The sequence below is a fragment of the Canis lupus genome, chromosome 2, assembly GCF_003254725.2.
Source record: "Canis lupus dingo isolate Sandy chromosome 2, ASM325472v2, whole genome shotgun sequence".
Taxonomy (NCBI): domain Eukaryota; kingdom Metazoa; phylum Chordata; class Mammalia; order Carnivora; family Canidae; genus Canis; species Canis lupus.
In genome coordinates, this window is record NC_064244.1 from 77,853,577 (window position 1) to 78,133,844 (window position 280,268).

At 48.9% G+C, this 280,268-nt stretch overlaps 5 protein-coding genes and 2 long non-coding RNA genes across 18 annotated transcripts; 4 read left to right on the forward strand and 3 right to left on the reverse strand.

Annotated features, from left to right (window-relative positions):
• Window positions 1-671: 671 nt before the first annotated feature.
• Window positions 672-20,009, reverse strand: SLC66A1 (solute carrier family 66 member 1). Of its 3 annotated transcripts, none has more exons than XM_025447778.3 (8): window positions 19,916-20,009; window positions 15,358-15,526; window positions 6,888-7,017; window positions 6,312-6,399; window positions 5,813-5,955; window positions 5,591-5,683; window positions 5,040-5,225; window positions 672-4,516 (listed from the first exon to the last, which is right to left on the reverse strand). In XM_025447778.3, the coding sequence occupies exons 2-8, from the start codon at window positions 15,519-15,521 to the stop codon at window positions 4,445-4,447; spliced, it is 876 nt and encodes a 291-aa protein (XP_025303563.1). In that variant the 5' UTR covers window positions 15,522-15,526; window positions 19,916-20,009; the 3' UTR covers window positions 672-4,444. The 3 variants fall into 3 exon arrangements, with proteins under 3 accessions (XP_025303563.1, XP_035569868.1, XP_035569869.1); XM_035713975.2 differs by having other exon boundaries at window positions 15,358-15,523; window positions 19,916-19,996; XM_035713976.2 differs by lacking the exons at window positions 15,358-15,526; window positions 19,916-20,009 and adding an exon at window positions 7,173-7,320.
• Window positions 20,010-20,146: 137 nt separating this feature from the next.
• On the forward strand, window positions 20,147-30,109 carry AKR7A2 (aldo-keto reductase family 7 member A2). Of its 2 annotated transcripts, XM_025447418.3 has the most exons (7): window positions 20,147-20,495; window positions 24,516-24,703; window positions 24,901-25,005; window positions 26,478-26,574; window positions 26,796-26,895; window positions 27,492-27,621; window positions 28,579-30,109. In XM_025447418.3, exons 1-7 carry the CDS (start codon window positions 20,162-20,164, stop codon window positions 28,738-28,740), a joined length of 1,116 nt encoding a protein of 371 aa, XP_025303203.3. In that variant the 5' UTR covers window positions 20,147-20,161; the 3' UTR covers window positions 28,741-30,109. The 2 variants fall into 2 exon arrangements, with proteins under 2 accessions (XP_025303203.3, XP_025303205.3); XM_025447420.3 differs by lacking the exon at window positions 24,901-25,005.
• A 16,671-nt stretch (window positions 30,110-46,780) lies between these two features.
• MRTO4 (MRT4 homolog, ribosome maturation factor) lies at window positions 46,781-52,902 on the reverse strand. 2 transcript variants are annotated; one of them, XM_025447641.3, is made up of 8 exons: window positions 52,754-52,902; window positions 50,162-50,220; window positions 49,055-49,158; window positions 48,262-48,343; window positions 48,003-48,070; window positions 47,599-47,750; window positions 47,180-47,256; window positions 46,781-47,077 (listed from the first exon to the last, which is right to left on the reverse strand). In XM_025447641.3, exons 1-8 carry the CDS (start codon window positions 52,779-52,781, stop codon window positions 46,925-46,927), a joined length of 723 nt encoding a protein of 240 aa, XP_025303426.1. In that variant the 5' UTR covers window positions 52,782-52,902; the 3' UTR covers window positions 46,781-46,924. The 2 variants fall into 2 exon arrangements, with proteins under 2 accessions (XP_025303426.1, XP_048962543.1); XM_049106586.1 differs by lacking the exon at window positions 52,754-52,902 and having other exon boundaries at window positions 49,055-49,180.
• Window positions 52,903-52,976: 74 nt separating this feature from the next.
• EMC1 (ER membrane protein complex subunit 1) lies at window positions 52,977-78,947 on the forward strand. 4 transcript variants are annotated; one of them, XM_025446823.3, is made up of 23 exons: window positions 52,977-53,133; window positions 56,178-56,302; window positions 56,928-56,993; window positions 57,251-57,344; window positions 58,585-58,713; window positions 59,673-59,799; window positions 60,358-60,507; window positions 60,798-60,965; window positions 61,440-61,511; window positions 61,868-61,930; window positions 62,729-62,851; window positions 63,619-63,715; window positions 64,043-64,165; window positions 65,789-65,988; window positions 66,183-66,332; window positions 67,018-67,179; window positions 67,742-67,861; window positions 71,365-71,502; window positions 74,840-75,013; window positions 75,551-75,761; window positions 76,059-76,143; window positions 77,254-77,383; window positions 77,540-78,947. In XM_025446823.3, exons 1-23 carry the CDS (start codon window positions 53,033-53,035, stop codon window positions 77,717-77,719), a joined length of 2,988 nt encoding a protein of 995 aa, XP_025302608.1. In that variant the 5' UTR covers window positions 52,977-53,032; the 3' UTR covers window positions 77,720-78,947. The 4 variants fall into 4 exon arrangements, with proteins under 4 accessions (XP_025302608.1, XP_025302610.1, XP_025302609.1 ...); XM_025446825.3 differs by having other exon boundaries at window positions 64,046-64,165; XM_025446824.3 differs by having other exon boundaries at window positions 61,871-61,930.
• A 9,134-nt stretch (window positions 78,948-88,081) lies between these two features.
• Window positions 88,082-89,191, reverse strand: LOC112659754 (uncharacterized). Its single transcript, XR_004814161.2, has 2 exons — window positions 88,932-89,191; window positions 88,082-88,416 (listed from the first exon to the last, which is right to left on the reverse strand). It is a non-coding gene; the product is annotated as an uncharacterized LOC112659754 (long non-coding RNA).
• A 13-nt stretch (window positions 89,192-89,204) lies between these two features.
• UBR4 (ubiquitin protein ligase E3 component n-recognin 4) lies at window positions 89,205-222,013 on the forward strand. Of its 5 annotated transcripts, none has more exons than XM_035714056.2 (107): window positions 89,205-89,420; window positions 96,972-97,069; window positions 98,487-98,590; window positions 99,585-99,714; window positions 99,829-99,968; window positions 100,471-100,573; window positions 100,690-100,831; window positions 101,001-101,125; window positions 104,139-104,263; window positions 104,757-104,816; window positions 104,903-105,093; window positions 109,082-109,181; window positions 109,319-109,456; window positions 109,909-110,026; window positions 110,938-111,125; window positions 112,504-112,663; window positions 112,785-112,870; window positions 119,641-119,810; window positions 121,079-121,361; window positions 122,006-122,141; window positions 123,501-123,580; window positions 124,242-124,370; window positions 125,093-125,275; window positions 125,424-125,546; window positions 125,636-125,865; window positions 127,952-128,073; window positions 129,253-129,350; window positions 131,142-131,299; window positions 132,233-132,442; window positions 133,420-133,521; window positions 133,824-133,924; window positions 134,164-134,362; window positions 134,947-135,135; window positions 135,554-135,617; window positions 137,567-137,758; window positions 138,530-138,600; window positions 138,689-138,836; window positions 139,273-139,500; window positions 140,184-140,354; window positions 141,391-141,573; window positions 142,656-142,814; window positions 143,624-143,776; window positions 144,220-144,447; window positions 144,747-144,904; window positions 145,876-146,047; window positions 146,312-146,513; window positions 147,792-147,955; window positions 148,370-148,586; window positions 149,448-149,664; window positions 150,437-150,469; window positions 151,626-151,689; window positions 152,127-152,261; window positions 153,442-153,616; window positions 154,490-154,630; window positions 155,520-155,641; window positions 156,345-156,456; window positions 158,813-158,943; window positions 159,053-159,230; window positions 159,692-159,796; window positions 161,353-161,484; window positions 162,299-162,473; window positions 167,068-167,164; window positions 167,815-167,922; window positions 168,378-168,494; window positions 169,428-169,637; window positions 171,910-172,059; window positions 173,689-173,916; window positions 174,633-174,711; window positions 175,200-175,445; window positions 176,233-176,401; window positions 176,857-177,001; window positions 177,566-177,651; window positions 178,344-178,431; window positions 178,686-178,879; window positions 180,834-181,073; window positions 181,430-181,568; window positions 182,311-182,436; window positions 182,517-182,645; window positions 183,718-184,061; window positions 185,613-185,703; window positions 186,051-186,135; window positions 186,297-186,424; window positions 189,967-190,096; window positions 190,217-190,374; window positions 191,060-191,169; window positions 191,849-191,990; window positions 192,351-192,432; window positions 192,708-192,881; window positions 195,265-195,386; window positions 196,233-196,430; window positions 197,155-197,235; window positions 199,969-200,056; window positions 200,315-200,442; window positions 201,635-201,742; window positions 202,239-202,358; window positions 203,101-203,291; window positions 203,699-203,872; window positions 204,245-204,344; window positions 207,980-208,198; window positions 209,119-209,232; window positions 210,345-210,487; window positions 210,935-211,060; window positions 212,117-212,311; window positions 215,099-215,323; window positions 218,435-218,525; window positions 219,175-219,337; window positions 221,628-222,013. In XM_035714056.2, the coding sequence occupies exons 1-107, from the start codon at window positions 89,245-89,247 to the stop codon at window positions 221,690-221,692; spliced, it is 15,573 nt and encodes a 5,190-aa protein (XP_035569949.1). In that variant the 5' UTR covers window positions 89,205-89,244; the 3' UTR covers window positions 221,693-222,013. The 5 variants fall into 5 exon arrangements, with proteins under 5 accessions (XP_035569949.1, XP_025302602.1, XP_025302601.1 ...); XM_025446817.3 differs by having other exon boundaries at window positions 154,493-154,630; window positions 161,347-161,484; XM_025446816.3 differs by having other exon boundaries at window positions 89,206-89,420; window positions 161,347-161,484.
• An 11,332-nt stretch (window positions 222,014-233,345) lies between these two features.
• LOC125754498 (uncharacterized) lies at window positions 233,346-235,430 on the forward strand. The gene is made up of 2 exons (XR_007408867.1): window positions 233,346-234,222; window positions 235,142-235,430. It is a non-coding gene; the product is annotated as an uncharacterized LOC125754498 (long non-coding RNA).
• The last annotated feature ends 44,838 nt before the right edge of the window (window positions 235,431-280,268 follow it).

Consider the following 280,268-nt stretch of genomic DNA (forward strand, 5'->3'; position numbering starts at 1 on the left):
ACACAGAAAGAGAGAGGCGGAGAGACACAGGCAGAGGGAGAAGCAGGCTCCAGGCAGGGAGCCCAACATGGGACTTGATCCCAGGTCTCCTGGACCAGGCCCTGGGCCAAAGGCAGCGCTAAACCGCTGAGCCCCCCGGGCTGCCCATCAATTAAAAATCTTTATACTTCAGAGACACGTACCCCTATCACTGTTCTCTACCTTTTTTGTTTTTTTAAGATTTCTTTTTTTATTCATGAGAGACAGAGAGGCAGAGACACAGGCAGAGGGAGAAGCAGGCTCCCCGCAGGGAGCCCGACCGACTGGATCCTGGAACTCCGGGACCACAACCGGAGCCAAAGGCAGACGCTCAACCACTGAGCCACCCGGGCGCCCCTGTTCTCTATTGTGCAACCTTTAAAAAAGTTTTAAGTAATCTCTACACCCTAAGTGGGGCTTGAGCTCACAACCTCAAAATCAAGAATCCCACGCTCCACCATCTGAGCCAGTCCGGTGCCCCATCTCTGTGCAACTTTTCAACGTCAATGTCCAATTCCTGCTTCACAGAATGAAGACAGTGTCACATACGTGCAAATTTTTGACCGGTCTAGTGATGAAATTCTTCACAATTCCTCATGCACATTAGGCATTTGGGTTACCATCAAATAGTAGAAATGTTGCAAACTAGAATATAGTTTTAATTTTTTTAATTTAAATTTAGTTAACACATAATGTATTCTTGGTTTCAGAGGTAGAGGTCGGCGATTCATCGGTCTTCTAGAACACCCAGTGCTCACTCCGTCACGAGCCCTCCTCAATGTCCATCATCCAGTTACCGCATCCATCCACCCAAGATGGAATATATTCTTATACCTGTAACTTCCATGCAGATTTAGTAATCACTAACCTGTTTTTTTTTTTTTTTTAAAGAGTGTCCTGGAGCTAGAACTCCTACACCATACACTCCCCTGTGTCAAGTGTACACATCCGGTAGTGCTGTGATTGTGCGTCATGGGCCTGCTTCCTCCACCAGGTGGAGGGCTCCTGGAGGGACAGTCACTCTCATTCACTTACTGAGCACCTACTGTGTACTGCGGTGAGCAGGACAGAAGTCAGCCCACATTGTGGTGGGGGTAGGGTCGTGCCCACTAATAAAAATCATCTTTACGGACCACTTCTGTGCTGGGCCCAGAGATCCCAATGGGTGGCTGTGTCCTTGGGGCTGCAGGACAGATCAACAGTTCCCCCGGAGTTAACCCGAGCGGAAGGCAAGCCCCACTCCCGCCGCAGGGCTAACAGTAACCTGACCAGGTAAGCGCTGGCAAGTTGGGGCAGGGAGTCAGGTCTCAGCACCCGGCTGCCTACCCAGGGGCCTCCGCGGTCCATCCATCCAGCAACAGTGAAGGCCAAGTCCAATAGCAGAAGAGGTAGAGAGGGGAGTGAGCTGTGGGGTGCTCCCCTTTCTCCACTTTGGGGGCTGAAGGCCACATCCACGCTGTGGCTTAAACCCCAGGTTCACTGAATTAACCCAGGGGAACCCTCCTCCCCGGCTGGGAGGGTCTGGGGACACACATGCAGGACCCTTCCTGCTGCCACAGAGATCGCCACCTGCCTGCTTCCCCCACCCCACCCCCACCCCGCCAGGACTCCGGGGACACGGGGACCAGGCTCTGCGCAAGGCCAAGGCGTCTGCACTCACGGCATCTCCGTAGTTACAGGCTAGGCCTCTTTGGGGGGGCCGGCCCGGCCTCCTGCTCCCCATGAGTGTCCAGAGGGACAATCCCTCCCGGACAAGGGCGAGTGACAAGTGCGGAGCCTGGGCCTGAAACCCAAATGCAGAACGCGGCCGCACACACGAGGCGGGAGGCAGGGCCTGAGGCCGCACCTGGAGGGCAGGCCCCACCCTCTGCAGCCACCCGACCCCCTGCACACCTGGCCGGCGCCGTGGGGGTGGGGGTGGGGGTGGGGACTGGCGGACCCTCGGCCGCGGAGGACAAGCTCCTCCATTTACTTGGCCGTGACCGCGTCGTCCGCAGGGCGCTCCGGGGCCTGAGCCCTCCCAGCCGGGCCTTCCCGAAGGGGAGGGGACCGGAGCCCAGAGCCGTGAGGCGGGACACAAGGCGGGACACAGGCCGGGCACCGCAGCCGCCAGCCACCGCCTCCCGGGCCAGGGCCGCGCGCAGGGCTGTGCCGCTTGTCCCCAGCCATGGGCACGCGGGCTCCCGCCACCACGCGAGCGGGCCACCGGCGACCAGACGGGGCACAGGACGCCCCAACTGGCCCAGGCGGAGCCGGCGGGATGGGGGAGGGGGGGGACAGAGGCTCAGCCCGCCGGGGGTCGGATCGCGGGGCGGAAAGCTGCTGGGGCCCTCAAAGCCGGTTTTGCATCCTAAGTGCCCGACCCGGGATGGCCCAACCCGGCCCCACACGCAACGGGCGCTCAATGGCCGGGCCGACTCGCCCTGGCTGCCCCCCTGCACCTCAGACCCCCCCATGCTCTCCCCGTCGTGTCGTGTCCCCCCGACCCAGTCTCCCGCCGCCTCGGCCCTGCCCCACGACCCTGCCGTCAGCCTGACTTCTGGGGGCCCATCCTGGGAGCAGCCCAGACCCACAGCTCCAGGCCTGTGCACACACCTTCCCCTTCCTGACCCGCTCTGCCTCCAGGATTCTGCTCCACTGGGGGCCCCTGGGGGGCTCAGCCTGTTAAGCATCTGCCTTCAGCTCAGGTCATGATCCCAGGGTCCTGGGATAGAGCCCCACATTGGGCTCCCTGCTTGGCGGGGAGTCTGCTTCTCCCTCTGCCTCTGCTGCTCCCCCTGCCTGTGCCCATTGTCTCCTCTGTCATATAAATACACAAAATCTTTAAAAAAGGAAGGAAGGAAGGAAGGAAGGAAGGAAGGAAGGAAGGAAGGAAGGAAGGAAGGAAGGAAGGAAGGAAGGAAGGGAAAAGAAAAGGAAAAGAAAAGAAAAGAAAAGAAAAGAAAAGAAAAGAAAAGAAAAGAAAAGAAGGAAAGGAAAGGGGGAAAAGGGGGAAAGGAAAGGGAAAGGGAAAGGGAAAGGAGAAAAAAGAAGAGTCTGCTCCAGGGCCCTCCTCCTCCGTGAAGCCTTCCCGGTCTCCTCCGGGTCAAAGCCCTTACCCCCAGGGCCCCGCAGCCGTCTTCCCTCCTTCCCTCCGTGCTGGCAAGGACAGGAGCCGGATCCCCCCAATCCCAGCCACCCAGTGAGGCCTGGGCCTGGGCACGCTGCGCCCCGCAAATCTGAGCGGCACCTCACTGGGCTGTGGGCCCCCTGCGGGCAGAGGGCAGACCCCGCGGCTGAGCTCCCTCCGGCCCCCAGGGCAGAAGAGACTGGGAGAGCCTGAGACACGCTTCTCCCCCACCAGCCCTCGGGCCCCACAGGGTCATGGCCAACAAGAAAGTGGACTCAGAACAGGGTCTGGGAGGCAGTGAGGTTGGGGCTCAGAAGTGGAGCTCCGGGCTGAGCTGTCCTCCCCCTGCCCTTCCCCCGGCCCTTGCACCTCCTCCCTCCTGCCTGCAACACCTCCCACGCTCCCCCTGCTATCTCCTGCTCATCCTGCAGGTCACCTCCTCCAGGAAGGTCTCTGATCTGCAGGGCGATCTGGACGTGCCTCTCCTCCAGCTATAAATGATCAAAGCTGACCTTACGGCGCGCTCACTACGTTCAGGCTTCCGGGCTGACGTCTGCCGCTACTTACACCATCTTATAAGAACAATAAGAACATATGAACTGGGAACAGTGTCATCCCATTTCACAGACGAGGTAACTGAGGCACAGAGAAGCTGAGATGCAGACCCAAGATCTGAACCTTAACTACTCTGCTTCTTCCTGACAACGCGAGGCCGGGACCCTGTCATTCTCGCTGCTGCGTCCTCACCCCCAGCGATGGGGTCTGTTACCCAGGAGCAGGGGAGAAAACCCGAGGTCCCCCCGAGGCCGGGCGGCCCGCTTGGCCCTGCCACAGCCCGACCTCCGGGCCCCGACCTGGAAGCTGCTGCTCAGAGCAGCGCGGACCCCAGCACCTCGGGGAAGGAGCAGAAGGACGCCTCGCTGGCAGGGACCGTTTACTTGGCCGGCCGGGGTCAGCAGCAAGGTCCTGGGGTCACCCGGCTGCGGCCACGCCCCGCTCCGAGGAGTGTGCACGCAGGCGGACGGAGGGGGCCGGGGGTGCAGCTGCAACCCCTCCCTCGAGGCTCCCAAGGGACAGCAGCTTCAGACTAGGGGGTGTCCCAAGGGGGCAGGGGCTGGCCCTGGCGCCCCACTTCCTCCTCGCTCCCCGCAGAGTCCGGGTTCCTGGAAGCGGCGGCCAGGAGGTTTTGGAGGTGGGGACGCAGCTGGGCCGGGGCCTCCAGGTGCCCCCGGCTCCCTCCATGGCCCAGTCCGGGGGCAGCAGCGCCGGGCCGGCCCATACTTGTCCCCTCCTGGGAGTGGCCTCTGGAGGTCCTGGTCAACTGGGGAGGAGGGGCTGGCGCTCCGAGGAGGTGGCGGTGTCCCTGTACACCAGGAACTGTATGGAGATCTAGAGGCGCCGATGTCAAGGCCAAACTGAGTGGAGGCTGGGATGGACGTACCCTGGGGGCCTCGGCTCCCTGGAGAGCTGCTCCCCTCTCCCCTCCACCCCGCACCCTGCCCCCACCCCGAGGCCAAGGCCCCAAGCCGCAGCTGCAGCCCCCCCCCAAGGATCTCGAGGACAGCCTCTTCCCGGTTCCAGCCTACACTCCTCCAGCCTGGACGGGCTCATCAACTCCCCCCCCCCCCCCCCCGTTCCTCAGGGCCTTTGCACAAGCTGAGGCAAGGCCCCCCCTCCCCGTCCTCCTCCTCCCAGGAGCACTTGCAGAGGCCTCGGCTGACCTTCTAAACCAAGACAGCCCCTGGTGTGACACAGGTTTCCCCCGAAGTGCTCAGTGCCACCGCCAAGAAGGGGGTGCCGATGGCCGCTTCACCGAGCTGGGAGCTCCCTGGGGTGCTGGGCACACGGACTCCCCTCTTGGATAGACGGAGGCTGCCACCTGTCCCCCGCTGCCCCCGACCCCGGAGGATACGATGGTGTCGAGCAGCAGCACGCCCAGGCTGCCCACGAGCCAGGGCAGGTGGTGCAGCAGGTAGCTGCCCTCGCTCTGGCCCACCTCGGGGTTCTTGAGCAGCACGCTCAGCCCGTACAGCGTGTTCCCCAGCATCACCAGGGCGAACAGCGAGTAGGAGACGCCCTGCGTCGACTTCCTCAGGAACTGGGGGGAGGGAGGTCAGAGGCCTGGGCCGGGGCTCCTGCCACTCGGTCCGCCCCGTCACACCGTGCGCCCGAGCTGGCTTCCCGCCGTGGGCCCGCGTCCAGCATCCGCACTCCCACCACCCGGCCCAGGTCCCCGGGAGCCCGGCTGCCCCTCGCTGCCCCTCGCTGTGCCCCCGCCACTCCCTCCTCCCCTCGGAGGGCTGCAGGCCGAGCCCCCCCGCACCTGCCGCTGCGCCCCAGTCCCGGAGGCAGACACGGAGGCCCGGGGGAGCCTTCCCCGCCCCGCCCGCCCGAGCTGGGCCCGGGCCTTCTGCACACAGAGCACGAGGTGACCGAGCCCCCCCCGCCCCTGCCCCGGCTCACGTTGGTGCGGATCTGAGGCAGCCGCGACAGCAGGTACAACACGCTGGACACGGAGCCGATGACGAAGCCGATGATTTCCTGCTGAGTGAAGGGCTGAGAGGGCGGGGGTGCTCAGCGCCCACGAGGGGCCGGGGTGCGCCGTGCCATCGGGCTCCCTCGCGGGGGGAGGCCCACCCGTGGCCGGCGGGGCCCCAGCCGCCACGTCACGCACCCCCCGCTCACCTTGCTGCCCGGCTCCACGGACAGGAGCGTCCGGCCCCGGAAGACCTCGGCCGGGGCAGCCTCGGGGCCGGCGCGCCTCAGCAGCGGGGTGCCGCACGCCACCCCCGAGCTGACCAGGAGCGCCGCGTTGATGGGGGCAGACACTGCACCGGGGGAGGGAGCCAGGGTCGCACGGGGCAGCAGCGACCAGGACGCAGGACACGCCCCAGCCCGCGCCCCAGCCCCTCGGGGCTACCTAGCCCGCCATCCGCAGCAGCACCCTCCTCCAGGGCGGGGCGCCCACGCAGAAACAGACGCTCCCAGGCCGCCCCGCCCGCAAGTGACCCCGGCTGTCACCCCTGCTCAATCCCCGGGGTCACTGTGACCTGAGTCCTTGTCACCTCGGCTCCAAGCCCAGGTGAGGTCAGGTGAGGCCGGGGGAAGCCCACCTCCCCCGAGGCCCGGCCCTCCCGCCACCCCGTCCCCGTCCCCGGCCACCCGCCCGGCCACCCGCACTCACACGCTGAGGGCCGTTTCTTAAACTTGTAATGAAAGTAGAGCGACAGCATGAGCAGGTCCGCCAGCACGTAGTACACGGCCGTGTAGGTCTGCGGGAAGCGGGGCTCAGGGCACCAGGCACGCAGCAGGCGGCCCGACCCACGACCCCGCCGCCCGGACCTCCTGGGGCCCCGTCTGGGTCCCCGTCCCCGAAGGACGCGGAGGGCCCGGACTGCACGGACGGAGGGAGGTGGCGGGCGCGCCTCGGCGGGGCAGATGGGGCTCAGGGGTGAACTGAGGGTCCCGGCTGAGGCCTTCCCAGCGGGGAAGATGCGATGCCGGCCTGTGGTTCCTGGCACCTGCCACCCCGCCCCCCGAAGGCAAACCTTTCCTCCTCCAGGCCCCCCCCAACCCTGGCAGCTCAGCGGGGTGCCCAGCACCCCAGAGGCACCCTCTGGTTTGATGTGCTCGTTCTGCAGACGGGCGACAGGCCCGGAGAGGGTGTGGACCAGGGCTGCACGGCAGGAGCAATGGTCGGGGGCGGGATGCTCCTGCCAGCTGCCCCCCACCCTCACCCCCCACCCCCCGCGGGACCCACCTGCAGGGGCAGCTGGTCGGCCAGGAAGGAGCCGATGAGGTTGCAGGAGTCTCCTCCGATCCAGCCCAAGAGGAACCACAGAGACAGCGCCTGGTCCATGTTGCCGGCCTTGCAGGCCTTGATGTACTGGCTGCAGGAGAGGAAGAAGACAGGGGCTCAGGGGAGGGCAGAGCTGCAGCGGGGGACCGGGGGGGTGGGGGGGGGGCACAGGTGGTCCCCTGGGAGCCCAGCCTCCCTGCAGGCAGAACCCCCAGGAGCCTCCCTGTGCCCTTCGCGGACGCTCACCGGGGGGGTTCTCTGCCAACCAGGGGTCTCTAGGGCATCAGATTCCCCTCCACAGCACCCCGGAGACTCCCCGGGGGCACCTGGAGTTTGGTGTCGGGACCCCACATTCACTCGCCTACACAGGGAGGCAGGGGTTCAGACGACGGTGGCAGTGGCGGGAGCCAGGGCCTGGCCTGTGCTGTGTCCCGAGCGGCAGAGGAGAAGCTGGGCCAAACCACAGCCCGGTTCCTTCAAAGGGCAGTGGGGAGGGCAGGGCTGTGCCCCCAGAGCTCATGCCCCGGTGGGCGGCTGGGACCCCCTGGTTCCTTTCCCAAAGGCCCTCTCTTCAGACCTCCGGCCGGTGTCAGTGCGAGGTGACAGCACAGGTGACAGGCCTCAGCAGAATCCCGCGCCCTCGGTGCTGCTAACCTGCTGGCCCTGCAGAAGCCCCAGAGGGTAGCTCTAGTCCGTGTGGGACGGGCCAAGTCACGTCACTCGGGGCCTTGGCGCCAGCGTCACAGCCAGCATCAGAGCCAGCCCCCAGGCTCTGGTCGCTCTGATCCTTTCTACAACTGCCATTTACTCTACATTTCTGTTTAATCGTCTGTATTTATTTTATTTATTATTATTATTTTAGGGGGGCGGCAGAGGGAAAGAAAAAAAATCTTTTCTATTTAAGGTTTATTTGAGGGAGAGAGAGTGGGGGTGCGGGTGGTGGGGGATAGAGGGGGAGAGAGTGAGAGACTCCCAAGCAGAGTCAGTGCAGAGCACGGAGATGGATGTGGGGTTCGATCTCACGACCCTGAGACCATAACCTGAGCCGAAACCCAAGAGTCGGCCGCTTAAACGATGGAGCCGCCGGGGTGCCCCTCGTCTGTGTGTATTTAAATAAAAGGACTAAAGAGCACCTCATCCCACCCATCACCCAAGTCAGAAGCCGAGAAGCCGGATATGGCCCCGGTTCTTCCCACAGCCACCCTGCCCTCTCCTCCTCCTGTCGGGACCCACCCCTGCCCGTGCACCTGCCTGTCCCCCATCCGAGCCTGGCTCCCCCTGAATCTGTCCTCCCTCTCAAGGGCCCTTCTGAAACCCCAGGCTTGCCGAAGTCACTCGGATCCTTCTGCTGCTCTCCAGCGAGGGCCTGCATCCTCCTGAGCGTGTCCTCACAAGGCCCCCAGGGCCAGCTGTCCCTCTGTCCCCACCCCCTCCACCAGGACTTATTTCCCTTTCTCCAGACTCTTCATCGGCAGCCAGACAGCTGACTCTCTCCTCTTCCTTTTTGTCTTTTGTGGCTCAGGAAGTATCACTTCCTCCCCACGCCTTCTTGACACAAGCTCGCCCGTGTCCTCTACTTCCTCCTCCGTAACACGGGATGTCCTTGTCCCTCCCAGACGCAAGCTCCCTGAGGGCAGGAAGAGTGTCCAATGCAGGCCTGGCACCCAGAAGGTCCCTAAGTAAGGTCTAGCCTATGGCCCTTACAGCCCCTTGTAGCACACGTGACTTGGCAAGTCGTAGATTTCAGGGACCGTGACTGTGTCACACCCAAGGAAGGCTGAGTCCTAAGGAGGGGCAGAAGAACAGGCACCTTCCTGCTGTCACCTGGGGCTCTCTCCCAGGCCTCTGACCCCCTCCCTGGTGAGCCAGCCGGCCTCAGGCAGGGCCAACATGATCTCAGCCAGCTCCCCAGGTAGCTCTAGAGATGCGCTCACTCTGGAACAGGGCGTCTCTCCATCAGCCTCTGTGAGTCACCCACACCTGTCCTGTCAGCCTGGAAGGGCCTCTCCAATGCCCCCGACAGCGCTGCTTGCTGGATGGCTTCCACGGCCTCCCGGCTGGTCCCCCTGCCTCCGGTCTCACTCCTTGTCCTACCAGTCCTTTTTCCCTGAGACTCCCAGACTGCCTTTTCAGGGTAGCCAGAATGGAAGCGCTGTAAACCCAAGGACGGCACCTATTTTTGTTTACTTGCAACCCGCCTACTACATACAGCACCTAGAACAAGCTCATTCAGCAAAACTGCCAAGTCCACAACAGGATACTAGGATAATTCAGCGGGGGGATGATGGTCTTTTAAACACATGGTACTGGGACAACTGGGTATCTCCAAGCTAAAGAACGAGATTGGACTCCTCCCCCATACCGTGCACAAAATACGACGCAAACTGTACCAAAGACCCATTAAAAAGAAAACCACAGGGACGCCTATGTGGCTCAGCGGTTGAGTGTCTGCCTTCAGCTCAGGGCCTGGTCCTGGGATCTTGGGATCGAGTGTCACACTGGGCATCCTGTGGGGACCCTGCTTCTCCCTCTGCCTGTGTCTCTGCCTCTCTGTGTCTCTCATGAATAAATAAATAAAAATCTTTAAAAAAAAAAAAGAGAGAAGAAAGAAAGAGAAAGAAAGAAGAAAGAAAGAAAGAAAGAAAGAAAGAAAGAAAGAAAGAAAGAAAGAAAGAAAGAAAGAAAATCACAGGCCCAAGGTGGAGTCACTTAGGCCAAATCACCAAACAGGGGCTTAAAAACTAACCTAATCATATTTCAACCTCCCCCAGAAATGTAGTCTTAATCGCTCAGGAATTTTCTGGTCAGTAGCAATGAGGTAATCTGTCCCATGTCACATGTCTCCACCCCCCACAAAGGAACATGACGTCACCTACCAAGACCCCCTGCAGGAAAGTGAGCTTGCAGGATCTAATCCCTTCTTTTTTTTCTACTAATTCCTTGCCCCACTGTCTTTCCTATAAAAACCTTCCATTTTGGAAGCTCCTTAGAACATCTATTTGCAAAAAAAAACAAAAAAAAAACATCTATTTGCTGGGCGCCTGGGTGGTTCAGTCAGTCAGCTGTTGGTCTTCAGCTCAGGTCATGATCCCAGGGTCTGAGTCCCCCACTGGGTTCCCTGCTCAGTGGGGAGTCTGCTTCTGCCTCTGCCCCTCACCTTACTCATGTGCTCGCTCGCTCTCTCTCTCTCTCGCAAAAACAAATCTGTTGAATTTTTTAAAGATCTATTTGCCGTGTAGGATGCTGCCCAATGGCTTAATAACCCAAACTGTGTCTTCAAATTTCACCAGTGGAATTTTGTTTTTTAACAGACCTAAATTTTTTTAAAATTTATTTATTTATGATAGTCACAGAGAGAGAGAGAGAGAGGCAGAGACACAGGCAGAGGGAGAAGCAGGCCCCATGCAGGAGGGAGCTCAACACAGAACTCGATCCCGGGTCTCCAGAATCAGGCCCTGGGCTGCAGGCAGCACTAAACCGCTGAGCCACCGGGGCTGCCCTAAATTTAAATTTAATATGACAACATATAGTGTAACACCCAGTGCTCATCCCATCGTGCACCCTGCTTAGTGCCTGTCACCCAGTCCCCCCGTCCCCCCACCCACCTCCCCTTCTGCAACTCTTTGTTTGGTTCCCAGAGTCAGGAGTCTCTCGTGGTTTGTCTTCCTCTCTGATTCTTCCCACTCGATTTCCCCCCTTCCCTCATGGTCCCTTTCACTATTTCTTACATCCCACGTGTGAGTGAAACCACATGATGATGGTCTCTCTCCGACTGACTCATTTCACTCAGCACAAACCCTCCATTCCATCCGTCCTTTCTGAGGGCTGAGTACTATTCCACTGTGTGTAGACACCACACCTTCTTGATCCATCCATCTGTCGAAGGACATCTCAGCTCTGTTCAGTTTGGCTATTGTGGACACTGCTGCTACGAACACTGGGGTGCGGGCACCCGTTGTTTCACTACATCTGCTGGTAAATACCCAGTAGTGCGATTGCTCGGTCGTAGGGTAGCTCTATTTTTAACTTCTTGACAAACAGTGTTTTCCAGAGTGGCTGCACCAGCGTGCATTCCCACCAACAGCGCAAGAGGGTTCCCCTTTCTCCACATCCTCACCAACATGTTGTTTCCTGTCCTGTTAATTTTAGCCATTCTCACTGGTGCAAAGTGGTATCTCATTGTGCTTTTGATTTGTACTTCCCTGATGACAAGTGATGTGGAGCATTTTTTCATGTGCCTGTTGGCCATGTGTAGGTCTTCTTTGGAGAAACTTCTGTCAAACTTTCTTTCTAAACTTTCTTCTTTAAGTAGGCTCCATGCCCAGCGCAGGGCTTGAACTCATGACCTGAGATCAAGACCCGAGCCAAAAATCAAGAGTCGGAGGTTTAACTGACCTAGCCCCCCCAGGCGCCTGCCCCTTGGCCTTAAACTTTCAATCTTGATTAAGTTCTTCTTTCTAGCTTATCCCTTAACTCAGGCAAAAAACCACGTGGGCAAAGCATCCTGGGAAAGGAAACGAAAGTACCTGCTCAAGCAACAAGGACTGCCCTGAGCCAGCAAGACCCGGAGTGACTGACCCCAAGAGAATGCCTGATCTGACCTTCACCGCACCCCCGTATGTTCCCACCGACCAGAGTCCCCCACTTTCCTTATATAAACCTGGAGGAATTTTCAACACCTGGGAGACAGTCTTTGAGACACTAGTCTGCAGTCTTCCCAGAGTCAGCCTCGTGGAGATAAGCTCCTTTCTCATTTCACCACCACTCATGTCTCTGCCTTTGGGTGAATGCTCAAACCTGATTTGTCTGGGACCCCCTGGAGCCAGCTGCGCTCCTCATACCATAAGGGTAGGTCTCTGTTACTTGGGTTAGGCAACGATGTTTTTTTAGATGTGACACCAAAAGCACAAGCAAAAAAAGAAAAAAGAGATAAGCTGTACATCATCCAAATTTAGAACTTCTGTGCTTCAAAGGACACTCTCAAGGAAGTGAAAAGAGGACCCACAGAATGGGAGAAAATATTTACTAATCAATCACATGTCAAATGAGGCTATCGTATTCAGACTACATAAAGAGCTCTTACAACTCAACAGCAAAATGAAAAATAATCCAATTGAAAAGTGAGCAAAGGGGGCACCTGTGGTGGCTCCGTCGGTTAAGTGTCTGTCTTCAGCTCTGGTCATGATCTCAGAGCCCTGCATAGGGCTCCCTGCTCAGCAGGGAATCTGCTTCTCCCTCTGCCTCTGCCTGTGCTCTCACACGTGCTCTCTAATAAATTAATTAAATTTATTTATCTTTTGCCTTTTTTTCCCAGAAATAAATTAAATTTTTTTTAAAAAGAAAAAAAAAGGGCAAAGGATCTGAAAAGATCTTTTCTTAACATCACTAGCCATCAGGCAAATAATAATCTAAAACCATATACAAATCATAAACTATAACGAGATAACACTTCAAACCCATTAGAACGGCTATAATGAAAAGATGGAAAAACATATGCATTGAGAAGGATATGGACGCACTGGAACCTCACACACGACTGGAAGGAATACAAAAGGAATATAAAATGGTGCAGCCTCTTTGGAAAACAGTCTGGCAGTTAGTTCCCTGTTAAAAAGAAAACCACAGGGGATGCCTGGCTGGCTCAGTGGATGGATCATGGGACTCTTAATCTCAGGGCTGTGAGTTTGAGCCCCACGCTGGGGGTAGAGATTTTTACTTAAAAAAAAAAAAAAAAAATCTGGGCAGCCCCGGTGGCGCAGCGGTTTAGCGCCACCCGCAGCTCAGGGTGTGATTCTGGAGACCTGGGATCGAGGCCCATGTCGGGCTCCCTGCGTGAAGCCTGCTTCTCCCTCTGCCTGTGTCTCTGTCTCTCTCTCTCTGTGTCTCTCATGAATAAATAAATAAAATCTTAAAAAAAAAAAAAATTTTGGGACGCCTGGGTGGCTCAGCAGTTGGGCGGCTGCCTTTGGCTCAGATCGTGATCCCAGGATCCGGATTGAGTCTCATATGTGGCTCCTGCAAAGAGCCTGCTTCTCCCTCTGCCTATGTCTCTGCTGCTCTCTCTCTCTGTCTCTCATGAGTAAACAAATTTTAAAAAAGAAATTCTTAAAAAAAAAAAAACAGAGGCCCAAAATGACATCACTAGGACCAGACTAAGTCATGAAATCAGGGCTTAATAATGTTTTTTAAAACATCCTTGGGGATCCCTGGGCGGCGCAGCGGTTTAGCGCCTGCCTTTGGCCCAGGTCGCGATCCTGGAGACCCGGGATCGAATCCCACATCGGGCTCCCAGTGCATGGAGCCTGCTTCTCCCTCTGCCTGTGTCTCTGCCTCTCTCTCTCTCTCTCTCTCTGTGACTATCATAAGTAAATTAAAAAAAAAAAAAAAAAAAAAAAAAAAAAAACCATCCTTAAAAGAGGGACACCTGGGTAGCTCAGCGGTTGGGTGTCTGCCTTTGGCTCAGGGCGTGATCCCGGGATCCGGGATTGAGTCCCACATAGGGCTCCTTGTGTGGAGCCTGCTTCTCCCTCTGCCTGTGTCTCTGTCTCTCTCTCATTGTCTCTCATGAATAAATAAATAAAATCTTAAAAAAAAAAAAAAATCCTTAAAAGAGGAACACCTGGGTGGCTCAGTGGTTGAGCATCTGCCTTTGGCTCAGGTTGTGGTCCCAGGGTCCTGGGATCGGGCTCCCCGTGGGGGGTCTGCTTCTCCCACTGCTTATGTCTCTGCCTCTCTCTCTGTGTCTCTCATAAACAAATTAAAAAAAAAAATTAAAAAAAAATCCTTGGGGGATCCCTGGGTGGCCCAGCGGTTTGGCGCCTGCCTTTGGCCCAGGGCACGATCCTGGAGTCCCGGGATCGAGTCCTGCATCGGGCTCCTGATGTGGAGCCTGCTTCTCCGTCCTCCTGTGTCTCTGCCTCTCTCTTTCTCTCTCTACATCTATCATGAATGAATAAATAAATAAATAAATAAATCTTTTAAAAAAAAGAATCCTTAAAAGATTAAATACAGTTACCACATGACCCAGCAATTTTACTATGTAGGCATACACCCAAGAGAAGTCAAAACGTATGTACCCACAGAAACTGGCCCATGAATGTTCAGTGGCCTTCACTGTAACAGCCAAAAAGTGGAAACAGCCCAAATGTCCATCTGGGAATGAATGAATGAATAAGATGTGGAACATCACACATTAGAATATTCTTTGGAAATAAAAGGAATGATGTCCTGACATCTGCTACAATGTGGGTGAGCCTTGAAGCCGTTCTGGTAAGTGAAAGAAGCCAGTCTTTCACATGTTCTATGATTTCATTTACAGGAAATGTCCAGAGTTGGCAAATCTATATAGAGACAGGAGGTAGACAGGTGGTTGCCAGGGGCTGGGAGCTTCGGGGGGAATAAGGAATGACTCATTTCTTTAGTTTTTTTTTTTTCCCTAGGGTGATGAAAATGTTCTAAAACTGATTATGGCAGTGGATACGCAGCTCTGTGGATATTCTAAAAACACCGAATTATACATGTAAAGATGCTAATTATATGATATGTGGATTATCTCTCCAAAAAGCTATTTTTCAAAAATGCCGAGCTCCTGATGAAACCCTTATCTTCCTCAGGATAAAGAGCCCGTCTCCTGACCGTAGAGAACCCTCACATTGCAGGGCCTTCGGACCTCACGTCTCCCCGTGCCCCTGACCCCCACACACTCTGTCCAGCCCCGGGACTCTGCCCACATTGTGCCAAGGCCCAGAGCCCCGCGCTTGACGTACACTCCCTCGTGCCATCCTCACACCAACCCTGGGAAGGAGGGAACAACATTCCCGTTTTGCAGATGAGGAAGCTGAGCCGTGGAGCAGCAAAGTGACTCTCCCAAGTCACAGTGCGTCTCCGTTCCTCAATAGCAGCAGGGATCACACTATTTTGTAATCACTGCTTGCCGGCCACCCACCAGACTGTCACAGGACAAGGGCTGTGTTTGGGACATCTGAGCCCTCCCCCCCCTCTGCTGCTTCCTCTCTTCTTAGCTGTGCAACCCAGGGCAAGTTACTTAGCTTCTCTGACTTTCCATTCCTTCCATCCATAAAGCAAGGATGGTAACTGTACCTGTTTCACAGGGTTACGAGGATTAAGTGAGCTAAGAACACTTCAAGTGTTTAGGACTGAAGTACATAGTGTGCACTGAACAAACAGCGAGTGTTAAGGTTGTTACTACTATCTGTGTGTCGGCATCGCCCAGCATAAGGTGGGACCTAGGGTGCAGTTCAGTGCAGGGCCCTCCAGGGTGGGTTGGAAGTCAGCAAGTGGGAGTGGTGGAGGGCTCACGCTTGACCTTGAGTCTGGAGAGGCCCAGCGCCCGTGATCTGCCTCCGGGCAGTGCCTGAGCCATCACCCACCGCACCCCCTGTCCCGGGCCCCGCGCCCTGCCATTACTCACGGGAAGGTGGATGCTGCAAAACAGAGAATGGAGATCAAGCCCAGGCCCACGCTGGCCTCGTCCCAGCCATCCTGGGCACATTCGCCGAACACGTCCCATATCCACGGGCGGGAGCCGTTGGGGCAGTCGGAGAAGTTGCCGGAGCCCACCTTCTTCCAGACCATGGCTGCTGTGGGAGTTCGGGAGGGGTGTCCAGGGAGAAAGAGAGGGGGCCTTTAGCCTTGGGAGGTCCGGCCCCTGGGCTCCTGAGCTCTTCGCCCCCTGCCTCGCCCATCCCGTTATCCCCCAGCACAGGGCAAGCCCCCAGACCCTAGGACACGCTCAGCCTGGAGGACTGAGAGCAAAGCACCCCTGTGACAACCACCTGTGCAGGGAGAGCGCTGGGTCTGCGCGCAGGGACGAACGTGCTCAAATGCCAGCTTTACCAAAACTCTTCAAGGCTGCGACCTTGGGCAAGAGCCTCCGCCTCCCTGGGCGTCATGTCCCCCATCTGTAGGGTGATTACCCGGCCTCCCTCCTACAGTTGCCCTGAGGCTGAAAGGCTTCAGGCAGTGAACCCTCAGAATCACTTTGTTCCTGCTCCCCAACATTTACATTGTGTCCAATCTTTGGTTTGTGAGTTAGACCAGCAGGGAGAACCAGTAGGTTCTCTTATTTAAGGTAGGGCTGTCTGCCCACAGGGGTCAGAGGACACCGCCCCGGCCTGGGGGTGGGGGTGGGGGTGGGGCAGCTTGCGCAGGCCGCGGGTTCGAGCCTGGCACCCCGCCGATTCTCCACCAGCACGTGTGGGACGCCTGCGGCCAAGGAGTCGGAGCCACCTTCCCATTCTCACCGCCCACAAAGCCTGAAAGTGGCGGGTCCCAGGAGCGGCAGGAATTTCCCCTCCTGATGCCCGGGCGCCCTGCAGCGGCCACGGCAGTCACCGTCTGCGCGACAGTCCCAGACAAGGCAGAGCGAGCGGAGCCCGATGGCGCCACCTCTACCAGGAGAGACTCACCAGGCCCCGGATCACCAAGCTCTGCTCCTAGCACCTTGCAGGCATTGCCTCATTTTGTCCCCACATCAACTCCATGAAGGGGACACGGGGGCTCCTGATACACCCCAGGCACCAGGGAAGTGACTTAACATCGGGCCAGGAAGCGGTGGAGGCAGGAGTCAAAGCCGGGCCTGGGACCCCAAGCCGCAGCTCCTGGCCACCCTGTCACGCTGCCTCAGGCGCTCTGTCCCCGTGGGGCAGGCTGCCCAACCCCCCCAGCAGCCAGAGGCAGGTCCGCCCTTCTCTCCCCATGCCCAGAGGCTGTCCTCGCCGGACTGACTCCCCAGCTACCTTCAGTTCCTGCTGCCCTCAGCCGGCCCAGGATCCCCATAAAGCAACGCCCTGTGCTCCAGACCATGTCTGTGGCCCCCCAGATTCATACGTGGAAACCTAACCCCCCAGTGTGAGGGCATTGGGGGGGGGCCTCTGGATGCGCTTGGGTCAGGGGAGCAGAGCTCTCAGGAATGGGATGGGCGCCCTTATACAAGAGACCCCAGAGGGCTCCCTCGCCCCTTCCGCCACGTAGGGGGACACAGAGAAAGACAGCCACCTGTGAACCAGGAAGCAGACCCTCACCTAACACTACATGTGCTGGTGTCTTGACCTAGGACTTTTCCAGCCTCTTGAATTGTAAAAAATCAATGTTTGTTGTTTATAAGCCACCCGGTCTTTGGTCTTTTGTCATAGCCCTTGAATGGACCGTCACTCTGGCCAGACTCTTGGAAGTGAGGAGGGAAGGAAGCCAGTCAGCTTCTTTTCTCAGGAAGTGGGACTCTCAGGCCTACTGTGATGGGCCATGGGCAGAAGCCCCGAGCCGGGGGTAACAGTGTCCAGGTCACGTGTGCCAGGGTCACTGCTGTATGTGCAGGGCCCGGCAAGGGTGGCTGACAGCCTCTTCCTGCATCCTGGCCACCCACCTGGATGACCTTTAGCACATCAAGGAGCTCTTCACCTGATGTCCTGCCACCAGCACCTGCAAGGCCACCCAGGCTAGCAGACCGTCTGGGTAAGTACTGTCATCTTTGCTGCACTAAAGGCATTTCCAAGCAAGTCCTTTGTCCCCCTACTAGACCCCCACATCGACCCCTTACAGATTCTGTGTCTGCCCATCCAGTTCACTGCCACCCTCGTAACTTCCCTGTGAGGTGGGGGATACTGTCCCCATTTTCCAGGTAAGGTTGGGTAGCATTGCCCAAATAAGGAACCTGCCTGAACCTGTCTGTAGAATGAAGATGATGACCTGGCTCCTTGGGGTTTGTGGTGCAGATGAAATGCACATAAGGAAGGCTCTCGGCCCATGCGTGACCAAACGTGTGCTGGGGACTATTTTAAGGATGAGAATCCAGGAGTTCAACCACCCTGAGGTCACCCCTTGCCTGCTTCTCACCAGGTTAGGGAGGAAATAAAGTGAATACATCACTGGTGAGGGAAGGGGGTGTCTTGAGCATTATAGCTTGGCTCACAGGGCCCAGAGCAGTGGGTGGGTGGTCCCCGATCCTTCACAGGGCACATGCACAGCTCAGGATGCTCTAAGACACACCTGATCCTGACCCGAAGAGGCCTTCTCCCGGGGGCCATCATCTGTAGGTTCTGACCCAGCTAGGGAGCCTGCCTGGGCGCCAGGCCTGGCTTCTGGGAACGGGCCCACCTCCTGGTCACACAGCAGCATGAGAATGGATGTCCAGGGTTGCAACAAAGCTTGACTGCATCCAAGGTTTGACAAGGACCACAGCAGGGGTGGGTGCCTTGGTGCCACAGAGGGCACACGTCCAGAATTCAGGCTCAGTGTCTCTGGACTTCAGATCAGGGACTTTGGGTTTAAGAAGCAACCCCGGGTGTGCACCTGGCTGGCTAAGTCAGTAGAGCAGGCAATTCCTGATCTCAGGGTTGTGAGTTCAAGCCCCACATCGGATGTGAAAATTACTTAAAAATAAAATCTTAAAAAAAAAAAAAAAAAAAAAAGCACTACCAGTTGTTTCTGGTGCAAACAACCACGCTTGGAGAAAGCCTGCGCTGGAGAAGGCATCTCCGGCCGCACCCAAGCTCCTCTCTTGGATTCCAAGCTGAGTCCGGAAGATGCTTCCCACGGAAGCTTCCCATGGAAGTGGCAAGCCTCCAGGCTTCTGCACATGTGGTCTCTTCCCTTAAGAGGGTCCTTCTCAGGGGATCCCTGTTTGGCTCAGTGGGTTAGCCCCTGTCTTTGGCCCAAGGCGTGATTGATCCTGGGGTCCTGGGATCGACCCCACATCAGGCTCCGTGCATGGAGCCTGCTTCTCCCTCTGCCTGTGTCTCTGCCTCTGTGTCTCTCATGAATAAATAAAATCTTTAAAAAAAGAGTGTGTCCTTCTCCCCCTGGAGGGCCAGGTAAGGAGACACTAGTACCTCATTCTAACATGCTACCTCAAAGACGCCTTGCAAAGGCTGGTCAGACGACACCTGTCACCTCTTCCCCTCCCCCCCATTCACATATCTGAAGAATGCTTATCACATTCCTCAGCTAAGCCTGCTCCTCAAGCTCATACCTCTCCCTTCACGCTAGTTGTGACGGACTCTCAGGGCCAGAAGCAGCGGCTGCACAGTAAAGGTCCAGAAAGAGGGGACAGAGAGAAAGAGAGACCGAGAGGAAAGGCAAGGGAAGAAAGAAGGAAGGGAGGGAAGAAGGAAGGAAGTAAACAAACTAGCTGTGAGCTCAGATGACCTAGGTTCGAGGAGAGAGCACTCTAGAACTGACCGGCCAGGTGTCCACAAGCACAGAACTGCAGGGCAAGTGACTGAGCCTCAGAGTTCCAATCTGTACAATGGGGGGGGGGGGGGGATAACCTATGTCTCCAGCCCCTAGACCGACTGCAGAATTAAATGACATAATCCAGGCCAAGGGATTAGAACGGTGCCTGGCAGATTAGCCACTCCATGGTAACAGCCTGGGATGGCTCTAGTGGGGGGACCCCCCCCCGAACTCCTCCCCCCCGCCGCCCTCCCCGGGGCACCAGCGCGAAGCAGCCTTCGGTAGGTGAATGGACAAGGCCCGGGCCAGCCCTCAGCCTTCCAGACCCAGCCTCCAGCCACACACTCCAAAACTCGTCCTAGGCACAGGAGGGGAGAGGGCCATCTGGGCTCCCTGCAGAACACGGCGTCCCCACTGCAGGCCTCCGGTCCCCGGCCACCTGGTGACTCAGGCCAGCGCCGCCTGTTTGTCGGGGATAATGACAGGGCAGCTGCGGGGGTCAGCGCTCAGCCGCGCCGAGGCCCCTGCCCTGGCCTGCCCTGCGGAACGCAAAGCCGTCGGCCCCGTCCGCCCGCACCAGGCGCTGCAGTGAGGACCCAGATCCCGACCCCTGGCCAGGCTGGTCCAAGAGACGCCCCAGGGGCCACCTAACCCCGGCCCCGAGCCTCGTCCCAGGACCTCGCGCCCCGGGGAGGCGGACGGAAGCCCCAAGACGGCCCAGGGGCTGCACGAGGCCCCTGGAGAGATGCGGCGGGGGCGCCCCGGAGTCCCGACCCCCCAGTTCCAACCCGACTCACCGCGCCACGACCCGCCGCCCGCCCGGCTTCTGGGGTCGGACTGCACAGCCCGGGTCAGCTGACCCGAAGCCCCGCCCCGGAGCCGCGTGGCCCCGCCCCCGAGCCGCGTAGCTCCGCCTCCTTCGCGAGGGGCGGGAGCGAACCGCGCGTGCGTGGGGGCGGCGCGCGTCGGCCCCGCCCTCCCTCGGCCCCGCCCCCAAGCGGGTGGGCGGGGCTCCGGGCGCCCAGTGCGCAGGCGCCGACGTCATGCTGCGCGCCGTGGGTCGCGCGGTGGCGGGCGGTGCGCTGCGCTGCGCCCCTGGTGTCCCGGCGCCCGAGCTTCGCGCCGCCGCCGCTGCCGCCATGTCCCGTCCGCTGTCGCCGCCGCGGGCCGCCTCGGGGACCCCGGCGCGGCCCGCCACCGTGCTGGGCACCATGGAGATGGGGCGCCGCATGGACGCCGCCGCCAGCGCCGCGGCCGTGCGCGCCTTCCTGGAGCGCGGCCACACGGAGCTGGACACGGCCTTCATGTACAGCGACGGCCAGTCGGAGAGCATCCTGGGCGGCCTGGGCCTCGGGCTGCGCGGCGGCCACTGCACAGGTGACCCCCCCCCCGTCCTCAGGCCCGTGCACCGGTCGCCCCGGACACCGCTTTGTCCCCCCCTTCCCCTGGGGGTGCAGCTCCGGAGCCGGGTCCAGTCCTGCGCTTCCTCCCCGCCTCGCCTTCTCGGGGCCCCTCCCGAAGGCGGTGGTCTCCAGGCCCGGCGCTGCCCCCTCCAGCCCTGCCAGGTGCCCCAACCCGCCCCTCTCGGCGTTGCCCTCCTCCCCCCCACCCCGTGGCTCCCTGAGCAGCCCCCTCTTCTCATCCTGGTCTTTCATCAGCCCCTAGACTTTGCTCCCTGCAGTTGGCAGTGCCCCGCCCCCCACCCCCCCACCCCGGAGACAGCTGCATCTAGGCCACAGAGCAGGCGGGGAGAGAGCTGGGATGGAACATCCGGAGTGAGGAGGTTTGTTCTGGGGCTGCAGGTGGCTCCGGCCCACCCCCCAGGGACCTTACAGTCTAATGGAAAAGGTTGAAGCCCAGAAGAGGAAGCACTTTGGGGGGGATCAAGGGGTCCAGGAGAAGCACTAGGGAAGGTTCGGAGAACACCAGAACTGGGCCTTAAAGGGTCAGTTGAAGTTTGCTGCGGGGGACCCCTGGGTGGCTCAGCTCTTGAGCATCTGCCTTCAGCTCAGGTTCTGATCCTGGGGACCTGGGATCGAGGCCCACATCGGGCTCCCTGCGTGGAGCCTGCTTCTCCCTCTGCCTGTGTCTCTGCCTCTCTCTCTCTCTCTGTGTCTCTCATGAATGAATAAAATCTTAAAAAAAAAAAAATAGTTTGCTGGGAAGAGAATGGGAGAAAGGGGCATTGAAGGCTGAGGGCACAGCTGTGCAGACCAGGCTTGGAAATGCAGCGTCTGGTATGTGGAGGGACAACCTGTAGACAGGTGCGACTTGGGTGGTGGATGGATGTGCGCCGCAGGGACTCTGTCCCTCATTAGCCTGACGCCATTGGAAGTGCCGAGGAGGATGCCTGGCACATGGTAGTGAGTAGGAAAATGTTGGGATTTGGAGCCGACAGCCGGGAAAGAATTTTTGAGACTTCTTTGGTGCAAAATAAGGTGGTTTTTAGCAAAGCACAGAGTGGCGGTAGGATCCGTGGGCAGAAAGAGCAGCACTGGGGTTGTGATGGGTGACTAGTTCTATTCTTTCAAGTTGACAAGGGTTTAGGATCAGCACAAACCTCCAAGGTATTTTGGACACTGGATTTCCAGGACCTTGAGGGGGCTAGCTCTTGTTAGGAAAAAGTCTGCTTAAAGGTCTCTCTCCTCCTCCTGCTCCTCCCTCCTAAAATAAATAAATCTGGGATCCCTGGGTGGCTCAGCGGTTTAGCGCCTGCCTTCGGCCCAGGTCGTGATCCTGGAGACCCGCGGTCGAGTCCCGCATCGGGCACCCTGCAGGGAGCCTGCTTCTCCCTCTGCCTGTGTCTCTGCCTCTCTCTGTGTGTCTCTCATGGATAAATAAATAAAATCTCTTTTAAAAATTAGTAAAAATGTTAAAAAATATAAATAAAATTTTTTAAAGGAAAAGTTTTACTTTTTAGTAAAAACTCAATCATGAGGCCCTTCAGATGTATGTTAGTGGTCCATAGGCTTGTTGGATGATTGCTAACATGTATCTTGTGGGGAGGGGGGTAGAGATCAAGGAAGTTTCCAAAGGAATTTTTATTTTTATTTTTTATTTTATTTTTTTAAAGATTTTTATTTCATTTACTCATGAGAGATACAGAGTGAGAGAGAGAGAGAGAGAGAGAGAGAGAGGCAGAGACACAGGCAGAGGGAGAAGCAGGCTCCATGCAAAGAGCCCGGCATCACGCCCTGAGCTGAAGGCAGAAGCTCAATTCCTTAGCCCCCAGGCGTCCCTCTTGTTTCTTCTTGACTGGATAAAGTGGTTAAGAATATGACCCCAACTCTGACTCTCCCTTCAACATGTGGACTCTAATTCCCTTCTTCCCCTTGACTGTGAGATCCATGCAGGGAACCCGACGTGGGACTCGATCCTGGGTCTCCAGGATCAGGCCCTGGGCTGCAGGCGGCGCTAAACCGCTGCGCTACTGGGGCTGCCCAGGAATTTTTTTTTTTTTAATTTTTTTATTTATTTATGATAGTCACAGAGAGAGAGAGAGAGAGAGAGGCAGAGACATAGGCAGAGGGAGAAGCAGGCTCCATGCACAGGGAGCCCAACGTGGGATTTGATCCCGGGTCTCCAGGATCACGCCCTGAGCCAAAGGCAGGCACCAAACCACTGTACCACCCAGGGATCCCGGAATTTTTATTTTTATACATTAAAGTAGACCTACGGGATCCCGGGGGCAAGGGGCAGACCAAGATTGCCTCTTGCCCTTAGCAAAATATTAACATTGAGGCTGCTGAGTCCCTAGAGAAATGTCCCTCTGCCTGTCTCAAGGACTTGTCAGGGGCACCTGGGGGGCTCAGTGGTTGAGTGTCTGCCTTCTGCTCAGGTCGTGATCCCAGGGTCCTGGGATCGAGTCCCGCATCAGGCTCCCTGCAAAAAGCCTGCTTCTCTCTTTGTGTGTCTCATGAATAAATAAAATCTTAAAAAAAAAAAAAAGAAGGACCTGTCAATAGGCTGTAGGCAGTAAGGAAATTTAATTTTTTCTTTCTTTTGCCTTTGTTTCTCACATCAGTAGGGCCCAGTAAACTTTCACTCATATTTTTACAAACATCCTCTGCTGCTCTTCTGTCCTTCCCAGCTCTTGTGCGGGAGCCCCTCTGGGTCCTCCTTCAGTTCATAGCTTGGTGGGGCTGGAGGAAGCTGTATCTCAGACCCACGAGTTCTGGTTAACCCTGCTGCCTCCCCCTTAACAACGAAGATTTAGTTTCTGAATTGGTTTTTCTCTTCCCAGCCTTTCCCTGCGTCCTGAGCCTGGGCACTCGCTGAGCCAAAGTCCACAGGTTGGACTTAAGGCAAAGTTCACACCAGGAGTACAGAGGATTTGAGAATTGTGGGGGGAAATGGAGAAAATATGGGCAAGAAGCTGTGGGCCTGGTTCTCTCCTACATCCCAAGTGGCCGTGTGCCTCCTCTCTGACCTGCAGAGTTGCCTTTGCCAAGTGTGAGAAGTGTAGAATCCAGACACCTGGCGCGCTCTAGCCCTTCTGGGCTGCTTGCGTGGCAGTACACTATCCCATCCTCATGGGGATCATGTGTCAGCTGTGGATGCACAGACACGCACTGCCCTGAGTGCAGGGGCAGGGCATCTGCAACCGGCTTCTGCTCCTTTTGCCTTGTACCTCTCAGATTGATCTCTGCCAGCGGCACCTGTTCAGGCAGCTGCATCTCTGCAGAGTTCTCGAGGCAGCCTCTCGCCTCCCTGTGTCCAGGCCTGCCCCCTTGAATTCCCTCCCGACTTCAGGCACAGTGAGCATAGCTTTGATTGACAGTATTTGAAAAAAAGCATCTGCGATTAGGTCTGTCACCCTTCTCTACTTGTCCCCTGTCCCATCGCTCTCTGCCTGGAGTTGATGCTCTTATAACTCCGAATTGCAGGGATGGGCCTCCACGGACTGTGTGTTTGCCTTTGTGACTCTGCCCATGTTCCCAGGGTCCAGAATGTGCTTCCCATCCTTCCATGTCGGCCTGGACTCATTCTTAAGAGACTCAGCTCCTGGGTCATGACTACAGAAAGCCTACCCTGGAATTCCCAGGACAGCCACACTCCTCTACTCTGGGCTCCTTTAGAGCCGGGGAGGCTTTTCTCTATTGTACTTACCTTAGTGTAATATCACCTTTAGGCTATGAGCTCCTTGAGGGCAGAGAATAAGTGTGCTTCTAGGCAAGGCCTGGTGTGGCCAGCAGTTTGGTGACTAATACTAGCGATTATAACAGCAGTGAGCATTGATGACATAAATGTCATTATACAATGCTCATGATCTCCCTATGAGGGCAGTACCATTGTTATACCCCCATTTTACAGATTAAAGAATTGAGGCTCAGAAAACTGAAGTAATTTAGGGGGTCATATAATAAGCCTCTTAACCATTTTTTGCTCCCCTCAAAGTGAAAATTGCCACCAAGGCCAATCCCTGGGAAGGGAAGTCCCTGAAGCCTGATAGTCTCCGGACTCAGCTGGACACATCCCTGAAACGATTGCAGTGCTCCAGGGTGGACCTCTTCTACCTACATGCCCCTGACCACGACACCCCCGTGGAAGAGACGCTGCGGGCCTGCCACCAGCTGCACCAGGAGGTGAGGCCAGCCCCCGAGCTCCAGGAGGTGGTCTGCTGCTCCTCTCCTCGGCCTGTCATCACCCAGGAGAGGGGAGGCACCAGGGTAGTCCCAGAGCAGAGCTGGGGACAGACCCCAGCCCCACGGGGCCCACCTCTGTATCCTCTTTCTAATGTCCTGGGCCGCGGTGGGTTCTGACGGGGACCTCTCCCCCGCAGGACAAGTTCGTGGAGCTGGGCCTCTCCAACTATGCCGCCTGGGAGGTGGCTGAGATCTGCACCCTCTGCAGGAGCAACGGCTGGGTCCTGCCCACCGTGTACCAGGTGAGGGCCGGGGCCTCAGGCGCCCGTCTGCGGGGCTGCTGCTGATCCCCGGGTTCTCTTGGCCCCTCCGACGGCCTCCTGTGCCCTCTCCATCCCCGCCACTCCCCTGCTGACTGCCTGGAGGTGCTCCCAGGTGCCGTGGGGCTGTCGTGCAAGCCCTTTAGCTTGTCCAGGAGGCACCTGCTCCCTCTGGCCCTGGCTGCCCTGCCGCCTGCGTGTGTTCCTTGGGCCCTTCCTTCCTGCTCTCTCACTGAGTGCGTTAGCCTGGGCCACTCTTCCCCTTCTCCCTGGTAGAGAAGTGCGTGCTCAGGCCTCACTGAGGTGGCTCGTCTCCTGGAAGCCTTTCCCGATGCCCCAGCAGAGCCTCCAGTATCTAGACATCACCTTTATGCATTTAGGGAGTATTTGTGAGCATCTGCTGTAATCCCAGAACCCACCTCCATAGTGACCACCTGTCTTCTTTTTGTGTATCCTTTTAATTGAAGTATAATTGATACATCGTGTTATTTTAGTCTCTGGTTTACAACATAACAGTCTATGTTATGCTGTGCTCACCACCAGCGTGGTAGCTACAGGGTCAACATGCAGAGCCAGTCCAATACCATTGACTTATTCCTTCTGTTGTACCTTTCATCCCTGTGACTTTCTGGTTCCCTAACTAGAAGCCGGTGCCCCCCATTTTTGCCTATCCCCGAACCCGTCTCTTCCAACAACTGGCAGTTTGTTCTCTGTGTATATGGGTCTGTTTCTGCTTTTTTGCATTTGCGTTTTGTTTTTTAGATTACACATATAAGTGAGATCACACAGTATTTTCTTTGGCTTATTTCATTTAGCATCATACTCTGTAGGTCATCCCATATTGTCACAAAAGGCAAGACTTTATCCTTTTTTACATGGCTGAGCAGTACTCCTTTATCCATTCAACTAACGACGGCGACTTCTTTCTTTGTGTTTAGTCTGATGCTAACACCTGTGGGATGCAGAGGCAGAAACCTGGCTGGACTTGCTCGTGTGTGGCAAGGCAGTGTCCAGCCACAGCTGGCAACAATAGCTGTTTGTGGAATGATGTAGCCGCCCAGCTTTCCTGCCTGGGCCCATCCCCCACCACCACTAGGAATTTGGGAAATCATTGCTGAAGTCCTGGGCAGCTTTTGACTGATAATTTTAAAAGAAGGCTGGGAATGGGGTCCAGAGTGGGCCCTGGGTGGCGCAGTGGGTTAAAGCGCCCAACTCTTGGTTATGGCTCAGGTTTGATCTTGGGGTTGTGAGGTTGAGCCCCACATCAGGCTCTGCGCTGAGTGTGGGATCTGCTTTAGTTTTTCTCTCCCTCTTCCTCTGCCCCCCCTAACCCACGTAAGCTCACACACATGTGTGCGCGTTCTCTTTCTCAAATAGATAATAAAGAAGAAAAGAAGGTGGCTAGGGTTCCTTCCCTTGACACAAGCAACCTCTCCTGGCTCTTCTACCTGCAGGGCATGTACAACGCCACCACCCGGCAGGTGGAGACGGAGCTCTTTCCCTGCCTCAGGCACTTCGGATTGAGGTTCTACGCCTACAACCCTTTGGCGGGTATGGGCGGCTGCAGGGGTGGGAGGCAGGCTCCCCCTGGGGTGGGAGGCCATTCCTGGTCCCGTCTCTGCCTATTCCTGACACGGTGGAGGCAGGGAGGGATTTGAGAGGCTGGGCTGAGTCCTCCATCCCTCCTGGGCCCCCCGACCATCCCCTGCCCAGTCCAGAACAGCCTCTGGGAGCAGCGTGGGCCTGCTGATCTGATGGCGGTCTTCCCGCAGGGGGCCTGCTGACAGGCAAGTACAAGTATGAGGACAAGGATGGGAAACAACCCGTGGGCCGCTTCTTTGGGAATAACTGGGCTGAGACCTACAGGAATCGGTGAGCTGGGGATGGGCTACGTCAGGGTGAGTGGGGTGCAAGGTGAAGTGGAGAAATTCTAGGCTGCTTTCCTGGGGGTTCCAGGTCTTCCCTGCTGTCTGGACCTATGTCTCTTGATTCCTGCAGAAATTACCAAATTCTGGCATTTCTTGTTTTCTCGGGACCTCTGTGAGCAAATGGAGATCCGTAGATCTTACACCGGGTCTTCCAAGTCATAGCTCTTCCCTGAGAAGTGCTTATCACTTGCCTGAAGGAAAGAGTGAATCCCAGATTGATGATCAGGACCCCAGGCCTCAATCCTGCCCCTGGTACTAGTTACCTTTGCTTCACTAGGTAAAGTAAGGGCAGATATTATGAGTTTTTAAGAACTCATGAAAAGGTTAAAGATGTTTTTGAGGACTCTGGTAAGACCCCTTCAACTGCCTTATGTGCCCAGTGGTTCTGCTGCCCAATAAAGTAGACGTGCTGCTGGAAGATCACTGGTCCCTCTTCTCTGCAGAGTTGGGTGGGCATAGCTGCTGTGCTTGGCTTTGTGGCTGTAACCTCAGTGTGACCTCATGTTATTGACCCTTGTGCCATCCTCCCCACTTGCCCAGCTTCTGGAAGGAGCACCACTTCGAGGCCATTGCCCTGGTGGAGAAGGCCCTGCAGGCTGCGTATGGCAGCAGCGCCCCCAGCATGACCTCGGCTGCCCTCCGGTGGCTGTACCACCACTCCCAGCTCCAGGTAACCCAGCCTACCTGGAGGGGGCACTACTACCCCTTTTAGGAGAGCTAGAATTACCTTTATGTGATTTCTAAGTAGTACATTCCCCTCCCCCCCACCCAAAGACTTTACTTGGGGAACACCCGGCTGGTTCAGTCAGTGGAGCATGTGACTCTTGATCTCAGGGTCATGAATTCATGCCCATGTTGGTCATGGGGCTTGAAAATAAATACAAGAAATTTATTTTTAAGTCATCTGCACACCCAGTGTTAGGACTCAAACTCACAACCCTGAGACCAAGAGTTGTGTTCTGCACTGACTGAGCCAACCAGGCTGTGTGAGTGCCAGGCCCAGGACGAGGGCTACGCGTCCATGTACTTAGTACTCAGGCCCTATGCAGTGTCATTCCCCCACTTCTACAGATGAGGGAGTGGGTTCACACAGCTGTGCAGGGGGTAGACAGTTTCTCAGAACTCAATAGCCTCACTCTTTGGTGGGAGTTGGGGGTTGCCCTCTCCTTGGCATCCTCTGTTTTCCTAACTAAAACCTTTCCCTGCATCAGCCATTCGGTTGCATGGTGTTTGAAGTACACAGTGTAGTTTCTCAATAAACGGGCGCCAAGAGTGCCTGCCATGGTGTCTCGTTCCCATAACCATGTTGAAGATCGAGAAGCTGTAGTCACAGGGAGGTGGTGTAACCAAGCGGCCGTATGTGGCTGCTGGTCTCAGAACTGGGCTCTGAGCCTAAGTCTGTCTGAGGATGAGCAGCGTTACAGCAGAGGGAGAGAAGACAGGGCTTGTGGTCACATAGTTAAGGTCCTTGAAGGCATCTCAGGTTCCTTGTGGAACTATATTCAGTGTAAATAAACACCAGAGCTCAAGGCTTGGCGAGGGCGGGGCGGGGCGGGGCAGGGAGGAAGTGTGGCCGAGGTCGCCACGGTGGGCAAGTGTGGTCCCATCTGGCTATCTCCCCTTACAGGGTGCCCGTGGGGATGCAGTCATCCTGGGCATGTCCAGCGTGGAGCAGCTGGCCCAGAACTTGGCGGCGACTGAGGAAGGGCCCCTGGCACCGGCCGTGGTGCAGGCCTTCGATCAAGCCTGGCACCTGGTTGCCCACGAATGTCCCAACTACTTCCGCTAGGGCCAGGCCCGCCTCCAGCTGCCAGAGGTTTCTCTCTTTCAGGTCACCTCTTCTGTTCTCATCCCAACCAGTCTGCCTTAAGCTGATTTAGTGGACTTTTTTGATTGTCTGGATCAATGCATTATTTTTCTAGATTCCTATCTGGCTCCCAGTTGCCTTCACAATGTGGAAAGGTTGGGGCTGTTGTCCACTTGGGAAGTTCCTGTCTGAATAAAGCAGACACCTGACCTGACTGTAATCTAGGCCCTGAGTAAACCCCACGAACCTGTGTCCTTTACTGTCTGCAGCCTGTTTTCATCCTGCTTCAGGGAGGCAGGACCGTAAACTGGAGTCTCCAGAGGGCAGAGGTGCAGCACACACTGCCCTCAGGAGGGTGCCTCCTGATCCCTGTCCAGAAACCAGCCTGAACTCTCAATGACAGGACTGAGGTCTCCTCACTCTGCTGGTCATAGGAGAAGAAAAGGAGGCCATACACCCAAAAGTAAATATTCTAATTCAGAATCACTTCATGAAATAGAAATAGAATTCTTGGGGCAAAACCTACTGTTAGCATCCCCACCAAGAAGCAGAAAGATGCCCCTGGGGACCCCTAAGATGTTGGGTGACATTTTTAACAGCCTCTCAATTTCACCAGTGGCTTTTCTCTTGTCCTGGTGAAAGCCTCCTTGTCGCCTTGTCATCTCTAAGACTCTCAGCCTTGCCCAGGGTCTCCTGCTGTTGAAAGTGGAAATGTGACATGGGCAGCCGGGGTCCCCATTTCCCTTGGCAAACCCCTACTCCAAGCAGGGGACACCTGAGGCTAAAGAAGAAAAACCTCAGGTCTGATGGTGGCTATTTGACCATTCCCAGTGCAGAAAATCAGTCTAGCCCTGGGCAGGGAGTTGGGAATTAGCCAAGCAACAGAGGTCAGCAGTTGGAGCTTCCAGATCTTGAAGTGAGACAGAGGGCTCAATTTGGAAATGTCAGACCAAACCACCAACCAGAAAGTTTTTGTTCTAAGAAATGTCCTATTTGCCATCTAGAAGGAGATACCTTGCAAACAAAATTTTATTCTCTTAAGAAGTGGTCACCCTCCCTTGTCTTCACAATAAAATGGATTCTTCCCCTGAGTGGGATGGTATATCAGTTACCATTGCACAACTAGCCATCCTAAAATCGAATTGACTAAAATGGCAAAAATCCTCCAAGTTGCAATTAATCTGAAGATTCAATGCAATCTCTACCGAAAGTCCAACTGGTTTTTTGTTTGTTTGTTTGTTTGTTTGTTTGTTTGTTTTAACAGAAATTCGTAAGTCCTAAAATTCGTGTGGAAATTCAAGGGACACAGAATAACTAAAATAATCTTGAATAAAAAGACTGAGTTCTCTGATTCTTTATTTCAAAACTTACCATAAAGCTATAATAATAAGACGTGTGGTGCTGGCATAAGGGTAGACATATAGATCAATGAAATAGAATCGAGAGTCCAGAAATAAATCTTTACATATATTTTCAGTTGGTTTTAGAGAAGCATGTCAAGACAATTCAATAGGAAAATAGTAGTTGTCAACAACTGATGCTGGGACAACTGGATATCCACATGCAAAAGAATGAAGTTGATCCCTCTCCTCACACCATAACACACACCAAATGAACTCTAGGATCGTAGACCTAAATGTAAAAGCTAAAACTATAGCGGATCCCTGGGTGACTCAGCGGTTGACCACCTGCCTTTGGCCCAGGGTATGATCCTGGAGTCCTGGGATCGAGTCCCACATCAGGCTCCCTGCATGGAGCCTGCTTCTCCCTCTGCCTGTGTCTCTGCCTCTCTCTCTCTCTCTGTCTCTCATGAAAAAATAAACAAAGTCTTAAAAAAAAAAAAAAAAAGCACCAACAGAAAACAAGAATTTGACATGATCAAAATTTAAGATGTATGTGCTTCAAATAATCCCATCAAGAAAGTGAAAAGGTGGGCAGTCCGGGTGGCCCAGCGATTTAGCACTGCCTTCAGCCCAGGGCCTGATCCTGGAGACCCGGGATCAAGTCCCACGTCGGGCTCCCTGCATGGAGCCTGCTTCTTGTCTCTGCCTGTGTGTGTCTCTCTCTCTGTGCCTCTCATGAATAAATAAAAAAAATCTTTTAAGAAAAAGTGAAAAGGTAACCTACAGAATGGGAAAAAAAAATTGAAAAAAAAAAAGTCCTATATCTCCTAAGGAACTGGTATCTACAAGAACTCTTGCAACTCAATGATAAAACCCAATTTAAAAAGCTGGCAAAGGATTTGAATAAACTTTATTCTGAAGAAGATGTACACATGGCCAATAAACACATGGAAAGCTCTTCAACATTATTACCCATCAGAGAACGTAAATCAAAGCCACAGCGATCCTGCTTTGCACCCAACCCACCCGGATGGCCATAGTTAAAGATGAATAACAAGTGTTGACAAGGATGTGGAGAAACTAGAATCTCCACTGCTGGGGGGAATGTAAAATGGTTCAGGCACGGTCTGGAAACTGGCAGTTCCTCAAAAGCTAAGACCTAGAGTTGCCATATGAACTGGCACCTCCATCCCTTAAGTGTCACCAAGAGAAGTGAAAACATCACACAAAACTTTGTATGCGGATGTTCATATTGGTAGCCGAAAAGTGGAAATAGCCTGATGTCCATCAGCTGATGAGTGGATAAATGAAAGGTGGCCTATTCATATAGTGGAATAGCATTAAAAAGGAACAAGATGAAAAAAACATTGACAATGTGGACGAAACATGTTTGAAAATATGCAAAGTGGAAGAAGCCAGTCACCAAAGACCTCCTAGTGTATGATTTGGCTTACATGAAATGGCTGGAACAGGCAAATCCACTAGAGACAGAAGGTAGGCTAACGGTTGCCGAGGGCTGGAAGGAGTGTTGGAGGAAATGGAGAGAGACTGCTAATGAGGTCAGGGCTCTCACGGGGCGGGGGGCGGGGGGTGATGGAAGGCTCCAGAACTATGATGGTTGTGTAACTCCAAATACACTAAAAGTCATTGAGTTATATGTTTATGTGTGTAATATGTGAATTATATCTCAAGGTGGGTGGGATTTTGTGGGGGCGGTTGGTTTTTCTTTTGGGCTTTTTTGGGTTGTTTGGTTTGTTTTTTAGAAAACAAGTCATTGGGCAGCCCCAGTGGCGCAGCGGCTTAGTGCTGCCTGCAGCCAGGGGCGTGATCCTGGAGACCAGGGATCGAGTCCCACATCGGGCTCCCTACATGGAGCCTGCTTCTCCCTCTGCCTGTGTCTCTGCCTCTCTCTCTCTCTCTCTCTCTGTGTCTCTATGAATAAATAAATAAAAATCTTAAAAAAAAAAAAAAAAAAGAAAAGAAAACAAGTCATTTAGCATGAATCTGCTCTTGGGCAGGGCTCAGTGCGGAATGCTCATCTGCTCCCAGTGTCTGAGAAGTGACTTTAAAGCTGAAGGTAGAATTACCTGGGGGCCTACGCACTGACATGTTTGGTGGTTGATGCTGATTGTCAGCTGGAAGGCCGGCTGCTGTGGTCAAGTGGTACACTTCCACATGACACCTTCACGTAGCCTGGGCTCTCTCAGAGTGTGGCTGCTGGCTTCTAAGGGTGAGCATCCAAGAAAACCAGAAGAAGCCTTAATGCCCTATATGTCCCATCTTTGGAAATCCGTAACATCACTCTTGCCCCATGGGGTGATTGTCAACATTATGTCGTAAGACAGTATGAGAGAACCGACAGTCATCTTTGAAAGACAACCTCTGCCACGGGAGCAGTGGTCCTGAGCAGTCAAGTCAAGAAGGTGACTGGTCAGGAGACCTTCAGTCCTGAGCAACCCCACTAGGGATGCGTTCTCTAGGTCATGTTCCGTCTAGTAGAACGTTTTGGGTAGTGCATCTCATGTGTTCCATGGTTGTTTGAATTCACCCGTTTTTTACCTAAAATGAAGTTTTTTTCAAAAGACAGAGGAACAGAGTAAGATCTGGAAAACAGCACATACTTAACTTCAAACTAAGGTATATAAAAGACTGGAGGATGATTTGAAATAGATTTTGTATATTCAAACTAATATGGTAGAAAACTGCGGAAGCTAGAAGCTCGAGGGAGGGGATCTGGGCTGATATATGTGTTTACTTCCCAATCTGGTCTACTTGTTAATATTAGCGGTGTTGAATGTGAGGGTTAACATCAGTACCTCAAATTTGCATTCTGAATACTTTTTAGAGGCCATAAAGAAAATGGGAATGCAAGGATCCATACTACTCACGAGAAAGTACATTTCTTTTTTTTTTTTTTTTAAGATTTTATTTATTCATGAGAGACAGAGGAAGAGACACAAGCAGAGGGAGAAGCAGGCTCTCCACAGGAGCCCGATGTGGGACTTGATCCCAGACCCCAGGATCATGCCCTGAGTCAAAGGCAGATGCTCAACCACTGAGCCACCCAGGCATCCTGAGAAAGTACATTTCTACTCCTAAGTAGATTTTTAATTTAATAGGACTTTTAAAAAAGATTTTATTTTTCATTATTTGAGAGAGAGAGCACGAGTAGGGGACCAGTGCAAGGCTCGATCCCAGGACCCCAGGATGATGACCTGAGCCAAGGCAGATACTTAACCGACTGAGCTACCTGGGCACCCCAGGACTATTTTTAAAATGACACCATGGTGCACCAAAATTTGTGTGTGCTCATTGCAAAGACATTTCATCTTTGATGCTGAACTTTGTGATTGAATTTATTTTTTTTTTATTTTTTTTTTATTTTTTTTATTTTTTTTATTTTTTATTATTTTTTTTTTGTGTGATTGAATTTAAAATAGCATTCAGGGGATGCCTGGGTAGCTCAGTCGGTTAAATGTCCAATTCTTGATCTCAGCTCAGATCTTGATTTCAGGGTTGTGAGTTCAAGCCCCACGTTGGCTGTGGAGCCTGCTTAATTAATTAATTAAATTAATTTAATTTAATTTAATAGCATTTACCCGAGTGCCAGATGTTTTACCTTTGACGAACTTCCAAAAGCTTTACTTTGCATGCAGTGGATAGAAGAAAAGTTTAATGATTATTTGAATGAACCGATTTTCGACTTGAAGTGTCTGGCACTGATAGGAAATTGGCATTTTCCATTTGTGAAGTGTTTCTATCATTGATACCAGCATGTCAACAGTTACTGCTGGACACTTAGGACATGCCTAAGGAAACTTGGATGACAAATGAGCAAATTTAACTGAGAAGGATAACTACTTAATCTAGATCAAAAGTTACCTGTCACAGTAATAAGAAAATGAACCTTCCAGGGACACCTGGGTGGCTCAGTTAGTTAAGTGTCCGACTCTTGGTTTTGGCTTGGGTCATGATCTCGTGAGTCCTGAGATTGAACCATGCTCAATGGGGAATCTACTTTATTCTCTCCTCCTGCCTCTCCCCTCACTCGTGCGCTCTCTATTGCTCTCTCTCATAAATAAATTAAAAAAAAATAAACTGAACCTTCTGCATTGCACAAGGTTATGACTAAATCATAATCTCCAGATACTATTCTACTTCAAAAAATAGCAGTGATTTCAAGATGCTCGTGCCAGCTGTCTTAGTCTGTTCAGGCTGCTATAACAAAATACCATAGACTGCTGACTTAAAACACTTATTTCTCACAGTTTTTAGAGGCTGAAATGTCCAAGATCAAGGGGTCAGTGTATTCAGTGTCTGTGAGAGTTCTCTTTGTGTTTTGCAGACAGCTGTCTTTTTGCTATATACCCTCACATGGTGGAGAGCGCTAATCTGTCTCTTCCTCTTTTCAGAACATTAGTCACATCGCGGGGCTCTACCCTCATCACTTCATTTAAACCTAATCGTTTCCCAAAGGTCGCACCTCCTAACACCATCACATTGTGGGGGTAGCGTTTCAACATAGGAATTGGGGGAGGGGGCGGCCCGGGTGGCTCAGTGGTTTAGTGCCGCCTTCCGCCCAGGGTGTGATCCTGGAGATCTGGGATTGAGTCCGCATCGGGCTCCCTGCATGCAGCCTGCTTCTCCCTCTGCCTGGGTCTCTGCCTCTCTCTCTCTCTCTCTCTCTCTCTCAGATAAGTAAATAAAATCTTTTTTAAAAAAAAAAGGAATTTGGGGGGAACTCAGTCATTCAGTCTGTAACACCAGTTCAGTTTCGTGTTTTCTGCTTGTCATGTGGCCAGTGGGATCATTACGTTCTCTGTGGTGGATATAAACGCTGGCAACCTGTATGAATAAGGTATAGATTCATTATCAGTTTTCTTAAGAAATGGAAATCCAGTATTTGTTATTTGATTAACTAGACATCTGGCCTTTCCAAATTAGCAATTCCTTTGACTGATTCGTTGGCTAACTTGTTAGAATAATAGCTCCTCCGTGCTGATGTATATCCTGCCTTAACAGAGGAAACCTGGACATACAGCCTGGGAAAATAGTTTAGGTTTATAATGAGGTTCGGGAGAAAAAAAGGATTCTCCCCAAGGGCTCTGCTCATGTAAAGTGATGTTGCTATGGCTTCTGGATAAAAGGATCAGTACTTATGAACTGAACTGAAATTATTATGAGAGCTTTTGAGTATTTTGTTGAGAGTGCATTGGCCATTTCCCTCACTGGACTGCATAGTTGATATGTCCATTTAGAATTACTTGAGCAAGGTGCAAATGCCTTGACATGCTTTTGAGAATCAGTCATGATTCGAAATCCCCACAGATTGCTTTCATAAATTCAGCAGAAATCATCAAAGGGAGCTGCCCATACTCCAATAAAATCTTTTTAAAAAGAAAAGAGGGATGCCTGAGTAGCTCAGCAGTTGAGCACCTGCTTTCGGCTCAGGTCGTGATCCCCAGGTCCTGGGATTGAGTCCTGAATCAGGCTTCCTACATAGAGCCTGCTTCTCCTTCTGCCTGTGTCTCTGCCTTTCTCTCTATGTCTCTCATGAATGAATAAATAAATAAAATCTTTTAAAAAAAGAGAAAAGGAAAACACATTCATCATTCAAGGATTACTACAGTGCTATCTCCCAGTTTAACAGCCCTATCTCTGAAAAGAGATAGTAGTACTTGGCAAATTATCATGGACTACTGAGGTTTAAGTAAAAAGTCACCACTCCTACTTCATCAGCACTGACCATTGGTGACTGAATTGTCGCCACTGCTGGCACTTGGTATGTGACGTTGGATTTGATAATGTCTTCTTTTCCTTTTTATATATATATATATTTTTTAATTTTTTATTTATTTATGATAGTCACAGAGAGAGAGAGAGAGAGGCAGAGACATAGGCAGAGGGAGAAGCAGGCTCCATGCACCGGGAACCTGACGTGGGATTCGATCCGGAGTCTCCAGGATCGCGCCCTGGGCCAAAGGCAGGCGCCAAACCACTGTGCCACCCAGGGATCCCCAATGTCTTCTTTTCAATATCCATTAAGGCAAATATGCTTTCACCTGGCAAGGTATGAAATACGCATGCTCTTCCTTTTGCTGAGTTATTTAAAACTCCCCTGGATTATTTCATTAATGAGTCAAACGCTAGCACAATAATATCTGCTGAGAGATGTCCACATAATCCATTACAATAATGAAACTAAGAGTGTATTCTAATAGTGGTTCCCACATAAGACAATGGTCTCATTGCATGCCGTCCAAGCACAGCTAAAAAAAATGGACAAGTCTTGATTGAGGACAAAATTCAAGCCACATCCCTCAAGTAATCTTTAGGTGGGGCTATGTAGGCCACTTCCAAAGGCTTTTCACAAGTCATATAAGACAAATTATTGGCTTGAGGCCCTGAGTCACTAAGGATAAAGCCTAACATTATTACGGCCCAAGGACAGCACATTCTGACCTGGAAATTCTATCAAATCTTTGTATCCTGTAATTAGATAAATATCTAAACGTGAGGGACGCCTGGGTGGTTCAGTGGTTGAGCATCTGCTTTTGGCTCAGGGTGTGATCCCGGGGTGCCAGGATCGAGTCTCACATCGGGCTCCCTGCATGGAGCCTGCTTCTTCCTCTGCCTGTGTCTCTGCCTCTGTTTCTGTTTGTGTCTCTCATGAATAAATAAATAAAATCCTTTCAAAAAATAAAAATAAACGTGAAAGAAGCCTCCTAAAGTAAAAAGCTTTGAAAGTGGTCTGGGCAGCTATAAATCAAGCTCTACTTTCAGATCCTCTATCCCATTCAAACCCCCAAAGAATCATAGGTGTCCATAATAATCAACACAGCTCATTAGAGGCTTTGTCATTTAGACATCACTGGTATTTGTGTCCTCTGAACTTTGACCTGGATCTTTCTGTTGCACAATGCGTACCTTCTGAGCCACTCTATTATTAGGCTTTAGTAGATAGACTGTCGTTTAAGAGGAAGCTCTAATTCTCTGACCCAACATCCCCATCCTTAATAAGTTCTTTCTGAATCAAAACCATGAAAATTAGGTCATGTCTGAAAAAGAACTACTGTGGTATGATGTTAGAAGATCCAATCAAGGGGAGAAAAAAAAAAAGATCCAATCAACGGACAGAGCCTGGTCGAGGACAGAGCCTGGTCCCCAAGACCTTAGCCATGTTCATGAATAAATAGTCCACCCACCCTTTAGAGACTGAGACTATCTCAGCTGCTGCTTTACACAAATCATGCCATTTGTGGTAACGTGGGTGAACCTAAAAGGTATTATGGGAAGTGAAATGAGTTAAAACAAAACAAACACCACATGTTTTCACTTATATGTGAAATCTAGAAAAAACAAATTAATAAACAAAAAATCAGAAATATAAATGCAGAAAACAAACTGGTGGTTGCCATAAGATAGGGGATGGGAGGATGAGTAAAATATGTGAAGGGGATAAAGAAGTACAAACTGCCAGTTATAAAATAAATAAGTCCTGGAGATGAAAAGTACAGCATAGCAAATATAGTCTATAATAACTACACTTACCGTGGTGAGCAATTCACAGTGTACATAATTGTCAAATCACTATGTTGTACGCCTAAAACTAATATTGTATGTCATCTATATTCCTTTTTTTTTAATTTTTTCTATTTATTTATGATAGTCACACAGAGAGAGAGAAAGAGAGGCAGAGACACAGGCAGAGGGAGAAGCAGGTTCCATGCACCGGGAGCCTGACGTGGGATTCGATCCCGGGTCTCCAGGATCGCGCCCTGGGCCAAAGACAGGCGCTAAACCGCTGCGCCACCCAGGGATCCCTATATTCCTTTTTTTTTTAAATTCATTTATTTGAGAGAGAAAGAGTACGAGTGGGGGGAAGGGAAGGGGGAGAGAATCTCAAGCTGAGTCCCTGCTGAGCACAGACCCAGAGGCAGAGCTCGACCTCACAACCTGTGAGATCATGACCTGATCCAAAATCACCAGTTAGACGTTTAACCAACAGCCACTCAGGCACCCCGTTCTTAATGAAAAATTAAAAACTAAAAACTAAAAAAAAAAAAAAAAAAAAGAATTCAGGATGCCTGGCTGGCTCAGTTGGTATAGATGGTGACTCTTGATCTTGGAGTTGTGAGTTTGAGCCCCATGTTGGGTGTAGAGATTAGTTAAAAATAAAATCTTCTTTTTAGAAAAAGAAAGAATTCAGTATCTTTAACATATGATATGACTCAGACAGGAGGCCTGGGAGGCTCAGTAGTTGAGTGTCTGCCTTTGGCTCAGGGCATGATTCTGAGGTCCTGGGGTCGAGTCCCACACTGGGCTCTCTGTGAGGAGCTTGCTTCTCCCTCTGCCTCTGTCTCTGCCTCTCTCTCTGTGCCTCTCATGAATAAATAAATAAAATATTAAAAAAATATATGGCTCAGATGATCTATTTCTTTTTTTTAAGATTTTATTTTTTAAAAGTAATTTCTATACCCATTGTGGGGCTCACACTGACAACCCCAAGATCAAGAGTGACATGCTTTACCGACTAAGCCAGCAAGGCACCCCTCTATTTCTTCTTGAATGGGCTTTGGTAGTTTGTGTCTTTCAAGGAGTTTTTCCATTTTTTTTTTAAGATTTTATTTATTTATTCATGAGAGACACAGAGAGAGAGAGAGAGAGAGGCAGAGACACAGGCAGAGGGAGAAGCAGGCTCCATGCAGGGAGCCCGACGTGGGACTCGATCCCGGGACTCCAGGATGGCACCCTGGGTGGAAGGCAGGTGCCAAGCCGCTGAGCCACCCAGGTGTCTCGAGTTTTTCCATTTTATCTAATTTATGAAATTTATTGACATGAAGGTTTTTATAATATTTGCTTATTATTATTTTAATTTCTCTGAAGTTTGTAGTGATGTCTCTTCCTCTGTTTCTTCTTTTTTTTTTAATTTTTATTTATGATAGTCATAGAGAGAGAGAGAGAATGAGACAGAGACACAGGCAGAGGGAGAAGCAGGCTCCATGCACCGGGAGCCCGATGTGGGATTCGATCCCGGGTCTCCAGGATCGCGCCCTGGGCCAAAGGCAGGCGCCAAACCGCTGCGCCACCCAGGGATCCCTGTTTCTTCTTTTTTTAAAAGACTTTATTTATTTATTCATGAGAAGCAGAGACACAGGCAGTGCGAGAAGCAGGCTCCCCACAGGGAGTCCAATGTGGGACTCGATCCCCAGACCGGGATCATGCCCTGAGCCGAAGGTAGACGCTCAACTGCTGACCCACCAAGGTGTCCCTCCTGTTTCTGATGTAGGTAATATGTATCTTTTATTCCTGATCAGTCTAACTGGAAGTTTATCAATTTTATTCATCTTTTCAAAAACCTTGCTTCAGTTTTTTCTGTGTTTTTTTTTTTTTTTTTAATTTTTGGTTTCACAGGTCATTTATTTTGGCTTTTATCTGTATTATTTCTGTCCCAACTTTGGATTTAATTGGCCCTTGTTTGGGGCAGCCCGGGTGGCTCAGAGGTTTAGCGCCGCCTTCAGCCCAGGGTGTGATCCTGGAGACCCGGGATCAGGGATCAGGTCCCACATTGGGTCCCACATCAGTCTCCCAGCATGGAGCCTCTTTTTCCCTCTCCCTGTGTCTCTGCCTCTCTCTCTGTCTCTCAGGAATAAATAAAAATTTAAAAAAAATTGGCTCTTGTTTTTCTGGTTTCTTAAAGTGGAAGCTTAAATCATTGATTTGAGATATTTATTTATTTATTTATTTATTTATTTATTTATTTATTTATTTATGATTTTATTTATTTGACAGAGAGAGAGCACAAGCAAGGGTACCAGCTGAGGGAGAGGGAGAAGCAGACTCCCCACTGAGCAGGGAGCCCAACGTGGGCTCTGTCCCTATATCATTTTTTTTTTATTTTTTTATTTTTTTATTTATTTATTTTTTTTATTTTTTATTTATTTATGATAGTCACAGAGAGAGAGAGAGAGGCAGGGACACAGGCAGAGGGAGAAGCAGGCTCCATGCACTGGGAGCCCGACGTGGGATTCGATCCCGGGTCTCCAGGATCACGCCCTGGGCCAAAGGCAGGCGCTAAACCGCTGCGCCACCCAGGGATCCCTCATTTTTTTTTTAAAGATGTTATTTATTTATCCATGAGAGACACAGAGAGAGAGAGAGAGAGAGAGAGGCAGAGAGAGACAGGCAGAGGGAGAAGCAGGCTCCATGCAGGGAGCCTGGTGCGGGACTGGATCCCAGGTCTCCAGGACCACGCCCTGGGCTGAAAGCAGGCACCAAACCGCTGAGCCACCCAGGATCCCCTATCTTTTGTATTTAATATGATTATTGATATGATTGGGCTTAAACCGATCTTGCTATTTGTTTCATCTCTCCTTTGTTCCTTTTTTTTTTCATATTTACCTGCCTTCTTTTGGCTTAATTCAGGATGTTTTATCAGTGATTTTACTTCTACTATTACCTTCTTAGTCACACCTTTTAAATTTTTTCAGTGGTTGTTTTAAGGTTTATGATTTACGTTTTTAACTTATCACAATCTATCTTCAAATAATAGTACACCAGTTCACTTATATTTGTTGTAAACATCTACCTTTGCATGATAAACAACATATTGTTATTCTTTTCCTTTAAACAATAGCTTTTTAATGTTTGTATTAATATATAATTTACACGCTATGAAGTTCACTCTTTTAAGGGTATAGCTCTTTTTTTTCTTTAAGTTTTATTTATTTAAGTAATCTGTACACCCAAGGTGGGGCCTGAACTCCAGATCCTAAGGAAGAATCACATGATCTCCATGAGTGAGGCAACCAGGTGCCCCAGGGGTATAGTTCAGAAAGTTCCAACATAATCACCATCACAATCAAGATGTAGAAGAGCTCCATTACCCCATCCTTCTGTCTTCCTACCAGAAGGCCTGGGAAGGACTGATTAGATTTGTCTCTCTAGCCCTGTCTTTGCAGGAATGTCCTGTAAATGGAATTATCCAGTATGTAGCTCAGCAGTTGAGATTTATCCATGTGACTGTATGTATCAGTTAATTCAATGCAGTTTATCCATTCTGCAGTTGAAGGACATTTTGGTTGTTTTCAATTTTTTGTCTACTACAAATAAGGCCTCTAAAAAACACTGGTGTAGGGGAACCTGGGTGGCTTAATGGTTGAGTTCAGGGCATGATCCTGAGGTCCTGGGATGGAGTCTGTCATCAGGCTCCCTGCATGGAGCCTGCTTCTCCCTCTGCCTGTGTCTCTGCCTCTCTCTCTGTGTCTCTCATGAATAAATAAATAAAATGTTTTAAATTAAAAAAAAAATAGGAAACAATGGTGTATATATAGGCTTTTGTATGAACATAGGTTTTTGCTGAGTCATATGGTAAGCTTATGATTAACTCTATAAAAACGCAGTATCAAAAAAAATTAAAAAAATAAAAACGCAGTATTTTTTTAAAAAGTTAAAAATGGGGGGCGCCTGGCTGGCTCAGTAGGAAGAGCATGTGACTCTTAACATCCAGAGCTGTGAATTCAGCCCCACGGTGGGTGTAGAGGTTACTGACGTAGGTAACCTATTTTTATTTTTATTTTTTTTTTTTTAAATTTTTATTTATTTATGATAGTCACAGAGAGAGAGAGAGAGAGGCAGAGACACAGGCAGAGGGAGAAGCAGGCTCCATGCACTCCATGCACCGGGAGCCCGATGTGGGATTCGATCCCGGGTCTCCAGGATCGTGCCCTGGGCCAAAGGCAGGCGCCAAACCGCTGCGCCACCCAGGGATCCCTGACGTAGGTAACCTAAAAACAATGGTTGAAAATGAACATGTTTTATGTTGACCCACCTTGACCATCCCCAGCACTTCATTTTTGCGAGTGTATATTAAAATTTCCTTCCGTCTAACGATACTTCTATCTAGTAGGGTGACTTTGCTACTATGAATGCTCTCGCATCTGCTCGTCTGAACAAAGTGTTTATTTTGCCTTCTTTTTTTTTTTTAAGATTTAAAAAAAATGTATTAATGAGAGACACACACAGAGAGAGAGAGAGAGAGAGGCAGAGACACAGGCAGAGGAGAAGCAGGCCCCATGCAGGGAGCCCGATGCGGGACTTGATCCTGGGACCCCAGGGTCACATCCTGGGCCAAAAGCAGACGCTCAACCGCTGAGCCACCGGGGTGTCCCTTGCCTCCAGGTTTGACTGGCGTTTTCGCTTGGGGATACTTGATTCGAGGCGGGCGGTTGTTTGCATAGTTGACCGTGTCACTGCACAGGGGCACGGGCTGGGGCCACTGGCCAGTCCCCACGGGAGATGCACAGGGTCGCCCCTGGGGCCGCGGGTCGGGGCGGCCCGAGCCCCCAGCCGAGACCTCGTTCCAGGCTCTGCAGCGCCCAGGAAAGCCCCCACCCGAACGACCCCGGGGCCCTGGGACGGTTCAGGGCGAGGCGAGGGAGGGGGGACACGTGGCCGCCACGTGCTGGGCAGCACGGAGATGGTCACCGGAGCGCGGCCCCCCGGAGCTGGCCCCGGCCTTGCCGCACAGCGGCGGCCGGTCAGAGAGCATCGAGGGCAGCCTGGGCCCCGGGCTGCGTGGCGGCGACTGCAGAGGAGGCCGGGTTCCCCGCAGCCCCGGGGCGCCCCCACCTCGCTCCTCAGGCCCGTGCACCTGTGGCCCCGGACACCGCTTTGTCCCCACCTTCCTTTCCTCTCCTTTACCCTTCCGGGAAGGGCGCGCGGGAGCCTCCCTCCAGCAACGTCCCACCCCAGTCTGGAAAGGACTTGGTCACAGGTCTTCTGGGGTCCCCCAAAAGCGTTGATGTGGCTCTGGGGAGCCCCTGCCCCCTTTCCCGGCCCCCGCAAGTGCCCCGTGCGGGCCCATCTGCTGGAACCCGGCCCCTCCTGTCCCCGCATTCCCGGGCTCCCCACCCTGGCGCCCCACGATCAGACTTTGGAACCTGTGGGGGATCTGCTTCCTCCTTGCTCTGGGCCCTAGACTTTGCTCCCCAGGGATCCCGGTGCCACGCTCAGTCGTGGGAGCCTCAGTGGGCGGTAATGGGTGTGGGGGTGGTGGGGTGTCTAACATTCCTGTGCTAGCCTCTGAGGTCGTAGAAGGCAAGTTGAGGGGAACCCACCCCACGGAGCTGAGAGGCTAGACAAGGACGGCAGGCCCGCAAGAGGGAGCATTGACATTGAAAACCTGAGGAGTTTGCTGGAAGAGGGACGAGGACAGGCCTTAGTGCTGTGGGTGTGGCCAGTGGGTGTGCCAAGGCAATGGGATTCGGCAGTGCCGGGGGTGTTGGGGCAAGCAGATACGGCGAAGGGGGGTTGTGTAAGGGCAGGGGACCGACCATCATCAGTCTGGTGCCATTTGAAAAGCTGGGGCAGCGCCTGGCAGGTACCTGGAGTTCAGCAATGTAGGCTTTTAGTAACAGTAACAGTAACTAACGTTGTTAGCACCCGCTCGTCTGTCGCTCACACTCCTCTCCTCTGCCAGAGTCTCGCTTGGTTTCTCCGGGGATTCACAGCGCGCTGGACCGGGAACAACTGGCAACATGCCCGCGTTTCTAGATCCCCTGGATGCTCCTCTGACCCCTCTGGCTTATTTCTCAACGTCTTCTTTTTTTTTTTCTTCTCTCCAAGCCCTCCTTCTCTCTTCTCTCCTTCTGGTCAGGCTGGCAAGGCCAAGGTCCTTAAACCTCAGATCTGAAGTTTCATTCACACGAAAAAGAGGTGGAGGAACAGAACAATTCCAAGCGAGCAGTCCTCCAGTCCACGGGGAGCCCCCCCCCCATCAGTCCCGCCACCGAGGATCCTTCATGAGGGCCAGAGATCAAAGTATTAAATTAACCCCGTCCTGGTGCGCGCAGGCGGGAGAACACCAGCCCCTTCTCCCTGGGATAGTTCTCAGATGGATTTCTGGATTTCCCACCTTGGGGCCCATCTGTGGCCTCCTGCCTCTCCTGATTTCCTGTCATGGTCTCCTTGCTGGTCACCCCACCCCAACCTGCTGCCCGAGGCTCTTCATCCACGCTTTCTTCACATTTATCTTTCAAAACTGCAGAACTGGGGACATCCGGGTGGCTCAGTGGTTGAGCGTCTGCCTTCGGCTCAGGGCGTGATCCCGGGGTTCTGGGATTGAGTCCCGCATCGGGCTCCCTGCACGGAGCCTGCTGCTCCCTCTGCCTGAGTCTCTGCCCTCTCTGTGTGTCTCTCATGAATAAATAAATATCATCTTTAAAAGCAAAACAAAACAGAACTGACCACTTAGCTCCTCAGCTGGAGAGTGTTCAGAGGTTCCCAGGGCCCCATAAAGTCCAGATTCTGTGGGCGCTCTCGAAGGCTTTTGCATCGCGTCTGTGGCCCTTCTCTTGCCTTGTGTGCCCCCTGGACCTGGTGCTCTAGCTCCCTGGAACCGCAGGCATGGCTCCTCACACACCATGTTCTTTTTCTCTGGGCTTTTGTCCTTGTCATCACCCTCTGGAGTGAATTTCCCATCCCTCCTCAGCTGGCAGCCTCTGACTTCCTGCTGGAGACCAAGATGCAGATTCTAAAGAAGGCCTTGCCTGAGCTCGCAGGGGGCCTTCCTCCTGTAGGCCCTGGGCCCCCAGCACCTGGTGCACATCCCTGCTCACTGTAATGCAGCCCCTTGGACAGTGAGGCCTCGAGGGCAGAGACTGACTGCTGGGCTTACCAGCTCGTAGGGTCTGGGAGATAATCCATCATAGTGATGACACTAGTGAGGATGACAATGAGCACGCCCATTCAAGTTCTGATCCATCCTTGGGACCACCACACAAGATAGTACCACTGTCACTACCAGTTTACAGTTGAGAGGAACGAGGCTCGGTCAAGGTCACAGTTAGTAATGACAGAGCTGGGATAGGAACCCAGGTCTTTCTCTTAGTCATTACTCTGGACTCCCTCCAGTGTTTGGTAAACTGGCCTGAACTCTCATTTCACTCCGCACTCCCCGCCCCCCCACTCCCTGCCCATCCACAGTGAAAATCGCCACCAAGGCCAATCCATTGGATGAGAATTCACGGAAGCCTGAAAGTCTCCGGGCCCAGCTGGACACATCCCTGAAGCGGCTGCAGTGCTCCAGGGTGGACCTCTTCTACCTACATGCCCCTGACCACGACACCCCCGTGGAAGAGACGCTGCGGGCCTGCCACCAGCTGCACCAGGAGGTGAGGCCAGCCCCCGAGCTCCAGGAGGTGGTCTGCTGCTCCTCTCCTCGGCCTGTCATCACCCAGGAGAGGGGAGGCACCAGGGTAGTCCCAGAGCAGAGCTGGGGACAGACCCCAGCCCCATGGGGCCCGCCCCTGTATCCCCTTTCTAATGTCCTGGGCCGCGGTGGGTTCTGACGGGGACCTCTCCCCCGCAGGACAAGTTCGTGGAGCTGGGCCTCTCCAACTATGCCGCCTGGGAGGTGGCCGAGATCTGCACGCTCTGCAGGAGCAACGGCTGGGTCCTGCCCACCGTGTACCAGGTGAGGGCCGGGGCCTCAGGCGCCCGTCTGCGGGGCTGCTGCTGATCCCTGGGTTCTCTTGGCCCCTCCGACGGCCTCCTGTGCCCTCTCCATCCCCGCCACTCCCCTGCTGCCTGGAGGTGCTCCCAGGTGCCGTGGGGCTGTCGTGCAAGCCCTTTAGCTTGTCCAGGAGGCACCTGCTCCCTCTGGCCCTGGCTGCCCTGCCGCCTGCTTGTGTTCCTTGGGCCCTTCCTTCCTGCTCTCTCACTGAGTGCGTTAGCCTGGGCCACTCTTCCCCTTCTCCCTGGTAGAGAAGTAAGTGCTCAGGCCTCACTGAGGTGGCTCGTTTCCTGGAAGCCTTTCCCGATGCCCCAGCAGAACCTCCTCGTTCATCCAACAAATGTCTGTACTCCTACTTGGTGCCAAACATTGCTCACAGAACTTAGTGGACTGTGATTGCTTCTTTTCTCGATTACACCTGCTGACGCTCCACCTGGCTTAAATCTCTCAGAGCAGGGACCTTGTCCCATTGGACAGTGGGTGGAAGTTCCATGTCCAGCCCATGGTTGGTGCTCAGAGTGTGGGCTGAATGACTGAAGTTTCCTTTCCACTAAATGTATGCCCGGATTGTTAAGGTCCTAGGATTGTTAGGGTCTGAACTGCAGGCTCTGCCAGGGAAGATTTGGGGTCCCTTCCCTGACATGTGCACCCCCTGAGGCTGGTCCTTCTACCTGCAGGGCACATACAATGCCATCACCCGGCGGGGGGAGGGCCGTATGTCTTGAAGTAGATTTTCTCACTCTGAGTTTCTCACGCAAATAATAATTTGTGCAAAACCCAACCATGAGTCGCTACCAAGAATAAAAATTCCCCAAGATGTTATGGGCAGTTTTCCTATGTGCTCCGGGTGTCAGCAGTGACTTTACTCTGGTCTCAGCACAAGTGTCCAGCCTTACCATCTGTGAGACTCTCAGCGCTGGCTGGGTGGGGACAGAGGTGCGGGTGGAGGAAGAGAAAGAAAGGGGTAGGAAGGGTGACCAGGGTTCCTCCATCCCTTGGCAAACCCCCGTTTCGAGCAGGGGCACAAGGGCCAGAAGAGAAGCCCCGGCTCTGGTGGCAGCTCTCACGTTCCCAGCCGTCACGTCAAGCAGGAGCCAGTGCTGGAAGCTGGCTCGTGGTAAACAAAAGGAATCCAGAATCAAAACAAAAGCCCAAAGCTGAGGCCTTTTTCCTAGGAAAAGTTCTCTCTTTGCTGTCCACGGGAGCCACCCTGCAGACAGCTTTATTCCTTACAGAAAAGCAGTCCGTCCCTCGCCCTCCCTGCTGTTTGCCCAGTGGGTGGCGCCCCTCAGTCCTGGTCCAGGGCCTGTCAGCCATCGTCCTCCCCTTCGGATTCTTCCTCCGCAGACTCCGAGGCACTCTCGGGCAAGTCCTCTCCCATCTGCTGGAACCTTCCAGACTGTGCATCCCACATGTATCTGATGGTAACTTTGAATTCAGCCATCTCATACCCGAAAAGCTTCTGCAAGAGACACAGGGAACCAGTGATGAGAAGCAGGTGTGACTCAAAGTGGCCAGAGTCCCTGGTGCCACAGCACACTGACTGCGGCGGGGGAGTACTCACCAGCACGCGGGCCTGCTCTGGGGTCAGCACATCACCCTCCTTGCACACCTCGTGGTCGGACAGCAGGGTCACCACACCTGCGGGGAACAGGCCCCCACACAGCTCTCTGCCAGCTGCCCAGAGCTGGGTCGGAGCTGGCTGGCCCCCCGCCCTCCCTTGCACACTCAGGCTAAATCCACAAGTGTGCAGCTGCCCAGGAGGAGCTGTGGGCAGATGCCTTCCTCACGCCCCTTAGCTGCTGTGTCCTGGCTGCAAGTTACTGTCCACTCTTGCCTCGACCAAGAGATGGTCACTTAGTCCCATCTTCACCTGAGACAGTGGAGGCTGGCAGAAATAGGCTGCTCAGCCACAGGGGCCAGAGGGCATGTGTTGGGTTTGGGAGCTTGTGTTCCCAGCAGCAAGCTGTGATTTCCCCATACCTCTCTTGAGGGCAGTGGGCAGGCCCAGCTGCCTCAGCTGTGGCTCCATGGAGTGGGGGAACTGCTCCAGGGGCCCTGGGTCCAGGGTCACGGTGAAAGTTGCTTTGTTTCCTGCTCGAGCGAAGTCCATTTCCGTGTATTTTGTAAACCACCTTGGGGAAAACACAAGAGGTAGGAGGGGAGGTTCCTGACTGGCCCACCTCCCCGCATGAAGCCAGGCTCCCTTGGCCTGGCCTCCCCTCCTAGTCCGTGTCTGCTGCGAGACAGGCATCAGCGTGGAGCACGGTGCTGCAGAGAACGAAGACTCAGGAGCGGTGTTCCAGGAACCAGTTTTTACTCAGTGCCTCCATACTGTACAAAGTATCCGGATTATTCCTTCCCTGCTACATCCCAAAAACACTTACTCATTCACTTCCTCCTTGGTGCGGTTGGTGAAAAGCAGGCCGACCTCACCCTTCAACTTCTTGCTGACCTACAGAATGAAAGGGGCCGGCCCAATCCCGTTAGACATCTTGCAGTATCTGCAGATGTTTTCGGCTGACACAGCTGGTGGCAGGGGGTGGACGTGGGGGACTACCTAGGGTTGGGGGTTAAGGAGAACCGAACCTTAAATGAGGTTTTGCTCTCCCCATCCCTCCACTGGCGACATGGCCAGAAACTCACCTGATGCAGGTTGTCTTTGTACTCGTCAGCTGGGCTTCGACCCAAGGCCACCATCATCACCTTGTTTTTGCCAAAGAACATCCTATGGAGGAAAAGGGGTTTGTGAAGAGTGCCCCAGGGACCCTCCCCAACTTAGGCGCCTGTACACCGGCTCTGGTCCTCTGGAGCTGGAACTCAGGCCCAGGCTGTTCCGCAGCAGAAGGTGTGGCCAGAGGCTCCTACTCCTTCCATGTAGCCCTGCCAGCCCACTGTCCGCAGCCAAGGACCCCTTTCATTATTTTCATTATTTCAACATTCACAATACTTAGTCTAGCGGCCCACTGTGGGTATTACGTGCTCCCCTAGACTTCCCAGTCTGGATATAAGGAAGAGGCACATTTACTGGTCTGAGGCAGACCAGGGTCAGCACTTGTACCAACACAGATTCAGTCCAACGACGGGTACCTGCCATGTGGCTCACGCAGCCTGCCCTCGTGTGCATCCTGGAGTACACATTCTAAAATTGATGGGATGTTCCTAAAAGGACCAGACCCCAGGGGGAAGGGAGCCCCTTCTCCTGAGGGATCACTGTTCCAACATTCCCAAACAACTACCAAGTCCTCCCCGCAAGGAGCTCAAGGCAAGAGCAGCTGTAACAGTTAAAAAGTGCCTCTGGAGAGTGTGGCACTTTGTCCTCACGAAGGTGGTTATCTGTGGGACCCAGGTACCCGAGGGTCAATCACCACCCCTGTGCTTGGAGAGCATCCTGCCTCCTTCCCTACTCAGAAAGACCCTCGTCCCATTGCCTACTTACCGGCTGTGCTTCCAGGCGTTCCGGATGTCCTTCAGCTTGCTGTTCCTCATGTTGGCCACGGAGAAGATGAAAAGGTACTTGTATGTGTCCACACATTTCCGAAGCTATGGGACAATTCATGGGGCTCTGGAGTTCAAGGGGCAGCATGGGTTGGGCCTCAGAAGGGGAAGAATCTGCTCTAGGTCCCTAACAGCAGTGGAAGTTTAGAGCTGGAGGCTTCTAATCTGGTTGTTTCCTCTTTACTTCTGTCACTGAAGCCAAGCTCAAAGATTACAGGGGCTCCCCCGCGGCAGGGCAGGTGTGGTCTCAAAGTGCAGGGTAAGCAGAAATCCCATGGTCTTCCAGGTCTCTGATTTACCTGTGCCTGGGAGTGGAATGGATCGCTTTGGTTTGCCCATTAACTGACAACCTAGAAACACTTAGCTACACTTGGAAGACTCCTGCTAAATGGAAATCTATAAAGTCTCATTATTTACTCCCAAGGGGAGGTGGCTCACCAGCCCTGCTCTGCCCATATTGCTGGCTGCAGTGATGATGACGTGGTCTCAAGGAAAAGGAATCATTGTGCTGGAGGAGACTCTCCTCTCACGCAGCCTGCCGTAGTGTGGACAGTGGGCTGGCGCATTTACTCACATCTGATAACCCCACTGTTGTTTTTTTTAAGTAATCTACTTTACATGGGACTTGAACTCATGATCCCAAGAGCAAGAGTCCCATGCTCTACCAATGGAGCCAGCTAGGCCCCCCCTAACTCCAAAGCTTTCTGACAGGCCACCAAATCTCCCTAGGCTTCTGTCACCTAGCTGCAAGACAGTGGTAACTCCTCCAGGCACACTGCAAAGACGGGGTACACAGCACACATGGAGCACTTAGTGGGGGTTCAAGGCACAGAGGAAGAGCTCTGTCAAAGCTGGAAATCACTGCCAGGGGAGTTTCTAATGCTTCTGCTGCTGGGGGAAAAGGGCTGAACCAGCACCCTGTGGTGGTGTGTTTTTTTTCTAAAACAGTTTTTCTGGCAGCCCCAGAGGTACCCTTAGAAACCAAATTCAAGGTCTGGAACAATAAAAAGAATGAAAAATAAAGAAAATGAAAAGAATGAGCTCTTACCTCTTCTATCAGGTTCTGTTTCAGTTCTAAGCCTTTCTTGGCAGTTTTGGTTAAGGAAACTAATACAAAGAAAAGGAGAGATGATGAGAGGCGAATCCAGAGGCCCTGCGGACTCATTTCCCTCTCCCCTTTGGTAGCTCAGCTGCACCAAGCCGGCAGGAGGAAAGGCAAGGCTGTGTATTCCCAGGGTCCTCCAAGCGCCTCCTCTCTAGTGTTCCTGAGCCTGGAGATCCCCTCGCACATTTCCTATTACTTAATGAACCAGGTGGTCCTGCGCTCCTCTCAGGCTAAACTACAAATCCGAGTGGGGATACTGAGGCGTGGGGGCAGGGCTCGCTCCTGTCCTTGAAGTGCTTTCAGGGGCACTTAGCAGACTTAGCTCGCTGAGGCAGCTCCCTATCTGCTCTCCACCACGGCGCACAGAGAAAATCTTTGGTGGCCTCAGCTGTGGCATGATGAATCTGGGGGCTCTGTCTCCTCTGCTACGTCCTGTTCTGCAGTTTGGACTCCTGGATAAAGCAGTGTCTCTGTGGGGAGGGCAAGCACCTCTCCCCAAGAGCTAGGGGCTCAATTTCTTCTTAACCAGAAAGATGGGATTTGTGAGATCTCACCAGAGCTCCCTCCTCTCCTTATTCATCCCGCCTGGCACTCACAAGGCATATACATAGAATGGCAATCACACCAGTCAGGGCAAGGGCAGCGCAGGAGCGGAAACCAAACGCCCTTGTCCATTTCCCACCATTTCCACTGCTATAACTGGACCAAGCCAGCCTTACCCCGTCTTACATTACTGCTGATCTCGCTCATTCCAACTTTGCCTTCTATCTCCACCTTCCCCAATCTATTATCATCAAAGCAACCAGGGTGATTTTTTAAAAAACGTTTTCAGAGAGAGAGAGAGATAGAGGTGGGGAGGAGCAGATGAACATGGGGAGAGAGAATATTTTTTTAAAGCATTTTTAATTTTTTTTAAAGATTTGATTGATTTATTCATGAGAGAGAGAGAGAGAGAGAGAGAGGGGCAGAGACACCCGGCAGAGGGAGAAGGAGGTTCCAAGCAGGGAGCCTGACGTGGGACTTGATCCTGGGTCTCCAGGATTGCACCCTGGGCTGAAGGCAGCGCTAAACTGCTGAGCCACTGGCGCTGCCAGGGGAGAGAGAATCTTAAGCAGGCTCCACACCCAACAAGGAACCTGATGTGGGGCTTGATCTCATGAACCTGGGATCACGACCTGAGCCAAAACCAAGAGTCTGACACTCAACCGACTCAGCCACCCAATGCCCCTAGAGTGATCTTTTAGATGCTGACCCATGCTGGGGTCCGGGGCGGGGAGGGGAGGGGGGCACGGGGGTATTGGTCAGTTAAGCGTCTGACTTTGGCTCTGGTCATGATCTCAGGGTTGTGGGGATTGAGCCCTGTGCCTGGCTCTACACTTGCTGTTTTTTTTTTTAATTAAAGATGTTTATTTATGTATTTGTTCATGAAAGACACAGAAAGAGAGAGAGAGAGAGAGAGACAGAAGAGAGAGAGAGGAAGACGGGGAGATCAGAGGCAGAGGGAGAAGCAGGCTCCATGCAGGGAGCCCAATGTGGGACTCGGTCAGATGTCTCCAGGTCAGGGTCTCCAGGATCACGCCCCGGGCTGAAGGCAGACGCTGGACCGCAGAGCCACCCGGGCGTCCCTACACTTGGCGCTCAGCTTGGAGCCTGCTTCTCGCTCTCCCTCTGCCCCTCGCCCTGTTCATGCTGGGTCTCAAATAAATAAAATCTTAAAAAAAAAAAAGTCCAAGTGTGTCATCCCTGTGCTCCAGCCTTGGGTGTGAAAGCCAAAGCCCTGCCCACTGCCCCTTCCTTGCACACTCTGCTCCAGCCACACGGGCCTCTTGCCCCCGACCTTCCCTCTCCTTGCAACAGTCGCTCTCCCAGGGAGCTCCGAGGACGGCTCACTAACCTTCCTTAGATGTTCGCTTATTTACTGGCTCATCAGGCACCATCCCTGGCTGCACTAGACGGAATAACATCACTGCCCTGTCTCCCTTTTATTTAGCTCCTGAGACTCATCGTGATGTAACCTGATTTGACTTTTGGTGTTTTTTTTGGGGGGGTGGGGGTGGGGAGGGATGTATTTCCCACGACCAAATCGTTAAAGTCCACGAAGGGCCTAGGCCTCGCTTGCTGCACCTGCCGCCCCGCCAACACCGCGAGCGCCGGGCCCCGAAGCATCCGTCCAGCGACTGTGCTGGGGCCGCGAGGCAAGAGGCGCTACCGCCCGGCGCAGTGGTCAGCGACCGCCTCCCAGGAGCTGGTGGCGGAGCCAGGCCCAACTACAGGGCGACCCGGGCACGAGCGAGCCACGCAGAGGCCCTGCGAGCACCAGGGCCGGATTCGGGAGCGAGTCCCACCGGGCGGCGAGGGCGCGGGGGGCGCCGGGCCGCGGCCGGGGTGGGGGTGGGGAAGGGCCACGGCGAGGTGGCGCGCAAGCCGCGGAAGGGCCGCCGACGCCCCGCGCTCTCCGCTCCCTGCCCCGGCAGGCTCGGCTCCCCGCGGCCCAGCCGCCCGCCGCGCCCCCGCGCCCCCGCGGCCCCCGCTCACCTTTCTTGTCGCGCTTGGATTTGGGCATCGCGCTGCAGGCACGTGCGGCGGCAGGCAGCAGGCGGCGCTGCCTGCTAGGACCCCGGCGGCGCGGGGGCCTCTGGGACGGCCCTCGGGGGCTGCCCCCGCGCGTGCCTGCCTCAACCCACGCCGCAGCCGGCTTCTCCCCGCCAGGCGGGCTCCAGGGCGACTTCCCGCGCGCCGGGGGTCCTAGCTCCGCGGGGGCGGAGCCTGCGGCGCGGTGCATGCCGGGCGGGGGCGGGGCGCCCGGCTCTCATCATGGCGGCGGCGGCGGCGGCCGGTCTCCGCTACTGGCTCTGGGCCGCCCTGCTTGTCCTTGCGGCCGCGGTCTACGAAGACCAAGTGGGCAAGTTCGACTGGTGCGTGCGTGTGGGTCACGTTCGGGAGCTGTGCGGCTGTTTTCTCAGCGCCAGCCTCGCGCCTGCTACGGGGAGGACGGGTCGCGGGCAGCGGGACCGGCCGCAGCACCTCCGGGGGGCCCGGTGCGAAATGAAAATGTGGGTCTCCGCGTTCGAGAGTTGAAAGAGGCGGGAGACGGCCGCAGGAGAGCGTTGGACGAAGCAGCGTCAGGGCCGCTTCTCAGCCCGTCTCCGCGGGCCCGGCATTGAGGCGGGCTTGGGGTTCTGGCCGGAGGCCCGGTTTCCGTGCGGGTCAGGCTCGGGTCTACCGGGCGGCGGGGCCCGTGGCCCCACAGTGGACTCTCGCTTTTCCTCGACTTGGCATCTCGGGTGCGTGAGCAGGGGCTCGGGTCTCCCTGCGGGTCCTAAACCGAGCCCCTTCTCCGGTCATTCAGCCCCACCCGGCCCCGGGCTCAGGACGGGCCCAGCACGTCTCCCATCAGCTGGGAGGTGCCAGCTTGCTTGCTTTCTTTTCTTTTTACTTATTCATAAGAGACACACAGAGAGAGGCAGAGACACAGGCAGAGGGAGAAGCAGGCTCCGTGCAAGGAGCCCGACGTGGGACTCGATCCTGGGTCTCCGGGGTCACGCCCTGGGCCGAACGCAGGTGCTAAACCGCTGAGCCGCCCGGGAGTCCCTGTAAAATGATCTTATTAATAGTTCATCATTACCTACAGTAGGGGTGAGAATGAATGAGATCGTTAAGTTAGCACAATGTCTGGCGCGTGGAGTACAATTAAGTATTACCTATTATCAGGACTATTCAGGAAACAGTTAATTCTTCAGAGCCCAGCTCAGGTAGCTCCTCCTCTGTGAAGTGTTTTCTGTATCAGATACATTGATTCATGTTTTTGTGTGTGTGTGTGTGTGTGTCTGTAGAGGTCAGCAGTTGTTTTGGGTGCTGTAGATGGAGAGGTAAGAAAGCACTCAGTCGGGGATCCCCAGGTGGCTCAGCGGTTCAGCGCCTGCCTTTGACCCAGGGCATGATCCTGGAGTCCTGGGATCGAGTCCTGCGTCGGGCTCCCTGCATGGAGGCTGTTTCTCCCTCTGCCTGTGTCTCTGCCTCCTTCTCTCTCTCTCTCTCTCTGTCTCACGAATAAGTAAATAAAATCTAAAAAATATAAATAAATTCAACCTAAGTCATATTTTTAATGATGTGGACAAATGCTCACAATACAATGTATATATTGCGCATGTACAGCCTGTACGTGTATGTAGTATGGTTCTAATTTAGCAGAATAGTACAAACATGTCATTACAGATACATAAACAGAAGGAAGTACCCTAAAACACTGAAGAGTTTATGGTGGTGGTATGATAGACATTTTAAATTTTTAAGAAATGCTTTTATGTATTTTTCGTATTTTCTATCATGAGCAGACATTGCTTTAGTTTGTCCCCCACCCCGCAGAGAAAGAGCATACACGAAGGAAGGGCAAAGGGAGAGGGAGAAAGAATTGTAAGCAGGCTTCATGCTCAGATGACACAGGGCTGGATCTCGTGACCCTGAGATCATGACCTGAGCTGAAATCAAGAGTTGGATGCTTAATTGATGGAGCCATCCCTGAGCCCTGAGCAGGCATTACTTTTACAGTCCAGATAAAAGATAACGATATTTTATTTTACTTATTTATTTTTAAAGATTTTATTTATTTGACAGCACGCGCATAAGCAGGAGGAGTGGCAGGCAGAGGCAAAAGGAGAAGCAGGCTCCCCACTGAGCAGGGAACCTGACGTGGGTCTCTTGAGGCTCATGAGCCTGGGTCATGACTGACTGAGCCACCCGGGTGCCCCAGATAACAGTATTTTAAAAGAGAGCATGGTAATTAGAATCAGAAAGTCTTAGTTTTGTGTTCTATTTCTGACTATAGTTAGTTGACCCCAACAGACCTTAGTTTACTTATCTGTAAAATGAGAGTAATAACATTTGTCCTATGTATTTCATAGAGCGTTCAATGGATATAGAGAGAATTAAGTACATGAAAATACAGGTCATATAAGCCTGTTATGTCATATAAGCCTGTTTCTTTACTATCTGCTGAGTTGCTTCCTTTTTTTTTTTTCTTAGACCAAACAACATAAGAGAAATTTAGTGTAAATGCCATGTGTGTTTAGTTTGCCAGGGATGAGAGTACTTTTCCTGTAGCAGCAATGTGCAAGTACCTCCCGTGTACTTGGTAGTGTGCCATGCAAAGCTAATTATATTCCCTTTATGCTTGAGAGGGGTGTTGAAAAGGATGGGAAATATTCCAAGGAAAGCGTGAGTAATGAGTCAAATGGATCCTGAACATCGGGTGGGCTCGAAAAGGCTGAAGAGAACAGAAGCCTGACCCAGTTTGTGGAGTTTTGTTGGAAAATTCGCATGATTTTTTTTCTCCAGGAGTCAGAATAGAAGGGCCAGTTGGATTGTATGCTTGTGGACACAGACTTTGTGTCTCTTCCCTCGTGTAATAGGAGTGTCTGGTCCCGTTAATGAATACAGAGAGGACTGATGTTTGTTCCTGTAGGAGATTTAGACCTGGTGTTCTTTTGGGTGGCCCTTGAGATCAATATGTGCTTGCATTTAGAAGTAAGAGTTGGGGGCAGCCCGGGTGGTTCAGTGGTTGGCGCCGCCTTCAGTCCAGGGCATGATCCTAGAGACCCGGGATCGAGTCCCATGTCAGGCTCCTGCATGGAGCCTGCTTCTCCCTCTCCTGTGTCTCTGCCTCTCTCTCTCTCTTTCTGTCTCTATGAATAAATAAATAAAATCTTTTTTTTTTTTTTAAAGAAGAGTTGTACTTCTTATCTATGAGGGTCTATTCTCTCTTCTTGTTCTCTTGGTTTCTGACTACATTGCCTAGAAATCTTGCTTTTGATCAGATTTCCTCATTAACAGACATTCTTCACACGTCCTAAGATACCCATGATGGTGACCACCTCACGTGTTGGTGCAGTGGTCTCTTCACAAAACACTTTTTGCGCAGTGATGATTTTGGCCTTCACACTTCTTGTCCTCACTTCCTCAGGAGACAGCAGTATGTCGGGAAACTCAAGTTTGCCTCCTTGGAGTTTTCCCCTGGATCCAAGAAGTTGGTTGTGGCTACAGAGAAGAATGTGATTGCAGCATTAAATTCTCGGACTGGGGAGATCTGTGAGTGACCAGTGTGGGCCGTAGCTTGGGGTGGAGTGGCTGAGCCTCATGAATCCAGGATGGCCCATGGCCTGTGTAGCCTTCCTGGTTGCTTCCCAGGTTAGGGACAGATTGGCCGAAAGATGCATCTCTTACTGGATTCTGATTCTTTTTTTCAGTTGTGTTAGCTTTGAATATTAACTGTTTCCCTATAACGACTTTTTAGTTTATCCCCTTAGCCTGAGTTCTAAGAGTTCTTAAGATACTGTTTCAAAAAATCCATTTTCTCTTGCTACTTTTATGGATGTTTTTTAGGCACTAAAATCATGGTGATATAATTTACAATCACTATTTTTCTTGTGCATCTTAAAGATCCTGTTATTTTGTCATGCATTTGTATGTTTAGGGTGGTTGGGGGGGGGTGGGAAGTGAGGAGACTTCAGATTGGGACAGGACTGGCTCCTCTCAAACCTTCCTCCCCTCAGTACCCAGTGAGTGTGAGGGGATCATTGTCAGTTAAGTGTAATCCTCCTCTCCCTTGAAATAAAATGAAGTAACCAAGGTGCAAAGACCTCTTTGGTTCTCTGCTACCTTTTTGCACGCCTCTCTCTAGTTAATGGTAATGTCTGACTCTCGTGTCTCTCAGTGTGGCGCCATGTTGACAAGGGCACAGCAGAAGGGGCAGTGGATGCTATGCTGCTCTACGGACAGGGTAAGCACAGTCCTGCCTGGTCTCTCTCGTGGTGTTGGTCCATCTCCCCATTCCTCAGTTCCTTCCTTCATACAGGGTCTGCTAGTGAAAAAAAGGAGTGTTCCCAAAAGGTAAGGGACAGGTATCATAAATAACTTCTATTTGCATCCATACATCAGAGGTGTGGCCTCTGCTCACAGCCCATCAGAGGATAGTCTGATACCCCAACAGAGTACCAGTTGGGGAGATGACTTCACCATGAATTTTTTCTCTTCCAGATGCAATCACTGTGTCCAATGGAGGCCGGATCATGCGTTCCTGGGAGACTAACATTGGGGGTCTGAACTGGGAGATTACCTTGGACAGTGGCAGGTAGAGGGCAAGAAGCTCTATTTTTTTTTTTAACTTAAATTATTTTTTTATTTTTTAAAATATTATATATATTTATTCATGATAGAGTCAGAAACAGGCAGAGGGAGAAGCAGGCTCCTTGTGGAGAGCCTGATGTGGGACTCGGTCCCAGGATCCTGGGATCACACCCTGAGCTGAAGGCAAATGCTCCACCACTGAGCCACGCAGGCATCCCAAAATTTTTTTATTTTTAAAGATTTTATTTATTTATTCATGAGACAGAGAGAGGCAGAGACATAGGCAGAGGGAAAAGCAGGCTCTCTGTGGGAGTCCAATGTGGGACTTGATCCCAGGGCTCTGGGAATTCACCCTGAGCCGAAGGCAGACGCTCAACCACTGAGCCACCCAGGCGTCCCTGGAAGCTATATTTCAGGTAGCCGTGGTTTGAGGTTTTGCTGAAACACAGGTCTGCATGGACAGCAATTTAGGGTCTTTTGACTTTTTCCTCACAGGCCACTGAAGAACCAAATAACATCAAACACCCTGTGTCTTAATGATCTGAGGTCATGGAACATGTGGTTACTCTGCCAGTGTTTCTTGAGCACCGATTGGATGCAGAGCTCTGTGCTAGGTGCAGTGTTTATCCTTGCACTTGAATGCTGCTCCTAACCTTACTGTGATATGAGAACTCTGACGTCCTAGATATAGGAATGTAATATAAATCTTTCAATGTTTTAATTTTATATTGAGAGAATAGCTTGGGCAACTGTTACATCTTTCCTGGGATTGTTTCAATTTTGGGGTCATTTGCATTAGTGTATATCTCTTCTGATAATAATTTATCTGATTAATATTTGGCGCACCCCCAGGCAGTGGAATGCACATGTGACTCGAGAAGATTTCTGTTGTCAAGAAACACATTGTCAGCGGTGGGGAGGCAAGCACATAGCCTGTAATCTCAGTACGGGGTGACAGATGCCATGGTAGAGGGATGATCTACTTGCTGGGAATTCCTAGGGGAAGGAGGTAACAAGACTGAGGAGGTTCACAGGGCTTCAGGGAAGCAGTACAGCCAAGTGCTTGAAAGCGCAGCCTCCCAAGTCAGCTAACCAGAAGCAGAGCCCATATTAGGATCCTGATGCATTTGACCCCAAGGCCTATTTTCTTACCTACTAAGCTACAGTGGTAGTGTTTCAGATTATCTCCTCTCATCTGAGACCCTGGAGGTGCTGGCAGTGCTCACTCCTGCACCTGTGCTCAGTTTCCAGGCACTTGGGCTGGTGGGTCTGCAGGAATCAGTGAGGTACATTGCGGTCCTGAAGAAGACCACTCTTGCCCTGCATCATCTCTCCAGCGGACACCTGAAGTGGGTGGAACACCTCCCCGAAAGGTAAGGCCACCTTCCCACCAGGTGGTGGCTGCCTCGTTCTGCTCTCCACAAGCTCCTGTTTCTGAGGGTTGTAACATTTATTCTGACTCAGGCTCCACTTGTGTTGGCCTCATGTGTCTTGTGTTGGGCTCAGTAGATAGAAGCCTGCACTCAGAGGCCGTGCTACTTCTGGCATTTCTTTGCAGTGAGTGGAAGATTCTCAAACTGGGCACCAGAGACAGTCCAGCAAGGGGAGTGGCTTATTCAATTATGGTCATAGCACTCTGGGCTTTTTGATTTCTAATTCAAGTCGGACTGAGCCTTTCATTCATGTTATGAATCAGAACAACTGAAGAAGAGCTCAAGGGAAGAACTGAGCAAGGTTTGAGATGGTTACCAGAGGTCCTAGTCATGGAAAGCATTAAAGCTCTGAAGGATCAGGAGGGAGGAAAGAAAGGAAAAGATTTGCTTAGACCTGTGGCTATTTTCAGGGCATAAAACTCAAATTTGCATGTGGCCAAATGCCTGGCACCTGGGAGCAAAGCAGGCCCAGTAGGAATTGCTGGCAGCTGCAGTGTGTCTGACTTACCTCCGGGGGGCAGCCTTACTCAGCTCATTGACGCCCTATAGGAATTGCCTAGCGATGCTTCTACTTTTTAAGAGCCAGGAGTCTGGTTTTTACATGTAAAGTCAGTTCTAAATTTTTTTTTTTTTTTTTAGTTTTAAATGTTGATGGCTGTTTTACTTATTTACTTTTAGTTTTTAAAGATTTTATTTATTTATTCATGAGAGACACAGAGGCAGAAGCAGGCTCCATGCAGGGAGCCTGATGGCTGTTTTAAAAGAACCAAACCAAACAAAACCTCCTTAGGGACTGCTAATTTGTGATCTGTGGGCAGGGACCTGGCTGATTTTAGAGGACCTGGGAGTGGGCCTGTCCTGCCGCTGAAGCTGTTGCTCCTTGCTTTTTCTTCCCTTAGTGACAGCATCCATTACCAGATGATGTATTCCTACGGTTCTGGGGTGGTGTGGGCCCTTGGAGTTGTTCCCTTCAGCCACGTGAACATTGTCAAGTTTAATGTGGAAGATGGAGAGATTGTTCAGCAGGTATGGATGGCCAGGCATCTGGCTTGAGGAGCCTTATTGATTGTGGAGGGGAATATATGGAGCCCTTCTTTGCATTGGGGTCCAGGGAACTTGGCTGGGCAGATGCAAAAGCCATTCATGGTCCCTGATTCTGTTCAGTTGGAGGCTGCTTTCTCCTCATCAGGTGTTGGTTTAAAGCCCTCACATTTCATGCATGGTGCTTTCCTGGGAGGGCTGGAAAATTATGTAGGTGTTTTCACTGTGAGTTTCTTAGAAGGTAATACTGTGGAAGTAGTGATAGAGAACCACATATGATAAGTACAGTAGAGAAATGCTTATTTGAAGTGTCAGGTCTTAAAAATGACCTAGTATATTTTTCCAGTGAAAAGAAAATCTTAAAAAAAAAAATTCTGATTTTTCCATCTTTGGAGCTCTTGAGAAGTTGGGAGGGATGGGAAGAAGTCCTTTGGAACCAGCCATGAAGAGAACCCTCAAGCTTAGGCCCTGGTGGTGACCTTGCTGATGAACAGAGAGGAAAATGTAGAAATTCTCACAAACGTTCTGCTATCTTTTTTGTAGGTCAGGGTGTCAACCCCCTGGCTTCAGAGTCTTACTGGAGCCTGTGGTGTGGTGGATGAGGCTGTCCTGGTGTGCCCTGACCCAAGCTCACGGTCCCTCCAGACCTTGGCCCTGGAGACAGAGTGGGAGTTGAGGCAGATACCACTGCAGGTGAGAGGTAGTGCTGCTGCTCCCTGGCCTGAGGCCTTGCCTTTGCTGCTTAGGAAAGTCTTTCTTCCACTGACACTGCTTGCTTCCTGAGCCTTGGCAGTTGGAAGAAAGTCAGGCCTCTGGCTGAACTCATGTAAAGGGAAATAGGTAGGCCACTCTTCTCTTTAGGGAACTTGAATGGCCACTCTTCTAGAACCATATGACTTGGCCCAGGTAGAGGCCTGGGATTGATCGGTGGATCAGTGACTTGCCTGCTTTTAGCCCTAATCCTCTTTCTTCTTGCCTTTCAGTCTCTGGATTTAGAATTTGCAAGTGGATTCCAACCCCGGGTCCTTCCCACACAGCCCAACCCAGTGGATCCTTCTCGGGCCCAGTTCTTCCTGCAGTTGTCCCCAAGCCACTATGCTCTGCTGCACTACCGTCACGGAGCCCTGAGTCTGCTCAAAAACTTCCCACAGGTAAGTTCAGGCTGTATGGGGCTAGGATTCAGGAGGATCTAGCCAAGCCATGATACTAGTAAGTCCTGCTTGTGAATCTGTAGATGTTTGCTCTGGATCCAGACATCTCTGTGTGTGGTGTGAGAGGGGTTAGCATTAGAGCAGAAATGGAACACTTTTTCTTCTGAGAATTAACAAAGGATCTTCCCCTGAGTCCATAGGAGAGTGGGAGTAATTCAAGCTTCCCTATAGATACCAAGAAAAGCATGAGACTTAGGGTTGGCCTCTACCTGTGTTGTAGTAGGGGAAGGGCCTGTTTTCAGCTGTGGAGGCACCAGGGGCCTCCCTCTGTTCTCAAGTATCCTGGTTGCCATGCTCCAAAGTCAGGAGCACTTTCAGCTCCAAGGCCAAGGGACCTCCCTAGGGAGATGCTCCTTTGTAAGGCCGCTGGCTGGTATAGGCCCCATTTAGGAACTGACACTGCTTTATTCCCAGGCTGCGCTGGTGAGCTTTGCCACCACTGGAGAGAAGACGGTGGCTGCAGTGGTGACCTGTCGCAGCGAAGTGGTGAGTGTCGAGAGTAACGGTCAGCACTGGAGGGTGTTCCTTCCTTATGTCTATCGGGAGCCTTGAGAACCAAAAGTCAGGGCAGTTTGAACCCAGGGGGCAGGAAGCTGTTGAGAAGTAAGTTTTCAGTTGCTCTATAGTGCTTTCAGCACACCCCCTTGTCCTCAGGAACAGGAACCTAATATTGCAACCCTACTTTCATCCGCAGCTGTTAAGCTATGTAGACTTGTAAGCAGTAGTGAGGAGTGACGTCTTCTCCTGGGTTCTGAGATGACACGGAAAAGATGGCTTAATTTCAGGGACTGGGGAGTGACCCCATGGCTAAGTTTTCTCTTCCATCCTTTTCTTTTCCCTAGCAGAAGCCTAGCAGTTCTGAAGATGGGTCACTGGGGAGCTTTGCGGAAAAGCCCAGTCCCCAGGTACGGTGTGGCATTGGGCACTATGGACCCTGGATAACAGGGTCCAGGAAGGCTGGAGCGGGTCTCCCAGAGCTTTCAGCCTCAGATGGCGTTTGCTGCAGTCTATGAATCATGTTTGTCTGGATCCTTTGTAGTTGGGAAATTGGATGTAGGATCCCTAGAGTCTGCTCTCAAGCACTTTTTCTTCTCGCTCTGTTTGCGCATGTCCTCTGGGGCCCTGGCTGGTATTGCTGAGTGGTGATCTGTGCAGTTGTGCTGCAGCAGGACACAGGACCCTGGGTGGGACACTTTCTGCTGTGTCTTCCAGCTCCTGAATTCCTTTCTTTTTTTCTTTCTTTATTTGGAAGATATTTATTTGATGGAGAGAGCACCAGCAGGCAGAGTGGCAGGCAGAGGGAGAGTGAGAAGCAGGCTCTGAGCGGGGAGCCCGTTGCAGGGCTCAGTCCCGGGACCCTGGGATCATGACCTGAGCCGAAGGCAGATGCTTGACTGACTGAGCCACCCAGGCCCCCCTCTCCTGAGCTCTTCTGAAGAGCTTTGTGATTTCCTTGCTGGGGTCTTACCTCTGTAGGGGAGGTCAGCTGCTCTGTAGTGACTTCCTTCTGACATAAGTACAGTGGTCCTGTTTGCTTACTCAGATACCTTATTTCTGCCTTTCTTTTTTCCTTTTGTTTTTCTTTGCATTTCTTTCTTGACGTGGCCCTTCATTAGGGTAGTTAACCCCAATTCCTGAACTACTTTTGTGGGACTTGGCTTTAGGGGATCTCTCTAGTTGACCCGTGCTGTCTGTACCCATAGGACTCATTGACTTGCTTCAACCAGACCTACACCATTAATCTCTACTTAGTGGAGACAGGTCGGCGGTTGCTCGACACCTCCATCACCTTCAGTTTGGAACAGAACGGCACTCGGCCAGAGCGGGTGAGTCAAAGGCTTTGTCTTTGGGCTCTGGCCCGTGGGCTTCCGAGAGTGGGTGTCCCTTCCCTCAGGGCCAGGTCACAATTCTTGGGTCCTGTGTTTGGGCTCTCTGGACATGAGTTCAGTTCCTCTGAACAGCTGACTTGTCAGAAGTCCTCACGATTAGTAGTAGAGGCAGGTATCATTTGTGCAAAGTGGTGAGCGTGCCAGGCACTGTGCTGAGCTACTTACTGATACACTAATTGATTTAGCTTTCTCACCAGTCTTGCGAAGTGCTTACTACTGCCCTCATTTTAAAATTAAACTTGTGCCTTGTGAGATCCAGGACCCTGTCCAGAGTCACGGGGCTAGTAAGTTGTCACCAGTGCCCCAGCCTGCACTTTTGGTCATCGTCTTATATGGCCTCCATGCACAATTAGGGTGTTCTTCAGCTTCCCTGGGCTGTGGCTTCCCCATCTCCAAAATGGAAGCTCTGATCTTGGCCTTCTGCTCACTTTGTGGGGAGTGATTGGAGCATATGGAATGACACAGTGCCTGAGAGGCAGTCCGGTTCCTCCTCTGAGGTCTGGGCTGCAGCCTAGTGGCACTGTGCTGGCTCTGACAAGTTCTTGTTATCTCATTGAGGTCTAGGCTGTAAGCCATGTTGCTTACATGATGAATAACTTCGTGTGCTGAGCCTTTAACAACTTCTGATACCTTGAATCTGGGGGTCTGGTGCTCAGAGACATTTGGGTTGTGGCTGACTGCAGTGGTTGGGACTTTGCTTACAGCTCTACATCCAGGTGTTCTTGAAGAAGGACGACTCTGTGGGCTACCGGGCCTTGGTACAGACAGAGGATCACCTGCTCCTCTTCCTGCAGCAGCTGGGTGAGCAGACCTCATCCAGCCTGTTTTTTTAAGGCCTGCCCAGATTTCTAGTCAGACTATATTTTTGGGGCCGTGGACTGGTTTCTGGGAAAGATTCCAGGGGAGTGTGGCCTGAATATTTTTTAGAGCCATATGTCATCTGTTTTTGAATAATCCCTTAGCATTCCAGGGTGGGATCTGGAACTTCCCTTGGACTGTTAAATGCCGCCCCCTGCTGTGGCTGCTTCTCTGCCTGACATGAGAGCTGCTGGAATCCCTTAGCCACATAGAAGAGCCTTTGGGCTATGAGGGAGGCAGGCTTGGGTTTCGTAACCAGGGTTTCTGTAGCAGGGAAGGTGGTGCTGTGGGGCCGGGAGGAGTCGCTGGCGGAGGTGGTATGCCTGGAGATGGTGGATCTGCCCCTGACTGGTGCGCAGGCTGAGCTGGAAGGAGAATTTGGCAAGAAGGCAGGTATGCACGGGGGACTCTGGGACAGCATAGTGGTTGGAGGGGCTGCTCCAAGAATGAGTCTGGTAGTTAGACGACAGGAGATGGCTGGCTCACGGCATCTCCGGCTTTCTGGGTGCAGTCATTTTGCCAGTGTGTGTGGAACTAGCTCTGCGACCAGATTCCAGTGCGTACATGGCCACGTGGTTTAGGTAACGGTTCTTCTCTCTGAAAGGAGCCACTTGGAAACCCTTCTATGGGAAGATCCTGAGGAAAGAGTCTTAACTTAGTAGAGTAGTAACTACCATTGTCTCAGTACCTCAGATCTGCCAGGCACTGTATCATACTTTGTCCCCCAGGCACCAGCCACCTCTTTCTGGAGAGGTGTAACTGGGTTGATGGGGTTGTTGTGGTAATTGGCAGTGTCCTCTGCTGCTGGCCAGTCCCAGGCCCCAGAATGGACTTGGTTCATTCCACTCTGGTCAGTCCTGCCTCCCGCCTCTCCCTCCCATCCCTCACTCTGCAGCCGTAGTTACTGAGGGCCTACTCTGGGCCAGGCACCTTGGTAGGCATTGTGGGTTCTCTTGAGCCGAGGATTAATTTGACTTTACTATTTATTTCTGCTGCCCGGATCCAGCAATTCAAGGTAAAATCTGCTTCCTGCTGCCTTGTTGCTCATTGCCTGCCCACGTGGCTAGCTTTTGGTTAATTCTTTGTTTTTCCTGACCTGCATCAATGAGGTACATAACTGTGTGTGCATGGACTGCTGTTCCTGTGACTTGTCCTGTTTGCCTCTCACTTCCTTGAGCTGAGGTTGCTGGAAAGTAGCATACGCAAGGGCACCACTCTTTAGTGAGCACTCACTGGGGACCCTGCATGGCATGAAGTCCTGTGTGTAGGTCATGTGGTCTTCGGACTATATACAAGTTTACAGATGAGGAACCAGAGGCCAGAAGTTATGTACATTTCCCAGGTCACCCAGCTAGTGAGTAGTAGAGCTAGGATTTTAATCCAGGCTGCCAGACGCCAGAGACCATCTCTTTACTCATGCTACCTTGCTCTGGTGGCCACACTTACCCTGTGGGGAAGACTTGAGGGTGGCACCCTCATTGACAGGGTCAGGGGTGAACGATTGCCCAGGGAAGTTGGTGGCAAGTAGGTCTGTTGGGTGTAGGTTCAATAGTGAACAGGGTGGGGGTAGAGCAGTGGGTAATGGAAATTCCTGTCCACGGCACACTTACCTCTGCATTCTGCGCTCCCACATACTCCCCTCTTCTGGCTTTCTTGTGGCACCCAGAAGCCTTCCTCTGGCCATTCTGGATGCGGGCTGTGGTGGAGACATGCTCAGCATGGCCACGTCCTGCATGGCTGATTCCTGACCTCCTGGTCTCCCTTTCCAAGATTCCAGGAGGTGAGAGAACTGCGAGCCAGGAAGATAGGTTTTGGAAGTTCCTGCATGGCTATACCCGAGTGTGAGATTAGTAGCTTCAGATAAGGACTGCCCTTTGGGCTTGCTTCTTCATGTATGGATGACTTGAGTGTTCCAGGGGAGCAGGAGAGATCCCCCATGAGGAAAAGCTTCTTGCTGGAAATACCTGGTCTGATAAGGGGTGAGCCTCAGCTGTGTTACCTTTTCCTTGACACCAGACGGCTTACTGGGGATGTTCCTGAAACGCCTCTCGTCCCAGCTCATCCTGCTGCAGGCGTGGACTTCTCACCTCTGGAAGATGTTTTATGATGCTCGGAAGCCCCGCAGTCAGATTAAGAATGAGATCAACGTTGACACCCTAGCCAGAGATGAATTTAATCTCCAGAAGATGATGGTGATGGTGACAGCCTCGGGCAAGGTGAGGTAGAGGGTTTTAAGCCCCCAGTAGCAAAACTGCTGAGGTTCTGTGAGTGGGAAGCAAAAAAGCCTTTGGTAGACACTGGTTCTAATTTCCAAGGATGGAAAAAAAAAAAAAAAAAAAATTTCCAAGGATGGAATCAGTTCTTCAGTTTGTCTTTCTAGTAGTGAGTCAGTTATTTGTTTATCTTGCAGCTTTTTGGCATTGAGAGCAGTTCTGGCACCATCCTGTGGAAACAGTATCTCCCCAATGTCAAGCCAGACTCCTCCTTTAAACTGATGGTCCAGAGGACTACTGCCCATTTCCCCCACCCCCCGCAGTGCACCCTCCTGGTAAAGGACAAGGTGAGGCTGTCCTTCTCAGGTTTGAGCCAAAGTGGGGGTGGCTTTTTAGTGTTGTGTAAGTTGAATTTCTCCTGGGCCTTTGGAATTCTGGGAGAGCTAGGGACAAGTGTTCAGGAGTTAGAGCTCTGTTTGTTCCAGCTGTTTGTCTAAGTGGAGGAAGCACCAAGGACCGATGGGGGTTGACTCTGGAGGGGGTGTGATGTCACCAGACCTGGGATGAGCCAGCCCTCCTTCCCAGCTGAGCAGCTGCTTTCTCTTGAGACAAGGGAGAGCAGGATGCAAAGCTATTTGTTTCTGCCTCCTGGAATTCGCTGGATTTTAGCGGATTCATTCAGGTGTCATTAGAAAGGGGCACTTTCTTGGCTTGTTAGTCCCTGTTGGAATGGCTGCCCGGGGTTCCCGAATCCGTACTTGACCATTGTGTTTGTTCCTCAGCATGTGCGGTACTTGCTTAGCTTCAGAGCCAGGGACTGTTTAACTGTTCACCTTCTGACACGTACATTAGCCTTGAGGATGGTTCGCCTTTAGGCGAAACTTTATTTTGCACAAATAGGAAATCCATACAGAGGAGTCTAGAGAATCTGTCAGAGTTGAGCTGAAGTCCCAGCAATCAGGGACAATTTACCTCTAGCATTTGCATTCTTTTCCTGTTGGTGGGGTCTGACAGTTTGCTTGCCCATTTCAGGACACGGGCATGAGTTCTCTGTATGTCTTCAATCCCATCTTTGGGAAGTGGAGTCAGGTGGCTCCCCCAGTGCTGAAGCGTCCCATCTTGCAGTCTTTGCTTCTCCCCATCATGGATCAAGACTATGCCAAGGTGCTGCTGTTGATCGACGACGAGTATAAGGTAGGAGATTTCAGAGTGGCTGGAGAACCTCTGGTGGGTTGGGTGGGAGGAAGGTGGTCCTGAGGCAGCTGGTGGCCAGAGCTGGAGCTCTGTGCGGTCAGCCCGTGTGTGGGCCTGAAGGGCTTCTCTGTGCCACCCGATGGCACTTCTGCACTTCTGCACTTCTGCACTTGTGAAAACTCAGGCTCTTAGCAAAAGCAAAATTAGATTTAAGCCTATTTGGGTTCAGTGGACTTTTTTTTTTTTTTTTAATTATTTATTTATTTATGATAGTCACACAGAGAGAGAGAGGCAGAGACACAGGCAGAGAGAGAGGCAGGCTCCATCCAGAGAGCCTGATGTGGGACTCGATCCTGGGTCTCCAGGATCGCGCCCTGGGCCAAAGGCAGGCGCCAAACCGCTGCACCACGCAGGGATCCCTCAGTGGACTTTAATTCTTTTCAGATGGACTGTTTGATTCTTAAGGCTTTTTGATGGTGAACAGTGATGAATCTTGAGAAACTGTGCACAGAGAGCATCCTTTAGCTTTAACTCTTTCCTTGGGCTATCTGGGATCTTCAAGGTCACAGCGTTCCCAGCCACTCGGAATGTCTTGAGACAGCTACATGAGCTCGCCCCTTCCATCTTCTTCTATTTGGTGGATGCAGAACAGGGACGGCTGTGTGGATACCGACTTCGAAAGGTAGGGAAAGCACCTCCTGGAGACCTTTCAGGAGAGGGGTATAAGTGTTTCCTGGATATTGGCTCAGAAGTGGATTATGTTCATTTATTGTAAATATGGGTCAGCATAGTCCTGATGTCTGATTCATAGTCCTTTCCATGTTGAGCAGCTGCTGCCTGGTAGGCAAGGTTCTAGGTGCTGTGAAAAGAGCAGTGCCCAGTAGATGAAGTCTCTGCCCCCTTGGAGTTATGTGTTTTTTGTTGTTGTTGTTTGTTTGTTTGTTTTTACAATTAATTTAGAGAGAGTGCGCGTGAGTGGTGGGAAGGGCAGAGGGAGAGGGAGGAGGAGAGCACACTTGAACAGACTCCTTGCTGAGCAGGGAACCCGACGTGGGGCTTGATCCCAGGATCCTGGGACCATGACCTGAGCTGAAATAAAGGGTGGGCCGCTTAACTGGCTGAGCCTCTCAGCTGCTCCTGCTCTCCCCATGAGTTTTTGTTTGTTTGTTTGTTTTTTGTTTGTTTTTGTTGCCCCCCCCCCCCCCCCCCATGAGTTTTTATCTTGTGTTCCTTTCCTTTAGCAAAGGGAAGGGATGTTGTTGTTTGTTCTGGAGAGGTTGGGAGGTAGGAATGGGGCTTGAGTAATGGCTTGTACTTCTGTATGAAGATGATAGTATTGACCACTCTGGATAGAACGTGTGCTTTGAATCTTATTTTTAGGATTGGGATTGATTTGCTCTAATGCTGGCGTACTCGAGTCCAGCGCTAGCAAACCGTGATAGACACTGGCTCTGAGGGCCAGCCCTGAGCTCACAGGAGGCTGGCCTTGACCTCATTAGCTGGGCATGTACTCACGAGAGGCCCTCCACCCTGTCCCGCGGGGCGTTTTGAGAGGCAATACAACATAGAGCTTAAGAGCTCGGCTCCAGCTGCCCAAGTGTGAAGCCAAGCTCTATCACTTACTTACTTTGTGACATTGGGCCCGTGACTTCTTGGGCCCTGTTTTCTCATCTATAAAATAAGATGAGAGAGGACCTACTCTAAGTTTGCTGTGAGGAGACAGGGAGTTAATGTGTGCAAGTCACAGGAAGCAAGGCCTGGCACATGGTAAATGCCATCTAAGTTTTAGCTGCTGTTGTCTTAAAAATGCAGTGACTTTTCTTGACATTTTGTAACAGTTGACCTTTCCAGAAACAGCATGGGAAATAGTCTCCCCAGAAAACATTCTTTACCGTTGTGCATAAAAACATTGCCCCTTCCAAGTTGTTAAAAAGGGAGACCTTGACGGACCCCTGGGTGGCTCAGTGGTTGAGCCTCTGCCCTTCAGCTCAAGAGGTGTGATCCTGGGATCCGGGATTGAGTCCCCCCGTCACAGGGAGCCTGCTTCTCCCTCTGCTTGTGTCTCTGCATCTCTCTCTCTCTTTGTGTCTCTCATGAATAAATAATCTTTAAAAGAAGGGGAGGTGTACCTTGAAAGAGATGCACTTTATGGATAGAGGAGAGCAAGTCTGCCAGTGTCATGATGGGTGAAATCCTGAGGAAATGGGAAGAAACAGTGGCCAAGGGAGGGCAAAGTACACAAAGCTTATGTGGGAAATAAGCCAAGTGCAGTCTTGGGTCTTTGACCTCCAAGTGCATTTACTGGGGCCTTCCTCCCTGGGGATGCTTTAGGAACTCCTAATGGTTTCACAGGAGCCCATATCAAGGAAGCCTAATTTGCTCTTAATAAAATTTTTATTAAAAAAAATTTCAGTAATGCATGAATATATTCTCACTGTAAAAATTAAATGTAGGACATGAACAGACTTCTTCAGCCCTGCACTCAGCTGCCTCCTGCACATGGAACATGTGTAAGTGGTTGGCCATGCATCTTTTTTTTTTTTTAAGATTTATTTATTTGAGGGAGTAGGGGGAGAGAGAAAGCGTGCACGTGTGAGTAGGGAAGGGGTTAGAGGCAGAGGGAGAGTCCACAAGCAGACCCTTTGCTGAGTGCAGAGCACAACACACAGGGCCAGGGGATATTTCAGGACCCCAAGATCATGACCCCAGCTGAAACCAAGAGAGTCAGCCACTTAACTGACTGAGCCAACCAGGCGCCCCTTCCCCCCCGGCCTTTCTGTGTTTTTACAGATACAGAGTAACAGTGATATGGACTATAATACATATGGGGTTTATATTTAGGTTTTCTTACTGAAACAGAATTGACCTGTATTTTTTAATGTAAAATTTGTTCCTTTCGCATAATGTATTTTTTCATTATTTTGTTAAGTCCATTTTTTAGAACATTGAGAAAATGCAAAATCATGAGGTTATGGCTTGCTTCTTGAATGCACTATGTACGTGGCACTCAGATCAGGAAGCAGCATGGCACCAGGGCCCTTTCCAGTCACCCCTCCCCTTCCTCCCAAGGCTTCATGTATACATAGTATGGATGGATAATTATTTAACTATAGGGCGCCTGGGTGATGCATTCAGTTAAGTGTCCAACTCCTGGTTTCGGCTCAGGTCATCATGATCTCATGGTTGTGAGAGTGAGCCCCGTATTGGGCTCTGTGCTCAGTGGGGAGTCTGCTGGAGATTCTTTCTCTCTCACCCTCTGCCCCTCCAGCTCATGCTCGCTTGCCTGCTCTCTCACTAGCGCTCTTTCTCTCTCTCTCTCTCTCTCTCTCAAATAAATAAATCTTTATCTTTTTATTTTCAAAAGATTTATTTATTTATTCATGACAGACACAGAGAGAGAGAGGGAGAGACAGAGGCAGAGAGAGAGAAGCAGACTCCATGCGGGGAGCCTGATGTGGGACTCGATCCTGGAACTCCAGGATCTTGCCCTGGGCTGAAGGCAGCCTCTCAACTGCCGAGCCACCCAGGCATCCCAATAAATAAATCTTTAAAAAAATAATATATTTAACTGTAAAGGTTTGTGAATTGGTTTTCTTGACCATAGAAAGCATTTCCTGTAATGTTTTGTTTGTTTGTTTCTTTAAAAAAAAAAAAAAGATTTTATTTATTTATCTATCCATGAAAGGCACAGAGAGAGAGAGGCAGAGACACAGGCAGAGGCAGGAGCAGGCTCCATGCAGGGAGCCTGGTGTGGGACTTGATCCCGGGACTCAAGGATCATGCCCTGAGCTGAAGGCAGATGCTCAACCGCTGAGCCACCCAGGTGTCCTTCCTGTAATGTTTCAGTGTCCCCGCTAGCTTAGCAATTTATTGCTGGATTCAGATACAGGAATCGTAGTTATTATCAATAAGTGGTAAACTTTTCTTGGATAGTTCATATTCAGATAAACAGTGGGATACCACTGAACATTCCTTTCTTACTAGCTTCAGTATCTTGCCTCAACAAACTAAGAGTTCCATAACTTCTGTACAAACTAGATCCTTTTTTGCTGTTTTCCTAGGAGCTCTGATCTCTGTTTCTTCTGGTACAAAGGCCCCAAATAAAGGTGTGTGGGATATATAACTGTCATGGGTCTGAGTGTACCCACCAGATTATAAGTGCTGGCTTTCTTGCCCTTGCCCTAGGATCTTACCACTGAGCTAAGTTGGGAGCTGACTATTCCCCCAGAAGTCCAGCGCATTGTCAAGGTGAAGGGGAAGCGCAGCAGTGAGCACGTTCATTCCCAGGGTCGAGTGATGGGGGACCGCAGCGTGCTCTATAAGGTATGGTTCTGTAGTTCCAGGGTCGGGAAGGGCAAGGGTTTGGATTCTGGCTCTAGGATTTGGTAGATACTTGATCTTGAGTGAGTCATTTCATTCCTTTGAGCCTTAATTTATCACCTATGAGATGAGCATAACATCCCCTCCTAGGGTCATTGTGATGATCACATAGATGCTCGTGCCTAAGGTAGTACCTGGCATATGGCTGCTACCCAGTACATTAGCTCTTGTTTTTATTGATAGTGCTGATAGAACTTTCTGGAGTTAAGCCTTAGTTAATCCATTAGAAACTCCATCTCTATGATCCAACACTAGTTAGTGGCAAGGGAAGGGAGACAGAGCTAGTGGGTTGCAAAACTGCTGGGAGAGAAGGTAGTCCTTGTAATGCATGGTCATTAATTATATTAATTATACCTTCTGCAGAGCATGGATTGAGTTGGAGGAGGATGTGTGATGGAACAGGGTAGCATGTCCAAGGTAGCTTATGGGGAAGCTGCTTCACTGGGCGTGGGGCAGCACTGCAGGGTGTAAGCCAGCTGGACTGTCCAGGTACAGACTTGGCTCCACCGCACGCTAGCTGCTCATCATGGCTAATTTTCATATGTTTCCTAAATGTGTATTTTTTTTTTTTTTAAGATTTTATTTAGGGACCCCTGGGTGGCGCAGCAGTTTGGCACCTGCCTTTAGCCCGGGGCGCGATCCTGGAGACCTGGGATCGAATCCCATGTCGGGCTCCCTGCATGGAGCCTGCTTTTCCCTCTGCCTGTGTCTCTGCCTCTCTGTCTCTCTCTGTGTGACTATCATGAATAAATAAATAAAATCTTAAAAAAAAAAGAAAGATTTACTTATTCATGAGAGACAGAGAGAGGCAGAGACACAGGCAGAGGGAGAAGCAGGCTCCATGCAAGGAGCCCGACATGGTACTTGATCCCAGGTCTTCAGGATCATGCCCTGGGCCAAAGGTGGCGCTAAACCGCTGAGCCACCCGGGCTGCCCCTGAATGTGTATTTTTAAGAATATAATGGGGTTAAGAGCACCTACGTTGTATGATTGTTTTTGAAGATTAACAACAACATATAACATGGTTAGAACAGTGCCAGCCGTGTAGTTAACGTTATTATCACTCTTGATTTGAAATCTTTATTGATGGATGCCTTCCATATGGCTGCAGTTTGACTTATTCAGAAAGGCCAAAATAACATAAATTCTAAAGTACATTTGATTTGTACTAGAAAAAGTGTGTTCATTATGTAAATTTACCTTTATGAGTTAAAATTTACTAGAGTACTTGTATTCTTCTACATTGAAAAAAATAGTAGTCAGAGTAGGGTTTTTTGGATTTGTACACATCACACAAATTTTTTAGTTTTTTTCAGGAAGCTTCCTTCTGTTTGGCCTAGTTTTAGTTTTACAGGAAAGCTGCAAAGATGGTACATTGAATTGGCATGTACACCTTACTTGGCTTTCCCTAGGGACTGTGGTGCATCTGTCTGAACTAAGAAACCAGCATCAGTACAAGACTGTTAACTACAGACTTTCTTGGGGTTTCACTGGTTTTCCCATGAAGGTCCCTTTCTGCCACAGGCCCAATCCCAGGCCGCACGCCCCATGGAGTTGCCATGTTTCTCTAAGTCTCCTCCAGCCTGTTTAGTCTTTCGTGATTTTGATAGATTTGAAGAGTACTAGACAGGTGTTTTGTAGACAATTTTGGTTTGTCTGATGTTTTTCTCATGGTTAGACTGTGGTTGGGGGTTTAGATGGAATACCACAAAGGGAAGCTGTACTTTTTTTGTAGGAGTGGGGGCTTGCTAACGGGATGTCAGGTACTCTTTTAGACCCTGGGGATATATCAGTGAACAAAATAGACAAAATTGAGGCTGTTAATATATTCAGGAGCATATCAGAGAGATGATTAGTTCTACAGAAGAACAAAGCCAAGAAAAGGGGAGTGGGAAGCTGGGATTGGAAGGGGGTGGAATTTAAAATAGGGAGGTTAGGGAGGGTCTCACTGAGATAGTGACACCTTAACGAAGGAGGGAGGATAGTGCGTAACATAGAGGAACAGGCTTCTGGACAGGAAGGCTGGAGTGGACCTGGAGCGTTCTAGAAACAGCCAGGGGGCGCAGTATGACTGGAATGGGGTGAGTGAGGAGAGTTCAGGCTGCTGGGGTTGGAGGGTGGCGGGGCATATCATGGCCACCACTCTCGCCTTGATGTTGAATGAGTTGGAGTGCCAGTGGGAAGTTGGGAGCACAGATGTGACATAAGTGACTAAGGTTAAGGGCTCACTCAGCTTGCTGGGTCGAGATCAGAAGACCAAGGGAGACAGCAGGCTGACCTGGGGGACAGCAGGCTGACCTGCTCTTGCAGTAAGCCAGATGACGTGGTGGCTTGACCTGGGTTGGGTGGGGGGTGAGGTGGGGGGGACCAGAGTCCAGGTGCTTCTGAAGGTAGAATCAGTAGGATATGCTGATAGGTGGGATGTTTGGGGAGCAAGAAGGGAGTCAAGGAGTTGGAGGTTCCGGATCTCCACCCTGACACATTGGGGAGGCCTGCAGGGAGCAGGCTTTAGGCACGGGCAGGAGTTCCCTTTGGGGCATGTCAGGTTTGAGGTAGGACATTTAAGAAGAGATACTGAGACGTCAGCCTGGAGTTCGGAACAGTGCAGCGTGGGTACGTGACCTTGGCCGTTGGCAGCACCCCTGAGTGGCCTGACCATGAGAGCCAGTGTAGATGATGTCCAGGAGACTGGGGAGATGAGGAGCCTGCAGAACAGACTGAGAAGGAGGGGCTAGTGGGGTGGAGGAAAACCGAGGAACACATGTCCCGGATGCCAGGTGGAGAAAGTATTTTGAGAAGGGGTGATCATGTGTGTCACTTTGTACTAGCAGGTCAGGTGAGACGAGGATGGAGACTCGTCCATTGGTTTAGGGTAGGGAGGGTACTGGTGCAAAGAACTAGCATTGCCGGAGCAGTGGCTTAGGTCAGTGAGTGGGCAGACCGGATTGTATCTTTAGTTAACCATTTACTGTGTCTGTGGCGTGAGCAAGCTGCTTAACTACCTGAAGCCTTTCCTCACCTATTACATGTGGATGACGGTAGCTCCATTCCCAGGTTTGTGGGATTCAGTGAGGTGATGTAGGTAGAGCACCTGACTTGGCACATGGCACCGAGTACAGTGACGACGGACATCGATAGAAAGCTCTTGTGGTCAGGAAGCCCGATTCCTCCACCGGGCAGGTGGGCTCCAGGTCTGCCTCTCCACCCAGGGCTTACAGCACAGCAGAGCTTGTGATTGGCCATTGTGGCTCTGAAGGAACTCTTCCCTCCTCCTCCCCAGAGCCTGAACCCCAACCTGCTGGCCGTCGTGACAGAGAGCACAGACGTACACCATGAGCGCACCTTCATTGGCATCTTCCTCGTGGATGGTGTCACCGGGCGCATCATCCATTCCTCCGTGCAGAGGAAGGCCAAGGGCCCCGTCCACATCGTGCACTCAGAGAACTGGGTGGTGGTAAGGAGCGGCAGGTGGACGGGTGGGAGTTGCAGGGATGCGACCCAGCCAAGGCTGTGTGGCTGGTCTCCCTGGGTCTCAAATACTTTCACTGCCTCTTGTTCCAGAAATTGGTGCTGCTTTCTATTTCTGTTGGATCTAGACCCCTGGATGGCAGCTGAGGTGCTGGTTAGGTCCTGGCTAGGCTCAGGAGCTAGATGGCTCTGGGCTGGTGGCAGCCCTTCCTTGTCCCGCCGGTGTGACCTTGAAGGGTTATTGAACTCTCCATGTTGTGTAACTTGTGAAGTAGGGCTAGGGGAGTGTCCTCTGGTCTGACTTGGAACAAGTACCCAGACCCTAACTCCTAAGTATCTTGAGAATCCTTTGTCTTATGGCAAACTTTGGGTAAAGCTAGAGAAAACTACCCTGAGAGTTAGTAAAGTTGGTAGCAAGAAGGTGGTGCTGGGTGGTTTCTTTCCTTCCTGCCTTCTTGTGCAATACCCCTTTTGAGCTGAACTTGGCAGCTCAGTCCCCAGATGCCACCCCTCCTCTCTGCAGTACCAGTACTGGAATACCAAGGCCCGGCGCAACGAGTTCACTGCGCTAGAGCTCTACGAGGGCACCGAGCAGTACAATGCCACGGCCTTCAGTTCCTTGGACCGCCCCCAGCTGCCCCAGGTCCTCCAGCAGTCCTATATCTTCCCCTCCTCCATCAGTGCCATGGAAGCCACCATCACCGAGCGTGGCATCACCAGCCGGCACCTGCTTAGTGAGTAACAGGGGAAGGGTCTCTGGGGTGATGGTTTCCTCCGTGTGCCACGCCCAGGACAGAGCTGGAGGCACGCTGCACGCTGCCGGCACAACCCTGTTTGACCACTAGGGGACGTTAGTGAGGAGGGCTTTGTATCAGTAGGCAGAGTTCCTTAGTCTGCTTTGCCACTGTAAGTGACCCACTTTTTTGGATTTGAAACTCTATTTTAAATTTCTGTGATAATGGTATTTTTTGAGACTAGTCCTGGTTTGGATCACTGTGAACACTGACTTCTGTTTACTTGTTTCTGTGCAGTTGGGCTACCTTCTGGAGCAATCCTTTCCCTTCCTAAAGCCTTGCTGGATCCCCGCCGTCCCGAGATCCCAACAGAACAAAGCAGGTGAGATGCTTGCAGGTAGTGCTGAAGGCCCCCACCCTAAGGAGTGTGGCCTGTTGGTTACGTTTGGTCCTCAGCCTGCTGCGTGCTGCCTTGCTATGCTGGGGGCTCGGGCTGTAGCAGGAAACAATCGGACGAAAACCTCTGCCCTCGTGGAGCTAGCTTAACATGCTGGTGAGGGGATGAGACGGACACTGAATAAGATAGGCAAGGGAAATAATACTGTGTTAGGTACTTGTAAAGGCTACTGAGAAAAAATTAAGAGGGGACCAGGGCTATGGAGGGTTGGGAGGGTGGTACGAGGGGTTGTAACTTGAGAGAGTGACCTGGAAACGCCCCTCTGGGAAGGTGACTGAAGACTGGAGGTGGTCAGAAGCCGACCTTTGGCTGTCTGAGAGCAGACTTCCCAGGCAGGGGAGAGCTGTGCCCATGCACTGAGACCATGGCTGGTGCGCCAGAGGCAGGGAGGAGGCCACGCTGGCTACAGCTGTTGCTGGGGGTGGGGGACGTGAGGAGATGAGCTTAGGGAGCTAATGGAGCTGGGTCATGTGGGGAAGCCAGTAGCTTGTGACCGTTGGCATTCAGTTTTGTATTGCCAGCCATCATCTATCTGGTACTTTCTCACTTTTGTTCTGAATTCTGTTCATTTAGGGGTGTGGGGAACTGAGCAGTGTCAGGGGAGAGCAGATCTGCTTTTGCACAGGAGGCAAGGGGGAGTGCAGTGTGGAGAGTGGGGCAGCTGAAGCTGGGCAAGCATGTGGGGTGAGGCCAGGGTTTTCCAAGGAGCGTGGACCAGGGGTGGGAATTGTCCTAGAGGCTCCACAGGTGGGTTTTAGAGTGGCCCTGACTTCCTCCTCTATTGTGAAATACTGGGTGGCTGTTACTAGATGTAGAACAAGGTAGGAGTACAGATCTCACTCTCCACACAGGTTTTTCTTTTGTAGCCCTTTCTAACATTAAGCTGCTAAATTTTTAACTACGTGATGCAAGGAGACTTTGAAGGAAAATTTGAGGCTACACATGTGGCCTCAAAGCCTCCCAGGACTGAGAAAGGGCAGCCAAGAGATCCCCTTGCAGCAGTTCTGAAGGCTGGTCCTGGCTGATGTCTTACAGAGAGGAGAACCTAATCCCATATTCCCCAGACGTGCAGATACACGCAGAGCGATTCATTAACTACAACCAGACGGTTTCTCGAATGCGAGGTATCTACACAGCTCCCTCAGGCCTGGAGTCCACTTGTTTGGTGAGTAGAACTCACAGCCATCCTGTGTGGCAGCCGCTCTTTGCTTCACCCTGGGGAAACAGCTGAGGATTCCATTTCCTTTCTGACCAGAGTTTGAGGTTGTGGTAGACCACTGGCCACCTCTCTTACATATTTCTCATTCTGTCTGCCTTCCAGGTTGTGGCCTATGGTTTGGACATTTACCAAACTCGAGTCTACCCATCCAAGCAGTTTGATGTCTTGAAGGATGACTATGACTATGTGCTGATCAGCAGTGTCCTCTTTGGCCTGGTCTTTGCCACCATGATCACTAAGAGACTAGCACAGGTGAAACTCCTGAATCGGGCCTGGCGGTAAAGACACGGGACCCACTGCCAGAGAGCTGAGGGCAGTAAGGGCCAGACGAGAAGCTCCAGCTGCAGAGTGACAGGCCGGGGGAGGATGTGTGCTGGGTGCTCATCTCCGCAAAGTCGTGGGGAAGATGGGCACTCGTGGAGACTCCTTTCAGGACATGTCTGCTGCAGCATCAGGGGTGGATGGAGGCTGAACTCATTCTCTCAGGCGGGAATCTCAGAGCATCTCGACAGACTTGCCCTCAGAGTCTGAAGGACATCGCCCTGTTTCCTTCCTCTGCCCATCTGCGAATGGTTTTTCTTTACTAAGTCCCCCAACAGATCGTTCTCTTTTGTGAAGCTCACTTCACATGATTTTGGTTCACCTTTTCTGTTTCCCAGGCTCATCTAGAAGTCCTTCTGACTGTTTCCTTGCCTCATGCTTCAGAGTCAGGAGGGAACTCTTATTGATAACTCCACCTCATAGGTGCTTTTGCTGTTGTATATTGGGGAGAAAGAAGATCTACGCTTATTTGAGGCTCAAAGATGGATCCAGCATCTCATGGATTCTCTCCCAGGAGTTGAAGAATCTATATATGGTGTCAAAATTCACTTGAAGCCCCTAGTTTGGAGTCTCTCATTATTTTGGGCCACCCAGTCCTTGGTGCAGTTTATCAAAAGTTAGGTGTGTCACAGTGTCCTGTTCTGCTGATCATTGCCCATGCTTTGCACGTAAGGTGTGTCCGAGCCGAGGCCACCTTAATACTACTGAATTGCCTGAACCTGCAAGGGATTGCAAGGGAAGAGAGACTCTACCCATTTCTTGGTACCTCCTAACCTTTCATTGTATCCCCAGGCTGGTCTAGTCCTCTTCTGACCTAGTTAGAGACAGGTATCCTGTTTAAGAACCTTATTATTTATTTTTTACTTTTAGATACAAATTAATGAGTGCATCACCGTATTTCTCCTAAAGTGAGTAGATTTTAAACGTTACTGCTGTAACCCTTGCAGCTTTAAAAAAGGGGAGAGGGGACCGGGGTTATGAAACTGGCACATTGTGGAGGGAGCATTGCTGATTGGCTGGGCTGACATCTCTGCCACAAATGGAAAAAGTCCTAAAGGCTTCCTTTATGCACCTTGAGAAATTATGGAGTTTTTCCTGTGGAGGATTAAATGTGCAGAGGAGACCATCTCTAGCCTGTGGGGAGGAGCAGTTCCCTCAGATGTGTGAATAAAGTGGATGATGAAGGGCATGAATGTCTGACCTTTTTTGTGATGTGGGACTCTGAGACAACTTCTGCATTAGAGGGAACCAGAAGCTGTGTATTTTAGTAGGGAAACATGCCAATTTAATCATCTAGAAGTTGTATTATTTATTATTACTTTTAAAGAGTTTATTTATTTGAGGGCGGGGTTAGGGGCAGAGGGAGAGGGACAAGCAAACCCCCTGCTGAGTAGGGGAGCCCACCTTGGGTTTTGATCCCAGGACCCTGTCATGACCTGAGGCAAAGGCTGACACTTAACTGACTGAGTCACCCAGGCATCCCAAGAATTGTGTTATTTAAAAACAAAACTTGAACTCTTTTTGTCGTTATATATGCTGCTGGTTAATAATGCCAGAGGAAGGAAGAAAAATGAGAATCATTTTACTTGAGTAATAAAATTGTCAAATTGATTTTAATGAGTGAATGAACATCTAAGTATCTCCAGAAAAAACAGGCATCTCTTCATCCAGACTCAAGGCACAAGTTTGTTTAAAGTGTCCTGGGAGGGATCCCTGGGTGGCGCAGCGGTTTGGCGCCTGCCTTTGGCCCAGGGCGCGATCCTGGAGACCCGGGATCGAATCCCACGTCGGGCTCCCGGCATGGAGCCTGCTTCTCCCTCTGCCTGTGTCTCTGCCTCTCTCTCTCTCTCTTTCTCTCTCTGTGTGACTATCATAAATAAATAAAAATTAAAAAAAAATGTTTAAAAAAAATAAAAAATAAAAAATAAAGTGTCCTGGGAGAAGGGAATACATACAAGTTAAAATAATCCCACCCTGGTTTTGAGAAAGCCTGGCTGGAATCTCGACTGTCCTAAAGAATGTGCAAACTGCATCATTAGCTGTCTACCACGTCTTGCTGCCTGCTGTTTGCACAGCACCCCAATCTGCTAGATGCTAGTTTTTACTTACCTACTTATATGCCAGAATCCGAAAGAACAAGCTAAGTGGAGGGAAGCTGTGTGCCTTTCTGTAAAATGCCCTGTATTTTGGCTTTAATCATTACCATTTTACCAAAAATTCTCTCAAAGCAGGTGTTTGAGAGAGCTAAGGCTAATGGCAGGGTCCTGTGTCCGTCCTGTATCATTCCTTTGCCTCTCGTCTTAAGGCCACACTTGGTTCTGACTAGCTTGGCTCAGCCTCTGTCTGTGGCTTTTGACCCTGTTGCCTGCCAGTGCTCTGATCTGCTTTCTTGTCTTCCTCTTTTTCTGTGCATCTCCCTCGAGCCATCTTCACCCCATCTTCATTAATTATGTTCATTTGGAGCCCCCTGCAATGTTTCACTTGAATTAAGTTCTTCAGTATTTTTTATGTCCTGATTTTTTAATTTTTAATTAGTTTGGGCAATATTTTTTTTTAAACATTTTTTTAAAAATTTTTATTTATTTATGATAGAGAGAGAGAGAGAGAGAGGCAGAGACACAAGCAGAGGGAGAAGCAGGCTCCATGCACCGAGAGCCCGATGTGGGATTCGATCCCGGGTCTCCAGGATCGCACCCTGGGCCAAAGGCAGGCGCTAACCTGCTGCGCCACCCAGGGATCCCCCTAGTTTGGGCAATATTCAAGATCTTTTGGTGCAGAACTTTTTTAAGATTTTATTTATTCATGAGAGAGAGAGAGAGAGGCAGAGACACAGGCAGAGGGAGAAGCAGGCTCCATGCAGGGAGCCCGATGAGGGACTCAATCCTGGGACCACAGGATCATACCCCAAGCCAAAGGCAGACGCTCAACCACTGAGCCACCCAGGGATCCCCTTGGTGCAGAATTTTGCAGCTAAATAGTATTTAGTGATTCTCAGTCCCTGTGGGGAATAATGGATAACAGTCTGTAGCTTTTGTTATAATTTTCCCTACCCTTTGACTCTGCAATCAATTATTGGGGAGTGCTTATGAATTAAATACAGAGTTGGTTAGAACATTCAAGCTCAGTAAGAACTTTAAAAAAAATTTTTTTTGATAGATGAGGGGCACCTGGTGAGCTCAGCTGGAGGAGCATACAACTCTTAGATCTTGGGGTTGTGACTTCGAGCCATACAGTGGGTGTAGAAATTACTTAAATAAAACTTAAAAAAAAATCAAAAAAAAATTTATAAGGGACATTATTCTCTTGGGATGGGGTTAAGTAGTAATGTATTATGCTCCATCCTCCTCTCTCTTAAAATTGTGATTTACTGATTTAATAACATTTTTGGAAGAGTGACATCTGTTCCCCTACCCCCAGCAAAAAAGAAGAGTAGGCTAACATGCAGATAACATGGTTTTACTGTCAAAGCAGTAAATGGGTGCTCTAACAGACAACTGACCCTGCAATTTAATAGCTAGCGGAGCAAGTTAGAGATAAACTTCTCTGAAACCTACACAATGTAGTTTTTTTTTTAAATAAAGATTTTATTTATTTATTCATTAGAGACCCAGAGCGAGAGAGAGGCAGAGACAGAGGCAGAGGGAGACGCAGGCTCCATGCAGGAAGCCTGATGTGGGACTTGACCACAGGACTCTGGGATCGCGCCCTGAGCCAAAGGCAGACGCTCAACTGCTAAGCCACCCAGGCGTACCTATAATATTTATGTTCTGTTTAAAATCAAGGAAAAGAAAAAAAAAATAAATAAAATCAAGGAAAAGAGACTTATTTTTAAGTGACTTAGGAGACAATTCTGATACTGTGACCAGAGGGAAATTTCTCAATGGTTCTATAGGTAACATGATCAACAATGCCCTTAACAACATCTCTGGCTAAAATATGAGTTGTAAAATCCATTTGTGAGGGAGGATGGAGTCTGAGAAAATATAACCTCCAAATTCAGCCTAGATGCACAGCTAGTTCTCTGCTGGCTTGGTTTAAGCTAGGGATCAAGTTCAGAGTAGCTGGAGGAGAAGATGATGTGATTCAACCGATCTCCTTCTGAGTTGTTGGTTATTCTTGTGGCTGTCTCTTTGCCCAGGTGGTTTCCATTGTATCTTATCATCTATCATTTGCCTTGTGTCAGCTGTCCCCAGTGCTTTATGTAACAAAGTGAGATGCTGACCATCCAGATCTAGAGTAAACTTCCTGGCGCATAGCTATTCTGTGGTGCCAGATAAGCAAGGGGCTGCTTATCTACTTAAAATCTTAAAAAAAAAAAAAAAAAAAAAGTCTATACATAACAACACACTGATCCTACTATATTTTTTTTAAAGATTTATTTATTTATTTATTTATTTATTTATTTATTTATTTATTTATTTATTTATTTATTCATGATAGAGGCAGAGACACAGGCAGAGGAAGAAGCAGGCTCCATGCAGGGAGCTTGACGTGGGACTGGATCCTGGGTCTCCAGGATCAAGCTCTGGGCTGAAGGCGGCACTAAACCGCTGAGCCACCAGGGCTGCCCAAAATGCTTTTTTAAAAAAAAGATTTTATTTATTTTTTATTTTTTTAAATTTTATTTATTTATTCATGATAGAGAGAGAGAGGCAGAGACACAGGCAGACGGAGAGGCAGGCTCCATTCAGGGAGCCCGACGTGGGACTTGATCAGGCCCTCGGCTGAAGGTGGCGCTAAACCACTGAGCCACCGGGGCTGCCCTAAAAAAGATTTTATCCATTAATTAGAGAGAGTGGGAGAGAACAGAGTACAAGCAAGGGGAGGGGCAGAAGGAGGGAAGAAACAGGCTCCCCGGTGAGTAGGGATGCCAGGAAGGGGCTCCATCCCAGGACTCCAGAATCGTGACCTGAGCGAAGGTAGACACCCAACCGATGGAGTCATCCAGGTGCCCCTTAAAATGTTATTTATAAAAAAAAAAAAATAGGGGATCCCTGGGTGGCTCACTGGTTTAGCGACTGCCTTTGGCCCAGGGCGCGATCCTCAAGTCCCGGGATCAAGTCCCTGCATGGAGCCTGCTTCTCCCTCTGCCTGTGTGTCTGCCTCTCTCTCTCTCTCTCTATGTCTATCATTAATAAATAAATAAAATCTTAAAAAAACTAAAATAAAAATAAATAAAACCTTCCCCCATTCTCTATTTCCCAGAGGTCACCACTGAACAGTTTAGCATATATCTCTCCAAATCCCGTAATGCCCTGTAACTTGATTTTATCACTTAATGTATCATGGGGAGATCCCCGCATTAGCAATATGGATCTCCCAAACCCTCTTTTTTATGGTCACGAGGTTGAAATTCTTTTTTTTTTTTTTTCGAGGTTGAAATTCTTAAGTGTTATTCCATTAGAGATTTTTATGAGATCAATCGAATGCTCTTTCAGACAAGTCTATTCTGTATTATTTAGACCATCTTTCCAGTAAGGATTTATGATGATGTAAAGAATGTGTGCATGCCTGCCTCCTCTTAAGACACTACAGTATGACCCTGAGACTGACTAGAGCCATTTTTCTATGAGTGCTGAGGCTTATGTACATTTTTAAAAAATATATTTATTTATTTGAGAGAGAGAGAACATGCGTGCACAAGCGGGGGAACAGGAGAGGGAGAAACCGGCTCCCCACTGAGCAGGGAGCCCAATGTGGGGCTCGACCCCAGGACCCTGGAATCATGACCTGAGCTGAAGGGAGACACTTTAACCAACAGAGCATCCAGGTGCCCCCAGGCTTATGTAAATTTCTGATCCAGGATACTGAGAAGGTGCCTTTCCCAGTATATAGACTGATGACATTTAGGAGGGTGTCTTTATAAAATAGCCACAGATTTATATGGAAGTAAACTCTTGTCTGTTACTGCCTGACCTGCACTCAGATGTGTGAAAGTCAATAAACTGAAAATGAGCATTTAAAAGCCTCGTTTATATAAATAAGTGCCATTATTATTTACAGTTTTGGTGATGTTGTGTATCTCATGTGCTGTGCTAGATTAGAAGACTGACAAACCAGAATGCTGGTTTATAGAGGACAATGAAGACGACAGTCATGAAAAGCAAAATACTTATGTCTGCTAGTGGGAATGCATATCCTATAAAAAAGCCTATATAATACATTAAAATGTTATTATAAGCCTGTTTGGTTATTCTGGAGTTAGAATAGAGGAGGTGATACCATACGCATGTTTTGTAACAGGCACGCTTCTGCAAAGAGACCAGGACTCTGCTGACCAGGACAGCTCCTATCCCTTCTCCCCTCACTGGGTTGAAGGAATGTGATATAATCATTTTACTCCACTCTTTCTAGATTTTTACCTACACTACTTTATTTCTGCTAACTCCCTGCCATATATATCATATTTTCTGAATCACAAAGTATTTACAAACTTTTAAAAACTTAATTTTTTTTTAATTTTTATTTATTTATGATAGTCACACACAGAGAGAGAGAGAGAGAGAGAGAGAGGCAGAGACACAGGCAGAGGGTGAAGCAGGCTCCATGCACTGGGAGCCCGACGTGGGATTCGATCCCGAGTCTCCAGGATCGCGCCCTGGGCCAAAGGCAGGCGTCGAACCGCTGCGCCACCCAGGGATCCCTAAAAACTTAATTTTGATCCAATTTAGACTTACAGAAATGTTACAAGAATAGGACAAATAGGGATCCCTGGGTGGCGCAGCGGTTTGGTGCCTGCCTTTGGCCCAGGGCGCGATCCTGGAGACCCGGGATCGAGTCCCACGTCGGGCTCCCGGTGCATGGAGCCTGCTTCTCCCTCTGCCTGTGTCTCTGCCTCATTCTCTCTCTCTCTCTGTGACTATCACAAATAAATAAAAATTAAAAAAAAAAAAAAAGAATAGGACAAATAATTCTGATACCCTTCACTCAGATTCCCCAAATATTAACATTTTACCACATTAGCTTTATCTTTCTCCCTCCCATCTCTAAATCTGATGGTCCAAGATTTTGCTGAGTGTAAACCCTAAAGGATGACAATGGCAGGTCTGAGGAATAATCATTTTACAAAACAAAACTCGTCTTTTTTTTTTTTTTATTTATTTATTTGAGAGAAAGCGGGAGGAGGAGCAGAGGGAGAGGGACAAGCAGACTGTGCTGAGCGTGGAGCCCAAGGCGGAGCTCAATCCCAGGACCCTGAGATCGTGACCTGAGCCGAAATCAAGAGTCGGTAGCTTAAACCAACAGAGCCACCCAGGTGCCCCTAAAACAAAACTCTCCTGATACATTTGCAATGTTATGTAAGCTATCTGGGTTAAGCTGTATCTAATAAACTTCATTTTGTAGAAGTTTGCCAGTCAAGCTTTTACTATTTAATTCACATTAGCTATTGCTGAACAGCATTGCAAATTTGGATGTTCACCTTATTATCATTTTCATTTCAATTTTGATCTTTTTGTCCTTAGTTTCCTCTAAGTCTTGCTTCCTGCTCTTCAGTAAAACTGACATTCTATTCTAGTCCCTGTACAATTGCCAAAATTGCTTCTCTTTCTTTAAGCAAGAAGGCTGCAAGGCGCATTTTTCTTGTTTTAAATTCATACCATATAAAATGCAGTATTATGAGAAAAATAATGAGTATTTGTGGATTACAAATGACTCATATTATGAAACAGAATTAGGCTTCTAATCTATTTCCTTATAGTCTTGATGTTAAAAAAAAAAAAAAATCTCTGTTCATTGGTGAATTTCCAAAAAGGAGCTGCTCTTCATTTGTAGCAGTTTCCACAAAATATGCACTGTTGGTTCTTGAAACTTTGTAAAAGCTTGAGAACAGGATGTAAAAGCTTGAGAACAGGATGATCTCTGTTGAGCCCTGAGAGTTAATACATGTAGTTTATTCATGGAATGAAGAACACACAAGACCTACCAGGATTATTTCAAGCAACTCTTATCAGATAGAATTTTTTTTGAAATAAAAATGCCAGTGGGCAAACTGGGTAGCTCAGAGGTTTAGCACCTGCCTTCAGCCCATGGTGTGATCCTACAGACCTGGGATTGAGTCTTGCATCGGGCTGCCTGCATGGAGCCTGCTTCTCCCTCTGCCTGTGTCTCTGCCTGTCTCTCTCTCTGTGTCTAATGAAGAAATAAATAAATAAAATGTTAAAAAAACAAATGCCAGTATTTCTTGCTTTGGAGGTTCCTGGAGTGACAATGAACTCTTATTGTTTGCATTTTGTTTTTAAAGACATCTTTTAAGAAATGTATTAATTTATTTGTTAAGAGAGGGGGGGGGAGGGGCGGAGGGAAGAACGAGAGAATCTTAAGCAGGTTCCATGCCCAGTGCAGAGCCCCGTTGGAAGTGTGTGTGTGTGTGTGTGTGTGGGGGGGGGCTTTGATTTAATGACCCTGAGATCATGACCTGAGCTGAAATCAAGTTGGATATTTAATCCACTGAGCCATGCTGGTGCTCCTTGTTTTTAGATTAAGGTATGATTTTTAACTGCTAATGTATATACATTATAAGTATACAGTTGAACAAATATTGTGTGTATATCCAAGCAACCATAACTCCTGTCAAGATGCAGAATGTTTTCACTTGCCAGCCGGTTTCTTTCTTTTTTTTTTAGATTTTATTTATTCATGAAAGAGAGAGAGAGAGAGAGAGAGAGAGAGGCACGCAGGCAGAGGGAGAAGCAGGCTCCATGCAGGGAACCCGACACAGGACTCGATCCCGGGACTCCAGGATCACACCCTGGGCTGAAGGCAGGAGCCACCCAGGGATCCCCAACCCAGTGGGTTTCTTCACGCTTTCTCCTTGTCTGTATTCCCACACTGACACTATTCAATCATGGCTGCTGAATTTTTTTCTTTCACTGCATTTCTTGTAATATGATCATATCATATCTCTTGTTAAGTTTAAAAATCTTAGTTCCTTACTCAGCCACTTGGGATTAGAAGGAAACTAATACTTTAAATCCTTCAGTTAATAATCCCCCCAAATGACTATTCTTTAGTTTCTATCTTATTTTCTGGACCAGAGTATTAGAACCTTATGTTTCATCTAGAAGTCTGTTTTAGTCCTCTATGTATTGCCTTCCTTTCTTGTTTAAATTTAGAATGTGGAGGAGCATCTGGCTGGCTCAGTTGGTAGAGCATGAGACTCTTGATGCTGTGGTCCTGAGTTCAAGCCCCACATTGGGCACACAACACATCTCACTTAAAAAAATTTTTTAAGGGACGCCTGGGTGGCTCAGCAGTTGGGCAGTTGCCTTCGGCTCAGGTCATGATGCTGGGATCCAGGATCAAGCCCTGCATCAGGATCCTTGCACGGAGCCTGCTTCTTCCTCCACTGCCTGTGTCTCTGGCTCTCTGTGTCTCCCATGAATAAATAAATAACATCTTTAAAAATATATATATATAAAGAAAAATCTTAATCTGGAGTGCTTTCTCCAAATCTGTGAGCCAGAAATATTAAAAAGTAATGTGAGATAAAAAAAAAAAAAGTAATATGAGTTTGGTACAGGAGCAAATTTCCCTGTGATAGTCTGCATTTGCCTTTTTACTCTCTCTTCCAGCAGCAGATGGATGGGGAAAGAAGGGAGTAGAAACATTTGATCTTCTGTTATTTCCTGAAACCTTTCCAAGAGAACCTCTGCAGATTAATTTTGTCCTTTGGGTGAAATAAAATTAATGTCCCAAGAGCCACTCTAAAATTTTAAGCCTTCTTCTTCAGGCACTGGGTTCAGTATTTTGAACTACTGCAATATTCACTGTGTTAGGGCAGCCTGGGTGGCTCAGCGGTTTGGTGCCTGTCTTCAGCCCAGGGTGTGATCCTGGAGTCCTGAGATCGAGTCCCACATCGGGCTCCCTGCATGGAGCCTGCTTCTCCCTCTGCCTGTGTCTCTGCCTCTCTCTCTCTGTCTCTCACATGAATAAATAAAATCTTAAAAAACAACTAAATTCTTTTTTTTTTTTAATTTTTTTTATTTATTTATGATAGTCACAGAGAGAGAGAGAGAGGCAGAGACACAGGCAGAGGGAGAAGCAGGCTCCATGCACCGGGAGCCCGACGTGGGATTCGATCCCGGGTCTCCAGGATCGCGCCCTGGGCCAAAGGCAGGCGCCAAACCACTGCGCCACCCAGGGATCCCAAAAACAACTAAATTCTTAAAAAAAAAAAATTCACTGTTATGGAAAGGCTTCATTCTCTGTCTTTAACTTTTCATATTTTCATGTTTAAGAAACCTGCCACTGACACTATTTCCCCCTGAGAAAATAAAGGGAAATCTCTACCGTTATCATTAAAGCCACGTTTTCCTCCAACACTAGCTTTGACTTGATTGCATTTTATTCCTAATGTAAAATAGCCCTTTTGCTACTACAAGTGCAAATCGATCACCAGGTCACCCGTTTAGCTATCAAAGAGGTACACCGGTGGCAAAAGGAGCTCCTCCAAAACTTGGGGAAGAATTTCAGGGCTTCAGGGTTTTCAAACCATCCACACTTCTTGCGAAGGGGCCTGCGGGCCACAGGCTTGACGTCCTGCGCCGACACCCATGCGCCGCCCAAGAATGTTCTCGAAGCACGCATACCTTTCCTTGAGTCAACTGTCAAGTCAGACTGCTTTTCCCCTCTTAGATCTGGAACCCAGGTCGGTTTATCTGCAAAAAAAAAAAAAAAAAAAAAAAAAGGCCCTTATTAAACCTTCCATTCTTTCTCTGCTAGCATTAAAGTGGGGAAACACAACCTGCCGCATCAAATTGCAGACAGCGGTGAACAGTCAGGGCTGGCAACATAGTGCGGGTAATCAAGACACAAGGTGGGGGGCCCCGGGGGGCCTCTGGCTCAGCTGGTGACCCCGGGGTCCTGGGTTCGAGTTCTGCACCAGGCTCCCTGCGGGGAGCCTCCTTCTCCCTCTGCCTGTGTCTCTCATGAATAAACAAATAAAATCTTTTAAAAACACACACACACGACGGGGATGTGGGCCCAAATTCGGTAAGACTAGTGACTGCACGTTTTTTAAGTATCACCGTGCGGGGCGCGGGGCGGGGCTCTCGGAAGGGGAGCGAGCCGACTCTCGTCTTCAGGTGTCTCCGGCGGTGGCCCTTCCATCCGCAGACGCACAGCCTGCTCCGAGGCCCCGGTCTCCCCACCTTCAAGCAAACCCCCAACTCACCTTTCCCTGATGCCCCGAAGCCGCATCCATCACTCCCACTTTCAGAAACGACTGCCAGCGCGCAGGCGCGGAGGTCGCCCCCACCTCCCCCGAAGGGGTAAGTCCTGCGCAGGCGCAGTTGCTCCGGCCCGCCTCCGCGTCGCGCCGAGCTTCTCCCGAGAGCAAAGGCTGACCGCCCCGCGCGTTGCGTGTTTTGCCCTGCGACCGCGTCGCGCAGTCTGACGTGTCTGTCACGTCACTTCCGCCCCCTCCCGGGAGGCGGCGCTGGGCCGGTGGCAAGCCCCCGGAGGGAGCCGCAGTAGTACGACGGAAGATGGCGACGAGCGGCGGCGAAGAGGCGGCGGCGGCGGCGCCGGCGCCCGGGGCCTCGGCGACGGGGGCGGACACAACCCCGGGCTGGGAGGTGGCGGTGCGGCCCCTGCTGTCCGCGTCCTATTCCGCCTTCGAGATGAAGGAGTTGCCGCAGCTGGTGGCCTCAGTCATCGAGAGGTACCGGGCGGCGGCCCCGGCGAGGCGGGCGCGGGGGGGGGAGGGGAGGCCGTGCCGGATCGTCTGCACCCGCGTCCCCGGGCCGCCGCGCGCCGCTTGGCGACCCCGGGCCCCCGGCCGCGGCTTCGGGGCCCCGGGATCCCGGCGGACGAGGGCCGGCCGGGGGCTCCTCCCGCCGGCCCGGGTAGATGATCTGTGCCTCGGTTTCCCTCCTGAGCAAAACTTTTGGAGACGCCTTCTCGAGAGGGCGTGGCCGGCCCCGTGTGCGAGTGACTGAGACGCCGGGCGCTGCTGGCGGAGAACGTCCCCGGGGCCGCCCCCCCTGCGCTAAGGTCACAGCGCTGATGAGTCTGCAGTTCTCGCCCGCGCTCACCCCCCTGGCCTGCGCCCGAGCGGGGCCTCGGGGTGCAAGCTGGAGGTGGGCCGCACGATTTAGTAACGGTCTCCCCGCGGTGCCGTGATCGCCGGGGGCACGTGCTGCTCCTGTGCCTGGAGCCGCCGCGACCACGCAGGATGTGTCTTCAGGCCGCGCTTGGTGTCTGTGGCTGCTGTAACGGTCTAGGAGGAAACCGTGTCCGTGGGAGTCGGAGGTCACTTTCCCACGGAAACCGTGCCCTCCGCGTTCTCTCTCCCTCTCTCTCCCTCTCGCAATAGAATATCCTTAGATTTTGTTACAGACAGGAACCCTCCTCTGTTGGTTTGGTGTTAACATGGTTTTGTCATTTTGTATCGAGGTCCTAGATCGTGATAGTTTGTGTTCCTAGGAGGCCGGGGATACCAGAACGCCTGTCTTCCTGACTCGACCTTGCTCAGAGGAGTCTGTTCTTTGGTTTCATGGTAGACGTGCTTTTCTTTTTTTCTTTTTTTTTCTTTTCTTCTTTTCTTTTCTTTTCTTTTCTTTTCTTTTCTTTTCTTTTCTCTTCTCTTCTCTTCTCTTCTCTTCTCTTCTCTTCTCTTCCTTTTTTTTTTTTTTTTTTTAAAGGCAGTCTCACTTTTATTTTACTACTCAAACCTTACTTCAGCCATCCCGCAGTTGCTGCCTGGGTCACTTTAGCTTCTGGCCAACAAGGGTGTATCTCAGTGTTCTCCACGTTGGAAATCGCTATTCTTATTCAAGGGAGGCCCCATGACTTGACAAATTGTTTATGATAGTGCCTGCTGTTAGGTTTGTGGTGCCTTGGGTACACGTTTGTTTGTTTGTTTATTTATTAAGTTGGAATAAAATGACGACTGGGTTTGGTAAATTCACAGTTTGCTTTACAGATGGGTTTTCCTACCTAATTATTAAATCAGGAAAGTTTTTTTTTTTTTTTTTTTTAAGATTTTACTTATTTATTCATGAGAGAGACACACACATACAGAGGCAGAGACACAGGCAGAGGGAGAAGCAGGCTCCCTGCAGGGAGCCCCACGTGGGACTCCATCCTGGGTCTCCAGGATCACACCTTTGCGCTGAAGGCAGGCGCTAAACCGCTGAGCCACCCAGGGGATCCCCAAATCGGGAATGTTTTAAAGATGGAAACCAAGTACCAAGATACCGCTCTCAGGTTATGGCCTCTCTTTAACTTGCTTTATTTTTTTATTTTTTTATTTCTTTTCTTTAACTTGCTTCAAACGTTTGGTTTGGCGGCATTTTTCCTGCATTATGCTCATCAGGTGACTTGTAATGGACACTGCTTCACTCTAGAACATTTGCTTTTATTTATTTATTTCACCCCAAAGATTTTATTTTTGAGTCATCTCCACCCCTAACGTGGGACTCATCCACAAACCTGAAATCAAGAGCGGCTCACCCTACTGAGCCAGCCAGGCACTCCTGCTTTTATGTTTTTTCTGGACAGGAGTTGAGTCGGTTACAAAGTCATTTGCTGACAGCCTCCTGTTCATCCCGTGTTCAAGTCATCTTTTTGAAACTATATAATGGTTTAGCAACTCTGTCCGGCTTGTAAAAGGACCCAAAACCCAATACATGAACTAGATGTGAATTTTGCCAAACAAGTGACTGCTTCCTTCTGCACCCTAAGATAATCAAGTGTTGCCTGTGTTTGTAGACACTAGTAAGAACTCTCTTCACCATTTAGAAAAGAAATCCAGGGATCCCTGGGTGGCGCAGCGGTTTGGCGCCTGCCTTTGGCCCAGGGCGCGATCCTGGAGACCCGGGATCGAATCCCACGTCAGGCTCCCGGTGCATGGAGCCTGCTTCTCCCTCTGCCTGTGTCTCTGCCTCATTCTCTCTCTCTCTCTGTGACTATCACAAATAAATAAAAATTAAAAAAAAAAAAAAAAAGATACTTAGAAAAGAAATCCAAACTAGTGGATGTTTAGTGACAAAAACTTTTTGTTGTAAGGCAAGATCCCTGAAGTCTTGGTTCTGGTTTTATTGCTAAGTTCACTTTGAAAGCCTGTTATGTGTCCTCCCGAGGCTCTATGAGAGTAATATAATCCTAAGAAAACTTTTCAAAAGAAATCTCTGACTTTCACGTTCTTTTACAGTTAAAAAAACAAACATATTACTGTTCAGCTTGGTGTAGAGCAGAGGTCAGCACACTTGTTTTGTAAAGAGGCAGAGAGTAAATATTTGCAGGCTATACATTCTCTGTGTGGAGTAGTCAACTTGGTCATTGTATAGCAAAAGCAGCCTTATACAGTAAGTAAATGAATGGTTGTGGCTGTTTTTCCAAAATCTTATTTATGGACACTGAAATACGAACTTCATATATTTACATGTCACCAAATAGCTTTAAAATTTTTTTCAGCCATGTGAAAACTGCAGAAACATTCTTAAATATAGGCTGTTACAAAAACAGTGCCAAACCCTGATTTAGAGCACAAAAATTAGTACCCTGTTACTTTCTCATAAGTTTTTTGCCTTTTAAAAAAAATGAGGGGCACTTGGAAGGCTCAGGCGGTTAGATATCCAACACTTAATTTCGGCTCAGGTCATGATCTCAGGGTGGTGAAATGGAGCTCAGAATGGAGTCTGCTTGAGATTCTCTCCTGAGCAGCCCGGGTGGCTCAGCTGTTTGGCGTCGCCTTCAGCCCAGGGCCTGATCCTGGAGACCTGGGATCGAGTCCTCCATTGGGCTCCCTGCATGGAGCCTGCTTCTCCCTCTGCCTGTGTCTCTGCCTCTCTCTCTCTCTCATGAATAAATAAATAAGTAAATATCTTTTAAGAATTAAAAAAAGAGATTCTCTCTCTCCTGCCTCTGCATCCCCTGCTCTGACACTGTCTAAATAAATAAATAAAGTCTTAAAAAGTGAAACGAGGGTGTCAGAATTGTGGATGTATTTTTTTTTCAAGACTATTTTTATTTATTCATGAGAGACAGAGAGAGGGACAGACACAGTCAGAGGGAGAAGCAGGCTCCATGCAGGGAGCCCCATGCAGGACTTGATCCCAGGACTCTGGGATCATGCCCTGAGCTGAAGGCAGGCACTGAACTATCCAGGCGTCCCTGTGGAAGTATTTCTTGACTATAGAGTTATGGCCACCAAATTTAGAACCAGATCAGAGTCAGCACTGTACAGGTACTATTGTGGGCTTTATTTTGTAGGTAATCAAAGGTTCAGGTGTCTAGGCCGCTACTTTATTTCTGGGGTTGCTGCTCCCATCTGGGGTTCCCCTTTTTATTGTCATGACTGCCATGTTTTTCTTCCTTGCCTCTAGGGACCTTCTGTTTTTCTGTTGCAGTCTACTACTCTCTGTTTCCCTTTTAGATATCCTGGCTCCATCATTGCCAGCTCTACCTTTCCATCTGACAGCCTGCTTGTCCATTGAATTCCTCCCCATTTGACTGTTGGGGATGATGACTTGCCCTGAGACTGCTTCGTGCTCCACCGTTCCGCTTGCCATCTGTAGTCTTTCATACCTTTATTATGTTTTTTTAAAATAAAGATTTTTATTTATTTATTTCATAGCTTTATAATTGGAATTGAACTTGGTGTTTGAAGAAAAGGTAGATACAATTTCTAGGTCTAGACCCTGTTTATTAAGTTTGACTTTGTAACCAAAATGTGAAACAAAGGAGGAATAGATTAGCATAGATAAATTGGGAAGCATACTCAAAAATGTCCTTTGACTTTTAAAAGAAAAACATATGTGAGTTTACTTAAAAGAGATGTTCATTTTTATTTTTACTGCCTGTTGCTAGCATGTCTTCTAGTATTAAAGATTGAAAATCTTTACAGTGTCCCTACTTTTCCAGACCAGAAATGGAGCTAGAACTAGTTCAATGGAGCACATGCCATATTTGGGATTAATTAGTATAATTGCTGAATGTAATCTTATGTTTTAAGGTACTATCAAATACAGAATTCCTTTCTTAACTCTTTGTAAGATAGGTTGGTGATCATGATTGTCATCGAACACTTTGACTCTTTGTAGATTACTAAAACAGGAAAAAAGAAAAACCAAAAAAACCCCTTTCCCATGAGCCAGTCCTTCCTAGGCTGTCCTGGCCTCCTTACTGATAAGTCTGTTTCGGTCTCTGCCTCCCAGGTGTTTAATAAAATTTAGGCCAGAGAGACCTACTTGGGAAGGTGGAAGCTGTTACAAAATCCATATTAGATAGTGTTCATCTATTTCTTAAATATCTTAAAAGGGAGAATGGGATACACAAATGCCAGTCTTCTGAATTTACATGCTGCAGGACAGAAATTCATGATTGATTTACAGGAAGAAGAAAAGCCTGCCACCAAGTGATGGAGTGTAATTGTGAGATTAGTCCTCATGGCTGGTTAATTTCTTAGTGTCACATTCACCACAGATTTGTCAGGAGTATGGGGATCTGAAAGCTTTTAGTTCTTTGGTTACATGTGTATTACTCTGTGACACAGCAGATGTTCAGTCAGCATATATTTTTTAATGCTGTTATTCTTTAAGTATATTTAATATGCTTGCTTGTTTCCTGGCTGTAAGGAATCATAATAGATTCTGTTCTTGGGGGTTTATGAGTCTGATGAAGGGAAAGGGGTTTGTGGAGTTTCCACAGTTTAGAAAAGAGATGTAAATAGTATCTAGGGGGAGAAGGGAGGTGAATCTGTAGTCTTTATTTTGTCCTCTTGGATTTCCACCTCTTCCTAAAAAAAGGCTAGATATTTCCAGACTTGAGGTAGTTCTTTTTTACTTACATGTCAAATTGGATTTCTCTGACCTGGCTGTACTGTAGCTGCTGTTTCTCTTTGTACTCTGCCTCACATTTATTTTGTATGGAATATAAACGTTTTAGAAAAATTCTGTGTCTCTCAGCAGTGTTTTAGCCCCAGTGGTGGTGTGGTTGGAATGTTTGTTAGAAGAAGCAGATGTTTGAGGAAGATAGCTTGACTGCCCAGAGGAGAGATGTATTTTTACCTAGAAGTCTTATTTTCCTTTCTCTTTGTTATATTTGCCTGCAGTTCTTCATTCTTCCCCATTCCTACCTAACTTCTTGCCTTTTGTCCCATTTTTTCTATTTCTTTGCGTCTTCTGGTATCTTGGTGTCTGTCAGATTCTTGGGGAATGAGGGTGGCAGCAAGTCTTTATTAGGTGACTCATACATGCTTGCTTCTTTAAAATCAAGAGATATGATATTGTCCTTTGGGCCACATATCCGCACGTCTCCTTACTCCTTCAAGTCTTTTCTTTTTTTTTTTTTTTTCCTTCAAGTCTTTTCAAATTAATTTTCCCAGGTTCATCCTTAGTTGCCCTGAGCAAATTATAAGTGCAGTTTGAGAGTGCTCCATTTTTTTGGATGCCAGTGTCCATCTTTCCTCAAAGTGCATTCTTGTTTCTTTATTGGAATAAGGCAGTTGTGTATTTCTAGGGCAGGAACCAAGAACCAAGGTTTGTTAAATCACAGTGGGGCCTCATTGAACCAGGCAATTAAATGAGTTTATTCTTGCATATTGGATGTATTTCACTATCTGAATGGAAGTGAAAGCAACAGAGTAGGTTCATCCTCTGGGTGGGCAGTTTTTGTCTTAATTCTAGTAAGCCTGTCCAGCTGAAAAACACGGGGATAAGCAGCTCTGAACTTTTGAAATAAGACAGTAAATGACTCAGTGAAATATATCAAATTACAGGGTGAGAAAACCTTAGAACAATGACTAAGAAAATACAAGGATGGAATGAAGGAACAACTAAGTATATGAGGTAGAAGCAGGGGATTTAGTAGAGATTTTTCTGCTGAGTAGAATATGACCTGGACCAGTGTGTTGGCCACCAGAAACTGAGCATTACTTGGTGTTTAAAAGGTTTTCGTTTCCTCCTTTTTGTCCATTTGACAAATAGAAATGATCGTTGGTGGGCAGGAAGACCCTTGCGCATCATAGATGCTCCATAAATATTTTTTCTTGGTGAAAGTTACTCTGAGATAAGGAACTGATCTTTGCTAAATCCCCGTTTATCCTAGATAAATCCCCACATAGCAAAGTGTTCGCAATGCCAGACTCTTAAGTGCTATTTGAGGTGATTCATCACTCACACTGGCACCTCCCCAGTGTTGAACTTGTCTTTTTGGCTCTTGTGTTCATTTGGCAAGTGAATAGAGTCCTGACTGTGTACATTTCCCTTCCTAGGCTGATACTTCTGGTTGGAGAATTAATTCGCTAAGGAAACTGTTTAGCCACAGCCCTCTGTCCCCCCCCTCCCTTTTAAAAATATTTTATTTATTTATTCATGAGAGACGGGGGTGGGGGAGAGAGAGAGAAGGGCAGAGAAAGAGGGAGAAGCCTGCTCCTTGAGCAGGGAGCCTGAGGCGGACTCAACCTCAGGACCCTGGGATCACGACCTGAGCCAAAAGCAGACACTCAAGGGACTGAGCCACTCAGGCTCCCTGTTCTTTACCTTTAATAAAATACATTTTGTTTTATTTTGTTTACATTGTCATTTTGTTTCATGGGTTGTGGATTAGCATATGATTTGACAGAAGGACATAAATGTGTATCTATCTCTAAGATCTAGTTGGGCTCTAGATTTTCACAGAAGAGGGCAATTTCCTCAGCTCAAGATAAGGGATGTGATTAAAACCCCTGAATTTGTTGTGATCTACCTGTGTCTTGGTTGGGAGTGGGATGATACTTGGTGAAGTTTGGGTTTTAGCACTGATCAGGTGATTTCTCCCCAGGTTATTGATTCTTGCATTGTGGACTGGTCTTTGGTCTTCAAAATGGATTTCTGTGACCTGTATTCCCACTAACAGTATTTTGAGTGCTCCAGTCTCCTCCCTTTTGGTCAGCACTTGACACTATTAGCTTTTGGTCTTTGCCAACCAGTAATACAGGACAAAATACAGGCATCCTGTAATGTTTTTACTTGTACTTATTTAATTCTAAATGGGTTTGAAAATGTTCCCTGCCTATTAGCTTTTGTCACTCCCTAAGCCTGATACCTTGAGCAAGGTGTTTACTTTTAATTTGCTAAGGTTCACTTTCCGTCTTGAATATAGGGATGATAACAGTGCCTCCCAAATGGGGCTGTTGTAAGGATTAAGTATAGTAATGCCTATAAAAGGATGGGGTATCTGGCATATAGGAAGCACTAAGTAAATGCTAGCTGAATTATCTTCTTTGCAGTGAATCCGAAATCCTGCACCACGAGAAGCAGTATGAGCCCTTCTACTCCTCTTTTGTTGCACTTTCCACACACTATATTACAACAGTTTGCAGCCTCAGTGAGTATTCCATTCTTGTCACTCCCTTTCTGAAGGCTTGGAGGGGTGGTGGTTGGGTCTCCTCTTTGTGGGGTGTCTCAACAGGTTGTGAATGAAGTCTGTATTTAAGCACTCCTGAGCTGTCCTCCCAGCTGGGCAGACCACTGTCAGTCTGATAAGGCTCTGGAAGTCCATTTACCTAGGCCAACCAAGATGGATTTAAAAAGGACTTGGTTTGGACACTTGCTTCATAACCCATTAAGTTAATTTTCTTTACCATCTTAATCAAAAGCATTTTATTGATTTCATACATGCACATGTAATTATTAGTGTGTTAATTCCTGAGGCTTGAGGGGAATGGGCGGATACTGACCTAGGGTTCATGGCCACTCATGAAAGCTCTGTTATTCCTTATTTGGTTTTGATGAGAAAGTAAATTCTACTTTTGTATTCTCTGGTATGTCAAGGGATTTCAGTTTCAGTTCCCTATCTTTTTTTAAGATTTTATTTATTTATTCATGAGAGACACAGAGACAGAGAGGCAGAGACACAGGCAGAGGAAGAAGCAGGCTCCATGTAGGGAGCTTGACGTGGGACTCGATCCTGGGTTTCCAGGATCACGTCCCGGGCTGAAGGCAGTGCTAAATCGCTGAGCCATCTGGGCTGCCCAGTTCCCCATCTTTTAAACATTTTTTTACCCTTATTTTCTACTATTTCTGAATTTTTGCACTTTTATTTGTTTAAAAAAATCCTAACTCAGAGAATTCTGAATAATGCTAATTTGTTAACTTAAATAGTTTGCTAAGTAAGTAAAATGAAGGGAAGCTATAGGGTTGCTGGATAACCTTTGTGTGCAGTGCTGTTTATTATAGGCATTGGCTGCTGGTGGAGGAATTACTTTTAACTTTGAGAAGTTTTGTGTAGGAAGCCCCTTGTAAAAGGTATTCAGAATCTATGGAAAAGGAGAGGTAGTATATTCTAGTAGTTAGTGCATGAACTCTAGAGCCAGACTTCCTGGATTTGATTCTAGCCGTATGACTTTGGGCAAGTCACTTAAGCTCTCCGTGGTGTAATTTCCTGATCTGTTGCGAAAAGGAGGGGGAGGGGATAATAATACTACCTACTTCAAAATGGTCGTTTAAGGATTGAGTGGGTTAATATAATATATTTGAAGTGCTCAGTGCTTACTGTGATGTATTTCCTATTATAATTAATTTCCAGTAAATGTAAGATAGGTTGATCTAGAAGTAGTAGATAGTTATCTGCCAGGATCCCTTTGTTTGGCCCTTGGATTGTTGGTTCTGAATGATTATTGTCATAGAATGGCTCTGGAAATGCTGGACACTGGCACTTGGGAATTGTCTGGTTTGATATACTGACTATGAGGCTGACCAAGCTGTGGTGGTCTAAGGTTAATTGAAGTCCATTCCTTTCCTAGTTCCCCGGAACCAGCTTCAGTCGGTGGCAGCAGCCTGTAAAGTCCTGATCGAGTTTTCTCTCCTGCGTCTGGAGAATCCAGATGAGGCTTGTGCTGTGTCCCAGGTGAGAGTGATGGGCTCATTTGCAGCCCTTATTTCAAGGTAGGACTGTGACAGACTAGTGGAATGATGGAGAAGGGTGGCATAGGGTAGGGGTTGGTGAACTTTTCCTGTAACAGGCCAGACAGTGAACAATTTGCTGACCATTAGTCCCTGTTGCAACAGTCTCTCTCTTTTTAAAATCTGCCTTTGTAGTATGAAAGCAGCCACAGACAATACATAAATGAGCAAGCATAGCTGTGGTCCAGTAAACTTTATTTACAAAAACAGGCAGTGGGCTGAATTGGAACTGTGGTTTGCCAGCTTCTTGTATAGAGGGCTGCAGAGGCTTTTGCAAAGATTGCAAACTTCCATGTTTCCATGGGTCAGGCAAATAACGTAAAATGAGTGAAGTATGCCAGTTGGAAAGGGTGCCTGACCCAGCTACAAAGGGCCAATCATTGTGTGGCATCAGCTGATTGTTGCCAGGTAGAGGTAGAGGTAGAGACTCAGTTACTGTGTCTTGTGCATTATTGAGAGATAAGAAATCTAGTTTTGTATATTAAACCTTCCATGTTTTAAAAAGTTAGCTATAACTTCAAATAAAAAAATAAAAATCCAAGAGCAACACTGTGAGAATAAGACACATTTGCAAGCCAGACATGGTCTGAGGACCATCAGCATGTGATCTCTGCTTTATTGTTTTCCCCAGTCTCAGTTCTTGATAAGAACCTAAATTTGGCTGTACGCCAGTTTGAAGTCCCAGGGGAGTAGTATCTTCTGAAAGATATACTTGATTTTAGGTTTTTTTTTTGTTTGTTTTTTTAAAGATTTTATTTATTTATTCATGAGAGACAGAGAGAGAGACAGACAGACAGACAAGGGAAGAGGGAAGAGAAGCAGGGTCCATGCAGAGAGCCCAACACGGGACTCGACCCCGGGACTCTAGGATCACGCCAAAGGGAGATGCTGAACCACTGAGGCACCCAGGTGTCCCATTGAATATATTTTCTTTTCAGAAACACTTGATTCTCCTCATCAAGGGCCTGTGTACTGGCTGTAGCCGACTAGACAGGACTGAAATGATAACGTTCACGGCAATGATGAAATCAGCCAAGCTGCCACAGACAGTGAAGACGCTCTCAGATGGTGAGCGTTTATTTGCCAGGCCTAGTTCTCTGACTGCTTCCCCGGCCAGCTGTTTTCCTGCATTGCCTTCTAGTGGCACTATGCTCATTCCTGTTGTTGGTTTTATACTTGCAGTGGAAGACCAGAAAGAGCTGGCCTCACCAGTAAGCCCAGAACTGAGGCAGAAGGAGGTCCAGATGAATTTTTTGAACCAGCTGACATCAGTTTTCAACCCTAGAACTGTAGCATCACCGCCTGGAGGTCCACACACTCCAGTGAGTTACTCCAGCAAAGTGTCCTCATCCCATGGGAGTTTTAAGAGATAATACTAGAAAAAGTAACATGTATCTTATATTTGTGATGTGGAATGATGTATGTGCCTAGGGTAGAAAGCCAGTAGAAAAATACAATCCAAAAAAAGGGGAAAACTTCCCCTAACTTTCTGCCCACTGTTGATACTATTCTGATGATCATTCTTCTAAAATTTCTCAATATAAATAAATAGATATAAACAACACGTGTGCTTTTCTGTGAAAGACATCACACTCTCTACTAGTTGTAGAATGTATCTTTGTATATTTTTCTCTTGCTCTTGGGACAATAACTTGTGTTTTCCCTAACATTAGAGAGGGATTTCCTTCCCCCATCATTAACTGGGGAGTCTGCAGAGTACCCCTTAGAACTTCTTGGGCACTTGGTTTGATTCCAAAATGCAGGGCAGCAGTTGACAGATGATAGTATCATGATAGGCCTTTCAGATCCTTTGTTTCTCTTTAGGCCGAAGGAGAAAATGATGAGCAGTCATCCACAGATCAAGCCTCTGCTATCAAAACCAAGAATGTGTTTATAGCTCAGAATGTGGCTAGTCTTCAAGAGCTTGGTAAGACTCTTAATTATTGTCACAAAGCTGGTTCTCTGCTTTCAAAAATTCCGTAAGTGGAAAAGAAGCAGCAGCCAGATGCCCGTTGGTAAAGTTGAGCCCTGTCATTAATGCAGGTGGCTCAGAGAAGCTACTGCGCGTGTGTTTGAACCTGCCCTATTTCCTGCGCTACATCAATCGGTTTCAGGATGCAGTGTCGGCCAATTCTTTCTTCATCATGCCGGCCACAGTAGCAGATGCCACTGCTGTTCGCAATGGGTAAGGTGCTCCAGGGTGTGTGCTTTTTTTTCTAATGCTGCTCTCAAAAAGAGAAACTGGTTAGTCTTTTTTTTTTTTTTTGGCATGCCAACTTTCTTTAATTATCATATTATAGAAGCAAGGGATTCAAAGAGATGCTTTGGTTAACCTCCTCTCCTTCATGTTCTAGTTTTCATTCACTGGTGATTGATGTAACCATGGCGTTGGATACTCTGTCTCTGCCTGTGTTGGAACCCCTCAATCCTTCTCGTCTGCAGGATGTGACAGTTCTCAGCCTAAGTTGTCTGTATGCAGGTGAGAGGTTATGATGTCTGATTTCATTTTTTCAGTTAAGCACAAGTATACTTTCAGAAAATCATGAGATCCTCCTGAGTGCTCTGCTGTCTCCCTGTTACTTGGGCCTTTGTCCCTGAGGGTCATCTAAAGTCTCGTCTAGGTGAAATGAGGTCTGCATAGGAATCTTGTAAGTTATCCAATTGTACCACTGCTGGTGGTGTGTTATGTGCATATTTATTTTCATAGTATGCGCAGATAGTAAATGTTTACTAGGAAAAGCAAAACGCTAAGTGCTGTTTGGATATTGAGATAAATAACACGTAATCTGTGCCCTCAAGGAGCCTACATCGAGAACGGTTAGGGCCACATGGAATCATATAAAATAGGAGATGATAGGGACACCTGGGTGGCTCAGCGGTTGAGCGTCTGCCTTTAGCTCGGAGCGTGATCCTGGAGACCAGGGATCAAGTCCCACATTGGGCTCCTTGCATGGAGCCTGCTTCCCCCTCTGCCTGTGTCTCTGCCTCTCTCTCTGTGTCTCTCTCATGAATAAATAAATAAAAATCTTAAAAAGGAGATGATAAAAGCCATCAGAAGGCTAGTGTAGTTGGGTGCACAAAGAAGGGAGAGATGGATGGAGTCTTGCTGTGGGAGCAGGTTTGAGGAAGCCTTCACGGAACAGGTGCTGTTTATAAGTACATGAGATGTTATCCTTCATGCTCCCACAAAGTCCCCTTTCTTCCTGCTGCTCATGCTGCCTTGAAAGTGGGGACTGACAGCTGCTGTTTACTCTCTTTTACGTTATGATGACCGTGACTTTTTAATCCAATTCACTGATCCTTGGTTTTAAATACTATAGTCCTGGTGTGTCTTGGAAGGTATAACAATTTCCGATGTTTACTTCGTTCTCTGAATGAGGATTTGTATAGCCTTAGTAACCTGACCTTGGGAACACCAAGAAATTGCCGAGGTTTGTCATCTCCCTGCATTGTTTCACTAGCTTTATTTGAACATCTGGATGCAAATAGGGATATAAAGAGGAAGGCGCCTTCAGTTGGGTAAAGCAGGAGTAATGAAGGAGTTCTTTTGATGTACCTGTAGGGCAGGTAGGATTGCAACTTGGCTATCCTGAGGCAGAGGCAGAAGCAGGACTCAAAGTATACTATAGTTTGGGGGAACATAGTAAGTGTGTGTGTGTGGGGGGGGGTGAAGGGAGAAGATATGTGTTTAGTGGGTATCCTGCAACCAGAGAGAAAGGAAACAATCACAGGGGTCTCAGAAATGCAGTCTAAGTCATTTGGACCATGTCCTATGACAGGAGAAACCACTGCAGATTCTGACCTATATCAAAGCAGCAACTTGCAGGATATTTTGGTGTGGGGAGATTTGGAGGCAGGAGAATTCTCTGTTAGGAGAATTTTTTGTAGTCGTTCAAGTGAGACATGATAAGAACGTGAGCTAGGGTAGTAGTGGTAGGAAGAGAAAGCTAAAGGTATGTGTGAAAATGTGTTCTCCCCCAGCTCACTTCTGGTGCTTATTTCCTCGTCCTCTGCTTTTGATCTTTGCAGTTTTAAGTTGGGGTTGTTTCAATTTTTAGGGAATTTCTTTGAGCATCATGTGGCCCTCAGTGTACTTAGTATTGGTTACAGAGTCCTTAACATTTTTTAGTTGGATTGAAGATCCCAGATTTGGCTTGTTGAAATTTGATGGCCTGGGATTTGATGTAAAGACAGGGATTTGGCCTTGGTATCTTTGAGGAACACCGAATGTGAAATGTATTTCCCCATGGTCTTGAAAAAATGGAAAGACGTCTTGTGATGTTTTAAAGTTAATAGGTTTTATTTTATTTTATTTTTTTAAAAGATTTTTAAATTTATTCATGAGAGACAAAGAGAGAGGCAGAGACATAGGCAGAGGGAGAAGCAGCAGGCTCCCTGTGGGGAGCCTGGTGCGGGACTTGATCCTGGGACCTCAGGATCACGCCCTGAGCCAAAGGCAGATGCTCAACCACTGAGCCACCCTGGTGCCCCAATAGGTTTTATTTTTAAAGCAGTTTTAGGTTTAGAGAGAAGTCGAGCAGGTCATACAGAATTTCCATCTACCTTCTCTCCCCAGTACCCCGTTTCCGTATTGTTCAGATTTTTTTCATTTTTAAGATTTTGCTTATTTATTCATGAGAAAGAGAGAGAAAGGCAGAGACATAGGTAGAGGGAGAAGCAGGCTCCCCACAGGGAGTCTACTGTGGGACTTGATCCAGGACCACGGGATCACGACCTGAGCCAAATGCAGGCACTCAACCACTGAGCTACTCAGGCGCCCCTTTATTTCATATGTTGTATTAACATGGTGCATTTGTTAAAATTGACGAACTCAGTATTTGATACATTATTATGATTTGTGAAGTCCATTGCTTAATCAGGATTTTCTCTGTGTTAGACAGTTCTGTGGGTTTTGACAAATGTATAGCATCCTGTGTTAATCGTCACTATGACACAGAATAGTTTCACCACTCCTGTACTCCACCTCGTAATCCCTCTTCCTACTTTCACCTCCTGGGAACCACTGATCTTTTTACTGTTTTTGGAGTTTTAATTTTTCCAGAATGCCCTAAAGTTGGAATCAATTATATAGTATGTTGCCTTTTCAGACTGGCTTCTTCCTTGTGGAGTGTGCATTTAAGTTTCTTCCCTGATTTTTTGTGACTTGATTGCTTACTTTTTTAAAGTGCTGAATAATATTCCTTGTATGGGTGTGCCATAGTTTGTGGTACGTCCACCTATTGAAGGCATCTCAGTTGCTTCCAATTGTGGCAGTTAGGAATAAAGCTACAGTAAGTATTTGTGAGCAGGTTTTTATGATTGCTGGACCTGATGGTAACATTGTCTAGTCTTGCTCTTGTGGATATTATTCTCAGTTGTCAAATCATGGAATGGCTTCAGGGTGGGTTATGTTTTCTATTTCTATTTTGGTGGACTCCTGGGACTGTGCCATGATTGGAATCTGTGCATCTTTCTTTTATTCCCCCCCCCAGGTGTGAGTGTGGCAACTTGCATGGCCATCCTGCATGTGGGTAGTGCCCAGCAAGTACGGACAGGGTCCACAAGCTCCAAAGAAGAAGACTATGAGAGTGATGCAGCTACGATTGTCCAGAAATGTGTAAGCCGTGCCTCCTTGTTCTGGGGGCCTCCCATCATTCAGTGAGGAGATAGTGCCAGGTCCACTCTTCCCAGGTCGAGAAAAGGACATGGAGTACTCTCCATACCCATCCCCTTGGGTAGCAGTTCTTGTGAAAGATGAGTCACTCAGTCTGCATGTATACTTGAAGGCTTGCTGTGTGTGTGTGTCAGTGCACTTTTAGCAAGACCTGCAGTGCATGAGATAGTCTCAGAGAATGATGAGTGTGTAAGACAAGTCCATGTGATACACCACGATCTGATGTGGGCCTGAGTGTGTTGCTTTAGATTGTGTGGAGTGGACATCTTTGAGAAGGTGACCCTTGAGCTATGAAGGTCAAGGAAAGTGTGATGGAATCATATCTTTAGAAAGTGCTTTAAGGATATTTAATTCTTTGAGCGAAATTAATTATGGGGATTAGCTTTTGTAATGAAGTACTCAGCTTGCTCAGATTTTTGTGTTTGTTGTTGGACAGCTTGAAATCTACGACATGATTGGACAAGCAATCAGCAATTCCCGTCGGGCTGGTGGAGAGGTGAGAAGTAGGTCTCTCTGTTCCATCCCTGTCTCATAGTTCTAAGATCCGTGTGTTTATACATTACTTTCATGCTTTTTCAACAGCATTATCAGAACTTCCAATTGCTGGGTGCCTGGTGTTTGTTAAACAGCCTGTTCCTCATATTGAACCTCAGTCCTACTGCCTTGGCTGATAAGGGGAAAGAGAAAGACCCTCTGGCTGCACTCCGAGTTAGAGACATCCTTTCTCGTACAAAAGAGGGAGTGGGCTCTCCTAAACTGGGACCTGGGAAAGGGTATGTGTCTCCTTGATTCATGTTTTGTTTTGTGTCTTTGCCATTTTATATTGATGGGGAGCTAGGGTAACCCCTCTCATCTTCACATCAGTAGAACAATTTATCTCCATACCTGATTGAATTTAACTAAAGTGATGATCACAGTCTCCTATCTCTATATCATAGCCTTGTGATTTTGGACATATTGTTCATTCTTTCCAAGCTTGTTTGCTTACCTCTAAGAGGGGGAAAGTGTCTGTGTAATATACATTCTAGGGTTTTTATGAGGTTCAAAAAAAAAAAAGGGTACTTTTGTTTTGTAAGATGGGCTGGTATGAGTTACAGTTCATTACTCACTTGCATGTTCAACCAATAAAGAGGATTCAATCAGGTCCTCTGGGCTTGCTTCCTAAAACATTTGCTACCATTTTGACAAAGTCTGGACAATGAGCCCTGCTTGCTTGGAGAGGAGTTAGAGATAGGACTTCCATGTGGCTCAAGGTTTTATTTTCTAAGTCTAGGCATTTCTGGATATTATTTATTCATTCAGTTCCTACCATGTACTGGGTTCTTTCCAGGCATTGAAGATGTGAAAGTATTCAATATCTGTGCTTCTATGGAACTTATTTCTAACTGGAGCAACAGTAAACAAATTAATAGGTTCATGATAGATTTTCATATGAGTGTTGTGAAGAAAAATAAGCCAGAACAAGGGGCTAGAGAGTCATAGAGGCTGTTATTTTAATTAGGATGGTGAGGAATGGGCTTTAAGGACAAGATGTAGAGAATACATGTGAGGTGACAGAGTGAGCCATGCAAATTTTGGGGGTAGAATTGTTTAGGTTTGGAGGTGGGGGTATGATTGGTATTTTTAGGAATCAGTAAGGTCAGTGTGGCTAAAGTGGAGCCCTCCAGGAGGGAGAGTGGTAGAAAGTTAGGTTATAGAGGTAGCTAGGGGCCAAATCTCCTAGGGCAAAGTATAATCTGTGTGTTAGAGGGTTTTCCCAAGGAGAGTGATCTAATCTGTTAGTTATTAGTGACCTGAGAACCTAGCTGCTGTGAAGAGAATAGACTGCAGTGTATAAGGTGGGAAGGAGGAAGAGTAGTTGGGAAGATGATGCATTATTCCAAACAAGAGATGAAGGCACTTGGAATAGGGTATTGGTGGGAAAGGCAGAGAGAAAAGGTCAAAGCAGCATGTATGTGTTTGGAAGGTACAGCTGACAGGATTTGCTGATGGCTTGCATATTAAGTGTGAACAATATGACATCGGAATTTTTTTTTTTAAGATTTTATTTATTTATAGAGACCCAGAGAGAGAGAGAGAGAGACACAGGCAGAGACACAGGCAGAGGGAGAAGCAGGCTCCATGCAACAAGCCTGATGTGGGACTCGATCCCGGGTCTCCAGGATCACACCCCGGGCTGCAGGCAGCGCTAAACCGCTGCGCCACCGGGGCTGCCCGACATCAGAATTTTTTGACATGAACAACTGGGTTGTGTAATTTATGGAGGCCGGAGACACTGGCTTAGGAGTATCTTGGGTGGCCGGAAAGGGAAGAAATGTAGAATTCTGTCTTTGTCGTGGTGAGTTGAGGTGATTGTCAGACCTCTCTATGTGAGATGTTGAGTAGGCAGTTGGTATGGGCATCAGGAGTTCAAGGAGGAAGTCAAATTCTGGACCTCATTCAACAAATTATTCATTGAGTATCTTCTCTGTCAGTTCTGGAATGCTGTGATATATAAGAAAAGGACACATTTCTGAGAGAAGTGAAGAGATATGTCAAATTGTATGTAGAGAGTATTACAGTAAGGGTATTTGGCCTGGTTGGAGAACTCAAGGCAGATTTCCTTGAGGAGGAACACTTAGCTGAAATTTGAAATAGACATTGGTAGATAGTAGAAACCAGGCAAAGAAGGGAAGTAAGAGAGAACAGTAGTTTGTGATTCTTGTGAGCTTCTGTCTTCACTCTTAGCACTCTAGCAGGAAATGGGAGGATGCCCAAAGGTCTATCCTTGGAAATAGTTATGTTTTAAAAATGGCTCGTTTCTTGACATTTCAAAAGAATATCTGTACTTTGTGTAAGTTACAAACCATAAGAAAGGGGGAAAAAGTCATCGCAAATTCTACCACCAAATTGATAAACATTCTTCCAGATATTTTTCAGTGCACGTATATAAGATGTGTATCTTTACAGAACACAATTGCCGTTAGAATATACTGTAGACAATTTTTCAGTGGCGCTGTTTGCAGATTCACTGTGTTTGTAATAGGCTGGTGGTATTCACTGTATAAACATGCTGTTGTTAACTAATTACCCTATTAAAACAGTTATGGCTATATTAAATTTTTTGTTTTGATAAATCTTCTAAAATGTAAATCTTTGTGAACTTGTTTAATTATCCACTGGGGGTAAATTCCCGGAAGTGTGAATGTTAGGACAAAAGTCACGCCTATTTTATGTAAAAATTTGCAATGTTTTACTAGCCTGTCTTTTTTTTTTTTTTTTTTTAAGATTTTATTGATTCATGAGAGACACAGAGAGAGAGGCAGAGACACAGGCAGAGGGGGAAGCAGGCTTCTGGCGGGAGCCCAATGCGGGACTTGATCCCGGATTCCAGGATCATGACCGGAGCCAAAGGCAGATGCTCAACCACTGAGCCACCTAGGCACCCCTACTAGCCTGTTCTGATTGAACTTTCACTAGCTCTGTGTGCGAATGTGCCCATTTCCTCAGGTGCTCTTTGACAGTGGCTGTCATTAATCTTCCTGTTTTTTAATATTAAAGGAGAAAGATGGCTATTATATCACTCCTACTTGTATTTTTTTGTTAGGATGACTATAACTGCCTGTGTCCTTTGCCCTAGTTTTCTCTGGTATTTGTCCTTTTTTCATTTTCTCATGAACATGAGCTCTCTGTATATTAGGTATGCTAATTCTTTGTCATGTGGTCATTTGGACAGAAAGAAAAAGTTTTACACATTAAATGTGAGTAAAACTTTGCTTTCATCCTCTTTGGTTTGTGACCAGATATAGAAGTGATTTTTACCTTTTTTCTTCTCAAAGAATGCCTTTTTTTAAAAACTTTATTGATGAGGGATTTATTATAAAAGACTGTAACCCTGAAACAGCCAGTTGGAAGAGATGCTTAGAGCAAGGTGTGGGGAAAGAGCACAGAGCATCCCTGCCCTCCCGTGTGCACTGCTCTCCCCACATCTCCCTGTATCCACCGGCCCAGAAGCTATCTCAAAAGAATGACCTTCAAAAAGTTCAGCCAGCCTTTGAATGTCAGCATCTTCAATTCATCCAGTAGTTTTGAACTGATAGTTTATTTTTATTTATTTATTTATTTATTTATTTATTTATTTATTTATTGCTGCAAAAAGCTTTATTGTCTCCATTTGGTCCACGTTTTGGGAAAGGGCTCCAGGATGGTTAAAAAGCTGCCTAGTGGCTGCATGGGAAAAGGTTCAGGCACAAGCCCTGGCACCAGGGGGTTGCCAGAGGAGCCCCTCAAAGGCTGCTGTTCTCCAGAGGCTCCTAGTCGTGAACTGATAGTTTAAATTCCAAAATGTTATGTATTTGGAAGACTTTCTTCTTTTAAGATTTTATTTACTTATTCACGAGAGACAGAGAGAGAGGCAGACACATAGAGGGAGAAGCAGGCTTCCCACAGAGCCTGATGGGGGACTCGATCCCAGCACCCCGAGATCATGACCTGAGCCAAAGGCAGACACTCAACCACTGAGCCACCCAGGTGATTTCCAGGCATCCTGGAAGACTTTCTTGTAGTTCTGTAGTTCTTAACCTGAAGCCTGTAGATCCTTAGGCGGGCTACAGATGAGCTTCAGGGAGACTGAGCTTTTGAAATTATATGCATATATTGTGTGTATAGTTTTTTTCCATTTGGGGAAAGGTCCACAGATTCTCAAAGGAGTCTAGGCCCCAAATGGCAAGATCCCTGTTTTTGAGGTTGTAATTTGTTGTGTTTTCCTTTTTCTTTATATAGGCACCAGGGATTTGGGGTACTCTCAGTAATACTGGCAAACCATGCTGTCAAGCTGTTAACCTCTCTCTTTCAAGACCTTCAAGTGGAAGCTCTGCACAAGGTGAGGGATTGTTGTCAGGGGATGAGCCTACTGACTGCTGGCTTCACTTCTAGGTAGGCTACCTTGAGCCATCTGATCCTGTTGTTACCTCCTGCTCTGCTAGAACATTAATTCTCTTTTGCCATGGTTACCTTCAGGCCTGGGAGACAGATGGTCCCCCTGCAGTCCTGAACATTATGGCCCAGAGCACCTCCATCCAGAGGATCCAACGGCTGATTGACTCAGTCCCACTGACGAACCTGCTGTTGACATTACTCTCAACCTCCTACAGAAAGGTAGGTGGCATAACACCACTGATAATTTGGAACATTTATATAATCTTTTCAAAATGAATAAGATTGTATACTGTGACCTTTATAAACTCAAATTTCGTGGTAAAGGTTTTGAAAACGAGTGGAATTCTTGAATGAGTCTACACTTTGTGTCTGTTATTGTCAGCGTTGTGATACATATAGCTGTGAGGTGCTTTGTGACAGGTGTCATGCTGATTCAGAAACTTAGAGGCTACTCTGGAAAGACTCCTGTTTCAATTCTTGTCTGTAGCTTTGGGTTTGGAGTGCATTGGGATAAAGGGATCCGAGCTCGGAAAGGAGGACACTGTTAGGAGGATTTCTTGGATTTAGAGGAAAGGAAAAGACACAGAGAAAATGTCTCATATGGTGAGTGAGGTGAAGCAGGGTGGCATCTTGTCTGTCATTGTCAGTTACGGAAGCTGCTATTTTCCTAGGCCTGTGTCCTGCAACGTCAGAGGAAGGGCTCCATGAGCAGCGATGCCAGCGCCTCGACTGACTCAAACACTTACTATGAGGATGATTTCAGCAGCACGGAGGAGGACAGCAGCCAAGGTAGAGGCCTCTTTTCGGTGTCCCGGGAGGCAGGCAGCAGAGAGCAACAGGAGCTCCCTTGCGTGGATTCTGTTAGTGTCCTGTTGCCGTCTTCACCTGCCTAGCATGGATCCTGATTTTCTGGGTCCTCGAAGGGGCATATTGTTGAAGAGTAGGTTGAGCTGTTGAAGACTGAGTGATAGAAACTTCTCCCAGTGATACCCAGATTGCTTTTCAGCCCTTCCCCTCCAAGATCAGGATCCATCTCAGTTCCTGCTGCTGTTTGTGTTGACCCAGCTGGTGAACTTTGAACTTTGTTCTGAGCTTCCCAGTGAAACTCCAGAGCTTGTGTGTGAGGGGTTTGCTCCAGCTATTGTCATGGATGTGTGGCTTGGGGAGGCATAGGGAGAGGAACTCCAGACTCCGTGGCAGTGAACAACAGGGCAAAACAAGCATTCCCTCCTTTCTTGGTTGGGAGAGAGATGGAGTAAGACAAATCGCTCAGGTTCTTTATGATCAGATTTTTTCTTTTATAATCAGGTGGGAGCCATGTATAGTATTGTGAAAGGTGCATCTGTTAATTTGGGCTTTACAATTGATAGATAAAAATTTGTTTTTCAAAATGTTTGACTTCTTGCCAGTAAAGTGAGGTTGTTCCTGTTTCTTCATTGGCTCCTTTATAAAAAAAAAAAAATACTAGTTTTATTGATGTATAGGTTACATGCAGTGAAATGCTCCTGTTTTGTGTGTACATTTAGATGAGCATTGACAAATTTGTGCAACATGTAACTATCACCTGAAATCAAGATAACCCTTTGTTCCTTTTTTTTCTTTTTCCTTGTGTTTCTTTTGATGTAGACACTTCCATAAAACAGATGTACTAAAACTTTTTTTAAAAATGTGTTATTTTTATTACTTATCTCTTTCTTCAGATGATGACAGTGAGCCTATTTTGGGGCAGTGGTTTGAGGAGACCATCTCTCCCAGTAAAGAGAAAGTGGCACCTCCGCCTCCTCCCCCGCCACCTCCGCTAGAGAGTTCTCCTCGAGTTAAAAGCCCCAGTAAACAGGCTCCCGGTGAAAAGGGCAACATTTTGGCTAGTCGCAAAGATCCTGAGTTGGTAAGAGTGGATTTTTGAGGTTAAGGGAAAGGAGAGATGGGGAGTTGTGAAAAGTAGATCGTTTGAACTAAAACATTTTGTAGGTTGGGTCAACTGTAATATTTAAAGATATTTTTGGGTGTCTGGATGGCTCAGTCAGTTGAGCCTCTGCCTTCAGCTCAGGTCATGATCCAGGGTACTGGAATTGCACCCTTCATTGGGCTCCCTGCTCAGTGGGGAGTCTGTTTCTCCCTCTCCCACCACTCCCCCTGCCCCGCCCTGCATTAGTATTCTGTCTTGCTCACTCTGTGCTTGTGTGCGTGCACTCTTTCTCTCAAGTAAATTAAAAAAAAAAAATCTTTAAAGATATTTTTACTTAGGACTTAAGCGTACAAATTGTGTTTGATTAAATAATTTGTACTCTTGATATTGTTTCTCTGATTGAGGGTTAGTAACATAGCCTTTGGAGTTAGAAGTGAGTTTGAATCCTGCTTTTACTGGCCATTTTACTTACCATTTACTGGCTCTAAACTTTGGACAAGAATCTAAACCTCTCCAAGACTCATTGTTGTCTTTTGTCATATGGGAATGATTGTACCTGCTTTGAGGGGTGTTGTGAAGAATTAAGGAGCCCCTAGTATAGGTGTGGTACATCTTAAGTGCTTGCTAATTATTTATTCAAACAGTATTTCTAGATGACATATTATCAGCACTGTTCTAAAGCTGTATCAGGAAACAAATCAGATATAGACCTTACTTTCATACAGTACAGCTTATTCTAGTCAAGATTGTGGGCATAAAACATTTACACCATAATTCAGTATCATTTTGAGAAAGAAGGAAGGAGCTGGGAATTCCATGTGTGTATAATGATCAGACTTCAGAATTCCTTATTTCAATAGTGTCCTTGAGCTGAACAAATGCAGGACCTTAGGGGAATGACAGAAAAAAGTCTGTCTAGAAGCCTCAGTTTTCACAGTGTTTTCTGAAGTCTTTTGTGTTCAACAGGTGCCATTTCATGTAACTGGTAGAATTATGATGGGAAAGACTGTTGTAATTAAACTTCATTCCACTGTAGGTGATTTAAAATCTGACACTAATTCATTGAGTTTGTTGCATCAGATCTGTAGGCATTTTTTTTTTTTTTTTTTTTTAGATTTTATTTATTTATTCATGAGAGACACAGAGAGAGACAGAGACACAGGCAGAGGGAGAAGCAGGCTCCCTGCAGGGAGCCTGATGTGGGTCTCAATCTCAGGACCCCAGGAGCCAAAGGCAGTCTCAACCATTGAGCCACCCAGGTGTCCCATTTTGATGTGTTTTATTTTTATTTGTATTCAAGATTTGGAAGTACTTTGGGCTTATGACCCTGACGTAAGATTCTTGCTGTTCTTTTTAGTTCTTAGGTCTGGCTTCCAACATTTTGAACTTCATCACTTCTTCCATGCTGAACTCACGGAACAATTTTATCCGAAACTACCTGAGTGTGTCTCTTTCAGAACACCATATGGCCACCCTGGCCAGCATCATTAAGGAGGTGGACAAAGATGGACTCAAGGGTCAGTAGACAGGATCAAGGCTTGGTTGATGTTTTCTCCAGTGGAGTTTGGCTGTTGGCAGGGCAGTATGATGATGTATCAAGAGGCTGCTTGAGTAATCAGCGTCCTTATTGCCTTTAAGGTTCATCAGATGAAGAATTTGCTGCTGCTCTCTATCACTTCAACCACTCTCTGGTAACTTCTGACCTTCAGTCACCCAACCTGCAGGTTTGTGTGCACTGTGACCTTTGGCCATGCGCTGTGTCTGCTTCCAGTAGGCTGTAGTATTCAGTTGGGAAGAAACACAGTTTGTTGTAGAAACCCCCAACTGGAAAGAGTTTGAGACATTATGCTAATGTGTCTCACTGCCCCATTCAGATTATTTCAAAAAAGAGAAAATGTGTCCTTTATCCCCAAGTCATTCAGTAAGCTTAAAGTGAAAGGAAAACTACAAAAATAGCTCCTAATTACTGTCCTAGTAGACAGGTGGACAAAATAGACAAGAGGGCAGGAAAATATAAATGGCCAATAAATGTAGAAAATGCTTAATTTCATTAGTAATCTAAGAAATACACGTTGGACATGTGTTCTTTTTGAAGAGTCAAATTACAGAAGGTAGTTGCTCTCAGATACATGCCTGCTTGCAAACTCACCACCAAAATAAAGTGTAGGATCTTGATTGTGACCTTCTAAATCTTAGGGTTTTTCCTCTCTATTAGTTTCATATATATGTTTATTTTTACATATATACTCCTTAAATTTTACAATTATTTGATTGTTTTCAGCTTTATGGTAACTGATACCATGCTCTATATGATCTTGTTAGGCTTTCTTATTTCAGCTAATATTATTTGACACCATATTGCCAAGATTCGTCTATACTATTGCTAACTCTGTAGTTCTTGTTTTGACTACTACATGCTATGCCATTGTGTTTGTGACTATGCCAATTATTCATCTCCCCTCTGCTCCCACTGATGGATCTTTTGATTGTGTCAGGGTTTGTTACTACTCCAAGTATTACTGTGATCTTGTATGTGTCCCCTGAGATAACAAGGGGTTCTCTTGGGCAGGTAAGTGGGAGTAGAATTGACAAGATACAGAGTAGGTGACTGTAAGCAAGTAATACTGGACTGCTCTCTAAAGTAGCAGCACGGTGGGGCACCTGGCTGGCTCAGTCAATAGAGTATTCCACTCTTAATCTGGGTTGTGAGTTTGAGCCCCATGTTGGGTATAGAGATTACTTTAAAAGAAAAAAAGTAGCTGTACCAAGTTTTATCATCACCAGCAATGTGTCAGGTTTGTGGATTCACTTTCTCTCCCAACATTTGACAGTGTGGTGGTTGTTTTTTTTCTAAGCCCGATGTGGTGATTGAGCTTATGACCATGAGATCAAGAACTGAGCTGAGATTAAGAGTCGCACACTTAACCGACTGAACCACCCAGGTGCCCCGGCAGTGTTGTATTTTGATAATTTTTTGAACATGGTCAGACTTCGTCAGTCTTTTAGTGTGCATAAAGATCCTTGGGGAATTTGTTTAATAAATGCAGATTCCTATTTGCAGCTATCCCTCACCTCCCCAGAAGAATTAAATTTGTAGATCTCTCCAATATTTTGTCCTAAGATTGTTTTGAAAAGTTTTGTTACTCTTGAGATTATTTCAGTGGATTTCTCAGAATCAGGAGACAATTTAAGGATTTGCTCTTGCCCCCAAAGAGATAGGATCTAGGAAGCTATTTTAAAAGGTTAAACTTAATTCTTACCATCCCATAGTCTTTGAGAAATTCTTGAAAATTTATTTCATTGTTTAAAAAGATAATTACAAAACCTATTTACACATACCTACTGTTAGATGAAAAAAATTCTTTTGGGGATGCCTGGGTGATGGCAGTCAGTTGAGCATCTATCTGAGTCTTGGTTTTGGCTCAGATTGTGATCCACATTCAGTGTGGAGTCTGCTTGAGATACTGTCTTCCTCTCCCTCCCCATTGCTTGTGCTGTCTCTATCTCTAAAATCAATCAATCAATCAATCAATATTTATTTATTTATTTCGTGGGAAAGGAAATATAACTTGAGTGGTAAAGTTGTTGACCTAAGATGAAGAGAAGAAAATGCTTCAATTAGTATATGGCTTGCAGCACCTTCCCAGACTGTATAGGGTCAGGATATCCTGCCAAAGTTATCAGCTCCTTGCTGAAATCTAAGTTTACTTAGAGAAGTTTCAAAGTTCATAGACTTGGCCTTTTCCTGCTTAAACTTGTCCAAATAATGGGGGAAGAAATATTTTCCTGTAGAGAATAGGAGTTCATAGGATTCCTGTAATGATGTGCCCTCTTAGCATTAAAAAAAAATAATTCTAGACCTTGTGTGGACATGTAGCTTGGCTGCCCATATCACTGACTTTATGCAGAGCAAATTATCAAACTTAGTCTTCATTTTATTTCCAAACATGGGACTTTAAATTCTTCCCCCAAATTTCATTGCTATGATGAAAAAAAAGTGAAGGATATTTAGTGTAATTATTTGCTATTGATGATTGTTTCTTTGGAATCCTGTACAATGTTCTTTTTTTTTAGGAGAGTGTGTGTTTGTGTGCACACACGTGCGCGTGCATGTGTGCACACAAGGTGGGGGGGGCAGACAATGGGAAAGGTAGAGAATGTTAAGCAACCTTCACACCAACGTGGAACCCAACATGTGGCTCAGTCTCATGACCCTGAGATCATGAGTTGAGCTGAAACCAAGAGTCCTACACTTAACTTGACTGATTCACCCAGCTGCTCCATGTACAAAGTTATTTACTCAAGGTGTCTAACTTGCAAGATGCACATAGTGTCCTTTAAGGGAAGTTCATGGAATGGAGTCCGGTCTATGAAAGTAAACAAATATAAATTACATCATAAAAGTTGTCTTCATTTGTCAGGGTAATAAAAAGCTTGTTCTGAGTTAGTAAGACCAGTAGGCTTTCCCTACTTAATAGAAGAAACCTATTTAAGATGACTCACAAACATCTTGGGAAGCGGACTTTCTGCTGAAAGGCCATGTGCTTGGTTGGCATGGGCTCTGTTTTCTTTCAAATTTGTTTAATAACACAGTCTACTAAGATGATTTGTGTCTTCTGAAGCCAAATGAGAAAGCAGGCTTTGTCTGGTTTTCTGTTGGCATTCTGCTCTATTGGCCATTGGTGATTAACTCAAACTCTAGCCCCAGTTGGTGGAGCTGAAAGTTCTAGCCCTTTAATCATGTGGTTGGTTCCCCTGGCGACCATCCCCCATCCTGAAGCTGTCTAGGGGCCTCATTATCATAAATACAGGTATTATTGAAGAGCTTATTATGAATGCCATACACGTTCTCACCCCTGTCAGGAAATGACAGCTTTAAGACCTCTGTTCCAGGAATGGGACAAAGACCAAATATGTATTTCTTCTTTTATCGTATCACAGGGAGTTAGTATTTAATGGGTATAGAATTTGAATTGGGAAAAATAAAAAAAAGTGCTGGAGATGGATAGTAATGATGTTTGCACAGTGTTTATGTACTTAATGCCACAGAACTTTCCACTTAAAAATGATTAAAGTGATAAATTTTATGTTACATTATTTTATCACAAAAAAAGTAAAATCTATCTGGCACATAGTAATAGTGTCTACTAAACATTAGCTGCTATCTGTATTTATTGTTATCATTTAGTATTAAGATTATTATATTCGTCTTATATTTATTACTATTACATGTAGAATTACAATAACTTAATATTACACAGTGATCTCGGTTCAACTCATTCGTTCACTGAGCATTCATTGAGCACCTACTATGTGCCAGGTAACATTGTAGACACTGAAGAAATCCAGATGGCTTGAATTAGTGTGGGATCATGAGAAAGGGGAGATACAGTATTGATAAAGGACCCATGGTAGAGATCATAGTAAATTATTTGAATGGGATAAAGGACATGGATAGGAAGAAGTCTAAGATCTTGCCTGGCTTTTCAACCCAAATGAGACCAGAAGCGTGCTGTTGTCTTTCATAGAAAGGGAACATCAGCAAGGAGAGTTGGTTTGGTGATAGAAGGAGCCGTATTGAGTGTTCAGGGAGCTCACTCTCCTAGGTTTGAGTCAGCTTGGGTTCTGTTTACTCATGGATCACTTATTTACTGCACGTTTGCTCAGAATGATCCTCTGGGTTCTTGAGCTATGTGAGGTACATTGTGCTATTTTCTTTGTGTTATGAAAAACAAGCAGTGTTTGCTTACCCCAAACAACTTTCTTGTAGTCACTTGTGGTTGGCCAGCCTGGAAACCACTGTGTGGTAGAGCTTGAGTGCGAGGCTTTCGTTTCATGAAGGAGTAAGCTAAAGGCAGTGAACGGTGGCATAACCCATGTGATTGCATGGCTTCGGTCTAATGAGAAAAGCAATTCGTGTATTTGTGTATACTGGAATTTTTTTTTTTAAAGATTTTAGTTATTTATTCATAAGAGACACAGAGAGAGAGGCAGAGACACAGGCAGAGGGAGAAACAGGCTCCATGCAGGGAGCCGGACATGGGACTGGATCCCAGGCCTCCAGGATCACACCCTGGGCTGAAGGCGGTGCTAAACCTCTGAGCCATCTGGGCTGCCCGGGAATTTTTTTTTTTTAAGATTTTATTTATTTATTCATGACAGACACACACACAAGACAGAGGCAGAGACACAGGCAGAAGGAGACGCAGGCTCCATGCAGGGAGCCGGACATGGGACTGGATCCCAGGCCTCCAGGATCACACCCTGGGCTGAAGGCGGTGCTAAACCTCTGAGCCATCTGGGCTGCCTGGGAATTTTTTTTTTTAAGATTTTATTTATTTATTCATGACAGACACACACACAAGACAGAGGCAGAGACACAGGCAGAGGGAGAAGCAGGCTCCATGCAGGGAGCCTGACGTGGGACTCCATCCTAGGTCTCCAGGATCACACCCTATGCTGAAGGTGGTGCTAAAACGCTGGGCCACCAGGGCTGCCCTGTATACTGGAATTAATATATAAGAGTTTTATATAGAAGTTTTATCAGTGTTTTTAGTTAAAATAAGGAGTTCCCACTACTGCTGTTAAAAAATTATTTTTAAAGGATTTTATTTATTCATGAGAGACACAGAGAGACAGAGACACAGGCAGAGGGAGAAGCAGGCTCCCTGCAGGAAGTCTGGTGCAGGACTCGATCCCCAGTCTGGGGATCACTTCCTGGCAAAGGCAGACATTCAACTGCTGAGCCACCCAGGCGTCCCAGAAAAAATAATTTTAAAGAGGATGACATTTTGAGGCACCAGTGGGATGAAAACATCTAGAAAGTAGTTGGAAATGTGAGTCTGAAATTCAGGGCTTAAAAAATTATAATTGAAAACGAAGCTTTGAGAATTGTCCACTAAGAGGTGGTTGTTTCAAGTAATGAGAACAGTAAGATGAGTGGGGGATGGCCCTAGTGGGGAGGGCAGAGGCAGAGAGCCCAGTAGTGATTAAAGGCACGGGTCAGCACAGGGTGCCTGGAGGGCAGGTGGGAACACTTCAGGCCAGGCCTTTGTGGGTGTGCTGTGACTCAGTTTTACTTAGGAAGCCAGTTCCTCTTACTCAGGGATAATGAATGTTGGAGTGGATTAGGAGAAAACCAGGTTCTGAGGAATGTTCACTCATTTCTTAGGGCTCTGAGGCCTGAAACAACAGATACAAAACAAAAAAACCCTCTTTTAAAAAAATATGACCTGGATAACAAATTCATGATTTCCATTTTTCCATGTTTCTGGATCCTATCTGTATAGTTGCAGTTTTACAATTAAAATCAGAACATTGATGCCTCTCTTTTTTTTTTTTTACTTTTTCAAAGTTTACTATTTCAGATACCGTTTACCTTGGTCTTTATAGCTGCTACCGTTATGACTGCATGTTCCTTGATTTGAATACTTAGATGTTTTTTCTAAATTTTTTTTTATTATTACAGTAGTGTTACAGTATTTTATAGCTCAGACATGTTAATTTTTTTGAATCATTTCCTTGAGTCAGGAATTGAGAAAAGTCTTTAAGACTGTGAGGAGCATAAATGATTAAGAATGAAGATTTTAGAGATAAGCCTGGCTTTGAATACTTGGGAATTTTGTGGCTTAGGTCATGTTCTTAAACCATTCTGAGCTCTATTTCCTTCGTCAGTAAAATGGAGCACATACCCACCTAACACTCTGACTCTGAGCATTTAGTGTGACAGTAGGTGTGCAGTGCTTAGCCTGTGATAACTGCCCAGTACGAGTCAACTACTCTTCATATCTGCAACATTTTGAATAATTATTTCCAAGTAGTGGGGTCCTCTGGGATGTTTTGTAAGAATATAATTTAATTTGACAGACTTAGGAATTTATCCTACATCCCGAGGTAACTGTGATTTGTGTCTTCTGAAGCCAAGTGAGAAAGCAGGCCTTTGTCTGGTTTTCCATTGGCATCCTGCTTAGTTTGTGTGTGTGTTTGAAAAGATAAGTTGCAGCTTAGATAACTGAGCACAAGTCAAGCTCATTTGAAAGACACGCTACAACTGGAGGCAAAAACGACCCTGACTAATTCGGGGTGCCTTGACATCTAATAGGCAGACTCTCTGCTAATACTGTTGTAGAATACAAGTGGCAGGACCTCCCCACCTTGAGTGTTACTTGTAGTAGTATATGACTAGTTGTGAAAGAAAAACTGTCAGCCCATTTGGAAAATTATCCAGATTCTGCTTTCTCAGTGCATTTCTCCTTTTCCAGGACCCCACTTCTGACACTAACTATAGTTGTGAAAGGGGTTAGATTAGTACTTTTCCCTTTATAGTTTTGTTTGCTGAGCAAAATGACCTTTCTCCAAACCACATCTAAATCTGAATTTCTGCTCACTCTTTAAAATACTCTTCTTGCATTAAAGAGTAATATTTAGGGCTCCTGGGTAACCTTTGGCCTCATTCTCTTTTTTCTAACGGTCTCTTGTATGTCTTTCCTGGCAGAACACGCTGTTGCAGCAGCTGGGAGTAGCTCCTTTCTCTGAGGGCCCTTGGCCCTTGTACATTCACCCTCAAAGCCTCTCTGTGCTTTCACGCCTTTTGCTCATCTGGCAACATAAAGCCGGCACTCAGGGTGATCCCGATGTCCCTGAATGCCTGAAAGTTTGGGACAGGTAAGAGAACTCCAGGAGAAGCCCTGCAGAGAAGGATATGTACTTTTTAAAATTTGTTTGACCTCTTTGTAGTTAGCCTTGGGGATCTGAGACAGTGTCTGATAATAGAGTGTACAGTGGTGAGGGTGGAGGAGTAGGTTTCTGATGGTGTTGGGGGAAAATGCGCTGCTCAAGAAGCAGAAGTACCTAAACTATGGTCTGGAAACAAAATCACCCCTTAGCACATGGGGGATATGGTTGCAATTATGAGATAGAACCTGAATCCTGAACGTAACCAATTTTATCCTGACCTGATTTTTTGAAAGACAGGGAACGGGGAAGCCAACTCTGTGTTTGGTTGTTTTGCTTTCAACATGAAAACCACTCAATGACTTGCAGTCTTTTTTGGACAACTTTTAAAGAATTTTTTTACTTGGGGGAAGCTCAGATTAATCGTCTAAATCCTCTTTAGATGGACCTATATTTGCCATTTTTGTTTACATGGTTAGGAGTCTTCAAAGCAGTTTGTTTTCCTAAAAGGCTTTGCTTTTCTCTTCCCCATTCTATGATCAAATAGCTCTAATGCTGGATTTAAGAAATCATAAACCTCCTTGAATGCCAAAGACCCACTGTATTTTTCCTGGTGGATTCTTGCAAAAAGGCCAGGAGGTGGGGGAAGGGGGAGAGCATGGGGGATGGGGTGAGGGAAGCCCTTATTAAAACACAAATCTCTTCCCTAATAGCCAAAGGCAATGGAAACGGTTGGCTACATTCATTCCTTTTTTGCATAAAAGCTCTTTTGACAAGTTTTCTGAATAGTATAATTTCTTTTTTATTGCTTTTTAGTACATTGAGTTATTTTTGACTTATCACGCAGTGATAATAATCTATAGCGTAAACTCTAAAAATAAGCTGTAGAGTCAAATTATAGTGAAAAGTAATTGAACTGTTTCTAGTGTATAAAACTGTCCAGGTCTATCAACTCAAAAAAAAAAAAAAAGAAAAAAAAAAGCCACCCTTTGGGGACTTACAGTTCTTTTCATGTTCAGAAATGGCAGAATGGGTGTTCACACTACTGCCAGTGTCAATGGAATATTTTTGGCTGAATTTACCTTTTTTGTAGCCAAGATTGAGTTAATAATCTTCTCTTAACATGTAGATTTTGTCTTCCTTGATTTGTTATCTTAATGCATGGTTTTAAAAACTGAACTCTTCCAGCACTTGACATTATAGCTTTTGGGGGATATTCTGAGGACTTTGACCAAACATGTTCATTTCCTCTGCGACAGATTTTTGTCGACAATGAAGCAGAATGCCCTGCAAGGGGTGGTGCCCAATGAGACGGAAGATTTGAATGTAGAACACCTACAGCTGCTCCTCCTCATTTTCCACAACTTCACTGAGAAGGGCCGGCGGGCCATACTGACCCTTTTTGTGCAGATCATCCAGGAATTGAGTGCCAACGTGGATGCGCAGGCGCGCTCCGTGCCTCTCATCCTGGCTCGCCTCCTTTTGATCTTTGATTATTTGCTTCATCAGTACTCCAAAGCACCTGTGTATCTGTTCGAGCAGGTACAGATTAATACATTGTTTTTGCTTTACTTGCTACTGTCAAGAGAGTTTTTCTTCTCAAGTTGCCATGATCCAAAGCAAAATGACCTGCTCACTTTAAGTTTTAGCCATTTGTTGTAGTAGGTATATGATTAACTTTAGAAGTACCATTGGACTTACTTATATCTGTGCGCTCATACTTTGTATTTAGCCACGATCAGTAAGTATAGGTTATTTGATTTGATACTTTTGTGAAAATTGGATTATGGGTTCTGTTCACAGGTGACCTTTGAATTACCTCACTTTAGCTGGTGTCCAGCTCAGTGTCCTGAGCATCTGCGCTCCATGAGTATTTGTTAGTGGTTGAATGATGGTTGGGCAGTAAGTTTTATGGATTAGTAAACTCTTTTGTTGTAGGGATCCAATGTGAGGATGGGAGGGCCAGTTAAGGATTATTCAGCATTTCCTAAAATGTTTGCTTGGTCAGTGTTCCCATTATATGTCAGCAAAAAGATGCTCCCCAGAGAAGTCACAGAAAAATCTAAAACTTCATTTTGGTTTGTGAATTTCCCAAGCTTTAATATATTGATCAGTTATAACGCTTATAGTGAGATGTGGAATGTGGCTGTGTATCTTTCTTAATTTGAGTATTTGTGTTTTAAAAGGTGCAGCATAACTTGCTGAGTCCTCCTTTTGGGTGGGCAAATGGATCTCAGGACAGCAACAGCCGCCGGGTGACCACCCCTCTCTATCATGGGTTCAAAGAAGTAGAAGAGAACTGGTCTAAGCATTTTTCATCAGGTCAGAAAGAAGATTGTCAGCAAGAAACTGGCTCACTGGTTCTCACTGGGGGGATTGAATTTGGTGTTTAGAGATTACTTATTTATTTTATTATTATTATTTTTTAGTTTATTTATTTTTTTAGAGATTCCTTAAAATTCAGTCTATTCCATATAGGTGGCAAATACCAAGGGATTCAAAACATTTTTGGAAATTCACTGTCACATATCCCACATAAATTTAATTTAATTAATTTATTTTTAAAAGATTTTATTTATTCATGAGAGACAGAGAGGCAGAGACACAGGCCGAAGGAGAAATAGGGTCTATGCAAGGAGCCCGATGTGGGACTCGATCCCGGGACTCCAGGATCACACCCTGAGCAGAAGGCAAAAGCACAACTACTGAGCCACCCAGGCGTCCCTCCCACATTGATTTAAAAGCCAAAACCAAAAACAACATTGAGACATAATTAGGAATTCTTGTGTCTGCTCATAGAGTACAATATATGGATTCCTTCCACTCTGAGTAATTACATTTAGTTTTCCACAGGAATGTGGTTCTAACCCACAGGCTGAATTTCCTTTTGGGTCATGATGGGATACTGTCAGAAAATAATGGGAACTGTGACCTTTTCTGTGGTATTTCTCATGAAACACCATTCTTTTGATAAAGTACCTTTTGTGTTTATTTTTAGTGTGTATTTGCTCATCCTGAGGAATTGTTAGCTGTTAAATGTATTTTGTGGAAACTCTCATCAAGCCTATGTATGAATTTTCTGTGATTGGGAGCTCTTATTACTCAGTCCCTTTGATGTCGGGGAGATAACATATAAGGTTTTTTTTTTTTTAAGATTTTATTTATTCATGAGAGAGAGAGAGAGAGAGGGGCAGAGACACAGGCAGAGGGAGAAGCAGGCTCCATGCAGGGAGTCTGACATAGGACTTGATCCCAGGTCTCCAGGATCACATCCTGGGCTGAAGGTGGTACTAAATTGCTGAGCCACCCGGCTGCCCCAACATTTTAAGTTTTAATGTAGTTAGTCTAAGGACCCAATTTTGATGATTAATATGGTGATTGTAGGGCACCTCTGTTAGTTATCTTCTAGAGCAGTGGTTCTTAACTAGGTAGGGATGATTGGGCCTCATCCCCACAAAGGACCATTTGGCGAGATCTAGAGATCTGTTTGGTTGTCACCATGGGGAGGGTGCTAAACATCCTGTCTTGCACAGGGCTATAGAATTATCTGGCCCCGAATGTCAGTAGTGCCAAGATTGTGTTTTCAAGTGTCCAAAGTATTTTCCTAGTTTTTACATTTTATAGTTGCTAAACAGAGTTGAGATTGAGACCATTCTTTCAATGAGCCCATTGTTTTTTTAGATGCTGTTCCACAACCCAGATTCTACTGTGTCCTGTCCCCAGAAGCCTCAGAGGATGATTTGAACCGACTCGATTCTGTGGTACCAGGAATTTTAAAAGATTTTACTTATTTATTTGAGATAGAGAGAGCACACACGAATGGGGAGGAGCCAGAGTGAGAGGGAAAAGCAGGTGCTCTGCTGAGCAGGGAGCCCTTCTCGGGGCTCAATCCCAGGACCCCAAGATCCTGACCTGAGCTGAAGGTAGACGCTTCACCGACTAAGCCACCTAGGTGCCCCTGGTACCAGGAATTTTAAAACTCCATTTTACATGTGGGATCAGATGGTTTCCACCAAAATCAGTCTGTCAGGGAAAGAGGAAATGACTTGCTTTTTGTAATGAGGGAATTTGGCCTGTATTAGGATTTGAGCTTGTACTAGAAAGAAAATGTTATTTTGAGATTTATTTGCTGGGCTCCACTTTCACTGTGGGGGTTGTTCTTCCTGTATCTGTTAGTATCTTCATGTGCAGATAATTTTAATGGACAAAAATAGTTGCCTCGTTCTAACGCCTGCATTTGTGTGCTTCATAATAGCCCATAAACTGAGAGAAGTCCCTGAGTGGGCATCTTGCTGCAATGAGAAATTCTTATCAGTAATTTGAATGAGCTATTTTGCCAGTTGTGAGGTTAAATGATAATATACGAGTAATACACAGAATAATTCAAAAAATAAAAAATTATTTTTTTCCCCTCAATACTAGGCATGTGATGTTCTTTTCTCTAAGCTTGTCAAGTATGATGAGCTTTACACTGCACTGACTTGCCTGCTTGCAGCTGGGTCCCAGCTTGATACAGTCAGGAGGAAGGAAAACAAGAACGTAACAGCCTTGGTAAGACCATTGCAGCCTGGGATGATTTTAGAGAGTTTGCAGTGTGTTTGATACTTGGGTAACAGTTCTGGGAATTTCTTTCTGGGATCTAATCAGTTCTTGAATTACCTATTTCCAGAACTGGCTGATATTTCAGTATTTCTAGGTAGTTTGAGTGGCTCTTTTTACTTTAGAGATACTTGAACCATTTTTGTCCTTTTTTTGTTACATTTAGGAAAATGTGACTTTGAGAGTTAAGGACTACTAAATATCATACCTTCAGTGAAGGGTGGTTGATATGTGACAGTGGAAGTCTCCCACTCATGCTTTTTCTATGGTCCCATTAATGTGTCTCTACCTCTAGAAGCCATAACAGCAGTTCAGGCCATAGAAAGGGGCACTTGATGATGGGGTTGCAGGGCAGAATGTCCTACTCTCTTTTGGTTACTTGCTAAATTTCTTGGGGAGCCAGAGTTGTCTTAAAACCATGATATTGGCCTGTGAGATGTGCACAGGTGGAGCAAATTATTTATATGTGTGTTTTACTATTTTCTGCATTATTAGCTATGTCTATTTTATAGACCTAACAGACCTATAGAACAGACTTGAGAGCCAGGTCTCAGTTGAAAATCAGGACTATACTGTCTACTTTAATTGTTGTATTTGGAACAGGTATTACTGTCAGGGAGTTTGTGACTCAATACCACAAGTGCTGCTGTGATTGTTCTTTTTGCTTCTTCTAGGAGGCCTGTGCCCTTCAGTATTACTTCTTGATACTGTGGAGGATCCTAGGGATTTTGCCGCCATCAAAGACTTACATGAACCAGCTGGCCATGAACTCACCTGAGATGAGTGAATGTGACATCCTACACACGCTGCGGTGGTCTTCCCGCCTCCGCATCAGCTCCTATGTCAACTGGATAAAGGTACCACACTGTCACATAGGGCTTGCTGCCGAGGGGTGGCCAAAGCCACTATGCTCTATACTTGTGGGAACTTGTCAATTTAAGGGTAATGAAAGCTTTAGACTCTGTGTATTAATCTCCTGAACATTTTTTCTTGCTGTCCAAATAGGATCACCTTATCAAACAGGGAATGAAGCCGGAACATGCTGGTTCTCTTCTAGACCTGGCATCCACCAAGTGCAGCTCGGTGAAATACGACGTCGAAATTGTAGAGGAATACTTTGCTCGACAGGTATGTTCATTTTGGGTTAATAACGACAGGATTTAGTTTCTGCCACAGCCTTTTGCCACAACTAATTAATGTCTTGGGTACTTTTAAAGATCTCATCATTCTGTAGCATCGACTGTACTACCATCTTGCAACTCCATGAAATTCCAAGTCTGCAGTCTATCTACACCCTTGACGCTGCCATCTCGAAGGTTCAGGTCTCCCTGGATGAGCATTTTTCCAAGATGGCCGCCGAGACCGATCCTCATAAGTCATCTGAGATCACCAAGAACCTGCTTCCAGCCACACTACAACTCATTGACACCTATGCATCATTCACTAGGTGTGATGGGCTGCCTGCCCACAGATGTTGGAAATGGGGAATTTAGATCCTTGGGTTGTTTACTTTCTTTAGAAGCCTGAAAATTCTTCAAATTGAACATAGTGGTTCTAGGACCATTCACTGTGCAGATCCTTAAGGACTCAGAATCTTAACTTTTTTGTTTTTTTTTTTTCTTTTTGTCAACTTGGTTTTTTTTTTTTTGTCTCGGTAAAATGTTTTTTTTTCTCTAATATAAATGGGTGCCCAATGAGAGAGTTTTCAAATAGTTCAGGAAGAGTCAGAAGAAGTTTGATTTCTATAAATCTTTAAATATTTTCTAGCATTTAACTTGTAGGATACAAGGAAAGATCATGAAATATCCCCAAACATATCATTGCTGTTATTCACTAAGATGAAGCTTTAAATGCTCTTTAAATTTCATGGTAGGTAGTTAGAGAAAACACATTCTGTCATGAGTCTGTATTTTGAATTCCAGTCCTTTCTGAGATAATACATGTTGCAAATTGCACGTCCTATAGACTTGTTTTGCTTGATGTTTAAATACTGTGGAATCTACCTTCAGTATATAAAAATGAGGAGTTTATTCACGAAACAAGATTTCTGTGTTTTCTTGTAAGAAAAAACTGGCAAAACAGTCTGACTTCATGTGACATTAGTACAGCACCGTTGAGGAATGGCTACCCTGTGTAGCTGTTCTCCTGGGCCCTTTTATGCTCATTTACTTTATCTGGTCCTTATAGATTTCACTGTGCCGCTCCTGTTCTGTGGAGCTTTTATGCTAAAAGGGACTTGGATCATTATAAAGCTTAACTAATGCCTAAGTGTGAATATCTTGCAGTAAGTAGAGTTAGGACCATTGCTGGAGGTACCGTTCTTGATGATACTTGAGCAGTAGGCATGAATAGCAAATGGGGGTGCTTGCAGTGTGTCAAGTACTTTTCTAGGTGCCAAGGGGATCACAGTAGCAAAGCTGACCAAGTCACTGCCCTCTGAGAGCTTCTCGGCTCCAATCTGGCCCATTAGGCCAACTCTCTGTACTAAGCTAGTGATAAATGTTCCTGGCAATTAAGTTGGTTAAGTTCTGAGTAAATACAGTTGAATTAGTTTTGAAAAAGTATAGTACAGGGGCACCTGGGTGGCTCAGTCGGTTAAGCGTCTACCTTCAGCTCAGGTCATGATCCCGGGGTCCTGGGATCAAGTCTCATGTCAGGCTCCCTGCTCAGCAGGGTGTCTACCTTTTCTTTTCTCTCTGCTGCTCCCCCTGTTTTTGTTCTCTCGTGTGCTCTCTCTCAAATAAATGAATAAATAAATCTTAAAAAGTATAGTACAGCTGGCCCTTGAACACCGTGGGATTGGGGGAATGATGCCCTTGTGCATTTGAAAATGTGCATAAAACTTTCGACACCCCCAAAACATAACTACTGATAGCCTACTATTGACTGCATGGGGAAGTAAAAAGGGCTTGAATAGGGCTGGAGTTAAGAGCAGAAGCTACCCTTTAAATTTATAGCCGTTTTGTCATTTTCCTGAATTATTGCAGTCATTGCGTTACTGAGAAGTTTGTTAGCGCATATTTTACATATATATGTATTATATGCTATATTCTTACAGTTAAGCTAGTAAAAAGAAAATGTTATTAGGAAAGTCATAAGGAAGACAATATGTTAATTGTGCTGTATTTGTATTTATTGACAAAAACCCATGTATAAGTGGACCTGCACAGTTAAAACTCCTGTTGTGCAAAGTATACTTCCTGAGAAGTATACTTCTCAGAGCTTTCGTTATATGCACTGCCAATCGTCCAAGACCAAGGAGAGGTGGGTAGGTAGTATTCACTGTTTGCCAGGCTCATTTGTCCTGGAAATTGTGTTTTGAGAACATTTCAAAGGATGGGATATTCTTTGGGAAAAAGCTACCCATTGGAATTATTACGAGATCACAGAGGCAGGTAATGTCAACTACAGTTAATAGATAGGAAACTGAGGTACTGGTGTTTCAATATGTCTAGGGCTGTTTCTTCTAACTATGATAGGAATAGATTCTTCAGCTTTCATGTATCCCCCTATTTTCTTTTTTTTTTTTTCAGAGCCTATTTGCTACAGAACTTTAATGAAGAAGGATCCACTGAAAAACCTTCCCAGGAGAAATTGCATGGTTTTGCTGCTGTTTTGGCTATTGGCTCTAGTAGGTGCAAGGCAAACACTCTGGGTAAGTGGATGTGCTTTTGAAATGCTATACTAGTAATAGGTCTAGTCCTGCCACTTCCATACCGGTCTACTGACATTTACCACTTCCTGGAACCTTTGTGAGTGTCAAAGGCTGACATAGGTTTATCTGTGTCAGTCCTCTCGGGAGCCTTACGAAGGATTACTTTCCCCTTTTACTCAGTAGGAAACTAAGTCTTAAAGAAGTTAATTTGCCTAAAGTCCTACATCTTGTAAGATGAGGCTGGAATCCAAACCAATGTCATTTGATTCTAAAGCATTAGCCTGTGTTGTTTTCCTTTTCATTTATAGAGATTGGGAAGATTAACGAGCTGCTGCTTTGTGCTGGCTAAACCCCCTTCCCGTGTTAGGAATGATCTAGTAAAAATGGAGGGTGGGGAAGCAAAGGGCTTCAGCAGTTAAGATAGTAGTTACCCTCTAAATTTATAGCTGTTTGTATTTTCTGCATTACAAGCTTTAAATGCCCTTTTAGTGTTCAGATAGGCACACTTTTGGAAATTAAATTCTCCTACTTCATAGAATGCTGTTCTTGATGTGCATTAAGAGTCCCTGCCCTCAGAGGCACCTGGGTGGTATAGTCGGTCAAGTGTCTGACTCTTGATTTCAGCTTAGGTCATGATCTCAGGGTCGTGGGGTCGAGACTGATGTCAAGGTCCCAACTCAGCAGGGAGTTGATGCTTGAGATTCTCTCCTTTGCACTCCTCGCCCCCCGACCCCTGCCGTGTCTCTCATTCTCTCTTTCTAAAATGAATAAATCTTAAAAAATAATAATCCTTTCCCTTAGATTCATCTTGAGGACAGAAGAGATCAAAGTGCTACCTGTTAGTAGAAGGTGTAGCAGATGCTGAGTAGCAGTTTTAGCCTGACTTGTAGTGACATGCCCCTGCCTTGCATCCTGTTTTCAGTTGTCATCTTTACTTGCAAGATTAGAAAGTGACTATGATAGGACGTGAAAACCTTATAATTGGCATTGTTAGCTATTAAGCAATTAGCTAGTTCTTGGATGCAGTACTGCTATTGAAAGATCCATCTAAGCAATCTTAGTAATGATGTTGACAGCTTGGGCAGTGGTGTATCTTTCTGCATTTGGGCTTGGCTTTAAAATACTATGTGTCATTCTTTCCATCTTGTGGTGAGTCCTTGTCCTTCCTGTTGCCTCCAGGTCCCACCCTCGTTCAGAATTTGCCATCCTGGGTCCAGGCTGTATGTGAATCCTGGAATAACATTAGCACCAATGAGTTTCCCAACATCGGATCCTGGGTGAGTGTCTCTTCTCAGAGTAGAAATGGGCACTAGCCATTCTTTGTTTTGTTCTTATTCCTTAGGCTGAAGCCAAGTGCCAAGAGGCTTGGTATGCCACAGGATATCTGCTATGGCTGAATTGATAATCACAGGCTCAGCTTAACCCAGGTGGTACCCAAGTGGCCATTTTGTTAAGCAATCTGTTATCATGTCACGGGACAACCACTTTATTACCAGGAGTCTCCTTTTCCTTGTCTGTTTAATCCTGAGATGTAAAAATTATTTTTTTTTTTTTCTGAGATGTAAAAATTAATTGTATTACATGTAAGGTGCCTGACACAGTCTTCGGCCCCTGATTCTCAGTAAATGTGAACTGTTTTCATTTTCTTTTTAGGAAAATAATGTCATGAACCTGCTCGTTTTGTCATTGTTTTATAGGGTAGCTTTCACGTTCTGGAGGCTGTTTACTTGACCTTTGTGTATGCTTTGCTCAAATTGTCTCTATTAACAGATTATTCCCTTGTCACTGTTCTTTGGAAAAGCCAAGTACTATAATCTTGTTATCCCTGCTTTATAATTGTGACCTCTGTTTACATCACCCGGGGGGCTGTAGCAGAAGGATAATGAAGATATTTTGAGGGAGACCTGATACTTTGCAAAATACACATCCTTCTTAATTATTAGAGAGTGTAGTTTTAGTGTTAAATAGAATATATTTTAATTATTTGAAAACTGGCATTAGGTATCTTAACTCTTTAACCAAACTAACCTTTTAACTTCTTTTTTTTTTTTAAGATTATTTATTTCTCTATTTATGAGAGACCCAGAGAGAGAGAGAAAGAGAGAGAGAGAGGCAGAGACACAGGCAGAGGGAGTAGCAGGCTCCATGCAGGGAGCCGATGTGGGACTTGATCCTGGGTCCCCAGGATCAGGCCCTGGGCTGAAGGCAGCGTTAAACTGCTGAGCCACCCAGGCTGCCCACCTTTTAACTTCTTTTTTAGAGGGGGAGAGGGGAGGGTGAGGGAGAGAGAATCTCAAGCAGACTCCCTGCTTAGCCTGGAGCCTAATGTCGGCCTCGATCCCATGACCTGAGCTGAAACCGAGTTGGATATTCACTGACTGAGTCACCTGGCACCTGAGACAGAACCTTTTTTTTTTTTTAATGTTTTATTTATTCATGAGAGACACAGAGAGAGGCAGAGACAAAGGCAGAGGCAGAAGCAGGCTCCCTCTGGGAGCCCGACGTGGGACTTGATCCCAGGACCCCAGGATCATGCCCTGAGCCAAAGGCTCAACCAATGAACCACCCAGGTGCCCTGAGAGAGAATCTTAAGCAGGCTTCATGGCCAGCATAGAACCTGAAATGGGACTTAATCTCAAGACCCTGAGATCAATACCTGAGCTGTAATCAGGAGTTGGAAACTTAACTCCCTGAGCCACCCAGGCACTCCTTAACTTTTTAAATTTTGAGTTACCTTTGGGATGCCTGAGTGGCTCAGTGGTTGGGTTCCCTGCATGGAGCCTGCTTCTCCCTCTTCCTGTGTCTCTGCCTCTTTCTCTGTGTGTCTTATGAATAAATAAATCTTAAAAAAAACTTTTTTTTTAGTACCTTTGAACTAAAATTTGTTAATTGTTTCCTTGGTTCACTCCACTTTCCTCCCCAGGATGAATAATAGTGTATACTGAGTAGAGCCATTGTCTAGAAACCTCAGTGAGGTCTTAGTTTATGCCAGTTGTTTTTTCCCCCATGTGAGAATTTTATCCTGGGTAGATGGTCTGTCCATTCATGTCGGTTTTGTTTCCTTTCAGCGCAATGCCTTTGCTAATGACACCATCCCTTCAGAGAGTTACATCAGTGCTGTGCAGGCTGCTCACTTGGGGACTCTTTGTGGGCAAAGTCTGCCTCTGGCTGCTTCCCTGAAGCACACCCTCCTCTCACTGGTCAGGCTGACTGGAGATCTTATTGTGTGAGTACCTACTATGGAGCCCTGTGTACTCTCTATGCCTGTTTTCTGTCATAGGTGAAGGACGATGGAGTTTATTATAATAATCCTTTTCTTGAATGCTTTTATAAGCAGAGAGAGTCTATTGTTTCAGAGTGGAGTGTGAGCATTTACCTAGAATGTGATGTGAAAAGTAGCAGAATACTTCCTTCCCTCTTGCAGGGAAGGCCATGCAGGCTTTAAATCCTATTGTAATTTGCTTTGTATTGGAATTTTAAGGTGGCAGTAATGTATTTCAAACCATGCATCTCCAGAATCCTCGTGAGTGTTAGATTCTGCTCTTGTGGGAACTGGGGCAAGCCAGTGCCTTTGTCTTCCAGTACACAGGTCATTGGTGAAGTCCTCTATCACATGGCCTTAAAAGTGACCCAGATTCCTGGAGTTCTACAAAAGTTGTCTGGGATGGGTTTCTAACACTGGTTTCAGTTAATTTTCTTTTCTGAATATTATAAAATATATCTTCTATTTTTTTTTTAAGATTTTACTTATTATTCATGAGAAACACAGAGAGGGGAGAGAGAGAGGCAGAGGCACAGGCAAAGGGAGAAACAGGCTCTATGCAGGAAGCCCGACATGGGACTCGATCCCAGGTCTCCAGGATCACACCCTGGGCTCAAGGCGGCACTAAACCGCTGAGCCATCGGGGCTGCCCATATCTTCTATTGTTAATTGAACATTTTAATGAATGAGCTTTTTCCATGGAAATGATTTTTGTTTCTGCATAACGCAAAATGAAACTGAAGTCAAATGATTACACGTATATAAAAGATAAGTATCAAGGGAAAAAAGACTGGAATAAATGCCCTCCTTAGTAAATGATTGAATTGCCTTATCCTCGCTTTTGCAGCTTTCGGGGGGAGTATATTCACTAATAGGGTTCCCTTTTCTTTGCTGAAGTTGGTCCGATGAGATGAACCCGCCACAGGTAATTCGGACCCTGCTTCCCCTTCTTTTGGAATCAAGCACTGAGAGCGTTGCTGAGATCAGTAGCAACTCCCTGGAGCGCATCCTGGGTCCTGCCGAATCTGAGGAGTTCTTGGCTCGAGTATATGAGAAGCTGATCACTGGTTGTTACAACATTCTGGCCAATCATGCAGATCCCAATAGGTGAGCCTAATTGAGGGGGACATTCAGGCTCCTGAACCAACGCTGGCTTCTCTATGTCATTAGTTAATGGCTTATTGTGTTTTTTAGCAGAAAGTTCTATATCTGTGTGCATTTTATCTTCTTGTGGATGTGCACAAAAGGTTATTTGGAACCCACTTTTCTGATTGTTAGGAATTAACTTTGAGCAAATGGAAGGCTTAAATGGTTCACATCTGGAAACTTTAAGTTATTGAACAGATACTTATCAAGTATCATACTTGATGTAATGAACTGTACAGAGGAGTTTCATAGAATTTGTAACATTTCTGGAACTATACCTCTAAGATGGGTGTGGGGAATAGTTAGTCTCTCACCATTGTTTGACTTTGGTAGTTTAGGCCATAGTGATGTTGGTAAGCCTTTAGGACCAGTAGAGTAAGTTGTAGCTTGTCCCACAGAGAACTTCTTAAATGAAGGGTCCAAATATGGGCATTCTTGACTTCATTTTTGAGGACTCCAGAGTGTCTTGGGCTCTCTTTTTTTCCTTCCTTCCTTCCTTCCTTCCTTCCTTCCTTCCTTCCTTCCTTCCTTCCTACCTTCCTTCCTTCCTTCCTTCCTTCCTCTCTCTCTTCTCTTCTCTTCCTTCCTTCCTTCCTTCCTTCCTTCCTTCCTTCCTTCCTTCCTTCCTTCCTTCCTTCCTTCCTCTCTCTCTCTCTCTTTCTATAATATGAAACAGCAGTAATGATTCTTTGAACTCTTAGCCACTGACTGCATGCTTTATCTGAGATTTTAGGAACTTTTTTGTTTTGTTATAGTTTAATGTGTTAGACATGTACTGAGCTCCTGTGTAGCCAGGCTTTTATGCTAAGCTTTGGGAAAAAAAAAATGAATATTGCCATTAAGGGTCAGTCATAAACTTTGGATTTTTAAAAATAAATATAGGAAGATACTGAAACAGACCTTCATTCTGGTAGTAAATTTTTCTTTTTGATCCTCAGTGGACTGGATGAATCCATCTTGGAGGAATGTCTCCAGTATTTGGAAAAGCAGCTGGAAAGCAGCCAGGCTCGTAAAGCTATGGAGGAATTTTTCTCTGACAGGTTAGCCGTATTTTGTTTTACTCAGTGAGCATTTTTTGAATGCCTCCTGAAAGCATTAGGTATTTTTTTCTCGGGGAAAACTTAAGGCCTGCTTAGGTATTTGTACCATGGGGAGGACTTAGATTAATTGCTGACTCCTTCGGGTTATTGATGAGGGGTCTACCTCATGAATACCTGGTGTCGTTGATTGGCGAGTGACCAGCTACCCTTGGGGAGATGGCGTCATGAAGAAATGGAAGCGGATGCCTTTTTATGTGAGGCTTAATGTGATTCTCCCATTTTTTCCCTCTTCTGCCTCCCAGTGGAGAACTCGTGCAGATCATGATGGCAACAGCCAATGAGAACCTCTCTGCTAAATTTTGTAACCGAGTTCTGAAATTCTTCACCAAACTCTTCCAGCTGAGTGAGTGACAGCTTTTAGTAATCTTCTTATGGGAACTTTGATGTCCAGCTAATACTGTGCATATCTTCTGCCCGAGTATAACTACCGCATAACAAGTGCAGAGAATCCCTGCAAGGAACTTGAAAAGGAATTTGAAAACTTACTTGAAGCCTTCCTTCCCCCTTTCCTGGCTCCCAGTTGTTGCCTTCCCTCCTGTCCCTACCCTTCTTCACTGACCACCCTTCTTGGTCTGTCCCTAGCTGAGAAGAGCCCTAACCCGAGCCTTCTGCATCTCTGTGGCTCTCTGGCACAGCTGGCTTGTGTGGAGCCTACACGCCTCCAGGCCTGGCTCACCCGCATGACCGCATCACCCCCAAAAGACTCCGACCAACTGGATGTGATTCAGGAGAACCGGCAGCTGTTGCAGCTATTGACTACGTACATTGTTCGGGAAAACAGGTAGAACAAATACATTGGGTCATGTGTTCCTAAGAGCCCCAAGTGAACGTTGAGACCCATTTGTTGATTTCTTTCCTTCAGGCATTGGTCCTTAGCCTTTTGAGTGCTTCCAGAACTCTCCTCACTAGACTTAAGGAATCTAGTAGAGCTCCTTAATTTCTCCTGTGGAAAAGTTTTGAAGTGACTTGGCCTATCAGTTGTCACATGGGTGAATGTTTTGTGCTCTAATAGCTGAAGTCCAAAACTGGGTGCATATATATGGAGTAGGGAGGAAACGGGGGGGCAAGTCACATATTTAATGTTTAATTTTCAACATCCTTGTTTTGTTTTTTTAATTCTATTTATTTATTCATGAGAGACATAGAGGGAGAGAGGCAGAGACACAGGCAGAGGCAGAAGCAGGCTCCATGCAGGGAGTCTGACATGGGACTCGATCCCGGGTCTCCAGGATCATGCCCTGGGTTGAAGGTGGCACTAAACTGCTGAGCCACCCAGCCTGCCCAACGTCTGTTATTTTTATACATTTAAAAGTACAGTCAGATTCCTGTTGTGTATTTAATACTTTGCTATTTCTTTTCTACCAGCCAAGTTGGGGAAGGTGTGTGTGCTGTGCTGCTGGGTACCCTGATCCCCATGGCGACAGAGATGTTGGCCAACGGTGATGGGACTGGTTTCCCGGAACTCATGGTTGTGATGGCCACCCTGGCCAGTGCAGGTCAAGGTGCTGGCCATCTTCAGCTCCACAATGCTGCTGTGGACTGGCTGAGCAGATGGTAAGATGATGAAATTGGAGGAGCCCATTTATCGGTGCAGCACTGCTCTTAGAGAAAAGGGGGTTAATTTGTTGCAGGTTATTTTCTTTGTAGCTTGGAGTGAGTATAAAAGAACTTGAGTCTCCCTTTTTCTTGGAGATTGAGGGAGTGGCCTGTAACTGTTCACTTTAGATTCCACCTTCGTCCCATTCTTAGTAGGGTTTCCTGTTCATTATTCCTAAGAGAAGTCTTAGGGAAAGTGTGCCACGTGTTGGTGATCAGGCCAGAACACCCCAAACTTCAGTGCTTTCTCCGAATGACTATGCTTCCCAGCGTCACAAATTAAACCAGGATTCATGAAACTGGTTCCTTTTCTTTGATTCCTTAGATGATTTTTGTGTCTCTCCTGCCCCCCCCCCCTTTTTTTCCTTTGGGACAGCAAGAAATACCTATCACAGAAGAACGTGGTTGAAAAACTGAATGCCAATGTGATGCATGGAAAGGTAAGCGAAATGCACCTTGACAGCAGTCAGGAAGTGATGAGTCTTCTTTGTGGTCATGTAGAAGACTCTCCTTTTGACTGGTTCCTGGTCCTAGCCAGCCTGCCCACAATTTCAAAGCCCTGGGGGTGTGTAACATGAACTACCTGCTCTCAGGCTTCTACTAGGTTATGAGGAATGATGAGGGGAGGGAAGGGGGAATACAAGACGATAGACAAAACATCCAACTGAATCCTTAAAACCTAGTAAATTCTTGCTATTTTTAGATTTTGTTATGTTGTGGAAAATTGTTCCCTGCTCCTGCATTGGAACTTTGTGCTCTGAGTATGTGTTTTAGGGGGTTACCTACTGCCTTCTCAGCTCTAGTCCACTTGCTAGTATTGTTTACTGCTGAGAAGAAGGGTTTTTAAACTGACAGAAATCTTGCATTCAGGCATTTTTCCTACTTGCCCTACCGTGAACTGGACATAAGTGGCTAAAAAGAGCTAACTGGCCTCTGAGACCTAGCACAGCACCGTTCATGTCTCCTTTCCTTTCTTTCATGTTTCTTCTCTCAGCTCTGAACTGTCAGAGTGCAAAGGGAAGGAACTTAGAAATCTGAGGCCTTGACGCCAGGTGCTGGGATTTTAGGCAAACCTAAGCTACTGGTAGTGGTTTGCTGGAAGACTTTTTGCTTGGTTTCTGAGGCTGTTCCTTTCTTATTGCATTAATTTAAAACCTGGTAATGTAAGTGTCTTTCACCAGTGGTTAAAAAAATACTGATGGTAGGAAAAAAGCCAATGAGAGCCCATTCATACTTTTAATCTAGTCTTTTTTGTTTTCTTTTGTTTTTTATTTTTATTTTTTTTTTATTTTTTATTTTTTTAAAGATTTTATTTATTCTTGAGAGACACACACACACACACACAGAGATACAGAGATACAGGCAGAGGGAGAAGCAGGCTCCATGTAGGGAGCCTGATGTGGGACTTGATCCCCAGACTCCAGGATCAAGCCCTGGGCCAAAGGCAGGTACTAAACCGCTGAGCCACCCAGGTGTCCCTCTTTTGTTTTTTAAATTGAGGTATCCTTAACATGACACTAGATTATTTTCAGGTGGACAGCATAATCATTAGATGTTTGTGTAGGCTGTGAAATGATCACAGTAAGGCTAGTTAACATGTCTTCATACATAGTTCCAAGATGTTTTTTTCTAATAATGAGGGCTTTTAAGATCTATTCTCTTAGTGACTTTCAAATATGCAATACAGTATGTTTTTTTTTTTTTTCAGTATGTTGTTAACTATAGTCCTTATACTGTCTGTGTATTATATCCCTGTGACTTATTTATTTTATAACTGGAAGGTTGTAGGTTTTTTTTTGGTAAAGATTTTTATTTATTTATTCATGAGACAGAGAGAGGCAGAGTCATAGGTAAAGGGAGAAGCAGGCTCCCTGCAAGGAGCCTGATGCGGGACTCGATTCCAGGACCCTGGGATCACGACCCGAGCCAAAGGCAGATGCTCAACCCCTGAGTCACCCAGGCATCCCAAGGTTGTAGCTTTTGAACCCACTTCATCTGTTCTCCACTCACCCCCTCCTTCTCCCTGCCTCTGGCAACTACCATTCTGTTCTCTGTATCAGTCATCTTTTCTTGAATGATTTTTGCCTCCAGTTTTACCTGCTTTCCTGATTTCAGGTTTGCCTCATTTTATAGCATTTTGTGGAGAATGGTTTTTGTGCTTAAGAATGAAAGAATCACATTAATTCAGTACAGCATATTGACTGGCTACATGTGGTTACAGTGCTCAGAGCTGAGGAAATAGATAATGTAAACATGTTTTTTTGTCTGCTTTTAAACCATTTCTCTGATCTTCAGCTTTATTGGGAAAAGTTTGAGAAAACACAGTATATAATAATTAGGTATGGAGAAGCTAAGGTCTCTTTGGTATGATGGTGGTCTTCTCTTCTAGCACGTGATAGTCCTGGAGTGCACGTGCCATATTATGTCTTACTTGGCTGATGTCACCAATGCCCTGAGCCAGAGTAATGGTCAAGGCCCAAGTCACCTCTCAGTGGATGGGGAGGAGCGGGCCATTGAGGTGGACTCGGACTGGGTGGAGGAGTTGGCAGTGGAAGAGGAAGACTCCCAGGCTGAAGATTCAGTAAGTACCATGTAACCATCCAGGCAACTGGTTATTAGTGGCTGACTGACTGGCACTGACACAGCTCATGCTAACCAGCCTTTGGCCCTCTTTTCTAGCCCTGTGCGCTTCGAAACTCTCCCACTCCTGTCTGCTTTCTCCCAGCTTATATGACTAATGCCAGACCAATTTTCCAGGTCTCCAGAGCAAGCTGTGGGGATCTAATCTCTTAGGAAAGGGGCTGTTGAATAAGCATATGCCTTCTTCCATCCAGAAGTCACTTACTCTGCAGTTGTTTGGTTTTTGTATCATAATGGAGTCCTAGGGATGAATTCTTAATGGTTATGGTGTGAACTCCCTTACAGAGAAAGTGGAAAAACTTTTTTCTCCTAAAGATTTATTTATTTATTTAGGGGGGAGGAGAGGGAGAGCTTGCATGAGTAGGAGGAGGAGCCGAGGGAGAAGAAGAGAATAGCAGGCAGAGTCCCCGCTGAGGATGAAGCCCGATGCAGGGCTTACCCCCATGGTTGAGATCATGACCAGAGCTGAAAATAAGAATCAGATGCTCAACGGAGTGAGCCACCCAGGTGCCCCTAGGTTTATTTTTTTCTATTCCTACAACATTAAGCTCTCACTTGGAATTGTAGCGCATTTATAGCCTGCAGATTATTTTCCGGAATAAGTTTTACTGGTCATTTATGAATTGACTGTTTATTCTCTGTAGGGTATACTTTTGGGGGTGCCTGTGTAGAAGGGTGTATTTCTGATTAAAAAGATTTGTTATCTTTGAAGGATGAAGATTCTCTTTGTAACAAACTCTGCACTTTCACAATCACTCAGAAAGAATTCATGAACCAGCATTGGTAAGAATAGTTCTCTTTCAGGTGAGGATTTGTTGGGTCTTGACTGTTGGGGCTGCTGGGCTTATTTGCTCATTCTTATTCTTTGTAGGTACCACTGTCACACCTGCAAAATGGTGGATGGAGTAGGTGTGTGCACAGTTTGCGCCAAGGTGTGCCACAAGGATCATGAGATTTCCTATGCCAAATACGGGTCCTTCTTCTGTGACTGTGGAGCCAAGGAAGATGGCAGCTGTTTGGTGAGAGTTTGGAACATTTCCTGGGCTAGGAAGGGTGACTTATTAGTGACACGGGAATGCTAAAGCCAGATTGGGAAGCTGCCATGTCACCTTCATGGTGGCCTGGGTCTAGGAGTACGTTGGGTCTGTCACTGATCATGGCCTAAGTGCTTCACTTAGAATGTTAGAACATGCAGGGTCATTAAAAGGTCTTGTAGTTTTTTTTCTAAGATCTACTACCACAGGTTTGGATATTGTAATCAAGACCTGTCGGTGTGAGTGGGTAAAGTGTTAACTATTAGGTGGGTATCGTGAAAATCAGAATTTAGGCATTTGGATATCATTTAAATGGTTGGCTGATTTCTCCTCCTGGTCCAGATTTCCCTCCAAGATCTCAGGCAGTGTTTCATCTGGGTTGTGGTTCAGGCTTTGGGCCTCTGATGTTTTCTGTCTCTAGGCGCTGGTGAAGCGAACTCCTAGCAGTGGCATGAGCTCCACTATGAAGGAGTCAGCCTTTCAGAGTGAACCCAGGGTTTCTGAGAGTCTGGTGCGCCACACTAGCACCTCTCCAGCTGACAAGGCCAAAGTCACCATCAGTGATGGAAAGGTTGCTGACGAAGAGAAGCCAAAGAAGAGCAGCCTATGCCGCACAGTAGAGGGCTGCCGGGAGGAGCTGCAGAACCAGGTGTGCGTTTTGGTGGTGCCTGGGATGCTGGGTGGTGTGTGGAGCCTGGCAGGTTGGTTCACAAGCAGGCTAGGCGCAGGGCTGATATAGCAGTGCGCCTTGAGGGGCTGAGAGTTACTTTCTCTTTTCTGTGAGTTGGCTCATTTTCACAGGACTGATATGAGTAGGATGTGTTGTCAAGCCCCTGCCTCACAGGGAGGGATTTGAGACTGAGGAGTACTATGGGAATTTGCAGGAGAGGGTGTCTTTTAGTTCTAGAGTACCTTTCTTGGCCAGGGTTCCTCATCTGAAGTACAGACTACAGAAAGTGATTTACGTGATTGTTTTCTCAGTTTTCTCAAGGATGGCATGTAACTAGAATGATTCTAGATGCACAGGAGAGAATTTAATCATACGTGATGGATATATTCTAGCATTAGGGTAGGGTATCTGTGGGATTTCTTTTTTTTTTTTTTTTTGGTGGGATTTCCGGTTTAGAAAGATTGCTCTAGAGTTTGTAGCACAAATCTAATGTTATTGAGAGGAAGAGATACGGCTAGAATATCAAATTGGAAGTGAGGAAACTGGATTCTAGATTGTAGAGTTACTGGCAAGATGTATTATGATGAGTACGACTTGTTATTTTTTTTTTCTTTCTTTTTTTTTTTTTTTTTTTTTCATTTGTGTATTTGGATTTTTCTCAGGCCAATTTCTCCTTCGCTCCTCTCGTGTTAGACATGCTCAATTTCCTCATGGATGCCATTCAGACCAACTTTCAGCAGGCTTCAGCTGTGGGGAGCAGCAGCCGGGCTCAGCAAGCCCTCCGGGAGCTGCATACCGTGGACAAGGTGGTTGAGATGACAGATCAGCTGATGGTGAGTGTGTCCGGAGGAGCATATTTACTGAAATGCTAAGTTATGCCGATACTCTGAGGAGGATCCTTTGGACAGCCAATCCCTAGCTATCCAGCATGAAGATCCATGTGTGAGGGTATCTTCAAAAGAAGAGACAGAAAAGGTCATTTGGGCCAACCCAGTGAATAAGTCCCCTTTTCAGTTCATAAAAATAGATCAACTCCCAAGATGTTGGAGATAGCATCTGGGGGCAATTGTAGTAGAATTTCTTCTGAATCTAAAGTAGAAAACCTCTTCTTCCCTAAGATTCCACTGGCTTGCAGAGTTCATGTTTGTCGTCTTCTGCTTATAGCCCTTCAGGCAACTCTCCCTAGCTCTTCATATGAAATGGCTTAGAAGTCCTGAGTCATTATCCACATTAAGTCCTCTTGCTCGCACTGAGGCTAGGAGTTCTGGTGTGTTCTGCTTGTCCTGTGTAGTAGCAAGTGTAAAGTAGTGAAAACCAGTGTTAAGTGTCTGTGCTTCTGTAAAGGAAGTGCACAAACGAACAAGGTATGGGAACCGATCTTAGAGGGTATCTGTTTTTAAGGGAGAAATATTCCCTCGGAAATACACACACGTACATACATACAGATATTTTGATATTTTGGTAAAAGTGGTAATGGCTTTTAGACTTCGAGCTATTAAAGATGAAGTTAATTATTGGGATAGTATTGGTGATCATAAAGTTGCTGACTTTAGTTTTGCAAGGTCAGATGAATGGAAACCATTCTGTCATTAGCATCATTTCACTTAAAAAAAAAAAGAGGCATTTTAACATTTCAAGAAGCCTATACTTTATTAATTAAATTTAGCTTGGTGAAACATTATTATGTTATTCTTACTGGATTGACAATAACTTTGAGAGATTCACCTAACTGTCCATAGATCAGAGACTGGAATCTGTTGCTTTTGAATGACTGCATCGTATAGTATCTCAGTCATATGAATAGTGTATGAATCCATTTGATCTCTTTGCCTTACTATATTGCATGTTCTCTCCTTCCCTCTTTGCCAGGTTCCCACCTTAGGCTCCCAGGAAGGTGCCTTTGAAAATGTTCGGATGAATTACAGCGGAGACCAGGGCCAGACTATTCGACAGCTAATTAGTGCCCATGTGCTCAGGCGGGTGGCTATGTGTGTGCTCTCTTCCCCGCATGGGCGCCGCCAGCATTTGGCAGTTAGCCATGAGAAAGGGAAGGTGGGTTTCCGATTCTTTCCTACTCATTTTAGGTCATGTTTGTCTTTTTTTTTTTCCTTTAAAGATTTTATTCATTTATTCATGAGCGAGACACAGAGGCAGAGACACAGGCAGAGGGAGAAGCAGGCTACCCAATGAGGGACTTGATCCCAGCACCCCAGGATCACGACCCAAGCCAAAGGCAGACCCTTAGCCACTGAGCCACCCAGGCATCCTGGTCGTGTTTGTCAAGTGCTAAACAAAACTGATGACTATGCTCAGGTTGGCCCTCTGGGAAAAAGTCTTGGATTCTAAGAATGCTTTAGGGGATGGAGCTTAATGAGCTTTTTCTATTCCACCCCTCAGTTTGTTGATAAGACTTAGAGGCAGTGGGACTAGAACAAAGTTGCTGTTTCTCATTAGTAGTTTCCCACTCAAAACATCCTTCAAGCCCTCAGAGAAAGGTAATGACGTGATTACCTAGGACAGCATGGCTCCCAGGCTTGGCCTGGTTTGGTCATGCTGGAGGGAGGGCACAAGTCAAGAGAATAAAAGTCTTCATGGGAAGACTCAGTGTTCCTTAGTTTTTCCCTGTCCTCCTGGCCCACTGTGGACACAGGGAAGCTTAGGTTGTTTTATAGAATTGGTAGAGGTTGGAACAGTGGCAGATATGTTAACATTTTTCTGTATTCTGGTTTCTTTATCATCAGTAAAGTTGTTTTAACTTTATCTTAAGTGAAAAACAAACTAGAAATCCAAATAGTCCATAAGATCCCTCTAAGATACTTAAAAACAAAACAAAAACTTGTACAGAAAACTAGAAAGGAAAAAAAAAAAGAAAACTAGAAAGGATGATAGCATACAGGAAGTGGGGTAATGATCTTCGTGAACTGATTATACAAGGAGGAGTTGGTTTCATTACTCCTCTCTTTTGTTGTCACTTGAAGGAGGAAATTAAAGGCATTCCATCTCTTTGAGCCGGGAGAAAGGGTTTTCTTAAGAGGCTTAGCTGTGGACTAGTACCCCACTGAAGGAGCTTTTGTTGGGCTCTATGTTCTCTAAGAGGACGGCGATAAGGAAATCTGGCAATTGTCCCCTTGCAGATCACTGTTCTGCAGCTCTCTGCACTCTTGAAGCAAGCGGATTCCAGCAAAAGAAAGCTGACTCTGACCCGCCTGGCTTCTGCTCCCGTCCCTTTTACTGTATTGAGCCTCACTGGGAATCCCTGTAAGGAGGACTACCTTGCTGTGTGTGGGCTGAAGGTAATAATCTGATCTAAGTTTGATTACTTCTTGCTCTAGGTCCTGCATGGATCGCATTCCTCTCCTCTCCTTTGTTCTCAGCGCCACTTTCTTTTTTTTTTTTTAATAATAAATTTATTTTTTATTGGTGTTCAATTTACCAACATACAGAATAACACCCAGTGCTCATCCCGTCAAGTGCCTCCCTCAGTGCCCGTCACCCATTCACCCCCACCCCCCGCCCTCCTCCCCTTCCACCACCCCTAGTTCGTTTCCCAGAGTTAGGAGTCTTTATGTTCTGTCTCCCTTTCTGATATTTCCCACACATTTCTTCTCCCTTCCCTTATATTCCCTTTCACTATTATTTATATTCCCCAAATGAATGAGAACATACAATGTCCTTCTCCGATTGACTTACTTCACTCAGCATAATACCTTCCAGTTCCATCCACGTTGAAGCAAATGGTGGGTATTTGTCGTTTCTAATGGCTGAGTAATATTCCATTGTATACATAAACCACATCTTCTTTATCCATTCATCTTTCGATGGACACCGAGTCAACGCCACTTTCTTGTACTCATTGTTGAGATGAAAACTTAAAAGCTTTTGGAATATAAAAGAAATCTTTCTCTGAATTTCTCCCAGCTCTTGCAGATCTTTCTTGTGTTGGAAGTGATTTTTGTGTGTGTTCTTGAAACCTGAGTGTATTATCTGACAGTGGGAACACTATCTGAAGGCAGGGAATGTTCAGGAAGACTTGAAAGAGCTGAAATGAGTTAGCCTGCCTCCTGCTATCTTTTAACCAGTCTGCTCCTTAAACCCTGTGCAGGACTGCCACGTGTTGACCTTCAGTAGCTCAGGCTCTGTTTCGGATCACTTGGTGCTGCACCCTCAGCTGGCAACAGGCAACTTCATCATCAAAGCTGTGTGGTTACCTGGTTCGCAGACCGAGTTAGCGATTGTCACTGCGGACTTTGTCAAGGTATAGTTACTGTTCTTTGATGATGTAGTCCTAGAATGGTTTTGTTTTTGAATCCAAAATGTCTGATCTCCATTCTGTGCTAGCTTGTCCCAGGAATTAAAGATAAGCAATCATGACATTTTTGTCACCTTTTGTTATGGTGCCGAGCAAGAGCTTTCTTTGTGTAGGTGATAGGACATTGATTCTGGTTCTACCCTTGCTATATCACGTGCATGGCTCTTTCTGTACTCGTCATAGAATTTGTAGATGCATATCTGTCCCCTAGTCATTCCTTGAGGGAGAATAAAAAGATACCCATCTTTGTATGCTCAGTGCCTGACACTTCCAGACCTTTGTTGGAAGGAGAAGGAATACCCATTACTCACCAGTGGCAGGTCTTTGGATTTGTCAGGATAATTTGGGGGGTGGGACTGAAATAGATCTCCCTTCCTTCTGTATTGCAGATTTATGACCTGTCTGTTGATGCCTTGAGCCCGACCTTCTACTTTCTCCTGCCAAGCTCAAAGATAAGAGATGTTACCTTCCTCTTCAACGAGGAGGGAAAGAACATCATTGTTATAATGTCTTCAGCTGGTTACATCTATACCCAGCTCATGGAAGAGGCCAGCAGTGCCCAGCAGGGACCCTTTTACGTCACTAATGTGCTGGAAATCAACCACGAGGACTTGAAGGTTTGGGCAGATACTGCTTTCTCCTGCTGTTCCAGATCTCATTAGCATAGCAGCTCTTCCGTTGTTCTTTTCTCTTTAGTCTCTGACTTTTCCCCTAATGGCAGAAATACTTGTCCTCGAGGACCAAACTGATTAACTGTGAAGTTCCTTGACTCTCAGGTTATTTTAAGATTAACCCACAGGGCTTAAATTTTTAGAGCCCATATTCATGATTTAAAACTAATAAGCAGCAAAACCGGATGCTGGTCCCGAAGGCAACACTCGAGATTAATGCAAGTGTCATATTTTTGCTCTGACAGGACAGTAACAGCCAGGTGGCAGGTGGCGGTGTGTCCGTCTACTACTCCCATGTGTTGCAGATGTTGTTCTTCAGCTATTGTCAAGGCAGATCATTCGCAGCCACCGTTAGCAGGACAACTCTGGAAGTATTGCAGCTCTTCTCCATCAACATCAAAAGGTGGGAAGGAGCACTTCATGTTCAGCTTTCACAGTGCCCGTGTTCAGTGGGGAGATGCCCTGGCCCAGTGCTGGCGTCTCTGAGGAACCTGGTGAACCTTACTTTGCTCCAGCGGTCCTTTCCCTTTTACAAGCAGAGGGCACCCAGTGTTGGCAGGTTGGCTGTCTGCATGGTTTGTCCTCCACCATGCAGACCCCAAGCTGTAAGAGGTGGTTTGGGGACCACTGTCACTCAGAAGGAAGAAGCAATGGTCAAGGCAGTGCATGTAGCTTGGGTGTGCTAACGGAGTTTTGAGAAGGGAGCATCAGTTGCTCCTAGACACTGACAGGACCAAAATACCCTTTAAGTTTTCCTGCTGGAGTAGTTGATCGGTACACAGAACATGGTGTCAGTAATGGGGGCATGGTTCACAGGATTGGGGGGCGGCGGGTAGAGGCTTGCATCAGGTGTACGGATAATAGAGGTGCACATGAGGTGGTGAGTATTTAGGGAGCTAGGAGGAAGAGACTTAGACTTTCTTCCTGTCTTTCCTTTCTGCCACTGAGGAGCCAGAAAAGTGCTGTAGGCCAGGTCTCTCTGGCCTCTGTGTTGTGAAACGTTGTGAAAAGCAAATGGGATACCATTCACACAGAATTTCACGTACTTGGAGATGCTTGATAGGACTGGGGATCATGTGCCTTAAGCAGCTCTGTTCAGTTGACGACCTCTAGGCACATTGAGACCCCTCTTTCCTCAGACAGTGGAAGCCAGCAGAGGAGATTTCTAAACCAGGACTCTTGCTGGGGCCACACAGTGGGTATGTGAGAGTATATATGTGGCTCAGAATAAACTTGAGACTCATGGGTAACTCCAGGCCCTGGAAAGATGCATTGCTCTGGAGTCAAGTGTTTGGTTGGGATGGCCTTTAAGTCAAGAAAAAAATGACTAGGGGTGATTGACACTCTGACTGTGGCCAATTTTGTTGTCTGCAGTTCCAATGGTGGCAGTAAGACATCTCCTGCCCTTTGCCAGTGGTCCGAGGTGATGAACCACCCTGGCCTGGTATGTTGTGTCCAGCAAACTACAGGTGTGCCATTGGTAGTTATGGTGAAGCCGGACACTTTCCTTATTCAAGAGATTAAGACGCTGCCTGCGAAAGCAAAGGTGAGTGCCAGATGCTCCTATCACTTGGCTGTGAAACCTGGTCTAATTTTATATTTACGTATTTGTATGTTATGTTCCTTGCCCAGCTCTTTCAGTAGAAGAGGCTTGTCAAAGAATTTTCACCTGTTTTCTCCTAGATGCCTTTTCCCTGTTGCTCTTCTACACCCCTTGACTAACTGTGGAACTAGTTGGATCTCTGCCTCTTTTTGTAGATTCTGATCTATAGTTGTGAGAACTCTTACACTCCTTTGTCCCCTATGCCAGATCCAAGACATGGTTGCCATTCGGCACACGGCCTGCAACGAGCAGCAGCGGACCACGATGATCCTGCTGTGTGAGGATGGCAGCCTGCGCATTTACATGGCCAACGTGGAGAACACCTCCTATTGGCTGCAGCCGTCCCTGCAGCCCAGCAGTGTTATCAGTATCATGAAGCCTGTGCGAAAGCGCAAGACCGCTACCATCAGTAAGGCCCTTCCTGAAAAGACTGGTGGGGGAACAGGGATGGCAGTCTTTTAGACAAGACTTGGAACAGACTATGATAAATCTCCATGAAGAAAGAGTGCCTCTCTTGCTTGCCTGTTTTGTAAAGGTAGAGGAATAGGTGTTAGTTAATTTCCCAAAAGCAGTGTCAAGTTTTCTGAGGCCAGCAGTGTTCTTGTGATTTTTAGAAACCCATGGGACAGATGGCAAGCATTCACCAGCTTTCTACTTTAGCTCAGTGGTTCTTAGGTGCCGTCAAAAGAATGATCTCGTGGACCTTGTTGGACAGATTTTTCTCTGGGTTTGGGGAACATGGCTTGCCTGACGTGAAGTATAAGATGGAACCGAGGGAATATTGCTTCCACTTAGCAGTTCCCCACCGAGCAGCAGAGAACCCATTATAGATCTCTGAGCTGGGTGTTTTGCTCCTGGCTGATAGAGGACTCTTCAGGATGTGAAGGCTTGAATTCAGGAATGAGTGACTCTAGCTAAGCAGAAACCTTTGCAAGAATCATCCCCTGAATGAAATTTGTCTTAGGGATCCCTGGGTGGCGCAGCGGTTTGGCGCCTGCCTTTGGCCCAGGGCGCGATCCTGGAGACCCGGGATCGAATCCCACATCGGGCTCCCGGTGCATGGAGCCTGCTTCTCCCTCTGCCTGTGTCTCTGCCGCGCTCTCTCTCTCTCTGTGACTATCATAAATAAAAAAAAAAAAAAAAAAAGAAATTTGTCTTAGAGTCCATGTTTGAGGTAATGATGCAGCTCATCCTACTGTAAAGAAATAGTTTCTATTTATTTGTTTAAAAGATTTTGTTTATGTGAGAGAGAAGAAAAGAGAACAAGCAGAGGGAGAGGGAAAAGCAAACTCCCTTGTAAGTGGGAGCCTGATGCAGGGGTCGATAGCAAGGCCCTGAGATCATGACCTGAGCCAAAGGCAGATACTTAACCAATGAGCCACCCAGGTGCCCCACTGTTGTTTACTTTAAACAAACCATCCACGAGAGAGCCTATTGTTACTAACTACTCAGTACCACACCCAAGTTCTTTGTCCCACTTGTTGAATTGTGGTAAGGAATGATGACCATTGGGTTGCTGGCCACATGTGGGCATCATGCTGATAGGAATGTTATAATCCCAGTTGTCCAGAAGAGGTTAGAGTGTTGATTGTGGGATTGGTCTGGGAGGGACTTTGCCCGTGGAGTGGGTACAGAGGCAGGAGCAACACACTGATAGGTCTCTGTACACTGGTGCCATTCCCCACAGCGACCCGCACATCTAGTCAGGTGACCTTCCCCATCGACTTCTTTGAACACAACCAGCAGCTGACGGACGTGGAGTTTGGTGGGAACGACCTTCTGCAGGTGTACAACGCGCAGCAGATAAAGCACCGGCTGAATTCCACCGGCATGTATGTGGCCAACACCAAGGTGAGGACTGCTGGGTAGGGTATGGTGCCTGGGTAGAAGTATGGTTTGAAGACACGTCTGCTCTTAGAATGCAGGTGTGAAATCTATCCTTACAGTCACTGACCCTTGGACTCTAGTTAGTGGTCCTTGGAATAAATGGCTGGTTATTCTCGACTTCCACATAGAACGGCTCCTGTTCCAATGTTAGCAACAGGAGGTGGTTTGTGATAGGGAGGAAGTAGCCACAAATTGGAGACTGTCCACTCCCTGCCTCTATTTTCCTGTTCTCAGAAGTAAATAAGTAATTACCAAGGAGTTAGAAGGATCGAGGATTTGTCTGGGGTCGCACACTTTGGTGCCAGCAGACGAAGGGTTCCAAGTTTGCCTTAAAGAAATTGTGTTCCGTTTTCTGACTTGTGCATTTCCTCCCTCTAGCCCGGTGGATTCACCATTGAGATCAGTAACAACAACAGCACTATGGTGATGACAGGCATGCGGATCCAGATTGGGACCCAGGCCATTGAACGGGCCCCATCATACATTGAGATTTTTGGCAGGACCATGCAGCTTAACCTGAGTCGCTCCCGCTGGTTTGACTTCCCCTTCACCAGAGAAGAAGCCCTACAGGCTGACAAGAAACTGAACCTCTTCAGTGAGTCGCCAGCCCCTGGCACGGCCTGCCCTTCTCATTTGCCTGCTGACTTTGGGGCCACTTCTCTGTGGCTCTCCAGTATTCTAGGAGCCCTCTGCTCTCTGCTGCTCAGTGATATCTGCCATCCTGGACCTCTGAGCTTTACCGGAGGTGGACAGGAGGCAGGGGGGCAAGAGAGGAGTGTACTGAAGAATGCGAGGGGTAAAGGCGGGGCAGACTCTGCCTCTATGTCCCACATCTGTGGGGCTGGCTCAGCCTTGCTGGTGTGGTCTCCATGGCGGGGCAGAGAAGAGGCAAGCTTGGGATGCAAAAGCAGCATGTGTTCTTCCAGCACAAGGGTTTTGGTCACACATCACTAAGAGAGGGATGAGTAGCAACGCCTGGCTTTGCTGTGTCGGACACTTTAAACCCTTAATATAAATACTGTCCCTTTGACGAGCCTGGCATCCTTCTCTACTATTTACTGGTTGCCTGTCTCATGCTTTTGCTCTTAGAAATAGTTGCTGTTAGGAAGAATGATGATGATCTGTGTTTTGAACAAAGGGGGTGCTTTGAGTTCCCTAAGGGTGGAGGCTGGGGGATGCAGTGCCCTGATAGCCCCAGAGGATTCCTGCTGTGGTGCTCAGGGGTTCTTCTGGGAGGTAGACTTCCTAGGCCTCTGGTCAGTGGGACTGCTTCATATGTACTCGGTGTCTCCTCAGGGCTCAAGCGCTGTTCGAATCTCAGGAGACAGAGTTTCTCCATGACTAAAATCAGTGGGATGTGCTACTTTTCACTCATGAGTCTAGTCTTCACTTTGGAGGTGGCCACGTTTGCCCTTTAGAGAATGTGCTTCCTAGAGGTTTCTCTAACTTGTTGCAGTTGGGGCTTCGGTGGATCCAGCAGGCGTCACCATGATTGACGCGGTAAAAATTTACGGCAAAACGAAAGAGCAGTTTGGCTGGCCCGATGAACCCCCAGAAGAGTTCCCCTCTGCCTCTGTCAGCAACATCTGTCCTTCCAACCTGAACCAGAGCAATGGCACTGGAGACAGCGACCCTGCGGCTCCTGCCACCACCAGCGGAACTGTCCTGGAGAGGTACCTGCCTGGGCAGGGGGTAACTCCAGTCCCCAGCATTTTTCCCCTCCCCCAGCACAACCTGTCCTGAGAGCATCCATCCCTCAGAACTGTCCCAAGGGTAGCCTGTGAGTTTCAGCTCGCCCCCGAGCCACCTGACACCTTGCATCTCCTTAGTTTGCAAACGGAGCCTGACAGCGTGCTCAGAGCCGTGGGGCTCCAGTCTGCCTGCCTGGGGGCTTCTGTGTCTTCTCTTAATGCTCAGGCGCCCTTTGGAGGAGCCAGAGGCTGCCCAGTAGAAGATGCTCAAGCCAGCATTAGAGATTTGGGTCCAGTCTTGCTGAGATTAGAGGGGAGAATCTTCCCGGTCATTCGGATGTCATCATCTTCTCTTTCTCTGCAGCGGCCACTTAGGTGGTAATGGCGCTGCTGGCGAGATGCTGGCTGCCGCTCGTGCGGCAGAGTTCAGAGCCTCCCCAGGCTCCCCCCAGTGGCCTTCTGAAGCATTGCGCTTGGCTTCTTTGTGCTAGGCGGCTGCTGGTTTGTGCGGTAGATGAGGCGACTCACGATGTAAGACGCTGAGTTTCTTACATTGTAAGTCGGAAGAATAGCCTGGCTTGGGATCACTGCCTTCCACCAGCAGCCTGCCCCCACTCTTTTCTCTCTCTCTCTCTTTCACTTTCTTTTTTTTCCCCTCCCCTATTCTTATATTGTTTGCTTAGGATATGTTTCCAGGTTTTTCTGAGCTTCACATTTTTTTCCTTTTTTTTTTTTCCTTTGCTTCTCCCCCAAGTTCTGAAACTGAGTCCCTAACCAAGCTGGACCGGTTAGTATGCCCTCTTTCTTTTCTCTGCACGGGTGAGTGTGTGTCAGAGAGCAGTGTAACCGATGGTGTGGCTTCGCGTTGGTTCTGCTTCTGTGGTAGAGTCCTCCTGCTTCTTTCTGTTCTGGTCCTTGCATGGCTGCGGAGCTATCCCCATGTAAGAATGGAGTATGTGGAGGGTTGTATGTGCACACTTGGTGGTGGCCGCTCCAGAACCTCTTAGCTCTTTCTTCCATCCCCTGTCCCTCTCCGCTCCCTCCCCACAGTGGGTGAGAAGGGGGCAGGGGCGGGCAGTGGGATGATGGGAAAATCCTAGCATCTGACAAGCCAGTGGAGAGCTTGTTCCATCCACCTTTGTTTCACGCCTCAGGACCCCTTCCCTTGCTCTTTGTTGCCTTCTGCTACCCCTTGACCTGTTTCTCTCCAGCTGCCTTCTCCATGCCTTTCCCTCTATGCCTGGAGCCTCAGCATCAAGATGTTGGTCTTTTTACCATGCTACATTAAACTCACAGGAGTAAGCCCTGGGGAGAATGTTACTAGGTGCCCTTCAACAGCTGGGTTTCTGGTTCCTTTCCCAGGAGAAAGTGGCTCAGTTTTTTAAAGGTGCTTTGTTGTGCCCTGTGAATGTTGGCAGTTGGCATGCTCCTGAAAACTCAGTCTGTATTCTCCCCGGACTTAGGGGCTCACAGGAAGTGCCTTTGTACATTTGCTTGGAGGTGTAAATAAAGTACAACGTGGACCTTCCCAGTGTGAGAAGATGGCTTTAACCTTTCCCTTTGTGTATCCCTTTGCCTCCTGATCTCTGGGCACCTGAGCTTCGGGTCCCATTGCATCAGTGCTAAGCCCTTCTCAGTGATCCCTGCCACAGGCAGCAGAAGGAAACACTTATCCGCTTTGAGGAAGAAAAGCCCTGTCTTTCAGTTACGGATTATGAACACGGCCTCAGGTTGATCTCCAAGCAGGAGCCAGGTTTCTTCTGGCCTGTCACGCAAGGAAATGATATGCATGATGCCTGTGGCAGGTCTTATTGTGCTTTGATTTTGTATTTGGCATTCGTTAGCTGTTCCCAAGGTTCCCCTGACTGTAGTTTGTACAGGCTAAAGCACAACCAGAGAGAAGGGTGGTGGTTGTACTCAGGCCAGCTTTTCTGTCTCCCTAGGCTGGTTGTGAGTTCTTTAGAAGCCCTGGAAAGCTGCTTTGCTGTTGGCCCAATCATCGAGAAGGCAAGTGACTTTTTCAAAGCACGTGGAAGGTTTCTGAAGAGGCAGGAAGTCAGTGGAGTTGTCAGAGGCCCCAGGCCTTGCAGCTAAAGAATATTTGTAGAATAACCTTGATTTGCAAAGAAGCTCCAGAGAAATCTCCAGCTTAAGATATTCTGTCCTACTTCTGGGGGATCCATTGTGAGAGTGTTTCATAGAAGAAGATGAGTGCTGGCAAAAAGAACATTGTTCCAGGATCCATAGGCTTGGACTTGATTCCTGCTCCTTTATCATGGGAGGATAGCAGTTTCTGAAATTCCTCATTTTGCTCTTAGCAGTCCATGGAGCATAACCTAGCCCTGGTGGTCTAGAAAAGAGGAATGGGGAAGGGCAGAGTGTACATAGTTGGTTCTGCATGGATTTGGTGGGCCCAGCGATAACCCTACTGTCTTTTGCACCAGGAGAGAAACAAGAATGCAGCTCAGGAGCTGGCCACTCTGCTGCTGTCTCTGCCAGCGCCTGCCAGTGTTCAGCAGCAGTCCAAGAGCCTTCTGGCCAGCTTGCACACCAGCCGCTCAGCCTATCACAGCCACAAGGTAATTGCCTCTCTAGATGCCTTCCGTAGAAGTGCAAGTTGTGGTACTGACAGGGAATCAGGCCAGTTGGTTCTTCACATGCAAAGTGAGGAGGATGTAGTGAAGTCATTGAGATGAGACCCATAGCATCTAAAGTGTCCCCTGAGAAGTGAACAACTACCCCCAAAATTGAAGCCAAGCAGACTAAGGGGTCTCTGGCTTACACTGATTTTTTTTTTTTTTTCTCTCTAGTAGGTTCAGCAAGATCTAAGAGACTGGGAGGGTTCTCTGGAAAAGAACTAGAGCAGGGGAATCACTGAGATCCTTCCTCCAACTGTGAACCCTTGCTTAGGTGTACTCACTTGAGAGGGAATTGCTGGATAGTTGGAGAGACTCTGAGGGGGAAATTGGGACATGGGGTAGGGGTGGGGGATTCTCACCTATAACTAAAAGTAGTGGCCAAAGGCAGTAACTTAGGCCAATTACTGTAGATGGGAAAGGTGACCAGTCAAGGTGACCAGTCAGTTCTACAAGGAAGAAGCCAGTAGCCCAGACGCCTCGGTTAGCTTTTGTGCCTCCAGCCCAGAGGCTTGAAAAATGCAAGTTTAACCTGCTGAACCGTTCTCTCATGGAAAGACAGGTTTAGAAACAGACTCTTTGGGGGATAGGAAGTTGCAGAGAAATGGCACTTCTACTGTAGCAAAGCCATCTGGGTTGTTGCAGTTCTGGAGAATCAGGCAATTCCACATTTTCCTGTTCTACTTCGATACTTAATAACTTTTGAACTTTGTGCTTTTAACGTTTTTTTTTTTTTTTTTTTTTTTTTTTTTAAGATTTATTTATTTATTCATTCAGAGAGAGCGAAGAGAGAGGCAGAGACACAGGCAGAGGGAGAAGCAGGCTCCACGCAGGGAGCCCGATGTGGGACTCGATCCTGGGTCTCCAGGATCACACCCCGGGCTGCAGGCGGCGCTAAACCGCTGCGCCACCAGGGCTACCCCTTTTAACGTTTTGTGTATGATGAAGCTTACCTGTCCTGGGCTGCTCTGAAGACTTATTCCAAGTAGTTGGCTGTACTTAACCTGTTCTCCTGAGAGCCAAATAGCCATCCTGATGACCTGCCAGCTGTCTTCTCCTGTTGGCTTTAGTATCCTATGAAGGCCTTGCTTTTGCTTCATCCTCTGCGACCCTTTCATTACAGGATCAGGCCTTGCTGAGCAAAGCTGTGCAGTGTCTCAACACATCCAGCAGAGAGGGCAAGGATTTGGACCCCGAGGTCTTCCAGAGGCTGGTGATCACAGCTCGTTCCATTGCCATCATGCGCCCTAACAACCTTGTCCACTTTACGGAATCCAAGCTGCCCCCAATGGAAACAGGTGAACTTGGCCTATGTGGTCGTGGTCCTGAAATCTGCTTGATACATCCTCTCTACCCTCTCACCCTCTTCTTGTTGTCTCTGGCCTCCACCTGAGTGCATGCTCTGAGACAGAGCTTTTACTCTTGTCTTTGTACCTTAAGACTTTCGACATTTAGATTGTACCATTTAAGAAGCAAATACTCTTTCTAGTGTTTATGCCTTGGAAAATCCTTGAGTTTATTTAGTGCTTTGGATGTCAGATATAATCCGTCTCTGAAGTAACTACCGCTTAGGATCTTCAGGGCAAACCTAAGCTTGTGCCCTGGTTACTTTAAAATAATAGGATCAGATCTTGTTTTTGTGCTATTTTTTGCCAATGTTTTTATTAACATGTTCAGTGGCCTTTCTCAGTGCTTGATTCTGTTTCCTCCTCTGTCCTCACGTTGGCTGGGTACCTAACTCATTTTGCTTTATCAAATACAGCTTATCAATGCCTTTACAGTTCTGTTACTTACATGCTCTCATTTGCTGTCATCGTCCGGTTCCTTCTGATATTCTCATCCAGGAATTGTGCCAGAAAATCTCAGATGTTCCCCTAGTTTTTAGAAGTTGAGCAGTTGGACCTGAGATCTCTGAATCTGCTGTAAAGATCCTGAATGCTCCCCTTTCTACTTAATTCTAACATACAATGTTTTCTGTGATATTCCTTTCCCAGACTGTTTCTTTCCTAGATGTGCCTGCTGGAGTCTAGGGATAGTTGGCATATTGATTGGGGCCCCACTTGAAACTCCCTCCCCAGGCAAGCTTCCTTGACCTGAGTTAACCTTAAAACAAATTAAATTCCCTGTCAGATTTACCATCGTTAATCATTTTCTTTCTCCTGCTCTATTAGAAGGAGTGGATGAGGGGAGAGAACCTCAGAAGCAGCTGGAAGGAGACTGCTGTAGTTTCATCACCCAGCTGGTGAACCACTTCTGGAAACTCCATGCATCCAAACCCAAGAATGCCTTCTTGGCACCTGCCTGCCTGCCAGGTATCATGTTCAAAGGGATACTTGAAGCCTGATCCAATTTCTGTTTTGGAACAGGTCGATCCCTTATCCTTTTGCTTCGTCATCCATCTCTTCCAGAATTAATAGTCAGGAAATAGAAGTCTTTGAGATCAGTGCATTCTCCGTGACACAGGAGCTTAGCAGTGTGGCAGAGAAGTGGGATTTTTTTTTTTTGAAGTGGGATTTTCTTATACTGTATCTTCTCCTGGGAGATTGAATATTTCACGTAAAGAGGCACTTTTGTGTTTCCATGTATCCTCAGTGGTAGTTATAATTGTTTTTTTGAAACCTTGGGTAAAGCCACTTCAAAAGGTAAAAGTGAAGCATCACCTTGAGAATTGTTTTATTTCCAACCTACTGCTGTATCTGGCATCTGACTTCTCACTATCCAAAGTTTAAGTGGAAAGGTAAGGATCTGAATAGCCATCTAGGAAAGTAAAGTGAGCACTGGCGCTGATTTGTGTTTGCAGGTTGCTTGGGCAGTCAGCCTAAAAGGCAGGTCAGAGGCAAGTTTATTATCACCTAAGGGTTGGGGATTGTGGAGAACAAGTACAGCCTGCTCACATCTTCATACTTTTCTGCCCTTTTACTATCTAAGAGTAGACAACTACTCGTTGCTGTGATGTAGGATATCTGGAAAGGCTTTTGAGGACAGTTTGGGAGATTAGGAGACTGACTGTTAATAAAGCAAATCATAAATAATGTTGGTAACTTGCATTCTGTATGCATGTTTTTTTCATCTGTTTTGTCGTGTGTGAGCACTTGTCATTTCTTTGTTAGCTTGACCTTTATGTAGGGATAAGAATTTGCACTTTTGTTATAGATTCACAAGTAGCTAGAAGTCTTTCTACTATGTTTTCCTCCCCTGTAGGCCTGACTCATATTGAAGCTACTGTCAATGCCCTGGTAGACATAATTCATGGCTACTGTACCTGTGAGCTGGACTGTATTAATACAGCATCCAAGATCTACATGCAGATGCTACTGTGTCCTGTACGTATTACTCCAGCCCCAGATAATTTTGTATTGGCCTGGGAGTGTCTGGAAATTTTTTTAGAATAACTTTGTTAAATTAACAAAATACAATAGACTTGAAGGTCGTGGAAAGTAAGAATTTTGAGTATCAATAAAAGCTTTATAATCTCGTTCATTCCATGCTAGAGAAAAGTTTGAAATGGAGATGGATTTTGTTTTTCTGGTTTAGTGCTAAATCCCAAGGGAATGTACTGGTAGTTGCTACATAGTTAGTGCTAAGTTAGTATTACTTAAATAAATCTGTGAATGAAAGTCAAAGATCGGTTTCCAGTGACTGTGTCATAGAAGCTTAGTGTTAGAAGTATTGATTTTAGCATAGAGCTAAGATGAACCTACTATCTGATGAAAGCCAAAATCTATTTAGCTTTAGCTTCCATTTGTTTTTGCTGGGAGCCAGTGTGACTTCAGGAGCAAATGACCTGCAAATCTATTGCTAAGAACTGAGATTGAGGGATGCAGGGAGTGGGTCTTACATACGCCATGCCAGGAAATGGGATTAACTACTGAACTTGGTCAGCAGGGTTGCAAGTGAGATTAGATAGATAGCTCTTACACATTTGTCTAAGTGACTGACCAGGAAAGAAAATCTTCTATAATACAGTTTCATGATTTATATAAAATCTAATTATGCTGGGTTTTTTCCCCCCCCCCCCGACCTCAGGATCCTGCTGTGAGCTTCTCTTGTAAACAAGCTCTAATTCGAGTCCTAAGGCCCAGAAACAAGCGGAGACATGTGACATTGCCCTCCTCCCCTCGAAGCAACACTCCAATGGGTAATGTGAGGTCTGGGTTTAGGCTTGTGTGTGTATGTGATGGAGCTGGGAGAGGAAAGTATAGCCTTAGGAGATGTTGCTCCTTTTGACCAATGTCCTGGAAACTTTTGTGTATATCCATTGTTTTAATCTACCTTATTCCATAAAGAATTTAAGGTGTCCTATGAAAAAGCGTATGGTAAGTAGAATAAAAATAAAATAAATTGAAGCCGTAGGAAAGTAAAGATACAATAGTAAAAGCAAGTCAAGGATGGCAGGAAATGTCTTTTTATTAAAAGATTTGTTTTAGGGATGCCTGGGTGGCTCAGCAGTTGAGCGTCTGCCTTCGGCCCAGGGTGTGATCCTGGAGACCCAGGATCGAGTCCCACATTGGGCCTGCTTCTCCCTCTGCCTTTGTCTCTGCCGGCCTCTCTTCTCTGTGTCTTTCATGAATAAATAAATAAAATCTTTTTTTTTTTTTTTAAAAGATTTGTTTTAAGGAGAGAGTGTACACATACACATGAGCAAGGGGGAGGGGCAGAGGGAAAGAGAATCTCAAGCAGACTCCCTAGCTGAGCCCAGAGCCTAGTGCAGGGCTTGATCTTATGACCCTGGGATCATGACCTGAGCCAAAATCAAGAGTTGGACACTCCTGACTGAGCCACCCAGGTGCCCCGGGTTCTGAAAATGTCTATCATAAGATTCTTACGTGTCTTGCATTATTGCTAAAGTGAAGATCTTCTGTTTGGCTGAAAGTGTCCTAAGAGCTTAGAGCAAAAATAAGAACAATCACAAAAATCACATGACCACAGACAAAAAATGGCCCTTTTCCAGGAAAAACTCTATTTTTCCTGGCATAAAAAAACTCTTCATTAAGGACCCATTTTGTTGCCTAAGGGGTAGTAGCCCCAGTGGACTTAACCTACAGTCAGTTTGCTAGCACATTGCTCAAGAGATTTCTCTCCATATACTTGCATACAGGTCAAGGGCATACAGTTGAACATTTTTAGTAAAAGCAGTTCTGTGAAGTGTCTGAATGTCAGCATTATTATGTAACTCTGGTTACTTGGTTGGGCTCCAGAGGAAACTTCTAACAAAAGTCACATACCTAACTTTTTTCTATTATCCATTTTATGAAGAGTAAAGAGAAATATGCCTGGTATATAAAAAATACCATTTTAATGTGAGTCAATATGAAAAGTTATTAGTGAGAAGTTTTCCTTTCTGAAAATGGTTTTTGGTAGTTTTCAGAATCTAGTGGGTAGCTTACACTAACACCACATCTCTGCTTGGACTAGCCACATTTTAAGTGCTTGGCAGCCACCTGTAGCTGGTGGCTACCTTGTGGTAACGGTTGCAGGTCTAGAGGAATGTGTATAACTTGGTGATCTTCAGATAATCTTCCTTTATAATCCTCACTTATTGATGTAAGCTTCAGTTAGGTACAGGCTGGAAGCTAGAGTACAGGGAGTTAATGTTTCCAGTTCAGGCCATGGTCACATGTTTTCACAACCCAATAAGTAGAAGGTGAGGGCTCCACCATCTTCTGACAATTACGAGTCTAACCCTGACTTCTCCCTTACTCAGATGGCCTCTCACTTCACACAGAAGCCAGCGTGGACAGGACCTATAGTGGTGTCCTTTAGCTTCCATTTGTTTTGTTTTGTTTTTTTTTAAGATTTTATTTATTGATGAGAGACAGAGAGACTGAGAGAGAGAGAGGCAGAGACACAGGCAGAGAGAGAAGCAGGCTCCATGCAGGGAGCCTGACGTGGGACTCGATCCTGGGTCTCCAGGATCACGCCCTGGGCTGAATATGGTGCTAAACAGCTGAGCCACTGGGGCTGCCCTAGCTTCCATTTGTTGGTTTTACATTTTAGTTCTGGTTCTTCTCATGAGGATTATGCAGTGTGAAAACAACTAAACTGACCCAGTTATTTTGGACAGGAGTGAAATTATACTCCAAGCTGCCATGACATCACAGATAAACATCTCCAGTATACTATTTTCCTGGTCTTGTCCAGTCTCCTGGGAATTGGTGTGGGCTCATGGGGCATACTGGTCTTAGATTTCACTGCCTGTGGAGATCTCTTGGAAATCCAAGGTTTTTTTGGTGGTGGTAGGGGGACTGTTGTTTTTGTCACATCATCAACTGGGAAAATGTTTTCCTAAGGGGGCAAGCTGTCAATGCCAGAGCCATCTTCCCAGATCCCGCCGGGTCCAGGAATAGGGAAGATAAGGCTGGGATGACCCTCTAAAGCACAGGGCTCTCTCTGGTAGCTTGGCTTGGGTTTATGTTGCTTTGTGACTTACGGCACCACATGCTGAGGGAGGAAAGAATAGGCACCTTCAGGTGACTGGGGTTTCTCTGACTTAGGAGACAAGGATGATGATGACGATGATGATGCAGACGACAAAATGCAGTCATCAGGGATTCCGAATGGTGGTCATATCCGTCAGGAAAGCCAGGAACAGAGTGAGGTGGACCATGGAGATTTTGAGATGGTGGTGAGTCTCTGGCAGCAGGAAAGGGGAGGAAGATTCTCTTCCGGCTCTTTTGTGGACTTGAAAAAGCTGCCATTTACCATGGGAAACTGACAGAGCTTTCTCTCTGCAGTCTGAGTCGATGGTGCTGGAGACAGCTGAAAATGTCAACAATGGCAACCCCTCTCCCCTGGAGGCCCTGCTGGCAGGTGCAGAGGGCTTCCCCCCCATGCTGGACATCCCACCTGATGCAGATGACGAGACCATGGTTGAACTAGCCATTGCCCTGAGCCTGCAGCAGGACCAGCAAGGTAGAAGGCAATGCCAGGAACAGAGCCGCCCGGTGGCCTTGCACAGCAGAGAGGGTTTGGCAGTTACTGATATCCAGCTGACTTAGCTTGTCCCCAGATTTGGGGAGAGGTTGATCTGGGTGAGAGCTGTTCAGAGACACAGGTGGAGAGTGAGAGGGGCATGGTGGGATTTGCCGTCTGAGTGTCAATCTCCTCATTTCTGTTAGTTTGGTCTTTGGGATTATTTCCTTCCAAATCTGTTAGGTTTCTCCGGCCTGTGTCCTGCTTGAGCCAAAGGAAGCCTTCCACTCTGTCTGTAACCGAACTCGGGTAGACAGCGGTGGCTGTTGATTTAACTTCCTCTAGGCCAGAGGGGGTCACACGCTGGTGAGTTTAGACTCTCGAGGGCAGCAGGTGACCAAAGCAGCACTGTGGATGGGGTCTGGAGGGAATGCTGTGCTCACTCTCCACTTGTTTCCCAGGCAGCAGCAGCAGTGCCCTGGGCCTGCAGAGCCTGGGACTGTCCGGCCAGGCACCCAGCTCTTCCTCTCTGGACGCAGGAACCCTCTCTGACACCACAGCATCAGGTAACTGTCCACAGCAAGGAGCACGGCTCAGGGCCCCAGGACCCTCTGGCCTTGTTTCCAGTGCTGTGAGAGTGGAACGGGCAGCTGCTTTGACAGGCCATTCTGGACTTCCTGCTTCTGCCTTTGCATTAGAAATATGGGTATGGAGGGCACAGTGATGCAGCTCGGCAAAGGCACTCATGGCTCCGCTTCTTTACACTTTGCATGCTGCCTGGCTCCTGCTGGTTCCCCAAGGAGAGGCTGAGAGAGTGGCTTGCTGGGTGGTTGGCTGTAGGGCTTCAGTAACAGCTTTCAGGGGTCTGCACCAGAATCCAAATGTTTTAGACAACATGAAAAGGGAAATGAGAAGTAGATAGAGCTCCTACCATTCACTGTTTTCTCTTCATTTACAAATAAAAGTGAAATTGCAAGAAGCTGAGTCCTGCTCCAGGTCAGCGTGGCTCACCATCAGGGGGCTGTGAGCTTCGGAGTGGGGGGTTCATGGAGAGTTAAAATGCATAGGAATTCTTCAGACCTCATTTTGCTTTTTACACTCAATCTCTTTGCTGATCTCATAAGGGAAAAAAATGTTCTGAGTAGAGAATTGGACCAAATAGAGGAAGAGGGAACACCTGAATAATCCCCTGGAAAATCAACTGAGGAATGTCCGGGTTGATTTAGAGTTTTCCAGAGTGCTGCTCCCCTGTATTTCTTTCTTCATTTTCTCCCTTTTTTTCTCTTCTCTTGGGAGTTTTACCCTGTAGAAGAGAAAGGGGAGACATTGGCTGTCCCCTCTCACCTGCTGCCATGGCGTGTTGCTTTTCTTAGTTTTCGTTAGCTGCTGTCATCTCAGGCTTGGAGGTGGCTGTTGTGGTGTGCCGATTGTGTTCCTCCTGTGCTCTGTGGCTCTCTTGGCTTTCTTCCCCCATGTATCTCATCCAGCATTTTCCTCCTGTCTCAGCTCAGCCCTGATCCTGGATGCTGTGGCTGTCTCTGGGGGATTTCCTTGCTTCATTCTTAGCGTCTGAGGAGGGGTGAAATTTCCCCATGAGCTCCCCTCTGGACCACCTGACCAAACAAACAAATGAACAGAGGTTGATTCCAGAGCTCATGATAAGTGATTTCCTACCAGAAGCACAAATTAACTGATTGCAAAAACAAATCTCATTAAAATTCAGAGTTCTGCGCTTTGAATGATAATGGGTAGTTTCTGATCTCAGCAGGTGTCAGTAACACCTAGACAATGGTGGCCTTGAGGCATTCTAGCTAGAAACCTGAGCGTCCATCATATCACAGATTCTCGTTGGATCTCTGTGCTGTCTCCTTGCACTATAGTGTAGCAGTGAAGGAAATGCCCAGCGAACTGGGGTTTCCCTCTGTCTCAGTATCGTTTGCTACGCACCGTGTATAGTGTTTGTTCCTGTTGGTGATGAACCAGCAAAGCAAATCTTTCCCTTTTTCCTTTGATGACAGGATATATAAACTGCACTGTGTCCTCTGCGCTATGTGGTTTGATGCTGTCACCCCCCAGGAGGGGTTTTTACCTGTAACAGCTCTCGTTACTCTCTCAGCTCCAGCCTCGGACGATGAGGGCAGCACAGCAGCTACTGACGGCTCCACCCTTCGGACCTCCCCTGCTGACCACGGCGGTAGTGTGGGCTCAGAGAGTGGGGGAAGCGCAGTGGACTCGGTGGCTGGCGAACACAGTGGTAATGCGGCTGGGGGGCCTGATCTCCTTGGGCAGGGGTGGAATGCTCTGGGAATCTCTGCCTGGGTCCTAGCTTTGGTGTCAGCAAAGGGCAGCTTTGAGGGCTTCCGAACTTCTGCTGGAATTCATTTAACCTCAACCCTGGAGTTTCAGATGTTTAGCGAAAAGAATTTAGGCACACCATAGTTAATGTTTGAACATTATATAGGGAGCTTTTAACTGTGTCTTACTGGAAGAAAGCAAGGACATGCTAATCCCGAATCAGGAGTAGTCCAAAACAGTTATGGTATGATCTTGAAGTTCATCATACTGTGGCTTTTGTCCCCTCTGTTGGGGAAAGCTGTTTTGGGCAGTCGTCCTGTTAACATAGGCCATTTTCATAGTCTACTGCTGATAGGGCAGGGCTCTAGAATGAGGAAGTGTGCAATTTTGGTTTGACCTTGTAAACCAGTCTGTGGTTAAAAATTGGATGTAAAAATATTTTATGGAGGGGATTAAGAGTAGCTGACAATTCCTAGATTCCCAAGTCAGTGTACATTTCCTCTGGGTTAGGAGATGGAAATTTAGCAGCAGCAGAGATTGTTCTAGTAGGTGGATCTTATATGCCGTCAGGGATGAGTGGCTACCCCGAGAGTCTTTTAGCGTACTGTTGTAGGGCCAGAATCTTGAAAGTCCTTATTTATTCTCTTTTGCCCACAGAAGAAAAAATTCTCTAAAGCTATCAGGTATCTCTGAACTATTACTGACTTGAGCGTGCATTGGATTCCATCATGCTGGGGGACTTGATTCCCACCTTTTTAACTATTTCCCTCTAGTATCTGGCCGGAGCAGTGCTTACGGTGATGCCACAGTGGAGGGGCACCCAGCTGGACCAGGAAGTGTCAGCTCAAGCACTGGCGCCATCAGCACCACCACTGGACACCAGGAAGGAGATGGCTCCGAGGGAGAAGGAGAAGGGGAAGGGGAAGGCGATGTCCACACTAGCAACAGGTTAGGACTTGGCCATTTGCAGTCAAGAGGCTATGGGAGAATATTTCAGGACTAAGATGATGGATTAGTTGCAGAAGGTGGAGTGTTTCTAGTCTCCTGGTGGTTATCCTGATCATTTCAGTATGTACGTTGAACTTAACTCAAAACTCAAGTTAACTCACAGCTGCATCTTCTTCCTACAAGATATAGAGGACCTTAGAAGACTTGGCCCCTTCGTACCAATTAAGCTGTTTTTGTGTATTTTAATTCTTTTTCAAAAAGGTTTTTGAAGCTTTCAATGGATTGTTTGTTAATGTTTCCTGTTGTTTATGTGGTCAATGTTCAGATTTACTCACACATTTCCCACTTTCTGTGCTCAGCATTGCTTGTATGTTCAGACTTTCTGTCTGGGATCATTTCTTCTTGAGGTGTGTCATTTAGATTTTCCTTTAGGGGAGGACCACTATTTATAAAATCATAGGTTTTCCTAGTCTGGAAATGTCTTCATTCAGCTAACATTTTGTGGACATATTTTCGATGGCTATATGGTTTTGTGCTGATAGTTTTTCTCCTCCCAAATTGAAAATGATATCCCCTGTTATTGCCAGTTAGAAGTCATCTACTATTACAACCATTGCTTCTTTGAAAATAGGATCCTTATTGCTGCTTATAAGATCTTTATTTTGTCATTGTTTTTAAGATATAGTTAGGGTAGAGTCCGTCCTTCCTTCCTTCCTTATTTATTTGAGAGAGAATACGAGTGGTGGTGGACAGAGGGAGAAGGAGAAGCAGACTCCCTGCTGAGCAGGGAGCCAGATGTGGGACTATAAATCTCAGGACCCCAAGATTATGACTTAAGTTTAAGCTAGCCAGGTACCCCAGGATGGATTTCTTTACATTTGTTCTGCTTAGTGGTCTTTGGGAATCTGGAATGTTTGGGTTAGTGTCTTTTATTGTAGGAAATTCTTACCTATTAATCTTCTCAGATACTGCTTCTGCCTCACTTTCTGTCATTTTTCTTCCTAAGGATTCTAGGTAGATGTTTTACCGTCATATTCTCTTTTCCATGTCTCATAATGTTTTTTTTTCTTTAAAAAAAATTCTCTGTGCTTAATTAGTTATAGCTTTTTAAGATCTATATGAGCATCAAAAAATATATAGGGGGCACCTGGGTGGCTCAGTTGCTTAAGTGTGCAACTCTTGGAAGCAAGAAGAAAAAAAGAGTTTCTGTGATAATTGGTATTATTTCATCTATAAACTCTTGTAAAAATTTGGCAGCAGAGTCATCTGAGTCTGGACTTTCTTTAAGGGAACATTTAAAATTACAGATTCATTCTTTAAATGGTACAGAATTATTTCTGCTTCTTCCTGTGTCAGTTTTGATATGTTGTGCTTTTTGAGGAATTTGTTCATTTTATTTAAGTTATCAACTTTATTGGCATAAAGTTGCTTATAACCATTTTTTAAAGATTTTTTTATTTTTATTTTATTTTTTTTAATTTTTTTTTTTATTTATTTATGATAGTCACAGAGAGAGAGGCAGAGACACAGGCAGAGGGAAAAGCAGGCTCCATGCACCGGGAGCCCGACGTGGGATTCGATCCCGTGTCTCCAGGATCACGCCCTGGGCCAAAGGCAGGCGCTAAACCGCTGTGCCACCCAGGGATCCCAAGATTTATTTATTTTAGAGAGCATGCATGCATGTGAAAGTTGGAGGAGAGGGCAGAGCGAGAGAAAAGATCTCAAGCAGACTCCATGCTGAGCACAGAGCACAATTCAGGGCTTGATCCCAGACCCTGAGATCATGACCTAAGCTAAATTCAGGAATCAGATGGTTATTCGATAGAGCCACCCAGGAGCCCCCATTACCTTTTTTTAAAAAAAAATCATCCTTTTAACGTCTTTAGGGTCTGTAGTGATACATCTATTTTTCATTTCTGATGGTAACTTACATGTTTGTTCTCTATTCAAAAGTCAGTTTTGCTTGGAGCTGCCAACTTTATAAGGAACTTTTAGGTGGCTCAGCGGTTTGGTGCCTGCCTTCGGCCTAGGGTGTGATCCTGGAATCCCAGGATCAAGTCCCACATCAGGCTCCCTGCATGACTGTCTGTCATGAATAAGTAAAATCTTTTTTTTTTTTAAATTTTTTAAATTTATTTATGTTAGTCACACACAGAGAGAGAGAGAGAGAGAGAGAGAGAGGCAGAGACATAGGCAGAGGGAGAAGCAGGCTCCATGCACCGGGAGCCCGACGTGGGACTCGATCCCGGGTCTCCAGGATCGCGCCCTGGGCCAAAGGCAGGCACCAAACCGCTGCGCCACCCAGGGATCCCGAATAAGTAAAATCTATAAAAAAAGAGAACCTTTAGCTTTGATTTTTTTGTGTGTGTTATGCCTGCTTTCTGTTTTATTTCTATTCTTAATATTCCTTTCTGTGCTTTCTAAGCTTTTATAGTACCTTATTTTGGGGGTTTAATTTTTTCTTTTTTTAGCTTAAGAAGATGGAAGCTTAGATTATTTTAAACCTTTCATTTTAAATGCATATTTGAAGCTAAATATTTCTCTCTGCACTTCCCTTTAAACTCTGCTTTGGCTGGGGCCCCACATATTTTGAGGTGTTGTATTTTTATTGCTGTTCAGTTCAGAATGTTTCTAAATTCTGTTGTAAGCTTCCATCTTTAGCCACTGGGATATTTAGAAGTATGTTGTTAAATTTCCAAACTTTTGAGGATTTTTAAATTATTTTTGTTACTAATTTATAGTTTAATTTAGTATGGTTGGGGAACATACTAAGTGATTTCAGTCCTTTCAAGTTTTTTGAGATTCAGCATTGCTTCTAAAATGATGTTCTTGGGATGCCTGGGTAGCTCAGTGGTTGAATGTCTGCCTTTGGCTCAGGTCGTGATCCTGGGGTCCCTGGATCAAGTCCCACAGTGGGCTCCCCATGGGGAGGGAGCCTGCTTCACCCTCTATGTGTGTCTCTGTCTCTCTCTGTGTTTCTCATGAACAAATAAATAAATCTTTAAGAAAAGAAAAAAGGATGTTCTTTTTTTTAGGAGGACCATTTTAGGTAACTTAACTATTAGTAATAGAAGTCTCTAAAGTGGTTTTAAGTTAACTTTTTTTCCCAGGGATAAGTTAATTGAACAATTATTGAATGACTTGTTTTAAATAATATAATTAACTTGTTTTTATTTGAAGTCACTAAAGAAAAGGAAATTGCAATTTTTGGTATAAGGTTAATTTTTTTGTCAGATTTTTTTTTTTTTTTTTTTTGGTCAGATTTTTTAAGAGTATTATCTAAGAGTTTAAAAAGCCAACAGTCTGGCAATGTCTTGGTCCAGGTCCACATTCTTTGCATTTTGTTGATTTTTTCTTTTATATATGTGTATTCACAAGTATATCCTGCCAATCTGAAGATTTTCATCCACCTCAATGCTTGCTATGTTTTATTCTGCAAGTATAAACTGACCTGCTAAATTTGAACTGCTACTATTCTATTACTTCTTTGTTATATCTTATACATTCCTGAGCTGTTCTTGTTTGTGGTACCCATACAGCTTGCTTTATTCTCCGGATGTGTGTGTGAGCTTTTATGTGTGACTGTATTCTGAGGGACTGTTATTAGCTCATTCCTTTGAGTTATTTTTGGAATCATGGTCTTTTATCATTCAAGTAAGACCCCATACTTTGATTCAAGCTTTTATTATTTTGAAAATATTTTGGATATCTCCTAAGATATGTTAATACATGAAAATCACTTTTTTATGCATGTGTAGGTATTGTGGTTTATTTTATACAGCCTGTAAAGTTAAATGAAGCAAAAACAAACTATGAGAGTGAAGCCATTGAGTAAATGAGCTCTTCATCTGTGTAAGATTGTGTGTTAGGTGAGATTGCCAACCAGATTGTTAGCAAGACCCTAATGAATTATCATTTTGGTCCTCTCTTGAATCAGTATGTTCACTAGAGATCCAGAAGCACACATTTAGTAGAAAAGCCCAGCTGTGTATCTTTAGATGAAGAAGGCTAGTTAGTGCCCAACTGAATACATGGGAGAAGTCATGGTCCAGTGTGGAAAGGGTGGTGTTGAAATTGAATTTTCTACTAAGAAAAAGGAAAGGTAGGTAGGCAAGTTGAGAGGGTGTAAAGCAGTGCTGGTCCTTCCGGGAAGCAGGAAAAAAGGAAGGGCTGGGTCACTGTGCAACGGGACGATGTAGGCTTTGTAGTTGGAAGGATCCCAAAAGATAATGCTTGGAGGCAGAATTGCACCATGTGTTGGAAAAAGCTATAGAGCGTACTACTGAAGGTTTGGTTTTGCTACTGAGAACAACTAGGGCTGATTGTTTGAAAAATATTTTTAACTTTTCCTGTATCAAGTTTTCAGGGCCATCAGTTGTATTTTGGAATAGTGTGCTCCTTTTAACAGAGTGAGATTTCTCCTTCTGTGTTGGTGGTATACCAAATAGGTATTTCTGAACGTGCTGGTAATGGTAGGATTATTCCTAAGCAGTAGACTCCTTGTTTACTTTAGTGGCAGGAGGAAAGAACTATATCCAGCTGGTTAGTGGTTGTGAACTAGCTCACATCTCATGTATTTTCCTTGGCCTTTTAGGCTGCACATGGTCCGTCTGATGCTGTTGGAGAGACTACTGCAAACCTTGCCCCAGTTACGAAATGTTGGAGGTGTCCGGGCCATCCCGTACATGCAGGTATCCCACAGTTCCCCTGGGTCTGTCACATTATGGTTGGACCATCCTTCAGCATGTTCACGTCTCTCCTTTAGAAGCTCTGTAAGGCTTTGTTTGGTGTTAGGTTATAGAGTAATTGAATGCAATTTTGAATTGTAAGTTCTAGCCCTTAACTCTCTAGGTGAAAAGGCCAAGGTTCAGAGAATTTAAAAAGATGTCTGCAGTCATCCAGCTAGTTATTGACAGAGTTGGGAGCAGATGTCCGCCCCAGAGATTCTTAGTGTGTAGTGAGACTTTATTAACACAGTGTTGGAATGTGGTCTGGTAGTATTCTCTTACTAGCTGCCTTCCTCTTAGGCAGAAAATTCTTTACTTTTGAGCATAACACACTGCCCTTGTCAAGCCACCTTGGTTGGTTATAATGTAGTTTAGTCAATTCGTTTTGCACACTCTTTGCAAAACATTTTTGTGATGCTACATATGGCATATACCAAAATTGGACTCTTTTTCTGACTCTGGACACTTAAACTTTGGATTTAGGACCTTTTCATGGATTACAGTTACTGTTGACAGGGCAGTCAGGAAGATTGGGATTTCTTCTGAACCCCCCTGCCTTTAGAGTTGTTTTTAGGGTCCTGGTGCTCATGTTACACCTCTCTCTTGACTTCCAGGTCATCCTGATGCTCACTACAGACCTGGATGGAGAAGATGAGAAAGACAAGGGGGCCCTGGACAACCTGCTCTCCCAGCTGATTGCTGAACTGGGCATGGACAAAAAGGTAAGACTGGTGAGTCCGGCCATGTGAGAGAGACTGATGTCTGTTCATGGTTTGTCATCCTTCTCTTAGAGGGACTTCATATCATTTCAGAGTAACCACCCACTAAGGGCTCCAGTTCTGTTGGTTCAACAAAAATGTTGGCAGTGCCTGTTTTGGCCTAGATTTCCTGTTAGATCTAGACGTAAATGAGGAACGGACCAAGTCCCTGCCTCTACAGACCTTTTGTAGCTCCCCAAGCTGAAAACAGTAAATTGGTTGTTTGTATCTTAATACAGCTTTTTAAGCGTGTTGGACTCTAGGTAATCCAGATGTATTCCATGGAGGCGTTGGCACCCATTTTGACTCTGATTTCATGTGAGGAACAGTTAGTGGTGATAGGCTGAAGGGAACCTTGTTAAGAGGATGCCTCAAGCTTAAAGTAAGCATGGGCTCCTGGGCTCTGTTCCTTTCTTCAGGACGTCTCCAGGAAGAATGAGCGCAGTGCCTTGAATGAAGTCCATCTGGTAGTAATGAGACTCCTGAGTGTCTTCATGTCCCGGACCAAATCCGGATCCAAGTCTTCTATATGTGAGGTACTATCACTTTGAGCACAGGGGTGTGGGGAAGGTAAGAGGCTTGTCTGGTTGGTGCTAGGGCTGAGGGGCAGAGGTGATAGTTAGAATATGCTGTTGTCACTCTAGAGGAAAAGGATTCTAAGCTGTCACCTCTTTAAGAGCAGAGCTGCCACCTTTTTCAGAATCTCTTCCAAGCCCTGATCTTTGCCAGGAGTTCCTCCAATGGAAGGGTTACAGGGTTTTTGGAAGTTCTATTATTGAAAGGTGGGGACTGTTCTGCAAGGCGCAGGGTGGCTAAGAGGATTCCCCTACTGTGTGTTGCTATAAGGTATGGTAATAAAGCAGAGAGAAAGCAGGGTGTGTGTGGTGGAAAGGAGATTAACACAAAGCAGAGAAGGTAGAAACGGAGACTGAACTGCATCCGATCTTAATGAGCTTATGAGCTGTGGGGTTTGCTGGGATTTGCAAGGCTCTCCTAATGGTTTTATTTACAGTGGCTTTTCTCCTGCTTTTTTATTCGTGTGATCACTTACCCCATCTCCTTTAGAAGCCAGTTTGCTGGGAGAGAGCCCCTATGGGGAGGGTGGGGTGCTGAAAGGTGCTTATAGTGGAAAGTTTTCCCTCTCTTTCTTGAAATGGGCTTCTTTTCTAATTGCCTAAGGGAAGAAGACAACCTGCCCCTCCCGGGAGAAGGGTTATCCAGTCCTTGTTCCCTTGGCCTCTAGCACGTGTGTGATGATGAGTAGAGCTGGGGACTGGTTTTGACCAGCTCTTACCATGCCTTTATTGGAGAGAGTTTGTGGGGAGTGTTTGAGTTAGTGGGGAGACTTCTAACTCAGGAGACAGACTCACTCCCCCCAACAGCCCACTCTGAGGCTGGCACCAGTTCTATCCCCCACCCTTGCCCAGTTCTCTTATAAGCCGGTCTGACCCCCTCCCTGTTGCCCCCAGTCATCTTCCCTCATCTCCAGCGCCACAGCAGCGGCCCTGCTGAGCTCTGGCGCCGTGGACTACTGCCTGCATGTGCTCAAATCCCTGCTAGAATACTGGAAGAGCCAGCAGAATGATGAGGAGCCGGTGGCTACTAGCCAGTTGCTGAAACCACACACAACTTCGTCCCCACCCGACATGAGCCCGTTCTTCCTCCGCCAGTATGTGAAGGTGAGGCCTTTCCCTGAACAGAGGACTGCTCCTGCCTTCCTCCAGAGCATTCTCTTCACTCTCCATGAGTACAGTGAAGGATTCAAGGACAAGGAGTTGCAAGAGGCAGACTGTGTGCCCTGGGGGACTTTGCTTTCAGGGCAGTTTAGTGGATGACCACTTCTTCCAACCTACTGGGGTTCAGAGTCCTATCACTTTGTAAAGTGGAACTGAATGAAATCAGACAGGCCTGTCCTTTGACATTAATAAGCTCATTAGAAAAAGGTGAGAGGGATCCCTGGGTGGCTCAGCAGTTTAGCACCTGCCTTTGGCCCGGGGCACGATCCTGGAGACCCGGGGTCGAGTCCCACGTCGGGCTCCCTGCATGGAGCCTGCTTCTCCCTCTGCCTCTGTCTCTGCCTCTCTCTCTGTCTCTCTGTCTCTCTATCATGAATAAATAAATAAAATCTTTAAAAAAAAAAAAAAAGGAAAGAAAAAGGTGAGAAGGCACAGGGTAATGTCAGAGGTGGATCGTGTCTGTGTGGGGGGTGAGGGGGGGACTCCCCCTGCTGGTGTCAGAGGCCCTTTAGTAGGGAGTTGGTTTAGAAGATGGGCTTTCTGGGATGCCTGGGTGGCTTAGCGGTTGAGCATCTGCCTATGGCTCAGGGAGTGACCCTGGATTCCCAGGATCATGTCCCACATCAGACTCCTTGCATGGAGCTTGCTTCTCCTCCCTCTCCCTGGTATCTTTGTCTCTTTTTCTGTGTCTCTCAGGAGTAAATAAATAGAATCTTAAAAAAAGGAAAAAAAAATAGAAGATGGGCTTTCTGATCAGGTGAGTTTGAGAACAGGCATTCCCACTTTCTAGCCATGAAGCTCAGACAAGTTATGTGTAGCTTTTGCATGCCTCAGGTTCATACCTGGAAAATGAGACTCCACATGGGGTCTCCTGTGTGGGGTTGTTGTGCTGTGACATAGTAAAGCCCAGTGCTAGGCGCCTGCCGGTCCGGTCTGGGTTAGTCATCACCGCCACTTCTGCACATTTGCATTTGGGGGTGGCTCGAGCTATGTTCCTCACTGCACACTCCCAACTGGTTTTACTAAGACAGGGTATATAACAGGTGTAAAATGTGAATCACATCATGTCCTTCTACTCTTTTAACCCTTTCTTGGTTTTCAGTGAATTTGGGGTCAAAAAGTTCTTTTGAGGACCCAGCCATCTACTTTCTCTAGCTGTGTTACTACAGCACCCCAGTAGCACGCAGCCCCCTATCCTGTGCTTTTCCCCAGATGTGGCATGTTGCCTTCTTGCTTTCTGTTCTCCTGAATTTCTCTCCCTCTGTATCACTTCTTCCCCTCTAAGCTAATTGCTAGTCCTTTAAGACCCAGCTCACACACTGGATCTTGGGAAAACCCTCCCCAAAATGCCCTTCCTACAAGTGGGGTCAAAATGGCTTTTCCCCAGGTCCCCAGAGAGCCCTGTGCACACATGTGGAAGCTTCCCCTTGTTTGCACCCCCAGTGCTTGGCAAAGACTTGAGTAACTGGCAATTCAATATATGAGACACATTGTGCCCCAAACTCTTGCAGGCTCTTTCCAGAACCATGCAGCCTGCAGGACAACTGCCACTTAAGTGATCCTAGCCACCCTGATTCATTTATTTATTTTTAAAAGACTTATTTATTTCAGAAAGAGAGAGAGAGAGCGTGTGCGGTGTAGGGTCATGCATGCAGGTGAGGGGAGGGGCACAGGAAGAGGGAGAGAGAATCTTCAAGGAGACTCCCCTCTGAGCACAGAGCCCGAGGCAGAGCTCCATCCCAGAACCCTGAGATCATGACCTGAGCCCAAACCAAGAATTGGTTGCTTAACCAACTGAGCCACCCAGGTCCCCCTTTTCTGGTTTATTTAATTGTCTCTTATCCTAGAAGGTTTTGGTTCTAGGGAATAGACCGTGCATCTCTCAGAGAAAGTCAGAAATCCTCCACCACCACTGTTTTCCCCATTTTTTCCCATTAGAAGTTTAATTTTCGTGTAAGCAGAGTATAATCAGTGCAAAGTCCACAGTGTGAAATTTTGGAACTTTGAGGACAAGTGAGATCTGTGTCCCCTGGAGCTCTGGGTCCTTGCTAGTTTTAAACCAAGCTGTCAGGCCGTGATGGCCCCAGCTTTGGAAGGTACTGTTTACCAGCTCCAATATAAGCTGTGCCTAATGAGCAGTAAACCAGCCCTTTTCCAAACTGTGGCTGTGGACAATTGTCCGTCGCAGGTTCTTACGCAGATGTTCTTCCCACAGGGTCATGCTGCTGATGTGTTTGAGGCCTACACTCAGCTTCTCACAGAGATGGTCCTGAGGCTTCCTTACCAAATCAAGAAGATTGCCGATACCAACTCTAGAATCCCGCCTCCTGTCTTTGATCATTCATGGTTTTACTTTCTCTCAGAGGTAAGTGAAGGCCCAGGCAGTGGGGAGGAAAGAACACATCAGTTGTGACAGCTTTTTTTTTTTTTTAAGATTTTATTTATTTATTCATGAGAACACACACACACAGATAGAGGTAGAGAGAGAGAGAGAAAGAGAGAGGGGCAGACTCCATGCAGGGAGCCTGACATGGGATTCGACCTTGGGTCTCCAGGATCACGCCCTGGGCTGAAGGTGGCACTAAACCGCTGAGCCACTGGGCTGCCCTGTGACCCTGTGACAGCCTTTTTTAAAAAAAAATTATTTATTTGAGAGCGAGCGCATGCATGTGCATGTCAGGGGGAGAGGCAGAAGGAGCCAGAGAGTCAGACTTCCCACTGAGCAGGGAGCCTGATGCAGAGCTCGATCCCAGGACCCAGGATCATGACCTGAGCCAAAGGCAGAAGTTTAACCGACTGAGCCACCTAGGCACCCTGGCTCTGACAGCCTTTATGGCCTCCTTCCGTCCTCACCGGCAGAAGTGTTTCCCCCAGTAGCACCCCTCACACTGTTTAGGTCTTTTCCCAGGTGTGCTGAATGGTGAAACCATGGAAGGTGGATGTCAAAACAAGCTATAGCTTTAGTTTCTGATTCTGTGTATATAACTTTTTTTGCCATGATGGTAAGGGATGGGTTTAATAATTTGGGACTCTGTCTGGAAACAGAAAATAGACTAAACTACAGAGATTTTAACACAGGGAACTGGTTGAACGGTCATTGAAGAACCAAAAAAAAAAAAAAAAAACCCCCCATAGTGAACACAGAAACAGTAACTGTAGGCAGCAGGCATCAGAAGCCCTGTGTCTGAAGTGGAGTCGGCCTGGTGGGCCTGAGGAGGGGTGCTGTAGCTGGTATCCCAGGAGCTCTGAGAGGACATGATGCAGTTGATTCTGGAAGTACGGGAAGATGCTGATGATTAGAACCAATTGTGGATGGTTTGTCCTTAAACACCAAAGAGCTGATGGAGGCTGCCAGAGCGAAGGGCTGCTACCAGGATAGCAGGCAGACAGGAAGGAGCTAATGGTTTTTCCTTGTACCCTCTCATGCCTGTTTTTGTTCCCTATTGGCAGGACTTGAGGGGGAGACAGCTGTCAGAGAAGCATAGTTAGTACACTTCTGGACTGGCTATTGCAGAGCAGCGTGTGATGGGTGGGGTTAGAGGCAGCTGAGGGATGCGAGCTTAAGATTAGCTGCCATCACAGCAAGCTTGAGATTAACTCTGGGAAGAATAGGCTATTAGCATACCCGCGGTGACCATTTCAGGTTATATGGATGGAACAACTCAACCTCTTCTCCACCTCTTTAACCTGAAAGATTCTGAGTATGTTTTCCTGACCATTTCACTCTGGGTATGCTGGAGCAGAGGCTAGCTTCCCTGTAGATTCCAGAACCTTCCCAGTAAGAGAGCAGGAATATTACTGTTTCTCCCTCTTTGACAGCTTTCTCATGCCCATGTCAGGAATACTGAAGTTCACTGGAGGCTAGCTTGGCCATGAGGAAATAGCTTGGTGTGTGTTTCTTACCACTTTTCACTAACAGTTCATGAAAGCCCAGGGAGCCACTGGTGGTACACTTCCTAAGCCCTTAATTCTTTGTGTTGCCTTTCTTCTCAAGTACCTGATGATCCAGCAAACTCCCTTTGTGCGTCGTCAAGTCCGCAAACTTCTGCTCTTCATCTGTGGGTCAAAGGAAAAGTATCGCCAGCTCCGGGATTTGCACACCCTGGACTCCCACGTGCGTGGGATCAAGAAGCTGCTGGAGGAACAAGGGATATTCCTCCGGGCAAGTGTGGTTACAGCCAGCTCAGGCTCTGCCTTGCAGTATGACACACTCATCAGCCTGGTATGAGGGGTGAGGGGTATGGTGGGATAGGGAGAGGGCTTGTGATGAGAGTCAGGTAGGCAATAGGATGGATTGGTGTAGGGCTTTTATGTACTCAGAGAACGTCAGCAGCCACAGTTGAGTTCAGGGTGGATCCATCACATGTATATTAAAGCATCACATGTATATTAAGTGTGGTTGGCTTCAAGATCTGAGATAACCCCCTCACCATCCCCACTCCACTTGGTAGTGGTTCCATCATGAGGAGGAGTAGCTTGGGCTTATTCCTGTGTCATTGGCTCATATGGATAGGATAGGATCAACCTGGAATTTGCAAATCTCTGATTTTTGTCCTTGAATACTAAAGAAATGATGTGCCTGAAGATGTTCGGATTTTGGGGATCGAACTGAATATATTGCATGGGAGCCTCTAGATGAGAATATCTTTGGTATCACGTATACTCTAAAACTCTTGTCCTTACAGTTGTTTTTTCAACAAGAGAAAAGTAAACTGGGAGGGTAGGAAGAAAAGAAAAAAAGGGAAACTGGATCATAGTTTCCCATCATGGCCTATCTTTCCTGCTGTGTTAATGAGTGGTGTGAAGGGTCCCTGAAAACAAAGGGTATTTGTGTGGTGGCTCACCGGGGCACAGGATCACCCTCAAGGGAGAGCATGTTTGGTATGGCACAGGCCAATTGGTGGGCTTACTCATTCTGGCAATTGGTTTCCCTTTCAGATGGAGCACCTGAAGGCTTGTGCAGAGATTGCTGCCCAGCGAACCGTCAACTGGCAGAAATTCTGCATCAAAGACGATTGTAAGCAGGGCAGCTCCTTTCAGTGCCTATTTGTTCATCCCTTTGAGAACTACTTATTGAAGCCTGCCCTGTGCCAAGCACTGAACTGGATGCCAGGGATAGGGCTGTGAACAAGACACATAGCTAGAACTCTGCCTAGCTAAGAAGACCAGTCAAAACTTGAGATTGATAAGGGTCAGATGCAAAATTGGGGGTACTAGGGGGGCACAGTAGGAGTAGCTGACCTCCAGTTTGTGGAGCTACAGCTAAAGAGGAGCCTGTGGAGTTAGAGAATCGTCTTATTGAAAGAAGTGGGGCTAGGTAGCTGTCAGGACATTTACTAGGTTATTTGTGCACAAGGTGTGAATTCTGGGCAGCATCTGGTAGAGAAGATTCAGAACGCCAGCTGGTGGGGTGGGGGCAGTCCCAGCATGTGCTGATGTGGCCCCTGCAGCACCTCTGTCCAGCACATTTGTCTCTGAGCTGAGACCCGTCTCCTCTGCCTGCAGCCGTCCTGTACTTCCTCCTCCAAGTCAGCTTCCTGGTGGATGAGGGGGTGTCCCCAGTACTGCTGCAGCTGCTCTCCTGTGCCCTGTGTGGCAGCAAAGTCCTTGCCGCGCTGGCAGCCTCGGCGGGCTCCTCGAGTGCCTCCTCTTCCACAGCCCCTGTGGCTGCCAGTTCTGGTCAGGCCACGACACAGTCCAAGTCGTCTACAAAGAAAAGCAAGAAAGAAGAAAAGGAAAAGGAGAAAGAGGGTAAACGTTACTCTCTTACCTTGGTGACCAGGGCAATGTGTTCTGATTTCTTGGAGCACATGGTTTATGGTCCTCCTTGGAAAGGGCTTTTATCCCTATTTACTAGGACCTGACAGCTCAGAGGCTGTCCAGTATCTAGTTTTGGTTCCATTGTCAATTACACCTTGATCATGTGGATTCCCATACCAAAGAAAGGTGAGAGTGCACTAAACATTTTTAGTAACCCAAGTTTTCCCATGAAGTAATACAGGACACCTGCCTTGTGGAGAGGTTGTGAGCCTCAAATGATGCTTGTAAACATGCCTGGTAAACTGTTAAATCTCTACACATGGAAGTGTTTTGGCTGATTTCTTACTATCAGGAAGGCAAAAGCCTTTCTGTTTTACTGTTTCTCATGGTCTGTGGAGTCCTGGGATGGGTGATTAAGGGTGGAGAGCAGTGCAGGCGGTTTACATTCTCCCAGTTAATTCTTCAGACAGCTGTTTCAGGGAGCAAACCCCTGAAAGGAGATTCCCCCCTCTAGGGTAGCTGTATGTGTGCTCAGGGCCAGGCCTGTGTCGGCACTTCGTCCTGTGCTTTTTTGGTAGCAGTATTATTGCTGGTCTCATATGGGGCTGGCCTTTTGTTCTCCAGTAAACAAGTTAAAGTTGTTTTCAAATTAAAATCATTTAGTTGAAACTCTTAGAAATGGACTGAACTGCCTCCGTCTCCATCTGGTAGTAACAGCTTTGAGACCCTAGAGCACATTTCCTGTTTTCCAGTCCTCAGTCCTCCCCTGATTTTGCAGGTGAGAGCTCAGGCAGCCAGGAGGACCAGCTGTGCACAGCTCTGGTGAACCAGCTGAACAAATTTGCAGATAAGGAGACCTTGGTTCAGTTCCTGCGTTGTTTCCTGTTAGAGTCCAATTCTTCTTCGGTGCGCTGGCAGGCCCACTGTCTGACCCTGCATATCTACAGGTAGGGTCCCAGGGTTCATTTTGGCAGTCTGCATGGGTCCAGGATCCCAGTGGACAATGTAGTTTTGTCTTGCTTTACATCACACATTCACAGTCCCAGTGTATTTATATCAGCCTGGGTCTTCTTGACTATTATAGATGTCTGCATCAAGTTATCTGCCTTTAAAGTGATGTTTTAAGTAAGAAATGATCATTTTTCCTGAGAGGGCTGTGTTTACAAGTTTGTAAAGCGACCAGGCTTCACTCTTTAGGCTACCTTCTGAAGATAGGAAAGATTGGAGCTATGCCTGTTAGGATCTACTGCCCAAAGAGTGCAGAAACAATTCAAACTTAACCCCTGGTTGTGGGGAGGTAGATATGTATATTTATAAAAATGGTACTTGGGCCTAGTTGATGAATAAAAAGAACCACAAGGTTTTCTGCTGATTGGTAATACGAACTATCCTTTATCTACAGAAACTCTAGTAAATCTCAACAGGAACTTCTGTTAGATCTGATGTGGTCCATATGGCCAGAACTCCCAGCCTATGGTCGTAAGGCTGCCCAGTTTGTGGACCTACTAGGATATTTCTCCTTGAAAACCCCACAAACGGAGAAGAAGGTAACAATTGACATATGGTCAGAGGGGCTGACTTGGCATATTTGACCTTTTTTTCTTTTGAGTTAAGAACATCATCAACCCGCATAGGGAGTGCATATGTGAAATCTTTTTAGGTGTATGGTAAGCACTGCCAACATACATACCACACAGATAACATATGTTAGCAAATAAGTACAGGCTCAATTTGCCTTAGCCAACAGGAGGTAATCAGGTGGGGAGGAAAATGCAACCCATTAAAGTTGCTTTAGGAAAGAAGGTGTACCCCAGGTTTTCCTGGCAGCCCTGATGACATCCCTAAAAGTGTCTCTGCAATTGGATAACCATTTCATGACTTCTCCTTGGGAATAGAAATTATTTTCATGTACAGGGTCTAGAGAGATGGCTGTCACTAAAGATTGTTGGACACTTGTAGGAGTTAGGCCCAGCCTTGTATGATTTTACGTGGGGGCTGAGAGGCCTGGTGCTTCTTGGACAGTATCAGCTAGACAGAAGACAGAAGTCTTTGCCAGTAAGACTTTCCCTTGGGCTTTAACTGTGGCCTTTTTTTATTGACTTCTGTTTCAGTTGAAGGAGTATTCACAGAAGGCTGTGGAAATTCTGCGGACCCAAAACCACATTCTTACCAACCATCCCAACTCCAATATTTACAAGTGAGCTTGTTCTGCTTTCTCCCTGTTTGAAGTCCCAGTTGCTATTTCCACATTGGTTGGCCTTTACATAAGAATCAATACATCTCTGCCTAGTTGGTTTTCGAATCCCTCCCATGTAGCTGAGGCCATGTGCCCATGGGGTACTCAAAATGTGACTGCTAAATTAAGTCTTGGTAAGCAGAAATTTGAGAATGTCTCAATTTCAAGTGTCTAAGTCTAAATCAGATAAGTTTACAGAAAATAGCTATATTAAAAAAAACTTTTGAAAGACTATTTGCTGGTTAAACAAGCTGTTATTTCTTTAGTTTTAATAGTGACTTTTTTTCCCTCTAAACTTCATTGAGGTATAATTTATATATCACAAAAATCACCTATTTTTAGTATACAATTCAGTGATTTTTTTTTAGTAAATCTAATTGTGACTCTTCTTGGAGTCAAATTTTAATGTCACTTTTTAGGATTCCTCTGACCTCAGAACAGCTCAGAAATAGGAACCATCTTGGTAAATTGGTTGAAATTCCCTTCCTGTGACGTCTAAGCCCTATTGGGAGTTCTCACTTCCCCTTATGTTCTTACTAGGGTGGGGCTCACTTCAGGGAATGTTGAGCAGTGGCTCATTCATGGCTTCTTCGTGAAGCTCAGTGCTTTCTAAGATGAAGATTTCCTTATGCTGAGACTGGTTTCTTCCTTAGCACCTTGTCTGGCTTAGTGGAATTTGATGGCTATTACCTGGAGAGCGATCCCTGCCTGGTGTGTAATAATCCAGAGGTGCCGTTCTGTGTAAGTGCCGTCTTCAACAGGGGCAGTCATGAGGCTTGCAGGGCTAGTGGGTTTCTTGTTACTGGAGCTTGAGTGTGGCCACATAGGTGTTTGGTCACTGGTGGTATGGCATGCTTACTTGCCACACTTAACCACCCTTAATAGAAACTTTATCCATGGATGAAGAGTGGGTTACAGTGATCAGTTTTGAAGAAGGCAGGATGAGCCAGTTACCTTGAACTGATACAATGTTTTGTGTGTACTCCTGTGTTTAGTATATCAAGCTGTCTTCCATTAAAGTGGACACGCGGTACACCACAACCCAGCAGGTTGTGAAGCTCATCGGCAGCCACACCATCAGCAAAGTGACAGTGAAAATTGGAGATCTGAAACGGACAAAGATGGTGCGGACCATCAACCTCTATTACAACAACCGGACTGTGCAGGCCATCGTAGAGTTAAAAAACAAGTAAGGGCTCCTCAGACTTGGGAAGGGGCAGCTTGTAAGGCTTTGCTGGCTCTGATTGCTAGAATCGGGTAAAGCAGCATATCCGTAGGGATTGGTAGGATCTTCTTACCCCCTTGCGTCATGACGCAGACAAAAGTGAAACACAGTTCCTAAGGGTGTTGACAAAGGTTCTTTTAAAATCATGTCCATGGGGATCCCTGGGTGGCGCAGCGGTTTGGCGCCTGCCTTTGGCCCAGGGCGCAATCCTGGAGACCCAGGATCGAATCCCACGTCGGGCTTCCGGTGCATGGAGCCTGCTTCTCCCTCTGCCTGTGTCTCTGCCTCTCTCTCTCTCTCTCTCTCTGTGTGACTATCATAAATAAATAAAAATTAAAAAAAAAAAAAAGAAGAGACATTCTCTTTAAAAAAAAAAAAAAAAAAAAAGAAAAATCATGTCCATGGATGGGGATCCCTGGGTGGCTCAGTGATTTAGCGTCTGCCTTCGGCCCAGGGCGTGATCCTGGAGTCCCAGGATCGAGTCTCACATCGGGTTCCCTGCATGGAGTCTGCTACTCCCTCTCCCTGTGTCTCTGCCTCTCTCTTTCTGGGTCTCTCATAAATAAATAAATAAAATCTATGTGTGTATGCATACATATGTGTATACATAGATAAATAATAATAAATTAAAAATAATAAAATCATGTCCAGTGGAGCCTTTGGGGTCTCAGGAAGCAATTCACAGCCTTCCTTGGGAGGGGAAGCTGAGTGAGGGAACTTCAGGCTCCTCCTACTCATGTTAATTAGGGCAGTTCTAGTTTTCTATAACATCTGTATTGGGAAGTAGTTGTCATTTTTTCAGTTAAGACACTGTTTTCTTGCTCATGGAGCAGGCAGTAAGTCTCAAGAAGCTCCTCTAGTACTCAGGCTGTCCTTCCATTTCCACATGTACCTTCCCTCTATATCTGCCCAAGTTGGATCTTTCTAGCTCACATCTTCCAGTGTCTGAGTGGGGGCATGTCGTTTGTGGGCCAAAGAAGGCATCAGCGTGGGTTATAGTGTTGACTCCCAGAAACCGATCTCTTGTTGAAATCTCAGGCACTGCTGTTGGGCAGAGGACGTGGGGAGGTGCTGCTTGAATAGTAAGACTTTTGGGGCTGTTGTGCACGGAATGGAAGTATTGGTATCACTCTGAGCGGCAGAGTAAAGCTAGAGTTTACCACATCATTGGACGGCTGCTAGGAGCACTGCCTGCAGGAAGTTTTCTTCCTTTGAGGAGTAGCTAACATTGGTGACCTGCAAGTAGAAGCTGCTCACTGGGATAACCCACCGCCTTTGGAGGAGGTGGATTTCATTTTGTGTCGTGTAGCATCGGTGCAGCAGCTGGAAGCTCAGACTCTGTAGTAAGACCGTGGGTTTACACCCCCCGCCCTCCTACCTGTCTCGACATGGGAGTTGTGCTGCCTTTGTTTCTTTAACTGTAAAATGGAGATAAGTCCACTCTTAGGGTGTTATTTTGAGGATTAGAACTAGTTTAGTGTATGTAATGTGCTGAGAACAGAGCCTAGCACATATTAAGTGCCCAATAAATATTACCTGTGATTAATGTGATTATTCTAAATAATTACATGCTTTTTTTTTTTTTTTTTTTTTGGTCTGTACTTGGCACATGGTACCTCTTGGGATTCAGGCTTCAGGGCAGCATACTTTTGGAGTAATGTCTTTTGTTATTTTTTTAGAATCTGAAAAAATGATTCTACAGAGCACCTTAAAGTGCTTATATTCTTTTCTATAGTGAATGTTTTAAAAATCAGGTTGGTATTATTTGCTGTATCTTCACTTCTTAAAGTGATGACTACCTTAGGAGAACACATGGGGACAGTCTTGCTCTTTGTCTCCTCAGACCTCTGTCACTGGAGGGGTATGAAAGTGGCTCCCCGGCCCTCTATCCCTCTAGCTGCCACTCTCTCTCTCCTAGGCCGGCTCGCTGGCATAAGGCCAAGAAAGTTCAGCTGACCCCTGGGCAGACAGAGGTGAAGATCGACCTGCCCTTGCCCATTGTGGCCTCCAACCTGATGATTGAGTTTGCGGACTTCTACGAAAACTATCAGGCCTCCACAGAGACCCTGCAGTGCCCCCGCTGCAGTGCCTCCGTCCCTGCCAACCCAGGGGTCTGTGGCAACTGTGGAGAGAATGTCTACCAGTGTCACAAATGCAGGTGAGGGGGAGAGTGTGTCGCCCCGGTTGGGGCCACGTATGTCCCTTGTATCCCCTACAAGAGTCTCGGTGTTTGCTGCCTTCATCATTATTGGAGGGTTATGGGTGTGTGGAGTTCAAGGCTAGAAGGTGGTGGAAGAAAGAGCGGTGCCTGCACCTGTCCCGTGGTAGCCTGGGGGTGGGGATCCCTCAGCTTAGTTCCAAGTCATCCTTTCTCATTACCTGGTTGTGTAAGCATCCTCACCTCTTGTCATCCTGACACAGTTCCAGAATATGCGTGTGGCACTCACAGTCCCTGCACACCACTCCAAACCTCTGCTGCCGCCCCTCCTTGACCGAAACATTTTGGTTCTTTAGGTCCATCAACTACGATGAAAAAGATCCCTTCCTCTGCAATGCCTGTGGTTTCTGTAAATACGCTCGCTTCGATTTTATGCTCTATGCCAAGCCTTGCTGTGCAGTGGATCCCATTGAGAATGAAGAAGACCGGAAGAAGGTGAGGCTGGGTCTGTCCTATACTCAAGGACAGTGGCTTTGCTCTGAGCTTTGGGCAGCAGGGCTATTGGAGGGCAGTGTGCTTTTCCTTTTCATCCAAGTCTTCCTTGACTCAGCACTCTCTTTAGGACCTGGCTTTCAGGCGGGTGCAGATAATGACATTGGAACATGTGATTTACATAGGACTTTGGAGCATGTTGGCAGTGAACTAGAATGTCTCAAGGGGCATGTAACTTTAGATTTGGAAAGGCAGGAAGAAGTCGGATGAGTGCCTTGCATTTATTCCAGAGATGTCTCGTATTACAGCTGTTGGCCTTCCAGCAGTGTCTGCTTATCCAGGGTCTGGTTCTCAGTCTGTGTGGTGTGGTGGGACTAGGGATTAGATGATAGTCAAAAGTGGGGAGCTTTTGGGATTGCTGCTAGAAGCAGCATGGGAAGCAAGAGAACATTTAGCTATGGAGTCAGAAGGACCAAAGTTCCAGTTCCTGCTGTGTCTTTTTAGTGCTATGTGACCTAATGAAAATGACTTCTCTCAGCATTGTGTATTTTTATGTATATTGTGTTAGATACATATTGTATGTTACTATAAATAATGTACCAACCCCAGGGATTATTGTGAGGAATAGAAGTGATGAATGTATGAAACGCAGAACCTGACCTGTAGGAAATGTTTCAGGAAACGGTTAGCAGTTGGGATCACTCAAGGAAAAGCCTTCACACACAGTTCTGTCTTCTCCTGCTAGGCTGTTTCCAACATTAATACACTTCTGGACAAAGCTGACCGAGTGTATCACCAGCTGATGGGACACCGGCCACAGCTGGAGAACCTGCTCTGCAAAGTGAACGAGGCAGCCCCTGAAAAGCCACAGGTAACCCCAAGCTAGAGGGGCATCTGGAGAGGGCTCTGGGTCTGAAGCAGGAGGCTGACAGCATACCTCTTGGGTTGCAGGATGACTCGGGGACAGCTGGGGGCATCAGTTCCACTTCAGCCAGCGTGAATCGGTACATCCTGCAGCTGGCTCAGGAGTACTGTGGAGATTGCAAGAACTCGTTTGATGAGCTTTCCAAAATCATCCAGGTAGAGGAACTGGAGCCGCTCTAGTGTTCTGTCAAGTGTTACCCCTCCTGTTTTCAGAGCAGGCCTGTTGCCCCGCTCCGGCAGTTCAAATCTTGGGTTTCCCTTGCTCAGTTGGCTGAAAAGGCAAGGTCTAGGTCGCTGAACCATTTAGCTTCTCTCCCACTATAGTTTCTGGTGCTTGGCAGAGACCTGAATTTGTTCCAGAAGACTGAGGATAACAGATGATTATAAATCTGTTTTCCAAAAAAAAAAAAAAATAAATAAATCTGTTTTCCTTGGCCCATTCACAACTCATCTTTCAGCAGAGGGGTGGCAAGTTTTAAAAAACTGGGTGTCAAGATTCTGTTCCCTCTTTTTTCTGATATGCCATATTTGTAGACTGGAGGGGCAGGGCACACCAATGCCAGTCAACCAAGGTGGGCTGTGAGGCCAATGGAATATTACTGACCTAATCTCCGTGGGATGGGAGGCTGGCCACAGACAAGCTGGTTCTTTGCCCCCTAGAATTGTCTTTGTTTCATGGGCCTACATCTCTGATCTTTGTGTTTGTTCTTTATGAGACAGCATTACATGGAAGTTAAGGACATGTGCTTCTGATCAGGGCTTGAGTTCTGATTCTGCCGTTTGTCTTGGGCACACCAACCTTCCTAAGCTTCAGCTTCCTGCTCTGTAAAACAAGGATGAAATATTTAATGGGTGGGGTCATCACAAAGATTAAATTAGATCATGCATGTATCTATTTATGTATAGATATATATATATCTATTTATGTATCTATTTATCTAGCTATCTTTTTACCTACTTATTTAGTTGACAGAGAAAGCACAGGCAGGGAGAGCAGCAGAGGGGGAGGGAGAAGCAAGCTCCACACGGAGCCAGGAGCCCAAGGTGGGGTCAATTCCAGGACCCTGAGATCATGACCTAAGCCAAAGGCAGACACTTAACCGACTAAGCCACCCAGGCACCCCTAAAGTGTTTTTTCAAACCAAACCTGATTTCTAGTTAACTTTCCCTTTCTCCTTCCTTTAATTGCTAATTTGTATCTCTTTTATCTTTTTTTTTTTTTTCTTAGAAAGTCTTTGCTTCACGAAAAGAGTTGTTGGAATATGACCTGCAACAGAGGGAAGCGGCCACCAAATCGTCCCGAACCTCCGTGCAGCCCACTTTCACTGCCAGCCAGTACCGCGCCTTATCTGTCCTGGGCTGTGGCCACACATCCTCCACCAAGTGCTACGGCTGCGCCTCGGCTGTCACAGAACATTGTATCACACTGCTCCGGGCCCTGGCCACCAATCCAGCCCTGAGGCACATCCTCGTCTCTCAGGGCCTCATCCGGGAGCTCTTTGATTACAATCTCCGTCGGGGCTCTGCAGGCATGCGGGAGGAGGTCCGCCAGCTCATGTGCCTGCTAACTCGGTCAGCGCCTGCCTTGGGATTGTGGACACAGTAACTCCTGCTGGCACAGAAATTGGTGGTAGCAGCCATGCTGGGAGCTTGGGGGTGCAAAGTGTGGTGTTTGTCACTGCCAGACGGGCTGGCTTACTTAGGAGGGCGGAAGTGCAGGAGATGGCCAGGGGTCTGGATGAGCAGACTCTGTGAGCATTTGAGACCAGATTTCCTCATAAAAAGAATATTTGGTTTGTACTTTGTTGGTTCCAGTGAAGTTCCCTGAACAGTCTCTGGATTCTGGTGAGGGAAGCGAAGGGAGTGACCGGGCACTTGGACTTCAGACTCACATGGAAGAGGCCAGTGGAACAGTGTAGCCTAGCAGTGAAGCTTGGGCTCAGTGTTTGATCTCTGTGCTTTGGACAGCTTACCTACCTTCCCTGAGCTGAGGTTTTCGTCATCTGAAAAATACTGATAATAATAGTAAATACCTTAAAGGCTTGTGGCGAAGGTGGAATGGTATAACTCGTGGGCAATAACTTGTATTTATTGAGTACTAGTATTGTGGATGCAGTCGCCAGAGCTAGATTTACTAAGTGTGCGACATGAGTTCCGGGACATGTTAGGTGATTGGTAACTGTTTCTTGCTGTATTATTTATTCACTTAGTGGGTGTTTTTTGAGCATCTGCTGAATGCCAGGCATTGTTCTGGACTCTGTGCAGTGGTAAATGAAACAGAGTCCCTGCTTCCTGGAGCCTGCAGTCCAGGTGGGGAGAACTGTAGAAAGATACTTGCACAAGTACAGTGTCAGGAGATTGGGTTGTGAAAGGGAGGTACAGCTGGGGTGGCACCCCTGACTGTGGCAGGAATTGCTGCTGGGAGAAGGTGGTCAGAGAAGACGTGTGTGAAGTAAGGGGACAAGCCATGAAGATGTCTCAGCTGTGGTTGCACACATAGGAAACCTCACATTTAAGAGCAAGAGGCAGGCCTGTGCTGGGGATGATGCGGGAGCTGTGTAGGTGGTGTGAAGGAGGCCACCTGGGAAACAGGAAGGAGAATGAGACGTTTCTGGGGGCCAGATCCTGGGGGGATCTTCTAGGCCATTGGAAGGACTCTGGTTTTTATTCGAAACAGGGAAGGAAGTGAGAAAGTGACCTAGTACAATTGACATTGTCATGACTAATACAGACATTCTTATGGTGAGGCGTCAGTGGGAAATGTGGGTACCTCATGGGAGGTAAAGTGGAGGCAGATGGAGAAAATGAGGAAAGTGTTGTAACCCATCCTGGCAGGGGTCCCCCGAATTCAGAGATTGGAGGATGTGGTGCACCAGGCAGTGCCTGGGGAGGTCTCTTTAGCCTGGGCTGTGCATGGGGAGATCTCTTAGATGCTGTAGTTGCTCTCCCCAGTGACTGCTGTGGGGCAGGTGGCTGTGATGGACACTCTCTTACAGATCCAGGTCTTGTGGGGCCAATTTGTGGTCAGGCCCGTGGGGAGGCCAGGTGGCCCTTGGCATTGAGTGCCTTTTCTCTGTGCTCCTTCAGGTAGGTAACAGGACTTCCATTTCTTTGTTTCCCCAGAGACAATCCAGAAGCCACCCAGCAAATGAATGACTTGATTATTGGCAAAGTCTCCACTGCCCTGAAGGGCCACTGGGCCAATCCCGATCTGGTAAGCAGGACAGCCACACTCTGACTCCTTCCTCTTTCTCCTGCGTTCCCTCACTTTCTTTCCATCAGTCTCCCTGGCGTGGCTAGGGAGGCAAGGAGCAGCAGCCTGGAGAGCTCTTACCCTAGAATGACTGTCCCAGGTCAGAGCCAGCCTCAGGGAGAAGAGAAATTGGTGGTTGGCTGGATGGAGTACAGGGGTCTCTACCCCTCCTTTCTCTTTCTGATGGTGCCACTGAGTACTAGACATCTTAGTTCTGAGTTCCCTGATCAGAGCTTGGACATGAGGCCCAGTCCTGGTCTCACTTGCAGACTCTCCTCTTTTCATGTCTCCTCTCGTTGGCCTTCTAGGCAAGCAGCCTTCAGTATGAAATGCTGTTGCTGACAGATTCCATCTCAAAGGAGGACAGCTGCTGGGAACTCCGGTTACGCTGTGGTGAGCTGGTTAGGGGCTTTTCAGAAAGGGGATGGGGGCTTCGGGTGCAGTTCTAGCCACAGAGGTGGTGGGGCAGGGCAGCCGCCATGGACAGCCTTGCTGGAGCAGGTACAGGGTGCTATGACTGAGACTTGGCCTGTCCTTCCTATCCCTGCCCCTAGCTCTCAGCCTTTTCCTCATGGCCGTGAACATTAAGACTCCTGTGGTTGTGGAGAACATTACCCTCATGTGCCTGCGGATCTTGCAGAAGTTGATTAAACCACCTGCTCCAACCAGCAAGAAGAACAAGGTACCGGGTGGGGAGTCACAGAGAGCAAGGCGGTGGCCCCCTCCTGCCCCAGCCAGCATGGTGTCCTGCCTTACCCGGCACTCAGCCTGCTCGTGGTGGGGCACCAGCACTTCCTTCGCCATACTTCAGCAGATAGGAGTTGGGATTTTTTTTTTTTTTTAAGATTTTATTTATTCATGAGAGACCCAGAGAGAGAGATTGAGAGAGAGAGAGAGAGAGGCAGAGACACAGGCAGAGGGAAATGCAGGCTACATGCAGGGAGCCCGACGTGGGACTCGATCCCGGGACTCCAGGATCACGCCCTGGGCTGAAGGCAGGCGCTAAACTGCTGAGCCACCCAGGGACCCCCCCCCCCCCACCTTTTATAGATTTTATTTATTAGGAGTTGGGATTTTTGAGAAAGAAGGTTTCTCAGAGGAAAGTCTCAAGGGTAAAATAAACATGAAAATCAAGAGCCTTGAACAAGACAGCTTTACTGGAGGACTGTCTTTCCAGTCCCATTGGAGGACAGAGGACTCACAGCTCCCAGAGAGCACAGTGTTCTTTCCTGCCCCTGTGACTTTGACCATGCAGCATGGTGCTTTGGTGAAGATCCTAGGCTCTGAAGCAAGACTTCACATCCCAGCTCTTCTATTTACTAGCCTTGTGACTTTGGGCAAGTTACTGACTCAGGCTCCTCAGATTGCCTACCTCTGAAATGAGAGCACAATACATTGTGAAGAATCAGTTACTTGATGCGGTCACATGCCCAGAATGCTGTGTGGCTCATGTTAGTCCCTAGTAAATGGTGGCTGCCGCTGCATGCTGTCTACTGTGTAGGATCTCCCCTCTCAGTGAGCTGCTCCTTAGAAGATCCAGTTCCCTGCTAGGCGGGTTGTGAGCTCCTTGAACCCAGGGACATTAGTTTAGACGTTTATTTTATGTCCAGGGCAGAGTGTAATATCTAGCAGATGATAGCCACTCAGTGAATCATTAAGTGAGAGAGGAAAGCCAAGTTTTATTCTAAAATAACCATAGCCTAGCCCCAGATTGATGTGCTTGTAACAGCCTTTGGAAAACATGGACCATAATTCTTCTTCACGGCCATGCCTGAGGCTCCTTGTCCCTTACTCCTCTGTGGTCCTTGGGCTATTTGATTCCTGCCCCATCCTGATAGAATCCTTTGGTGAGAACAGTCTTTAGCATTGTAGGAAGACTGCTTTCTGAGTGGTTAGCACTAGGGAGGAAGCTGGATCCTGAACAGTTCACTGAATTTTCTTTGACTCTCCTTTTCCTAGACAGTCCTTAGAAAAGGCAGGGCAGGAACGCCTGGGTGGCTCAGCGGTTGAACATCTGCCTTTGGCTCAGGGCATGATCCTAGCATCCGGGATTGAGTCCCCTATTGGGCTCCCTGAGAGGAGCCTGCTTCTCCCTCTGCCTAGGTCTCTGTATGTCTCTCATGAATAAATAAAAATCTTTTAAAAAGCTGGGGCGGGGCGGGGGGGTGGGCAGCCCTGGTGGCCCAGCGGTTTAGCACCACCTTCAGCCCAGGGTGTGATCCTGGAGACCTGGGATCGAGTCCCGTGTCTGGCTCCCTACATGGAGCCTGCTTCTCCCTCTGCCTGTGTCTCTGCTTTCTCTCTCTCTCTCTCTCTCTGTTTCTGTCATGAATAAATAAATAAAATCTTAAAAAAAAAAAAAGGCAGGACTGAAGTATCCATCTTCCTTCCCTTTGGTGAGGTTTATTTCCCCTCAGAGCTCATTCTTAGATAAAATTGGCCTTTGATTGAAGAAGAACCCTACTTTCAGATAACCATCGATTTTTTCCAGAGTGAGGCAGCAGATTTCTAGAGTTGCTTACCCTCTAAGCACCAGAGCCCCATATCGATGTTCACACTGTGCTTAACGCCAGCCTAGAGAAAGCATCAGTTCTAACATTGGGACTCCCAGATGCCTGGGTGTTGCCCAGACTATCCGGGAATCTGTGAGGTCAATGTCTGTTGCAGAATCTTCCGCTGACCCTGTTTGCCCCTTCAGGTCTGGCACCATTGGTGCTAAGGGCACATATTCAGTGGTGGGTTGGGCTGCTGGAGCCTCAGTGGGAAAGGCGACAGCTCCCAGCCACCCTCCTGGCCGGGCTCTTCACTGTCCTGTGCTTTGACTCAAGGGGATCCTTGGTGAAGCAGCACAAGTGAATTTTAGTAAATCTTGACTCTGGTGTACTTGTGTTTTTAATATTCAGTGTGGAAGTACACAGAAGTGCTCCTGCTACAGCACTTGTCTTGAGAAGCACATGGGGTATTATTTCAGATGCAGGCTGAGCCAGATGCTTTTCTTACGGAGCCCCTGTAAGAAAATGTGCTTGGGAAAATGTGCACCAGGCTAGTTGTCATTCAGAATTGGGTGTTTAGCAGACATTTTCTTTAAAAATGAATGAAGTATGCCTGTCACTTTAGAGGCATTGGCATAACTCAGTGAGCCAGTATTTTCCAAATGACCAGCAAATGCTACAGAATCATGAGTAGGTAAAACGAGTTTTAGTATAATGGACTATGAAAAGAAAAAAAAAAAAAAGGACTGTGAAAAGTTTATCCATTGATTTCAGCTTCCATGTAACAGCCAATCTTTAAGAACCTATAACTTGTTAATAGTAGTATCAGAAAGAAAGAAACCCACAATTAAATGAGCAGTCTAGTAAAACATTCTTCTCCTTTCCAGCTGTGTATCTGTATGCAGCTGGGTGTTTTTCATGCACTTCAGCCCAAACAACTTCTCCCAAACAGTTGGAACACAGAAGTAGGTTGGAGAATCCAGCTCCTACTAAGGCAGTCTGTTAGGCAAATTTTCAAAAACCAAAAATAGTGTCACTTCTTCAGATGATTTTTACTTTGGAAATATAAAAAATGTCATTTACATTGTCCCTTTGTTCCCATTTTTATTTTTTATTTTTTATTTTTTATTTTTATTTTATTTTTGCCTTTTTTTTTTTTTGTTCTCATTTTTAAATGAAATTAGTAAATATTTTAAGAATTTCTCATGCTTCTTAGCATGGTAAATATCAATAGAATCATACGTACAAAAGCTGTTTAGAGTCTTAAGTAATTTTTTAAGAGTGAAGGCGTCCTGAGGCCAAAAAGCTTGAGAACGGCAAGCTTAGAGTGCTGTATGGATCTCTCTGCTGTGCACCTTAGTTCGGCTTAGTAGTGGCTCTTGAAATTCTGGAGACTGCTCAGAGACTCCTTGAAGATTTAGGTTAAGGAAACTGCGAGTCAGGTTTGGGATAGGAATTGGTGTTTGTGGTTGTAGGATGGTCTATAGGAAGCCAGCTACATCTTATCCTCTGCAGTCAAAGCAGTGACTTGAAGCCAAGCATGGAGTTGGTGCTGCTAAATTGGGCCAGAATGCTTTAACAGGAACACATATTTGGGCATAACTGATACAAACATTGATCCTTCTGATCCTTGCTTTTGCGTATGTCCCGCTGGGGCGTATGTGCCGTTGTATTGGAGCCCAACTCAGGTATGCTCTGAAGCTCCCCACCCTGTTCGGCCTTCCACCTGCAGGACGTCCCCGTTGAAGCCCTCACCACAGTCAAACCGTACTGCAATGAGATCCATGCCCAGGCTCAGCTGTGGCTCAAGAGAGACCCCAAAGCATCCTATGAATCCTGGAAGAAGTGTCTTCCTATCAGAGGTGTGTCTGTCTCTTCAAGACCGGGGAAGTCAACCCTCTTACCCATATCACGACAGCCCTGCAATCCCTACTTTCTGTCACTTCCTTTCCTTACCCCTGGTGAACCCCTGTGCCTGCCAGGGATAGATGGCAATGGGAAGTCCCCCAGCAAGTCAGAGCTCCGCCACCTCTATTTGACCGAGAAGTACGTGTGGAGGTGGAAACAGTTCCTGAGTCGTCGTGGGAAGAGGACGCCCCCCTTGGATCTCAAACTAGGCCATAACAACTGGCTGCGGCAAGTGAGTGACCACGTGCTCGGCCCTCTGCCCCAGAGCCAGGCAGCCCATTTCTGCTCCTCCCCATGTGTCTGCTCTGCTCTCTCTTCCTTTCAGATATAGAAAGCAATGGGAGGTTCTTGGTTGTAGCTACCAGTGTGGTAGACTGGTCAAGACAGGATTTTCCTGTGCCTTTCTCAAGCTGGTGTGCTTGCCACTATCCTCCCTGGCCCCTTAACCAGAAAAAAGCCTCAATGCTGCTTTCCCTTTTTCTCCTTTCATCCCTACCTCCTGCTGCCCTCTCTCTTTGTTCTGTCAAACATAAGGAAGGATTAAAGTAATTAAGGGCATCCACTTGTCCACTAATACATAAAATGAGAAATATTTTACTAGGTAGAAGTATTTAGTGTATAGCTATCCCAAAAATAGAGTTAAAAGAAATGTATGCTAAGAAAAAGACTTGATTATTTGACTAGTTCAGCCATTAGGGGCATCCTCCAGATTGCTTGAGGAAGAAATTTTCCATGAAGAAGGGGACTCCTGAGCAACCACGGTTGCATCTGGCATTAGCTGTTGGTTTTCACCTTTAATCTTTTCCCTGAGAAGTGCCCAGAGGACTTCTGGAAGGGTGGCAGTTGATTGTGCCATGTTGGGGGCCTGGCGAGGCAGGCTGTCCCCTGAGCTGGAGCTTCTCTCCTGTGTCCTGCAGGTGCTCTTCACTCCAGCAACGCAGGCAGCCAGGCAGGCAGCCTGCACCATTGTGGAAGCTCTTGCCACCATTCCCAGCCGCAAACAGCAGGTCCTTGACCTCCTCACCAGGTACTGCTTGAGTGGGGGTGGAAGGGTGTTCAGGCTTCACCTGGGGTCAGCTTTCCCTATTTTCCTGGGGGAATCAATAGGTCAGGATGATAGAAGGCACACCTGGGCTCCATACCCATATTGTGCTGCATAGAAGAGCACAAAACAGGAAAGGACTAGAAAGCTGAGTGGTCCTGCTGCTGGTGGTAATAGAACATCAGCACTGGTAGCTCACGGTTGTTAAGGTTGTAGAAGCATATAAATGTGCAGCCTGCCCCATCTCATTTCATCCTCATAGCAGCCTAGGCTTGATGTGGTTGAGGGACTTGTCAGCTGAAGGCAGGATTGGAATCCAGGCGGTGGAGTTCCAAAGCCCACACCATCAGCCACTAAACTCCGTGGTACACTTGCCTTCTCCACAAGCCACTCCGAACTGCAGTCTCGCTCCCCGGATAGGCACTCTTAAATCTCGGTGCCAGTTGGTCCAAATGAGTATAGTTCACTGCATCGTGTCCCCGTTGTGTGCGCGTGTTATCCCCACATGTGGGGAGTTCCCCGGTGGGAAGTTCGGGGTTTCCTGAGGTGCCCAGAAAGAAGGGGGGGAGCGCAGGACAGCAGAGGACGAGGTGGGAGGAGCGGAGAGTGCCTGTTGGAGCCACTGGAGCGGAGTTCTCACAGTGCTCTGTGTCCCTTGGGGCAGCTACCTGGACGAGCTGAGCATAGCTGGCGAGTGTGCTGCTGAGTACTTGGCTCTCTACCAGAAGCTCATCACTTCGGCCCACTGGAAAGTCTACCTTGCAGCTCGGGGAGTCCTGCCCTACGTCGGCAACCTCATCACCAAGGTAGCCGCCCCTCTGCTCAGGAGAGCCCTTTTCTGTTTCTGCTTTCATCCTTCATGCCATCCTTCTTGGCGGAGAAGAAATGTTTGTTGAAAAATTTATCTTTATAGCTTTGTGTATCATAAGGAGGCAGCAACCTGCTGGGGGCATTTCGGCTGTTACTGGTCTTTGAGCCATCCTTACCATCATTGTAAACTGCCCCCAGCTTTTTAGGAGTTCTGTAGAGGTTCAGCTCAAGGGGTCATTGGGATAAAACGGTGACTGCAGAGTGTCTAGTTCCTGTTGCGGGCTCCTGGACTGCAACTGGAGGGGGCCAACATCGTCAGCAGTGCTGTCACTAACTCTGCTTGTTGTTCTGTATAGGAGATTGCCCGCTTGCTGGCCCTGGAGGAGGCCACCCTGAGCACTGACCTGCAGCAGGGTTATGCCCTCAAAAGTCTCACAGGTAGACTGAGCCTCCGGGTCTTTCCTTTAGGCACCCTGGGTATAGTTTGGGGGCTGACCTTTGTTCTTAGGGCACAGAGATTGACTCTGTTCTCTCTTGTGTTGACTCAGTGCCTATTTAAACTCTGTGTGTTCCTCTTTGGTGGGCTGACATTTTTGAGCGCCTGCTCTGCTTGGAAGTTGCTTTGGAGTTGATCATAATCTCTGGAAGTCATGAATTTCCTTACGGTCATTCCCATTCAGAGCCCTGGCAGCAGCTTTTTTCTGTCCCCACAGGCCTTCTTTCCTCCTTTGTTGAGGTGGAGTCCATCAAAAGACATTTTAAAAGTCGTTTGGTGGGTACTGTGCTGAATGGATACCTGTGCTTGCGAAAGCTGGTGGTGCAGAGGACCAAGCTGATCGACGAGACCCAGGACATGCTGCTTGAGATGCTAGAGGACATGACCACAGGTAGCACTGCCCAGCAGCCCAGAGCAGGGGGGATGCCTGCTAGAAGACGATGGCAGGCTTCTCTCTACTTTGAGGAAAGAGGGCGAGAAGCTCTGGTGCTTGGAGCTGTAAAATTCCAGAACTGGGCTTAGTCCATTTAGACGTTTTATATTAAGGTCATAGAATAGAAGGAAGTGTGTGTCCTCAGATTGGTGTCTTTGCTTTCTGGAAAATTCTCCACCATCATCTCCTCAGTTGTCTTTGCCCCAGTCTCTCCATCAACCTTGTGGAACCCACCCTCTCATCCATTTCTCTTTACTGCTCTGTTCTGGGCCCATCTCACCATCTCTTTATGCTGACTTTGGAGGATTTTTTCAGTTCTTTCATGTAGTTCACTAGTTTTTTTTTCACTGTGTTAGCTCTGTAGTCTACCTGTTGAGTCTTTGTGGTTCTCTATAGGTCACTTGTTTTTCACTCACATTTTCCATTCCTCTTGTAATTTGCAAACATAGCAAACATTTCTGTGTCTGATAATTCTAATGCTTGAAATATTTATCCAGTTCTGCTGTTTGTTATTCCAGCTCTTGATTCTGATGCCTTAAATCTTTTGTATTTTGTGATTTTTGACTGTGAGCTCATGTTTCAGGGTTTTTTCTGTGGAAAAAAAATTTTTTTTTAAGATTTAAAAAACTATTTTTTTTAGAGATAGAGTGCAGGGAGGGGGACAGGGATGGTGAGGCAGACTCCCTGCCAAGTGCCAGCGCCTTACATGGGGCTCGAGCTCAAGACTCTGAGATCATGAGCCAAAACCAAGAGTTGGATGGTCAGCTGAGCCACCCAGGCACCCTCTGTGAAAATTCTTTAGGGCCCAAGCCAAGTATGGGTTTCTCCAGTGAGGATTTGTAACTGCTTCTGCAAAGCATCTCCAGGTACTGCCGAAGACTAGGGTAGTCGTTCATGAAGTTCTGAGCTTCAGGTTTTGTAGACCTCCTTAGGTAGTATGAAGTTTGAGCCACAGACCCCTGGGGGAGGGGCAGCCTGTTATGAGTTCTTTCCAGGGAGATCTTTTTCTCCTCTACTCAATGCCAGATTATAAGGGAACACCATTTCATTTTTGTGACTTGCCTGGGGAAGAGGAAGAGTTACTTCTAGTTGACCCTTGTACCATGGTGTAGCTCTTTTGGGGCACCAGACTTTTGTGTGTGGGGAGGGGTTCCCACTAGATTCTTCACCTTGGCAGACCTGGGGCTTTGTGTCTAGCTCTCAAATCCTGGCAGGTTCTGGAAACCAAAGCTCAGACACCAACTTCCTCTGTAGGTTCTGAATATCTCCTAGTTTTGGGTTTTGATTCGTCTTTGCTAGTGTGACAGTTCACTGATAAATGTTACTTAAGTGGTGAGGAGTGGGAGTAGATCAGGAAGTGTAGTCTGTCATAATTTCAAACATGAAGACATTCCTGATGTATTTTCATCATGCCATGCTGAGCCAGTTTGTGACCTTGCCATGTCAGTTGGACCCCTGCCCCCCCCCCCCCCGTTTTTTAAAGATTTTATTAATTTATCCATGAGACACACACACTCACAGAGGCAGAGACCTAGGCAGAAGGAGAAGCAGGCACCATGCGGGGAGCTCGATGTGGGACTGAATCGCGGGTCCCCAGGATCACACCCCGGGCTGAAGGTGGCGCTGAACCGCTGAGCCACCCGGGCTGCCCCTACTTCCCTTTTTAAAAAAGATTTTATTTTATTCATTTGAGAGCGCATGAGCAGGGGGAGGAATGGAGGGAGAGGGAGACAATTTCTAGCTGACTTTGTGCTGAGTGCAGAGCCTGTCACGGGGCTTGATCCCAGGACCTTGAGGTCATGACCTGAGCCGAAACCAAGAGTCAGACGGTCAGATGCTTAACTAACTGAGCTGCCCAAGCCTCCCACAGTTGGATCCTTTTGAAGCATATTCCTTCTGTGACTTGAAGTTGTCTCTCTGGTTTGTAGAGGGTAGTCCGCCTTTATCACTTAAGGTTGAAGCTTGAAGCTATAATTTCCCTTTGATTTGCCTGGAATACAGTTAGGATTGTTATTTGACGTTTTTGAGTACCTGTTTTGGCCAAAAGGATGCTAGTTGAATAAAGCATAGTTCCTCTCCTTGAAGTGATCATTCTGAGAGGAAGCAAGATGTACTATGTTGACTTGGGCACTCTGGCTTTCAAATGCCCGAGTGTGGTCTGAGCATGGAAATCGGTCAGCTTCAAGTTTCCAATTGAAATATTGATACTGCCATGCAGGGCATTTAAAATTTTACTGGAAAGAAAGAACCTGCTGGTGATTGTGCTTCATGTAAAGTCTCATCAGGGTTTGTGTATGTGAAGCTCTCTCCCAACTGACGTGGCCACTTTGATTTCTGGCAGGCACAGAATCGGAAACCAAGGCCTTCATGGCTGTGTGCATCGAGACAGCCAAGCGCTACAACCTGGATGACTACCGGACACCGGTCTTCATCTTTGAGAGGCTCTGCAGCATCATTTATCCCGTAAGCCATGCTTCTTCCTGTGCCTCCCAGGGGTCCGTGTGCGCCATTCTGCCAAGAAGCCTGTTAGTTATGGGTGGTCTTAATTTTCTTGCTCCTTGATGGGAAATCTGATGACCTTCCTTGGTCTTATGTCCTAGATTGAAGGTTTGGACCAATCTTAAGAATGGGGTCTAACCCCCACCTTGCTAAGATCCTGCTGCTTTACCCATTCAGTATGCTGTGAAAGAAACAATATTGAGCTAGAGTGAAGAAATGCTCCCTCTCTTTCTGCTTTCCCCACCTCTGTTTGGTGCACGCACACATGTACATGTGTTTGTTTCTCTCACCTAGCTATCCGAGAGCATTGTATGACCCAAAGACCCTCTCCTGCTGAAAAATATCGGCGTTATCAGTTAATGATGAGAGTTCTTTGGGGTTTCGTGTGCCTGAGTGTTACATAATAGAAAGACCCTCCTTTTGGTGTGGGGGTCATCAGTGGCAGAGTCGTCCCACTGCGGATGGGCTAGCATTGCTTGAGGCGAGCAGGAGGATGAAAGCCCTCTCTCCTTGGTTCAGTAACAGCTTTGATAACAGGGCCCATGTGCTGGTCATGGTGGGCTTTCTCTCCTACTCCACCCTTGAGTTTCAGAGGAGATGCTTGATATTGAAGGCTATTTGAAGTGTATGTAGAATCACCTTTGAGTTTCTATTGTTTATATCTTAAAACGTGTAAGGGGCTAGATGTTTCCTCCATGTGTTTGTTTCTATGGAATGAAGTAGCATAGTCTGAATCCAAAAGACCTCTGCCATCCTTCTGTAATATCTTTATGCCATCCCTGCCAATGCGTTCTTCTCTCTGTCCTTTAGGAGGAGAATGAGGTCACTGAATTCTTTGTAACCCTGGAGAAGGACCCCCAACAAGAAGACTTCTTACAGGGCAGGATGCCCGGGAACCCATATAGTAGCAATGAGCCAGGCATTGGGCCACTTATGAGGGATATAAAGAACAAGATTTGCCAGGACTGTGACTTGGTGGCTCTCCTGGAGGATGACAGCGGGATGGAGGTAATAAGTGTAGGATTGTTGCTCTCATGGCTAAGAACTTGGGCTGGGGTCACATCCAGGTACCTCCCTACTTAGTAGCTGGTTAACCTTGGGCAGGTAGCTTGCTTTAACTTCTTCCTCTGTAAATGGGGCCAGTGGTTCCCACCTATGTATCTTACCTGGTGTTAAGGTTAATTACCTGTAAAGGGTACCCAGTGCCTGCCATGCTGTAAGCAAATGGTGAGTGAGTTTTGCTTGTCACAGAGTAGGATTTTATTATTTTTGTTGCTCTGACAGATTTCCCAGGGGTTCCAAGTTAATTAAGCTCTCTAAATACTGGCACAGTGGCCCCTGTGCAGATTTCTGGCCCTGTGTCTAGTACCTTGTGGCAGACAACTCCAGGATCTGGCTTTGTCACCTATGGGGTGGAAAGCCTGTTCAGGGAAATAGAGAAAATGGTTTTTCTGGCAGAACCTAAGAGGGACTCCGGGTAGGAGAAGATCTTCGGCAGTAGATTTTAACTTGGAGTTAGTGGTCTGGGTTAAGGGTATTTGTACCCTCTGAAATTATGTCCCAGATTCTGTGTGTTGTGCACACATGTGTGCAGTTTAGAGAGGGAGAGTTGATGAGTTCAGAACACAAAAGTGATGAGTTAGGAACTGCTGTCATTAAGTACCCTTTCATCTTGAAATGTACTTGCATTATAATTACTTGGAATAACAGCCTCGTCTCCTCTGCTGTTCAGCTTCTAGTGAACAATAAGATCATTAGTTTGGACCTTCCTGTGGCTGAGGTTTACAAGAAAGTCTGGTGTACCACGAATGAGGTATGTGCTTGTTTTCTTGGAGGTGGGGTTTTACTTTTCTGACTTATGCAGACTTGTACCAGGAGGCACCGTTCTTAATCATCCCTGCCCAGCTTGTCACCGTGCTTCCACAGCCGTGCCTTTCCTGGCTCTGGTTGTTGAGAAAGCCAGTCATCTTGTCCTCCTTTTGAGGCATCTGACCAGTGGTAGAAGAGCTTCAGGGGAGGACAAGCGTGTCTGGCTTGGTCCCCTCAGGCCAACAGTGTCGGAGGAGGCATGTGACAGGAAGTGCTTGCTGTCCTGGATCCTTTCTACATGAGCACCTCTCCACTAAGATGAGCACTCTGCTTTCAGGGGCCTGCTCACGTGGAGCCTTCAGGGAGCGAGCATGGCTTCTGTCTTACTAGCAGGGAAATGAGACGCAGACAGGCAGTTCTTGAGGATAGGAAAGGGAAGTGAAGGAAGCATGGTGCTTTGGTCCTTTGGCCCCCTTAATACCGTTTGGCCTCTCTGTCAGGGTCTTAGGTGTTCTGTTTCCCCTCCTCTTCCCATCCCTTCATCAGGGGGAGTTTTTAGTCAAAGTAATGGAAGTAGGGCAAGCTAGTGTGCCATTAAAGCACGGTGAACTTTTCCATATTGAGTCCCAAATATTTCTGGAGAGTTTAAGACACTGAATTGGTGGTATCTGCTGGTATGTTTGGCCTTTGGTCTGTCACATGTTTTTGCTTCTCTCTTTTCTGTTCTCCCACTATGCTGGGAATCCTGGTCAGCAGGTATTGCTGCTGGTTAGCAGAGAGACGCACAGAAGATTGCCCGGTCCAGTGCATCTTGTCATTGACACTTAACGCACCAAAACAGAAACATACAGATTTGATCCCTGGTGTACACAAAAAATAAACACCAAGCTTCTATGCCTGCCTTGTAAATGGTGGTATGGAACCCAAAGAGCATACATGGGCATCTTCCTCCTTGAACCATGAGGCAAGGTAGAAGTTGAGGATCACTGCCCTTCATTTTATTGCTCAGTCCACTGAGGACGACTTCTGGCAAAGTCCAGAGTTTGTGGTACCTTTTTATGAGGGCCTTCATCAACTTGCATTTTTGTTCTACCCCTCTGTTTCCTGATAAACAGCCTTTCTCCTTAGCTACTGACTAGAGCCTGGTCTGTTTCTGTGTCTCTGTTTCTGCCCTGTTCTCTGGCCGTTCATTCTCTTAAGTTGCCATTGGGCTTCCCTATCTGCAAGTGGCCTGACAGGTTCTCTCCCATGAGGCTTTCCTCTCCTGAAACTGAGCACGGACGTAGAGGCAGGCAGCGTGAATTAATGTGGTACCTGCACTTCAACTTCATTTCACACAGGGTGACTTTAGACCCCTGTTTCTCTTACCTCCAAAATGAGAGTAATGTACACAGTAGAGTGCCTAACTTAGTATACAGTATATAGTGACCTGTCCTGATCCTCCAGTCTAGTAAAGTGCTCTACTCTTCTAGTTTGCAAAAGACTTATTTCTAATCCTTCCATCAGGTTAGAGGTTTTAACTTGAGTAACTTGGAAAGAACCCTTTCCTTGTTGTGTGGTTATGTGAAGATCTCAGGATTAGCTTATGCTCTTACTTTTGATTCCTGAGTCTTGAATCACAGCTCTTTAATCTTTTTTTTAAAATTTTTTATTGAGTTCAATTTGCCAACATTTAGCATAACACCCAGTGCTCATCCTGCCAAGTGCCCTCCTCAGTGCCCATCACCCAGTCACCCCAACCCCCCGCCCACCTCCCTTTCCACTACCCCTTGTTCATTTCCCAGAGTTAGGTGTCTCTCATGTTTTGTCACCCTCACTGATATTTTCACTCATTTTCTCTCCTTTCCCTTTATTCCCTTTCACTAATTTTTATATTCCTCAAATGAATGAGACCATATAATGTTTGTCCTTTTCCAGTTGAGTTATTTCGCTCAGCATAATACCCTCCAGTTCCATCCACGTCAAAGCAATTGGTGGGTATTTGTTGTTTCTAATGGCTGAGTAATATTCCATTGTATACATAGACCACATCTTTTTTTTTTTTTAAGATTTTATTCTTTTTTTTTTTAAGATTTTTATTTATTTATTCACGAGACACACACAGAGAGAGAGAGAGAGAGAGAGAGGCAGAAACACAGGCAGAGGGAGAAGCAGGCTCCATGCAGGGAGCCTGACATGGGACTTGATCCTAGGTCTCCAGGATCACACCCTGGGCTGCAGGCGGCGCTAAACCGCTAAGCCACTGGGGCTGCCCGTATACCACATCTTCTAAAGCTCTTTAATCTAATTGATCTTGCTTGTCCTGATTCTTTGGGTTGTGGTCCCTTTGGTTAGAGAGAATTTGTGCTCCTGAAGGAGGCACAGGCTTGGAATTAGACTGTGCTTATCACTGGATAACTCTAAAAAAGCTGCTTAACCTAGTGTAAGATGTGCTTGATTAGCATGGAACTTAGCACAGAGTAAAACACTCAATAAATAATAGTAATTATTTTTGTTACATACAATTTTAATGAAATTAAATGAGATTGTGTTTATAAAATGCTTCGCACAATTCCTGGCCCATAGTAGATGCTACATAAAATTGGCTTCCTTTCCACTACGTGAGTTGCAACATGCTTGAATTCTAGATGTTGTGGTTAAGATCATGTAGAGAAGTAGAAGAACGAGGCCAGGTATTAAGTCCTTTGCATTTTCTGAACCTGTTTACAAGCCCCTTTGTCTACCTGCCTCTGTTCAGGGAGAACCCATGAGGATTGTTTACCGCATGCGTGGGCTATTGGGTGATGCCACTGAGGAGTTTATTGAGTCCCTGGACTCCACCACAGGTAGGCCCTTACAGACACTGCTGCATGTTGGGTTGGGGTTTGTTTTTGGCTTTTTTTGGTGACGGTGGTTGTATATATTTTCATATATTTGAGTAAATAATCATAATTGGCTTCAGTCTCATAGTTTAACATCCAAGTGTCAATGCTTTTCTTGGAGATAAGAAAGAGGGAACTAGCTGTCAGTCAGAAGAGGATTATTTGTTTTATTTCCATCCTTCCCTTCCCTGCCATTTCTGCTTGGCTTCCCTCCTCCCTCAGATGAAGAAGAAGATGAAGAGGAAGTATATAAGATGGCTGGTGTGATGGCCCAGTGTGGGGGCCTGGAGTGCATGCTCAACAGACTGGCTGGGATCAAAGATTTCAAGCAGGGACGCCACCTTCTAACCGTGAGTTGGGGACAGCATGTGGGACCAACCCTCTGCCTTGAGAATGGCCCTTGTAAAGAGAAGCCTGTGGCCACTGTGCTATGAAGCCCTAGAGGGTGGCATGGTGCCACAGGCCAGGGCAAGCCAGCCAAGGGCTGGCAGCCTCCCTCAGCCTGCTGTTCCATCAGCTCCCCCTCCCCTGCTTCTTGGCCTTCCTCCCCTGGGCAAAGCCAGTGCCTGCCTGACTTTCCCTGTGAAACTGTACTTGAGTCCATTATTATCACTGTTGCTTTTTTAAATTGAATTTGTAGGTAGCTTTTTCATTTTTTTTGGTAGGATCTTGTTTGGGTGATGATCCAACTATTTTCTAAGGACTAGAGGATCCCAAAGGCACCATAAACATTACACTATTATTTTTCACTCCAGAGGATAGGAGAACATCTATTACTGTAATCGTATTTCAAATGACCTATGTAAAGAATTAAAGTAGTTTTTAAAAAAGCATTAAAAAAATAATTAAAATCTAAGAAATATATTTTTAATATCCTCTTGATAGAGGAAAAATGTTACTTAAAAAAGTAAATGTATAGGTATGTGACCTACGTGATTCTGTGCTCCCACAGGCCATGAGCTTTGGAATCTTTCTGTTTACTATTAGAGTCTGAGTTAATACTGGGATTTCCCTGAAACAACAAAGCATCACCTGTTCCAAGGAATTGGTTATCATAGCCATAGTCTTAGAGATGATACGCTCTGCCGAGGCCACGTGGGCTATTGCCAGAGAATATTGCCATTTAAAATGCCAACCTAGGGATCCCTGGGTGGCGCAGCGGTTTGGTGCCTGCCTTTGGCCCAGGGCGTGATCCTGGAGACCCAGGATCGAGTCCCGCGTTGGGCTCCCAGTGCATGGAGCCTGCTTCTCCCTCTGCCTGTGTCTCTGCCTCTCTCTCTCTCTCTCTCTCTCTCTCTCTCTGTGACTATCATAAATAAATTAAAAAAAAATAAAAAATAAAATAAATAAAATGCCAACCTAGCTTGAGATCCTCCTCCACCTTATATGTCCTTTCCAGAAAACACTTCTCCGTACCGTTCCCCACTTTTCAAGAAGAGTACCTACTGATTGTATGTGACCCCCCTCAGACATTTCTTTCTTGCTTGTCCTGTCTTACACTCTCAGATGGCCTCTTGGGTTTTGACCAGCTTTTCTTGGCAGGTACTCCTGAAATTGTTTAGTTACTGCGTAAAGGTGAAAGTCAACCGACAGCAGCTGGTTAAGCTGGAAATGAACACCTTGAATGTCATGCTGGGGACCCTAAACCTGGTAAGGAGTATGGGCTGCAGACAATAGAGTGAGCCTCAGGAGTCCTGGGTGGGGGCAGGGGCATCTCAGCTCTGGTCTCAGATGAAATGGGTTTGTGGACTTTTCAGACCCTTTATCTCTGTCTAGCTGACTGGCCCCAAGGTATGGACCATTTAAATTGTCTCTTTTCTTGCTGGCTCACCCCTATGCTGCTGCTGGGACATGCAAGAGTTTCCTGGTCCTTTTCCCGAATTCAGATCAGAGGTCAGAGGAAGTTAGTCTGTTAAAACAGTCCAGATGTACAGCGTTGGAGAAGTAGTGCCAACGTCCTTGGGGCAACCAAGATAGAGATCTGGAGCATCACGATTTCATTGTCTGCAGAAGTCTACACGTGTCTCTCTCTGACATGCGCGCGCACACACATACACGTATTGGGGGTAAGACCAGGAAGGAGCAGATCCCATCAGCAGTGAGCAGTTGTGGTCTTATTCCCGGTGTAACTGGGTCTCCTTTACAGGCCCTGGTAGCTGAGCAGGAAAGCAAGGACAGTGGTGGTGCAACTGTGGCTGAGCAGGTACTTAGCATCATGGAGATCATTCTGGATGAATCCAACGCTGAGCCCCTGAGTGAGGACAAGGTATGTGGGGCCTGTCTGTCTACCTGCAAACACTGGGAGCACATACTGTATCTCACTGGCAGCAGTGGGCTTATTTGTGTGTCTACCTGTGTCCACCAAGATTGATTGAATGAGCTCAGGTCAGAAATGACAAAGCTCAGCTAATGGTGACATGACAACACTGAAGCATGGAATCTGGATTTGGAGGAAACCAAGCTGCTAAGTATGTTCTTTGAATCAGAAGCTGCTCATGGAATCATGGAATGCTGACATGTTCCAACTGATAGGGGCCTTAGCCCAGCCCCTCACTGCCCAGTTAAGGGAACTCTAAGCCCAGAGAAGTGAAGGGAGCTGTTTAGTGTTCCATAGTTGGCTGCAGCAGAATCAGGTGGAGAACCCAGGTCTTTAGCTCCCGGTTCAGTTTCTCTCCGCCGATCACACCCTTACCTTCCCCTGTCCGTCTTGGTACTAATGTTTTGGTTAGAGGGATGATCCAGTCATTACCGGGCAGCCTGGATTCCCTTGGGGCGGAGAGATTATGTTAACAATTTGTCTGAGACTATAAACAGAGCCACACAAGATCTTAAAAACTGGTATCAAGTGGAACTCATACTATTCATTATTTCCCAGGAAGTGCCAAAACCATTCTTCGAGGGCTGCTTCTGATCGGGGTTCAGTGTGGGGGTAACGTCTGGGGTTCAGCTATCATCTGACCAGAGTCCTAACCCTGTAACTGAGCCTTCTGTCCTCTTTTCTACTGCAGGGCAACCTTCTCTTGACGGGCGACAAAGATCAGCTTGTGATGCTCTTGGACCAGATTAATAGCACCTTTGTTCGCTCCAACCCTAGTGTGCTCCAGGGCCTGCTTCGTATCATCCCATACCTATCCTTTGGCGAACTGGAGAAAATGCAGATCTTGGTGGAGCGGTTCAAGCCATATTGTAGTTTTGACAAGTAAGTGCTTGGATTTCAGATGGCTATGTGAGGGTCCTCACTGATACCCTGAGCTAGTTCTGTAAGACTTAGGGAAGAATCACCTGAATTTCTATTAGATATTTGTGTGCCTTTCCGGCGTTTAAGGGGTTCCATTGTAACTGGGGAGTCAGTATATTACTGTGTTATGTTGGCTAGGCAGAGATGATGGAGGGGCTGGTGAGATGAGATGGGCATGACAAGATGGAATCGTGTGCAAAAGCAGGAAAACACAAGAGAATGTTGGGAGTTTTGAGGGACGTAGCAGGTAAGAGGGGGTGGCAGGAACCAGATCAGCAGGCTCCTTGTTGAAGATCATTAACCAAGAGAATAACAAGATGTATGTTTGTCATTTCCTTCACACTCTGAGTCTCTGCTCTGTGCTTCAGGTATGATGAAGACCACAGTGGAGATGATAAAGTCTTCCTGGACTGCTTCTGTAAGATTGCAGCTGGCATCAAGAACAGCAGCAATGGGCATCAGCTAAAGGATCTGATTCTCCAGAAGGGAATCACCCAGAGTGCACTGGACTATATGAAAAAACACATTCCCAGTGCCAAGAAGTGAGAACTCTATTAGAATGGCTGTTTTCTTTCCCTCTTCTGGTTCCTTTTCCCCTTTATCATTGTAACCTAAAGCTTCACATAGTCCCCTCTGGCCCTCCTGAGGGTCTCCCTCCCCTTCCAGGAACTGTCAAGGTGACCCCTTAGCTACCGCAGAGCCCTTTGGGGCTGAGGAACGGGTGGCAGCTTGTTGGTTTCTATTTAGAATACTCACTTCTATCTGGCTACATAGCTGAGCGAGGTGATCCTTTATGTGAATCTTCATGGCCGTCTTGAAGAGTTCTATTTCAGTAAGCCAGAATAGAATTAACACCAGGTTCTAGATAGACGTTGCTCCTCCAGCCTGCTAATCAGCCTTCTTTTCCTTTGCAGTCTGGATGCTGACATCTGGAAAAAGTTCTTATCTCGCCCAGCCCTGCCATTCATCTTGAGGCTTCTTCGAGGGTTGGCTGTCCAGCACCCTGCCACCCAGGTGAGTGAGTAGCCAGCATGCCTGTGGACTTTATTCTGGAAGTAGGACATGTATGATGAAGGAACCATACACTCTCATCTCATCTGCCGTGGCTGAATGAAGATAACCACCTTAATTAGCCTCAGGATGTGACTTCCCCTGGCATGTAAGACCCCTAGAGTAGAGGGGACTCTCAGAGGTCATCTGGTTCAGCTGTGTGGAGAGGAGTAAGCTATGCTTGTGATTTCCTCATTCAACTCATTCTTAAGTGGGGCTTTATCATCTCATGGGTCAACTGAAGGTATGGCTGGCCAGAGTGTAATATAAAACAGTTTTGATTTCTGGGTATAGCCATTGGAGTCATTTGGGACATTTATGGTAGCATCACCACCATTTCCTGCTCTGCTTCAGGCAGCTGGAAACTTTGTTCTCAGAGAGACCCACCATTCCATTTTGCTCCTCATCCCTGATCTGTCCCCACTGAACTGGTATATCTGGTACCCCTCACAGATCCTGAGTGGCCCAGACAGGTGGCCAGGCTAGATTTTTCTAAATTAAACTTTTCATTTTGAGATAATTACAGGTTTACAGGCAGTTAAGAAATCCTCTGTACCCATTTCTCAATGGTAATGTCATAGAAAACCATATGTAATATCATGGGATTATTGACATCGATATAGTCAGGATTCACGAGAGTTTTATCATCACAGATATCCCCCTGTTGACTTTTATACCCACATCTGCCTTGCCACTGACCCCTGGCAACCACTGATAGGCTCTCCATGGCTATAATCTCGTCACTTCAAGAATGTTCTATATGGCATCAGACAGCATGTAGCCTTTCAGGGTTGGCTTTTTTCACTCAGCATAATTTTCTGGGAGATTCATCTAGGTTATGTACATTGATGGTCTTTTCTTTTTATTGCTCAGTAGAGTTCCATGGTGTGGGTTCCACAGGTGGCCTAACCATTCACCCATTAAAGAACTTCTGGATTGTTTCCAGTTTTTGGATGTTACAGATAAAACTGCCATAAACGTTCATGTGTTGTTTTGTGTATGTTTAGAAATCATTTCTCTAGGATAAATGCCTAGGCATGCAGTCGCTGGGTTGTACAGTAATTGCTGAGTTAGTTTTATTAGAAACTACCAAGCTTTTTTCTAGAGTGAGTGATTGCTCCATTTTTAATTCTAACCAGCAGTGCACAAGTGAGCTACTTTCTCTGTATCCTCATCAGCATTTGGTGGCACGTTGCCACTTTGATAAAGTGAATGGTGGTGATGTTTCACTGGGATTTTAATTTGTATTTCCCTAATGGTAAATGGTGCTATACAGCTTTCCATGTGCTTTGCGTGTCTTTTTCAGTGACCTGCCTGCACGTGTCTTTTGCCCGTTTTCTAAATGGATTTTTTTTAATGAGCTTTGAAGAGGTCTTGGGGCTGGATTTTTTTCTGTATATCGTGTTCTGCATCGAATGGAATCCCACATTCTCATTTCGTGATTTTTAGTTTAAATTCAATTTGCCGACATATAGTATAACACTCTTGTAATCTGTTCTGATGGCTCATTCCAAGAATAGGGTAGGGTAGCTTGGCTATAGGATTCTTCCCTGTGTCTCTTCCATTCTCTGTTGTCTAGACTTTTGTTCAGGTCAGTGGGGATAGTCATAATTAGCACACCTTTGTGGAAGTAATTTTTCTTACATGGGAGTCTTCACATATATTCATTTCTATGTTCTTGTAACATCTGTTTTCTATGTGGGTGAATCCAGGAGTAGGGCTGTGATGTGGCCAAGCCCGGGTCAGCTGTTTTCCAGACTTCTTTGTAGTTACTAAGTCGAATTACTTTTTTTCTCTAGACTGAGACTTTATCTAGTTAGGAACTTGGCATTCACACTTGGGACCATTCACTTCCTAGCAACACATTTTTGTTGAGCGCTTGTTGTGTGTCTGTACTGTGCTAGGCTGAGGTGACGTTGGTGACCAGGGTGATCACAGCCTGTGCCTCATACATGATGATAACTGAAGTGTGAAGATGATTAAGTGCAATATGACAGGGGCCAAAGGGAGGAGGAAAGAATGGCACCTGTTAAGGCTCAAGAGCCAAAAGATGCTGGAAGTGCTCTGGGGCTTGAGAGCAGTTGCATGATGGGGGCGAGGTGTGGTGAGAGCTGGCCCCGATGCAGCATGGTTCCAGGGCATGTTCTCTGAAGAGGAGAGGTATACATTTTATCCTGAGGGCTGTGACCCGGGCCATGAACTGGAAGGAGGATAGATGACAGGAGAGATGGTTGGATGCCTTTTATCATAATCTAGGTAAGAGATGAAGCCAGCTGAGCTAGAGTGTGAGGTGGATAGCAGATGGCTTCAGCAGCGGTGTGGGAGGCAGAATGAATGGGATTTGGAGATTGGTTACACATGGGGGTTGCCAAGAGGCTAGATGAGTCGAGAACTCTGTTCAGTTTCTGGGTTGGACGACAGGTGAGTGGCGGTGCCCTTGAAGGAGGTGGAGAACCTAGGAGGTTTGAAGCAGGGTGCAAGAGGGCTCATTCTGTCACACTGGACATGCCCAGGTAGAATATAGGCTTCAGGAGGGTTGGGACTTTGTCCCCCTGGCACCAGAGCACTGCTTTACGCAGATGTGTATGCATGCACGCACCGGCATGGAGCTACCACCCAGTGTGAGGAGGTCAGGGTGCTTGTGCAGCATTCTGTAGGCAGTCGCCCAGTGGGCTCAGCATCTAGGAACAGGAAACATCAGATGCCCTGTAGTTTTGCTGAGGTGCAGGTTTGAAGCATACCTGCCCTGAGGGCAGGTTTATAAGCCAGTGAGTGGTCTTAGTTGAGTGTTGAGCTTTCACCTTGAAAGTTGGCTCTGTTGTTTTCTGTTTATTGTCAAACCTCTGCGGTAGTAATTAGCATTATACAATACACATATGCAGGGGATGGGGGATTTTAATAGTACAGTGCTCCTTCTCCACTCACCCGGAGAGCTTTGTTGGACTGGCCCTGCCTTCCATATTTGTTCTCCCATCCATGTTGATGGCGTGGCACTGTCGTGTGGTAACTGCCAGCCTTAAGCATAGGGATTTCTTCGTAATACCTATTTTTAAACAAGATCCTCACTTATCCCCACTCCCACTGTAGTTGTATCTCTGATATCTCTAGGCCTAGAAAATCCTGTTCCTGCTTTTGGTGGACACAGGGCTCCTGGAGGAAGAACTTAGCACAGTCCCTATGAATGTCAAGGTGTGCTCTGCTCTGTGTGGTCACTGACCCCACCACCCAGGCCTCATCAGGTGCTGCTGCTCTAGGGAATCTTTCCCAAGCCCCTTTCTCCTTCATCCTATAGGGTGCTTAACAGCTAATCATTTGTGACTAATTTTTAATCTTCATTGTAACCCTGACACCATCCCCACCTTATAGACTGGGCACTGGAGCCAGAGAGCAGAATGACTAGTCAGAGGTCAGTGACAGACCCAAACCCTCCTCTATTTGTTGAAACTTTGGAAACACACATTCAGAGGGATCTGTTTGAATCTAAACAGTTGACATGAGATTGAGTACAGTCTGTTGAGAGTTATAAACCTATAAGCTCCTGGACAGAATGCTTGTTTACCTAAATGGAAGCATGTATCTCTCTGGTCTCTACTTGATAGGTGCTGATTGGAACAGACTCCATCACAAACCTACATAAACTGGAACAGGTGTCCAGTGACGAGGGCATTGGGACCCTGGCAGAGAACCTACTAGAGGCATTGCGGGAGCACCCTGATGTAAACAAGAAGATCGATGCTGCCCGCAGGGAGACCCGCGCTGAGAAGAAGCGCATGGCCATGGCAATGCGGCAGAAGGCTCTGGGCACCCTGGGCATGACGGTAAGGCCACTCTTTGGGAATCCCTCACATTCTTGTCTACGCTGTTGAGGAGCTAGCCGTGCTTCTTTCAGGACAGAGCTGGTTTGAGGATGATGAAGGTGAAGGCTGACGAGAAGGAGGGAACTAGGTGTGGCAGGCACTGTGCCAGGTGCTTTACCTTCTGTGATCTTCCTGACAACCCTTAGAGGTGTGACTATGGTCCCTTTACATATGTGGGACTCAAGAGGTTAAGTGACTTAACAAGTTCACAAAAACAGTAAAAATGGGGATAACCCTTGCTTATGGAGGATTTACTATTTGCCAGGCACTATGCTTGGGCACCTTGCTTGTAAGATGTCATTTAAGCCCTCATGTGATCCTGTGAGGGTGATACTACTATACCCATTTTCTGGTTAAAGTAATAGAGGCAAGAAGCAAAGGAAATAGGCCAAAGCATATTATTAATAAGAGGTTGACAAGAGTTTGAACCCACATATGTTGGACATGACAGTCTGCTTTTGTTGCCCCACATTGGAGGAAGCAGTGGCCCTATGAGTAGGGCTTTCTCCAGAGTAGTAAGCTGGATGTCAGCAGTTTCAGAACTCCCATGGGAACTGTCAAGTGAATCCTCATGCAACAGCCCTTGGCAGCTGAGACTTGGGAGTGCTGGCACAAAGAAAGGGGGCTTTTCTTATATCCTGTGGTAGCTTGCCAGACTTGCAGCCAGATAGTTTCCTCTGCCTCAGCGCTTCCTTCGGAAGAGAAGAGCGTAAGAATCTGGGTCTTAACCCTCATCAGAAGCTACCTACAGAGGTTTCCTTTCCATGCATCCTCCCTCTAGTGTCTGTGGAAGGGCAGCCCTGTTTCTGAGCATCGCAGGCTAGGCTGGGGGGGGTGGGTAGATATCCCCTTCTGACATGCCCTTTGGGTTTCCCCTGCAGACAAACGAGAAGGGCCAGGTGGTAACCAAGACCGCGCTCCTGAAGCAGATGGAGGAGCTGATTGAGGAGCCAGGCCTCACGTGCTGCATCTGCAGGGAAGGGTACAAGTTCCAGGTATGTGCTCAGCCCGAACCTGATGCACAGCCTGGCCGCTTGCTCCGGTGGCGTCCTCTCCTGCAGGCCTTCCCATTCTTTTATGGGCTGATGTCAGGGCATGTCTCAGGGCTGGCTGTCCTCTCTAAAGGGAGGAAGGCAGACTGCTCTGAACATTAATCTTCATCACCATCCTTGGCACCACTTATTGTATGCCTTCTGTATACTAGTCCCAATGCCCAGAGCTTTCTGTAATTTTGTCTGTAACCCTACAAAACCCCAAATTATGGATGTGAAAATAAGGGTCACATGGCAGAGCCAGAATTCTAGCCCACACTTCTCTGACTCTAGACTTAGGGCTTTTGAAAATATACCCTGCTGCTTCAGAAGATCAGGTCTTATACCAAATTAGATTTATGACTGAGAGGAGCAGAGCAAGTGACCCATTTGTTCTCCTAAAGGCCTGAAAGATGTCCTCTTCCTCCACCGTGAATGTCCTGCTTGGCATTCATGCTACTGAAGGGCTGCAAGCCTCATAAATCCTGCTATGGCACAGGCTCCTGGGAACTGCCTGATAACTTTTGTCGAGCAAGTGACTTACCAGGAAGATACTTTATTCTTCCTTTTATTTTTATTTATTTATTTATTTTAAAGGATTTTATTTATTTATTCATGAGAGACGCAGAGAGAGAGAGAAAGGCAGAGACACAGGCAGAGGGAGAAGTAGGCTCCACGCAGGGAGCCTGATGTGGGACTCGATCCCGGGTCTCCAGGATCATGCCCTGGGCCAAAGGCAGGCGCCAAACCGCTGAGCCACCCAGGGATCCCTTTATTCTTCCTTTTAAAGTAAATAAAACAGCAAAGAGAAAAGAGTGACAGAGGAGGCTTCCATGTCCGCCTTCCCATCGGCATAGCACCTGCTTTATTGTGGTTGTCCCCCCACATTCCTCCTCTCACTGGGGTTGTGCCCAGCTAGGTGCTTAACCCAGCAACTGAGGTTCTGACCCATCACCCCCTCTCTGGGTGCATTTCTTCCCAGGGGAGGCCCTGGGGTTCCTGCTCTTCTGCTTTGCCTCCTCCCAAACCCTGCCTTGGAGTTCGTCTCACCTCTCCTTTTACTGGTGTCTTTGCAGCCTACAAAAGTCCTGGGCATTTATACTTTCACCAAGCGGGTAGCCTTGGAAGAGATGGAGAATAAGCCCCGGAAACAGCAGGGCTACAGCACCGTGTCCCACTTCAACATCGTGCACTACGACTGCCACCTGGCTGCCGTCAGGTAGGCCCTGGCACCTGTGCCAGAGGGCCCCTCGGGAGGCTTCTTCCTCTGGTGTTTCCATCCAGGCCTGTGTCACTTCAGAGGAATGGGCAGCTTGCCCAGGGCCCTGTGCTAGGAGGGGATAGGATGCCAACTGTGAGGTTTTCATCTCAGGGAAGTAGGGTGTCATGCCTTAAACCGTGGTCTGTAAGCCATTCATGCTATATGACTAAGAAAATCCACTTGGCTTTTGGCCTCAGGGTGGAGAAAGCAACCTTGCTTCCCTGAAGCAGTGAAGCTGGCATTTACCATATTGTAATGCAAAGAGCTTGTTCTCTATGGAGTCAGGTGCACGGCCTAACTTTTTTCCTTAGTGTTAGCAAACACTTCTCCATCCCCACTTGCCCAGGTGCTTGGTTGCCAAATCAATTCCAGTGGTCACTTTTCCCTGCTTTCCTCCCAATCCAGGCTGGCTCGTGGCCGAGAAGAGTGGGAAAGTGCTGCCCTTCAGAATGCCAACACTAAGTGCAATGGACTCCTTCCGGTCTGGGGGCCCCATGTCCCTGAATCAGCTTTTGCCACCTGCTTGGCAAGGTGAGTGTTGAGCGTGTGCTTGGCAGAAAAGGGGGGTGGTCCCAGGAGATGGGGGAAGATCAGCAGCAATTAGCTCAGCCTAAAGGCCTGTCACTGTCTTTGGGAACCCTGGTCTCTGCATGCTGGCAGGGAAGCCGTTTGGCAGAGGGAGGAACCTGGCTGCGAGAAGCCAGCACCCCCAGTGTCTGGTGCACCACTTAGAACTTCTGGTTGTCTGCTACCTCTTCTCCCTTCTTCATCTTGGTGCCTAAGACACAGGACCCTGACTTTGTTGTCAAAGCCAAAATTTTCAGATATCTCTTCTGCGGTGTGTGCTTCTAAGGTTTGAATAATGCAGACAGCTCAGTGGCATGGGGAGATATCAGGCTGCTTTGAAGCCTCCCTCATTCTCAAATCCAGAGTAGAGTTCCTAAAACTTAGAGGAAGTCCCCGTTCTTGCCGATGCTTTGAGGAAGGAGTGGTGCCCAATCCTGAGTCTTCTCAGAAGGTTCAGGGATGGAAAGATACCTGGCAGTAATAACGATGGTCAGTGTATTGAAGTGCTTACCGTGTGCTGTTACTATACACATTCTCTGGATGAAGAGATTGAGGCATAGAGAGGTCGAGTAAATTACCTGAGGTCACAGAGTGAAGCAGAGTGCATATATTGATGTAGAAAATTATCTTTCATTTGGGGGTTGAAGAAAAGATTCTTAGGGATAGATAACCTTGTCAGAATGCATGCCTTCCACATTTCTTTTTCCACAATGTACTTCCAGGCTTGGCCATGATATGTTATGTGACATTTGTCCATCAGGAAGTGCCCTCCTCCCCAAACTGGCGAGTTCTCAAAGCTTTGAGAGCATCACATTCTATCACGGCAGAAATGGAAATGTCCTCTGCTCCCATCTTGCTGTGGGCTCCAGCTCCTGTCCTTGGCTCTCCCCTTCACCCCTCTGCTCATGTGACCTTTGCAGCCATCAGGCCATGTGGCGCCCAGGGAGGCTCTGCCTTCCAACTTGGGCTTTCCCCAAGGGAGCTTGCTTTGCTCACCACATTTGTTCCGCTGTCCCCTAGGCACAACACTTACCTCCAGGAATGTACGGGCCAGCGGGAGCCCACGTACCAGCTCAACATCCACGACATCAAGCTGCTCTTCCTGCGCTTCGCCATGGAACAGTCGTTCAGCGCAGACACCGGCGGAGGCGGCCGGGAGAGCAACATCCACCTGATCCCGTACATCATTCACACTGTGCTTTACGTCCTGAACACGTCAGTATCTCACCCCCCATGGGCAGCGGCCGGCCCACCTGCCTGCCCACCCTGTGCCCCTCTGCCCAGCAAGGTCTCTGCTTTCTCACGTTTGCCTGAGTTAGCTGCAGACCCAATGGCTGACCTAAGGTAGCCTTTACTAAAGCATGCATGTTCATCTGCAGCTTTTTAGAGTCACACAGAATAAGGTAATATGGGTGACTTCCTTTCCAGATCAATCCCAGCTCCCCTTGTGGGCATCCGAGGGCTGTATCCTTGGACTGACTCTCATCCCAAAGGGGAGCTGGAACTGGCCAAGGCCAGACCTGCCAAAAGACCTCCTTAGCTTCTACTACCCCGTAGCCTCTAATTCTTGCGGGACTCGGTATTCATGGATGGGAGAGGCCGTGGGTCAGAGCCCCACGCCGTCACTGTCAAGGGCACACTGGGTGTAACAAGGTTTCACAACTAGGGGCTGTGGCAGAACCAAGGACCCTTCTCATAAACGGAAGACCGGACTTGCTATCCCTGTTTCCTCTCCAGTTAATAGTGCTCTAGCAAGTCAAGGGGCAGGGAATGTTGAAGATAATCTGAGAAAGTCAGCTAATAGCCAGGAGAAGAGCAGAAGAAGAGCTTGTATTTTCATCTGTGAGTCCCACATAGAGCTGTGAGGCTGATAATGAAAAGTGTAATTTTAAAGAAGCACTTAGGATAGAGAATAGTACTCGTTCATTTTCAGCCCAGATTTTAAAAGCGAATTAGGAGATTTAACATACTTTAGCTCTTAAACACTTGTCTGCTTTACCCTGTTTTCCAACAAGTCTGACACCTGTATTGGGCGGGGAACTGGCCGGCTACAGAGAGGCCGGGCACGGTCCGCCTGAGGCAGCTGCAGGGCAGCTTGGGCGGCAAGGACAATCCATCACTTGTCCTTTCTGGTCTTCTGTCTTCAGCAATATTGTTTTCCTCTTCCCTCCCATTTCCTGGGGAGATAGGAGGCTGGCTTCCAGACCGCAGCCCTCATTGTGAAAAAGATGCACAGGCAGGTCTCGTCAGCACATGACATCAGCTGCTAAGCTGTTGGGACCGTCAGAAGGAACACCCACATCATCAACAGCACAGATGCTCGCACTCTCCAGACCGCTGCAGGCCTAAGCAGTGCTAATTACCGGTGTTCGTGGGGCCTTTGACAGAGCCCTTGGCCTTGTGGAGACCTGTCTCTTGGCAGCTCTGAGGCAGAGTGCACCGCTCTACTCTAGGGGGAAACACAGCCCCAGAAAGGCAGCATGATTTGCCCGGCAGAAGAGAGCCAGTGACTCTGGGTGGCACTGGCTTTCTCAGGTGCCAGATACTAGTAACTCATGCTCAAGTTGCTTGGTCGGGGAGGGAGTCTGCTGTGTCCTAGATGTCTGGGTCAGAGGCTGACCTGGATGTTTCATGGAGAGGCACTGCTGCCCATCCACTGACCGCTTCCCTAGCTGGTCGCTTCTTCCTGGTGTGAGTGTGGTCATAGCAGTGCCTGGGTGGCACATCTGTGCACACAGCCAGGTGGATCCCACCGTGAGCTGGAGCAGAGTTGGGCAGGTACTACAGTGGTGGAGAGCTTCCGACTCCTCTAATTCCGGAAAGTCAAGTAGGGTATGTCCATCTGAGCCATCCGTATCTGTTCTTCAGGTGCAGAAGGAAGCGGCGTGTCCTTAAACCATCCCCACCTGCTTTCCCATAGTCCAGTGTCTGCCAGTGGTCCCTGCAGGCCTGGTAACTTTGATCCTCGTGGCTACTGGGGTCGAGTTTTCTTTCTTCTCCCACAGGATGAGGTTAGACCGTCGGGTGCCTTTGGTGTGAGAGCATCATCCATGTTTTAGGGTCAGGAATTTGTGATCAGGAAAGCTTACAGTGACGTCTCCACATAGCTCCAGTGGCTGCTTGTGGAAGCTGGGGAGGGAGTGGCATTTACAAGGATCGGAACATGGAGGGCTGGGTCAGCATCCAGACTGCCGGGGTTCGAAGCCTATTTTTTCCATTCCCCACTGTGACTTTGTGCAGAAAGCTCCGTTCTCTGCACATTCATCTCCTCTGTTTCCCCTTTGTGGAGTTGGGGTACTGCTGGTACCCCTGTGTCCTAGGGCCCTTGTCTGGGTTTAGGTAAGGTGATTGATTTCAAGCTCAGAGTGGGTGCCTGGTGGTGAGTTAGTGATCACGTCATCACTTTAGGCAAGAGGGAGAACAGAGCAGTGCTTGCCCAGAGTTAGCTATTCAAATGGAGGAGGGGACATAGATGTACAAGGAAACACCAAAGCAGAGTGCCCAGGGAGGGAACTGGTGGAATGTCGCACAGATAGCCAAGCTGTGAGGACTGCGTGGGGCAAGTGAGAACACAGGCTGGCTTGTAGAGTCAGATTCTGGGCTCACCTTGGCCCCCTCACTTACTGACTTGTTGGCTTTGGCAAGGTCCCGTCGTTTCTCTGGGCTTCTGATACTGTGGTAAAAACGTACTAGCTGTCACTTTTCAGGGTTGTTAGGACATTTGATGGAGTGTTTGTGTATGTGCCCACCATAGCCAGGGGCTCAAGAGCCAGGAAGTTGTTTGGAATTGTTTCAGAGCCGAGCTGCGGGTTGGTGGAGGCAAGGAGAATGCCACCAAGGAGGGCTTGGAAGGGGAGAAGCAGCTCTCGGAGAGGGGGTGGCTGTGTTCCATGATCCAAGCATTGCTGGAGCTGGAAAGATGAGATATTGACCAAATCTCCTTCCCTCTTGCTGCTGGTGCCTTGCTTGTACCCTGGTTTCATTGTGTCCCTTTTGTTACAGAACCCGAGCAACTTCCCGAGAGGAGAAGAACCTCCAGGGCTTTCTGGAGCAGCCCAAGGAAAAGTGGGTGGAGAGTGCCTTTGAAGTGGACGGGCCCCACTATTTCACAGTCCTGGCCCTCCACATCCTGCCCCCCGAGAAGTGGAGAGCCACACGTGTGGAAATCCTGCGGAGGCTGCTGGTGACCTCTCAGGCCCGGGCAGTGGCTCCAGGCGGAGCCACCAGGTCAGTCCCTGCTTCGGGAGGTACGGTCCTCTGGGCTGCCTAGTGTCTGCATGGTATATCCCTGTGTGTGCTAAGTGAAGGGCCTGCTCGTCTGACTCAGTCCTTTCTGTCCCTTCTCAGTCTCCGTCTGTCATGCCAAGAGCCTAGACCCAATGGCTGGTAGGTGCTTGGCCACCTCTGGGTCTCGAGTTTAGCCATTTAGGAAGGTGGAGCCAGGCTCTAGTCTGTGGAAGAGTTCAGAGAAGCAGCCAGCCAGGCATAGGGTGAGATGACTGATGAGAATTAGGGCCAGCAGGGAGCTGGGCAGGTAACTGGGTTTTCCCAGTCCTGGCTGGCCATTAACTGGGAGGGCTCCTGCATGGCTGCACTGGGGATTTTCTTTTCTGATCATCTTTTGTTTTCTGTTCATTATCGCATCTCCTTGGTCACATTGCTATCACATCTCCGCCATGTTCCACGAGCCTTTCTTTTTCTCCTGTTCATGTGGACACGTCCCAAAGAAGGAACGTTTCAGGAAGGAAGTGTCTTTGTTTTCATTACCTTGTACTGGGATTTGGGTCGAATGGGCGGCATCTTTAGAGAAACACCTGTAAACCACAAGAAGCTCTTTGAGATGACTACATGGATCTCCACACATTGACTCCAAGGGCGCTGCTCTAGGCCCATGGTGACCCTGACGGTCTCTGCCTCCCCTGGGCTCCACCGTAGGGTGTAGGTTTGTCAGCTTGCTTCTGCCACTTCCCTTCTGGAAGATCCATCTTGTCTGCTTTTGCTGGGATCTGAGGGAACATTTCCACATTCACAGGCCAACAAAGGAGCAGAGGAGGAGCTTTCCAGCCCCTGACCATGGCAGACCAAGGGGGGAGCAGCCGTGAGCCTACCTTGGCACCCCTGGTATCTTCTGTCTACCTGGCTCTGATAAAGCCAGCATTGCCAGTCACCGGCACCTCCCACCCTCAGAGAGACCAGGTCAGGGCTCCGTTGTTGAGCCCGGCCAGTACCAGCTGCTTTGTGCAGAGGAGGAGGGGGCAAGTCTTGCCAGCTTCCTACCTGACCTCTGCCCCCATTCCAGACATATCACCTTCCAGTGTTTCCCAGAGTCCAAAGCATTCATGCTGAACTAGCTGCTTGAAATCAGAAGTTAGATCAGAAAGATACCAGGTTGTTGATAAGCCAGGCTCAGCCTGTATCCATGGCACAAAAAGTGGCTGTTGCGAGACACTAGCTCTCAGTGGCGGGTGTGAAATCTGAACCCATGGGAGCTGTTTTGCTTTCAGTGAGGAGACCAGAATTCAGTACTGTCCCAGGCAATTTAGGAGAAGCCTGCGTGGCCACAGCTTACTCAGGAACTCCGGTGTGGGCTGCGTTCCCGAGCTGCCGTTTTCTCTGTGGCAGTTTAGTCACCTTTGCTAATTAGCCTGAAATAATTAAGTTGGGCAGGTCACTCATGGTTCCTGCTTACTACAGCACAGCAGCCGCCAAACCTGGTGTGGGGTGGAGGCCCGAGCAGGTGCCCCTGAGACAGAGCGGGGGAGGTGGTGGGCATGAGTCCCATACTAGGATGCCCTCCGAGGAGAGACCGAGAGGGCATCATCCTGGTGGTTGGGCAGTGTTCCTTGCAGGGGACTTTGTCCTAAGTCAGTGATGGGGTGGAAGGCAGTAGCCCATATAAAAAAATCTAGGAATGTGCTCAAGAGAAGAGGACCTCTTTTGCATGTTTAAATCGAAGGGAGGGTTCCTCTGCCAGGAACTTGCCGGTAGTTAGGCCTTGGACTTTCTTAGGCTTCCGTCAGAGCCTTATCTGGCGTCTTGTGCGCAGTGTGCAGAGGAGCGGGTGTCCGCCTCGGCCCCAGGCCTGCCTTGCAGCCGACTTCACTGTCGGCTGTAGAGTCCGCTTGTGGGCCTGGTGGGGAGAGTGGGTGCTCTGGAGACTGTTGGGGCGCAGGGACAGAACAGGAAGAGCATTGTAGCAAACAGAATTGCCTCACTCTCTTACTGTTCACATTTACTGGACGTAGGTATAGCCGGCCCACCCCATGCTCAGCAGTCCTTCCCCTTGAGGCCATGAAGGATAGTCCGGGCTTCTGTGATAATAAATAAGCTCTCTGCCTGTCTGTCCCTCCTGATTCTTATACATACACACACTCTAATACCAAATTTTAGCTCCTTTAGTTACGGGCTTTGTTCTACTGTGTAGTAGGATCCAGAATTTCCGTGATAAGGGTTCACCTGGCCTTCACTTAATGCAGATGTGAACGCAGTTTGCAAACAAAATCTCTTGTAGATCATGGGTGGTAGAAGCCGAATCCTAGCCCCGATCTTTCACTGCCAGTGCAGAGGGGAGGTCCTGGGTTCTCTGTATTCACAGTGGCTTTACCACCATGATGAAGGGTCATCGTTCCTCACACCAGCAGAGTCTGCTGAGCGGGCAGGGGATGGGGTCACAGGCCACCCCTGGTGTTCTGAGGGCCTGTTGGCCTTTCATCCTGCACTGAATCACTGGGCTAAGTGGAGATGGTCCTGGGCAGAGGCAGAGGGGTGTGGTGGCAGCTCTGGGATTACCCCAGGATTTAGGAGGTGTTGGTTGCACCCTCCGTCCTAGATATTACTCTTGCTCAGCACTAGCCACCCCCCCCCCCCCCCCCCCCCAATCTTTCAAACACAGCCCATGGTTGCCAAATCCCTGTATTGGGCTGGTTTGGGTCTGCTGACTGTTCGTGAAAATGTGTCAGGAGGAGCGTCAAGACTGAGAGAGAACCGTTTCCTGCTTCATTTATGAGGTCCTGTCAAGTCCAAGAACTTATGTGGGACTGAACACAGGGATGCGAGGGTCTCCTTGGCATGTCTCCCAGGCAGTGGTCTTTGGTTGCCACGTGCCCCTTATGTTCCCCCACTTCTGATTCACCCCGGTTTGGAAGGGAGTCTGTACTAAGGATGAGTGCTTCATGGATCATTGGGTCAAGGCTTCAGAGGTTCTTGCCCACAGCTGCTTTTCTCGGATGAGATAGGTGGCTGGAGTGGAGTGGCGTGCAGAGTAATGGGGCTCTGGCCTGTCCTTGTGTGTATCTGTCTGGGGTCTTCATGGGCATGCTATGGGATTTTCTTTTCCAGGCTGACAGACAAGGCAGTGAAGGACTACTCTGCCTACCGCTCTTCCCTTCTCTTCTGGGCCCTCGTCGATCTCATTTACAACATGTTCAAGGTAGGCCTGACTGGCTTCTGCGAGGGTGTGAAAGTTCTGTGCTGCTGGCTCTGAGCCAGCCCCATGTCCGGGTGGCTGCTCCTCCACTGGCCTCTCACTGGAAGCAGACCACCTACCGTGGAAGGGGTCTACGCTGTACCTTAGAGCCTTCCGTCTGTGACATACACCTGGAACCAAGGCCGCTCCTGTCACCCAGTTTCAGGCCTGCCGCAGGTCATCCCTGGTTTGCTTTGTGTCCTCTGTCTGGGGAACCTCATTGCATTGTGTGAGTGTGACTCACTGCAGCCCAACTCATAGGGACCCTGCCTTCTGCCTTGAGAGAACCCTGGCAGGGTGTTCCTTTTACAGTCTGAATGGGACAGCTCAGTTGAAGCATGGTGAGAGTGTCCCTTTCCTGGGGGGGAAACAGGTGTGACCTGTGCAGGAAGAGCTGTCACTTGTAGCTTAGAGGTCACATGATGTGGTGCATCATAAAGGGGTTGCAAGAGGAATGACACGAGACTTTGCTGTTCCTAGAAGCAAAACACGTCCTCCAGGGAAACTTTGATGTATGGAGGGGGCGGGGGGAGAAGGGCTGCTTTTTGGCATTGAGACGGTAGGGACATTAAGTAATCCAGCCCCTGGGCCTGTCTCCTGTTGCTTCTTGTAGAAGGTGCCTACCAGTAACACGGAGGGAGGCTGGTCCTGCTCTCTAGCGGAATACATCCGCCACAATGACATGCCCATCTACGAAGCTGCTGACAAAGCCCTGAAGACCTTCCAGGAGGAGTTCATGCCAGTGGAGACCTTCTCGGAGTTCCTTGATGCGGCTGGTCAGTGTCAAGGTTTTATCTTTCAGAGATCTCCTGCAGCAGAACCCATGTGTGCCACAGGGGGGCTGGTCTTAGCTTGCATCTTCACAGCAGCAGAACTACTGGGAAGAACCAGCCTGTTGGTCCCTCCCACACGGTCTGCAAGAGAGATGGGAACACCAGGCCCCTGGGAGTAAGAACAGCAGCTGGGACATGTGGGGACTCTGCATCCTAGGCCCTGTGCTGCTCATGTGTTTGAGGTGGATACTGTGTTGCCCCCACTTCATAGATGGGGTAACTGAGGCGTGGACATTAGATGTTTCCTGTGGGGCATACCTGGAAAATAGGTAGAGTCTCTTAAATTCTTTTAAATTCCTGGCTGTTTCTCACAGTCTCAGAGAATTGACATGGAGCTGACCTGTCTTCTTCCTGCCTCTTGGGGGCTGAGACTTCTTATGTCACAGCTACCCTGGGGAGATGGAGAAGAGTCCAACTCTGATTCTAAATACCATTTGGTAAATGGTAAATATCAAAACAGAGCAAAGAGCATCTTGGCTTGGAAGAACAGGGGCAGCACTTTGAACTGTTGTCCTGAGACACCCTTAGACAGTCCTTCATCCCATACCTGCTGAGGACAATTCTAGTTCTCTCCTGGCTACGGAGGCTGTGTACAACACATGTGTCATCCTCCTCACAAACACGTTAAAATTTGTTTGCATCTCCTCAGCAAGCCCTGGGTGACAGCCGAGGAGGTGGTTGAGAAAATGCACCAGGGTGCAAACCTCAGGGCCCTGTCAGGCCGAGAATGCTGGGACACCAGAGTCCTGTTGTTGCCGGCCTTGCTGAAGTCGGGGGGTGGAGGCTCCCAGAGCCAAGGCTGAGGGTGCAGGACCTTGCCTCACTCCTGTGTCAGCTTGTTGCACTTTTCCCTCGTGTTCATTGTGAGGATTTTGTGAAGTGTAAGGAAGCAGGAAAAACTTCTTCTCAGACCCTACTATCAAGAGAAAGCCTGCACTAGCATTTGTCCATGCTTTAGGGTGGCCTGGGTGGAAGCTGAGCACGGCCACGGGCCTCTGTCGGCCTGCTGCCACACCTGTGATCTGGCGGTCCCGCGTCGGCACTGCCCAGCACGGTTCAGAAGAAACATTAGCCTCGACGTTTCTTCCCAGGAGTGGTCCCTGCCAATGAGCAGCTGACCTGTGTACTGCCATGTCGCCCAGGGCTCTAGGGAATGTCCGAACAAAGACTGTGAGTGGGAATGGAAGAGTCCGAGCAAGAAGGAGGAAGTGGCAGGGGAAGGAAGGTGTTTGCCTCATTCAGGGCTTCCCAGCCACCCTGCAGCTGGAGGCAGTGCCCCTGGCCGGAAGCCGGGGAGAGCGGGAGCCCAACAGGCAGGGGGAGCTGGTGGCTTCACTCACCGGGGTCTGGTTTTACAGCATGATTTTATTACTTTGTTTAAACTGGTAGAAGATTTCAGAACATCTGACACACCCTACTCAAAAGCAAGGGCGAAACACCTTCCAGAGCCAATAAGAGGTAATGATCGGTGCCAGCCTTCCCTCTGCCAGCGCAGATGCTGGGGAAGGGACTTGAGTGGGAATGTCACCAGGCCTCCGGCTTAGCCACTCTACGCCTGTGAAATGGAAGCACCCTGCTTGGTGAGGGAGGTGTGGGGGGCCCACAGGGCCACTGAGCCCCTTCTGTGCGCTGGCACCTTCACATACACGGCCTCATTTAGACCCACGGCGACTGAACCAGGACTTGTTACTGTGTCCGGTTGGTGGTTGCAGAAACAGAGCTCCTGAGCTTTGGCAGCTCGTTGCAGGCCCTGGGACTCATGGTTGGAACGAAGCCCAGCTAAGCCCAGGGGCCTACTGTCCTGCTCCCTTCCTCTCAGCCCTTGGGGACACTGGTTTTAGCTTTTCCTTGGCCCTGGCCCCTCTGAGAATATGCTGAATGCTGTGGACTCTCTCCCCCCAGAAGACCCCTCCGCTTTGCAGTCAGGGTCAGACTGGAGCCCCCCCTGCAGTGGTCCATGGCCCCGGATTAGAGCCTCTGCCCTGGGTGGCCATGGGGTCAGCCTCCCCCACATTAACGCCTTTAAACACCCAGTGGTGCCCGTTCTAGAACACAGCTGACTCCTCTGCCAGAACGAGAGTGCTTGCTCGGTGACTGTCTCCCCAGGGAGCGGCTGTGTTGGAGCTTGTCGGGGCACACCGTGTTCTCTGCGTGGATGGGGCAGCTGTGACTCAGTGGGGCTGGGGGCCCTGCGTGCCCGCGCCTCACCCCTCTGCCCGCCCCTGTTTTCCAGGCCTGTTGTCAGAAGTCACCGATCCCGAGAACTTCCTGAAGGACCTGTTGAACTCAATCCCTTGAACATCATGCGGAAGCTGCCGTTGGCAGAGACCGAAGCTAGCTTGCCTTCCATCCTCCGTGTTCTTCCCTCCTGTGCATTGACTCCCCCCACGGGACGCTGCAGCCTCACTCCTCCCTCCCCCCTCATGTCTTCTTGGAGTGGCTTGGGGTTTTTAGGCTTCCTGTTTTATCTTGTGTGTGTGGTGCACTAGCTATGAAGTTGTCTGTAACCCAAGCCACGGAAGGACGTGTACATACCTAGGAGCCTCGACCTGTCCTGGCCGACTCAACACTTGAGTGTGCGCATCTTGAGAAATAAACGAATGACTGAGTACACATTGAGAGAGGAGGTGTAGCCTGCTGCTTAAACCCACCCTCGGCGCCCCTGGCCAGCTGCTCTCCTTGGCCACGCGGCCCCCTCCCGCGCGAGCACAGGACGACTGCCGTGTCAGAGTCGCCGTTGGTAGTACCAGTGGAGCCCGTCTGCTCTTGGCCGGCGAGCTGGGGCAGCACGTTTGCGGAGTGTGAGCTTTCCTCAAACAGACCCCTCAGCCTCTCTTAGTTTTTTGGCCTTAAGAGCTGGAACCCAAAGACTCGTGGAGCCGATGAGTTGGTCCTCGGCCGGAGGCTGGCGTGGTGGAGTAATCCTGCCAGCTGTGCACCGGAGAGCTTTTGGCGACTTTGCTTCGGGCTTGCCGTGTCAGGGGAGGGCCTGGGGCTGTCTTCGCACTGGAATAACGAGTGGCTGCCTTTCCCTGAGCTGCTCTCTGCTGGGTTTGTGTGTGTGTGTGTGTGTGTATGTGTGTGTGCACGTGCGTGCATGCTCCTGTGCTTCCAGTCTTCAGGAAAGAGCCTGGGAACAGGCATCCTTTGCCCAGGGCCACCCCACCAGTAGCTGCCGGGGCTGTGGGCTTGTGCCCCCAAAGCTGTGCCAGCTGCATCTGGGGGCCTTGAAAGCTGCTTTGCCGTCCCCCTGGGCAGTGGCCTTGTTACTAGTGAGGAAGCAAGACTTGCAAGGGCCTCTCCCCAGATTCTAGGGCAAGGCTACGCCAGATGTGGCCTCATGGGGAGGAAGAGTTTGCTAACGGCCATCTTTCGTTCCCTGGGAGCCGCTCTGCCAGTTGCTTCTCTGAAGACCGCCTCCTCTGTCTCGATGCCCAGCTTGTGTCGAGGCTCCTTCCTCTGGCCAGACCGTTGGGGAGAGGAGATCCCTCTCCACCCCATTCGAAGACCTCCACATCCCGAGGACTTGGTGACCCTCCCTCAGAGTCCCTAACTGGGCGGCCACGACAGGAGTGTCCTGCTTGGGGCTTCGCCAGAGAGACAAAGGCGATTTGTGGCAAGAGCCCAGCTAGAGGCCCTGGCAGGCGAGAGTGCGTCTGTGCCCGTGTGCACAAATGCACGTCAGTGTTGGTGCTGGGTGAAGAGCTTTCTGGGGGACTGACGGGCTCTGGGGAGGGGCACAGCCGTGTGTCAGGCTCTCTCTGTGCTCAGATCCCAGCTTTGCCGCCTTACGTGTCTTCGCAGCCTCGCCCATAAGATGGGATTGTGGGCAACCGTGGGGGAGGACGTCGCCAGGTATATGTGGGCTTCCTCGTCTGCTCTGTAGTCGGGAAACCGCTGCTCTCGTTAAGGAGTTCATTTTCGGTCTGCGTGACCTGGCTTTTTTCTTTAGCAAAGCTCCAGGTTTCAGCTGAGGTCCAAGTGTGTCTAGTGAAGGAGGATGAAGGACCTTGGTGTTAGGGACACTTGCTCCTCACACCGACCACAGCACGCTCACGCCCACTCTCACCCCGCATCTCCCGCTGGCTCGTGGTCCCCCGAGGGCCTGTTCCAGGTACACAACTCGCTCACGTGCAGGATTGCTATCCGGAACATCCCAGCAGGGAGAGATTGGAGCGGCTTCATCCGGGGTGGCAGAGCCAGAATGGAAATCGGGGGAAGGGGCCGGGAGAGACTCTCACGATGTCACCTGCCAACCGGGTGTCAGGCCTGCTGTTTGACACCATCATAGCCTGAGCCACCTTCACGGTGACCCCTCAGGGCGTCGGGAGTGTTGACGGGCACCTGCACAAGCATATCCGCAGCCTGGCTCCTTTGGCCTGCAGAGCCAGAGTCACCAAAGCGCATTGCAAGGTGCTGGTTTATTTTTCTCTGCCCTTCACTTCTGGATTTCTTGCAGAAGCCTCAGGGAGTTCTGATTTCAGCCCAAACACCGCAGCCCCTTGCTCTCCATGTGACAGCTTTCCTGGTGTCCATGTGGACCACTGCGGTGACATCCTGGTCCCAGAGTGCTGGTGTGGCCGCCCAGGTCTGTGACAGTCCCAGGATGACTGGTACCTTAGGCAGAGCTTGGGCAGGAGCACAAACTGGCCTAGGGAGAGCCCCTGTCTCCTGACAGCAGTGTCGAGGGACCCTAGGCAGAAGGGCACTGGGTCCCTGCCTTCCTCAACGGACAGCCCCAGTTGGAGAATTCAGAAGGTTCCAGACTGGCAGCGCCTCGTCATGGCTGCAGTGGTTAAGCCCCTGAGGTCTGTGTTCAGCAATAAAGCTGGAGGAGGCATGTGGGCATCTTCCTCCCGGATTGCAAGGCCTCTGGGCTTCTCCGTTTGTGTCGCGCCTCTTCTGGCGGCCGGCTCTCCGAGTTCAGTTCTCTGTTAGGGGCTAAATGGGACGCTGGGCGGCCCCCTCCTCACGCGGCCCCCTTCTCTGCCCCAGTTGTGTTTGCTGCGAGCCGGGGGCTGGGCCCGGTCCTGCGCGTGTAGTTCCCACACGGGGCCTGCGGGTTAGGTGGCCGTTTATCCCACCTGGCCCCCAGAGGGAGCGTCCGGCCGGCGGGGGCTCCCCTACTGGCCTTGTGCGCACCTGCGAGGCTTTCCATCCCCTTGGCACTGGGCACGTGCTGAGGGTGTGACGGGGTGTCCGCGTCTCTGGCTTTGGAGAACCCAGGATCCTGTGAGGGGCGCTAGATAGGAATGGGTGAAGGTGAGAGGCAGGTGGCGCGGCGGCTCCCTCCCCGGCCTGGGCGCCTCTCCCATCCCCCGATCCCCCCCACTCCCCACACTTGCTCCCTGCAGTACGCAGCACCCAGGGGACGAGCTCCTTCAGCTTCCCTAGGCCACCTCGACCCTCCTTCTGCCTCAAGGTTGTTTCTCGAGGCTCCGATGCAGCAGAGGGAGCCGGGCGGCCCCTGAACGAGAAGAGGATGAAGACGGGCCTTTCCCAAGTGCCCGTGAGAACCGGACGCTTCACCTGCAGCACCTGCGTCAGCCCCTAGTGCCATCTCATGGGGCAGGTGGCCCCCCTTTTCCAGACTAGTGAACTGGGGTGCAGAGAGCCTGGTAACCTGGTTCACTCCAGGGTAAGGACCCAGCTCTGCCTGGTTCCTGAGCCTGGAAGGGTCTGGGACCCGGTGTGGCCCCGGCCCAGGTCCCCCTAGTTGATCGTCAGTGTTAGTGTATTGTCGCCTAAGAGAATCGCAGACTGTCCCGGGTCCGGAGCCCTTGGGAGTCTCCCCTCCTCGTGTCACGGCTGCAGGGCAGATGTTGGGCCCCGACACACACACGTGCACGTGCCGAGTTCTGCCGTCGCACCGGAGCCCGTTGCTTTGGTGACTCCTCTGCGTCCCGAGTCCTGTGTGTCTCTGCCACTCTGCGGTCCCTGCCCCGAGCGCCGCTCCCGTTCTGCCTGTCCTTGCCTGCCGCCGGGTCGGGCGTTGTGGGCTGCCAGCTCGCCCATGCGGCCTCCCTGGGGCCTGGAGCGGCTGGGCCAGGCCCGGCTGGGTGCAGAGCACGGGGGCCCCGCCTGTGACGGGAGGCCCCCGCTGCCCGCAGTGCCACCTGAGGTCGCCTGGCCTGGGGCCGGCCACCGTCGGCCGGGGCTGGCATCCTCGTGCCCCTCACCTGTGCTCCTTTGCCGGCTTCGGGGGCGCACCCGACCCCTTCACTCTAGGCTGCGACAGTGGGGCGCAGAGGACGAGGGGCTCGCCTGAGGCCCACATCCCAGGCCAACAGGGTCTGGGGCACTTAGGCTCAGGGACTCCCGGCCTGTCCCCCCTGAAAATGATTTCCAGGTTGGCTGACGAGAAGACAGAGGGACTGGTGACGGGCTGGGAGGTGGGGGCCTTCTCCTCGGGAAGAGCCCGTGGCCACTGGGGTGCAGGTGGGGGGCTGGCCTGGACCCTCGGGAGCAGGAGAGGTGGCGCCTGGGACATGCCCAGCAAGAAGACAGCCACCGGGCGAGGCCAGGGGGCTGGGACAGGACCAGCGTTAGCCCGGGGTGACCAGCTCCCAGGGACATCGGTGAGGGACCCCAACTGCCTCCCAAGGTCCGGCGCTCCCGGCGTGGGCGGGCTTGAAGAGCCGGGACCCAGCGGTCTCACTGGTCGCTCTTCGGTCCCTCTGCCCCTCTGCCCCTGTCCCTGTCACCCCCCCTGCCTCAGCTGCCCCGGCCCGCTCAGTCTCCACAAGGGGGCTCCTGCTGGAGCCCCCCCCCCCGTCCGGCTGTTCACAAATTTAGATATTTGCCCCCCCGCCCCCCACTCCTGTACGAGCACCCGCTCGGGCCGAGCACTGTGTCAGACACGGTCTCGTCCTCGCTGTTCTTCGTCCTGTTTCACTCAGAGGTGGATGCACTTGCCCAAGGCTGCACAGCCCTGAAGGGGGGGCCGCCGCCGTCCGTCTGCAGGAGCCCCGCTCATTCCCCTGGGCCTGCTCCCCCTCTGCTCCGGGAGCCAGGGCCCAGCCAAGTGCCCACGGGCAGGTGGGGCGGGCATGCGCTGGGAACCACGCAGAGGGCGGGACAGGCGGGCGCAGGCCCTGGGAATGAGCTCCTGGCTGGGATGACAGGGCGGATCCGTGGGCCCCACTGGCCCTAATGCCAGGGCAAATAGGGCAATTAGGAGGTAGCTTTTGTTTGGTGGGGCCTGCGTGCTGGGCTTGGAGCCGCGAGTGGCCGGCGGCCTGGTCCCCAGTCACATGGCTGCCCTCGGCCCTGGTCTCTTCGTGGGGATGAGGTCACAGCCCCGTGGAACGTGACTGCATGCGGCAGGACAATGACACTTTGTTTCTTCTCCTGGCTCCGGAGATGGTGGCCGGAGATGGTGGCCGGTGGGCTGATTCTTTTCACAGCACAGGACACCGATCCTTCCCTCCTTCCCTGCCCCCGGTTGCCAGAGGGGCTCCGGCTTCCCCCCAGGGTGACCTTACAGGCGGGGCTCCCAGGCTGCAGATACTGGGTCCCCGAGCCTTCAGGTCGCCCTTCCTCTGCTTTCCCTGCTCTGGCAGCCGCCCCTGGTCCCCCGACCACCCCCCCGGCCCCCACCTGCTGTGCTGAGACGCAGGGGGGCTGGCCCCATCCCTCCCCAGCCCGCCCACCCTCCTCTGCCCCTCTGAAGCTGCTCAGCTCTGCTCTGGGGTCCTATTGAGTTCAGCTGGCTGTGCAGCCTTGGACCAAGCCCTTCTCCTCTCTGGGCCTCAGTTTCTTCCTGTATAGGATGGACATGTCTCATCTGGCTGACAAGGCGCTTGCACAGCACCTGGCACAGAGGAGGCTCTGGCAACGTGAGTCGTTGGGGTTATGAGTGACTCACCCCCAGGAGGGGCTTTCGCAGATGTGGTGTGGGTCCCATCGAAGGAAAGCGCAGCCGCCAGCGGGGCTCCTGCAGCGACAAGAGCACTTTGGAGGGAGTGAGTCTCCTGTCATCGGAGGCATCCCGACAGCGGTCCACAGCGGCTGCTGTGAATCGGACATGCACGGGGCGGGGGGGGCGGGGGGGGATGATGAGGTCGAAGGTCATTTCCAACTCTAAGGGCTGGGGAGCAGGGGAGAAGTTCGAGGGCTCTGCAGCCACCCAGTGCGGGGTTCTCATTCGGCCTCCTCTATGCTGTGGGCCCTCGGCCAGCCGCCTCCCCCGGCAGCCCTGCTGGGGCCCTGTGAGGGTGGCCCGCAGTGCCGCCTCCCCGGATAAACGCCACCGTGTTCGTGAAGTGCCCAGCGCAGAGCAGGGCCCAGAGCACTGTGGGTCTAAGCAGCGTCTCCCTGACGTGGGAGCAGAGGCTTCTGAGCAGCCTCTCGCGGGGCCCTGCTGGGAGCCACCCATCCCTCCCGGGTGACTGGCTGTCCCCCAGCGGGTGGGGCTAGGCCGCGGGGCAGGACCCCACGGCGATCTCGAGGCCGAGGGGCCCTGGGGAGACGGCGCGTCAGAGGAGAGAGCCCGCCCACCCCCAGGGTCTCCGCAGCAGCCTCGGGGGATGGAAGGGCCCGAGCCTGGGCTCTGGGGCGGGGGGGGGGGGGGGGGGCAGCCGCGAACCCGACAGGTAGGCTGGGCACCAGGCCTGGCTGCCCTCACTGCTGCATTGCGCCGCTCCGGGGTTGCCCGCGGCCTGGGGCAGCTGCCAGGACGGGGCGCACACACGTGCACGGAGGCTCTCATCTTCCTAACTCCTGGAGGGTGGACGGTAGGCAGAGATCTGTCCAACGAGCAACGTTTTGGGAAACTGAGGCCCAAGAGGGGTGGGACTCGCACAGGTTCATGGGTATCCGGCACCCCAGAGCAGGATGGGGCCACCGGACGCCTCCCGGCTTCGTGCCCGTCAGCCCGGGCGAGTGCTCCCGGGGAGCTTTATCCCCACAGCCGCCCCCGTGAGCTGCCACTCAGGTCATCCCCATCCCACAGGTAAGGAGCCCGCGGCCGCCGTGTCGGAAGCAGCAGAGCAAAGATCTGAGCCCAGGTCCACGGTCGTTACCCCGTTGCCACCTCCCCAGCTGATGGGTCTCGGAAACGCCCGGACTCGAGTGGCCGGGACTGCGCGGGGCCGTCATGAAGGACTTCTTACTGTCCCAGGGGCCCAACGTGGCACATCCGTTCCAGAAGGGTTTCCGGGGGCGAGGCGCATCTGGCCTGCACTTGCACAGCCTGAGAGTAAGAACAGTTGGCACACTTGTGAAGGGTTGGCAGAAACACAAAAATGTGTAACAGAGGCCGTATGTGGCCGCCAGAGCCCCACGTAGTAGGCCCGTGTCTGCAGGACACGCCTGCCGGGCCTGGGGCGAGCGGGGGATCCCCGCATCCGAGGTCCCTGACCCCCCGAGCCATCCTGCGCCCCAGGTCACGCAGCTGAGCTGGGAAGCACCTGCAGGCTGACTCCCCGGCCTGGCTGTGGGTCCGTCCCCTGAGCCCGCGTCTGTCCAGGCTCCGGCCCGAGGCTGTGCGAGACCACCCTGGGGCCCGGGAAGGGGGTGTTGGCGCTGCTGTGGGAGGTGGGGCGGCGGAGAGGCTCCCGCTGTGAGTGCCAGCGGGAAGCAGTCAGGGGACCCCACTGTCGCGCCCACCAGCACACCCAGAGTGGGAGCCCCGGGGCTGCTAGAGCCCGCGGCCCAGCCTGGCCTCAGGGCCCGGGTGGCGATTCCTGCGTCCCCTTCTTGGGAGACCTCCGTTGGCGTCTGGAGACATGGGACGGCCCAGCTTGGCTCAGACAAGCCTGAGTGTCTCTGGGGCTCCCCAAGCAGGGGGAGGGCACGATGCCGTCGGGTGGGCAGGGACAGTGCCTGTCCCCGCCCATCCTGGGGCTCCCGGCCTGCCTCACTCCTGCACACTTGCCAAGGGAACCGGTCACCTAGGCCACCACCCTGCACACTGGACGTGCCTGTGCCCCACGGCGCCGCCAGCCCCGCCGCTCTGGCTTCAGAGTCTGGGCAGGGGCATCCGAGTGGCTGAGGGAGGCCGGGAGGCAGCCTGGCAGGCCTGGGGGGCAGTGAGGCGGGGCCCCCGAGACTCACAGCTGGGTTCAGATGCTGGGTGGTCGGAGGCCAGACAGAAGGACAGCTGTCCGCCCCAGACACACCGGCAGTGACCTAGGGGGACAGAGAGTGCCCGTCACAGGGCAGCTTCTCCTCAGCTGGCCCGAGTCCCCTCCTCCACGAGGACCTGTGACCCCGACAGCAGGACCGAGAGTATGACCGCTGAGCACTAAGCTCTGTGCTGTCCCCGACCACCCACAGCCGTCCCCGGGGCCCGCCACCGCCCTCTGGCTCACGGGATGCAGGGCCGGCGTCCAGGGCAGGTGATAGGAGTCCTCGGGAGCCGGGGCACAGGCCTGAGTCCCAGCGGACCAAGGGAAGGAGCAGCGGGCCCCAGGGCGGGTGGAATCGTCAGGGCAGTGAGGTGTGCGGCGGCCGGAGACCTTCCAGGCGGGGGCTCCTAGGTCGGGGGACCAGGGACAGCGCAGGGGAGACATCTGGGGGGAGGCCAGCCCCGAGGGCGGTGTGTCTGCGGCCCACAGAAGCCCGGTGCTCGGAAGGGAGAGCCCAGCTGCCAGGTGTGCGGCTGGTGGGCAGGTAGGGGGTGGGGGGGGAGGCTGGGGGGACAGCGAGGAGTGGGCAGGGGAAGGAGGGGACGCTAAGGAGGGTGGCTTGGCTGCTGTGTGACCCAGGGCGAGCCCCTGGCCCTCTCTGGACCCCGCTGGTCCCTGTGCAGCACGAGGGCACTGGGAGCCCCCAGAGACTTCCCCCTCCTTCCCTAGGGGGTGTCAGGGGAGCTGGATGGTGGTGCAGGTTCCTGGGCACCCCCAGCCCCGTCCCCTTCCTGGGCTGGGCCGGGTGTGGGGACCGCCCCACAGCACGAGTGATCATACGACTCCTCTTCCTCTAAATGTTTGGCTGCAGCCAAGTCCTGGGATTCCGAGGTGGACGAGGCCGCCCCTGCCGGTAACGCGGGTGACGGGGAGAGAGACCCTCATGTTAAAATCCTCCGAAACCCAAACCGTAGTGATCCACGAGTCACCTCATGTGAGCTCCGACGGGCCATCCGGCCACAGTTGGGGCAGGCACCCTCCCCGGGAGCTGCGGGCTGCCCCGAGATGTGAGGTGCGTGTGCTGCTTTGGGGTAAAGTCCTGGCTCCCGTGGTCCCATGGCCCCAGCTCCCGAGTGAGCTTGGGGGGCCGCCGTCCCGAGCCTCCTGGGCGGCCACCAAGGTCTCCCGGCCTCGGCCCTCTGCTCTGGGAACCCGCCATCTCTCACCTGCCCCGCCTGCCCGTCCGTGGCCTCATGCGGCCTCGTTCCCCCATTTTACAGGTGAGCAAACTGAGGCCCAGGTCAGGGGTGATAGAGGGACCTTGAGGGCAGGGCTCAGCACGTGGTTTCCAGAGTCTGGCCGGTGCCTCTTTCTTTGCTTCACAGCCTTCAGTTGCCTTTCGGTTCTCTTTCGTCCGCCCCACACGGGCCCCTTTCCCTCCAGCCGTGGCATTTTGCGGAGCTCAGGTCCGTGGCCTTGGAGGCTGCTCCAGCCTGGGTGTTGGGTGCACCAGGGAATGTCATTTAGCTGCTGCCTGTAACCGCGTGTGTCCTGCAAACGGGAAGGCAGCTCTGACGGCCTGATTGGGGGGTGGGGGGGCTCATTACAACTTGCCGGCCGAGCGCAGGCGTGGGGGGAGCACCAGGTCCACCCCGAGGCGGGGCCCGGCGCCCTGAGACCTCGGGGCCTGCTGAACCCCCCGGCCGCCCCTTCCCAAGGCGGCGGCGAGGCTGCTGGGGACCGCGGGGCTGCCTCCCACAGACCCCCCACCCCGTCTCCACGGTGACATCTCCTTCGGGAGCACCTGCCAGCCCAGGCACCGTAAAACCTGCTCGGAGACGTGCTCCCCGCCGCCCCCGCTCAGCCGTCCCTGCACCTCGTCCTCAGGAGAGCCTGGCTGCCAAAACCTGACAGTTCCTGGCTCCTGGCCCCCGGCAGACAGGGCTCGGGCCCCGAGACGGCCCCTGTGTCTGCGGAAGGCCTCGGGACGGCGGGAGGGCCGGGAGCTGTGACGGAAGCACCTGACACATGTCGCCCTGCCTTCCTCTGCAGTCGGGGGGCAGCCCGCTCTTCCTGCCCCACCGCCAGGACAGGCTGCCCATCACTCCCAGGGCAGCGGGTGCCCGGCCCCGAGGCAGTGACATCACCTGCTCTTGGGCGAGCTTCGTCTGCCAGGGCGGGGCCCCCACCAGGAAGAGGCTGGCACGTGTCTGGGCACCTGAGCCAGGCGGGTGGAGGGGGGGGGAACAGGGAGGCAGCCACGCAGTCAGGATCCTGAGGTCCCTGTGTCTTGAGTTTCCCAGCCTGCCCTGGCGCGGCCCATGGTCCTCTCCTGATGGCCTGGGACAGGAATTCTCACCTGTGACTCTGCCTCCAAAAGAGTTAGGGCAGCTGAGTGTCAGGAGATGGAGGAAGCAGAGAATTCACTGGGTGCACACTTCTAGGCCCAGGGTGGGGATGGAGGGGGGTCAGGCAGGTGCCCCCCAAAGGCAGTGGGGCTGCAGGCCTGTGAGGAGACAGCTGTACCCATAGAGACCTTTCTGTTCCTCCAAAAAACCAAACCCTTTTCCAACCCCAGGGCCTTTGCTTGGATGAATCCCCTTCCCGAGTCTCAGGGACCACTTCACGGCCCCTGGGGCTGGATCATGGGGCACCCCCTGACAGGGGCCTTCCCCAGGGACTCATCCAGTGCTGCCCCCACCCCGTCTACCCCATCGCCCTGTCTCTGTGGCATGTGTCCCATCCTGAAGTGCCGTCTGGCTGTGTCTTGGTCACAGCTCTCTGGCTCGGGTGTAATTACAGTTAAGCATCAGCTCCTGGGTACCTGCGACCCCGAGGCAAGATCACAATCCTGTTCTCTCTGTACTCTTGGCATTAACCTGGGGACACCTGAGGATGCTTCTCCCCCCAGCCTCCCCGCTAGTTTGGCCTTTACAAGGATGAGCACCCAAGGGAAACTGAGGCAGCTCTCAACTCATTTTCGTCCACAGCCCCATCTTCTGGACCCGAGCTGGACCCTACCTGTTCACAGGTGCCTTCCTGAGTATCCCTGGGACACTCAGGTGTTGGCCTGAGCGGGCCCGAGTGCCCAGCTGGCGCCCTGTCTCCCAGGGCCCATCTGCGCCGTCTGAGTGCTGAGTGAGCTTAATAAGGAGGAGGGAGGGGAGCCAGGAACGGCCAGCGGGAGGCCCCGAGCTCCCCCCAGTCCGTGGTTTTCACACCTTATTCTTTTCCAGCCAAACTGTAAATAGGGCCCCACCCGCCTCAACTCACCCTCACCCCATATATGAAGAGAAGCCCAAGGTCTAGCTCTGGGGACATAGTCCCGGTGGGAGCTGGAGTCCTACTTGCCGGGCAAGCCCCACCCCCAAGGGGGCCACGGCCGCATGCAGGACACAATACCTACCACTGGTCAGAGAGAACAGTCTTGGGGCCCTTGGGTGGCTCAGCGGTGGAGCGTCTGCCTCCAGCTCAGGGTGTGATCCTGGGGTCCCGGGATCAGGTCCCGCATCGAGCTCCCGCACGGAGCCTGCTTCTCCCTCTGCCTGTGTCTCTGCCTCTCTCTCTCTGTGTCTCTCATGAATAAATAAATAAATCTAAAAAAAAAAAAAGAACAGTCTTGTTTTACAGATGGGGAAACTGAGGCCTGACAGGGGAGTGCCAGACGTTTCCACAGGCCTCTTCTCTTGGCCTTGCCATGCCCCGGCTACCACGGACCCCTGTCTGCCAGTGGGAGGCATTTGCGTGTGGCCCACCCTTTACCGGGACCACAGGTGGCTGCGGGCTGGCCTCGACCTTCTCCTACGCCCAGGGGGAGAGGGTGGGCCCCCCAGGATGCACTGGGGAGGGGAGGGGGTTTCTGAAGCGGTTGTGAGGAGGGGAGGGCGGTCATCCGCTTGCCTCAGCCGGTCTCGCATAGCTGGGGGCTGCGCCATGACTCAGTTTCCCTCCTGAGGAATTTGGGGGACGAAGGTTGTTCCCACCGTGGGGAGTGGTGTCCCCGGCCGGCCAGGTAAGAGGCTCCGGGCTGAGCTCGGCTTGGGGCTGATGCACGCAGGAGCCTGGCCTGCCCGGGGCTCCCACGAGGCAGCCTGGGGGGCCGCCCCCCGCCCACCCGGCTCCCCTGCCCGGGATGCGGCCTGAGCGGAGTCACCGTGCTGGGCCGGGGCGCTGGCCGCACTCACAGGCCGGCCTTGGTCCCGGGCCCGCAGACGCAGGGGTTTGTCCTGCGTTGGGGCTGGGCCCGCCTTTGAGGTGGCCGTCTGTCCGGCGCACGTGGCATTCCCCGAGGAGAATGGGGCAGGCGACGGAGAACCCCGCACGACGCACGGGCCACCCCTCGGTGTGCTGGCCCAGTTAAAAAGAGTCAGCAGCCAGGCTGCTAGGAAGAGGGGCGTGCGTGTCCCCACGGCCCCCTGGGACGCCTGCCCCAGACGGCGAGCCCTGAAGAGCAGGGACAGAGCTGCCAGCGCCACCCCGTGTGACCGGAGCCACACACTTGCGAGTCCTCTGGAGGGGCTCAGGGGCGAGGCGAGCCGTCCCCCCGGAGGGAAGTGGGGAGGCGTGGGGTGCGGTGAAGGGGAGGTCAGGCCCGGGAGGATTCCCCGGCTGACACCCGCTAGCCGTCGGATTTCTGTCCCGGTCTGAGCGCAGGTTTCACTGACCACACAACGGGTTTGCTGAGCCTGCCCTCCCGGAGCCGGTGTGAAGACTCAGCAAGTTACAGAGGACTTTGTAAACTGCAGCGCTGAAAACATGGTGAGCTGTTTTTATTACCTGCCACAGGCAGGCAGATGACTCAAAATTCCCGAGTTCCTCCCTGGCGAGGCCTACGAGCCGTGCTGAAGGGCTGGAGGTGGGGAGGGTGGCGGCCTGTTCCCCCTGGAGAACCTGTCCTGGCTCAGGCTGAGAGTGGCCTCCGTCCCAGTTCGGATCTCCAACTGGGGAGATCCACCTGGACACCAAGCGTGCTCCTCCTCGGGACTTTGGAGAGGACGCAGTGGTCGAGGGCCCAGAGTCTGCAGCCGAGAGATCTGGTTTTGAATCCGAGCTTCGCTACTTACTAGCTCCGGGAAGGGGAGTGTCCGCGGGGTACCAGCGGCCCGGAGGACAAGAGCCCGAGCAAGGGGAGAAGGCCACCCCTGTGGAGGGTTGGCCTGTGTGGGTGCCACAGCCCAAAGGGTCAGAGGTTGTCCACGTGGGGGAGCGGCCCAGAGGGGATGCCCGAGCCTGCGAGGGGTGAGGAGGGCATCCCGGTATGTGCGCAGGGGGTGGGAGGGGTGGAGGGTGGGGAAGCAGAGGTGGGAAACTTGTTACACATAAGGGATCCCCCAAACTGGTCAATATGCTAAGGATAAAGGAAGCCAGACTTGCACGTCCGAGAAGGGAGCTGCAGGTACAGAAAGGGAGAGAAGGGAGACGAGCCCTGTGCTGTCAGATTGGAATTTCAAGAGTCTGTGTGGTTTTCAGTATGAGAGACACAGAAATAAATACAGATTTAAACGTGTGCCTTAGGCTCTCCCCGTGCAGACGCACGTGTGTATACATGCACATATGGGTGTCCTGCCCCCGGCCCCTGCTCTGTCCACTGAGAGGGCCCGGGAGCAGCACCTTCCCACTTGCAGCGAGCACCCTGGGCCCCCAGATGTTGGCTTCTATGTACCCTTCTCGACTACAGGAACCAGGGTTCTTTGGAGACCTGAGTCTAAGGGAAAGCGCAAGATGCCGCTGGGATATCTTGTGGCAGAAAGCAAGGGGACGCTCTCAGAATGATGGAGCCGGGCCCCGAGGCCCCAGGAGCCACTTGGAGGGGCACCCACGGGCCCTGGCTCATGATCACGCGCCATGCTAGCTATGGATTATAAGGTGCTGCATACAGCAAGGAGCCGTGCGTCCCTCCTGCTAGAACTCAGCAAGAGGATAAAGCGTGGGTCCGATGAAGAGACGGATGCTTGCACTGTTTCAAAGTGAGTCGTCACAAAGACGCATTAGTTACAAGGAAAGAAAGAGTAACCTGGCAGCAAGGAACCCTGGCAGGCACCACCTTAGTCAAGCCACCCAACCTGACATCACTGTAAGGGAAGGAATTCCAAGCCACGCAGGGGGCACCCAGGATGGTCCCAGCTCAAATGACTCTGGCCCACGAGGAAACATCCTCCGAAGCCACGTTCTACAGAAGAAAAGGACCTGGATGTCTTCAAAAGGAGGCACGAGTGTGTGGTTCAGATCGAGAAGCCCTGACAGCTCTGGATTCCACACGGGAGTGGGGGTGGGGGGCTTTTGCTATAAAGGGTGTTGCAGGGATCCCTGGGTGGCGCAGCAGCTTAGTACCTGCCTTTGGCCCAGGGCGCGATCCTGGAGACCCGGGATCGAATCCCACGTCGGGCTCCAGGTGCATGGAGCCTGCTTCTCCCTCTGCCTGGGTCTCTGCCTCTCTCTCTCTCTCACTGTGTGCCTATCATAAATAAATAAAATAAAATAAAAAATTTAAAAAAAAAGGGTGTTGCAATCGAGTCCCACGTCGGGCTCCCTGCGTGGAGCCTGCTTCTCCCTCTGCCTGTGTCTCTGCCCCTCTCTCTTGTGTCCCTCATGAATAAATAAATAAAATCTTAAAATAATAATAATAAATAAAAAAATAAAAATAAAAGCTTAGCAGAAAAGCATAGGGGCCTCTGGGTGGCTCAATCGGTTAAGCATCTACCCTCCGCTTGGGTGGTGATGCCGGGGTGCTGGGATCAAGCCCTGCATCCGGCTCCCTCCTCAGCAGGAATCTGCTTTTCTCTCTCTTTCTCCCTCTGCCCCCTCCCCACCACTTGTTCCTTCTCTCTCTCTCTCTCACAAATAGATAAATAAAATCTTTAAAAAAGGAAAAAAACAAATATATAAATGACGACAAAAAAATTCCCAGAGTGCAGTGAGGTGAGTGTGGCCCTCGGGCAAATCCTGACAGAGTATGTGCTTAACTAACGTCCCTAGTTGCGCTGAGGACTGTTAACTCCTGGCCTCCTCTGCTCTTTCTGCCCATCCCCGCCCCTTCCCTCCCTGCTCAAAAGTCACCTCCTCCAGGAAGTCCTTTAAGAAGACGTCATGTGTATCAGTGCCTGGGGTCACCTGGCCTCTCCCGGTCCCAGCGTCCTGCTTTTTTGTCATTCACAGCCGCTGACAGCGCAGGATGCACCTGCACCCACCCCGTGTCCCCAAGCTCTCCTCCTGCCCTAAATTTCCATCATCTTCTGCTGGGGTGTCGGCCTCGTTCCTGGGAGCAGGTGCCTTCCCCACCCACCCACGGCGTCAAGGTCAAGGCCCTTCCTGTCAAGGTCAAGGTCCAGTCCCAGAAGACCTGGCTCATTGAGTCCGCTCCCCAGCCCCGCGGCAGGGCTGTTCTTAAACTGCTTTGGCAAAAGGGGGCCTTATCTTTCCTCCTGCATTTCCAGGAAACGGGGTCTCGATGGCTGGGCCGTGTGGCAGGAGCATGGCAGTGACATTCCCTGGCTCCCTGGCTCCTCACCCGCCGGTGCAGGCCGCCGTCACCCAGGGGGCGCCCAGCCCGGGGGGCACCCACAGAGGCCTTGCTGGTGCCAGTGCATTTGATGGTGGCCCGGGGTGAGGCTTCGGGGGTTCCACCCCGTTCTACAGATGAGGGGTGGGGGGGGGGGAGCCTTGTCAGTCGGCCTCGCTACCTGTGCCAGGTGCATTCCCAGGGGCTGCGCCGCGGGAGGGCCCTGCGGAGGCCCAAATCACTTTCTTCAGTTTTTAGGGGGCCCACAGCTCTGACCACTCGAGGGGGACAAGGCAACGAGTACAAACATACTTTGCTTTGGCAAATGCTGCAAAACGCACAAGCGCCCGAACCCGCGGTGGGGGCTCGTCCTCGGCCCCGGGGGGCCCTGGTTGCTCCCCGTCCATCTGGCGGCGCTCAGACAGGTGCGGTGACTCGTCCTGGGTCTCTCAGTTCGCGGAAGCTTCGGCCCAAGCTCCTGGGAAGCCTCCCTCTCCTGTCCCCTCCCCGGGTCACTTTCTTGGATCTTGCCACATTCTCCGAGTGAGCCGGTCAGGTGAGGGCGGGGCTCTGTCTGGCTTCGGGGTGGGGCAGGTTGAAACCCCAGGCTTGGAGCCCACGGAGAATCCAGGTCCTTGGGCCCTCGGACACCCCCCGCCCCCTTCCGCCAGACCCAGATCTCACGGGCGGGGCCTGGGAATCTGCATTTTCAACAGGTCCCCAGGTGAGGTGGGTGCGGTCACTCCTGTGGGGACACTCTGCTCCCAGACACCCCCTCCCGCCCCGTCACCTCTGCATTGGGCTCCCTTGCCAGGCTGCACCCGCCCCGGCCCTGTGGCCGAGGTCGGGGTTAACAGCGGGGGCGGGGGGGGGGGGGGGGTGCCTCGGCCTCACTCCCCAGGTATGCAATTAGCAGCCGAGAACAATGGCCTTGTTTTAATCATTACAGCTCCAGCCGCCTGGTAATTTGCTGCTGCTTTTACTGCAGTAACAAGCTCTGGCTTGGGAACAGGGGGCGGGGCTGTGTCCTTTCATCCCCGCATTCCCAAACACCTGCTGGGGGGGGCTGGGGGCCTGCAGGGGAGGTGCACCGCCTGGGACAGTCTGGGGAGGCTGCCTGAGGGAGGTGGCTGCTGGCTGGCCCCTGGCAGGATCCAGAGAGGGGGCGGAATTGGGCCCGGTGCTGGGGATAGAATGGTAGGCGGGGGACAGGGTGGACACCGCCCGGGCCCGTGGGGGCCTCAGTCTGTTGGAGACCAACCAGCAAAGAAGCCAGAGTGCTCGGAGGGGCGCATGTGGTGGTGGTCAACAGGGGCCCCAACTCAGCTGGGGTGGGGTGGGGGGGTCAGAGCAGGCTTCCTGGGAAGAGAGGACATCTCCCCTGAGCCCTGAAGGGTGAGTTGAGGTGAGCCAGGTGGAGGGGCCGGGGGCCGGCCGGGCAGACGGGTCTTCCGGTCAGAAGGAACAGCAGGTGCAAGGACACTGAGGCTGGTGATGCAAACTGGCCTCTTGGGGGGTCGGACCCCAACTGACATGCGGTAGGTTCTAATTCTCCAGAGGCGGCTTGTGACACTATCTCCCATCTCTCTTGCTCTTGGTTCAGCATGACCTTGACATTCCTCCCATCCCGATGCTGGGTCTGGGTCCCCTTCCCTGGAACCCGGGTGGAGCTGTGTAGGTGGCGGGGCTTTGTGTCTGACCTCCTGACCCAGGCCAGGTGATAAAGATGCCTTTCCGTCCCGCTCTCCGGGATGCTCGCTCCTTGAACCCGGCTGTCACGCTGCGAGGAAGCCCCAGCGAGTCCACCTGGGGAGAGGCCGCGTGGACGAGTCCGGTCCCGCGGGCAGCCAGCGCCAACCAACCGCCAGACTCCTCCAGATGGTTCCCGGGCCCACCCCGTGGTCAGCCCCGCCTTCGAGCCCAGCCGGGGCCCCAACGGCACAGAGCGGGATGAGGCCATCCCCCGTGTGCCCAGGGGCCGCGAGCCCCCAGACCCTGAGCGTAATAACGCGGGTGTTTTATGGCACTCAGTGCTGGGTACTGGGATCCTCAGCACTAGGAACCCTCAGAGGTGGTGCAATGGCACAGGACTCCCGCGGGTCAGAGGGACGCTTTGGAAAGTTCTGCACGTGGGGAGTGGGCTGGCCCGGCCCCGACTGGAGGCGGGGGGCTTGGTCTGTGAAGCAAAGCACAGGAGAAGTCATTTGCCCCGGGTCACACAGCACTAACAGGCACAGGGCTTGCCGGTGACCATTCAGCCTCTGCCTCTGTGACCCGACGCACGTCCCTCCCCAGGCTGCCCTTCCCTCTCTCCCTCTGAAGGTCACCGGGTTCCTCCTCGGGTCGCTTCGAAATCTGCTTCCCTGCAGCATCCCTGTGCTGGACGTCGTTCTGTCCTCGGGACTCCCATGCAACCGTCTCTTCCGTCCTGTCCCTCGAGGACACGATGACAGGAAGGCTGCTGCACCCGGGCCCACCGCCTCTTGCGGCCCTCGAGAAAATCCAGGGAGACAGAGGGCAGGAAAACGCTTTACCCACCGAACTGCCAGTGGTGATGCAATTCAGCCTTGGCCTCACCTGCTCTTGGGGACCAGGTAGTGGCGGTCACCCTCTCTCCAGCTTGGCCCCTCGAGGCAGAGGCCCTGACTGTGCCATCACCAGGCTCACGGTTCCCCCCTGGGTGTGAGGTCACGGTGGGAGGCCGGGCCTTGCTGGAGGGGCCGGGGGTGCTGACGGTGTGGGGGGCGGTGCTGGGGGCGACGGTGCGAGAGGGTCACAGGTCCCCCACCTCTCCTGTGTACCCCAGGACCCCGCGGCCTCGCCTGGTCCGGTCCGGGCTTCCCTGACCTCACCTGGGCGGTTCCATCACCCTGACGGTGGGCGGGGCCGTGCAGGCTCCGGTGGCTTGGGAGTGAGGGGGGCTCCTGGGGTGCTTGTGGGGAGGGGAGGGACTGCAGGGTGAGGGTCCTGCCTCCCGCCTCCAGGCTTCGACCCTGACCCCAGCATCTCCACTTAGATATGATTTACATTAGACTTTGAAAAAAATTTGTTTCTTTTAAACAGAGTTTAAAGGATTTGCTCCAGTCCAGGGAGCCTAGAGAGGGGATTGGATTGCCCAGGTCCCTAGCCAGGCCTGGCCAAAATGCAGCTGGCGGCGGACACGGTAGAGATCAGTCACTGCCTCCACCGGCGGGGTCTCCAGGTCGGGTTACAGGTGGAGGCGTAGGCTGGAGGGTGGACATGTGACCAAAGCAGGCCCAATCAGAGTGAAGCTCAGGACCGAGCTGGGTGGTGGGGAGGGGGCCCTGGGGCTCCGAGCCCCAGGAGGGGGCTGGCTCTGCAGCAGGCCGGTAGTGATGGGGAAAAGTGGGTCTTGGTGGTTTATAGAGCCGCTGGAGCCAGCCTCACCTGCTGGCTGACTTTTGGCCTCTTTGTAGTCTGGGCCAGGTCTGTAGTTCAGCGACCCACAGGGTGAGTGACAGCTTCGTCCTGCGGATGCGACGACTTCCCAGGCCTGGGATGTTGCCAAGACCTCTGGGCACTTCCAGGCTCGCGGCCCTTTGACCTCGGAGCCCCTCCTCTTTCATCCTCCACCCTCAGAAGGTGCTGGCAGGGGGACCCGGGCAGGCGCCCACACGGGGCTCCCCGCCCCGCCCTTGGAACAGGTGGGGCTGCCTTTCTCACGGAGGCCACCCCCCCTCAGCCCACCCACCACCCCCAGAGCCACGACCCGGGGCGCTTCAGACCCTGAATCATCCACCTGCACAGGCCTGTGCACCTGCGCTATGAGGAAGATGCCTTCTCCGCCGAATTCCCCGCTCAGCCTCCGGCTGGGGGTGGCACAAGGAAGGCTCAGGAGGGGCTGCCTCATGACCCAGCTGTGCCCCAGGTGGCTGCAGGTCACCCAGGGGCTCTTCCCACAAACCTCTGTGCCCCAGTCTGCGGTAGCAGCAGCAATGCATTACCTGCCCACTGGGTGCCCGGCACCGCGCCACGGACTTTCAGGGCGGTCTTGGGCTAATGTACACTGTCTCCCCCAGGAGGCAGGCAGTGTGGGCTGGGGGGTTAGCACAGGGACCCCGGGGCCAGGCTGCCCAGGTTCGAATCCTAGCCGTGCCACATGCTAGCTGTATGGCCTGGGGCAACTTCCCTAACCTCTCTGTGCCTCAGTGCTCCCGTGAAATTGGGATGCTGCCCAACAGACTCTTGGGTGAGGAGTTAACACACTAAAGGGCTTAGGACAACAGTGCCGGGCCCGTGCGTGGTGCTCTACAATGTTGGCGATTGTTGGGATCCCTGTTTCACAGATGGCAAAACCGAGGCTCGGAGAGGATGAGTAACTTGCCCAGAGCACACCGCTGAGCCAGCCAGGTCTGTGTCATTCCAGAATCAATGGCCCATTTTATTGCCACTTGAGCGGCATTTTGTTGCCCTCAGTACATCACCTGAATGGCTTTCTGCAACTGGGCCTGGCCCGGGCCCTTGGTGTTCAGCAGGAGGCGGATGTTTAAGGACTCCAGCCGGGCCTTGAATCCAGCCACATAAGGGGAGGCCCTGGAGGTCATCCCTATGGGCGCTGCCCGATGTGGCGGTCCCTGGCCACGTGGCTGTGGGGCCGCCACATGGGACCATGGCCAGTCTAACTTCAGATGTGCTCTAAGTGTGAGGTGCACACGGGATTCGGAAGCTGTAGTGCAAACGAAGGATGAAAAATCTTGCTGCTTTTTTTTTTTTTTTTTCATTTTTTTTTTTTTTCCATCTTGCTGCTTTTTGATATCGACTACGTGTTGGACTGATAATGTTTTGGTTGTATTGGGTTAAAGAACATATATTAGGGGCGCGTGGGTGGGCTCAGTGGTTGAGCGTCTGCCTTTGACTCGGGTTGTGATCCCGGGGTCCTGGGATCAAGTCCTGCATCAGGCTCCCTGCAGGGAGCCCGCTTCTCCCTCTGCCTGTGTCTCTGCCTCTGTCTCTCATGAACAGATAAATAAAATCTTTTTTATTTATTAATTCATGAGAGACACAGAGAGAGAGAGAGGCAGAGACACAGGCAGAGGGAGAAGCGGGCTCCCTGCAGGAAGCCCCACGCAGGATTCGATCCCAGGACTCCAGGACCACGCCCTGGGCTGAAGGCAAGTGCCAAACTGCCGAGTCACTCAGGGATCCCCTAAATAAATAAAATCTTTTTTTTAAAAAAGAACATATATTATTAAAATAAATTCCACCCGGTTGATTTTTACCTCTTTATATGGCCTCTAGACCATGTACAACTCACGTTATGTTTCCGTCAGACAGTGCTGGGCGAGGCATTATTCCATTTTACAGATGAGGCCAGGGAGGCTCAGAGGTGTGACTTGTTCAATTTTGGGGTTTCTGTTGGCCGAGCTGGGCCTCTGGGTCCCCCCCATCCCGGGGTGCTTTGGGGGGTGGGAGGGAGGCTGCACCACGAGAGAAGGAGTGTGGCCACCAAGCTCTGTGTTCTCCAGGCCACCATGGCTCTGTCCCTTCCTCGCCAGCCGCCCCCTCCCCGCCCGCACCTGCTCACAGGGTGTCAGAGAATCACTCGATCCAGCGATTTCCGAGAGGCCCTGTGACCGACCCAGTCTGCTGTCGGGAAGCACTGGCCGTGCTGTTCTAGACGGAAAACCCGTCTCTGCTTTCAAACATGTTCTGGGAGGGAGGCTCCATCGCCCAAATGGCTTTGCTCATTCCGGACTCCAGCACTGGCTCGTCGGGGCCCTCCTGGTGTCTGACCCACACCCCTCATGCTGCACCGTGGGCCTCTTCCCCGCAGGCTGGCTCCTGGGGGTTTTCCCGAGAACGGGTTGGGTGGGGACGTCTGGCCAGTGAGGTCCTGGCGGAGGGAGCCGCCGCTCACCTCCCCGATGGTGCCTGCTGGGTCCCCCTCTCCCCCTAAGCGCCAAACAGGGGTGGTCTCCCCCTGTGGTCTCCTGAGCCCTCACTTCTGGGAGTCACCCCATCCCCGGAAGCCACGTTACAGTAATGTCATGTAGACCACAGTGCAGCCCATTGGCTTTCGAGTATTTGATCACAACCCACAGTGATAAGCATAGTTTTCATCAGGACCTTGCCTACGACACACACGCACCTTGTTTATGAAACAAGCCTTCCCTTACGATCTGCACTATTTTTTGTTTGTTTGTTTTACTCTTTTCTACCTGATTCTATTTTTAAAATGCTGCCAAGTCGATTTCATACCCGCTAACGGTGACAATCTACAGATTGAGAAGCGCTGGTCTACACGGGCAAGAACTCAGGCTTTGGAGACAGAGGTCTCTGTGCCTTTCTGTCTGTAAAGGGAACAGGATCATCCCGCACTTGGGGCTGTCATGAGGGCTGGGCATAAAGGAAGGGGTGCGCCTGGCATACAGTAAGAGCACCAGAAGCAGGTGACGGCTGTTACGGCTGCATGGATGAGCCCGGCTGGGAGGGTGGGCAGGGTGGGATGTCACCCCTGGGCTGTGATCTGGGAAGCCCAGGCTGGATGTTTAGAATGGATGTGTTCAAGTATTACCATTAGATAGTCATTCCTTGGGATGGAGCATTGCCCGGCCCAGCTCCAGCCTTTCATTGTGTGAGTCCACCTTGTCAGGGGAGCAGCAGCTCCCAGGTCCCCACTACTCTACCTGGAATGTGGGAAGGGGGGTTAAGAAGCTGGGGAGAGACCTGGGAGGTTCTTTCTGGCCACCTGCCCTGCCTCCCACATCTGCCTGGCCAGCCAGCCCCAACCTTCCACCAAAGTGACACTCTGGGGTGTGGGTCTGGCTGCACCACACACACGAGCCAAGTGGTCTCGGCTTGGTCCCTGGCTCCTCGGAGCTCCGGTTCCCTCCTCTGTAAGCCCTTGCTTGTACCACCCCCCCAACCCCCCACCCCCGCCTCACTGGGCGGAGCGGGGGCGGGTGTCAGGCTTAAAGAAAGGGTGCGTGCGCAGCACCCCACACCGCTGCCGGCACATAGTGGGACCCAAGGCATCTTAGTTGGCCCTTCCCAACACATCTCCCTTCCCTACATATTCCCTAAAAAAACCAGCGCTTGGGAAAAGATCTGCCACATGAAGCAGTGAGTTCCCCATTACTAGAAATATATGAAAGAAAAGAAAGAAAGAAGAAAGAGAGAGAGAGAAGAAAGAAAGAAAGAAAGAAAGAAAGAAAGAAAGAAAGAAGAAAGAAAGAGCGAGCCAGAGACCCAACAGAGTTATCATAGAAGAGGTTAAGATGATCCTGGTTTCCAGCACCGAGTGGGTGCTCTGTACACGTCTGTGGGATAAATAAACAACCGCGATCCTTGCATGGGGAAGCCAGTTGTTCTGGAAGCCCAGCTACCCCCCGCTACTAGCAGAATCCCGGGAGCTTAGGGAGCTGGCTGCTTGCATCTCCCCCTCCCCGGGTGCGGCCTTAGCTGGTCTGCTGCGGCCCTGGCCCCGCGTGGGTATTTGCGAAAGGCCCCTGGTGATCCCGCAGTTGAGAACAGAACATGGCATTTCCTTCCTTCCTACCCCAGGATCCCACGTCCGCCTTACAAAGTCATTTACACTTTGTGTACCTTTAAGGGAAAGTTACCCCCTACGCCGTGTGGTTTGGAGTCAGCGGCCGTGTAAGAAGCGGTTTGAGAAATGATCTTGGGGCAGCCCGGGTGGCCCCGCTGTTGAGCACCTACCTTGGCCCAGGGCGAGATCCTGGAGACCCGGGATCGAGTCCCTGCGTCGGGCTCCCCGCAGGGAGCCTGCTTCTCCCTCTGCCTGTGTCTCTGCCTCTCTCTCTCTCTCTCTCTCATGAATGAATAAATAAAATCTTAAAAAAAAAAAAAAAAAAGAAATGATCTCGGATGCCAGGGTACAGCTGGATTTTCTTTCTAAGAAGCAGAAAGTGTTCAGATGAGTCAGCTAAGCCTTGATGCTGAAGGTGAGTGGCCCTTTGGCAGCCACGTAAGCGGTTCAAGGGGGTCCACGAAGCCTGGATGCAGAACCTTCTGGGACCGCTCAAGTAAAGCAGGAATCTCCTGTTTTATGGGAGAGGCCAAGACCCCGACTCAGGGGTTCCCGGGCTGATGGGGGCAGCACAGCCCTCGCCATCAGGAGGCTGCCAGCTTAGAGATGACTGTCTCTGCTCCCAGCTTCATCCAGTGGTTTCTTTCTTTCTTTCTTTCTTTCTTTCTTTCTTTCTTTCTTTCTTTCTTTCTTTCTTTCTTTCTTTTCTTTCTTTCTTCTTCTTTCTTTCTTTCTTTCTTTCTTTCTTTCTTTCTTTCTTTCTTCTTTTTTTTTTTTAAGATTTTATTTATTTATTCATGAGAGACACAGAGAGAGAGGCAGAGACACAGGCAGAGGGAGAAGCAGTTTCCTTGAAAGGAGCCCGATGTGGGACTCGATCCTGGGGCCCCAGGATCACGCCCTGGGCTGAAGGCACCCAGGCGTCCCCATCCAGTGCTTTCCTGTCCACCACCCTCATGAAGTGAAGGGTCTAGTGGGGGAGATGGGGTCCCAGCTGCCCGGGAACTAGCTCGACCAGACCGTCCTTCCACCCTTGGAGAATTTTCTGTAGAATTCCCCTCCCCGGTATCCTTGGGCGGATGGGAGAGCCCCAGTGACTGAGTACACGTAGGGAGTCCTTGAGCTGATGCCCACCTGCGTGCCTGACGGGGACAGAAGCAGAGTCCCTGTTCCCGGGAACCTCCTGGCCACGGGGGGCAGCTCCGCGGTGCCTTCAGCGTGCCCGGGTGTAATGGTCTCTCTGGTTGCTCATCTCCTCCCTCGGACAGGAGCTCCTGATGGGTCAGGACTCTATCCGTTTTCTCGGTATCCCCAGGTTTGCTTTTGACTCACTGATGGGCCAACTTAGTGAATGAATGAATGAGGAGGTGCGGGGTTGCAGGCAGCCCCCCAGAGAGGCAGTGCTCCCTGCTTATTTGCCCTGGACAGCCTAGAAACCCTCCAGCTTCTGTCCTTGGAGTCCCTGAGTTCCCCGAAAGGACTGTGTACGTCAGGTGCAGGTGCAGACTGTTCCGTGGGCCACGTGGGCCGCGTAAAAACATGCCCCGAGGCCAGGCGGAGCCCGGGGGCCCAGGGAGGGAAGGATCACAGCTCTGCAAGCAGGACCCTGAGCACCTCTCAGCGTGAGCCTGTGGGACCCAACGAGGGGGGCCGGGGGGGAGTGGACAGCGTCCTCCTCCGTGGTTTGTGGGGGGTCCCTTGCCTCTGCGCTCTGGTGCAGAAAACCGTGCCGACGAAGAGCTGGAAGGAGATGCACCCAAGCAGCAGGTGTCTTGGGGGGAGGAGGGGATACACCATCCCTTCTCTGCAGTTTCCAGAATTCCCAAGCACGGCTGCGACGACCTGCATGATTTCCGATTCCTGTGCAAGGCCCGCCCTGGCTGTCGCCCCCTCCGCGGCACTGCCTGTCCCCTCGGGGTACTTTGATGTCTTGGGATTCACTGGAATGTTCTCCAGGCACTGCCCATCAGCTGCTCACGGCTGCCCTGGTTGGCCTGAGCTGTTCCAGCGGTGGTGGCGGCGGCAGCGGGGGGAACTTGTCTTGTCGCTGGTGCAGGGTCCGGGCCAGGAAGGGGCCCGAAAGAGCCACAGGGGTTACTCAATATGTGTCACTATCTTGACGGCTGCTCTCGGGTGGGTGGCGGCGGGGGGCGGGGGGACTATGTCAGTGCGCCCAAGTCCTGAAGGAGGGGGGAGGCCCAGGCCACCTGCCGCGGAGCCTGCCACCCTGTGAACCCTGCCTTCCTGGGCCCCGCGATCTTTCTCTGCCTCGTTGATCCATTCGTGCCTTTACTCAGCCGTGCATTCGGGGTCTGGCCGCGCTCTCCTGTCGGGCCTTCCTCACCGCTTGTCCAGTTTCCTCTCCTGCCCCCCCCAGGAGACTGTTGCCCCCCAGGAGGCTTCAGTGTTCACCCCCCACCCCCCGCATCAGGTCCCACATGAAGCACAGAGGCCAAACCTTAAATCCATAAGACTCGGGCTTGAAAGGAGGCATCACCTGGTCAGGAAGAAAGACGGGTAAATGAATAATCCAGGTGAAACGTGTTCAGTGAAGGAGTGGGGCTCGGGAGGAGGCAGGGTGGGGTGGGCGATGGCGGAATCAGGGCGGGCAGCCCGGAGGAGGAGTCGTGAAAGACAGTCTGGGCCAGGGGACGACTCCACGGCCAGCACCTGCGGGGTCACTCTCTCCCCTCCGCCCCCCAGCACGCCCCTCACCTCCTCCCAGAACCACTGTTCAAGGTCATCCCCAGGTGGGGGGAAGGTGAGGAGGGGAAATTCTCGCCAGCCCCTCGGTGGGAGGGTGGGAGGCTGCCCTGCGGTGAAATTCAGAGCTAAAGTCAGCTCCGGGGATTATCTGGGAGCCTCAATTATCCTGGCTTCAGTTTATCTGTCCATCTCTTCCCGGCTTTGTTGCAGGGAGTTAACACGATTATCTGTGATAATATCTGCTTGGGGGGGTTGGGGGGAACCCAGGCATCCCAGAAAAAGCAGCCCCCACTTCCCTGCTGGATCCCCTCCTCCCTGCCTGGGGATGCCCCGGGATCCAGAAAGGCCAGCGGGCCGACCCGACCGAGGTAGCCAGAGCAGAAAGAGGTCACAGTGCTGTGGGGAGGGGGCCGCGGCGTGTGGCCAGGTCTTGGCTCCCGGTGACCACCTGCTTGGCAAAATCTAAGGTTTGCCTTGCTTTGGCTCACCACCCGCACGATTTGGCAAGAGAAGCCAGGGGTCCTGATTTAAGGGCCAGATGGGGGTATCTCACCCTCAGGAGGTCCTTGGGGAAGCGAGGTGTCCGGAGGCCCCTGCCCCAGGCACGGAGGTGGGGGGGTGTCCCATCACATCCACAGCCCAGTGCCGGGCTGGGCCCTGACTGTAGGGGGTGAGGGGGGGTCTCTGCGCCAGGTGAAGTCCTGCCAGGGACACCTGAAAACATGACCGGCTACATAATCAGTGGCCCCCGGTGCAAAATGAAAATGTGAGCCCTTTGTTCAGAAGTTACTAAGAATTTAGGGTGGGGGGCGTTGAACCCTCTAGCAAGCAGGGGCCCTACTGGGCACAGGGCCTGTGCAGGGTCCCACCTGTGACCAGGAGGCCTGGAATGCAGGACTCACAGTCCTGGGGGCCAGAAGGGGCGGCAGGGCGGGCTGCTTCTGGGCCCTGGGGGGACGATCGGCCCCAGGGCTCTCAGGGGCTGGGTGCGGGCCACCCTCTTTGCGTCCTTGGCCTGTGGAAGCTTCTGACGCGGCCATCTGCTCCCTCCCCGAGGCCGCATCTTCCCTTGAGCGTGGCTGCCTCTCCCCAGAGTTCCTCCACGGGAGGCCATGGGTCGTGTTGGGTTAGGGCCCATCCTAAGGACCCCATTTTACTCGATTACCTCCGTAAAGACCCTATTTCCAGAGAAGGTCGTATTCTAACATACGAGGCATTAGGACTTCAAAATATCTTTTTGGGGGACACAGTTCAACCCATAACCCGGGTCCCCCCGAAAGCCTCCCTTTGGGCCAGTTCAGCCAGGGGACGTTAAGAGACCTTGTCTGTGCCCGGCTCCCTCCAGGGGCAGGTGAAGCTGCCCTGCAGGGATTTCCTGTCCCCCTGGGGGCCTCCCAAGGAGGCAGGCTGGCTCCCAGGATGTGGTGGCCGGAGAGCCTCTAGAGGGCCAGAGTTCCTAGCGTGGCTTCGTTGGGGATCCTGCGGCTGTGTCATCACCCGCGTCACCCGGTGGTGGCCGCTCTTCTGCTGCGGGCACCCACCGCCTCTGTGTCCTCACTGCGGGTCCTGCAGGGGCTCTCGGAATAGCCCTTGCCTGGGAAGGGCAATCAACGCTGTCCCTTCTTCCAAAAGGATGATGCCGTGGGGCCCGTGCTGTCCGGTGGAAAGACAGGACCTTTGTCCCCTGCGCTGTCGCTGACCAGGGACTAACCTTGAAGCCCCCTCCTCCGCCCCCCGTCCCCCGGTTTCTGTTTCTCCACCTGCATAATCAGGTCACCAGGGCCCGCCTGGCGGTTCTGCTGTTTCCGAGACAGCCAGCAGAGCCGGGGACACTGCAGGGGCACTGGACGGGGGAGCCGTTTGAACCCCATTTTCAGGTGCGCTGGTAGGAAAGCCACCATCTGCCTCGGAGGTACAGAGGCCTCACAAAGCCCGCCCAGGGGGCTGGGAGGGGGCAGATGTTTGGGGAATGACGGACGGGGGGTGAGGGATGAGTCCGGAGGGTGGGGCGGTGTCCTTGGCACGGCAGGCCTGGGCTGGGTTCAGGGCCCTCCACCTGGCACACACCTGGGGCTCTTGTTTTTGGGCTCCAACCAGGGATGGTGTCATCCGTTCTTTACGAGTGATCGTTAATTACCTCCGAGGAAAAGTGCCAGCTGTGGGATTTGAGCCTTTTCCCTCCTATTTCTTTTCTTTTTCTTTTAATGAGTGTAATATGCTCGGCATGGACCTGACGGAGGGAAGCTGTTCCCTTTTTAGGGCAAGGCGTCTCCCCTGCCCTGACTCATCGCCTTGCTTTCTGGCCGCCAAGCATGCACCTTGCCTGTTAAAGCTGTCCCAGGCGCCACCCCTCCCTAGGAGGGCGGCCCCCACCTTCATGTTTGCGAGGTCGAGTCAGCAAGTGAGGTCACCCCTTGGGTTGGTGCTCAGACAAGCGCCTTCTTGCCCGGCCTGCCCAGTTCCCACTGGCACCCCGGCTCCACCCCAGCGGGCGTGTGGGCCGGGACCCTGGGCAGGTGGTCAGTTGTCCTTACCCGGTGTTGACTCTGGGCTGGGCTCCGATGTGGGCACCGGGGTGTGAAGATGAGGAAGGCCCGTGGGCCTGGGGAGATGTGCACACAGAGATTTCCAGGCACCGGACCATTGGCGCTCAGCCGCGCGGGTGCGCTCAGGGGGCAGCACCCTGCTGCCCGGAGGTCAGGGAAGGTGATGCTGGATGTGAATCTTGAAGGATGTTCCAGAAGCTGCCAGGAAAAGGGGAGGGGGTGGATTACCCAGAGGAACAGCATCCATCAGAGGGAAAGCATGTACAAAGGCCTGGAGACAAGTTTAGGGGAGCACGAGCAGGTTTCAGGGTGAGCCCGGGCAGAGCTGAGCGCAGAGCTCCAGAAGGAAGAAGGCTCACGTCACAGCAGGAGCTCAGGCCAGGACAGCGGGGACCGAGGAGAGAGTCGAGGCGTGGGAGAGACTTGGCCCCGTTCAGGTTTTAGGACAGTGATGCTGGCGGCAGGATGGGGGCAGGTGGCAGGAAGCCCAGCCAGACACGGTCACGGTCATCAGGGGGGTCAGGGGTGCAGAAGGAGGAGATGGGCTTGGCGAGCCCAGGGCTCCGGGTCCCGGGAAGCAGCAGGTGCTTCTCCTAGTTGCCGCTGTCCTCCCCTTGTTTCTGGCCTCCGTGCCACTGGTCCACTATGTCCCCCACGCTTGGCTCCGGCAGCGTGCCAGCCCTATGTCACCCTGAGGACGGAGGGGAGTGGGAGGCACCCCTCGAATAGATGGGGCTTCAGGGGCAGCCCGGGTGGCTCAGCGATTTGGCGCCGCCTTTGGCCCAGGACCTGATCCTGGAGTCCCGGGATCGAGTCCCACGTCGGGCTCCCTGCATGGAGCCTGCTTCTCCCTCTGCCTGTGTCTCTGCCTCTCTGTGTCTCTAATAAATAAATAAAATCTTAAAAAAAAAAAAGAAAGAAAAAAAGAAAAGAAAAGAATAGATGGGGCTTCAGGCCTACCGAGGCCGAGAAGCATCTCAGAGGAGGGTGGGCTCCAGTCCCCACCCCCCGACCCGTGGCTCTCCCTGCCCCACACGGCAGGAGAGAGCACCAGCTTCTGAGCCAGACACAGGCTCAGGGCCTGGCTCTCCCAGTCCCCGACTGTGTGACCTTGGGCAAGTAGCCTGACTGCTCCGTGCTTTAAGGTCCCTCACCTGCAAAGTGGGCTGATCCCTGAGGCTTGAAGGCAATGGGAGACGGGAAGGCAGGGCCCCGAAGCCGGGATACAGTGGTGACAGGTGACTGTGTATATGGTTGTCACGAGCACAGCCCCCTGTCCCCCCTGGCCCGTCTCCCACTACCCTGGTACCTTAGACGTATGGAAGGCTCCGGTCTCCCGACCTCCGAGGCCGCGTCTGCCAGGGCACCCAACACCCACCTAGGCAGCGAGGACCTGCAGTCTCCAGGAGCTTCTAAATAGCGGCTGCCCCAGTGCAGGATAAATGCTGGGTGACAGGTATCTGGCTCCAAAGACCGTCGAATTGCTTTGTGCCCGAGGGCCGCTGTGTCACCTGCACCCGGCTCCCATGAGACGGGCTTCCCGACCGCGTCCGCTCGCGGGCCAGGCCTCGGGATCAAAGCAGGTGCCCGTCGGTGCTGCTTCTGTGCGTCAGCGCCACCCGCTACTCCCAGCCGTCGCTGGCAAGAAGTGGGTGAGAGTAAATGCGTGATAAAACCATCCGCCAGAAGCGCTTCTTCGCGTCTGCTGTGGGAGGGGAGCCTTGGACCCGGGTCACCAAGATCCATCCCTTTATTTGTCTTTTTCTGTCTCTTAAGAAGGTGAGTGAGGACTCGGAGGCAGTAATTCGTGTGCCCTCAGTAAATATGTCAAAGAACCGGTGAGGCGCAGATGATGCGGGACCACACAGCCGTGGGAATGGTGTCCTAGATCCGTATCCAGCAGCGTGGACCCCGGGCCACATTGCTTTGTTAAAAGGAAAGATCCAGGGATGCCTGGGTGGCTCAGCGGTTGAGCATCTGCCTTTGGCTCAGCTCGTGATCCTGGGGTCCTGGGATCGAGTCCTGCTGCAGGGAGCCTGCTTCTCCCTCCGCCTGTGTCTCTGCCTCTCTGTGGGTCTCTCATGAATAAATCTTTAAAAAAAATAAATAAAAAGAAAGATTCAGTGATTAAATAGTATGGAGAATATCATCCTCCTTTGTCACATACATAGAATAGAGCCAGCCAGGAAGAGTCCAGAGTGAAGCACACCAAAATCTCAGAGAGCCGTTGCTTCTGGATGAAGGTTTACGGGCACCTTTTCCCTTCTTACCTGCATCTGACGGGGTTTGGCAACCTCCAGCCTGCAGGCCACATGCAGTCTGGGGCCTGTTTGCCTACAGCCCATGTGCTACGAGTGGCTTGTGCATCCCGAAGGCGTTGTAAAAACAAACAAAAACCAGAAGAGTATATTAGACAGAACATATGTGAGCCCCCAAACCTAAATTATTTAGGCCCTTTATACAGAAGAAATTTGCCAACTCTCATTCTAGAAAAAAAAAAAAAAAAAAAACCCAAACCCACGAGCACGTATCACTGCTGTGATGGTAAACGCAGCCATGTGCTTCCTTTCTGAAATGTCCTTAATTTAAAATTTAGTGAAAATGTTAAATTCCCCTTTAGCAAACAGAGGCACCCAGAATCAGTTTTCTTTTTGCTTACGGTGTGGGCAGCGTGCTGGGAGCCTCCCTCCCTCCCTCCCTCTTTCCCTTTATTTGCCCCCCCACCCCCACCCCCATCCACATCCAAATATATCCCTGTATCCCGGGAACCTTCTAAGGCAGGCGGCTCACAACCTGATGGGAAGACCATCCCAGGCACAAGTTACCCTGACTCCTTGGCCTAAGCGCCGCGGTGCGTCTGTGGGTCCTTCGGGGCAAGAGGTCACGGGGTGGGAGGACTGGCTTTGCCTGAGATGGTGAAGCGCTTTCCAAGGAGGACTTAGCATGGGGTTTACCACCATCACCCAAGAGCCAGGCCAGGCCCTCGGCAAGGTGATTGAAGATGCCAGTGGCCCCGGCCAGAGCACCCCAGATCAGTCTGGTGACCAAAGGGGCTTGTTTGAGGATTTTTTTTTTTTAAGATTTTATTTATTTATTCATGAGAGACACAGAGAGAGAGGCAGAGACATAGGCAGAGGGAGAAGCAGGCTCCATGCAGGGAGTCCGATGCAGGACTAGATCCCAGGACCCCAAGATCACGACCTGAGCCAAAGGCAGATGCTCAGCCCCTGAGCCAGGGGCCCCTTGTTTGAAGATTTTAAGAGTCGAACATCGATACATGGAAAACAGAAGCAGATGTTGAGGTGACGGGGGATGGGCACAGCCAAAGACCAAGTGAAATGGGGCTTGGAAAGGCATTTTGGGGGAGCAATAGGTTGTGAGGTGGGGATCCATGGGGGCCGATCCTAGAAACCCGAGCAGCAAAATGTCAGGCTGGAGAGCTGGGCTTTGTCCTGGGATGAAGGGGAGCCCCAAGGGGCTGGGCGGTACGGGGCAGGGCAGGAGGCGGGAGGCTGTTGCAACCATGTCCTGCTCCTGCCCAGCCAGCTCCCTGCAGCCGGGGCCTGGAGGCCCACCCCTCTTTTCCTCCCTCTCTCCCATCAACTCAGTCAAACCAGTAGAGAGAATCGGGAAATGGCTGAGTGGGGCAAGGGTGGGTAGGCCGAGGACACCCCTTCCTTCCTCTTAGTCACTGGATCTTACTTTCAGTACATCTTTCAAGCCTTAGTCACACCTGAGATAATCTTGCCTTCCCTAGCACCCAGGGGACCTGAGGCAGGGAGCCACGGGGACTGGGAGGCTCTGACCTCAGGCTGCCTGCCTCCTGCCCCCTCTCCTGGGTGCTGGGATTCAGGGAACGAGCCCGATGAATAGGCCGGGCCCAGCCATGCCCTGACACCACCAGGACTTCTGAACACCTCTTAGCTCTTGGTACGGGACTAGAGGGGGGTGCTAGGGCTCGGGCAAGGCAGACCGTGGGTTGTTTGTTTGTTTGTTTTCTTAGACCGTGGGTTTTTGTTTGTTATTAAAGATTTTATCTATTTATTCATGAGAGACACAGAGAGAGGCAGAGACACAGGCAGAGGGAGAAGCAGGCTCCCTGCAGGAAGCCCAATGTGGGACTCGATCCCAGGACTCTGGGATCACAACCTGAGCCGAAGGCAGATGCTCCACCACTGCAGTAGCCACCCAGGTGTCCCCAGACCGTGGTATGAATCCCAGCTCTGCCTCTGTGTGACTTTAGGCAAGTCACTTTCACCTCTTTGGACCTCAGCTTCCTTATTCTGAAGCAGGGACAATGAAATAAGCTACCATATAAGGACTGCCTGCTATCATGGCCATAAAGTACACAGTAGGCTTGCAATAAACATTCCTTCCATCCTTTGCAGACCAATAAGGAAGCTGTGTGAAGCACAAGCTCTGCCCTCAAGGGGTTGCCCAAGGAACGGGGACAGAGCAACGCCCTTGGGGACAATTAGGTATGCTAATGGAGCTGAATAACCTCACAAGACTCTGCTCTGCCCTTGGAAACTGCAGTTTGCATCACAGGCCTTGGTGGCTCCTTTAGGTCATTGCTAACTATGCTCTGGTCACACTGCGGGGGCCCTAGGACAGGTGGTTCTCTCCACCCGCCACACTCTCCTTCTTGCTACCTACCCTGCCCCCACCCCACTGGGATCAGATCAGCATCGGAGATGTCACCAAGGAGACCCTCAGCGTTTAGACAGAGAGGCCCAATCCAGTGGGGCAACACCCTGAGGGAGACCCTAATTGTTCCAAGAGGTATGAAGAAACTCTCCAGGCAAGATTAATTTGAATTCACTTGAATTAAAAGAGAAAAGATGGCACTCTGGTGCTTTGGTGGGTGGGAAGACGGAGACGTTGCTGGGAAGAGCAGCCAACAGGTCTAAGTCTCCACTGTCCCCACTGTGCTCACTGTCCCCACCGTCTGGGCTCCAAGGAGGCCTGTCCCCGCCTGGGAGTGGTTGACAGCTCCCTCCCTGGCATGCTCACAGCACTGGGGACACTCATGAAGCCTCATTGCATTGCTTTGCAGTGACTGGGTCACATGCCTTTCTGGCCCGCTGGCCTGGGCCCCGTCTCCACGGCCCTCACCTTCCCAGCCACCCTGCCCAGAAGGTTGGCGGTGTGTGGTGCACGACGTGGAGCGAGATGTGGGTACGGGTCAGAGCGCTGCTCCTTGTCCCCAAGGTTCTTTGACAGCTTTTATAATTTTATACTCCATGAACTTGACTCTTTTTAAAACGCCTGGTTCAGCGAATTTCATTAAATACGCACAACTGTGTATCCACATCCATGGTCAAGGTTTGGCACGCTTCCAACACCCCCAAATTCCCTCGTACCCCTTTGTGGATAAACACTGCAAATACTGATAAATGCTGATGTAATTCCTGACACTGTGGATTTGCTTTTCCTAGAATTTTACATAAATGAAATCAGTCAGTATGTGATCTTTGGTGCCCAGTTTCTTTGCTTAGTATAATGTTTTGGAGGCTCCTCCACATTGGAGCTTGTATCCATAGGCTGTTCCTTTTCTTTGCTGAATAATATTCCCATCATAAGGCTGTATCGCTTTTTGTTCAATGTTCGCCTGTTGAAGGGCATTTGCATTGGATCGGTTTTGGGGGGATTATGAGTAATGTGGCTGTGATCGTTGGCATACAAATCTCTGCGTGCACATAGATGTTTTCCATTTGCTCAGGTAGATTTTAGGACTAGAATTACTAGATCATGAGATGAAGTGCTTTTTAAGAAACCCATCAAGGGGCACCTGTCTGGCTAAGTTGGGGTGTGTGTGAGTTTGAACCCTTCATCTTGGGGTTGTGAGTTGTGAGTTCAAACCTCACACTGGATGTAGAGATTACTTAAATAAATAAAACTTAAGAAAAAAGAAAATATGTATATATATAAAAAAAGAAACCCATCAGGCTATTTTTCAAAGTAGCTGTACCATTTGGCATTCTCACCAGCAATGCATAGGGTACTAGTTTTTTACATCCTTACTCACACTTGGAATAGTCAGGTGTGGTGTTTGGTTTTTTTTTATTTTTTATTTTTTTTAAAGATTTTATTTATTTATTCATGAGAGACACAGAGAGAGAGAGAGAGAGAGAGAGAGAGAGGCAGAGACACAGGCAGAGGGAGAAGCAGGCTCCATGCAGGGAGCCCGATGTGGGACTTGATTCCAGGACCCCAGGATCACTGTCCTGAACCAAAAGCAGATGCTCAACCACTGAGCCACCCAGGTGCCCCTCTTCCTGAAATATTTGATAGGATTCACCAGTGAAGTCATCTGAACCTGGCCTTTCCTTTGAGGGAAGATTTTAAATTACCAATTCGATTTCATTAGTCAGTATTGAAATTGGTAATCTGTGACTCCTTTCTCTTCTGTGTTGATCAGCCTAACTAAAGTTTATGAATTTTATTGATTTTTACTGAGAGCGAACTTTTAGTTTCATTGATTTTCTCCTGTTTTCTATTGTATTAATCTTTGCTTGTCTCTTTGTCATCTCCTATCTTGTACTCCTTATCTTTAAGCCTATTCTGTTGGTTATTAATACGGTCAGTACAGCCCTCTCATGCTTGCATTTGCATGGGACACCCTTTCCCATCACTTTACTTTCTTGTGCACAGTGTGTAGTTGGATCTTGCTTTTTAATTCAGTCTAAAGCATCGCTGCCTTTTGGTTTAACCAAAAGTGGTTAAAATGGTTTAACCCATTCATATTTATTGTATTACTGACCTGGTTAGAGTTGGTCTGCAATTTTGCTGTTTGTTTTCTACTTGTCTCTTAGTTATTTCTCTCTTTCTTCTAAGCTTCCTGCTTTGGTGTTAAATAATTCCTTTAATGTATGATTTTAATTCTCTTCAATATTTTTGTGGGTTATGGTGATTATTGTGGGCGCTACAATATGAATCCTTACCTTATTGCAATCTTATTCAAGTAAATAATAACCTACTTCCACCAACTCTGCACTAGCCTGTTTGCACCCACCTTCCTTTGAGTTATTGTTGTCATATATTACCCCCATATTTGTTATAAACCCAGTGTGTTAATTCTTTCTTTCAGCAGTCATATATCTTTTAATGAAATTAAGAGAGCCAAATTAAAAATATGCCACATTATCACCAATTTCAGTGCTCTTTAACCTGTGGATTAGGTGGCATTTCCCTTTTCCCTTTTGTTGAAAGGTTTTAATCCATTTTTCCTTTATTTTTTATTGTAATGCAGATCTGCTGGCAACACATTTGCTCTTTTTTTTTTTTTATTGCAAATGTCTTTATTTCATCCTTATTTTGAAGGATACTCTTACTAGATAGAGAATTCTTTGTCGACAAGTTTTTCTTTCATCACTTTGAATGTGCCAGTACATCTTCTGGTCTCCATCATTTCTATTTCAGCTACTTATCATATTATTAGTCCTCTATATGTGATGTGTCATTTTTGTCTTGCTGCTTTCAAGATTTTGTCTTTGTCTTTCAGCAGTTTGACCGTGATGTATCTAGGCTTGACCCCTTGTGTTCAGCTTTGTTGTTGAGTTTTGTAGATCTGCTGGTCGATGTTTTTCACCAAATTTGGGAAGATTTTGGCCATTATATGTCAAATATTTCTTGGCCCACTTCTCTCTTCTCTCTCCTTGGGCTACAATTAAGCATAAGTTGGAATGCTTGATATTATCTTTCAGATTTCTGAGATTCTGTTGATTTTTCTTAATCTTTTTGTCTCTGGTTTTCAGTCAGGAGAATTGCTACTGATTTATCTTCAAGTTCATTGTTTCTTTCTTCTATTTTCTCACATCTACTTTTGAGCCCATCTTGTAGATTTACATTTGTTCTGCCCAAGATTGCGAATCCTAGAAACCACCAAGGAGCCGACACCGATGCAAGTACACGAGGGTTTATTTATAAGCTCGAGCTTGGGTCCAAGTATAGTATACTCCACACAGCAGAGCAGGGGCTTGGACCCCGAAGTGGGTTACAGCTGGGTTTTTTATGGCCTCGTCTGGGGGATTTTCAGAAGGGGTGGAGGAATTTTTTTCCATTCCAATATGGGGAAAAGGGTGGGGGAGTTTCTTAAGATCTGATATGGGATTCTCTGCCGAGGGCATTGTGAGCTCTGTTGTCTTTCTGATATGGGATTCCCTGTCAAGGACATTCTGCAGTTTTTCCTGTAAAGTTCAGCTCTTATTCACAGGGGCCTAAGATGGCTGTACTTGTGCTAATGCTAAACTTGAGGTGGAATGGCCTTAATTTTCTCGGCCTCCACACATTCTTTTTCAGTTATTGTACTTTTTAGCTCTAGAATTTCTATTTGATTTTTAAGTTTTGTTTCCTCTGTTGAGAGTTCCTATTTGTTCACTTCCTTCTAGTATATAGTCCCTTATTCTTTGAATATATTCTTTTAGTTCTTTGAACATATTTATAATAGCTTTTTTGGAGTTTTTCATCTATAGGTAACTTTTGGGCTTACGGGATCCCTGGGTGGCGCAGCGGTTTGGCGCCTGCCTTTGGCCCAGGGCGCGATCCTGGAGACCCGGGATCGAATCCCACGTCGGGCTACTGGTGCGTGGAGCCTGCTTCTCCCTCTGCCTGTGTCTCTGCCTCTCTCTCTCTTTCTGTGTGACTATCATAAATAAATTAAAAAAAAAAAAAACTTTTGGGCTTACTCAGTCAGTTTCTATTTACTGCTATTTTTGTTGTTGTTGTTTTATTTTTGGTCCTGATATGGATCACACTTACCAGTTTTTTGTATGTGTATAGTAATTTTGGCTGAAAACTGGACACTGTAGATAATACACTGTGGCAACTCTAGATTATTTGGCTTTCCTGAAGTTGTTACTTTTTTTGTTTTCATTAAGCAATTAACTTACCTGGACTCTGGCTGGCTTGGTCCATAGAGTGTGCGACTCTTGATGTTAGGATTGTAGGTTTGAGCCCAGTGTTGGGTGTAGAGATTACTTAAAAATAAAATCTTTAAAAACAAAAACAAAGGCCTTACCTGGACTCAGACTTCAAATTGTCTCTCCCACAGTATGAAGCTGCTAATGTTTCTGCTAAGATAAATTTTTAAAATGTTTTCTATTTTTAGTTGGCTCCCTAGGGGTCTCTTCTGTGTCTGAATAGTTCAAGGTCAACCAACGATTGGGCAAATGTTATGCTTAGGCCATCTCAAGCCAATGAGGATTTAAACTCTGTGCTATTGGGGGATCCCTGGGTGGCTGCCTGCCTTCAGCCTAGGGCGTGATCCTGGAGTCTTGGGATCAAGTCCCACATCAGGCTCCCTGCATGGAGCCTGCTTCTCCCTCTGCCTGTGTCTCTGCCTCTCTCTCTCTCATGAGTAAATAAATAAAATCTTAAAAAATAAATAAATTCTGTGCTACGTGAGCTCTGGGTGGTTTGAGGAGCTCATTCAATGGTTCTAGTTTCATGTAAGCTAAGAAGAAAGAGAAAGTGTTCAAGTGTCCCTAGGCTTTCCATTTCCTTTGAGTTCTTTGGGCTCTCCACATTTATGCTTAGCTTAGCATACAGCCTAAGATGTATGAGGAATTTGTTATCTTCACCTTTCTATGGTGTATTAGTCGGGGTTCTCCTGAGAAAGAAAACAAGATATATAGATACAGATAAATAAGCAAAGATGTATTACAAGGATTGGCTCAACAAATCTTGGAGGCTGAGAAGTCCCACAGTCTGCCACTTGCAAGTTGGAGAACCAGGAAAGCCAGCAATGCAATTCAGTCCAAATCTGAAGGTCTGAGAACCAGGGGAGCTGACGGTCTAAATCTAAGTCCAAAGGCCTGAGAATTGGGGCTGATGGTGTACATTCTGGTCTGAGTTCAAAGGCTTAAGAACCAGGAGTGCTGCTGCCTGAGGGCAAGAGAAGATGGATGTCCCAGTTCAGGCAAAAAGAGCAAATTCATCCTTCCTCTGCCTTTTTGTTCTGTTCAGGCCCTTAATGGATTGGATGATGTGAGGACAAAATCTCCTTTACTTAGTCTATTCAAACGCTAATCTCTTCTGGAAACACCCTTGCAGACACACCCAGAAATAATGTTTTACTAGCTATCTGGACATCCCTTAGCCCAGTCAGGTTGATACAGAAATTAGCCACCAACTGGCTCTTTCACTTTCACAATCTCTCTGTTACAACCCTCCAACCATGTCCAACACCTTTGGCCAGTGAAGATGTGGGTTGTTGCTGCCTGTACTGGGAGAAACCCAAACACCCCCAGGCATAAAGGTCACAAATTCTCTTTTCCTAGCCTCAGTAGTGATTTTTCCTGGTAAAGACTAGTCAAGTTGTTACCTGCCTTAGGTCATTTCCAGTGCTTTGTTAGCAAAATAATTTTGTCCAGTTTTATGCTTGTTTTTCCATAGAGGAGAATTACTAAGGCCTCATGTTATATTACTAGAAATCTTGCTCATTACAGTTTTTCAGGATTTTATTTTATTATACAACAAAACTAAGCTCATCATAAGTATTTAGAAAATAAGATAATATCTCAAAACACTGATAATCTACTAACAGGAGATAATTAACATTGTAGATATATCCTTTCATATACATTTAAATATATACATTAAAAATTTTTAAATGGGATAATTTGATGTATACTTTATGTAAAACACACATGAGGGGTGACCCGGGTGGCTCAGGGGTTTAGAGCCGCCTTCAGCCCAGGGTGTGATCCTGGAGATCCGGGATCGAGTCCCATGTCAGGTTCCCTGCATGGAGACTGCTTCTCCCTCTGCTGTGTCTCTGCCTCTCTCTCTCTCTCCTCTCTGTGTTTCTCATGAATAAATAAATAAAATCTTAAAAAAAAAAAAAGAAATACTATAACATTGAAAAAAAATCACACATGAGTTTACCATTTTAACTATCTTAAGTATACAGCTCTGTGGCATTAAGTACATTCACATCGCTGTTGCAACCATCACCACTGTCCATCTCCAGAACTTTCCATCTTCCCCCACTGAAACTGTGTACCCATTAAACAACATTTTTATCTCTCCCAGCTTCTGGCAACCCTCAATTCTACTTTCTGATTCTATGAATTTGACTACTCTAGGTACCTCATGTAAGGGGAATTATACAATTATTTGTCCTTTTGTGACTGTCATATTTCGCTTAGCATAATGTCCTCGAGTTCTATTCATATTGTAGCACATGGAACTTCACATTAGGTCTGAATAATGTTATTCCATTGTATGTATATACCACATTTTGTGTATCTATCTTGGGTCGTTTCTCATTGGGGTTGCTTTCACCTTTTTGCTTTTGTGACCAATGCTGCTATGAACATAGGCCTATAGGTATCGCTTTCTTTCTTTTTTTTTTTTAAGATTTTATTTTTATTTATTTATTCATGAGAGACACAGAGAAAGAAGGAGGCAGAGACATGGGCAGAGCAAGAGGCAGGCTCCCTGTGGGGAGCCTGATGCAGGACTTGATCCCAGGACCCCAGGATCATGCCCTGAGCCAAAGGCAGAGCCACCCAGGCATCCCTAGGTATCTCTTTCATTTTTTTTTTTTTTTTTTTTTGGGTATATACCCCAAAGTAGAATTTCTGGATCACAGGGTAATTTTGTTTAATCTTTTAAGGAATCACCACATTATTTTCCACAGCAGCTGCAGAAGCAATGCACAAGTGTTCTGATTTCACACATCCTCACCAACACTTATTATGTTTTGGCTTTTGAAAATAGCAATACTAATAGGTATGCAGTGGTATCTAATAAGGTTTTGATTGCATTTCCCTAATGATTAATGACATTGAGTGTTTTTTCTTATGCTTGTTAGCCATTTGTAATATCTTCTTTGGAGAAATGTCTGCTCATTTTGCCCATTTTAAAATCAGATTATTTGTTTTTGTGCTGTGCAGTTATGAGAGTTCTTTATATATTGTGGATATTCAACCTTTATCAAACACATGATTTTCAAATATTTTCTTCCATTGTATGTATTGCCTTTTTATTCTGTTAGTGGTGTCTTTTGATGGACAAAGTTTCTAATTTAGCTAAAGTGCAAATAATCTATTCTTTCTTTTGTTGCTTGTACTTTTGGTGTCATATCCAATAAATCATTCCCAAATCTAATGTTGTAAAGATTTTCCCATATGTTTTCTTCTAAAGGTCTCATCATTTTGGCTTTTCCACTTAGGTCTTTGATCCATTTTTCAGTTAATTTTTGTATATGGTGTTAAGTAAGCGTTCAACTTTGTTATTATTTTTTGAATGTGAATATCCAGTTTCCTCAGCACCATTTGCTGAAGGGTTACTTTCCCTATTGAGTGGTCTTGGCTTTTGTTGAAAATTATTTGACTATATAAGTGAAGGTTTATTTATGGGCTTTCCTTTCTCTTCCCTTGGTCTATATGTCAGTCTTTATGCCAGTATCATATTATTTTGATTACCACTGCTTGCAGTAAGTTTTGAAATCAGGACATGATAGACTTCCAACTTTGTACTTCTTTTTCAAGATTGTTTAGCTATTCAGGTCCTTAAAATTCTGCATAAATGGCTTTCTTTTTTTAAAATTGAGGTATAATTGACATAAAACATTATATTAGTTTTAGGCATACGACATGATTCAATATTTGTACATATTGCAAAATAATCACCACAGTAAGTCTAGTTAACATCTGCCACCATACATAGTTAAACAATTAAAAAAAAAAACACATTTTTTTTTTCTGTGATGAAGACTTTTAAGATCTACTCTCTTAGCAACTTTCAAATATGCAATATGTAGGATGGATTTTTCTATTTCTGTGAAAATGTTACTAGGATTTTGATAAGGATTCCACTGAATCTGTAGATAATATACATTGCTTTAAAACTATCTTTTTTCACCAAATATTATGAATATATGAACAGTATATCATGAAATCTTTTATGTTCATGACAGAGTTCAATGATTTCATTCGTAATGTTTGCACAATACTCCACTGTGTGGATATATTATAATTTATTTAATCAATACCTATTTTGGTTACTTCCCAGTGTAACCAAACCAGTGTTTTGGTTACTTCCCATTGTTGATATTATAAAGAATTCATGATGACTATCCTTGTACCATTATCCATTCAAGTATGTCCTTTCTCTGGGGGTGGGGAGTCATCACTGAGTTTTAATTATAGAGAGAATATTGGCAGGCGAAGGAGCTCTTTTGCTGTATCTCCTCCATTTTACAAATGGAAAACCAAAAGGTCCCACAGTGCAAGTGATTTGTGAATGGTCCCACACCTAGCCGTGGCTGGGTTTGAATCCTAGCTCCACCACCGATGAGCCAAATGCATTGACACAACTACCTTAACCTCCCTTCACAGGGAAAATCACGGTAACTCAGTTTGTAGGGTGAATGGCACAGCTCTGAACCCAGCCCAGAACAAACATTCAGTAAATGCTTCTCCTTCTTGGCATGCCTAGAACCCAGGGTCTTTCTTACCCAAGTCTTATTTTTTTTTGCAATCAGAGGCCTGAGATGCTTTCTGGTTCCCTAGTCTCATCTGAAGAGAAGGGGAAAACCCTTTCCTCTTTTTCTATCTAGTTCAAACCCCGACTACTTTAAGTAATTCATATTTATATTGATCGCATGCCATATTTTATATACTATCTTTTATTTGTATTAACTTATATTCTACGTAATATAAAATGATCATTTATGTTCCTTATCTGCCAGGCACTATCCGGGCACTTTAAGAGTGTGAATTCATTTAACACTTTGTGGCTGAGAGAGTGAAATGAGCTGGGACCGAGAAAGTACAGATCTGTGGCCATTTGTCCGTCTGGAAAGGCAGACACACAGAAGGCCAGCTGCCAAGAACCAGGAAAGAGTGGTCCCTTGCAGCAGGACCCTCTGCAGCTGTATGACGTAACAACTCATGTCTTTCAGGGACGCGCTGAGAAACCACTTTCTGAGAGCACAGACTCCCTGAAACACTGCTGCTGCTCGAAATTTTATCAGCAGGAGTTTGGAGGAAGAACGGGAGGTAAGAGTGAAACGGCCCCTTTGCCCTGAATATCTAAGTCACTTTGACACAGAAAAACAGACCCATTTCCAGCCCAAGCGCAGGGCTCCAGATAAGGGGTTTCTGAACACACCACATTGCGGCTGTCTCAACCTTGTCGTTTCCAAGGAGACAGGACTCTGAGTCCACTTGTGGCCCAGACTTGATGTTGATCCCTTTCAACACGGTCCTGCTTTGCTTTGAGGTGAAAACACTGCTTCGTTTAAATTCCACCCTTCTCCAAAGTTCTATAGTACCTCCGTCTTTTCTTTTGTTTGGTTCCTCCAGTGTGTGCTCTTCCCCGTAGCCATGGATTGATAAATCTGACTTTACCAGACTAAGGCTGGGTTTTGGCCTCAGTGTGATTGGGCTGGGAGGCGATTGTTATGCCTTGACTCCAAGGCTGTCCTTGAGGAACTCGGGCTGCATGTCACCCCTAGTCCAGGGCTTCTCAAACTTGAGCATGCGTCTGGATCCCCCAGAGAGCTTGGTAGAGCACAGATTGGTGGCCCCCACCTCCCAGAGTTTCTGCTTTAGTAGGTGTGAGTGGGAACCCTCAAGGTTGGCTTTCTAGCAAATTCCTAGGTGATGTTGATGCTGTTGATTCCAAGGGATCACAGTCTGGGAACATTGATAACTAACCCATATCACCTTCCCGTAGTAGAATTGTAAGGAATAAGTGACAAATGTGTGAAGAGCTTGGTTCAGGATTTGGCATATAGTAAGTACGCAATAAATGTAAGCTATTAACTGTTATTTTTAAATGAACCATTCAGATTTTCCAATAATCCACACACCCATCTGTCGTTTCTTCCAATCCATCGACAAGTCCACTCTTGTGGTCCTCTGGGAGTTTACATTTGGGGGGTTGGGGGCAGATAGACAACCAGTTAATGGCAACACAGGGCAGAATGAAATAAGCTCCTTGCACGAGTGTTGAAAAGATTTGGAGTCATATTATAAATATATAATTTTGTATATTTTCCCCCCACCAACTCTTTTTCCCCATCTCATGATTAGAAATCCTTCTGATCCAGAAACATTAGACTGCGTCTTTGATGAATTCTATTTAACCATTCTATTGTTGGACACTTAATCTCTTCCAGTCGTTTCTAATGTAAAGAACTCTCCTGTCAAGATCTCTGCATCTAAATTATATTAAAACCACAGATGACTTCTTTAGGGAAAAGGCCTAAGATGGGGACATGATGCGGTCCAAAGGCATAAACTTATGAGTCTTCCGACAGCTATTGTCAAATTTCTGTCCATCTTGGAACAGCGGGGCTGCTGGTAAAAGCTTCCAGATGGCAACATTAGGGCCCCTTTCAGCAGATGTCCATGCTTCTGAGAGGCAGGCAAAGATGATGGGGGCCCCTGCAACGGATTCAGTTTTGCCTTTCCCTGCTTCTTGCTGTGACTGAGCGTGCGCGTTGGCCGGACTCCTCCTGGCATCTGCCCATCATTTTCTTCCTTGATCAGAGGGCAGCCTTGGATCAGGGTTTACAGTGCTGTCAGGGCTTTAGTTACCTTCTTTTACCGGTCCCTAATGGTGCATGAATGGCTTTATGGGTTTCAGTGAAACGTGAAGCTAATAGGAGTGAAATCATTTCCTGGTGACCTTTATTTAAACCAGGGCTTGGCTGAAGTTTGAATAAACTGAGGCAGGAAGTGGCTAAGTCTATGATCAGCTCTCATTCAAAATAAATCATTCTTCAAAGGGAGTAGCCACCTCCACCACCATCACCAAGGACCATTGAACTAGCCTTACCTGTGTTTATAGAGCATCTACTGTGGGCACTAGGCGCCACCTGTTCAGTCCTGCCTTTGCTTCTAAGGACTTGTGCCAAACCCGCAGGAGAAACCGCCCCAGATGCCCACAGTCCACATTTGTCTCTTTACCCCTGAGGGCTGCACTGGTGACGGTGTTCTTTGCATACCTCGTCTCCCTCAACACTCGTGCCTATTGGTGGCCCACTTCACAGCCAAGAAAACTGAGGCTCAGAGCAGAGTGGGAACTTGTCCAAATGACAAAACAAGAGACTGAGGGTTGGAAGTCAGGTCACCAGTGTCCAGACCAGACTGGCTGACCCATGTCAGTCCCAGAGGGTCATTTGTGGCGTCTATGCCCTGCCCAGAGTCTTCTTCCACTACCGATTGCTTATATCATGCTTACAACCGTCGTCTGTGCACCTGTCTTATTTTATTATTATCTCAGACCTCGGATGCCTCACTTGCTATTCTCTGGAGGACCCAGGCTAAACACGGGGCTGGGCACAGCAAGGATGTGCAGAGATGCTTGAGGACATCCACTTTGCTTTTCCTTTCCCTTCCTTCTTCCGCCTCTCTGTCTCTAGAAGAAGTGATATTGGACGATCACATTTGTACTGAATGGGGGAGAAATGTCCTCATCTGTAGCCCTGTAGTTCAGCACTTTTGAGAGAGAGACCCGAATTATCTACATCACTCTTCCCTTAAAAACCACCACAGTCTTAGAGACAGCAATAAAACTTCTAGATAGTTCAATATTTAATAATCACGAAGTGGATCGGGCAAATTTTGGCCCCTGTTTCCCTGTGCTAAACGCCAGGCTGCGAAGGCCAGGGGGAAGCAGGTGGCCTTGGCTTTCTGGGCGATCCTCCCTGGGTCACGATGACAGGCACTAAGCATCAAAACCCGCCCAATGTGAGGTCACTATTCGGCAGACTATTTTTCAGCCTTATTGATAAATAAAATGATAATATGTTTTAAGTGTATAATGTGAGGATTAGATATATGTAGGATTCCTCTCATCCAGTTAATTAACACATCCATCACTAAGTGTGTGTGTGTATATACACACACACACACATATATACAGTGAAAACTATACATATATATAGTGAGAACCTTCAAGTTCTACTCTCAGCAAATCTCAATTATATGGTACAGTGTTACCAACTATATTCACCATGTTTGCACTGGATTCTCAGACCTCATTCATCTTAGAGCTCAGAATATGTACCCTTTTACCCACCTCTTTTTTTTTTTTTTTAATCAAACCCACCTCTTTCTATTTCTCTTACCCCCTAGCACCTGGCAACTACTTTTCTACTCTCTGTTTCTCTGAGCTTGACACTTTCTTTTCAGACTCCACATATAAGTGATACCACGCAGTATTCATCTTTCTCCATTTGGCTTATTTCCCTTAGAGTAGTGCCCTTTCCGATGATAGAACATGAGAGACTCCTAACTCTGGGAATCGAACAAGGGGTAGTGGAAGGGGAGGTGGGCAGGGGGTTGGGGTGACTGGATGACGGGCACTGAGGGGGGCACTTGACGGGATGAGCCCTGGGTGTTATACTATATGTTGGCAAATAGAACTCCAATAAAAAATATACAAAAATAGGGATCCCTGGGTGGCGCAGTGGTTTAGTGCCTGCCTTTGGCCCAGGGCACGATCCTGGAGACCCAGGATCGAATCCCACGTCGGGCTCCCGGTGCATGGAGCCTCCTTCTCCCTCTGCCTGTGTCTCTGCCTCTCTCTCTCTCTGTGTGACTATCATAAATAAATAAAAATTAAAAAAAATATATACAAAAATAAAAAAATTAAAATAAATAAAATAAATAATAAATAAATAAAATTAAATTAAAAAAAAGAGAGAATAATGCCCTTTCCTCCTTTCTCATGTATATACCTACACACATCATATCTTCTCATCCACTCATCTGTTGATGGACTCTTGGGTTGTTTCCACATCTTGGCTCCTGTGAATAAGGCTGCAACGAACATGGGAGAGCAGGTATCTCTTTGAGATCCTGTTTTCGTTTCCTTTGGGTAAATATCCAGAAGTGGGATTGTTGCTTTGCAGGGTAGTTCTATTTTTAGTGTCTTGAAAACCCTCCATCTGTTTTCCATAATGGCCGCACCAATGCACATTCCCGCCAACACAGCACAAGGGTTCGCCTTCTCCACATCCTGGCCACGTGTAATCTCTTGTCTTTTTGACAGTAGCCATTCTGACAGGTGCGAGGTGGTATCTCAGTGTAGCTTTGATTTGCATTTCCCTGATGATGACTGGTGCTGAGCACCTTTTTACGGACCTGTTGGCCATCTGGATGTCTTCTTTGGGAAAATGTCAAGTCAGTTCCTCTGCCAATTATTTTTTAAATATTTCATTTATTTATCTGTGAGAGACACACAGAGAGAGGCAGAGACACAGGCAGAGGGAGAAGCAGGCTCCATGCAGGGAGCCCGACGCGGGACTCGATCCCGGGATCATGACCCGAGCCGAAGGCAGACACTCAACTGCTGAGCCACCCGGGTGTCCCTCTCTGCCGATTTTTAAATTGGATTCTTTGGGGGATGTTTCACTATTCAGTTGTGTGTTAACATTTTAGATATTAACCCTTTGTCACATGTATGACTTACAGAGAGTTCCTCCTGCCCCATGGGTTTGCCTTTCATTTTGCTGATGGTTTCCTTCTCTGTGCAGAACTCCCTTTTCGTTTGAGGTCATCCCACCTGCTTATTCTTGCTTTTGTTGCCTTTGCTTTTTAGTGTCAAAAAAAAAAAAAAAATCATTGCCAAGACCAATGTCAAGGAGCTTACCCCCTATGTGTTCTTGTAAGCAGCGTGTTCTTTTTTTTTTTTTAAGGTTTTCTCAACTATTTTTTTTAATTTTTTTTATTTATTTATGATAGTCACAGAGAGAGAGAGAGAGAGTGAAAGAGAGGCAGAGACACAGGCAGAGGGAGAAGCAGGCTCCATGCACCGGGAGCCCGACGTGGGATTCGATCCCGGGTCTCCAGGATCGCGCCCTGGGCCAAAGGCAGGCGCCAAACCGAGCAGCGTGTTCTTTATAAGACAAGTATCGCTAGGATCCTGGACGTCAATTTTCTTGTGTTCCCAAAGGGAAATCAGGGCAACCATCACCAATGTGTGGTCTATTTGGGGCAGCCACCCAAGGATCCGTCTGCCCCTCCTCAGCCACCGCCGGGTGGCCCCTTGGAGGCTGTGTCCTGGGCAAGGCAGCTGCTGAGTTTAGCTGGGTTCCTACTGGACTCCCCTGGAAAACCACTGTTCTCTACGTGGGGCTGGGGATTCCTATCACCAAATCAAATCATGATGCTGTGCTTTCAAATCACAGAAAAATTAAAGGGAGAGAATATTCTCAGTGATAAGGTTTTTTCCTACCTCCTGCCTCTCGTCCGCAGCATAATCGAGTATACAGAGGGCATCCGACTTAGCCCCAGATTCGGTTTGATTCGTTGATATTTCATACTGTTCTCTGCAAAGTCACTTGAAGACACTGGGGAGCTGCTGGCCTGGAATACCTGAGCTGGATGCTGCCCTCAGGGACTGAGGGGTTCCCACCTTCCTGCGCCTGCAGCCCCCTGATTCCGTGCTCCGCTCACCCCTCACCCCTGTGCTCAAGGCAGGCTGCCCTTCTCGCATGGGACAAGCCGTGCTTCTGCTTCTGCGCAGGGGCCTCGCTCACAGCTTCTCTCTGCCTGGCCTCTCTCCCATCTCCTACACAGTTGTCGCTCCTTTGGGAGGTCTTCCCCGTCCCACTCCTGCCCACCCCAGGCTGGGTCCAACCCCCCGGGTCTGACCCCCATCACGGGCTCTTATAGCACCATAGAGCTCAGCACTAATCATGGCTGCATTTATTTATATTATTATTATTTTTTAAAGATTTTATTTATTCATGAGAGACACACAGAGAGAGGCAGAGACACAGGCAGAGGGAGAAGCAGGCTCCCTGCAGGGAGCCCGACGTGGGACTCGATCCCAGGACCCCAGGATCATGACCTGAGCCAAAGGCAGATGCTCAACCACTGAGCCCTCCAGGTGCCCCTCACGGCTGCATTTTAATATTCGTTTATGGACTCATTTGATTGTGTGCGTGTGTGTGCGCGTGTGTGTGTGTGTGCGTCTGTGCGCTTCCTACCACCATAATCTCCATTGTGCCCGGTGCTTGACGTGTAGTAAGCACCCGACAAATACCTGCTGCTTGAATGACTGCGTAGTGCTGCATGTTTCTTTAGGATCCTGGTAGGGCTGACTTCGTTTTACAAACGGAGAAACTGAGGCCCAGAGATGTGACTCGCCTGGGCCATCGTCCTGTGGCTGGGAGGGAGCTGAGCTGGGGTTTGAACCCGGGCCTCTGACTCAGTCTGGTGCCCTTTGCACTTGTAGGCTGCCGGCTTCCCTCGAGGTCTGGAGTGTTTAACAGAAACAAAAGAGTTCAGAGGGAATTTACCGGAAGGCAGCGTGTTTACCAGCGATGATGTCACCTCGGGGCAGTGAGAGACTTTGCAGAGTAGAACCGGAAAGAAAATACCTTTGCAGTGAATGAGCTGGACTGCTGGGCTCTGGCTGACTCATGAGAAGTTTTCACTTTATAAGGACTTTCTTGGGGTCCCCCGGGCGTGCCTGGTGCCCCGTGTCTGGGCCTGGGACAGGCTAGGTGGGGTGAGCGCAGGTTGCAGGCCCGGCTCGGCCAGCTGTGTGTCCGTGGCCTGCCCCTCCCTCCGCCGCCTGGAACCCGTCTCTCCTGCCTTGTGCACAAACAGGCTCGGGTCAGCAGCACCCACTCCGATCTCAGTGGGTCTGGCTGCCAGCGGCGCCTCGGGATGTCCAGCCCCTGCCCAACCCTGCCCCAGGGGACTGGGAGGCCTGAGCACTCAGCCCCTGCTCCATTCACCCCTGCTGGTCCATCCATCCTTGCCTTTGGCCACTCCCTTCCCCCTTGTGCCTTTTGTCCTTGAAGTCACTTGAGGGGCCTGGCCAGTGCTATCTGCAGGAATGTGGAAATTCATGCCAAGAGCTGTTTCCCAAAGCTCCCCTTCCCTGGGCCCACGGAGCTGTGTCGGTGGCAGGAGGAGGGGAAGGGCTGCTCTTACTGCTCTAGTCATGCCTGGGTCCCTGCGAACAGCAGAGCCGGCCCCCTGCCCGGGCACCTGCTCCCCGGGGCACACACACACCTGTGCCACGGCCCCGACCGCATCTTCCCGCCTCTTCTTTCAAGTGACATTTGCCCCCTGAGAGCCGCTAGAGCAGATCCAGGCCTGTGCACTGCCCACTCTTGCTGGCCAACCTATCAGACCGTCCCCCGCTGTGTTTTCAACCAGGCAGAGAGAACTGGGGGGACCCCCAGCCACTTCCATGCACCCGTCATAGTCCTCACAGCCCAGGAGGTTGGATTATCACCCACCCATTTCAGAGATGGAGAAGCTGAGGCTCAGAGAAGGAGAAATCCACCGAGATCTCCCAGCCGGTGGGATGGAGCTGGGGCGGTAATGGTCCCACTGTCCTGTGTCCGTCCTGTGTCCTGTGGGGCGTGGAGCATCTCCCCTGACCTCAGCCTGCCGCAGGGGTTCACATCTGGGACCAGCTGGAGCAGAACTTGCAGCAGGAAAATTAGGAATGCACGAAGGTGATCTCAGGAATTCCTGGCACCTGCCAACTGATAAAAATCACTTGGGGGGGGGGTGATGTCACACATTGGTGACCCGTTGATTGGCATGTGTTTCTGCTTGTTCTGCTCAGGTCAGAGTTGGATAATGATTAAGCCGAAGGCTGAGGGTCAGGAAGCGGAAGGAAGTGTGGATTATGACCCTGGCTGCAGACTGTCGGGTGGGAGATTGGACGGCAGGAGCCCAGCAGTGACTCAGCAAACCCCTGGCGGGCAGTGTCCCCTGCCTTCTTTCCTTTGGGCTGGAAACAGACCGTGGCTTTGATTTCAGGCGAACAGCACAATCCCATCCTATTTCTGCTGTTTCCTAGCTGCAGACCTTGGAAGAGTCCCGTCCTCACCCTAAGCCTTGTATTCCTGTCTGTAAAACAAGAACATGGGGACCCCTGGGTGTCAGTGGTTGAGCGCCTGCCTTTGTCCCAGGACCTGATCCTGGATTCCCTGGATTGGGTCCCACCTTGGGCTCCCCGCATGGAGCCTGCTTCTCCCTCTGCCTGTGTCTCTGCCTGTCTCTGTCTCTCATGAATAAATAAATAAAATCTTAAAAAAATAAAATAAAATAAAATGAGAATGTAAGATGCTCTACTCTATGAGGGCGTCAGGAAGGCAACCTGAGATGGACCAGGTAAAGGGTTTTGCAGGTCGTGGATGCTCCACAAATGTAGGCTCTCCGCCTCCTCCTGCCGCATGGAGTCGTCAGCATCAATCAGCTCCGGAGAGAGACAGACCCTGGGTCGGAAGCCCACCCGTCTCATTTCCTGGCTGTTCAACCTAGAGAACGTCACCCCCGCCTCCTCCCAGAACCCCGGCTTCGTCTGTCGTAACAGGGATGATGACACAGCCCCTGAGTAGGGTTTGTGTAAAGAAGGTTCAAATACGACCGAGTTCATGAGACCTGATGTTTGTCAGGCTCCTGGCTGGGTGCCAGGAGTCTGCATTCTTAACAAGCTCTTGGTGATTTGATGCTGATGCTGCGGGTCCAGGGACCTCCGTACCCTGTGAGAAGTGAGGTGATGGGTGAAGGTCAGTGGGGTCGCCCGGGGGCAGTGGGTGGAACAGGTGCACCTGCTAAAAAGCGGGTGCTGCCTTCAGGATGCCACCTGACGGAGAGAGAGCTAAAGACCACCTGGCAATTCATTAATCTACTTAACATGTGTTCCATCGAGAGACGTGTCGGTGCGCAGGGGTTGGGGGATGAGCTCCTGTCCTCTGGGAGCACAGGGGTCAGGGCCCTGGCCCAGTCTAGGGGTCGGGCAGGCTGACTGCAGGTGACGGCCCTTGAGCTAGTGGCCGGGATGAGGAGGGATCAGCCGGGTGGAGGGGGCCGAGGGAAGCGTCCAGGCAGGTGTGCTGTGGGAGACGAGAGTCACCCAGACACGCACCTGAAGACGGAGTCTGTCTTTGCTGTCATCGTTTTACAGCCTCCCACGAGGAAAGCACCCAGGCTTGGGAGGCCGGGAGGGCTGAAGTCACAGCTCTGCCCTCAACATGCTGTGTGACCTCAGCGAGGGACGTCCCTCTCTGGGCCTCAGCTTCCTCTTCTGTTAAGTGGAGGCGACGCGGCCTGTCTGGGGTGCTCTGGGTGGCGGGAAGGCACAGGAGGCGGGGGGTGTGGGGTCTGGCTTCCAGCCGCTGGCCGACCACCGTGCAGTCCCTCCCCTGGTGGCACGGAAGGCCCAGGGGTCCTGAGCTCCGAGGGGAGCCTCGGCCCCCCTCCCCCAGCCAGGCTTCAGGGCGAGGACAGGAAGCAGGCCAGGGTCCCAGGGAGACTGATTTTGTCAGTCTCAGACCTTAACCCCCTGCCCTGTCTGACAAGAAACCAGAGACCTGGCTGAGATAAGAAGGCTGTTATCACGGTAAACAGACTCCTCCTGGGATGAAGAAAGGACTAGAACAGCCTGTTTGTCTCCCCAGGCATGACACCAGGAGGCTTGGCTGCCCGGGACCCCCAGCGGACCTGACTTCGCAGCTGCCCCTGCCTTTTGACGGACAAATTTGAAGCAGTGAAGGGGGGCGGGTTAGTCAAGAGCCCCGGGGTGGACACCAGGAGGCTGGGCCCACTCTCCACTCCGCCACTAGCTTGCTGTGTGACCTCGGGACAGTCGCTTCGCCTCCTGGGTCTCAGTGTTTCCATCTACAGAGTGGAGAGTTGGGCCTCATGGTCTCGAAGTTCACCTTCTAGCTCTGACTCTCGGTGATCCCACGGTTCAGATGCTCGTCCCCCCTGGGCTGACTGCTGTTGGAGGAAATACTGAGGACGGGAAAGATCCATGGTGCCAGGGACCCTGGGGAAAGGAGCCCAGCGTCGCACACCTTCTTAAGCACCAAGTAACGTCTGGGAAATCACACAACGGCGTCTTGCAGACGCAGCGGCTGCTGGAGGTCTTGCAACGCAGGCCGGGCACGGTCTCCTGACCTGTTCATTCCTTCGTTCCTTCCTTCTTCCCTCTGTCCTCTGTTCACCCAGCGCTTGCTGGCGTGGACCCCGAGGTTTATTTGCTCGGGTGCAAACCCTGGCTCCGCCAGTTACTAGTTATGTGTCCGCAGCAAATTACCTGACTTCTCCGCGTCTCTCTTTCTTCATCGTGGAGTGGAGGCCACACACCTGCCTTGGGGGGTGGGTTTTGTGTTACACGCGTTCCGGTGTGTAAAGCGCTCAAAACGATCCCTGGCAGTTGCGAGCTGCAACATTCATGTTTGCTACCGTCGGTCTTTTTTTTTTTTTTCTTTCCCCTGGCATCGTTTACTAAGAGACGGTGATGTAGCAGGTGCTGGGCCAGGCAGCCACCAGGCATTCGGATCTGAAGGGCGATCCCCAACCTCGAGGAGGTCACAAATGCATAAACAGGCAATTGCAGTCATGTGGTCAGTGTTGTGCAGGTAAGCTCAGGTTGCCATGGGAACAGAGAGGAGGGGCACCGCGGCTGGGTGGGGGGTGTGTCCGGGAAGGATTCCTGGCCGGGATGTCACTTGATCTGGGTGTAGAGGCACAGGTACCTCCGTGTCTGCCAGGAGGTGGAGGGGGCAGGGTGCTTAGAAACTGTGGCGGAGGGAACGGCTTGTGGATCCGCTTGGAGGGGAGAACGGACGTCCGGGGAGCACACGGGGTTTGGTTGGCTCGTTGTGGGGGGACAGGTAGGTGGCAGATGGAGCTGGAGGGGGAAGCAGGGCCTTCACTCTGCTGAGTATTCCGGGACTACTGAAGAGCTAGTACATTATCAGTGAGGCCAGTGTCCCCAACTTTTAGGATCATGCTTGACGTAAAGAAAAGAAATCTCCATTAAACGGACACGTATCTATAAATAAATAATATACACGTACCACCATGCACATACACCGTGTACATAAGACGCAAAGAGGAACATTTAAGATATTAATCCCTCATCAGACGTACGGTTTGCAAATATTTTCTCCCGTTCAGTAGACTTCCTCTTCGTTTTGTTGGTGGTTTCCTTTGCTGTGCCAAAGTTTTTTGGTTTGATAAACAAGCAGTCCCACGTGTTTATTTTTGCTTTTGTTGCCTTTGCTTTTGGTGTCAAATAAAAAAAAAAAAAAAAAATCATCACCCAGACCCATGGGAGGGAGCTCACTCTGCCTGTTTTTTCTTCTAGGAGTTTCATGGTTTCAGGTCTGATGTTCAAGTCTTTGATCCACTTTGGGTTCATTTTTGTGTGTTGTGTCAGATATAGCGGACCTGGTTTCATTTTTCTGCAGGTGGCTGCTCAATTTTCCCAACAGGAAAATCTAAAGTATGACATAAAGAATGCATATAAGTCGAAATTCTGGTACCTTTTCTCCTTTGAACCAATGGCTCTTCTCGTGCATTTCCTGGAATGCACCCTTCCTCCTCTTGGCATCTTGGGGTGCATCAAAGGAGGGTCAGTAGAAGAGAGTGGAGTCTTGTCTTTAAAAGTCATCATGAGGGATCCCTGGGTGGCGCAGCGGTTTGGCGCCTGTCTTTGGCCCAGGGCACGATCCTGGAGACCCGGGATCGAATCCCACATCGGGCTCCCGGTGCATGGAGCCTGCTTCTCCCTCTGCCTGTGTGTGTCTCTGCCTCTCTCTCTCTCACTGTGTGCCTATCATGAATAAATTAAAAAAAAAATTATTTAAAAAAAATAAATAAATAAAAGTCATCATGACATTTATACATGTTGATATCCCCGCAGTCATTGAAATGAAGACTAATTGTCTATTATTAACACTGGAAGCAAAAACACCGCAGGGTGACAACTATGCCGGTTTGCCAGGACTGAGTGCTTTCCTGTGATGCAGGACCTTCCGTGCTAAACCCGGCATTGTTCTAGGTGCACCGGGTCACCCTAGTAGTCTAGAACAATCCTATTTTGTAAAGAATATAAATGAATGTTTAGAAAAGCATCGGAAGGCGGTTCATCCACAATATTGACAGTGGTTATCACTGGGTGATGGTATTTTACTCCTGTTTATTAAAGGATTAATTCTGGTTTTGCTGGCCTGTGTTAAATATCTTCTCATGAGAAATTATGTAGTATTGTACGATTTTTAAAACATAGAAAACAAGAAATTGAGACTCCGTTTGTGTGCAGGGCATAGCACAGAGGGGAGGCTGAATAAGGCAGGAGTCCTGGGATGAGTTAGAGGGTGTCAGAGAACAAGGTGAGGGGTGAGAAGGGACCTTGGATTTGGCAATGGTGGGGGGAGGGAGGAGAGATGACATGATTAAGAGATCAATGCAAGAGAAAGACTCTGTGGGACTCAGTGGCAGAGTCAGTGACCAATTAAACCATGGGAACTGAAGAAGAGGTGGGAATCCCCCCTTGTCCATAAGGGATTTGTTCCTAGACCTCTAGTGGATGCTCAGACCCAGGGACAGAACCGAACCCTGTCCCTGCTGTTTAGTCCTAGACATACATACATGTGATAAAGTTTAGTCTTTAAGTTAGGCAGCATAAGAGATCAGCAATACCAATGATAAAATAGAACAATTATAACAAGATACTGTAATGAAAGTGGTGGGAATGTGGTCTCTGTCCTGGAAAATATCTGATCGTGCTGTACTCACCCTTCTCGGACGATGCGAGATGATAAAATGCCTGTGCGATGAGATGAAGCCGTAGGCATGTGACATAGCTTTAGGTGACTACTGACCTGATAAAACATCAGAGGGAGGATCACCTGTTTCTGGACCACAACTGACCGTGGATAACTGAAGCTTCAGAAGGCAAAACCAGGGTAAAAAGGGACCACCCGCTGTAGCCACAAGTTTCCCCCCGTGATGCTGTTAACTAAGATGGGTAGTTCAGGAGAGGAGGAATTCAGTTTTGAGCGGGGGGTTGGGGATCTGGTGTCGGCTTACTTTGGGACACATGGCTTGGTGTGGGACACACGGACGTGCCTGTGGGACATGCTGGAGGAAATGGAGGAGATGGATTGATCACTGGAACTCAGGCAACTCTGGCTATCTACAGGCCTGTTTCTCTGCTCAAGCCACTGTGACCAGCACTCTCCCTTTGAAAAATTGTCCAGACACCCAACAACATGCTCTACTGGCCTGGGCGTCCCTTCTGACTCATGGCCTAGTTTGAAAGGAGTTAAGTTTAAAGACACACAGCAGTAATCCACTGTTATCTCTTGTAAGCAGCCCCAGATGACTCATTTGCATTATATAGAAAGTTTTCTTTACCTTTTAGCTGGAAAAAAAAAAAAAAAAAAAACAAACTTGGGCACGCCCTTATCATTTTTTCTCCCTCCAGAATCAGTGTGGGTATTTCAACCCTTTGAGATTGTATTGAGACTTGTTTTATGGGCCAGTGTCTGATGTATCTTGGTGTGTGTCTTTTATAATGGCTACTCCGTGGTTGGGTGGCGTGGTCTCTAAATGTCAATTAGGTAAGTCAGTCGACAGGGTTGTTCAAGTTTTCTTTATCCTAGCTGACTTTATGTCTACGTGTTCTCTCAATTATGGGAGTGTTAAAATTTCCAACTCTAGTTGCGGGTTTGTCTGTTTCCTTTCAGGGGTGCCAAGTTTTGCCTCATGTATTTTGAAGACGTGTTACTAGGGACATATCTATCTGGGAGTTATATCCTCTGGACTAGTTAATCCATTTCTCATTAATACACATATACACATCCTTCTTAATCTCTGGTCATATCCCTTGTTCTGAAGTCTACTTTGTCTGATATTAATAGAGTTAGTTTCTTTATTATATGTTTTCTCATCTTTTTACTTTTAACTTATCTTTCTATTAAAACTGGGGTTTTCATAGGCAGCATGTACTTGAAGCTTGCTTTTAAAACCAGATTGACCATCTCTGTCTTTAAATTGGAATGTTTAGGTAGTTTATATTTAATATAATTATCAATAAGGTGGGGTTTAAATCTACTTTCTTTTTTTAAAAAAATAGATTTTATTTATATATTTGAGAGAAATAGTGAAGAGAGAGAGAGAGAGAAAGAGAGAGGGAGGGGCAGAAGGCAGAGGAAGAAGCAGACTCCCTACTGAGCAGAGTCCGTTCTGGGGCTCAATCCCAGGACTCTGGGATCATGACCCGAGCCAAAGGCAGATGCTTGACTGACTGAGCCACCAGGTGCCCCTAAGTCTACTTTCTTATGCTAAGCAAAATAATTCAGTCAGAGAAAGGAATACCAAATGATTTCACACATATGTGGAATTTAAGAAATAAACAAATAAGCAAAAAAAAAAAAAAAAAAAAAAAGAAAGAAAGAAGCAAACTAAGAAACAGATTCTTAACTATAAAGAATAATAAAGTGTTGATTGCCAGAGGAGAGATGTGTGTGGGGATGGGAGCAATAGGGATTAAGGAGTGCACTTGTTCTGCTGAGGACTGAGTAATGTACAGAATTGTTGAATCACTATATTGTACACCTGAAACTAATATAACACTATATATTAACTATACAGGAATTAAAATAGAAAATTTAATAAAAAATTATGATGGAAAAAGATGCTTATCTAAATAAAAGTAAACAAATTGTAAAAACAAAACAAAACAAAACAAAACAAAAAAACTACTGTCTTGCTACTTGCTCTCTATTTGTCCCACCTATTCTTTGTTCCTTAATTTTCCTTTGCCTGGCTTCTTTTGGATTAATTATTTCTTTATTATTCCATTTTGTTTTCACTTTTTGTTCTATTTTTTTAAAAGATTTTTATTTATTTGAGAGAGAAAGAGAGAGAGTGAGCATGAATGGAGGGGAAGGGGAAGGGGGGAGGGAGAAAAAAGATTCCCCACTGAGCAGGGAGCCTGATGTGGGGCTCAATCCCAGGACGCCAAGATCATGACCTAAGCTGAAGGCAGATGCTTAACCGACTGAGCCATGCAGATGCTCTGTCTCTTTGTTTTATTTTTAGTGGACACTTAGGGTTCATTGAATGCACCTTCCCTTATCTTATCATATTTGCATAATATTATGGCACTTCCTATATTTATTAAAATCTGATCAGAAAAACAGAGCTGCTGGGAATAATATAGGATAAGGGATTTATTATAGGAATTTGAACTTATATAATTATATGGAGCTGGCTAAACAATCTATAAAAGGCCATGTCTGGTGTTGGTACACTATGATAGTGAAAGGAAGGAAGTTGGGAAGGGGAGATGGATTTAATGTGGGAAAGAGTGGGTGAGAGCAGGAACAAACCAGTACCTACCTGTCATCTCATGATGCCAACATCAATGCTGTGAATGACTTATAGGAGAAACTGGAGCTTTTCATCATTTAGCTAAACACAACTAGTCTAGAGATCAGAGAGCTTGAAGGACAATCCAGCAAGAAGTAGAGAAGCTGTAAGCCCAACTGCTACCTCATGATGACAAGGTGACCCAGCAGTTAAGGGATACTGTGTGTGAATTGCACCTGGTATTCTTGTACCAACTTTCTGAGTGGAAAAAAAGAAAACAAGGGGCAACTTCTTTATTCCACCTTCCAGATGTTGCACAAAATATCTTCTGTGACCCATGCTAACTTGGAACTATACAGGAAGAGGACTTCTGGGAAGCGAAGTTCCCAGAAGAGCTTAGCTGAATTGACCCCATACAAATCCACTATAGTAGATCAGGTAAGAAACCTGTAATGCCAGTTCATTTCCATTCCCCATTCTGTCCTTTTAATGCTATTGTTGTCATACATTGTGCTTTTTCATACATTGTGAACCCCAACATACACTATTAATATATATATTTTTTATCTTTTAAAGAAATTGACAAATGAGGTGGGGGAAAAGACCTTCATATTTATTTATTTTTTAAAGATTTCTATTTATTTATTAATAAGAGACAGAGAGAGACAGAGATATAGGTAGAGGGAGAAGCAGGCTCCCTGCATGGGAACCCAATGTGGGTCTTGGTCTGGGGACCCCAGGATCACGGCCTGAGCCGAAGGCAGACACTCAACTACTGAGCCACCCAGGCATCCCGACCTTCATATTTATTTATGTGCTTATTACATAGCATAGATTCAAGTTTCCATCCAGTATAATGTTCCTTTCACCTGAAGAATTTCCATTACTATTTCTTATAGTGAAGATCTTCTGGTAACAAATTCTCTCAGGTTTTGTTTTTCTGAAAAAGGTTTTATTTCTCCTTCATTGTTTAAAAGATATTGTTGCTGAAAACCTAGAATTTTAGATTGAGAGCTTTTTCTGTCGGTGCGTTAGAGAGGTTCCATTGTCTCTTGGCTTGCATAGTTTCTGACGAGAAGTCTTTGTTTTAAAGATTCTCTCTCTCTCTCTCTCTACCTATTTATCATCCATCTGGAGCACAAGTGTGGAGAGGGAGAGGGAGAATCTCAAGCAGACTTTGTGCTCAGCATGGAGCCCAACGTGGGGCATGATCTCATGACCCTGAGATCATGACCAGAAGCAAACATCAAGAATCAGACACTTAACTCACTGAGCCGCGCAGGTGCCCCAGAAGTCTTCTTAAATCTTACTATTGTTCCTCTGTAAGTAACATGGTTGTTTTCTCTCTTTGCTTTTAAGATTTTCTTGTTATTATTGGGTTTCAGGATTTGATTATGATGTATCTTGGTGTAGGGCTTTTATGTTTGTTCTATTTG

Excerpts from the sequence above, each read along its gene's own strand:
- SLC66A1 (XM_025447778.3), bottom strand. The coding sequence starts at position 15,521 with ATGGTCTGGAAGAAGGTGGGCTCCGGCAACTTCTCCGACTGCCCCAAC. Across the intron at positions 6,400-6,887 it reads CCGACCAGCTGCCCCTGCAG|ACCTACACGGCCGTGTACTA; the intron begins GTGGGTCCCGCG and ends CGCTTCCCGCAG. Across the intron at positions 4,517-5,039 it reads TGCTGCTGCTCGACACCATC|ATCTCCATACAGTTCCTGGT; the intron begins GTATCCTCCGGG and ends CGGCGCCTCTAG.
- AKR7A2 (XM_025447418.3), top strand. The coding sequence starts at position 20,162 with ATGCTGCGCGCCGTGGGTCGCGCGGTGGCGGGCGGTGCGCTGCGCTGC. Across the intron at positions 25,006-26,477 it reads TCCTGCCCACCGTGTACCAG|GGCATGTACAACGCCACCAC; the intron begins GTGAGGGCCGGG and ends TTCTACCTGCAG. Across the intron at positions 26,896-27,491 it reads GCTGAGACCTACAGGAATCG|CTTCTGGAAGGAGCACCACT; the intron begins GTGAGCTGGGGA and ends CCACTTGCCCAG.
- MRTO4 (XM_025447641.3), bottom strand. The coding sequence starts at position 52,781 with ATGCCCAAATCCAAGCGCGACAAGAAAG. Across the intron at positions 49,159-50,161 it reads AACAGAACCTGATAGAAGAG|CTTCGGAAATGTGTGGACAC; the intron begins GTAAGAGCTCAT and ends ATTGTCCCATAG. Across the intron at positions 47,751-48,002 it reads ACCAAGGAGGAAGTGAATGA|GTGGTTTACAAAATACACGG; the intron begins GTAAGTGTTTTT and ends GTTTTCCCCAAG.
- EMC1 (XM_025446823.3), top strand. The coding sequence starts at position 53,033 with ATGGCGGCGGCGGCGGCGGCCGGTCTCCGCTACTGGCTCTGGGCCGCC. Across the intron at positions 56,994-57,250 it reads TATGCTGCTCTACGGACAGG|ATGCAATCACTGTGTCCAAT; the intron begins GTAAGCACAGTC and ends TTTCTCTTCCAG. Across the intron at positions 71,503-74,839 it reads ACCGCAGCGTGCTCTATAAG|AGCCTGAACCCCAACCTGCT; the intron begins GTATGGTTCTGT and ends CCTCCTCCCCAG.
- UBR4 (XM_025446816.3), top strand. The coding sequence starts at position 89,245 with ATGGCGACGAGCGGCGGCGAAGAGGCGGCGGCGGCGGCGCCGGCGCCC. Across the intron at positions 146,514-147,791 it reads GCGCAAGACCGCTACCATCA|CGACCCGCACATCTAGTCAG; the intron begins GTAAGGCCCTTC and ends CATTCCCCACAG. Across the intron at positions 154,631-155,519 it reads GGCACCTGCCTGCCTGCCAG|GCCTGACTCATATTGAAGCT; the intron begins GTATCATGTTCA and ends CCTCCCCTGTAG.